Genomic DNA, 288,358 nt, shown 5'->3' with positions numbered 1-288,358 from the left:
GATCATGCCAACAGAATAGAGCATATCTAATGAGGAGTTCTAAATGTGCCTGAGCCCACTACAACATCAAAAATATCCTATTACAAATCAAAGGTCATAGACTGTGAAATGTGCTTTAAAATCTGTGTAGTCAAGAAAATTCTGTACAAGAACTCTTCTAGTAAACCCTGCCATAAAACACCTTTTCTATCAATGACCTTCATTGTGTTAATCTGGTCTGTATGCTTCACAAGCAAGAACTGAATTTTTTTCCTTCTTTTGTCTTTTTAGCCAAGAGAATTCCAAGGACTGTTATAGTCCATGGGGTTGCAAAGAGTTGGACACAACTGAGCAACTTTCATTTTCACCCAGAATGGGGACAAGGAAGACAATCTACTGGAATGCAGAAATTAAAATGTTAGAACTCTTATTAACTTAATCTCATTCTACTTTGTAAATGTTTAAAATATAATATTTTATTTATAAAACACCTATTTGGGAATACATACATAAAACTTTTTAATTAATAGTTATGTGGGAGTAAACATTTATAGATCACTACCTTACAGAAACTAGCATAAAAAATTATTAAAATAGTGTGCTGAGTGGGCTGTTGCCATGCCGGTGGTATAGCTGCAGAGAAAGTGAAATGGATGCCCTTGAGATTGGATTCATTCTTTCCTTCAGCAATTATGTATTGGGTATCTACTGTATGCCAGAGGCTGTGTGTGGCAACAGTCACCAGAGGAATGATTGTATTGTTAAAAATAGAGTGAAGTGACAGTAAATCCATGACCATTTTCCCAACTGGAATTGTCCTTCCTTCTTCTAAAAAGGGCTCTGATCCCTTTTCTCCAGGTAAGGACCTCCCTAGACGAACCACCACTAGTGTTTGGCTGAGAAACTATGATTCACACCGTGGTCACTTAGTGAATATTTACTGACACACTGCGGGATTGCCAACAAAGAATGTAAAAAGATAATTCAATGATTTCAATATTGCTCAGGGTTGTGAAGTGCATATACTTTTCAATTATAGGGTCCAGGATCCCAAGGGGATAAATGGAATCCATATACAGCTGCCATGAGTGGCAAAGAATAATTTCTCACTACATCCTAACAACTGCCCTAGCAGATACCTGGAGAGGCTTACATGCCGCCTTCACATGTAAACATGTAATTAAATATATACAAGCAAATATATAGAACAGATTGTGATACAAGACCAAAATTAGAATGATCCCTGAGTTTAATATACATGAGGGGATACGTTGTAATTGACAAATTATACACATAAGGCAGCCACATGATTTGGAATAATGTGCTCCACAAAAAGGAAATGTCTGACGCACATTTGTTTTTTCTTTTCTATTTTTTTCCCTTCTTAAAGAACATTTACGTGGCTTGCTTAATCATGTGATTTTCTGTCTTGCAGACATCTGGCTGAGTATGTCATGATGCTGTAATGCGTGTTGTGTCTCTCAAAGCAACATTTCTCCAAAATTCAACTCCTGTTTAAACAAAAGTAACTTTCTCTTTCCATATGAAAATTAAGATTTAAAAAATAGCTTCAAGGGCCCTAGCATTTCCTAGGTCTATAAGAAAGGAGCTTTAGCAAGATTTGATCCATCTTCAAAAGAACTACAATCCTCAAGAGAAATCTATTTATGTAGAGATCACAATGATAAATCATGTGGTTGGCTTGATTACCTTAATAGATGAAAAAGTAGGAATCAGTCAACCAGCTGACTTTTACTCCCCTCACTCAGACATCTAATGGATGAGGACTCAAAGCAAAAGATTATTGCCTTTTTTGGCCACAGAATGTGCCAGAAACAGTTTCTGCTCTGAAGCACTAGGAAGAGAGAGAATTTTGAATGTCATTGGCTTTCCTCCATAATTCTTGATTCAGTATGTCTGCCAGCAACTTTCAATAAATTCTTCATTGTCCAAAATTATTCTGATTCTTGGAAATAGGACTCAATCTGATTTAGATTCCTGTGTTAATAATCAAAGATATCATAATAATATTATGTGAAGAATTAAGAATTTTCAAATGTAAAAGAATGTGTTAGTAAAAACATAAACAAGCTTTTCAAAATTATAAACATACCTTTTAACATACCCTAATGTATGTGTGTATGTAAAAGAGAAAACATACGTGATGAAAATATGATATAGACTATACTTCAAGTTATTTAGTCTTAAGCTCTCAGACTCACAAATAAAAAAGACTCTAGTAGTCTAGCAACATAGTTTTGAAGAAAGGAAAAGTGGAAGTAAGCCAACCTAGGAACTGATTAAGTATTCAGCAGAGAATTTTCTGTGGTTCTGTCAAAAGGCTCTGTCAGTGCATTTAACTATGTGGACAAAAGGTTGTTGAAAACACACAAAAGATTTTTTTCCAATTCAAATGCTATAGATGAAGTGATATTCACATAGAAGCACACCAGATCTTCAAAGCTTAATAAAAGCCACATCTATTCATTTTATGACTTGAACTTGCAAGTGAAGTAAGAAACTAATATAAAGAAAACATAAAAAAATATCTTTAGCAATGGAATTCTTACTTTTAACGTATTTACTTCAAGGCATACATTCAAGAACAGGGCAAGTGCTGGGGCAGACACAAAGCAGAGATGTGAGCAAGTTATTTCACCCTGATACAAGAATAGCATCATTTGTATTCGGCCTCAAAAGTCTCATTATGTGAAAAGTGGGCACACTTTTGTCTTGGAATATTTGTAAAGAGAAATCACCAGTTTAGCAGAACAGTCTGAAGACTTACATTCAAAGCAGCCACATATTCAAATTTGGATTAAGCCTGAGAAGTAAGCAAAATAACTCCATATATTTTAATGGCTCTTTGATTAAAAACTTCTTTACTTCCATGACTCAATAGGTATAATACTTTCAGTCGGTACTAACTCAACAATAGAGAAAAAAACAACAGGTCAGATTGTATTTATGAGGACGTGAGAACTCTGTGCTCTTCTTCCTGCTAAGATTCTGTATTCATGTGTGTGTGTGCTAACTCGCTTCAGTTCAGTTCAGTTCAGTTCAGTTCAGTCGCTCAGTCGTGTCAGACTCTTTGCGACCCCATGAATCGCAGCGCTCCATGCCTCCCTGTCCATCACAAACTCCTGGACTTCACTCAGGCTCATGTCCATCGAGTCAGTGATGCCATCCAGCCATCTCATCCTCTGTCATCCCCTTCTCCTCCTGCCCCCAATCCCTCCCAGCATCAGAGTCTTTTCCAATGAGTCAGCTCTCCACATGAGGTGGCCAAAGTACTGGAGTTTCAGCTTCAGCATCATTCCCTCCAAAGAAATCCCAGGGCTGATCTCCTTCAGAATGGACTGGTTGGATCTCCTTTCAGTCCAAGGGACTCTCAAGAGTCTTCTCCAACACCACAGTTCAAAAGCATCAATTCCTCGGGGCTCAGCTTTCTTCACAGTCCAACTCTCACATCCATACATGACCACAGGAAAAACCACAGCCTTGACTAGACGGACCTTTGTTGGCAAAGTTATGTCTCTGCTTTTGAATATGCTATCTAGGTTGGTCATAACTTTCCTTCCACGGAGTAAGTGTCTTTTAATTTCATGGCTGCAGTCACCATCTGCAGTGATTTTGGAGCCCAGAAAAATAAAGTCTGACACTGTTTTCACTGTTTCCCCATCTATTTCCCATGAAGTGATGGGACCAGATGCCATGATCTTCGTTTTCTGAATGTTGAGCTTTAAGCCAACTTTTTCACTCTCCTCTTTCACTTTCATCAAGAGGCTTTCAGTTCCTCTTCACTTTCTGCCATAAGGGTGGTATCATCTGCATTTCTGAGGTTATTGATATTTCTCCCGGATATCTTGATTCCAGCTTGTGTTTCTTCCAGTCCAGCGTTTCTCATGATGTACTCTGCATGTAAGTTAAATAAGCAGGGTGACAATATACAGCCTTGACGTACTCCTTTTCCTATTTGGAACCAGTCTGTTGTTCCATGTCCAATTCTAACTGTTGCTTCCTGACCTGCATACAGATTTCTCAAGAGGCAGATCAGGTGGTCTGGTATTCCCATCTCTTTCAGAATTTTCCACAGTTTACTGTGATCCACACAGTCAAAGCCTTTGGCATAGTCAATAAAGCAGAAATAGATGTTTTTCTGGAACTCTCTTGCTTTTTCCATGATCCAGCGGATGTTGGCAATTTGATCTCTGGTTCCTCTGTGATTTCTAAAACCAGCGAGAACATCAGGAAGTTCACAGTTCACATATTGCTGAAGCCTGGCTTGGAGAATTTTGAGCATTACTTTACTAGTGTGTGAGATGAGTGCAATTGTGCGGTAGTTTGAGCATTCTTTGGCATTGCCTTTCTTTGGGATTGGAATGAAAACTGACCTTTTCCAGTCCTGTGGCCACTGCTGAGTTTTCCAAATTTGCTGGCATCTTGAGCACAGCACTTTCACAGCATCATCTTTCAGGATTTGAAATAGCTCCACTGGAATTCCATTACCTCCACTAGCTTTGTTCATAGTGATGCTTTCTAAGGCCCACTGGACTTCACATTCCAGGATGTCTGGCTCTAGGTCAGTGATCACACCATCGTGATTATCTGGGTGGTGAAGATCTTTTTTGTACAGTTCTTCTGTGTATTCTTGCCACCTCTTCTTAATATCTTCTGCTTCTGTTAGGTCCATTCAATTTCTGTCCTTTATCGAGCCCATCTTTGCATTAAATGTTCCCTTGGTATCTCTAATTTTCTTGAAGAGATCACTAGTCTTTCCCATTCTGTTGTTTTCCTCTATTTCTTTGCATTGATCGCTGAGGAAGGCTTTCTTATCTCTTCTTGCTATTCTTTGGAACTCTGCATTCAGATGCTTATATTTTTCCTTTTCTCCTTTGCTTTTCACTTCTCTTCTTTTCACAGCTATTTGTAAGGCCTCCCCAGACAGCCCTTTTGCTTTTCTGCATTTCTTTTCCATGGGGATGGTCTTGATCCCTGTCTCCTGTACAATGTCACAAACCTCATTCCATAGTTCATCAGGCACTCTAAGTCTCTTCAGTTGTGTCCAACTCTGTGTGACCCCATGGACTGTAGTCCACCAAGCTCCTCTGCCCATTGGATTCTCCCAGAAAGAATACTGGAGTGGTTGCCATGCCCTCTTCCAGGAGATCTCCCCAACCCAGTGATCAAACCCATGTCTCCCATGTCTTCTGCATTTTCAGGTAAGTTCTTTACCACTAGTGCCACCTGGGAAGTGCTCTGTACCCTGTAGTCAAATCATAAAAGGCTCTGATTAGAAAGATCTTGGAAACATTCCAGAGAGAATTGCTCAAACTATGCTGTACAGACTCCTCAGTCCCATGGGGGCCAACAGGAGAGGAATGAACTGATAGGGGGCAGGAGGACCAGAGATGCTCTGCTTTTCTAGTTAAAACTACTTTACTGGGCTTCCCCGGTGGCTCAGATGGTAAAGAATCTACCTGCAATGCAGGACACCCGTGTTCAATCCGTGGGTTAGGAAGAACCCCTGGAGAAGTAGTCTTGCCTGGAGAATCCCATCAACAGAGGAGCCTGGTGGGCTACAGTCCATGGGGTAGAAAATAGCTGGACACAATTGAGCAAATAACACACATGTAATAAGACATTAACAAAAAAAGAAGAGTGTTCTAATTTTTTTTTAACAAATCCTTTCCTCATTTTATAGAGACTAGAACAGAAACTAGGAGGACATACTTTCTTAAGTTCACAAAACTAGGTAGAGATGTAACCAAAGTTTGGATGTGTTTCCTTTGTCCAAGCTCACCTAGTGAATAAGGTATGTAATAAAGAGGCCACTTCTATTTAACATCTTTAGGACTTAGAAAAATCAGTCAATGGATTTAGGAGAGGCCATCCTATCCAATCTCCCAGCCAGCACAGACATCCTTTCCATAGTGCCTATGACAGATGGTTATTCGGCCCCTGTGTAGCTCCCCTCCCAGAGACAGGGAGATCACTATCTTATGTGATAGTACATTCTAGAGTGGGGGCATCTCTAAACTAAAAGTGTTTTCAGGAGCTGGGAAAAAACTCTACTACTTGGAACTCTGGACTTAAACCTAATTTATGAGCCAAGCAAAGGGATAAGCAATTCAAAATCATTGCAAATATGAATTTTAGTGTCTGTATTTAACTCAGTTAGGCAGAATGTATTTCTTCTGCACTCTCATAAAGTTCAATATATCAGTAAGGAAAACTTTGAGCAGCAAATCACAGAAAACTTGACAAACAATGGCATAAACCATAAACATAATTTTTCATTTTCTTATTAAGTGATTTGGAGATAAGCAATACTTAGATAGATACAGTGGTTCAACAATATTATTGAGGACTCAGGCTCCTTTGCTCTTTTCAAGTTCTCAGCATTTGTCTCTTTCTGTCTTATTAGTAATGCTGTGTTTCATTTGAAGGCCAACTGGCTTAACAAAACAGGGAAGCAGAAAGAAGAAACATTTTTTAGAGTGTCTCAAAATATTGTACAGGTAAAAGGGTTCTCTGGCTTATGAAATTACATATAGGATTCCTTTGGTAGGAAATTTCATTTCTTTCAGAGGAAATAAAATAATCCAGCTAAATTGCTCAATTATAGTAGCGTTGTATTGAATCATTCTGCTTACCTTTTACTCTAATTATAAATACTTCTGTTATAATAAAGCTTTCCATGAAGATTTTCCTGTAGGGGAAGAAGACCATTAGTGGGCCAGAAGACTACATTCCAATGTGGTTAAATAAATTTAAAAAATCACAGAAAATTTGAAGCTGTATGAAACTCATATCTAGACTCGGCCATATATGAGTTGTGTGAGCATGGATGGTTTATTCAATATTTTTGAACTTCAACTTCTTCATCAATAAAATAGGAGCCTCCATAAATAAGAGAGACTATGTAAAAGTTCAAACAAATAGAAGGAATGTACTGATGGTTTCAGGAAGAAGGAAAAAAGGAAGGAAGTTCAGAAAGAGGCAGAAAGGGAAGAAGGAAGGAAGGAAGTTATTTTTCCATTATTTAGTTGATGTTTTGACTTATATATAAGTACCATAGGAGATTAGTTACAATAAGTCAGTCAAAAGTAACCCCTGAAATCAAGAAATTTTTTGTTTGGGATCTAAGGCCTAGTTTTAAGCTCTGGAACACCAACCAAGATTCTTTGCTCAAGCAGGCATAGTCATCTCAAATGATAGCTCCAGACTGCACATTGTGGATATCATACCCAATAGCTTTCTATTGGGTCATACAAAAAATGACACCAACCAGGTCCCTGCCTTCTAGCAGTTGTCCTCTGAGACAGCGAACACAGATATGCCCATACTGAGGCATGGAGACAGCACCAAGATGCTAGTGGCTATAATATGATATCAATTCAAACAGAATGTTCTTCCTCCCCCACTGGAATTTTATTTTGTCTTCCAGTGGCAGAATGCAGATTAAAAGTCTAGTTGTCTTCCTGCATCTCGTTACTGACTTTAGTCACAGAAAAACCAGCTCTCCTGAAAATCACTGAATGTGATCAACAAGGACTCAAGCATATGGGAGTTAGTATTATGTGTGACAGAATACAGAATATTTTTCCTTAAGCTAAAGAACTTTCAGTTCAGTTTAGTTCAGTCGCTCACTCGTGTCCAACTCTTTGCGACCCCATGAATCACAGCACGTCAGGCCTCCCTGTCCATCACCAACTCCCGGAGTTTACCCAAACTCATGTCCATCAAGTCAGTGATGCCATCCAGCCATCTCATCCTCTGTCATCCCCTTCTCCTCCTGTCCCCAATCCCTCCCAGCACAGGGTCTTTTCCAATGAGTCAGCTCCTCGCATCAGGTGGCCAAACTATTGGAGTTTCAGCTTCAGCATCAGTCCTCCCAATGAACACCCAGGACTGATCTCCTTTAGGATGGACTGGTTGGATCTCCTTGCAGTCCAAGAGACTCTCAAGAGTCTTCTCCAGCACCACAGTTCAAAAGCATCAACTCTTCAGTGCTCAGCTTTCTTCACAGTCCAACTCTCACATCCATACATGACCACTGGAAAAACCATAGCCTTGACTAGATGGACCTTTGTTGGCAAAGTAATGTCTCTGCTTTTTAATATGCTGTCTAGATTGGTCATAACTTTCCTTCCAAGGAGTAAGCATCTTTTAATTTCATGGCTGCAGTCACCATCTGCAGTGATTTTGGAGCCCCCCAAAATAAAGTCTGACACTGTTTCCACTGTTTCCCCATCTATTTCCCATGAAGTGATGGGACCAGATGCCATGATCTTCATTTTCTGAATGTTGAGCTTTAAGCCTTTTTCACTCTCCTCTTTCAATTTCATCAAGAGGCTTTTCAGTTCCTCTTCACTTTCTGCCATAAGGGTGGTGTCATCTGCATATCTGAGGTTATTGATATTTCTCCTGGCAATCTTGATTCCAGCTTGTGCTTCTTCCAGCCCAACGTTTCTCATGATGTACTCTGCATAGAAGTTAAATAAGCAGGGTGACAATATACAGCCTTGACGTACTCCTTTTCCTATTTAGAACCAGTCTGTTGTTCTATGTCCAGTTCTAACTGTTGCTTCCTGACCTGCATATAGGTTTCTCAAGAGGCAGGTCAAGTGGTCTGGTATTCCCATGTCTTTCAGAATTTTCCACAGTTTACTGTGATCCACACAGTCAAAGGCTTTGGCATAGTCAATAAAGCAGAAATAGATGTTTTTCTGGAACTCTCTTGCTTTTTCCATGATCCAGCGGATGTTGGCAATTTGATCTCTGGTTCCTCTGCCTTTGCTAAAACCAACTTGAACATCAGGAAGTTCACAGTTCACGTATTGCTTAAGCCTGGCTTGGAGAATTTTGAAAATTACTTTACTAGCATATGCTGCTGCTGCTGCTAAGTCGCTTCAGTCGTGGCCAACTCTGTGTGACCCCATAGATGGCAGCCCACAAGGTTCCCCCGTCCCTGGGATTCTCCAGGCAAGTACACTGGAGTGGGTTGCCACTGCCTTCTCCAATGCAGGAAAGTGAAAAGTGAAAGTGAAGTCGCTGAGTCTTGTCTGACTCTTATCGAACCCACGGACTGCAGCCCACCAGGCTCCTCCATCCATGGGATTTTCCAGGCAAGAGTACTGGAGTGGGGTGCCATTGTCTTCTCCATGAGATGAGTGCAATTGTGCGATAGTTTGAGCATTCTTTGGTATTGCCTTTCTTTGGGATTGGAATGAAAACTGACCTTTTCCAGTCCTGTGGCCACTGCTGAGTTTTCCAAATTTGCTGGCATATTGAGTGCAGCACTTTCACAGCATCATCTTTCAGGATTTGAAATAGCTCCACTGGAATTCCATCACCTCCACTAGCTTTGTTCATAGTGATGCTTTCTAAGGCCCACCTGACTCCACATTCCAGGATGTCTGGCTCTAGGTGAGTGATCACACCATTATGATTATCTACCAAACATCATTTCCAGGTAAAACAACATACATTTTGATGAACACTGCAAAGAACATATTTTGTTTGCAATCTGGCTGGCAGAAGGCAGGTACAGAGTGCCCATCACTGGAAAGAAAATGAGGGGAAAGTTTTCATTAAGACTGAACCTGAAAACAGCTGTCAACCAGGAGGTGAAGCAGGACAGTCATAAATTATTAGGAAGATGGAATTACTGGGCCCCAGATAGTCCCTAAAGAAGATACACTTTTTTTTTTTTAAAGGAAACAGTAATTAATAAGAATCAAAATTATTACACAAAAGAAAGCTTAATTCCAAAAGGAAAATAGCTTTTTATCATGAATCCAATATTCTAATAGTTAAAACATATATTAAACTAGCATTTGTCTACAAATGTCTGTACCTCAACACTCCCGTATCATCCCCCACATAAGCCGGTCACCAAACTTACACATACATCAGCAACCAGGAACCTGTTACTCTTTCTGTCTTCCTCATTTTTCATGATGGACAAATGGAATGTGGTGAGTTTGAAATGCTGATGGTTTATCTAATGGAAGCGTTTAGAGGTGGAGAGAGACATGGATTTGTTGTTCTGGCTCTCTGTAGGTCCCTGAAATAGATCGACAGGTCTCTTTATCCAGATCCTTGGTTGGTCAGTGTTCCCAGATTCTGAGCCATCTGTGGCTTAGACTTAACTTTTTCTGTTTCTGTGGATTCTGATCGACGTCCTCACGTACTTTGTCCATAGCCTGTGGCTGTTTTCTCCCAGCATGTACAAGCCAGAGCCATTCAGAATACCCTCATGAATTTTCTAGTGACAACTGTAAGGATTACTAAATTTCTCAGGAAGCTACACAGAAGTTTCTAGAATTTTGGAAAAGATGTTTTGGGAGTGGACTATACTTTGCTGCACACTGTAGAAGTTCATTATCCCTAAAGGAAATTATTCTTTGTGAATTATGAACAGGATCAAGATGTCATCATTTTACCACTGACCCTTCAACTAAAGCTATTATCTTGTCCATGGAACTACACCCAGGCCTGTGGTTATATAGAAATAGCTTATCCAATTCTTCTTAGAGTCAACATTCAGCAAATATTGGTAGCAGCTGTTGCTGCTGATGTTTAGTTGCTCAGTCCTGTGGACCCCCATGGACTGTGGCCAGCCAGGCTCCTCTGTCCATGGGATTTCCCAGGCAAGAACACTGGAGTGGGTTGCCATTCCCTTCTCCAGGGGATGGTTCCAACCCAGGGACTGAACCAATGAGTCCTGCATTGGCAGATGGATTCTTTACCGCTGAGCCATCAGGAAAGCCCATTGGCCAGGCTGTTTGGGTTTAACTTTCCTAATCTCCCTTACAGAAAAGATCCCTTCCCAGAATTTCTTATAATTAAAAAGATACTAAACAAACTGTCAAACAAAAAGAGGAGGTTTTCAGATAATTGTGCAAAGAGTTTTTCTTTGACTTGTATAGGACAAACATCAGTAACTGTTATTCTGTATTTCTAAGAACAGAATTTCCTGTCTTTCAGACAGTTTAGACCACAGCACTGAGTGGTTTGACTATAGCTCGAGTAGAAGGCTTTTCTAATTTAGAAAACTGCTACTTGTATTTGAATATTCACTTGTCCATCCTCACCTGATTCATTTATTTACTTGATCTATCCCCACCGGCTTCCCTCAGCAATTCTGGTGGCTAGGTGATTTTTTTAATTTAAATAAAAAACAGAATGAGCTAGCCACGCATCTTCTCTTGTTTTCATTTACAAGATGTGCTTGCTTAATAAAGTAGAAATGCTAGGAGAGATGACAAGTTCAAACTGGGTGGCAATTTGGCCAAACCTGAACTGCAGGGGGAAGGTGTAAAATGGTGGATGAATGAATAAAGTGGACGGGCAATTTGGGGTGAGTGCTTTGGGGACACCACCTGCTAAACACTGAAACCTTTAGAAACATTGCTCATGTGGAGAATGAAGGGTAACTGTGGGCAAGAATTAAGAATTGTAGATGAGTCCACTGGATGGAGACCGTTAACAGGGGGAATACACTGAAGTTACCAAAGTGAGGACAACTGTCTTGTTAGCACTTAATTAGGATGATAGGTGTATCCCTGGTACCCTATCAGGCCTCTTTCTTACTTTTAAATTGTAAGAGTTGGGTTATTAGGCATGGTCTCTTTAATTACCTTTATATTCACTTGTCCAATAAAACTGATAACAGTCATAGTGTCCTTCAGACTCAAAACATTAACTCTACCAGCAGTGCAGATGAATAAGAGAGAGAGGACCCTGTTCACCTCTAATGGGGCTTTGCAACCAGCCCTCTAATCAAGCTTATTGCTGAGAGCCCTGAAGATCCATACAATTACATGAATACTAGAAGGAAGACTTTACTCTTTGTCTCTAGTGTCCATATGAAAGCTCAATCTCACCCAACACAACACATGTAAACTACTCAAGAGACTTCTAGGAAAAGAACACCTGGCTGGACCTGGATTCAGTATCCAACGTCCAGTCTATGCAATAATATGTACCTGACATCAAAGTCATTGGTTATTTTAGGAAATCAGCATTTGGGGGTTTCATTGTGAAAGTGTTAGTTGCTCAGTCATGTCCAACCCTTTGCAACCCCATGGACTGTAGCCCATGAGGCTCTTCTGTCTATGGGACTCTCCAGGCAAGAATCCTAGAGTGGGTTGCCATTCCCTCCTCCAGGGGATCTTCCTGACCCAGCGATTGAACCCAGGTCTCCCACATTGCAGTGGGATTCTTTACCATCTGAGCCACTAGGGAAGCCCAGATGCTCATGAGTGCTTCATTATATTAATGTACAGAATTCAGAACATTATTCCACAATGGTTATTATAATTTATTCATCTTACTTGATCTAATAAAATGTTTCCTCCATAGAATTACAGACAGGAGCCTAACTGAATGAATTTAAACATTGGCACCTATTTGGGCTTTACTGAAATATGACATCTGTGAATGACTACAGGGAGGAAGAAGTGAACACATCCCCTCTGGGCTAGCCAGAACTAGGAAATGTTTGGCTTGCCTTTTTAACACAAAAGAAGCCTGAATTCTAACTCAGGCAAGATGATTCTTTGAGTTCAAAATCTCAGTCTGCTGACTTTCCAAATAAAATCGCTATTCCTTGTGTCAATAACTCATCTCTTGACTTATTGGCTTGTTGCTTGTCATGCAGTGAACAGTAAAAGCTTGGACTCAGAACAAATATGCTAATAAAGTGAAAGTCTCTCAGTTGTGTCCAACTCTTTGAGACCCCATGGACTATACAGTCCATGGAATTCTCCAGGCCAGAATACTGGAATGGATAGCTGTTCCCTTCTCCAAGGGATCTTCTCAACCCAGGGATCGAACCTAGGTCTCCCATATTGCTTTACCAGCTGAGCCATGAGGGAAGCCCAAGAATACTGGAGTGGGTAGCCTTTCCCTTCTCCAGCAGATCTTCCCAGCCCAGGAATCACACTATGGTCTCCTGAATTGCAGGCGGATTCTTTACCAACTGAGCTATCAGGGAAGCCTATTTGAATAAAAGGATTTTAATAAAGGGAATAACTACAGGGGTGAGTGCTGGGTTAAAGGAACCAACAAGAGATATCAAGGCACAGAGATATTAACAACAAAAGGAAGGCAAGGCTATCACTTTGGTTAAAGAAGCAAGGAGAGGAAATAGTGTCATCAGAGTACAATGAAGTCTGGAGCCACAGAGGAGGATCCGCCAGGGAAGAGCTGTAGTATTCCGCTCCTCCCAAAGACAATCAAAGAAGAAAGAGAGAGGACATGAAATACACTGATTATCTTTCTTCTAGTCCTTTCATCTCCTGTCAGTGTTTCCCTTCGGCTGAGACCAATCAGAATTCAGAAAGGGAGCAATCTTCTGGGCCACAAAGTGGAGAGGATAATAGATTGCAGAGAGGGCAACAGAAAAACCATCACCACCAAGACTCAGGAAAACACAAGAGAAGGCAAAAAAAAAAAAAAACCCACAAAACCATATAGAGTCTTCTAATCATCTCCGCAAATTCCTAGGATCTTCTGAGTAAGTTCCTAAAAAAACTGTTAACACCTACAGTTTTTACCAGAAAATTCATGTGCCTGTGCCAAATGGCTCTGGTTTGTACATGCTGGGAGGAAACAGCCATGAGCTGGGGACAGAGTGTTTGAGGATGTTATTCAGAACCCACAGAAACAGAAAAAGTCAATGCGTTTGGTGGCTCAGAATCCACCCCTGAGTCCTCTTCCAGTCACTACCAGCCTCCTCAAGGACAACCACTCTCATGAATTGTATAAACAAACATTAGATTTAACCGATTCAAACTGTACACAAGTGGAAAGAGACATTTTGTGTGTCTGCTTTCTTTCATTCACTACTGTGTTTCTAAAATTCTCCTTTGTTATTGCATGTGGATGTAGCATATTCATTCTCACCGAAAGAAGTAGGGACTTCCCTGGTGGTCCAGGGGCTAAGAATCCGCTTAAGATCCCACCTTCCAATGCAGGGAAACATGCCCACAGGGAAACTAAGCCCATGTGCCACAACCGCTGAGCCGATTTGCAGCAATGAAGGTTCTGAGTGCCCACAACTAAGACCTGATGCAGTCAAATAAACGAAAGAAATCTTTCTTTAAAGAAAGAAGTATATGAAGATACTTCAACTTATTATTGATTCTACTATTGAGGAGCAGGCTTCGCTGGTGGTTCAGATGGTTAAGAATCTGCCTACAATGCAAGAGACCTGGGTTTAATCCCTGGGTCAGGAAGATCCCCTGGAGAAGGGAATGGCTACCCACTCCAGTACTCTTACCTGGAGAATCCCATGGTCAGAGGAGCCTGGTGGGCTACAGTCCACGGGGTGGCAAAGAGTCAAACACAACTGAGCGACTAACATTTTCCCTTTCTTACTTTCTTTTCATGAACAAGTCTGTACATATGAATTTTGAATATGTATTTGCATTTCTTTAGGGAATGTAAGCAGGAGTAGAATTATGGGGACACAGATATACATATTAATATGTCAAATATTTTCCCCAGATAGTCCAGTGATTGTTCCTATTTATAGTCCAACTAACGGTGCACAAGCATTCTGGTTACTTTACTTCCTTACCAGTGTTTTGCATTTTTTTTTCTTTTTTCATTTTAGCCATTCTAGTAGATATATATTCAGTCACACTGTGGATTTAACTTGCATTTTTCTGATGACTAATAAAAGTAAACCATGTTTCATATACATATTGATCACTTGGATATTCTCTTCTTGGGCATTCCAAAAGTAAATTCACAGAATCAATTATTACAGAATTAATTAAAGATAACTAATACTGGCATAATTACCAGTGAAGTGTCTATTCCAGTATTTTGTCCATTTTTTATATTTATTTTTATATTTGTTTCTTTTAACTGGTAGAAGTTCTTAGTACTTCTAAGTTGTTAGTACTTCTAAGTACTTCTTAGTACTTCTAAGTTGTTAGTACTTCTAAGTACTTCTTAGTACTTCTAAGTCGTTAGTACTTCTAAGTACTTCTTAGTACTTCTAAGTCCTTAGTACTTCTAAGTCCTTCTTAGTACTTCTATGATTGCAAATATTTTCACCCACTCTGTCAGTTGTATTTTTTACTACCTTGGTGATATCTTCTGATAAACAGAAGTTCTCAATTTTAATATTCAATTGACCATTTTCTCTTTCATGTTTTAGAGGGTTTTTTGTCCCTGTCTAGGACATGATCACCTGCTGTGTGATCATGAAGATGTAGTTCTTCTAAAAATTTTGTTATTGTTTCTTTCATATTTACACCTTGATGTGGATGTTGGTGTTTGTGAGTTAGAGTCAAGTTAACTTATTTTTCCTATCAATATCATATTGACTCTGAAATATTTATTCAAAAGATCATTCTTACCTATTATATGGCAGTGTCAACTGTGTCATAAATCAGATAACCATTTACAGGTAGATCTGTTTGTAAACTTTATCTTGTTTCGTTGGTCCTTTTCTTTTCATACTTAAGCCAGTATTGCATGCATGCATGCCAAGTCACCTCGGTCATGTCCTGCTCTTTGCAACCCCGTGAACTGTAGTCCCCCAGGCTCCTCTGTCCATGGGATTCTCCAGGCAAGAACACTAGAGTGGGTTGCCATGCCCTCCTCCAGGGGCTCTTCCAGACTCAGGGATCAAACCCAAGTCTCTTATGTCTCTTGCATTGGCAGGCAGGTTCTTTACCACTAGTGTCATTCCCTTTAATTAATGCTGTAGTTATTAATTATTAATTCTGTTAATTACTTTTGGAAAGCCTGACTATTTTAATCTGGAGTGGGGACTACTCAACCTACTACTGGTGCCCTGAAACTATTTGTTGAATTACCAGGTAGATATTTTATATTTTTATTTCAAAAGATAGAGTTTAGTATTTTTAAAAGTTTGAGAAAAGTTGAGAAATATGGTGTGCCTGTTTTTTACACAGAATGTAGGAGTATAAGAAATTTCTACATGAAGATGATCCCCACTAACACTAGATAACACATTCCTATTTTTTTGTTTTTCCACAAGGATTTTTTATGGAACAAATATGGGGGCAATGGCATTTTAAAAGTTTCATAAAAATTAATTTGGTAAAGTTCAATACTCATTAGTAATAAAAAATTTTCAGCAAACTGAAAATAAAGGAAAATTCTTCGACTTGATAAAGGTCACTTATGAAAACCCTACAGCTAATGTCGTATTTAAAAAAAACAATGTTTTCCCTCTAGGATCAGGAACAAGGGACGGATTCTGCTCTCTTTGCTTCTGTTCAACAACGTTCTAGCCAGAGAAATGAGATAAGAAAACAAAAGGAAAGGAAAAAAATAAAACTGTATTTTTCCACAAAGAACACTGCTCTAGGTATGTAGAAAAAACTACAGACAGAATCTATAATAAAAAATATACAAGAACTAATAAATGAAGTTAGGAAAGCTGCAGGATAAAGATCAACATATAAAAACCCATTGTATTTTTATATATGTATAATATGATATTGTATAGTCACTTCAGAAAATAATAAACACTTAGAAAATTTTAAAAATTTAAATACCACTTTTAAAATCTTTCTGAAGCATAAACTGCTTAGGGACAATTTTTTAAAATATGCGTAAAGTCTTTTCAATGAAAAGCGTTGTTGAGAGAAACTGTGTGCTTAGTCACTTGGTGGTGTCTGACTTTGCAACACCATGGACTGTAACCCACCAGTCTCCTCTGTCCATAGGGATTCTCCAGGCAAGAATACTGGGGTGGGTTGCCATGCCCTCTTCCAGGGGATCTTCCTAACCCTGGGATCGAACCCAGGTCTCCTGTATTACAGGCGGATTCTTTACCAACTGAGCCACCAGGAAAGCCCTGAGAGAAACTGCTGCTACTGCTGCCAAGTCACTTCAGTCATGTCCGACTCTGTGCGACCCCATATATGGCAGCCCACCAGGCTCCCCCGTCCCTGGGATTCTCCAGGCAAGGACACTGGAGTGGGTTTCCATTTCCTTCTCCAATGCATGAAAGTGAAAAGTGAAAGTGAAGTCACTGAGTCTTGTCCGACTCTTAGCGACCCCATGGACTGCAGCCTACCAGGCTCCTCAGTCCATGGGATTTTCCAGGCAAGAGTACTGGAGTGGGGTGCCATTGCCTTCTCCGGAGAGAACCTGAGTTGGACCTAAATAAATACAATGTATACTGTATATATATATGGATTGGAGCATTCGATATGGTTAATGTCAATCCTTCTGAAAATTAGCTATAGATTTGATGGAATCAAAATCAAAATCCCAGCCGTTTCTTTTCTAAGAATTGACAACTTGATTCTAAAATGTATATGGAAATACAAATAGCCAAAACAACTGTGATAGAAAGGAGAGCCAACTTGGAAGAGTTATTGTTCTGACTTCAAGATGTACTATTAAGTTATCAGACATGACAGTGTGGTATCAGCAGAAGGAAAGAAATTTAGACCCATGGAACAGAAAAGAAAGTTCACAAATCCATATATATAAGGTCAATAATTTTTTAAAGAGATAGTAAAGTAACTCAATGGAGAAGGACAGACTATTCTAACAAATGATTTTGGAATGATTGGATACTCATGAACAACAAGTAAACTTGACTCTTAGCTCATAACATATGCAAAATTAAACTCAACAGAATACCTACCTCTATGTAAAAGCAAAAATAATAAAACTTCTAGAAGAAAACATGGGAGAAACATTGTTAACTTTGGGATGGGAAAAGATTTGTAAGAAATGACCCAAAATGAAGAATTAAAAATGATAATTAGGCACCATCAAAATAAAAAACTTCTCTTTGAGATCAAGAGAAAACAAAAAGATAAACCACCAGAAGGGGGGAAATATTATGCATTATATGTGAAAATGAATTTTAACAAGGTTTTGCACCTGAAATCAGAAATTTATAGGACTATTTTCCTATTCTTCCAAGGTATTCTCCCAAGAATGGCACATAATTTATGCCATAATAAAGCAATGGACAGCAGATAATGCATATAGTAGATGCCTTTGGGCATAAGTGGTTAATTCTTTCACAGAAATTCCACTGAGAAAGAATGTCAGCTCAATAATAAGACAATTAACCTAATTGTAAAATAGTTTATGAGTCAAATACACTTCATGAAAGAATATATATGAATCATCAATATTACTATGAGAACATTTTCAACATCATTAATCATTAGAAAAAAGTACATTCAAACTACAGTGAGATATCATGCACAGCCAGTAAGTGGATAAAATTGAAGACCCTGACCATACCAAGTATTTGCAAGGAGGTTGAGTGATTCAAATTCTCATATATTGTTTTTATTTTATTTATTTATTTGGCTGTGCCAAATCTTAGTTGTAGCCCACAGGATCTTTGATCTTCACTGCAGCATCTAGGATCTTCAGTTGCAGCAGGCAGGATCTTTAGTTGAGGCCTGAAAACTCTTAGTTTTAGCATGTGGGATCTAGTTTCCTGCCCAGGAATCAAACCTGAGCCCCTTGCATTGGGAGCACAGAGTCTTAGCCACTGAACCACCACGGAAATCCCTCTTACATATTGTTGATGGGAATATACATCAGTTTGGAAAGCGGTTTCTTATCAAGTTAAACATACTCCTACCATATTACCAAGCATATCTATTCCTAGATGTTTATCCAATAGAAATGAAAACACACATCTACATAAAGATTTATACACAAATGTTCCCAACAGCTTGATTCATAAACAGCCAAAACACCACAAACAAGCCAAATCCAATTACCTGTTGACAGGAACACATAATCCTGAACACAACCAACCCAAAACCTAACCTGGAAACAACCCTTCTAAAGCTTCTGATTTAAAGTATTAATTTTAAGAGTTCCTTTTCTATCCTATTAAAATATGAAGATGAGAGTCCATAGAAAGTAAACACTTAAATGAATGAGTTTGCTCTTGGATTTGCTCTCACACTTCCCTCTGTGAAGCAGGCGCAGCAGGGAAAGGAGACCATTCTTTAGGTCAGTGGTTCTCAATCTGGCCTGCACATTGGCTCCATCAGCAGAACATTAAAAAAAAAAAAAAAAAAAAAAACCATCTGGGTTGAGTTCTACCCCTACAGATTCTGATTCCATTGTGCTAAATATTGTCTAGGCAAAAGGATTTGTTTAAAGTTCCTCTCAAACGCAGGCAATTCTAATGTGTAGCCAAAGTTAAGTACTATTGCCGTGTTTTTGAGGATAGTCATTCTGACAGGCATGAGGTGATATCTCGTTGTGGTTTTGATTTTCATCACCCTGATGATTAATGATGTTCAGCATCTTTTCATGTGCCTGTTGGCCCTTGCATGTTTTCTTTGGAATACTGTAAGTCAACTGTAGTGGATCTTTTTTAAATAAAGATGTATTGCTGTTGACAGCATCTCTAGCTCTTCTGCAGTGAGTGTGATGAATTAGAAGAATGCATGGGATTATGGTGACAAACAATTATGATCACACATAAAATGGACTTGCATAGTACCTGGTACGTGGGAGATGTTCAAAATCTTTTTTCCCACATTCCTACTTCCATTCCAGTTTCCCCTCTAAAACTGAATTTCTCAGGGAGACCATATTCCTTTTAGGTGACAGCTTCACGATCAAAATGGGCTTCCCTGCTGGCTCAGCAGTAAAGAATCTTCTTGCCAATCAATACCGGAAACAGGGGTTTGATCCCTGAGTTGGGAAGATTCCCTGGAGTAGAAAATGGCAACCCACTCCAGTATTCTTGCCTAGGAAATCCCACGGACAGAAATCCATGGGATCTCTGGAAATCCCAGAGGAGCCTGGCAGGCTATAATCCAGGGGATCACAAAAGAATCAGATACGACTTAGCAACTAAACAACAGCAATAAGAATCAACCACTAGAATCATAAATCCTTTAGGAGTTAGGAAAAAAGCAACAGTAGGAATGAGAAGAGGGCTGTTCATAGGCATGATGGATAGATACCCAAATGTGGTATTACCTAATTAAGACTCTTACTGTCTGTCCCTTAAAGGAAGCCAAAACTGATAAACAGAGATCCTTCCTTGGTAGTCAATTTGTTTCTCAAAGATTCTAAAAAGAAAGTAAAAGTAAAGTAAAATGATGGTGTGAAGTTACGATCTCTTTTTAAGATATAATTTAGGCAAATCACTTAGACTTGTTCCACCGTCCTTTGGCACTCTCTCCAGTGGGGATAACATGATGTCTCCTTACCAGACAGGTGCAGTGGGAAGACTGGATACCATTCCACAGGCCACTCAAGATGAAAGTCATTCTGACAAACTGAGGAATGAGCTTTTATAAACTTCAGAACAAAGTTATATTCTTTGCAAATCAAAGAGTGAGCTTGGTCAACATATATGTTTGGCCTCTTTGGGATAAGTTTAAAAGTTGAGTAAAAGTCAACATCTCTATATAAGGTATATCCAGCATTGTTCAAAGATAAATACCAGGTCATCCAGGGGGCAGTGTGGCTGTGTTATCCATACAGACCACTGAACCAACCTGAAGCAATTTGCTTCTTACCGACTTGGACTATAGTTTAATAATGCCATATTTGCCTTTTAGAACACGTGTCAAGGAGGCGACTTCATTTTCCTTTACATAGGAAATGAACTGATGCTTCCACAAAATGACTTGTGGCAAAAGACATTAATGGCTCTTCTAGTCTTTTTTATCAGAAGAAAGTAAAGGACCGCATGAATACCACATGAGATCAGTCATTTCCTGACACACTGGCTTAGATTAATAAATAATAAAATGGGAAGTAACTATGTTTTCATTTAAGGGCTATAATAAGCTTATTTGTATAAAACAATGTTTTATTTTATGGTAGGTATTTACCATCCACCAGGAGTTGTTTCCTACTGAAAGGTGTGAAGGCTCTAATTGTCCTGCTTGTTGAAAACTGAGTGTTTCAACAACTAGATATGGCTATATATTCATTCCATATTTCTGAGACAGACATTCTGTTTTCCCAAATTTGGAAACTTTAAATCGGTTCCTAAAATCTTATACTGATGTACCTTCCAGAAGTTATTAACTTTGATGCTTTAAATGGCTGTATAGTCAATATGTCTGTATTATAACTTTTATAGAAGTCCTTACTGATTTCATAGAGAACTATCAGATCAGATCAGTCACTCAGTCATGTCCGACTCTTTGCAACCCCATGAATTGCAGCACACCAGGCCTCGCTGTCCATCACCAACTCCCGGAGTTCACTCGGACTCACGTCCATCGAGTCAGTGATGCCATCCAGCCATCTCATCCTCTGTCGTCCCCTTCTCCTCCTGCCCCCAATCCTTCCCAGCATCAGAGTCTTTTCCAATGAGTCAACTCTTCGCATGAGGTGGCCAAAGTACTGGAGTTTCAGCTTTAGCATCATTCCTTCCAAAGAAGTCCCAGGGCTGATCTCCTTCAGAATGGACTGGTTGGATCTCCTTGCAGTCCAAGGGACTCTCAAGAGTCTTCTCCAACACCACAGTTCAAAAGCATCAATTCTTCGGCGCTCAGCCTTCTTCACAGTCCAACTCTCACATCCATACATGACCACAGGAAAAACCATAGCCTTGACTAGACGAACCTTTGTTAGCAAAGTAATGTCTCTGCTTTTGAAAATGCTATCTAGGTTGATCATAACTTTCCTTCCAAGGAGTAAGCGTCTTTTAATTTCATGGCTGCAGTCACCATCTGTAGTGATTTTGGAGCCCCAATAATAAAGTCTGATACTGTTTCCACTGTTTCCCCATCTATTTCCCATGAAGTGGTGGGACCGGGTGCCATGATCTTCATTTTCTGAATGTTGAGCTTTAAGCCAACTTTTCACTCTCCACTTTCACTTTCATCAAGAGGCTTTTGAGTTCCTCTTCACTTTCTGCCATAAGGGTGGTGTCATCTGCATATCTGAGGTGATTGATATTTCTCCCGGCAATCTTGATTCCAGCTTGTGCTTCTTCCAGTCCAGTGTTTCTCATGATGTACTCTACATATAAGTTAAATAAACAGGGTGACAATATACAGCCTTGATGAACTCCTTTTCCTATTTGGAACCAGTCTGTTGTTCCATGTCCAGTTCTAACTGTTGCTTCCTGACCTGCATACAAATTTCTCAAGAGGCAGATCAGGTGTTCTGGTATTCCCATCTCTTTCAGAATTTTCCACAGTTTCTTGTGATTCACACAGTCAAAGGCTTTGGCATAGTCAATAAAGCAGAAATAGATGTTTTTCTGGAACTCTCTTGCTTTTTCCATGATCTAGCAAATCATTATCTTGTGCTTACAAAGCGTTCTACTTTATCTGCACAATAGCCACATGCATTAGGTAATTATTCTTGTTTCACAGATAAGGAAACTGAGGCACAAAGCAGTTAAGTAATGTGCTCAAAGTCCAAAAGTGAGAATTGTTGGAACTGATATCTGAAATTAGGCAGGTTACCTCCCGAGTTTATGCCTTTAACTCCTGTGCTATAGTGCCCCCGTATTCATTCTTTTATAACATCTTACTAACCTTATTTAAAGAAAGAAATCTTTTTGTTGCTAATTCAGGATACCAACCATAGCTCCAAATCAACTTAACTTGCTTTTGCATCCAAACCCACCTATCTTTACCCCTTCTTGCACAGGCTTTAATTTTTACAGCTCTTGTTTTCTCTGCATTTTAGTTGATTTTGGTGATTAAAGAGAACTGTTCATCTGAAACAAAAGCAAAGACATTTCTGCCGATAGCAAAAAATGACAGCTGAAACAGCATTTAAAGTACATCTTGAATAAATGTTCAAAAGCATGCCCTTAGGGCAATTTCCTGTTTTACTGGAAAATCTACTTTGCTAGTGTCTGATAAAATTGTATGAACAGTGGAAGCTTGATTCTCCAAGGCATGTTCTATGAAGCATTTGACAGCTTATCTGATGAAATCCACTCTCCTACCAGTTCAGAGACCATGAGCCCCTCATGGAGGAAGCCCAGTATGAATGGCTCTTGTAGCCTCGGGGCTGATGTTATTAGTTCCTAAATGAACTGATTAGTGTTTCGTTGACTTAGTTCCCAGCATCTCATATGCTTGACATGCCAAAGATTTCCCATCTTGTATAATCAAACCACTGTTGGAAATTACTTGCTTGTGTGTGGAAATCTTATTACATCTATTTAATATTTTGAGCCATCCAGGTGATTCAATAAATTTAGACAAAATTAAATAACAACTTACAAGAGATAGGATGAGGTGTCAGTCCAGAGCCACAATTAAACGTTCCACTTCCTTCAACTATGGCAAGAATAAGTAAGAACAAGCATTCAGAGTGTCGAGTGGATGCCCCAGGCCTCAGAACTAACACTAGGTGGTAGAAAAGAGTATGACACAGAAATGCGCCCTATTAATAAAATACTCCCCATTGCACAAGTCAAAACTACATCAACAACTCTTAAAATTCAAGTACACTTCCTTAAAATTTTAACCACAAATCCAATGATCTATACCAAGCTGACTAGCCTATTCTGATCTTCAGTAATTCTGAGCTTATGATTATCCACCTAACCAGTATCAGAGTCTTTGAACTCTAAGTAGTTGCCAGAATTTACATATGTGTGTGTGGGCATGCATCTCCCACCCTCCTTGGATTAACTGCTAATTAGTACTGATCAGCCTGGATAGAGAACAGTATTTATGACCTGATGTAAATCAAAGTGATCTAACATGTATCTTTCAGGAAGCCATCCCAGCAACAAGCTGGACAACCAATAGCATCATTTTGGGATCTCCACAGAATTATTTTGGGGGTCCTCATGGAACTGTTTTTTACTTTGGTGTGCTGTCATAAAGGACTGGGCTGTGCTTAGTCACTCAATCGTGTTTCGACTTCATGGACTAAAGCCTGTCAGGCTCCTCTGTCCATGGGGATTCTCCAGGAAAGAATACTGGAGTGGGTTACCATGCCCTCCTACAAGGGATCTTCCCAACCAGGGATCAAATCCAGGTCTCCCACATTGCAGGCAGATTCTTTACCAACTGAGCCACCAGGGAGACAAACATGAGAATTTTGGGTTTATTTCCCATATAGATGCTGGAGAAGGGAATGGCAATCCACTCCAGTATTCTTGCCTGGAGAATTACATGCACAGAGGAGCCTGGTGGGCTACAGTCCACTGAGTCGCAAAGAGTCAGACAAGACTGAGAGACTAACATAAGCACAATATATAGATGCAACAGAGAAAGTTATTTCTCATGCTGTATTGCATCTTTTATGAGAAAAGCCAAGGATACTTTTCTGGGGTTTCAAAATTGCTCTACTTTAGAATAATTGGTTCATTTTTGCCTTATGAACACTGTAAAGAATGTGGTGGGTTTTTTTTTTTTTTTTTTTCTCTTCTAGACAATGTAAAACCAAAGTTGCAGCTCATTCAAGAATATGCACCAGTTTCTGATGAGCATTACATCTATTTATCTGAGATTCATCCTACATTTTTTTATTGACCTACAGTGGAGTTGACCTGCGTTTTGTCTTCCAAGGCCAAATTTGCCTGTTACTCCAGATACCTCTTGACTTCCTACTTTTGCACTGAGTCCCCTATAATGAAAAGGATACCTTTTGGGGGTGTTATTTCTAGAAGGTCTTGTAGGTCTTCATAGAACTGTTCAACTTCAGCTTCTTCAGCATTGCTGGTCAGGGCATAGACTTGGATTACTGTGCTATTGAATGGTTTGCCTTGGAAACGAACAGAGATCATACTGTTGTTTTTGAGATTGCATAAAGTACTGTATTTTGGACTCTTTTGTTGACTATGATACTACTCCATTTCTTCTAAGGGATTCTTTCCCACAGTGGTAGATATAATGGTCATCTGAGTTAAATTCACCCATTCCAGTCCATTTTAGTTCACTGATTCCTAAAATGTCAATGTTCACTCTTGCCATCTCCTGTGGGACCACTTCTGATTTGCCTTGATTCAAGCAAACACCCTCTTCCAACAACACAAGAGAAGACTCTACACTTGGACATCATCAGATGGTCAATACCGAAATCAGATTGATTATATTCTTTGCAGCCAAAGATGGAAAAGCTCTATACAGTCAGCAAAAACAAGACCAAAAGCTGACTGTGGCTCAGATCATGAACTCCTTGTTGTCAAATTCAGACTTAAATTGAAGAAAGTAGAGAAAACCACTAGACCATTCAGATATGACCTAAATCAAATCCCTTACAATTACACAGTGGAAGTGACAAATAGATTCAAGGGATTAGATCTGCTAGACAGAGTGCCTGAAGAACTATGGACAGAGGTTCGTGACATTGTGTAGGAGACAGGGATCAAGACATCCCCAAGAAAAAGAAATGCAAAAAGGCAAAATGGTTGTCTGATGAGACCTTACTAATAGCTGAGAAAAGAAGAGAAGCTAAAGGCAAAAGAGAAAAGGAAAGATACACCCATTTGAATGCAGAGTTCCAAAGAACAGAAAGAAAAGATAAGAAAGCCTTCTTTAGTGACCAATGCAAAGAAATTGAGGAAAACAATAGAATGGGAAAGACTAGAGATTTCTTCAAGAAAATTAGAGCTACCAAGGGAACATTTCAGGCAAAGATGGGCACAATAAAGGGCAGAAATGGTATGGACCTAACAAAAGCAGAAGATATTAAGAAGACGTGGCAAGAATGCACAGAAGAACTAAACAAAAAAGATGTTCATGACCCAGATAACCATGATGGTGTGATCACTCACCTAGAGCCAGACATCCTGGAATGTAAAGTCAAGTGGGCCTTAGGAAGCAACACTATGAACAAAGCTAGTGGAGGTGATGGAATTCCCATTGAGTTATTTCAAATCCTGAAAGATGATGCTGTGAAAGTGCTGTACTCAATATGCCAGCAAATCTGGAAAACTCAGCAGGGGCCACAGGACTGACAAAGGTAACTTTTCATTCCAATCCCAGGGAAAGACAATGCCAAAGAATGTTCAAACTACCACACAATTGCACTCATCTCACAAGCTAGCAAAGTGATGATCAAAATTCTCCAAGCCAGACTTCAACAGTACATGAACCGTGAACTTCCAGATGTTCAAGCTGGATTTAGAAAAGGCCAAGGAACCAAAGATCAAATTGCCAACATCCCCTGGATCATTGATAAAACAAGAGAGTTCCAGAGAAACATCTATTTCTGCTTTATTGCCTATGACAAAGCCTTTGACTGTGTGGATCACAACAAACTGTGAAAATTTCCTAAAAAGATGGGACTACCAGACCACCTGACTTGCCTCCTGAGGAATGGGTATGCAGGTCAAGAAGCAACAGCTAGAACTGGACATGGAACAACAGACTGGTTCCAAATCAGGAAAGGAGTACATCAAGGCTGTATATTTTCACCCTGCTTATTTAATTTATATGCAGAGTTCATCATGTAAAACACTGGGCTGGATGAAGCACAAGCTGGAATCAAGATTTCCAGGAGAGATATTAATAACTTCAGATACATAGATGACACCACCTTTATGGAAGAAAGTGAAGAAGAACTAAAGATCTTCTTGATGAAAGTGAAAGAGGAGAGTGAAAAAGTTGGCTTAAAACTCAACATTCAGAAAACTAAGATTATGGCATCCGGTCCCATCACTTCATGGCAAATAGATGGAGAAACAGTGGAAACAATGAAACACTTCATTTTCTTGGGCTCCAAATTCACTGCAGATGGTGACTGCAGCCATGAAATTAAAAGACGCTTGCTCCTTGAAAGGAAAGCTATGACCAACCTAGACAGTATATTAAAAAGCAGAGACATTACTTTGCCAACAAAGATCCAACTAGTCAAAGCTATGGTTTTTCCAGTAGTCATGTATGGATGTGAGAATTGGACTATAAAGAAAGCTGAGCACAGAAGAATTGATGTTTTTGAACTGTGGTGTTGGAGAAGACTCTTGAGAGTCCCTTGGACTGCAAGGAGATCCAACCAATCAATCCTAAAGGAAATCAGTTCTGAGTATCCATTGGAAGGACTGATGTTGAAGCTGAAACTCCAATACTTTGGCCATTTGGTGTGAAGAACTGACTCACTGGAAAAGACCCTGATGTTGGGAAAGACTGAAGGAGGGAGGAGAAGGGGACAACAGAGGATGAGATGGTTGGATGACATCACCGACACGATGGACATGAGTTTGAGTGAACTCTGGGAGTTGGTGATGGATAGGGAAGCTGGAGTGCTGCAGTCCATGGGGTCGCAAAGAGTCGGACATGACCAAGCGACTGAACTGAACTGACAGTGGATTTGCAGTGTTATGTTAGTTTCTGGTGTACAGCATAACATTTTTATGGATTATTCAGTCCATTAAAAGCTATTAGAAAAATAATCGCTATATTTCCCTGTGCTGTACAGTATATCCTTATTGCTTATCTATTTTATACATAGTAATTCACATTTCTGAATCTCATACCCCTATCTTGCAACTCCCCCTTCTGTCTCCCCACTAGTAACCTCTAGTTTGTTTTCTACATCTGTCAGGCTGTTTCTTCTTTGCTATATTAATTTATTTGTTGTAATTGTTAGATTCCATGCCTAAATGATATCATATAGTATCTGTCATTGTCTGGCTTATTTCACCAAGCATAATATTCTCTAGGTCTAACAATAGAAAAAACTGCACATTTTTTAGCCATTCACCTGATGATGGATATCTGGGTTGCTTCCACATCTTGGCTATTGTAAATAGTGCTGCTAAACAGTGCTGGGAAAACTGGACAAATACATAAAGAATGAAGTTACAACATTTCCTCACACCATATACAAAAATAAGGAGGATTGAACACTTAAATATAAGACCTGAAACTATAGACCTCCTAGAGGAAAACATAGGCAGAACACTCTTTGACATAAACCATAGCAATATTTTTCTGGATCTGTCTCTTAAGGCAAGACCAAAAATAAGCAAATATGACTAATTCAAGTTAAAAGTTTTTTCACAGCAAAGGAAACCATTAACAAAAGAAAAATACAACCTACTGAATGGGAAAATATTCACAAATGGTATGAGCAGCAAGGAGTTAATATTCTAAAATATATAAACAGCTTATACAACTCAATATAATGAAAACAACCCAATCAAAAAATGGGCAAAAGACTTGAACAGGCATTTTCTCAAAGACATACAGATGGTTAACAGGCGCTTGCAAAGGTGTTTAATATTGCTAATTATTAGAAAACTGCAAATCAAAGCAACAATGAGATATGACTTCATACCTGTCAGAATGGCTAGCATGAAAAAGCTTGCAAATAGCAAATGTGGTGAAAATGTGGAGTATAGGGAGCCCTTGCACACTTTTGATGGGAATGTAAATTGGTGCAGCCACTATGAACAATAAAACAGAAGTTCCTCAAAAAACTAAAAATAAAATATATGATCCAGGAATTCCATTCCTGGGTATAAAGCCAGAAAAAAATTAAAACACTATTTCAAAAAGATACATGCACCTCAATGTACATCCTACATTTTAAATCTCATCTACTCTTGGGATGTTTATCTTCTTCCACTGATTTGATCGCAAACATTATCTAGCTCAGAGTGTGTATTCTGGTCACTTGAAATTTCACTGGAGTTTATCAAGGTATAAATAAATGAACGAATGTCCTAGGGTTAAGCACATTAGTTACATTTCAAGGTGATTCTTGTGATTGTGTGACAAGGCTGAAAATGGGAACAAAGATACAGTTACTGGTGATCATGAAAATCTGACAAATTCAGTAACAAAACATTCCATTTGCTGGCTCTGCAATACCAAGATAATTACTTAATTTCCCCAAGTCTCATTTTTTCTTAATGAGAAAAGTAATATTTCATACGGTTGTTACAAACTATTATTCAGTATCTAACCATGAGATCATTTATTCAGCCAGTAGAGTAGGTTGTGTACATACTACAAAGTGCTCTGCATACTGGGAACAGAGCAGAAAATAAGACAGGCAAGGTTCCTTCTCTTTGGCAGTGTATATTCTTATGAGGGGAGATGGAAAATAAGAATATAAGCCAATAAACAAGATCATTCCAATAGAGTAAGTGCGGTGAATGCTGTGACAGAGAAGTTGGTCATAGGAGTCTCCTTAAGAAAGTGACACTGGGCTGAGACCCAAGGGATGAGCAGCATCAGTTATACAAGGCAGAGGGAGGAGCATTTCAAAGCAGTTCAGACAAAAGCATCAGCAGATGTAAAGGCCACGAGATAGAAACTCACTTGTTTCCATCAAAGAAAAGGAAGACGGTCACCATGCTGATTATGATGGGTGAGAACAGAAGGATTGAGAAGAACAGAGAACACCCACACCACCTTCTCTGTACTTGGCATACGGTCAGTCTTCTTATGTGGTCGATGTCAATTACTGTGTTTCAATATGTTTAAACATAGACTGGAAAGCAAAGATTGCTTGAAGTTATTTTTGCCACTCTCAGGAGTAAAACAAACAAACAAAAAATACTTCATCTAGTTCTGCCATGAGCCAAGACATAAAGCAGAAAGTAAGTAAGATGATGGGTAGAGTGGGGCAAGGTTAGTTCCCTGAAGAGGCACCCAGGATTTGTCCTCTGAGCATGGGCATAAAGCAAGAGCTGTGTAAAGGTATCTAAGATGTCCTCATCACACCTCCAGGGTCTTCATGAAGTCCTGACTCTTGATGACGGTGCAAAACAAGGACTGAGAGCCTCGGTGGTTAGTCCTCAGCCCTCTCCTCCAGTAGCAGATACCCCATAATGGAGCCTCCATTTCCCCTCTAGAAAAGGTAAATAAAAAAACCAATAATAGAGCCTCTGCTTTTCAGGTACTTGATAACTACTAAGACAAGATTATTTTGTTGTTGTTCCATTGTTAAGTCATGTCTAACTCTATGCGACCCCATGGATTGCAGCATGCCAGGCTTCCCTGTCCTTCACTATCTCCTGGAGTTTGCTGAGATTCATGTCCATTGAATCGGTGATGCTATCTAACCATCTCATCCTCTGTCACCCCCTTCTCCTCCTGCCTTCAATCTTTCCCAGCATTAGGGTCCTTTCCAATGAGTTAGCTCTTCTTATCAAGGGGCCAAAGTGCTATGCACACACTCTGTGCACACAAAACTATGCACACACACAAAAAGAGAAATGACTATGGTGCAATAGGAACAATAACTACTCTGCAAAAACTGACCGATAATGTGCAGTATATGCCATGTTTTACCAACATTCCATCTTTGAGGGTTTATGAAAAACACCCTGGAAATTTTTGTATAATATCATCCTTTAGAAAAACAATAGCTCCTTATTACATGAGTTAACACAATTGCATAGGAATTTTTGGAAAACATGAAGTTTTTTGATCATTTTAAACCTGTGACGCCATAGCCAGCATCCTGACCAGCCTTAAACTCTCATATGGTTTGTTTTGTTAAAGAGATAAGTCCAGAACCCAAACTTATATAGCTGAATTATCTTCAGCATCTAGAATCAGGTAGAATTCATTCTATCTACCATTTTTTCTTTTTTCTTTTTTTTTTGCACACCAGTTGCTAAATCGTGTCCCAACTCTTTGCAACCCAATGGACTGTAGCCCGCCAGGCTCCTCTATTCATAGGATTTCCCAGGCAAGAATACTGGAGTGGATTGCCATTTCCTTCTCCAGTGTATCTTCCCAGACCAGGGATCAAACCCGTGTCTCATGCTTGGCAGGCAGATTCTTTACCACTGAGCCACCAGGGAAGTCCCACCATCAACATGATGGGCTTTCACCATGGTGAACACGTTCCATGTAAGAAAACTTCTCATCTCAACCCAGAGAAACAAAGCAACTACTGAAGTGTCACTGCTCAAATGCACTTCTGCAGGAGCTTGTATTTCCCCAAGGGCCCCAGGAACTTCACAGTAGAGAACATTCCAAACTCCGTGCCCTCCGTAGTGTCTTGAGGACCAAAGAAGCTGGTGTTTAGTTGAATCCGATGCCTTGCAACTGAGCGCTTTTCATCAACCATCACAGTTCACAATCTCATGAGAAAAGATGGTAGGATCCCCCTTAATTCCTAAAGTAGATAACAAATGTAGAAGGAAGGATCCTATTTAATTCCCACTCTGGGGAAAATTTATAGATAAGATAACAAGTGGTAGAAACACAACAACAACAACAACAAAAAAAAACAGAAGATCTGATGTGCCTTCTTGATATTTATGTGAGTTTTTATGAGATAAGAACCATCTGGCAGTCGTCTGCAGTTGGGGTTGGAATTTTGGTCTTGTTCCTCTGTTGCTGTTATTGTAGTTCATTTTATGTGGAAAAACAGCAGCTAGAGTGGCCTTTGAGATTTTACTTTTAACGTTCTCTTCTAAGATTTTAGAACTTTCACATGGTGGACATAAAGCTGATTTATGGGGTTCTGAAAACTGTCATAGGCTTGGGGTTTTCAAGCCTTTCCCAGATGATAAAGAATCTGCCTGCAATGCAGAAGACCCAGGTTCAATCCCCAAGTTGGGAAGATCCCCTGGAGAAGGCCGTGGCAACCCACTCCAGTATTCTTGCCTGGAGAGTTCCATGGACAGAGGAGTCTGGCAGGCTACAATTCATGGACTCGCAAAAGAGTCAAACACAAGTCAGTGACTTTCATTTTCTGAAAACAGTCAAGTCTTTGTAGATTAGCATTCTGTAGCAAGTTGGGTGAATTTGCTTTTGTTATTTAAAACTATTGATACTTCCTTAAAAAGAAAACCAAAACGAGCCTTAAAACATTTCCTGTAACCCAGAGATTCACCTAGAACAGCAAATACACTCATCTGGCTCTTTTATAAGATGTTGGGATACTGACACTGCAAGTTCAAGTTCATAAAAGACTGCAACTTATCTAAAATGCAAAAGATTTCCTTCAGGTATTGGTTGTGGGAATTTTTCGAGGTTATTTTTTCCAAACACACAGTTCATTTTGTAAAGATGAATCTTTCTAACAGGACTTGATTGAAATCATGAGACCCACATTTGACACTCTGCTTCTCAACCCACCTTGAGCTTCAAGATTCAGTAACGTTGATGGGCTTCTGTGGTTTATGTAACAGATGCTTCTTTGTGAAGCATAAGTGAAAACTGAAATGTGGGTAGCAAGGCTTTTCAGAGTTCACACGGATCTCCCATCCCCATCTGTTCTTAGCCAAGAATCTCCACACTGGCTCTGCGTACATGTTTCCAGAAGTTCTTATTTACTCCATTTAAAAACAATTCAGAGCAGTTGCACCTCAACTTACATCATTTGGTTTTCAAGCAGCCTTCTCAGTGTCGGCTCAAAATGTCCCCCACAGTCTAAACCAAAAGTTCACTGTACAAACTTGGGCAAGATTCAAAATATAAATCACAGGTGCTTGTCAAGTTCATGTAAGCACTTGAAGGCTCCCCAAGGACACATGCACAGAAAATCTGACTACCTACAAGAGACAGAGAAAGCCCAGCTCGGGTCAGTGTGTGGGTCCCCTTTCCTCTTGCACACCTCAATGAGTCCAGAGCAAAGCCTGCCTCTCCTTCCTCTGTGTGAGCAGCAGTGGAGTGTGACAGGCACAACCTAGGCAAAAACCAGGGCTGTAACCTTGCTCCAGGGACATCTTGGAGCACATTTGTCTCTGCAGGCTCATTCACCTCCATGAAATAAACAAAAGATGCAGCGGAACTCACAACTCTCCGGAGAGTAATCCCTTCCAGGACTCAGCTTTCTGAAATGCCATTATTTGTCACTCGGCCTGAAAGTCTTCTACTTCCTGATCAATGACTATGCAGGAATAGTCCTACCTACACAGGAGGACCAGGACCCGCTGCCGGAAAGCAACTCAGAGACAGGGAGGAAGGACTATGAGAGTGAAGGGACAGCCTGGTGGATCATGCACAGAGGGCAGGAGTTCTGTAGCTCCATGAGCTGCTGAGGATGCAGATTCCCCAACTAAGAAGATATTTCATGGAAAGAGGAGAAGTCTGGGGAAAAGGGACGAGTCTGAGAGAGATCACAGGTAAGATCCGTAGAAGTTTCCATGGAGGTCTTCTGTCATGCTATGTGCAACACAAGAACAGGAATGAGTCCTCTCTGTCCTCAGCCACACAGAAGCAGAAGAGCTGGAGGAGAGTCGGGGAATCACCTGGTGGGAATTCCTAGAGAAAACGTCAGTGACGCAGCCATCACTGGTGTCAACCACGTCTTTACAAATTAAGACGTCCCCTTCCCCCCAACACACATTTGTTGTTCAGTCACTAAGTTCTGTCTGACTCTTTGTGACCCCATGGACTGCAGCACACCTGGCTCCTCTGTCCTTCACTAACTCCTGGAGTTTGCTCAAACTGATGTCCTCTGAGTCGATGATGCCATCTAACCATTTCATCCTTTGTCTCCCCCATTCTCCTCCTGCCCTCCATCTTTCCCAGCATCTTCACATCATCTGTAAAATCAGAAACCAAGGGAAGTAGACAGAAGAAAGTAGAAATGTACAGAAAAATTAAGAGAATGTTGAGAGAGATGAGAGACGGAGCAAGGTGAGAGGGAGAGAGAGAAGCATTGAGGTTGGGGGCGGGGCACAGAAATTGCTTCTCTTTTTTATTGGAGTCTAGTTGATTTACAATGTTGTTTCTGCTGTACAGCAAAGTGGTTCAGTTATACATATATATTCTTTTCCATTATGGTTGATCACAGGATATGGAATATATTTCTCTGTGCTACACAGTAGGATCTTCTTGTTTATCCAGACATTGCTTCTCTTTAAAAAGAAAACAACAGGATCACTTCTCCCAGGGAAAGTGTTCTAAGCATGGGGACTAACTTTATCCACACTTGGATGAAGCTGACATTTTTAATTGAACTATTTTTATTTCTCCAGAATAAGAGAAATCCAAGGAGACAGAAGCCCCTCTTTTGGCATAAGCTGTGGCACAGGTGGTGTTTGTGTGACTTTTCTAAAACTTCTCAGAGAGGGAAGGTAAGGGACTGTGCTACTAGTCCCTTTACACATGTTATTCCAGTAAATTCTAGTAGCAATTTCTTGACGTTGCCAATATTATTCCTACTTTGTGCAAAGAAATAAAAACTCAAGAGTTTGAGTGAAATTTGGACAGACAGAAATCAAGGATTTGAACTCAGACTATTTGGCCCTGGAAATTATGCACAATCACTTCATCCCACACTGCCTGTGAGTCTGAGTACCTATAACTGAAGAACTCACCTCCTGTACTCACTTTTTTTTTTTTTTTATTATATCTCAGCAGCCACATGGTGCTGCTAGGAGTCTTACTAACTACTCTTCTGGTCCTACACTTCCTCTCCCCTGTACTCACTTTTGTTATGAACTGGAAGTTTCAAGTAACTTCACAAAGACCTTGAACTCTGGTAACCTCAGCTATTTTAGTCTTAACATTAATGCATTACTAAACAAAAATAATATTGCTTTATTTTTGAATTCAATGTATGTCTTAAAGTGAAAGTCACTCTGTCATGTCCAACTCTTTGATACAGTCCATGGAATTCTCCAGGCCAGAATACTGGAGTGGGTAGCCTTTCCCTTCTCCAGGGGATCTTCCCAACCTAGGGATCGAACCCAGGTCTCCTGCATTACAGGCAGATTCTTAACCAGCTGAGCCACAAAGGAAGCCCAAGAATACTGGAGTGGGTAGCCTATCCCTTCTCCAGTGGATCTTCATGACCCAGGAATTGAACTGAGGTCTCCTGCATTGCAAGTGGATTCTTTACCAACTGAGCTATCAGGGAAGCCCAAGCCAGCTGCTAAATTGCTGAATAATATCAATTTGCTAAATTCCACCCCACTGCTGCACATCAGTGACTCTTGTCAAGGTGACCAGTGGTTCTCTGCTGCCAAATCCAGTTGTCCAGACAGTCCTCACCTCACATGACCTGGCTGATAGGCTTTGACACTGGTGATTATTTCCTCCACTTGAAAGTCTTTAGCATCTTAGTTTCCAGAAAATTACACAGTCCAGTTTTCCTTCTGCCTCAACTAATGGCCCTCCACAACCTCTCGTGCAGGCAATTTCTCCTCTTCTTCCCCCTTTTTTAGCCACATCAACTCCCTAATTTATTTTAGCTGCTGTTTCAGTTGCAAATACCATCTGGATATCCCAGACACAAACTCCGCCATAAGCTTCAGATTTACATTTTGAATTGCCTAGACATCTTCCAATGAATCTCTAACAGGCAGCTCAGATTCTGTGTATCCAAAAAATAAAAAACAAAACCCTTTCTTTCCCCTCAAATCATGATCCTCTCTCAATCTTTCCACTTTTAGTAAATGGAGCCTTCACTAATCCAGTTGCTTCGGCTAAAACTGCAGGAGTCATCCTTAAATTCATTGACCTCTTACATAGTATATCGAATCCAACAGTAATACCTTTGATGTAATCTTAAAAAAAAAAACTCTGAAACTGCTAAGAGAGGAGAATTTAAATGTTCTCACCCGAAACAAACAAACAAAAAAATCCAGTAAATATGTGAATTGATGAATGCATCAATGGTAATTAACTTTTTGAGGGGAATATTTTCATAGTGTATACAAATATAAAATCAGCACATTGAACATTTTTAAATCTTGCAATTTATTTAATCTCAATGAAAAAATTTATAAAATAAAATAATAAATGTCATGGTAAAAATTCTAGAACCCAGACATTTCTTCACAATCTATTGCCATTTTCCTAATCCCTGCTGCTGCTGCTAAGCCACTTCAGTCGTGTCCGACTCTGTGCGACCCCAGAGGCAACAGCCCACAAGGTTCCCCTGTCCCTGGGATTCTCCAGGCAAGAACACTGGAGTGGGTTGCCATTTCCTTCTCCAATGCATGAAAGTGAAGAGTGAAAGTGAAGTCGCTCAGTCGTGCCCGACTCTTAGCAACCCCATGGACTGCAGCCTACCAGGCTCCTCCGTCCATGGGATTTTCCAGGCAAGAGTGCTGGAGTGGGTGCCATCGCCTTCTCCGTTCCTAGTCCCAGATTCCATCATCTCTCACCTATTCACTTCCCAGGTGGCACTAGGCGTAATGAACCCACCTGCCAACAGAGGAGATGTAAGAGATGCAGGTTTGATCCCCGGATCAGAAAGATCCCCTGGAGAAGGGCATGGCAACCCACCCCAGTGTTCTTGCCTGGAGAATCCCATGGACAGACGAGCCTGGCAGTCTACACTCCATAGAGTCACAAAGAGTCAGATACGACTGGAGTGACTTAGCCTGCATGCACACTCACCTATACAAATGCAGTAATGCCCTCCAACCCCCAACCCTAGCTTCTTCTCTTACACTTTGAAAATATATTCCCAACACACTCAGAATAAAATCCAGCTTTTCATCTACAAGTTCTTACATGACCTGGTCCTGCCAGTCTCTATGATCTCGTAGTCCATTCTTCCCTCACTCATTCTTTTCCACCCCCTTCTCTTGGTGCATCAAACACACAAACTTACTTCTAGATCAAGCCTTTGCATTCACTGTTTCCTCTACCTAGAATGCTCTTTCTCCAAACCTCCTCATTCATCCATCCTCTCATTCCATTCACTTCTTTTAAAATGTTATCGTCTTAAAGAGGACTCCCTTACTACCCAACCAGAGATCTTCCTCCATCTTTGCCCCGAAGTGTACACTGTATTTCGGAAAAGGCAATGGCACCCCACTCCAGTACTCTTGCCTGGAAAATCCCATGGACAGAGGAGCCTGGTAGGCTGCAGTCCATGGAGTCCCTAAGAGTCAGACACGACTGAGCGACTTCACTTTCACTCTTCACTTTCAAGCACTGGAGAAGGAAATGGCAACCCACTCCAGTATTCTGGCCTGGAGAATCCCAGGGACGGGGGAGCCTGGTGGGCTGCCGTCTCTGGGGTCACACAGAGTCGGACACGACTGAAGCGACTTAGCAGCAGCAGCAGCAACAGCTGCAGTACACTGTATTTGGTTTCACTGGATGTCCTAACACATAACATATTATTGTGTTTATTATTTGTCACCCAAGTTACTAATTCCATATGAGGAAAGACTTTGCTGCATTTGTTCTAAGTTGTATTTATAGTGTATAGAACAGTGTGCATGCATGCTCAGTCATGACTGACTCTTTGCAACACCATGGGTTATATAGCCCACCAAGCCCATGGGATTGTTCTGGCAAGAACACTGGTGTGGGTTGCCGTTTCCTCCTCCAGGGGATCTTTCCAATCTAGGGATTGGACCCATGTCTCTTGCATCTCCTGCACTGCAGGCAGATTCTTTACCCCTGAGCCACCAGGAAGCCCCACATATAACAGTACCTAATACATATTACATTGTAGACAGATGGTAAAGCGTCTGTCTACAATGCGGGAGACCCAGGTTTGACCCCTGGGTCGGCAAGATCCCCTGGAGAAGGAAATGGCAATCCACTCCAGTACTATTGCCTGGAAAATCCCATGGACAGAGGAGCCTGGTAGGCTACAGTCCATGGGGTCACAAAGAGTCGGCCTAATACATATTAGGCCCTCAAAAAATACTTGTCAAGTGAATAAACGAATCAATGAGTTAGTATTGGGGAATATAGTAAGTGGAAGGAAATGGAGGAAAAAAATGTGCAGAAGAGGCCTGAGTCAAATGACATTGGGCCTCAAAGGCCACAGGAAGGAGTTTGGGTTCTGTTCTAAATACAACAGAAAATCTACATGGAATCTTAAGGAGAGATGAGGCATTATTTAAATAATGTTTTAAAATATGACTGTCTGCTTTGTGGAGAACGACATGCATGATTTCATGCAATTTTTGAAAATGTATGTACAAACCAGATTTTGGTAAACTGAATAATATTCTCAAGGCATCATAGTAATCCTTAGTCTCATAAGATAAAGAATCCATGGCAATGGAACTACTGTTTATTTTATGGAAACAGATTTTCCTATTAAGGTGGAATAAGAGCAGAAACAACTTCAGATATGCTGTACATAGATGCAAAATATCTTAATTTAAAAGAAAAATCATTAAGATATTTCAAAATATCTTAATTTTATCCCCTACAACCTTATGGACCTAGATCTTTTTTTAATAGTCTATTTGAACAAGGAGAAAATTTAATCTCACTGCTAGACTTTTTAAAGGTACTTTCACTTTATTTTTTTTTTCTTTTTCGATAAAGTTACTTTCACTTTAATCAGGCAAAAATAACATATGGATATAGAAGAAAAGGCATAATGTGAAGAAAATGAAGACAGGGAATTATAAGGCATAGAAAAATTTATCTTCACAAGTTGGACACATTTAAGCTTATTTTATCTCATCAGAACAATATAGCTTTCCCCAAAACAAGAAAGGAGGCTTGCAACTGATTAATAAATTCAAAACAAACTTTGAACTACACAGAGGAACTATAAAACATTATACATCTTTGCTTTGTGCTGGGGCAATGGGAAGCTATATTTTGTGATGTTCCAGCCTCAAAAGTGGTTTAAACAGAAAGTATGTTTCATGCCTGTTCATGCAAACTTTTTCTTATCTGCAACATTCATGAAATAAACAGCCATTACTCTAAAGGGAATTCCCAGGATTGGGAAACTGAGGCAAAAAACCATGCCTGAACAGCATGGGAAATGCAGCCAATTAATAACAAAAAGAGGCCTCAAACTAAGGGTCCCATTCTACCCTTGCACAATTCACATTTCCCTTTAAAATGTTTACATGTAGAAGATGGATTCAATTAAGATAATGGAAGAAACCAATTCTAACCTCATGAGTCGCGCACACAGAAACATGAAACAGATGAGGTTTGTTTGCAACCAGTTTTATTTCAGGAGAAGGGAAGGGTGACACCTCTCCCACAAAAAGGATGGGTGAGTTTGAGGCAGACTTCCTCATTAAGAACTAACGAATCCAAACCAAAGATGACACATCCTTCTGTGAAAAAACAAGGGAGTTGGGCAAATGTGGGTCACATGTGCGTTAACCATGCAAAATTGGAAGGCTTGCACATGATGGTGACATGCATCTGCACAGACACAGAGTAAAGCAGAGAATGAGAATGAAGGTTTTTTAAATGTATTTGTTTGTAATTGGAGGATAATTGCCTCACAATATTGTGTTGCTTCAGCCATACATTAACATGAACCATCCATAGGCATATGTATGTCCCCTCCCTCCTGAATCTCCTTCCCAATCCTACCCCATCCAACCCTCTAGATTGTCACAGAGCACCAGGTTAAAGAAAAAAGAAAATGGAAAATGAAAATCTGGTTCTTTTTGGAATTTTATCTCCTCTTCTTAACTGAGGGCTTTCCAGGTGACTCAATGGTAAAGAATCCACCTGTCAATGCTGGAGACATCGGTTTGATCCCTGGGTCGGGAAGATCCCCTGGAGAAGGAAATGGCAGACCATTCCATTCTTCTTGCCTGGAAAAGCCCATGGACAGAGGAGCCTGGCCAGGTACAATCCATGGAGTCACAAAAAGGGTCAGACACGACTGAGCGATTGATCATGCACATGCTCTTCTTAACTGAATACTAGTCCCAAAGTTCAGTGTTCCTGTATTGATGGTAAGCTCCTTGAGGACAAGAGATATGTCTTACTACTCTTTCTAATCTCCAATATCAAGAACTCAATGAATGTTGTGATGTTCTTGGGCTTAGTTGCTCAGTTGGGTTCAACTCTTTGCAACCCCATGGACTGTAGCCCACCAGGCTCCTCTGTCCACAGGATTTCCCAGGCAAGAATACTAGAGTGGATAGCCTATCCCTTCTCCAGGGGATCCTCCCAACCAGGCATAGAACTGGGGTCTCTTGCATTACAGGCAGATTCTTTACCAGTTGAGCTAACAGGGAATGAATGTTAAATAATAATAATTGAAGAGAAGAAGCAGAGGAGGCAGAAGCAAAAGAAAGTGGAGGAAAAAAATGTGCTATTATCAGAAGGCTCTGTCTGAGCTTGCAACAAGAAGTATTAATGAAGAAGCAAAAACCAGGGCTTGCAGAATAGTGGACCATCTTCCTTTAAGTATTTAACTCTAATTACTGTGTCAGAGGTGATGCTAGAGGTAAAGAATGCTCCTGGCAGTGCAGGAGACATAAGAGATGCAGGTTCGATTCCTGGATCCGGAAGATCCCCCGGAGAAGGAAACGGCAATCCACTGCCATAGTCTTGCCTGGAGAATCCCATGGACAGAGGAGCGTGGGGTGCTATAGTCCATAGAGTCACAAAAGGTCATATACCACTGAAGGGACTTAGCACACACACATGCTGTGTCAAAATCACTCTTTTAGTGTTAGTAGAGAGCACTGTCTAAATCCAAGTACACATTCCAAATGCAGCTTTACAAATTGGCTCAGGATCATAATTCCTTCTGGATCTCAACAAAATTGAGATTGTGGTGGAGGAAAAGGACCTCCCCCCACCCCTCATTCCACAGGCAAAACTTCCCAGGATTTCTTCCAATGCCCTGGCTTCTTCTTTTGCTGGTTTCCCTCTCTGCCAGCTCTACAAGGTGGACAGAGGGGAGCTATCATCATCACCTCTGGAAGCTTGCCACTAACTCCAAAGATGTCTCACATACTAAAAATAAAATGACCAGAAGGAACCTTTGATTCCTATAAGAGAAAGACAATCCCTTTTACTGAACCTATTAATGGACTCAGCTGAACTCACAGAGCTGCTGTTTCCAAGCAGGATTTGACGCTATAAGCTTCCAGAAGGTAGAATTCTCCTGGTTTCTGCTTGTAAAGTACGCATCAGTGTCTCTTCCACAGTATGTCTTGATACTTCTGATGGTAATGATCACTCTGAGTGATTTGGTTAAGCTAGATACTAATTCTCCAAGGAAGCATTACTCGTGTCTGGAGAGACCGTACTGATCAAAAGATTCTAAAAGTAGGAATCTGGTTCAGCAGGTGAGCCTGGCAGATACTGCAAGTCCGGGAAGGCATGGTTCAAAATATTCAACCAGTTAACATATGAGGAAGAAGATAGATCCACACAAGACACCAGAGATGAGTCCTGTGAAAATAAAGGGAGGCAATGATCTGGGCTGACAGGCTCAAGCAGGGATTTTCAGCTAAAGGGATTGGATTAAACAAATGTGCTTATCTCTAGCTCCCTCTCAACCCTAAAATTTGGAATGAAGGATAAAAATGATACTAATTAATAAAAACAAAAAGCATTATAGGTGGGATAATAGGAAACAATATATGTCAGTATCATTTTGGAAGTTGGAAATTCCAAGGACTAATTATAATTGATTTAATGGAGCCAAAAACTGAAGTCAGTTCTCAAAAGGATGTAAGAGGGGGCTGATACAACAGAATTCATTCAAATCTTTGTAAGAAACAGACTTCCAAGTCCACTTCCTGGCTTTCACAGCTGGGTGACCAACACAGACATGAGGCAGGAGATTTATTCTCTCTGAAACTGGACCAGAAAGGCTCTGCCAGAAGAGGGGCTGAGGGAGGTCAAGGGTGAAGCAATACAGGGGATTGTATTACATTTTGCATATTGAATAATGTCTTGCTGTGTCAGTGAACAAATGTTCCCAGGTCTGGAATTGCAACCAGAAGGTTGGGGCTGGGGAGAATAATTTATGAGGACCAGTAGGTATAAATTATCATATGGGCAGAGGGCTCTGTCTCCCTGGGGATCTTATAATGAAGGCACCTCATTTTTCTTAGTCAATAGTAAATTGAGAAAAAACAAAATGCAATAACCAAAAGTCTTTGGCAAGCAACTGTTTCTATAAACACTTATGGAGATTTCAAACATATACATAAGTAGAGGGAATGGTGTGTGTAATGAACCCATTACCCACATCAACAATTATGAACCTCAGCAATTATTCTTTTATTTTCTATTGTATTTCTTATTTACTCCCTTCCTTCTCTGGCACTTCCTTCTTTCCCTTATTACTTTGAAGCAAATCACACACATCATGTCATTTCATCCACAAAGAGTTCGATATTTATATCTGAAAAAATAAATATTATAAAACTTCCTAGATTTAGACCTAGAATATAGGTATGCACATTGATCAAAGATCATTTTGATTGGTTGAGTTTTCTATATTCAGTTCTTTTAAATTAAAAAATAAGAAGACTAGACTTCCCTGCTGGTCTGTTGGTTAAGCGTCCGCCTGCCGATGTAAGGGACGTGGGTTCAATCCCTAGTCTGGGAGGATCCCAGGGTAACTAAGCCGCTGCACCGCAGATACTGTGCCTGTGCTCTAGAGCCTGGGAGCCACAAGAGAAGCCACAGCAGTGAGAAGCCAGCACACCTCAAGGAATAGTAGCCTATGCTCACCGCAACTAGAGAAGGCCCGCAGGCAGCAAAGACCCAGAGCAGCCAAAAATAAACAAACCTTCAAAAGAAAAACAAAAAGGTAGATCACAGAGTCAGGATGTAATGGCATAAGAGCCAGTTAGAAATATCATCAAAATGCCCTTAATTAGCCAGTGCAATATTTAAGTGACTTCCTAAAAGTGAGGCACTGCTTGGAAGTAAAGTGTAAATGAGTACCCAGAATGATATGGAATCAATGAGCTTCAAAGAAGTAGACATTTATGACTGTGTGGATGGTAGGGATTTATAAGATCTGCTACTTTCTACGGTGACTTGGGGTTGTGTGAGAGCAGCTAAGACAGGAACATTTTTCCTTGAATGATTCGAGCTGGAATTGGCTGAAAGAAAAATGCGTTCAAGATTTAGAAGGTGAAAGTGAAGCGGTAGCCATGTTTATGCAGGGAAGACTGGTCGCGAGTCAAGCGCTATTGCGCCTCCACATTGTCACAGACATGCTGGCTCACCTTGGCGGTATGGGGCAACATCCAGGCCTCAGTTCTTTCAGCTCCCACTCGGTAAAGAGCAAAGAGCATCAGTTCTTTTGCAGTCACCCATGCCATCAAAGTAGAAAGCATGGAAGCAATCAAAGAAGACCACCGTGAATTCCAGCGAGAGACCAACACAAGTACCCACTAACCTTCACTAGGTTTCACTTTGTCCTTCATCTTCCACACTTCATGCCCTTCTTCCCTCCGGCTTCTCCCAGCTGAACTAGACCCAGTACTAGCCATGAAGGCAGTGGATTTACATAATGACTTAACAAGTCCCATAATTACACAAAGTCAAATCCCTATAATCAATCTTTTTTTATCACTTCTGCTTCTCTGATCAAATTCTTGCTGATACACCTGCATGAAATCGATTAAAAATATATGGTTTAAAGACGTTTGAGGAATTGCTATTGGCTTCCATTTTGTATCTGGGCTCTTTTAAGATAGCACATTTCTCAAAATCAATAAGACATAATGTCTCTGAAATGCACATGTAATCTTAATTGGCACAATATGTTAAACTTCCCACAGCCTGCTCAACTTCCATCATTTAATTTGATAAACTTATGAGAATATGTGAGCATTTAGCAGAGGGGGTTTGGGGGCCTTCTTGTTAATAACTGTGGGTAGGCTTAACGGGGTGGAAGTCGAAGGAGCTACCGTTAGCAGTTTAGAAATAGAGATGTTCAGTTGCGTTTCCTGTTTGTCTACAGGGATGAGGAAAATCTTGACTTCAAAGTCAGTTTAGGGGTTTCTAGAGGATATTTGTGAAATATGGGGCCTGGTTGAGAGGATGCATGTGAGAATTTCATGAAGATGAAACACTGGAAGAAGATAAATGATGCAAGAAGCAGAGAAAGCTACCCCGTTGCTTCATTTGTCCCTTTAATCCTTTGCCCAAAAATATTTACTTAAGAACAGACTACTATTCTCTGAATATAAGGTAGGCAACTGGACAAATGACCTTCAGCCTACGTGGAATTTATTCTTGTTGAATGTGGACATAAATGAATAAATGGATGGATGATTAAAAAAAAAAAGCAAGCAAAGAAAATGACATAAACAATACAACATAAATCCATACAGTGATAAGTGTATGAAGATAGTAAAATAGGGTAACTGGGGAAGAAAGTAAGAGCGAGGAAGAGTATCTATCTTGTTACGGTGGTCAGGGAAGACTTCTCTGAGGCGGTGACATTCGTGCTAAGACAAGGTGATAATATTGAGGTGATCACACAAAGATCTTGGGGAAGAGCATTCCTGGCAGGGAAACCAGCAACCACAAAGGCTCTAAGGTTGAAATGAGCAGAGAAGCTGGACGTGGCTAAAGGATGAGAAGGGTGAAGATTCGCAGGGCTTTGTGAGTCTTACTTATTTCTCTGGGAAACCATGAGAAATTTGAATCAGAGACGAAATCTAATCTGATTTATATGCTGAAGAATCTGTCTGCCTAGAGGGAGGAGAGTAAAGGACCAGATCCCAAAGGATCATTAGTTTTATCTTAAGGTTACCCAAACAAAAGCAAGGTAACAATCTGTGAGCATCCATAACAACTAGGTAGTGAATGGCTGGTGTGCTGCAGTCCATGGGGTTGCTAAGAGTCAAACACGATTTGGTGACTGAACAACAGCAGTGAGTGGCAGCTGGGTCAACCGACCGCCATGTAATATCATGTAGCAATTCGGTATCAATACTAAGTTTTGCTTAACTGACTCAGCAGGGTTAAGTGGACATTTTCCATTTCAGAGACTGGGGACCCTGATGAGAGCCTCTGAGGCCTGGAGTGGTATTGCAACCACAATCTCCACTGAAAATAGGAGTCATGGCTAGAGGGAATTATTCATCTCTGATCACTGTCAAGTTAGAGGGTTCAGACCTCACGCCAACTCTTCTGACCTGAAAGGGGTTGAAAAAGCTGTTAGGAATTCAACACGAAGAACTAGGCTTACAGGCGAGATGCTTAATCACTTGAGAAACATCTCAGTTGTGACTTATTTATCTCCTAAGTGACTTTGTTCTGTTGCCCCGTTTATTTCAAATATTTGAAGCTCGAATTTTACTGCTCAGGAAGACTGCAGACAAAACCCTTATGTTCTTACTTGCAAAGCATGCTCGGGCCTCCAAATGGGCTGTCAGAGGAGGGCAACAAGCAGGGATCTGCATGGAATGTGCCAGAGAGGCTAACCTAGTTCTGAGGCTAAGAACAGCCAGCAGCCCAAAGCATGGTGTCTGAGTTCAAGCAGAGATGTGGTTGTGATCCAGGCTCTTTAACTCTGAGTCTGCGAGTTATTAATAAATAAGGCGTAGGTGTGGGGCTTCCAGGTGGTACTAGCGGTAAAGAACCCTCCTGCCAATGCAGGAGACATAACAGATACGGGTTCAATCCCTGGATCAGGAAGATCCCCTGGAGGAGGGCATGGCAACCCACTCCAGTATTCTTGCCTGGAAAATCCCATGGACAGAGGAGCCTGGCAGGCTTCAGTCCATGGGATCACAAAGAGCTGGACATGACTGAAGCAACTTAGCATGTGCACATGGCATTGATTCAGATCCCCTTGTGGAGACATCAGGATCCTGAAAAGTTTTGAGTGAGGAGGGAAGAAAACCATTTTTGTAGGTATAAGGGCAGGTAGGGTTAAAATGTAGTTGCAACCCTAACTCAGTAGCTTGTGGCTAGGTTGCAACCCTAACTCAGTAGCTCATCCCAGTGAGACCATAAACAGGAAAACTGAGCCCCAGACAGAACAAATCCTAGAATTACTCCAGAAACAACCTGCTCATGGAGCTGAGGCCAAGCTGGTCTGTACACTGACCAAGTACCAAGCAAGACTGAGCTTCCAGCTATAATTCCGTAGCTCCTGCAGCTGAGGAAGATAAGTGGAGGTGTGCTGGGGAGCCAGGTTGCAGGCAGGTAGATTAATCCTGGCTTTCATAGAAAGTATCCTTTGTTGTTCCTTGTTGTACATTTCCCTTTACTTTTTCTGTGCTAACACTGTTGCCTGCTCATCATAACCTGCTTTGCACAGAATAGGTTTATAAGATGCTAGGAATTTAGGTAATGAGATATCAAGTACTAAATAAAACGTTGACTTCTGATTGTTGAGATGAGGCATTAGGTTTTAGCCACTTCTGTTAGGCTCTCCTGTGCTTCCAGATGGCACTAGTGGTAAAGAATACACCTGCCACTGCAGGAGAGGTAAGAGATGCAGGTTCGATCCCAGGATTGGGAAAATTCCCTGGAGGAGGGCATGGCAACCCACTCCAGTATTCTTGCTGGGAGCATTCCATGGACAGAAGAGCCTGGTGGGCTATAGCACATGGAGTCACAAAGAGTCAGACAGGACTGAGCACACACATACCCATTGCTGCTGCTGCTGCTGCTGCTGCTGCTAAGTCACTTCAGTCGTGTCCAACTCTGTGCGACCCCATAGACGGCAGCCCACCAGGCTCCCCTGTCCCTGGGATTCTCCAGGCAAGAACACTGGAGTGGGTTGCCATTTCCTTCTCCACACACACCCATTCAGATCAGATCAGATCAGTCGCTCAGTCGTGTCTGACTCTTTGCGATCCCATGAATCGCAGCACGCCAGGCCTCCCTGTCCATCACCAACTCCCGGAGTTCGCTCAGACTCACGTCCATCGAGTCAGTGATGCCATCCAGCCATCTCATCCTCTGTCGTCCCCTTCTCCTCTTGCCCCCAATCCCTCCCAGCATCAGAGTCTTTTCCAATGAGTCAACTCTTCGCATGAGGTGGCCAAAGTACTGGAGTTTGAACTTTAGCATCAGTCCTTCCAAAGAAATCCCAGGGCTGATCTCCTTCAGAATGGACTGGTTGGATCTCCTTGCAGTCCAAAGGACTCTCAAGAGTCTGCTCCAACACCACAGTTCAAAAGCATCAATTCTTCGGCGCTCAGCCTTCTTCACAGTTCAACTCTCTGCTAAACTTCTAGGAAGAACAGTGATGGAAAGTCAATTTATGATTTTGGGCAAAGCTTTTGCTTCAACCGTTACACTGTCTACTTCGACTGCACAAATCTGGGGGTGGCAAGCATTTTCTGTAAAAGGCCACCTGGGAAACATTTTGGGCTTTGCAGGCCGTGTGGTCTGTTTCGCAACTACTTGACGCAGCTACAGACAATATGTAAACAAATGAACATGACTGTGATCCATTAAAACTTTATTTACAAAATCAGGTAGTGGGTTGGATTTGGTCCACAAGCTGTAATTTCCAACCCCTGGTCTATATCATCACTCGTCAAACATTTCTGATCACACATCATATGCGTATATATAAACAGACACAGGCATACATACACACATACATATATGTGTAAAAATAATGTACATAATACAGTATTTATAATATGCACAGAAAGTAGTCATTTAAAAGACCCGAGATGAAAATGTAAGTGAAAGTTCTAATGTTTTCTTCCCGTCCTTTCAGCTGATCAGCCTGTGTTACTGGGGGACACACACTGAGCTGTCACCTCTGTGAACACAGTGTAAGCGTGTGAGTGAGTGAATGTGTGTGTTGTGTTTGTGCACACCACAGCTGCCTTCATTTGCATTACGATCCACTCCATGGTCCAAATAGTGAGTAATAAGTAGAATAAACATGGCTTTGAAGTCAAGTACAAACGTGGACTTAAATTCCCCCTCTCCCATTTACTACATGAACTTGGAGAAGTAAATTGCTCTAAGCTTAGTTTTCTCTTCTGAAAAGATTAACCTAAAAAATATACAATTATGTTTGACATGTGGATTAAAATTTACTTTCAAGTGTTCAGTGAAGTGCCCAGAACACAGTGAGAACTCAGATCTGTGTCTTTGTCTTGCTTTTCCACCAAAATCAGAAGTCAAGTCTAGTTGACATGTCACGTCTGAAGCCATAAGCAATGCTAGAGTTTTCCCATCTTCCTCCTCCAAACCACATCTCTTCTTCCTTCCCATCATGACCCAACCTGCTACCTGACTCCACCCGTTCGAATAGACACCATGCAGTGGTGTGCCCACTAGAAGAAGGGCTTCCCTGGTGGTCTAGAGGTAAAAAATCCACCTGCCAGTGTGGGAGACATGGGTTCGATCCCTGGTCGGGAAGATCCCACATGTCTCAGAGTAACTAAGTCCTCACATCACAACTACTGAGCCTGTGCTCTAAAGACTCTGCTCTGCAAAAGGAGAAGCCCCTCTCCTTGCTGCAACTAGAGAAAAGCCTCCACAGCAACAAAGACACAGCACAGCCAAAAATTTAAAAATGAATTAAAAAATAAAATTATTAAATAAAGAAATTATTGACCAAATTTCATTGTGAATAAAGATATAAAAATAAAATTTTTAAAAAGGGCTCTGGGTTTCCACACTTCACTTCTGCCTCCTTAGCCCTCACAGAGATCATTCCCTACATCATAATTTGCTACCTCCCATCCCTCAAGAAATTGTCTGATGTCTTTACTTTCTCTGCATTCTTTAAAATCATTTTTCTTTGTGAGGCAGCTGGGCCTAGAGTGGAACCCACACCCACTTGACTGCACTCACCAGCCTAAAGGAGCTATCAGACTTTCATTCAGGGTTTTTTCTTAATCCTTTGGAAACAATCAAACCATCTGCTGTGAATCAAAAGAACATTATCAGAAATTAGGATGTTAATGGCAGAAAGATTTCTGCAGAGTAACACACACACAGTGTTCTGGTCCTCTCTGGCCATCTGCTTTCATGGCTAACCTGTGATATAAAAATCAGATCCAATGGACTGTGCTAAGCATGTCACCCTGTCTTCTCTTGCCTAGAGAGTGACAAACTTGGGCCCAATAAGTACAGACATGTCATTTTCCTGAAACAACTTGATGTAACTCTTACTCAAAGGAGAAGGGGACGACAGAGGATGAGATGGTTGGATGGCATCACTGACTCAATGGACATGAGTTTGAGCAAACTCAGGGAGACGGTGAAAGACAGGGAAGCTTGGTGTGCTGCAGTCCATGGGGTCTCAAAGAGTCGGACACGACTGAACAACTGAACAACAACTCTTACTACATCTTTCATGCAGGGAATTTTCAAAGTGCTGGTTTATAGACAGAAACCATGAAAACCCTCAGAAATTGTAAGGCAGGCACTGAGACAAGATGCTAAGGCTCTGTCACAGCCAGAAGAATTGGATGCAAGATCCTTTCAATAAAATCCAACAGAGAAACACAGGGTCATTGTTCTGGACGTTTATCAGTCCTGTAACAAGATGAGCCAAACGCAATCCAGACCAACTTATCTCAGCAGGATGTCCCAGGTCATCTCTCTTAGAACAATATTTCTCCTGATTCTGTTTTGAACAGGACAAGCCCGTCGTGATTAGACAGAGAAGCGCTGGTAATGTGATCTGAATCAGGTTCCCAGGACCCCCGTGAGGCAACAGGAGGGAATCCATGTGAACCTGCCCTGAATGCTCAGAAGCACAACCAGAAGCTTTGTTATTGATATTTTTAGCTGCCTTTGTGTTCCTAGCACTTGGCTGGATGTGCTGTATGGATATAGGAAGATCAAAGACTGTCCTTCCCTTCAAAGAGTCCCCATTTGGGAGAAAATAAAAACCTCCTGGCTGCTGACGACTTGCTTCGGTTTGCATTTCCACACCCTCTGGAAGCCTCTCCTTTCCCCCAGTGATTTCAGAGGCACAGCATCAGCTGGGCACAATGGAACAAAATGGGGTTTCTATCTGAAGAGGCTGGGAATAGATAAACCGAGTCTGTTAACAATAATTCTGAGACTTCCCTGGTGATCCAGTGGCTAAGAATCTACCTGCCAGTGCAGGGTACACGAGCTTGATCCCTGGTTGGGAAAAATCCCACCTGCCGAGGAGCCACTAAAGTCGTGAGCTGCAACGACTGAGCTTGTGTTCTAGAGACCGGGAGAAACAAGAGAAGCCACCGCAATGCACCACCCACACACCATAACTAGGGAGTAGCCTTCGCTCACCGCAACTAGAGAGAGCCCGTGCTCAGCAATGAAGACCCAGCACAATCAAAAATAAAGAAATAAAAAACCATAATCCTTATCCGAGGCTTACTTTTTAGATGCATCTCAATTTTATGATTGTAGCTCCAAACCACCAAAAAGAGCAAAATATACAAGATACAATAAAATAGACATCTGTGTATCTATCACCCCCAATTTAATACACTTTAACATTTCATCATTTTGGCTTCAGAAATTTATTTTTAAAAGTATGACATTTATAGTTTTAACTACAATCCCAATCCCCCATCTCCTTCCCCTCCTAGCCCAAGGACAATCAGTGTCCTGAATGTGGGATTTATTCTTCCTTGAAAGTATTTGCAAGTATTGTTATAAACATATACACATGATACAGTGTATCACTTTGTTTCAAATTAAAATTTTATCATTTTGCATAAATCCTTTGCCACTTACTTTCTTCATTCAAAACTATGTTTCCATTCTATGCTGATTGGATTTCAGTATAGTTGAAAAGATACATTTCCAAGATTTTTCCATGTTATTTCATAGACTGCAACCCATTCACCTTAGCTACCATAGTTCTCCACTGTGTCCCAGGGTTTTTTTTAATCTACATTCCTACTGATGCTCATCTAGATTATTTCCTATTTTTATTATTATAAAAATTACCTCAGTGAGCGTTTTTATCCTTGAATCTTTTTACTATCAGACATGCGTGTTGCTAAGTTTCTTTGTCGTGTCCGACTCTTTGTGACCCTGTGGACTGCCAGGCTCCTCTGTCAGTGGGATTCTGCAGGCAAGGATACTGGAGTCAGTGCCATGCCCTCCTCCAGGGGATCTTCAGACCCAGGAGTCAAACCCACACCTCTTATGTCTCTTGTATTGGCAGGCAGGTTCTTTACCACTAGCGTCATCTGGGAAGCCCCATATCATACATCTGTCTTACTTTTTAGTTATTTTAACCATCTCCTCCTTTTGGGTATAGTTATGAAAAAAAATAAATAAACTTAAAGGACAAATGTTCAACTCACCCATTCGCCTAATCTTTACATGTGCATCTGTAACAACCTTATGTACCTTCCCAGACATTTATTCTGAATTAAGCAAAACTAAGTTTGTTGACAGCAACTAAAAATATCTCTAATAGCAGCAAAGCAATCAAGCATTTACTTATTAACTTTCTGAGGGTTGTTTTTCCGTAAGGGTTTGCCTTTCCAAGACCAAACGGAGAAGATCTACATTCAGAGAAGCTATCTAATTTCCAAAATATGGTTCTTTCTAGGCCATAATAAGACAGTTTTTTTCCAAGGTATCTTCAAACTGTGGTTTAAAATGGTTGATTCTGGAATTCCCTAGCTATGGAAACATACACCGTTCTATGCTCCTCACATGCCCGTCCTGAACTGCTCTCCTTCAAACAATTGCCCATTTCCATTTCAAGCACTGAAATGCCAGTCTTACCAGGGGGGCGACTCAGACACCCTGGGCCACACCAACCCTAGGGGCCAAGTTCACTTCCAGGAAAGAGAAAAAAAACAAGCTCAGCATGGCTGGGCTCTTCCTGGAAACTGGTGTCTGAGTGTTGGTGATGCCTTTTTAGGTTCTAGGACTTGGGAGATGGGGAAGAGAGGGGCATGATGCTGAAGAATTACAGTAAGAGGTGTTTGCTTTTTTTTTTTTTTAAGATTTTTTTCCCTTTTATTTCTCCTCAGCATTTTATTTGTTTATTCATTATGTTGGGCTGTGCTGGGTCTTCGTTGCTGCACGCAGGCTTCTTCTAGTTGCGGCGAGTGGGGTCCCTCTCTGGTTGCGGCGTGCAGGCTTCTCCATGATGGCTTCCCTTTTGCAGAGCACGGGTGCTGCGACCAAGAGTTTCAGCAGCTGCAGCTCCCAGACTCTAGAGCACAGGCTCAATAGTTGTGGTTCTTGGGCCCAGCTGCCTGGTGGCAAGTGGGATCATCCCAGATCGGGGATCGAACCCGTGTCTCCTGCATGGGCAGGTGCATTCTTTACCACTGAGCCAGCAGGGAAACCCCCATTTTATTTTTTTGGGGGGGCGGGACTTGGAGTTTTATAATGAAATATTTAAAAGAATAAAAAAAGGAGCCTACATTTTGGAGCAAATCCAAAACCGGGAACGCCCAGCTCCAGCAATTTTGTAGTGTGGGGGATTTTTCACCAGGCAGTGTGTTACTCCTCCTCTGCTCCAGAATATCAGGCTCCTACTGTCCAAATGCCACTCAGGGTCCAGGTCAAGTGCCCAGACTCCAGAGGGTGACCCTCTTCCAGTGCTGCCCTTCTGAGAGGCACCTCCTCCCAACCCCAGGCAGCCAGTAAGCCTCCTGCGTTGCCTACTGGTCCCAGCAACCAAAGAAAAAGGCCACCAAGCTGAAGGCCTGTCACCTGTCCCGTCCAGAACCAAAGCATTCAGCTGCATGTGTGACCCACACCCCCAGACCTCGTCAGACTCTTCATGCATCCACCCTCATCAGCTTAGCTTCCCCATCCCCACAGTTTCTTGATCTCATCCCACCCTACGATGAACACTTTTTCCATCCAGATACATCTAAGTCCCTTGACTCCTACCATGTTGGTCCTGTCTACCTACAAGTTTGACTATGCACCAATCTATCTGTCAAGTACCTTGTCTATCAACTCAAGGTCAACCAGAGCATTAGCAGTTATTTTTCACTTCATTCATACAACAGGTTTTGTAGTGCACCTACTAGGTCCCTGGCACCACAACAGGTCTTGGCGGGGGTGGGGGGGCTACCATCTATTGTGAGAGACCAAGAAGTCAACAGGGACCTATGATGCCAGCTTATGAGGGGCTATGAGACCCACCAGCCACAGGCCACCGCTCTCAAAAGTGGTTTCAGGTAACTCCTGAAGCAGGACATGGAGACAAGGAGAGGGCTGAGGAATGTGAGTCAGAGCAGAGCAGCAACAGAGGCAGAGGCTCAAAGGCAAGAGAAAGCAGAGCAAGTGAAAAACTTTTCACGTGACACTGGTAAGAAGGGAAATGAACTCCACACATGGGTGGCTGCTCTTGATGCCCTTCAGGCCCTTTAGAAATGTGGAAACAGGATCTGGTTAACCCAAACCCTCCCCAGACAGAAGGGTCAGGGTTAGCACCTGTGACGATACAGGCCTAAGTGGAACAAAAGGCAGGGAATTCGTTCCACACCTAGCTAGAATGTTCAGGGCCTCCTGCCAACTTCCTAGTGACGGAGCCACAGGGTGAGGTCAAATCCAACAACAATGTTAAACAGTCATAGTGGGTCGCCACAAGATCGTGGTGTGTCCAGAGTAAAGGCAAGAAGGGATTCAAAATACCTTTAAGCCTTAAAAGGCCTAGCGGTCTAAGAATGTTTTTTACATGTGCTGGCCCACTCCAGGCAGGACTCCGCTCTCACACTAGTTAAGAGAGTGACATCGGTCCACCCAAGTGGTACCACAAGAGCCTCTGATTATTAGCACATGTCGCAAGCCAGGTGATTGAGGTTCAAGTTCAGCTTGGAAACTCAGAAAGGCACTTCACAAAGAATCTGAGTCGGCATCTGGACTTGATGACTCCATTTCCTCAGGACCTATGGCAATCTGGCTTTCCATGGATCACCTGTGCAAGAACATAGGCCAGAGATGGACAGAAAGGACATAAAAGAAAAGGAAAATGGAATAAGAGAAATCCAAGAGGAAAGAGAATTCCAACTGATTCTATTGGATCTGACCCCAAAATAAATGGCAGCTCTTTTGGTATTGATGGGATTGATTCTCAATAACCAAGCATAAACCTCTTTTTGCTTACACCAGTACACTATAAATAATTCACTTAACAGAACTCCTATTCTCTGCAAAACAGCATGTTTACAGTTAATCCTAAAATATAACTAAAACAGATGTTGCCCTCCTGTGGACTGAAGTGGTATTGCTAATTATCTTAAAAGAATTTTAAGTGAAATTTTGAGGATGACATGTTTGTTGACCCATCTGCACTTATAATTTAGTCTGTATTAATTCACTCAGAAATAATTATTTTTTTCATAAGTATATTTGTGTTTCTTTCTAAAGTGAAAATGTTTCCAGGTGGCCAATTTAAATAAAATGTGTCCCTTCGCAATGTTTTTCAAACCATGGATCATGAAATCAGTTTTTGAAATTCATTTTGTGAGTCCTGATAAACTTTTTTAGAGAGTTATCAAATGGAACAGAAAAGAATAAGTAGAAAATACTAGAAAGGATTGAAAAGATCCTCAGCGAGACCAGTGCTCATTAAGAAACGGGCATTGTGGAGTAAGACTCAAGTGATGGAACAAGGTAGCACATGCATATCTTAGCTCTTGTTAAGTCTCTAAGTCATGTCCGATTCTTTGCCACCTTATGGACTACAGACCACCAGGCTCCTGTGTCCAGGCAAGAATACTAGAGTAGGTTGCCATTTCCTCCTTCAAGGGATCTTCCCCACCTAGCGATGAACCTGCCTCTCCTGCATAGCAGGCGGATTCTTCACCACTGAGCCACCAGGGGAGCTCATATCTTAGCTAGAGGAGGTCGTTTGCTCTTTTCTTCACTAGTATCTCACTCGATTTTCTGACGCAGGATGGTGAATTTGACCGTCAACCTAACAGCAAGGGACTTCCTTGGTGCTCCAGAGGCTAAGACCCCAAGCTCTCAATTCAGGAGGCCTGGATTCAATTCCTGGTCACGGAACTAGATCCCACAAGTCACAGCTAAAGATCCCATATGAAGATCCCTCCTGCTGCAAATAAAACCCAGCACAGCCAAATAAATATTTAAAAAAATTAAAACGTAGTGGACCAATGTATGTGGAAGATAGAATTCTATGGTGGCCCTAAGATTACTGCCCCCTGGTGGACAATTTCGATATAATCCCACTTGCGTGCGTTCCCAGCAGGAAACTAAAAGAGAGAATCCCTCCTCTAATTAGATTACTAACCTATTGACTTCTGAGCTAATCAAAAGAGATTATTCAGGTGGGCCAAATCTAATCAAGTCAGCCTTTAACAGGACTGGAAAGTGAAAGTCGCTCAGTCGTGTCCAACTCTTTTCAACCCATGGAATTCTCCAGGCCAGAATACTGAAGTGGGTAGCCTTTTCCTTCTCCAGGGGATCTTCCCAACCCAGGGATGGAAGCCAGGTCTCCCTCATAGCAGATGCATTCTGTACCAGCTGAGCCGCAAGGGAAGCCCTAACAGGACTGGGCCTCCTATTAAAAGGACATTGGCAAGGGCAGGAGCCATGTAGCCAGGTGGAACCTTTAGGAGCTGAGCCTAAGCCAGGCTGACGGCCACCGGAACAGGGCCCTTGGGGCCTCCACTGTTAAGGATGTGAATTTAGCGAACAGCACGAACCAGCATGGAGGAAGAACCCGAGCTTCAAAAAGGAGGCATCCCGTGAGACGCCTCCATTTCAGCCCTGAGAAACCCTGAGCAGACAGCGCAGTGCAGCTGAACCTGGACTTCTGACCTCTGCAAACCGTTAGATAATAATCTTGTGTTGTTCTAAGCCACTAAGTTTATGACAGTTCGTCAAGTGCAGCAATAGAAAAGTAATAGAGTTAATGTTCCGCAATTTAATGTTATACTTGACAATTCATCATGAAGCAAAATACAGCATAGTTTTATCCTTTGCAAAAATGTCAGGCCTTTTCACTGAGTATGAGTTATGAACTTTCAGTGTTACTTCAGGGTGCTTGTCATATGCTCTGAATTCTTAATCATAACTTTGTCATTAGAGTCCAGTTGTCCTTCAAATCGATAAGTTATTAGAAGGTAAAGAGAACTGCATGCAAAATACAGAGATATGCTCAATTTTAGGTTTAACTACTGGATCTAAAAATACGAATTGTATAAAAAAATGCTTCTCTAATCATCAAACTTTGATTTTATTTGCATCTCATTCTAAAAAGAAAAAAGTGCAGGATTTTATAATATCATCCTGTTTGTTTGATTAATTGTGCAATGAAAATAATAAACCAGACAGTATATTCTTTCAAATAGTCTTAAAAACAAAAGTTTACACACTTCAAAATTAATGAGACACCCAGAAACACAAAATGTGAATTTATTAATGTCCCTTGTCCCTTAAATATTATTTTTTAAAACGTAGTGAAGCAATTGGTAGTTTCTTAGCCATTCTACAACTATTAATTAGCTTCATATTTGCTGTATTTAGAAGTTTATCATGTAGCAAAGGAAGAGAGAGCAGCTAGCAAAATGAAATTCTTCCTACATGTATGGATATGTTTTATGTGACTTTCATGCTAAATATGCTAACGTGTGAAAAGCTGTATCTCTTTTTTGTTTGATTTTTAAACCTTTTGAACCCCTTCACTCATTTCTCTCAGCCCACATCCCCCCATTCCCATTTCTGGTAACCACTAATCTCTAAGAGCTTGGTTACCAATTTTTGATCCCATGTATAAAAGAACATACATTATTTCTCTCTTTCTCTGACTTATTTCACTTTACACAATTGCTTCCAGGTCTACCCATAATATATAATATTCTACTGTGTGTGAGTATTTCATTCATAATATACGTATGTCACATTTTTTTATCCATTCATACTTCCACAGACACTGAGGTTGTTTCATATCTTGGCTATTGTAAATAATGCTGCAATGAACATGGGAGTGCAGATAACTTTTTGATTAGTGTTTTCATTTTCTTAGGATAAATATCCAGAAGTTGAATTGCTGGATTGTATGGTAGTTCTATTTGTAATATTTTGAGGAACCTCCATGAAAGTGAAATGTGTTAGTCACTCAGTCATGTCCAGTTCTTTGAGATTCCATGGATGATAGCCCACCAGGCTCCTCTGTCCATGGAATTCTCCAGGCAAGGATATTGGAATGGGTAGCCATCCCCTCCTCCAGGGGATATTCCCTAACCAGGGATTGGACCTGGGTATCCAGCATTGCAGGCAGGTTCTTCACAGTCTGAGCCACCAGAGGAACCACCATACTGTCTCCCATATCGGCTGATATTCCCAGCAATAGTGCATAAGGGTTCCCTTTTCAACACATCCCCACCAACACTTATTTCTTGTCTTTTGGCTAGTAGCCATTCCAGCAGGCGTGAGATACCTCCCTGTGGCTGTGATTTGCATTTCGCTGATGATTAGTGGTGTTGAGCCAGCTTTCATGTACCTGCTGGCCATCTGTATGTCTTCTATGGAAAAATGTCTATTCAGACATTCTACCCATTATTAAATCAGATTGTTTGGGGTTTTACTATTGAGTTGTAGGAGCTCCTTATATATTTTGAATAATCAGATGAAAGTGGAAGTGTTAGTCGATCAGTCATGCTTGACTCTTTCTGACCCCATGGACTGTAGCCTGCCAGGGTTCTCTGTCTGTAGAATTTTCCAGGCAAGAATACTGGGAGCAGGTTGCCATTTCCTTCTCCAGGAGATCTTCCCAACCCAGGGGTCGAACCTGGTCTCCTGCCTTGCAGATTCTTTCCTATCTGAGCCACCAGGGAAGCCTGTTTATCAGACAATTTGAAAACAGTTTCTCCCAGCTAGTAGGTTGCCTTTTTATTGATGGTTTCCTTTGATGTGCAGAAATCTTTTAATTTGAGCTAGTCCCATTGATTTATTTTTGTTTTTGTTACTTTTCTGGTTGGATTCAAAAAATTCTTTGCCAAGATTGATGTCAAGGAACTTACTTCCTCTAGGAATTTTAGGATTTCAGATGTCATGTTCAAGTCTTTAATGCATTTTGAGTTAATTTTTGTGCTTGGGTAAGGCAGTGATCCTCTCATTCTTTTGCATGTAGCTCTCCAGTTTTCCAATACCACTTATTGAAAAGACTGTTCTTTCCCCCTTGTACGTTCTTAGCTTCTCTGTGGTAATGTATGTGGGTTTATTCCTGGGCTCTCCATTCTGTACCATTGATCTGTGTATTGTTTTGATGCCCCTATCACACTGCTTGGATTGCTGTAGTTTTGTAATAGAGTTTAAAATCAAGGAGTGTGCTGCTTCCAGCTTTGCTCTTCTTGCTCATGGTTCCATACAAATTTTGGAAGAGGAACTTAAAAGCCTCTTGATGAAGGTGAAAGAGGAGAATGAAAAAGCTGACTTAAAACTCAACATTCAAAATACTAAGATCATGGCATCCAGTCCCATCACTTCATGGCAAATAGGTGGAGAAACAATAGAAGCTGTGACAGACTTTATTTTCTTGGGCTCCAAAATCACTGTGGATAGTGACTGCAGCCATGAAACTTAAAGATGCTTGCTCCTTGGAAGAAAAAATACGACAAACCTAGACAACATTAAAAAGCAGAGACATTACTTTCCCAACAAAGATCCATATAGTCAAAACTATGATTTTTCCAGTAGTCATATATAGATGTGAGAGTTGTACCATAAAGAAGGCTGAGCACCAAAGAGTTGATGCTTTTGAACTGTGGTACTGAAGAAGACTCTTGAGAGTCCCTTGGACTGCAAGGAGATCAAACCAGTCAATCCTAAAGGAAATCAACCCTGAATATTCATCAGAATGACTGATGCTGAAATTGAAGCTCCAATACTCTGGCCACCTGATGTGAAGAATCTACTCATTGGAAAAGACCCTGATGCTGGGAAAGATTGAAGGCAGGAGGAGAAGGGGATGACAGAGGACTATATGGTTGGATGGCATCACTGACTCAATGGACATGAGCAAGCTCCTGGAGCTGGTGAAGGACAGGGAAGCCTGGTGTGCTGCAGTCCATGGGGTTGCAGAGTTGGACACAACTGTACTGAGTGACTGAACAACAACAATACAAATTTGGGGACTGTTTGTGCCATTTCTATAACAAATACCACTGGAATTTTTATAGAGATTACATTGAATCTATAGATTGCTTTGGGTAGTATAGACATTTTAACAATATTAATTCCTCCAACTCATGACCACAGAATATATTTCCATTTATTTGTGTCCTTTTCATTTTTTTTTCTTTAATGTCTTGTAGTTTCAGTGTACAGGTATTTTACCTCCTTGGTTAATTTTATTCCTGGGTATTGTATTGTTTTTGATGCAATTTTAAATGGGATTTAAAAAATTTCTCTTGACAGTTCATTATTAGTGTATAGAAATGCAGCAGATTATTAAGTATTAATTTTGCATCCTACAACAAATTCACTTATTCTAACAATTTTGGATGGCATCTTAAGGGTTTTCTATATGTAATATCATGTCATCTGCAAATAATGACAGTTTTACTTCTTCCTTTCCAATTTGAATGCCTTTTCTTTTTCTTGCCTAACTGCCATGGCTAGAGCTTCCAACACTTTGTTGAATAAAAGTGTTGAAAGTGGGCATTTTTGTCTTGTTCTTGATTTTAGAGGAAAAGCTTTCAGCTTTTCATCATTGAGTATGATGTTAGCTGTGATCTTGTCATATATGGCTGCTATTATGTTGAGTATGTTTCCTTCATACCTGCTTTGTTGAAAAGTTTTTGTCATATGGATGTTGAATTTTGTCAAATATTTTCTCTGCACCTGTTGAGGTGATTATATGCTTTTTACCTTTCATTTTGTTAATGTAATGTTTCACATTGATTTGCAGATGTTGAACCAGCCCTGCATCACTGGAATAAATCCAACTTGACCTGGATATATGATGCTTTTAATGTACTGTTGAATTCAACTTGCTAATTTTTCCCCAATCTTATGAGAAATAATTGACATACATCACTGAATAAGTTTCAGGCACAGGGCATGAGGGTTTGATTTACATATATTATGAATGATTACCACAATAGATTCAGCTAACATCCATCTTCTCATATAGATATAATTTTTAAAAAGGAAAAAAATTTCTCCTGTGATAAGAACTCTTAAGATTTACTCTTAACGTATGTATCTGTGTCAGTTGTAGTCATCGTGTTATACATTACATCCCTAGTATTTATTTACTTTAAAACTTTCCTTTATAACTTTGGACCAGCCGCCTCCAATTTCCCCTCCCCCACCCACACCCTTCACCTCTGGGAACTGCAAGCCTGACCTATTTTCCTAAGAGTTTGTGTTTTGGGTTTTGTTTTTTTTTTTTTCCACACAGTAAGATCATACAGTATTTATCTTTCTCTAACTGACTTGTTCAATTTGCATAATGCCTTCAATGAGATTCATCAATGATGTCACAAGTGGTGATATTTTCTCAGTTTTATGGCTGAATTATATACACACACGCACACACACACACACATATATATCACAACTTATTTTTCCATTCATCCATCTATGGACACTCAGGTTGTTTCCATATATTGGCTACTATAAATAATGTTGCTATGAACATGGGGATAAAGATATCTTCTCAAATTACTGTTTTTGTTTCCTTTGGACATATTCCCAGAACTGGAATTGCTGGATCATATGGGAGTTCTATTTATAATTTTTTAAGGCTCTTCCATAGTGTTTCCATAGTAGTTGTATTCATGCTAGCATTTTTTGTCTTTTTTCTTATGAAGGTCATTCTAACAAGTGTGAGGTGATATCTCATTATGGTTTAATTTGCATTTCCCTAATGACTAATGATGTTGGGATTCTCTTCATATACCTGTTTGCCTTTCATATCATATTTGGAGAAATGTCTATTTGACTCTTTACTCATTTTTTAATTGGTTTATTTGATTTTTTTTGTTATTGATTGTGTGAGTTCTTTATATATTTCTCATATTAACTCCCTGTCAGATATGAGGTTTGCAAATACATCTTCTCATTCTGTAGGATGTCCCTGCCAAAAATATTTAGAGCATGTCTGCCCTGAAAGAATCAAGAAGACTGAGTTTGCAGAACCCCAGACCATAGACGGGAGGGTGGGGAGGGGAACAGAATCTGAAAACAGGAATATTATTTAAAAGATGACAGACAAAGCAATTAATTTCTTAGGTCATTGCCTTCACTATATGCAATCAAGGGACTAACCATAGCCTACACTTTTAAGAGATGGGGTGTTTACTTTTGAATAAAATGAATAATGATTCACCTCCAGGGCCACCAGACACAAAGGAGAGGGATGGTGAGAAGCTATCCTGAAGTCAAGGGATTCAAGCAAATTCAGAATCCTCCTCACACAATGGAGGACCTACCATCAAGCTTATTTCCCCAAAGCAAAAAGTCAGAGGGTCCCTCTTTGGAGATACTAAACCACCCTAGAGTTCTGACACTTGGGAGTTATCACAAGATCACAGGAAGCAGTCAAAGAATCATTGATCGACAAGCCCCATAGACACATGTCTGTCTTTCCATCAGCTTCAGTGCCTCACTGCTAAATATTGCCAGTCTCCACATACCAGAGAAAGACCAAAAGAAACAAAAAGAAGCTTTGAAGGAACTAAGAAAATAAAAGAAATGGAAGAAAATGTCAAACAACTCTATTACCTTTCTCAGAAAGAGAAAAGAACATACTGCTTCCATGAAAATATAAAACAGAATACTATGAGAAAGGAATAACAGAACAGTAAAAGGAGGTCATAGGAATTCAAAATAGCCTAAATTTTTTTTAAAAAATCACAACTGTTTGAAACATATTAGAGGAGCTCTCAGGAGAGAAATGCAAAAGGATGGATAATAGAAGAGGAAAGATAGGAAAAGTCGTAGTATTAACAGCAGTTCTAGGAAAGGAGGACAGAAAAAGTACAGAGAAGGGGACAAATTACAACACAAAAATAGAAAATAGGCATGAGTTTTGTGAAATAAAATTCACATTCTATGGCAAGACCAAAAAATAATACAAACATAAAAATTTTTCTCTGCCTTTTGGCTTCTTCCCTCCTCTCTGCTGTGCCCTGCGTATCTTGCAGTTAGGCATCAGCCAAACCTCGCTCATGGGCAGAAACACCTGCTCTGCCGTAAAGCACAGCATTCTCCTTGCACCCATAAGACAGCTCCTTAAAAGAGAACATTCCTTCTTGATCTTGTGAAGAGTCACTACGGCCCACCACTATGTACTTGCAAATCTGGATTTTGTAACTGTCAGTAATACTTCATTTAAAGTATAGTCATGATTTAAACACACACACACACACACACACACACACACATACACATATAAAGAAGCTCCAGTTCTTGGAACTTTCCAAGATGGTGTTCCTGTGTCATAACCCTCAATTTGGCTCCAGTAAAATTTTCCATTTCTTTCTTAAATCAACTGAGTAATATTTCGTTGACAGTTTTCAGATTTCCAGGCCCCTTTGAGTACCAAGTACAATGAAACTGGAACACCAAAGGGTCAGAAAATAAAAGGGGAAATATAGAGGACTGAGAAGAAGAACAGCATAGAATTTCTGAGTAATGACACTGGGATCTAGAAGACAATAAAAGGATGACATCAAAATTCTAAATGTAAATGATTTTCAAGTTGGAATTCTATGTGACCAGTCAAATAGCAGCACCTTAAAGTATACTTAAACCTGATGTCTTCAAAGCAATATATCTTCTGTATACCCTTTTTCAAGGAAGCTATTGTTTTTCAGTTGCTAAGTCGTATCTAACTCTGTGACCCGATGGGCTGCAGCATGCCAGGCTTTCCTGTCCTTCACGGTCCCCTGAAGTTTGCCCAAACTCATGTCTATTGAGTCAGTGATACTATCCGTCTCATTCTCTGTCATCCCCTTCTCCTGCCCTCAATCTTGGGTTTACCCAAAAGTTCATTCAGGTCTTTCTGTTACATCTCGAAAAAATCCGAACAAACTTTTGGGCCAACCCAATACTAATAAGTGTGCTCCATGAAAACGCAGGAATAAACTGAGAGGGATCTGGTGTTAGGAAACAGGAGATCCGGTCCAGGAGAGAAGCAAAGGAAACTCAGCTGTGCAGCAGGCTCGGGTAACAACAGAAGTGAGGAGGCTCCAGAGTAATATCTTGAAGGAAAATAAAGAAAAATTGGGATTGATAGATCACTGACATTTTTTACTATCAGAGCTGTGTGGAATGTAAAGCAGTTTTTTTAATGAAATGGTTATTGCATAGCACAGGGAACTCTGCTCTATGCTAATGTGACAACCTGGCTGGGAGGGGAGTTTGGGGGAGAATGGATACAGAAATATGCACGGCTGAGTCCCTTAGCTGTCCACTTGAACCTATTAGTATCACAATACTGTTAATCAGCTACACTCTAATACAAAATAAAAAAGGTTAAAATAAAGACATAAAATATTCATTATCTCCTGGAAAATATAGTATATGAAGTCAATATTGCTGAGGTTAAAAGCTTGTTTAATTATATTGGGGAAATGGAGGGAAGATGTGAAAGAATGCAGGTAGCCTTGAGCAGTGCTCACCAATATTCCCAGATCGCCTCTGCTTCCTGGACACAGATCATGTTCCCTACTTCCTGTGCGGCTAGAGAGGCTGTGTGGGCAGCTCTGGTTACGTGCAGCGGAGATGGCTCACATCCCTCTCGCTCTGGAGTACTCGGGGCTTGGTCTCTGACTCAGTTTTCTCTCTCTGCTCTGATGAGCCCTGCCGCTCCCTGCTGAGAAAGTCCTGTTATCGGAAGGGTTAGCATGACCATGGTGTAGCAAAGCCTCCTCTGAGTCCACTGGACCCCAGGCAGTGGTCCCCAACCTTTCTGGCACCAGGGACCAGTTTCGTGGAAGACAATTTCTCCACAGAACTGGGCAAGGGGGACAGTCTGGGGAGCACATTATATTTATTCTGCACTTTATTTCTATCATTATTATTATTATATCAGCTCCAACTCAGATCATCAGGCATTAGATCCTGGAAGCTGGGGACACCTGCCCTAGAGCACACAAGAGAAATGGCTGTTTTTTGCCTGAAATGTGGGGATTCTTTGTTACTGCAAGATAATCCACATCAGGGGTCAGGAAAACTTTTCTGTGAAAGGGTCACAAAGTAAACATTTTAGGCGTTGCAGGCCATGCATCGTCTCTGTCACATATGCTCTACGCAATTCTATAAAAATGTAAAAATCACTATTAGCTTATATAAGATTGTGGGAAGATGGGCTGTGGGCCGGGATCAGTAGTTTTCAGACCCTGACCCAGTAGTGTGCACTGACCGCCAGCCAGTTGTGTCTTTCTTTTTTGTAAATTAATTGGAGGCTAATTACAATATTGTGGTGGGTTTTGCCATACATTGACATGCTTCTGCCACAGGTGTACATGTGTTCCCCATCCTGAAACCCCCTCCCACCTCCCCCACCATCCCATCCCTCAGGGTCATCCCAGTGCACCAGCCCTGAGCATCTGTCTCATGCATCGAACCTGGACTGGTGATTCGTTTCACATATGATAATATACATGTTTCAGTGCCAGTCTCCCAAACCATCCCACCCTCGCCCTCTCCCACAGAGTCCAAAAGACTGTTCTATACATCTGTGTCTCTTTTGCTGTCTCGCATATAGGATCATTGTTACCATCTTTCTAAATTCCATATATATGTGTTAATATACTGTATTGGTGTTTTTCTTTTTGACTTACTTCACTCTGTATAATAGGCTCCAGTTTCTTTGAAGCTGAGGAAGGCAAAGCTTTGTCACCCAACATAGCAGATGGGGAGATCTGGGGACTTAACACCCTTTGACTGCCGGGAGCTGCTGAACAAACATCTCAGTTCTGAGTGGGAGACCCTCTGGGGTGTGTTCACTCTTTCCCAGAGTATAGTTATGGGCTTCAGTTTTGGCAGGTGGCCAACTAAACCCCCTTGAGTGCCCCCTTTCCTGGTTCTCCCCTGATTCCCATTCACCTGTGGCACGTCCCACACCTCCCAGTTAAACTGCTGACCATTGTCTCAGAATCTGACTCTTGTTATTTTTCATCCACTCAGTCGTGTCCGACTCTTTGCAACCCCATGGACTGGAGCACACCAGGCTTCCCTGTCCTTCACCATTTCCCGGAATTTGCTCAAACTGATGTCTACTGATTTGGTGATGCCATCTAACCATGGCATTCTCTGTCCTTCCCTTCTCCTCCTGCCCTCAAACTTTCCCAGCATCAGGGTCTTTTCCAATGAGTCAACTCTTCGCATAAGGTGACCAAAGTATTGGAGCTTCAGCTTCAGCATCAGTCCTTCCAGTGAATATTCAGAGTTGATTGCCTCTGGGGAAAGTCAGATGAATAGATCTGTCCTTAGTAGCCCAGCTATTAGTGCAGGAATGGAGCCCTTCGTCACCACTGACTTAACTGTCAAGCAGTGAGAGATGAGGAAAATGACATCAGAGTGAGAAAAGTGGTGACCCGCGTCACATCCATGTCACAGCAACACACCTGTGATAGCTTCACATCTGGGAGGCTGCAGAAAACGGACCACAGCCCCTACTCACCTCTCATCATTGGACATGACGTTCACTGAAATGGCTCTGCCGAGGCCATGTATTAAATTGGCTTAGTTCTGGTTAAAGTCTTTTCTAGTAAGGGACCAAGCCCTGCCTGTCTTACCTTCTCCACATCTCCCATGCCTTTCCCTTCCCTATCCACTGTCTGCCAGGCATGTACAGTCATCTCTGTGGTGGATGTGGATGTGGTGGTCTGATGGGGGTGGCTCCCTCCACTGCAGAGAACAGCTGAAACCCTCATCCCTCAGACTTTCTTGCTGCAAGGATTCCAGATGCAGCCAAGGGTCCATTGGTCAGATGCTCTTGCAGGCCTGTAATTACCCTGGGCGTGTGCATGCTCTGTCGTGTCTGACTCTTTATTGTTGTTCAGTCACTAAGTCGTGTCTGACTCTTTGGGTCCCCATGGACTATAGACCTCCAGGCTCCTCTGTCTGTGGAATTTTCCAAGCAAGAAATACCAGAGTGGGTTGCCAATTTCCTACTCTAGGGGATCTTCCCAGCCCAGGGATCGAACACGCGTCCCTTGTGTCTCCTGGGTTGGCAGTTGGACTCTTTACCAAATATCTGACCTTCTGTGGGCAAACACAGAAGCACTGGCTTTATTCTGTGGCAACATCAGCAGGAGTCCCTCATCTGATCAGTGCTTTCATGGGTGGGACACTTGGGCGCATGGTCCATCTGCTTTTTGTTGCTGCAGATCTGGAGGGCACAGTGATGAAGCCTGGATGCAGCATGTCCTGATCCCTGGACCAGAGCATGGGCCATGCATTAGTGGAGCCAAGGATTTCAGGGCAGCTTCCGATTCTGTTTGCCCCATCTCTCATACCGTTAGCCCGTCTCCTGGTCTGCAATGTGGGGTGAGGAGCTATTCTCAGAGGCCCACCTGTCTTTCCAGTGATCTTATAGCCATTCATTTCCTCCATCAAATTCCTTCTGCTTCAAAACAGCTAGTCTGTGGCCCCTGCACTGAGCCCAGGCTGATGCCATCTTAGATGGCATTCTTGCCTTCCAGTCTTCTCTCGGCAAGAGTTGGCTCCCTTTTGTACTCTGCATGGGTTCCAAGTCCCCCTAAATTAACCCCTGCCCACGCCTTCAGCTGAATCTCTTCCAGCGCTCCGCTGCAGACAGCAGGCTGCTAAATCGAACAGCTCACCAGATTGACCAAGCATTTTAGCATCTGTTCTTGCACATGCCACTTCCCTGCTCATGTACTGCCCCCTCCACAAGGAATGACCACCCCACTCTGTGCTCACTTCCACACTTGGCTCTCTGTCCTTTCTCCATGTAAAATGAATTTTAACTTCCTATTTGTGCAAGTTACTTTTTGATTAAAAGCCAGGGTTCACATCTGAGCTTTGACACCCAATAGCTCTGTGACATTGTTTAACTTCTCTAATAGGTAACAGAAAGACACATGGCATATGAGCTCACGTATATAGTGACTCTAAACAGGAACAACAAAAACGAGCTCCTAAATTCAGAGAGAACAAACTGCTGGTTTCCAGAGGCAGGGAGTGGAGAGTAGGTAAAAATGGTGAAGAGGGTCAAAAAGTATCCACTCCCAGGTATAAAATAAATCCTGCTGCTGCTGCTGCTGCTGCTGCTAAGTCGCTTCAGTCGTGTCCGACTCTGTGCGACCCCAGAGACGGCAGCCTACCAGGCTCCCCCGTTCCTGGGATTCTCCAGGCAAGAACACTGGAGTGGGTTGCCGTTTCCTTCTCCAATGCAGGAAAGTGAAAAGTGAAAGTGAAGTCGCTCAGTCGTGTCTGACTCTTCGCAACCCCATGGACTGCAGCCCACCAGGCCCCTCCGTCCACGGGATTTTCCAGGCAAGAGTACTGGAGTGGGGTGCCATTGCTTTCTCCGAAAATAAATCCTAAGGATGTAGAAAAACAAAATAAAGTGGGGATGCTAACAGTATTTAGAGGCTTCTCTGGTGGCTCAGCAGTGAAGAATCCACCTGCAATGCAGGAGATGTGAGAGACTCTGATTCAATCCCTGGGTCAGGAAGATCCCCTGGAGGAGGAAATGTCAACCCACTCCAATATTCTTGCCTGAGACATCCCATGGACAGAAGAGCCTGGAGGGCTACTGTCCATGAGGTTGAAAGAGTCATTTACAACTGCGAATATGACTGAACATGCACACACACTCAGTAGTATTTACGTCAGTGGGTGTTTTAACTGTGTTTTCTTAGATTTGTTATGTCTATTCGGCATCCGTTCATCACAGCATCAAACTATCAGCCAAGTGTTGACCTCTCTCCTGAGTGGGCAGACTGGCTGCTCCAAGGCCGGGTCCCCAACCCTTATTATCCAGTTCTCACACACCAAACCCACACTCCCCATCCTCATCAAACCAGGGCCAAGTACTAGGCAACTAGAAACACCTTATAGCAACCCCCCACCGCCCCGCCCCTGGAACTATTCAGATCAGCCAGTTCTAGACTTGTTTACTCTGCCTTGCTATTCTTTCTCACAGAGACCCCAGCTAGAGACTCCAGCCTAGACTTCCACCTCCCGACCACAGCCTGGCCCTGAGTGCTGTGACCTGCCCCTTCCTCTCCGGAAATGTGAGTCATAAAAGTCTTGTTTCAGTGGATCAACCTCCTGATGTCATCACTCAGTCACTTCCACAAATTAAAATCACACAAGTGTAATTTTAGAACAATCAAACTGTGTGAAGATTAAATTAGGAGAAAACTTCTAAAGAGCTTCGTGGAGTTTCAGGCACATAGGAAGAAAAGTGTGAGTGTTAGTCTTACTATTAATAAATAGCTTCCCATCGAACTTGGAGTAAAATTCAAAGCCCTTCCTTAGTTGAGGTTCCCCAGCTCATGCTCCTGCCTCTCTCTCCAGCCAGGGCTGGCTTTGTGGGCTTGGGACCTGTGCAGTGGCACGTAGCCTGGTGCTCAGAAGGGCCCCGTGGTTGCTTTAATGCTGGACTGCTGCCATCCTGTAATTCTTAGTATGTTTTCACACTGTTCATTGTGAACTGGGCCCACAAAGCACAGAGCCAGCTGGGCCATTAAGGTCCAGCCCCACCAACGTTTTTTTGGCCCTGTGTACACTCCCAAATATAACCTTCCCGTTTGTCTTCATTTGATGAATTCATATGCATCCTCAGCTTAAATCTCTTCTCAGAAAGGCCTTTCTGGAGCATCCTCCCCACTCCTCCCATCCCCCGTTACTCTGTATCTTAGCTCCTTGCTTGTTCCTTTATAGGAAAGACATGGTATTTGTTAAGATTTGAATTTCTCTCTTACTAGAATCAATAGTGTCACTTCCATGAAGGTAGAGACCACAACTGACTTGTTGGCTGGGATACCCTGGGGGCCTCTTAGAACAAAGCCTGACAACCTCAGTGATTTGTTGGCTGAGTGAACTCAGAACCTGCTTTAAGATCACATTGCTGACCTTATAGAAGCTGAGCATTCCCTTGGTCCGGTCACCACTCTTTCTCTAAATATCTTTTACATGTAAATATTGTTTACATGGCTAAGTCTGATTTCTCTGAATTTTAAGGAGTCCCCAAAATCTAAATATTGTCTCTTCTCCCCAGTCCCTGGCTGAATCATGAATTTCACATACAATTTAAGGATTAAATGTAAGGTGATTTGGGGGTCCTTTTGTTACCTAGGAGGATGATAAAGGTAAATTATTATTTGATAGGTTAAGAGCACAAATTGTCATGTTGGGGGTTAACCACTAAAAGAAGAGCAAAGGAGGATTAGGGTATAATTTTCAACCTAACAGGAGACAAAGGTAGAATGAAAAAAAATGATCTAAAGGAAGACAAAAATGGGGGAGAAGGAATAGATGTAACAAACAAAACTCATTAAGAAGGTGATAGATTTCTATCTAAATATGTCAGTAATATTTTATATACAATGGCTTAAATGATCAAGTTCAAGGACAAAGACTTTCATTATAGGTTCTAAAAAATACTGAATTGTATGCTGTTTAACCTGATAATAAAAGTTTGAAAGCAAAGGTTTAAAAATATATATCATACAAACACTAAAAGAAATATGTAGCTATTTAAGATCTGAAAAATAGATTTTTAAGACATTTTAAAAAAAGATACAGAAGACTGGTTCAAAGATAACAGGTTCACTTTGCCAGGAAGATGAAAGATACTAAGTATGTACACACCAAATCATGTGGCATAAGAAGACACACAGCAAAATCTGACAGAACTCTAAAGAGTATATAGATAATCCACCGATAAAGAGGTTTAATCATGCTTTTGGAAGTAGACAAAACACAAGATCAGATTTTAAAAACATGACTTGACTGGACTCCAGGCCCCAGTGACTTTACCACTAAGATTTATCACATACGTAAGGGAGAAATAACTCCAATATTAAACAAATCCTCCCAGCTACAAAAACACAAAGTACTCCTCAACTCATTTTATGAGACTAACACCATCTTCATTCCAAAACCTAATAGGGACAGTTTGAGAAAGAACAAGTATAAAACAATTTTATTCCAAAAGTTGGACAAAACTTCTAAATATTAGTAAATCAAATTAATCTATTTTAAAAAAGAATAATGCATTATGACCAAGTTGGATTTATCTCAATAATTCAAGGTTGATTCAACATTAAAAAAATCCATCATAAAGTCATCACATTAATAGATTAAATGAGATAATCACATGCCAATGCTCTGTGGCAACCTAGAGAGGTGGGATGGGGAGGCAAGTGGGAGGGAGGTTTAGAAGGAAGAGGATGCATGTATCTCTGTGGCAGATTCATGGTGTTATATAGCAGAAATCATTACAATATTGTAAGCTAACTATCCTCCAATTAAAAATAAACTTAAAAAAACTGAGAATCACATTTTAATAGATGCAGGAAGTCTGTTAAAATTCACATTCTTTTATGATAAACAGCTATCAGCAAATTTGAAACCTAATGGTAAAACCAGAAAGCTTTTCAATTAGCAGAAAGATGGTTATCTGTTATCATTTGTATGTAATACTTCATTGAAGATCACAGGCAAGATATAGGAAAGAAAGAAATCTAATATTCATACATTTGACTGTGTATATGAAGAGTCTAAATATAAATTAATATAACTTATGTACATTTAAGGTGGTTGAATAAAACATTTGAAACCAACCATTAGGAATGAAATTTTTTAAATATCATAAGTATAACATCACATAAAAAAGTATCACACACCTAGAAATTAACCTTGCAAAAGGCATTTCAGTCCTCTGGGGAGAACCTGCATATTTTTATTGAGATTAAAGAATACCTCAGTCCATAAAAGAAGAGGTAGACCATGTTTGAGGATTTTAAAATTCAATATGTAAACAGTCAATTTCCAACACATTGAATTATAATTTCAATGCAATCCCATCAAAATTCCAACAGGGTGTTTTTCTGGCTAGTTTATTTAAAAATACATACGGAAATGCAAAGGAACAAGAATATCCATGACACTCTTGAAGGAAAAGGTAGCAGAACTACTCTAGTTAGCAAAACCTAAGTGTAAGGCTATTCTGTGCTTAGCTGCTCAGTCGCGTCATACTCTCTGCGGCTCCAGTGACTGTGGCTGACCAGGCTCCTCTGCCCATGGAATTCTCCAGGCAAGAACACTGGAGTGTGTTGCCATTTCCTTCTCCAGGGGATCTTCCCAACCCAGTGATCGAACCTGTTTCTTGCATTGGCAGGCAGATTCTTTACCACAGAGCCATGACGGAAGCCTGTTATGTAGCAATAGCTAACTAGTACACATGTCAGCTGGGCTAGATTGGCTGAGTTCACTCAGCATTACAGTTCCCTTCTGTGTTGGATAACTGAGCTTCTCAGGACCCCTTCTGTGTGCGTTCCGGTTTATTACCCAGTGTGAGGACTACATGTGAGATACAGGGTGTCCGTGAGCTCAGCCAGATGACCATGGTTTCAAACCTTCCCCACCCACAGCTTCCTCATCTCTGTTGGAGGAACTCCATCCTTCTAGTGGCCAGCCCAAACACCTGGAGTTTTTCTTCTGGTTTCTAACAGTACATCCAATCCACAAAGACATCCTGATAGCTACAGTTTTAAAAGGTAGCCTGAATCTGACCATTTTATCTCCTCCATTACTATCCTGCTGGCCTAGCTCATCATCTCTCTCGCCTAAATCGAACAGTTCATTTTTACGCATCTCCGTTTCTTAGTCTGTTCCCATGAAATACGAGTGATACTTTTAAAAAGTCAAATCATGAATGCTGCTGCTCAAAACCATGAACAGCTCCCGTTCCAGAGTAGAGTCTAAGCCTCGTTGTGGCCCACATGCCCTCCACAGGCCTTCCCCTCTCTCCTTTCCGATCTCATCTCTACCGCTTCCCTCATGTTCCTTCTGCCTGCAGCCACATTGGCCTCTCTGCTCTTCCTCAGACATCCCAGATGGATGTACACTGTCCTAAGCCTTCGCCTAGGTGGCTTCCTCCTTTCCAGCAGCTCTTCTCACAGATGGCTCTTCAAACCACCTAGAGGGCCCCTAGAGGGTCAATAGGTCTGGGGTGAGCTTAAAGATCTGCATTTCTAGTAAGTTTCCAAGAAATGCTAATTCTAATGCTGCTAGTGTGAGGACCACGTTTTGAGAAGCTGTACCCTAGGGCCTCTGTTGATGTAATACATTAAATTCTCCTGTATGCATCTAGAATAAATGTTCTATACCACCCTAGGGAGAATTGCGAAAATGACCACCAACATCATTTTGTGTCCGGTAGAATTCCAGGTGAACGAGGCTGAGAAATAGCTTTAGGGCGGACCCTCCATCTCTAAGTCTTTGTTCAGGTGTCAACTTCTCAGTGAGATCTACCCAGATGACCCCACTTAATAGTGTGATCTCTCCCCATCTCCACTCTCTCAACTCCCCTGATGTTCAGCTCCTTTTCCTTTTTTGCCATAGCACTGAAGACCTAATGTATTGCAATCTACTTACTTGTATGTGGTTTAGTGTCTCTCTCCTAACTGGAATGTAAATTCCAAGGTGCAAGGATCTTTGGTTTTTATTGCAAGGGCTGAACAGACTCTTTTGAATATAAATGAAATATTTGATTTGCAAATGAGTTGAATTCTTTCATCTTCTCAGCAGAATATAAACTCATTTTTTATTAAATGTACTGACTTGACTACATATGTTCACAGAAGAGTGCAGTAGTGGTAAAAACAGACTTCTGAGATCAGATACACCTGGACTCAAAAGTCAGCCTCACTGTTTTTCTCCATGGAACTATGAAGAAAGGCACACTTTTTAAAAATAAAAATCTCAAATAACTTCAGAAAAACTCTATTTTAAAACTTGACAATAAAACCTTTACCTAACCTTTCCATAGCACCTTCTGGCAAGAAGTTTTCCAATATATATCAAATAAAGTGTAGACTAATAATACCTTGCTGTTTCACTGACATTGAGAAAGTACTTCAAGTTCAACCCCCATAAAATATTGGCATCTCCACTGACAGTATTCATCCAGGAATGGGTTTCTGGTTCTTTGGGTTCTAGTGACCTTCTTACATGGGGACCCAAACCCCACTACAGAGCTAATATCTCACATATCTTATCCCGAGCATTTGAGAGAAAAAGAGTTGCTTACAAATGTGAATACTCTGCCTACCCACTTTAGGTCTGACTGACCTGTTCAAGAGCATCACAATGCTTTCACGATTGTGGTGAAACATAGGTGTGGGGTTGGTATCATTTATGCTGCACATTCATGCGTGACCTGATATTGCCGAAATAGTCTTTATTTCTAAACATTCCAAAACAGCGGTGTACACAGTAACAAATAGTAAGTCATATCCCGTAAGAAAGCATTCATTAGTGCAAATGGATTTTGTAAAAGGTCTATCAAAAAGATTTATTTGCTTTAAAATGCATTCATTTCCAGAAGCATTGTTAATAAAATGTTACAGTTTCATCCTCTGTAAAAGTTTTGAAAATCAATTGTGGTACAGTAGCAAACACTGCAGGTATTAAGTGCAATGAGCTCATGATGCCATTATAAATATGAAAGCCAGGAATGACAATAAGTTAACAATGAAAACAACAAGACCCATTTCACGCTGCTGTCTGGCTGTCTCCTTGCAATGCTTCAGCTTACATTGTGCTCATTCAACAGAAAATTATGTCTCAATTGTGTGATGGATTTTTGCTGATATATCCCTAGAGCTAAAAAAATAGTACCTTACCACAAAAATATTTTTATGGCACAAAATTTAAGTTGTTCCATAGTGGTTCACATAGGTGTAAAAAGAAATAGGCACAAAAAATAAAATTCCTGTAAACTATAAAAAAGTAAATTTCAAAGCATACGTTATATAACCTAGTTGTAAATATGCAATGTATTAAAATACAGAACATGTAATGGGAAGATGTTTAGAACATGTAAGTAAATTGAACAGGTTAAAAAAAAGAAACAAAAACCTCAGATGGCAAAGAAAGCATTATGGATACACCTCAACTCTCTCAAAAAGGATTCAGGTACATTATCAGTTCTACAAAAACGTCCTAGCTCTAAGTGTCACAATACTGCAACTGCGGATCTGTGAACGTTGCAGTATCTCAGGCAAATATTTAAGTGCAATAATTAGTCTCTGGTGATTGGTCCACTGAAAAACAATGCAGTAAATGTGTTAAAATGCAGAAGGGAAAGAATATCCTGACACCCGCTGTTACCCAGCCAGCTGGGTAACACGACCCTCATTTTCCAGTTCTTTCCCACTCCTCAAGGGTACAGAAAACTGCATCAGTAGCAACCGTCTCTCCAGTTTCCATCCCTCAGCGTGCTGAGTGAAGACAGAGGCTTTGGAGGCTGAAGGAAACTGTGAAAGGATTAAAAAAGGAAATGGCTTGTAAGTAACCCCACAAGTCGTCGCGCTCTGGTCTCCCCACCCTCACCCCAGCAGTGACAGCGTGCTGGCACTTTCCCCTGTGTGCCTTGGGGTTCTGGCCGTCAACATGCCCATCCTCAGGAATATCCAGTTCCCAGCACGCTGCCACGAGTGTTGTATGTGCACAGGCAGATGTGCAACATAAGGGGAAAACGACCAATATCCTTAAGTGTAGTAAGAGCATTTTAAAATCAGAGAGAAAGATAAACATGACAGAAAAATGGCCTGAAAACATCAGTGGTTGCTTCACTGAAAATTTCTTCATGTAATTCTATTTGTATTCAATCTTACAGATAATCAAGAGATTTGCCTATTATGTTGGCAGCAAATTTTTAAAAAGTGTTAAAACCAATGTTTGCCTAAGTTTGGGGAACCAGACCCTCTATCTGGCAATGACAGCCTATCCAGGAGATTAGTTCGAAGACAGACATCCAAGGACAAATGTACTGTCCACAGGTAACATATGCATCAAACAATGTGATTCTATTCAGTCATGAATGAAACACAGCCCTGCACTGAACTAACACGCACGAAAGTGATTTCTATCTGGATAGTAAGATTATTTACTTTTGTTTTGCAGTAGTTTCTAAATTTGCTTTTGATCTGAGCACCTATTATGCATCAGAAAATAAAAACTATACATACCTAATGCATAAATAAAAAAAATTTGTTCCCACATCCTTTGCAAACTGTCACCGTGGCTCCCCTCCCTCTCCTCCTCCAAATACTAATTTCTTGTAAGAGTTGTATGTATTTACTGCCTCCATTGTCGCATCATCTAATTTGTCAACTCACTTTTATGGAATTGTTTTTTAACCATAAAACACTCCAGCAGATCCACTTCAGAAAGGACACAACATGACTGTGAGCTCATTGAACATGTGCCCGGCAAGCAATGTGCAATTTAAAAAATTCTACCTGGAACATACCAAAGTTCCCAACATAAGCTAATAAACCCCAACTAAACACCACTTTGAGCGGCTGGACTGAACTGAACTGAAACGTCACTAAGATGCTTTTTAAATCATGACTGTGGGAGGAGGGTGTGTTGTGTACATGCCTAACATCATTTGTGCCCATTCTGATTAAAAAAAACAAAAAAAAAAGATTGAAAAATATTGAATCCAGAGGCAGGAGGTCACGAGTCAGGTCACAAGGGGAAGAGTAACCAACCAGGGTTAGACAGAGGAAACGGCAGGGTGGCGCCTGGGGCGGTTTCTAACTGCAGCCCACGAACAGGGTTACAAGGAAGAACGGACCAAGGCTCTCACCTTCTGACAGGCTGTGCAATTTTGCTTCGAGGCAGATTACTCCCATTTATTGCCAGTGAAGGTCTTGGAAGTGCGCTGCGGCCCATGATGCCCGAAGCTGCAGCTTTGGTGGGGGTGGGGATCCCCGTGTTGGAGTATAACTGTAAGCTGTTGGATAAGGGCGCGTTACTGCTGCCCTGGACGGTTGGGCTCACGTAGGCCGTGGCTTTAAGAGGCTGCCGCACTGATGCTGGGAAATGTCCCACGCTGTGGATCCTGTGCTGGAGCTGTCCTGGGGACGGAACTAGGAGGAGAGAGAACATGTACACGTTCACCACTGTCTGCACGTGTGTCGTACCCAAAGACACTGATGCTGTCTGAAAGGGTTTTAAATGTACACATGAAGGTATCTGCATACTGGGCCCAGTGTCTTCTGAAACACCATATACATAAAGTGTTATCGTTTAGCAGCTAAGTTGTGCTAATCCAACTCTTTGCAACCCCATGGACTGTAGCACGCCAGGCTAAAGGCACCCAAACGTTAAGCCTAGAACGAAATGAAATTGTGACATGAACACACTCATGTAACCATATCCACATCAAGACAGCAAACACTGCCGGCGCTTCAGCAGCTTCTCACGCATCCTCTCCCAATCAACACGCCCCGCAAGTGACTGTTACTTTCATTTTTATCACCACAGATTTGTTATTCCTATTTTGATCTTCATGTAAATGGAATTACAGAGTATGTTCTCTTCTGTGACTGGCTTCTTTGACTCAACATTATGTTTTTGAGATTTATCCATATATTTGCATTGCTGTGTGGTATTCCACAGAATGTATGTTAAAATCCATTCTCCTGATGATGCAAAGCTTGGTTACTTCCAAGTCTGGGGTTTTATGAACATTCTTGAATACGCATTGGTGTTCAGATGTATTATATTACAAGTATATTCCAAATTTATAACTATTAGGATAATGAAGTTATCAAAGCTGCTGAACATAACATCAAAATAGAAAAAAAATCAGTTGTATTTCTAAATTATCAGTGAACTAAAATTTGAAAAAAATGCTACTTATGAAAGCATTTTTAAGATAAAATACTTAGGAATAAACTTAACTATAGCTGTATTAAACCTCTATACAGGAAGCTACAAAACTTTGACAGATAAGACCTAAGTAAATGAGGGGATATTCCATGTTAATGAATTAGAAAACTAATATTGCTAAGATACCAATTCTAAAATTTAACTACAGATTAAATGAAATTTCAAAAAGTATATCATTTGAAATGAAACTCCAGAAGAGTTATTTCAGGAAGGCAGTCCTATTAGTCCCATTAACTCTCCTACACACAAGACAGATAACTACATTGAGTTTAAAAAGAAATAACAGAGAAACTAGTCAAGATTAATAGACACAAGCCTAATTTTACAAATGAGAAAACAAGGATCAGAAAGGATACACAGTTTCCCATGCATGTATGACTAAGAAAAGACCCAAACTCGAGCTGTTGCCTGCAAACCTAGCGTCTTCCTTCTGGAGTTGCCTCTCCAACCTTCTCTGTTCACTCTGTTCGCTCCAGAAGGCACACCAGTCCAGAACTAGCTCTTCACGAAACACACACATGATGTTTATATACACGCATGATGTTCATATACATGCATGATGTATAAAGGATATTTGCTTAGGGATCAAAGTCAATGAGAACAGAGTCCTGAGATCTGAAACAAGTTCACGACTGACCTCCTCTTACACATTAACACTCAAGTTCTTTTGTTTTCTCTCATTATTATGCTTGAGTTACACACAATGATTTTTCTATTTCATTTCTTTATGTTTATTAATTGCAATTCTTCTATAAAGAAGAATTTCCCCTCTTCTCCATTTATTCAATTAAGTATGAAGCTATGATGATTTAATCTATGGGTTATAATCTTTTAATATAATCATTTATTCTGTAGCTCAATCTGTCGCAGGTTTGGTCTCTGGGAGTTTCATCAAGCCGTTTCCTGTATCCTTTTGACATGCTCTCATCATTTTTTCAGGACTTCCATCAAGACTTTCCATTGTTTGTAGGGTATGTTCTATTTTGGGTTACTTACATTTTTCTGGCACTCAAACTGTGCTACTGATCCACACCGAATTAGAGTTCACAAAAACTCCTCACCATCACCCTGTTTGCTACTGTCATGACTGTATTTTCCCCTTCTATGTTTATACTGTTGACTTTTATACTCAAGCACAGAACTTCTATCTCAGTTAAATTTCATCATGATGTATTTGGCCATCTGCCCTAACCTCCTGACATAAAATTAGAAAGCAGTCCTCAGTTTCCCACCATTAGTTCCTAGGCCATCTTCTGTGTCTTTACACAAGCCTTTAATTCAAATATTAATAGATGAAGACCTAAGATCCAGCCCTACAGTGTTCATTTATACATTTGTTCAAACATCTCCTGAGAGCTCAATGTGCCCAGCAGCAAGTCAGGTGCTGGGGACAGAAAGTCAGATGAACTATGGTCCACACCTAGGAAAAGCCAGTAAGCTAGTATGGAAGATGAACATTAACGACAGTACAGTGTGACACAGTGAATGACACAAGCAGCAACCAGAAACCTGACCCATTCTCAACCTGTGGAGGAACCTGGGGTAGTTTATCAGGGGCACCAAGGAGTCTGCTGGGTGGAAACCTAAGCCATCTGGTTGATGGTGCTCAGCCACACACTTGGCCTTCCAGGTCTGGGTACATCAATACTGGGCCTGTGGCCTTGAATCTGCCTCCCAGGGGTCAGTCTTGGACTTAACCCTGACTACCCATACAGGTCAGAGAAGGCAATGGCACCCCACTCCAGCACTCTTGCCTGGAAAATCCCATGGACAGAGGAGCCTGGTGGGCTGCAGTCCATGGGGTCGCGAAGAGTCGGACACGACTGAGCGACTTCACTTTCATTTTTCACTTTCATGCATTGGAGAAGGAAATGGCAACCCACTCCAGTGTTCTTGCCTGGAGAATCCCAGGGATGGGGGAGCCTGGTAGGCTGCCATCTATGGGGTCGCACAGAGTCGGACATGACTGAAGTGACTTAGCAGCAGCAGCAGCAGCAGCAACCCATACAGGCTGCATTCGTGGGGGGCAGGGAACCGGGAGCCAAGACGTCCCAACACAAAGCGAGAACACAAGAACGCTAGACTGTACTCTCACCACGCTCCTCATCACTGGGTAAAACATACAGAGAATGAAAGACTGTGGGCAAACTGCAATGAAGTAGGTAAATCCTACTCTTCAGTCACACTAAAACAGAACTTCATTTGCCCCGGGAAAGCTATGGACTGATGCAAAACAAGACCACAGTAAGAGCTGGACAGAATAGCTGTGCTTTCCTCGGAGTAAATATATCAAGTGCACAGCTAGAAAGAGGCAGGACCGCACAGAAAACATTTTTGTATGATGAGTAAAGAGATCAATCACCATTCAGGGCTTCTACTTATATCCTTAGGTATAAAGGCTAACATACAATTTGCTAATTATTAATCGGTAACATATAATTTGCTAATTATTAACAGGCACCGGTGAAAATACTTCTTAATGGTGAAATACAAAATAAAAGTCAAAAGGATAACTTTCTCTGTAGTGTTCAGAGAAAGAAAGAAAAATGAAATAGTAAGATATTTTCCTAATGGTGTTATAACTAACTGAAAATTACCAAAAAATCTGTCATACTTACTACAAGACTGTATTCTTGAAATTCCATTTGCAGCTCCATGCAAGCTTGAGTCAAAACTCTGACTATTCCGCACGGTGACTGGAGAACTCCCATTGCTACTAATAGTGGTTGTACTTGGCATCCGAGCTAGGTTAGGCATACTTCTTCGGAGCTTGTCTAGAAAAGTATTTTACTGTGTTAAAAAAAATCACTACTTTTATGCTGATTAAGACACTAGATTTCAAAAGTAAATACAAAGAGAAATCATATTTTGTTCAATGACAAATTATCATACGTGTTATGAACTCTAAGAAGCTAACTGATTACCCCTCGTATAGGGAGACACTTAATATCTTCAGAAAGGCTCCACCAAACAAACAGCTAATGGAAAGCATTTTTTCTTTAAAAATGGGAGGGATTAGCTAGTCAATTAGCTGTCTGTTCTTAGATAAAATTATATCAAAATGAGGTTAGACAATAATCTTACAGCCATTAACATTAAAAAAAAAAAAAAAAAAACCCTAGAAATTGTTACATGTTAGTTAAAAAAAACACCTAGAGGTGTCAAACCAACTATTACTGAAACTTTTGGTAGAACATCAAAAAGGAAGAAATTTTTAAAATTCTAACTTGAGATGTTTTGAGAAAGCCACTCATCACATCAACATGATCACATTAACTTCTGGAAAGTTTTAAGGGTCATGAGTATGCCACCAAACCTTTGGAGACTTCAGACACTTCCCTTTCTTTTTCTTGCTGAATACACCTTCTACCACCAAGAGGCAGCAGAGAGTAAGCCACACACAGACCTCTATGAATTTTAATTCAGCCACGAAGCAACTTAGCATGTATGCACACACAAGACTGTAGCTCTACAATGTAGACAGTTTTCTCTTTATTAATACCACGCCCGCCAAGCCAATGTATATATATCAGGTCATTCAAGCTCAGAAAACAGATATATTTGAATACTAAGCAAAAACCCATTCAAGGACAAACCTGATTCCTTTTTCTCTCCTTCACACAGACACAGCTCCATCTACATCACTTAGATCCCTGAAGTCACCTAATCTAGAAAGGGGTGTTAGCTTCCAAGTTTCACCTCCCTTCTTCCTCCTCAACTCCAAGTCCTGTCAATTCTGCCTCGTAAATATTTAACACATCTCCCTCTACCACCCTAGCACAGACCTCATGATCTGTCATCCACATTTTCACAGAATCATCTTAACAGGTTTCTGTGCACCGTCTGTTCCTCCCCACCTTCCATATAGCTGGTGACTTCCAGCCACTTCCTAAAACCCTCCAATCGCTCCCCTTCCCCTTCCTCTGAAAGCCCAAGCTCCTGGGCTGAGCAAAGACCCTTCCAAGGTGTGGTCCCTGCAGACCTCTCCACCCTCACCTCCTGCTGCCCCTGCCTCACAGCCTGCTCGCCAACCAGAGTGAACCACAGCGTTTCCAAATACTTCACATGTCCCTGCATCCGTGAGCATGCTGGTCCTTCCTCTTGGACACCATTCCTCATTTTATGGAATGAATGAATAAACGCATATTTATGCTATACAGTGGGCTTCCCTTATGGCTCAGCTGGTAAAGAATGTGCCTGCAATGTGGGAGACCTGGTTCGATCCCTGCATTGTGAAGAGTCCCTGGAGGAGGGAACGGCTACCCACTCCCCATTCTGACCTGGAAAATTTCATGGACTATATAGTGCATGGGGTCGCAAAGAGTCAGACATTGCGGAGCAACTTTCACTCACTCATGGTATACAGTGTGTTAGGCGAGTTTCCAACTCTCAATGGGATTATAGTCTAGACCATTGTTTCTCAATCTTTTCTTCTATTACCATCTTTAGGGATCCATTAAGGAATAAAGGCAGCAGCCAGTTACCCACCAAACATCTAAAGCTAGCCTTCCCGTCAATACAGGTCCTCAGGATAATACCAACATGTCACTGATCACCCTCCTCCCCCGCCAAATCCTAAAAATTACAGTTAGCAAATGTTTTGTAAGATTTAATCATTTATTATACTTAGCAAACTACTCAAAATACAGTAGTCCCTCCCTTTCTTAACAGCAGGTGATACGTTTCAAGACCCTCGGGAATGCCTGAATCCATCAATAGTATTAATACATAGTACTGAACTTTATAAAGCTTCCCTGGTGGCTCAGATGGTAAAGTATATGCCTGAAGTGCAGGAGACCCAGATTCAATCCCTGTATTGGGAAGATCCCCTGGAGAAGGGAATGGCAACCCACTCCAGCATTCTTGCCTAGAGAATGCCATGGACAGAGGAGTCTGGTGGGCTACAGTCATGGAGTCACAGAGAGTCAGACACCACTGAGTGACTAACACACACAATGAACCTTAGCAAGTTTCTCCTGCACAGGTACTGATGGGCAGGTAGCATGCAGAGCCTGGATACACCTGACAGAGAGAGGACGCGTGTCCCACCTGGGACACAGCAGGAAGGCACAAGATTTCCTCACAGTACTCAGGACAGCACACGCTTTAAAACTTACAACTCTGTATTTCTGGAATTTTCCATTTAACATTTTCAGACTGCAGATGACCATGGGTAACCGAAGTCACAGGTAAGGAGGGACTACTGAGTGCTCCTTTTAATCCCATGAGCCCCAGAAATATTCCAAGGACTTTGAAGAGCCATCCCTTTTGAACCCAAGCAGGGTAGGAGCTATGGAAATAGTTATTACCACACATTTCTGTTTTATTTTTAATTAAATTAGATCAGTATTATAACAATTGTTTTCTTCCATCTATATTATTTTAATAATTTAGAAAAATAATTGATAGATTAGTTTCCAAGTTACAACTCTTATTCTACAATTTTGTTTAAATAATACTGTGGTAACAAATGAAGGTTCAGATATCTACGCCATATTAGTAAAAGTTTAAAAAAAAGTGGAGATGAGGATACAACCTTTACTTTTTAGCACTTTTAACTTTGTCAGCAATTTTTGTTTCAGGAGAAACAGTCATCATTTCATTGATTCCTTATAACAAACTTAGGTTAAAGGATTACATGTTACACGAAGGAGAACGTATATCAGATGACTTGATACCTGAGTTTTCTAAGAAAGGGATGTTACTTATCTACATTTTGTAACCAAATGAATGAAAACTCAGAGACATGGGAAGACAGGGAAAGGTGTAAGTGGTAGGCCAGACTGGCAACTCAGCATCTACCAGCCTTCACAGCTTGTGTGCTCAGCCATCAAGTTGATCAGCCAGACGTTCAATCCAGAGAACTGCTGTTATCTTCCATTTCCTTTGCATGTAGAGACCAGCCCTTTTAGAGAAATAAAACTACCACAGTCAGACACTAGCCTGAGATATGTTTCCATTTTCCTAATAGGAACCATCGTAACACAGGTTTAGGTAAACCTAATCCTTTTCATAACGGTGTTGAATGTAAGTTAACACCACTTTTCTAAGGGGGAAAAATGATCCCACTGACAATACTAATCAAGATGCAGAGGGAGCATCTACTGGATAGGCAGGATATGACAAAAAAAAAAACCCTTCATGGGAACAACTCTGGGTGCTCTCTCCCACAGTTTTAATGATCCGGTAGTTACTGCCTTTGATATTATGAGCTTTAATGAATTGATCATCAATGGCAGTCACTTTACCTGCCACAGTTTTCTTTTAGATTTGAAATCTGAAAGTATTAAACAGAGATAAGTTCTAACTATTAAACCTTAAATATGTTCAAATGATCTCTCAATTAGCATGAAAATTACAAGTACAGAGGAAGATAAAGTAAAAACTTCGTACATGCTGGCAGGTGATGACTAGTACAATTTGTATCTGCCCTTGCAACATTTTTAAATAACTTGCTTAAATGATCATTTCTGGGCCCAGGTGTGAGAAATGGTACTACATAATAATTCAAAAATATAAGTCTATAAATATGGCTTGTTTCTCCACACGCTACAGGATTTGTGTGTGAGGGTTGGACTGATCGTTATCATAAAAACATACCAGGCTAAAATATCACATGATTATTCTCCATGTAGTTCTTGGAAGTCATGATCTATAACTCCTGGGAGTGAGGAAGGAAGATAAATGATGAAGAGGGAGGTAGAAAAAAAATACAAAAGAGAATAACATATATTCCAACCCTCTGTGTTGACATCAGGACACATCACCTTGCTGTTACCACACACAACCTCAGCCTCCATATCCACACTGCTGTGCAGACCTAACTCTAGATGTCAAGAAGTCAGGGGAAAGCACACTCCAGCATCCCCTAGGTCTCCACATGCACAAGCAGCAGCCTCGCCAAGCACCGTCGTCCAGGCTCACCATCCAGCATTCTGAGCCAGAGGCAGGTGGGGAGAGACGCGGGGTTTCGAGAAAGACAAGGGAGGGTGCAGCTCTGTGCCTCCAACTCTATGAAGCTCTTCCACGAGCCCCTCAACTCCCGCAACCCTGCCGCACTATACTTATACCAGGCGCAACATAAAGATGCTTCCCATTTCTGACTCCATCTGTTACATCACAGAGGTTTTCTTGAAGCTGTAAATCTCTAAGTCTGAGACACGTAATCAAAAGCGGATCAATCAGAGACTTAAGTGTACATCAACTGAACTGGTAAGGCCTTGAGGCTGTACTTAAGTTCACCTCAGAAACAATCCATTTCTTGGCCACATAGGAAAGATCTAAGCATATCAGATACCAAAACGGCCTACAACCTACCTCCTCCATTGGTCCTGTTGGGCTGCTGATCTGGAGTCTGGACTTGAGGTGAATAATACTGTTGCTGCTGGTAATTATTTGAAGGAAAATACTGCGAACTGGGGCTCCTCCTACACTCCCGAATGCTGGAGAAAGTCTGTGAATGGGGTATTCCTCTTTGGAAAGGGGAACACCTTGGAAGACGGGGCTGAGGTGGTGGCAAATGATCGAATTCCTCCTCATCCTCCAGGCTGAATCGATCATATTCTTGATCACTACATGTCCCTTTTTTTCCTGAATTCAGTGACACACTGGAGCTGTGTCTCGACACAGATGCTGAAGTAGAAGCATAGTCTTGCCTGAGACCTGTAAGAACAACAGGAAATACTATTACCTTAGGAGACATTTCAGTTTGGCTTAATTATTGAGTTCTAGTTCATCAAATATTGCAGGAAAATTCATGCCAAGCACACGATTCAAATGGAGACCCGCTGTCTTGCTCTTAGTTTATTAAAACCCAAGAAAATAGACACATTTACCTACCAAACAGACAGCTAATACTAGACTATCCTGTTTTAGGGGAAAAAAAAAAACTGCCCTAATTCCAGGGATGATTAAATACACGGCTCCAGTTCATCAATCAGTGTCTGTCAATATCCCTAAGCAATTCCTGATGAAATCTGGAGAGATGCTTAGGAAGGGTGCGTAGGAAAACCTATTCTTCATCATTAGGAGCAGTTAACTGTGAGTTAAGACAATTCAAAGAATCAACTCTCTGCCCATGTAGGCGCTCCTTCTGCTCCCCACCCCAGCTTTCAAAGTCAAAGGAAAGTTCAAAACCTAAGGCACAATATTTTCCTAACAAGGTCACTTCTCTTGTTCTTTTTGTTACTAATATTACCTTTTTCAAAGCATGCTAACACTTCAAAACTTCAGTAGTTTCTGGGGTCATCCTCAATGACAGTCATCTAAAAATAGTCAACCTGCAAGTCTCTACTTATTTATCTCACTGCCAACTCACAACTTTTTTTAAAGTGGCCTGTGCCTGACTACTTAACTCCTGAGGCTGACATCTCATCTCTCAGCTACCTGTTTTTTAGAAAGAGTTACTGTCAGTTTACTGTCATAGAATATAAAATAATCACTTTTCCTTTCAAAATGTTATCTTATTTAATCCTGCACAAGAAACATAGTGTTTCTCATAGCAGCCTTGCTCAATTCTAAAAGCAGGAAACTGTTTTTGCTCAAATGATACTTGGCTATTTCTATTTATGTTGGCCTGAGAAGCTAACTCCAAAATAAGCTTAGCCCAGTTCTGTGATCTACATCTTCTTTTGCTTTTTGATACCATTAATACCATGGAAGTCGTTCACTCTCAGATTACTTGCTGTAACTTTATTGCACAACCATTTCCAATTATCCCCTAAACTGTCCCATTTCTAATTATCTCCTCTTCCATAATTATGTATCTTGAGAAATGTATGTTTTTTATTGAAATATAGTTAACTTACAATGTTTTGTTAATTTCTACTGCATGGCAAAGTGATTCTTTTTCTTTATGGTTCATCTCAGGATACTGAGATAGTTCCCTCTGCTACACAGCAGGCTCTTGTTGTTTATCCACTCTCTATATTAAAAAGTTTGCATCTGAGAAGGCATTTTTAGTGGACTGTTTATTAAGATAACTGCACACTCACTTTGCCCACTTTCCTTGATGGTATCACTGTGCAAAATCGTAGCATAAAAGGACAACTAGAATACTGGCAGTGATACAAACCCATCAGACTTAGATTTTCCCACTATTATTTATATATATGTACATGTGTTCGTATTAAATTCTATACAATTTTATCACCTGTAGACTGGTATAACTACCACCACACTCCAAACTGCTACAGGCTCCCCAAATCCCTCATGCTGCCCTCTTATAACCATGCCCACCTCCCTCCTGAGAGCCCACATCGTGTCCCATGTCCCTGAGCCCAACAGCCACTATTATGCCATCCATTTCTAAAATGTCATTCCAAAATGTTATCTAAAGGGAATTATACAGTATGCAACCTGGGGCATCTTTTTCACTCAGCATAATTCCCTGGAGATACACCCAAGATGGTATGTCTATCAGACTTTCTTCTTTCTTCTTGCTGAGTAGTACTCCACAGTATGGAGGTATCCTAGCTTGACGGACCACTTATTATTGAAGGACATCAGAGATCATTCTGGTTTTTAGCTATTATTACAAATAAAGCTGCTATGAACATTCATGTACATGTTTTGTGTTTTTGAACACAAGTTTCCATCGTTCTAGGATAAATGCCCAGAATACAATGTGCTGGGCCTTATAGAAATGGCAGTTACTCTAAGAAACTGGCGAACTGTTTCCACAGTGGCTATACTGGCAATGTTTTTACATCCATGTATTTTGGCTGGAGTACATCTCAATATTTTACAATGGTCATGAGACTGAGAAGCACTTAACTGCTCTACCTCCAGAGTAGGATGGTATAAGAGAAAGAATAGAACTGTTTACCCATTAACTGGGGGAGAAATGCCTGAAATCTTAGATTTCAAGTAGAAGCCTCTAGTGTAAGACGTTTTCTAGTTTACAAAGAGGAACATACTTTCTTCTTGCAGACGAGCCATGATCTGAACATCTGTGAGGTCCTGTAACTTGTATCCCATGGAGATAGAATCGTCTTCCAGCTCAGAAGTACTCAGCTCACTGTCTATGGATGACTGGGGACTCAGAGGGGAGCCCCTGGATGTGTAACCTAAAAACAAGGAAGCACGTTTGTTATTAACTCTAAAGAACTGATATCTGTAAGTGCTTTACAGTTTATACATCAACAGTCAGCAAATCAAGGCATTCTCCAATCCAAGGACACAGAGTGGCTGATGGATATATAAAAACAGAAAAAAAAAGAGACTCCTCTGTATTTTTCCTGTTTTCATAAGTCACCAAAAAAAAAAAACGGCCAGCACACCACTGTGACAAGACAATGGCAAGACAATACGCGTGTTCTCATGTGTCTGTAATTCACATGCACAAAACCACTCATCTTCTGGTTTCAAAGTGAGTGTTTATAGTTCGAAAACCACTCTCTGCTGTACACTACAAAAACTGTCAAGAAGGTAGATTTCAGTAGATTTCACGTTACGTGTATTGTTTACCACCATAAGACAAGAAAAATCAATCATGCTAAACCTGCATCCTATTAGCTTAACTATATGCCTACAGGCATTAAGAGGCACATGCTGTACACTTCCAATTAATAATCAGACACGCTTGTTGCTGGTAATAATGGATTATATATTTTAAAACAAATTTTAATCTGGTACATTTTTTAAACAGGTGCAAACAGCAGTGCCAGACATGGATAAGAATATCATACATAAAAGGCACATGTCCACACAAAAGCACACACAAAACCTTCATAAACCTTGACCACTCTATCTGTGATGATAGAGTCCTCACAGGAGACTAGAAGTCACTCACGAAAGTAAGCAGTGACTTGAGATAAGACAACCAAGGAAGAAAGGACCCAAGAGAGAAAATTATAAGAATGGAATCACACCAGTGCTCAAACAATGAAGGAACTGTTGAGATGGCCATCACATATAAAGCTACTATGACTATTCTTTCTATATAACCCTGACTTAAAAAGTGATCAAAAAGTTTTTAAACAAGATATAAAAGTCTTATAATCTTCAACCATTATGAAAGTACCTCTATTTTGTTCGACATTTAATTTTAAAAGCACATTTGGAAATACATATATGTAATATACACATTTGATAAGGAGGTAAAGCTGCCTGCTATACAAAATGAAGAGCAGATTAATGATATTAAAGTATAAATTAATGCTAGCCTTTTTCGTACAAAGTAGATATGCAGCAAACTCCCCATCATGATAAAATTACCCTCAAGCTTTGCAATGAAAGGTGGATTATTTTTTAAGCTGTGTTTGGTGACCGATTCACAAAGTAAGCAGCTAATCAAGAAGTTGAAATATTACCTGTTCTTTCAGGTGTTAGTATTGCTTTATTTGAGGTTTTAGAGAAGCTGGGAGTATTAATGCCATTGCTATAAGGGCTGAGTCTCGCCACAGGACTATAAGGAAAAGCCAGTGAGACATTTGAAGGGAAGAGACTTCGCCATCGGCTGGCTGTCACAGAAGCAGAAAATAAACAGCAGCAGTTAGCCATACAGAAGCAAACGTGGACTGGTCAGAGAGAAAGGGAAGAGGTTAAAAAAAAACGAAGAGACAAAGCAACTTTTCACTCTTAACTGCCTCTCATTTCTCTTAGGGAAAAATATGTAAAAACGGGCTATTTGTGAATAAGGGTCCTATTTCTACCACCATGAAGAACAAATCAATCGGGAGCACCTTGCTCACAGTCAGTATGTCTAAATAACAGTGAAAATTTGTCTTTAATTTCCTCATTATGAATGTTTTCTGTTTTTCTATTTCTGCACAAAAAAACTTAAATGTTTTAATAATATAAAATGTTAAGGTCAAAAGAAAAACTCAAAGCAATTTATCTTTATAATTACAGAAACAGTTCTTTTAATATTAACTGTTAATGGTCCTATAGTTTTGTCCTAAGGTTTATTTTCAATCCATTTACTATTAACAAATGTTGATCAAAATATTTTTATGAAAACTTGTTCATGGATTATGGAAGAAACTTAAAATGACTACCACATTTCTGAATGGGCTTGAGGCCAAAACAAATTTTATGGAAAAATGATCTATAAAAATACCACAAGGGTGTATATACACCAAAACTTACTGATAGTTATTTTAGATAGCAGGCATAGAGATAATTGATAATCTGTTGGATTTTTTTCTTCATAAAAAAATATTTTCCAAATTTTCTGCACTGAACATGTTATTTATGCAACTTTTAAAGGTAGGATTACACACATTATTAATTTAATACTATAAAATACGGAAGAAAGGAAATGGCAACCCACTCCGGTATTCTTGCCTGGGAAACCTCACGGACAAAGAAGCTGGGTGGGCTACAGTCCATGGGGTCACGAAGAGTCAGACACAACTTAGCGACTAAACAAACAGGGAACAAGGAGGAATGTACCTGCATGGGCAGGTGATCTAACTGTACATTATCTCACACGTCCTAATTAACATATTTCCCTCCTCCATAAAAAATATAAATTAAATTAAGTTTCACTTTGAGCAGTAATTTGGTTATATTTGCTGGAAATCTGACAAAACTTGAAGAAACATGTATAAAAAGGACTGCTCTGAAATGCACTCCCCAGGACACTTTTAATGAGCGATGCTAATGAGCAAATAGCTGAAAAGTGTTCAAAAATGGGGGGCAGTGGGGTGGAAAAGAAGAAGCTGTGGGCTGTGGGCAGGCAAGAAAGTTAACGAGCTTCAATCCCAGGGCTGGTGAGGTCCTTGCAAAATATCACCAAGGTTACTTACAAGAGCAAAATGCTTCCTGTTACTTTGGCAAGAATTATTGAGAGATAGTACATCCCATATGAACAACTACAGAAGTACCTGTTTCCTATAAAGATGAAAGAACTAGCTGAGGAATTTGCATTCAGCAATTCCGTTTTCAGAATCCACACTTTTCAAGAACTGGACTCTGCCAGGAAGCCACGTTCCTGGTTGACACGTCACGACCCTTATCCAACATGCAATTCTCTGGGGGTTAAGGAGTCCTTCCCAACCTGCCCAGAGCAGAGATGTGCAGAGCTGGTATTCCTTGCCCTAAACCACCAGATATGTAAACTGAGCCCCAGATACACTGAGAAATAGCAGTTAAGATGCAACACCCACTATGTAGTTTGTTTCATACCTTCAAAGTTTCTCATTAACAATTCTATATTAAAGAAAAAAGCAACACCCAACTGCTCTTTCTGACTGCTCACCTGCTTAACAGATGATGTTATGTCACACCAGTCTGATCACTCACCAGATTACACTGATTGCGTGTTCTCACCCACAGATGCAGGCGACAACGCATCAGAACTAAACAGCATTCATTACTCTGCACAATGACTTCTGTGACCCAGCCACCCAGTATAATGGCACAGTGATTGTGGCTATGACAGCAAGATCCCAACTAAGAACACAATTAGCACCTATTGCGAGAAAGAAAGCCCTGCATTGTCCTCTCGGCATGGAGGATTTTAAGAAAAGGGAGGAGAACTGTTGCGGAGGCGAGCAAACAAAACAATGATGTTGTATTAGTGCCCATGGTGGTGGTGGAGGAGGAGAGGGGAGGAGAGTGGAAGCCACTGCATCCCAGTTATTCTTCACTCTGTAGCTGAAGAACTGGAACAACTTTAACGGGAAGCATTTTCACAGAGATTAGAAACAAACAAGAGAACTTTTCACAAGGCAGTTCTGCTTTTTCCAATTAATTTAATGGATTTTCTGCATATAAGGATATCAAATTATTTGAGAGGCTTAATATGATGATCAGAATGACCCTAAGAATCTACGTATGGATGTGAGAGTTGGACCGTAAAAAAAAACCTGAGCGTCCGAGAACTGATGCTTTTAAACTGTGATTTTGGAGAAGACTCTTTGAGGGTCCCTTGGACCGCAAGGACATCAAACCAGTCAATCCTAAAGGAAATCAGTCCTAAAAGCTCCAACACTTTGGCCACCTGATGCGAAGAACTGACTCATTGGAAAAGACCCTGATGCTGAGAAAGATTGAAGGCAGAAGGAGAAGGAGATGACAGATGATGAGATGGTTGGATGGCATCACCAACTCAATGGACATGAGTTTGAGCAAGCTCTGGGAGTTGGTGATGGACAGGGAAGCCTGGCGTGCTGCAGTTCATGGGATCGCAAAGAGTCAGACATGACTGAGTGACTGAACTGAAGAAAGGAGCAAGACAATTTTTTGATGAAGGCCAAAATGAGTGATAAACTTCTAAACAGCTAATTTTCCTATCTTCCTACTCCAGAGTTTTAAGGGCTTCTTCAACTTGGATTAAACAGACTTGTTTGGCAAGTCTTAACTTGGCAAGTCATTCATCCCTAAATACCTAAGTTCAACTTTCCACCAGAACACTTCTGTCTGCACCATGTGGTCCTACAGCCACTTCCTTGATCAATACCCTGGCCATCTCTTGCTATTCCTTCACCAACTTCCGGCCACCCATGCCACCCTCAGCCAGCTTGCTCTGACCATCACCAGCAGGCTTGTGGCGGTCACTGACCACTTTAACCATGTTGCTCTCTTCCTTTCTTAAGTAGTGCAGTGGCTTTTCACCAAATATAACATCTGGAAGGTACTACAGATCATCTCACTCGTACCCTTATCCACTGTCCTGTACCCCACTGCCCACGTCTAAAGAGTTTCTAAAGCTTTCTTGTTAAGAATATAATTGGTATTGGTTAAGCTTGCAACTTTGCCACCTTCTATCTAATAAGCATTTTCTATTGAAATAAATGTGACAAAGTATCAATACTAAATTGTGGATGGATCCCTTATCTTCCTAGAGAGAAGCTAGTTTGAGTGTCTAATGGCCTGTCAAGTTATTTTATGTACACCTTCAAAGTGGTCTAACTTAAAAAAATAAATTACACTCTATCTGTGAAGCTATTTTTTATACATCATTAAGCAAAATATGACTTCCTCTGAAAAAATCAATTTGATAAATGCTCCAGTGGTGATAATGACAAGAAAAATCATAAAGGACAGGTAATGGGAGAGGTTTAAAAAAGAATGTAAATATTTTAAATTTTCGACACTAAATATTCCTAAGAAAAATTTTTCCAGAAACAATGATACTCCATATCTTGATCATCTTTGCTTAGACTCATTGTAAATATTCGAATTTTTGTTGTGTGTATATATATATATACACACACACATACATATATATCCATGCATATAATCAAAATCTAAGAATTCAGCATGGTTTAATTCACATAAAAAGAATAACTGATCTAATGTGAAAATCCTAGTGGTAATCCTCAAAAGGACAGTATGCATCAACCTAGAAAAGTTCAAAATAAAGCAACGCTCTACTATGGAAACCATCATTTTCACACTTTCCCCTCATTGTAGACAGAGCCAGTTGAGTACCTAATACAACGTCCAACACACAAACATTGAACGTGGTTAAAATCTTGGCAGCTTCACTAATATTCCCCCGTTTCAAACCATTCCACCATTCCTTTCACATCTAAATGATTCTGCCAACTTTCTTAAACCTATTATAACTACAATTTAGTGTATCTTTGAAGACAAAGGTGAGTCGAGACATGTCAGTCCAGCTTGAGACCGGCTGAAGAACTATACCTATAAGAGCACTTTTCAGTAACTGCTCAACTATATCACACGTGCAAAGCCATGGAGACATGAACAAGAGATGCATATTCAGGGGATGGCCAATGTTAGGACAGAAGCAAAGGCAATGTGGAGAAGAATCAGGGCTAGAAACGTTGGGAGGATCTGTTTATGTCCTGTCACAGGCAGCAGGGTTCCCCAACCTCCAGGATCTAATGCCTGGTGATCTGAGGCAGAACTGATGTAATAACTACAGAAATAAAGTGCACAATAAAGGTAAGGCACTTGAATCAAACTGAAACCATCCCCCCACTTCCAGTCTGTGGAACAATTGTCTTCCAGGAAACTTGTCCCTGGTCCCAAAAAGGTTGGTAACTGCTAGTATACAGTATTGGCTTTAATATTCAGTTAGCGTTTTGACTTTGTAAAGGAGAAAGTCATGACCAGCTATGCTATTTTATGATGGCATAAACAGCCATACAGATGATGCACTACTTGGGTAGAGACTGGTGACTGGGAGACTGGTTAGGAGGCTTCCCAGCGGAGCTGGTAGAGACCTCACAAGGCACCAAATTAAGTATTAGCAGAACACAAGGTGAGAACATGTTAAGTGACATCTAAGCTGAAGTGGAGATACCTGGTGACTCAATGAATACAGGCAGCAGAGGAAAGAAGGCAGGCAAGGCCAACATCACGGATTCCAAGACACAGATGTCATCCACTAAAATGGGGGAGATGAAACAAGCATGCTTAAGAAAAAATGAACTGAATTCAAGGACATGCCTGCATGCTGGTCTCCAGTAGAGTCAGAATTCAGGAGAGAGGGCTAGAGACAGAGAGACCAGAGGACATCAGCAAGCAACTGTTAGGTGAAGCCACAAGCATGAATAAAAGCACCCAAGGACACTGTAAGGAAGGAAAAGAGAAGAGGCTTAAGGAAGGAGCATTTAAGTGTGGGAAAGGGAGAACCAGCAGAGGAGGCAGGAGATGAAGGTGGGTTTTGTGGCCTCTTATCTGTAAATTAAAAGGCAACAAACATGCTGAGAAGGCAGAGGCTGGAATAAAGAATCTGTGAAGGGTAATGACCTGGGACAAGTATGAGCTATCATGTAGGCGAGTCTAGACAGCATCTCTCTGGAAGAAAACTAATCTCAATAGGCAGTCCTAAATAGAACACATGACATTAGCAAGTGTCCTCTTCATGATTCTCTAAAGGGCATTTATGTCCTGTTGGGTTAAGACAGTTGAACTGTGGCGGTTGTATTATTCATAGAAATGTCAGAGTGACCACTTGTTATAAATAGTAAGGGAAAAAATAAAAACTCTAGTGACTGAAGGTTATTTGCCACTAGGGAATTTGAGAGATCCAGGGTACGATCTTAGTAAGAGGAGTTAGATGGGAGTCTGGAAGGGCTACATGGCTGTGTTCAATGCCAACAAAAGTCAGAGACCACAGCAACAGGCCAACACAAGAACTGGCAAACATTTTCTGTAAAGGGCCAGGCAGTAAGCATTTCAGGCTTTGCCACCATCGGGTCTGTGCTGCAACCACTCAACCCTGCCCACTCTACCATCATGGCATGAAGTCAGCCATAGACAAAACACACATGAGTGACGATGGCTATGCACCAACAAAACTTTCTATATACCAAGAGCTGAATTTAATAGAAAATATGGGTCATGAAATACTGTTCTTTTAATTTTTTTCAACCATTTTAAAATGTGAAAGAGGCCATACAAAAACAGGTAGGAGACCAGATATGGCCATAATTTGCCAACCCTTGGACTAATAATACACATACCAGTTTTTTAATATTTCCTTTTATAAATACATAGGATTAATATTCTATCGCAAGGGTATGCCAGAGGTTGAGATATAATAATAATGGCCGATAGCATGCTTCTTCACTGTCATTTTTTCCTAACATGCTGTAGTAAAGACACACAAGACTGAAAGACACTGGACACCAGAGTTCCGGTCTCCATTTTGCCAGATGCTAGTGCTCAGACCTGGAGCAAATCTGTGTAGCATTCTTGTGTTCCTGTGTTCTAATTGGAAGAGAAGGTGTGATCGTAGGAGGGTAACAGGCAGGGCTGTGGCAAGTGTGACAGAAGTCTGCAGCATGTATTCACAAACCACAGAACATTTTTTAAGACTACAGAAAAGGAGAGTTGGACTGTGAAGAAAGCTGAGCGCCAAAGAATTGATGCTTTTGAACTGTGGTGTGGGAGAAGACTCCTGGAGAGTCCCTTGGACTGCAAGGAGATCCAACCAGTCCATTCTAAAGGAGATCGGTCCTGGGTGTTCTTTGGAAGGAATGATGCTAAAGCTGAAACTCCAGCACTTTGGCCACCTCATGCGAAGAGTTGACTCATTGGAAAAGACTCTGATGCTGGGAGGGATTGAGGGCAGGAGGAGAAGGGGACGGCAGAGGATGAGATGGCTGGATGGCATCACTGACTCGATGGACATGAGTTTGAGTGAACTCCAGGAGTTGGTGATGGACAGGGAGGCCTGGCGTGCTGCAATTCATGGAGTCACAAAGAGTCAGACACAACTGAGTGACTGAACTGACTGAACTGACAGAAAAGTGACAGCAAGTTGAAGCGAAGACATTTTATTAAATTCTAAGGGGAAATGTCCTGGAAGCTGGGTGGAAGAAAGGAAGATGCAGAAATGATCCACTTTTCCTAATACTTAGGCAGTTTAGCCTCTCTTCTCAAAATGATGTGTATGCTTTTTACATTATAGCTCATTTAAATGAGTCCCCAGGCTTAATCTTTCCTCAGCTGTTACCAACTCAAACAAAGTAGTGAATCTTGAACCTTCAATGGTTTGACCAGGATAGGTCAACAGTTCTCAATTATTTACCCAAAGACTATCTCAGAGGAAACAAATGTCCCAAATGACACATTTTCTAAGAAATACTGTTTCTTCAAAACCACAGGCTCCTAAATCATATCTCTGACTCTTAAATAATGATGTTCTTTTCCATAGAGTCCCAGAAGGCAGAGGAAAAGGAAGCAAGGAGAGAGTAACACACACTCAATCCTTCCTATTTTATTCTTTCTTTTATACAACAGGTAGGCAGCCCTCAGGGCTTCCCAGACGGAGACAGTGGTAAAGAACCCCTCTGCCAGTGCAGGAGATGCAACAGTCGCAGGTTCGATCCCTGGTTTGGGATGATCCCCTGGAGGAGGGCATGGCAACCCACTCCAGTATTCTTGCCTGGAGAATCCCCACAGTCAGAGGAGCCTGGCGGGCCACAGGCCATAGGGTTGTAAAGAGTCAGGCACGACTGAAACAACTTAGCAAACAGGCAGCCCTCAGTTTTAAGCCAAGCTGAGGAATTCAACTACACAGCCCTTTACTAATACCAGTTACAGGGGGCTCCAGGATCACTGAAGGACGGGCGACACTAACTCTTCTCGTATTGGCAAGAAGCTGTATCCAGACCACAGCATTTTGATCCAAGCCCACAAGTCACTGGGGCAGGAAGAGCTCTGTTTTCACAAACCATCCTCTCCAGAATAAACTTCCTAGGTGATCATATTACAGCTTTATGTATCCACAGTCCGTAGAAATGCTTGGCACACAGATGTACTCAAACGTTTGGACTAAGCTTAAACACGGGGACTAAAAACCATGGGCAAACACAGCATTTCGCAGGTTCACTATTATAAACTGACTGCACAGACAGAGGTGAAGGTTTTCTGGACTTAAGTTAACAGGATGTAAGCACTGCCGACTTGGCTCCCACCTGTGCCAGGCCCCTGGAGTAGTGACATATGGCTTGTGGCTTATCTGATCCACTGTTATTACTTGGTGGACTTCAGTAGCATTAATTTCTCCGTGGCCTGATAAACAAGCATACGGAATCTAGGAGGTCCTATTGCTACTCTGAAATAGGTGATCATTAGTGCTCTTTTCCAAAGTAAAGAGGATTCAACTCATATGCATGTGCCAGTGGATTCACAGAAAGATTAAAGAACCAGATGATGAGGTCCTTAATTGGTGTACTCTTACAGGCTACATAATCAGAGAAAGTTACTCCTCAAACCCAAGTCTCTCCATCTTCCAATTACAGCTAGAAAAACCTACTAGCTTAACTTGAATCTCTTCCGACAAGTTCAGTTCATTCAACCTATGATGACAAATGTAATGATTTAAAATTATGATATGTTTTATACATAAATATAATATATATACCTATGATCCCAGAGCATGCTGATACTCAGTATTTAAACTTCATATTCAGTGTAATAGTTTATAAATAATTTATAAAAACCTGACTGCCACCATTAAGAAACATCTAATGAAAGAGTTCATTTACGCATATAAATAATACCCAGAAATGGTCAAGAAAGTAACTGCAACATTAGGATTAAGATTTTAAATACATTAGTTCCTTTCAAATACATTTAGTTCCTTGCAAGGAACTAAAAGATGGTGTATATTCCCAAAGATTGGCAGATAAACGTTTAATACTTGTTGAATACAACTTACAAAATTTCACCACGAAGGAGCATTACTTAATATTTATTCCGTAAGGATCAGTTTCATAATCACTCTTAATCTGAACTTCATAGATAAACGAACATTCCTGGTTAAAGGGCTCATCATCACAATTCAGGCATTAGGCCTCTGCTACTTCTCAGACCCTCACCAGTCCCGAGACCACATGCTGAACACTCTTCTCTCGCAGCTACTACTGGGTCCTTCTCCTACTACTGGGTCCTTCTCGGGTCTTCTCTAACCAGGACAATGGTCTACAAGTCAAGCTGGGAAACGAGGGCTGGGAAGAGAAATTCTGTGGATTGTCCACTTGTTTCCACTTAATCACTGGTCAGAACTGAAGATAAGCTGCCAGCTTTAAGTGCACATGGACCAAATCCAGTGTTATCCAGGGCTGGAGTGACCTCTACAGCTTCACAAGTCATCATCATCATCAGACTTGCCATCTGCAATTAACAGGGGAGATTAAAAATAAATCTAAACTTAGTAGTAACTAGACTTCAAAGGCATGTTTAAAAATTCCCTTGTGGAGAAGTCATTTTCCCCCCAGGTCTGACTGCTATGGCTTACATCAAATTTAAGGACAGTGAAGATGGCCACAGAATGTAAGAAGACGGCCTACGTGGAAGTAATAACAGAACCCGCAAAGAACAAGGGAAAAGAGTGACTTAAGGCTCTATCAGTGATGCAATGGTGTCATGTGGACTGCACACAGCTGTTCTCAATTTTGACAAGAGCCAAGTCATGACAGCTGGTCAGAACAACTCAAGTTCTACACGGCAGTGATAAGACAGGGAAGATGTTACAGATTCTGAGGCTATGAAGAAACAAGCTACATGACCTCATGTCAGTATAGTGGGTTCCCCCCAACCAACACTAAGGACAGACTGCAAAGAAAGTGTTAGTGGCTCAGTCTTGTCTGACGCTTTGTGATCCTATGGACTGTCAGCCCACCAGGCTCCTCTATCCATGGAATTCTCCAGGTAAGAATACCAGAGTGGGTAGCCTTTCCCTTCTCCACAGGATCTTCCCCACCCAGGTCTCCTGAACTGCAGGTGGACTCTCTACCACTGAGGCACCTGGGAAGCCCAGATAACCAGTACGAGTCTTTCTGCCCAAGAACACATACAGTGTGCTAAGAATCCAAGCCCAGGAGGCCAAGAGACAGCACGCAGAAATTCCTAAAGAGAAGAGTGCTAGAAATGGATTCTGGACCATCCTGCCTGTCTAGTATCTCATGAGCTGGGGTACTCTTCTGTCAGGAAGGGACACAATGTATGTGGCCGACATTCCAGTGGCAGAAAAGGCCTCTGACCTACTAATCTGGAGTGGTGGTAGAAAGTACACCTAAACAGCCAAGTTTTAACAAAGCAGAAACATTTTTCGGCCCTAAAACTAAACACCTCCATGATTTTATTAAAATATCTCCATGGAGAAGAACATTAAAATATACATAAAAGTCAAAAACAGCCAGATCCCTTTTCCAGGAGTGTTGCTTTGGAATTCGCAACAGCTATGTAATTCACATGTAAGTGCAACTTTAAGTAGACAAACCACCAGCTCGCTTGTACCTGACTCCCTGCAGTGAGAAGTTTCGACATTTAGGGCATGCTCACCCTCTCCAACCTTCTGTCCACAGATTTGATGGTTCTATCTCAATTTTGTCAAGGTTTTCTGTGAATTCGTTCTGTGCTAAACCTGCTTTAAGGTGACCACTGGCTGTTAAGCCACATAAATGTGGCATTTCAGTGTTTTCGTGTAGTAAGTACCATTAACTGGAGAACTGAGCATTGTGAAAGGACCAAAAAAAAATCAAAAAGAGAACTAATTGTTTGGCACTAGACCCGAACATCACCAGCCTGCAGAGCCAACTCGTTTTCTTATATTCCTTGCCTTCTCCTAGGTCATCTCAGTGGCCAATGTTTTTGAGACCTGATGCATCTTTTTCCTGTTACTTTTTCCATCATGAAAATAAGAGGCATAAAGTAAAATTTTCTAAGTCTTCACAGATCCAAACACTTCTTCCACTTGTCTCCATAACTTATTATTTGCCTGGGTACAAAATTACAGTTTGAAATGAACTTTCCCTCAAAACTTTAAAGATAGTATTTCCCATCTTGCACCCAATATTAAATACTTAAGCAATGTCTAAGGTCTACTAATGTTGAAGAGAACTTATTTCTTTCTTAGCACATTTTTAGGATTTTCTCCTTAACCCTGGAAAATCTGAATTAAATCAGGATATCAAGGTCTTTTTTCACCTAGCCTAGTGTATGCTGAGGGCTTGTCTTTTTTCAGCTCAAAGAAAATTTATTCCGTTATTTACTGATTCTTCCTTTAAACTATCTGTTCCTGTTTCTACAACTGTTAAAGATAAGAGATTCTGAGTCTGTCCTCCAAGTGCCCTCAGTTCAGTCGCTGAGTCATGTCCAACTCTTTGCGACCCCATGAATCCCAGCACGCCAGGCCTCCCTGTCCATCACCAACTCCCAGAGTTTAACCAAACTCATGTCCAACGAGTCGGTGATGCCATCCAGCCATCTCATCCTCTGTCATCCCTTTCTCCTCTTGTAACTTCTCTCAATTTTCTCTTCTGGGGAGATTCCTTTGCCTAATTCAGAGAAGTGGCTTGGTTCTTAGCCCTCTCCATTTTTACTTCAGTACTTTCAAGAAGTTAAAAATGGCTAAAAATAGTAATACTTTGACCACTGCTCTTCTGAGCAAGCTGTTCTTGTTTGAAAACTGTATTACCCTCCTGAATTGGAACACACTGATCTCTCAATTCCCATAGTTACGTTCTTCTTACAAAGTAATTGATCTATTTTGTTCATGCTCTTAAGTTTTCTCAAACCACAAGTGAGACTTGATTGCTGGTTCATTATTTATGAATAAAGACTAAGTTAATCTGAACAGGTAACTAGCATGAGTTTCTTCTGCACTAGTATAGGTATTACCCCAAGCTGCCTCTAAGAAAACGGACGACAGCCACTACGTAAAGAGGTGGCCTGTTCCATAAGCATGCTCCCCACAGGTGCCTGGACATAGAGCAGCAGAGGGGCTGAGATTCCCAACCACACAAAGGAAAGGTGTCTCTCTCTCTCTGAGGGGAGGAAGGTGGTAGGCTTTCAGAGTTCCTCTAATACTCCTCCTGCCCGCTTCCTGAGTCTAACATGGACACCTGGCGTCGCCTCGAGCTCTGCTTCTCAATCAGATCTCTCTGCTTCCTGTAAGAATACATACCTGGTTTTACCCTGATGATGAGACACCCCACCAACTTGTGGTCATCAGCTTCAGCACACACTAGCAACTCATACTGCGAGAGTATCCTTTTCCTGATTCCACTTCATTATCCAAAAAATGCAATGAAAACGGAAGATCACACACGGTCACACTGCATGTGCATACTTACACATGTGTATGAACACACAAGCACACACAAGATGACTAAAACCTGACTGTCATACAATTTACACTTTTAAAGTCACCCCAGTTCACGAACTGCAGTCTTACAGCTGTAAGAAGTGGAAAAATACTAAACTCACAAGTGTTCAACACACAGTGACAGGGGCTCCAAAGTCAAGCACACGACACTTGCCATTGTACACCAGTTTAAAGCGCCATGCATTCGAAATACATGAGCCTATCAACGCCTTGTCTTTTCAAAGTAAATTAAGCACAATGATGTGTGTGGCCACATTTTAAACTCCTGCCTCTCAAAGGAGGCCACACAAGAAATTCAGGATGTTAATGAGAGAAGCAGGAGGAAAACATTTTTAAGTTTAAGCTAAAGGGACGGGGGGCCTGGTATGCTGTAGTGCACGGGGTCACAAAGAATCAGACAACTCAGTGACTGAACAAGTTAAAGAATTATCCGAAGAAAATGCTAAAGCCTAACTTTAACATGCCAAAGAATTTCTAAAATCGCTATTTCAACTTTCCAAATCTCGCCAGATTTCATAAAACGCTCAGTCGTGTAAGCCAACTCAGACAATACCTTGAGGCTTTCCTGTCCAGTCACGCCACTCCTTTGCCTAAACTATTCAAACGCTTCCCGACCATCTCGAGAGAGTCCAGAGTCCTCGACCCTAGTCTCTTGAGTCACTCAGCTCACATTTTTCTCTTCACTTCCCTGCGCTCCACTCCCACCACGATGGTCTGCCAGCACCTCTTACATCACGAGCCTCGTCTGGTCTCAGGGCCTTCCTACAGCAGCTCTTGTGGTCTGGGCTGCTCCCTGCCCTCCTCCCCCACTATCACCAGCCGAACTTTTGCTGAGGCTTTGACATGTCACATCCCCAGGAAAGCATTTCCCGGCCACACCCCCTCAGGCCCCTGAACATCATGATGCTTGTTTTAAGGCAGGGGCCCCCAGCCTCTGGGATCTAACACCTGATGATCTGAGGTGGGGCTGATAACAGAAATCCAGTGCACAATAAATGCCATGTGCTTGAATCACCCCAAAACGCCCCCACCCCGGTCTGCGGAAAAACTGTCTTCCATGACACCAGTCCCTGGTGCCAAAAGGGATGGGGAACAATGGTTAAGGGAAAGGAAAAAAAGAGAACGAGAGCTGCTATTGGTGTCCGCCGTTCATTGTACAGGACACATCTCCAAAGGCCAGGTGGAAAGCTCATCCCACTACTGCACCCTCAGCCCTCAGCACTGCGCCTGCACTGAGCAAGTGCTCCATACATTTAGTTCACGATTCAGCATCTGAATCATCTCTGATCAAGGCCTAGTGTCTCAGGAAAGGTGTCTACAAATTCTTGCAGAAATTGACTGTTTTGTAGCGGTTCCAGGGCTTCCCTGATGGCTCAGTGGGTAAAGAATCCGTCTTTGATGCGAGAGATGCAGGTTCCATCCGAGGCAGGGAAGATCCCCTGGAGGAGGAAATGGCAACCCACTCCAGTATTCTCCCCATGGACAGAAGAGCCTGGTGGGCTACAGTTCATGGGGTCGCAAAGAGTTAGACACAAAGGAGTGACTAAACACACAGAGGCCCCAAGAAGCAAGTATGAGCACCTACCGAAAGAAAATTCTACTGCCATAGAGACAAGTGCCATCAATCATCAGAGCTGCGTGAAAAGCAGTAAACAACTGCTTTGGGAGAATCGGTTTTATTTTTTCTCATTAGTAGATAACAAAATAGCATATCAATTATGTCTCCTTTATAACAAATGTTATGTACTGTCATATAACTTAATGCTTATTTTAATAAATAAGCTTATTTCTAATCACGGTAGAAATGTAAAACAAAACTAAACCAAACAGAAACACATGCATAATTGGCAAAATAAAAGCAAGGGCGATTGTTTGGGAATATCTGGCAAATAACATATCCATGTTGCTGGATATAAAGGGATGGAAAGTTAATTTCACGGGAACACAGTCCCTATTAGTGTGTTACTTCCTGTACTCAACATCCTTCCCGATAATGAGGCACACACACTGGAGCTATCCTGAGTCCCGAAGTAAAGCGAGGCTGTGATGGAAGCACACGGCCATGACAATGCAGCTTCGATTTCCAGCACACAGAGATAAGGGCAAATGTCAAGAGACCCTGTCTCCATAGAAACATTTTAGTGTGATTCCAGATTACTTCTCCAACAAGAAAGGGAACCCTTTACGAAGCTTACCTAAAATGAACCGTATGGACTCAGTTTTAATTTTGTATTCTGAATCTGACAGAGCACCTCAAGACTGGAAACACGAGCTGACGGAGATACCATCTCAGGCCACGCAAGGAGAAACTGGACAGGCTCCGGGTGACAGACACTCGATAAGGTTCTTAACGTCTCAGTTCAATTTGTGTGGCTTTTGCTAATGAAAAAGGCCACCTTCAGAGCACTGGGTTAGCTGACAACTTCCTTCTTCACTGGCTAAATTTAGAGAGAAACACTCCATCATAACAACTGAGACAAGAATGGGAACTGATGTCATATGAAGATAAGAGGAAAAGCTCCATAAAGAAGCAATATCTCTTCACTCTTCACATTTGCTTAGGACATCTTCCCAGGGGAAATGAGAGACAGTCACAGGGAAACATGACCCAAGATGGCTAGGTGTGCAGGGTGACACTGTTGGTGAAAACTAAACCCATGCTCCTCAAGTGTGACCTGTCCTGATTCAATAGCTATGGACATTCAAGAATCTTAAGGCAAGATAAGCTTTTATTAACTGGCCCCAAATTAACTGAGCCACATTATTGGGTGTTTCATATTACTTAGATAAACTTTTTGATCGTTACTTGGTTATTTAACGTCCCAGTCTCACGACATAGACTTAACAAAAGACTCTAGATTAGCCTTATTTCAGTTTAGGATATCATGCAAGTTAATGCTACCCATGAAAGTTCTATGGTATTTGTTATTTATATTCTAAGGGGTGGGGGAAGTGGGCAAGAATGGAGACAAGTATGTCAGAAACGGAAGAGAGATCTAAGAAGAAAAGGAACAGACTCAAGAGGTCCTCTTGAATTTTCTATTACTGAATAAACTATACTTGTAAAACTTCCATTTGAGACCCCCAGCTGTACCAAGTATCTTTATTTATAGGTAGAGAAAACAGTTTCACCCCCCAAAGGAGAAAAAAAAACCCACTATTCATTGTCTATAAATAGCCAAACTAAGAGGATTCCCTGTAGTTTTTGGTTCAGTCTCTAAAGAAAGAACTACATATTAGGAATGTGTCCATTTATTTATATAGCACTTCCCATTTTTCAAATTAAGTTCACATTCAACATTTCCTGAAACCTAACAGCCCTGTGAAATCTGTTAGATGGCCCCATTTATAAGCAAGACCCTGGAAACACGTGGCATGCCTGACTACAGAGTTAGGTAGGGCTGATACACTACATCTACTAGATCAAAACCTCGTCCACTACATCCCTTCATTCAACCATTAACAGTGTCTATATGTCAGGTCCCCTTCTACAGTTGGTAAGATCAACAGAACAGAGTCCTGTCCTCGGGCAATTTAGATACAACCCTGGTCTCACAGATGGTCAGCGATGTTTGTTACGTGAAGATGCTGATGGTTCAAGGGAGAGAAAGGAAGTCTAAACAAAAAGAAAACACTTTATGACTGAATTACTTGAAACTTCTAAAATACATTACTCCATTTGACCATGCATGCTATTTTATAAATAAAGTTTAAGTTAAAACTATAATTTCTGATGCCAGTTAATTAGCTGTAATAATTAGCTATAAATTACTCCAATAAGAATTCTTCAGTATGGAGGATTAATTATGATTTCTTCTCTATTATCTTACAATACCACCCTAGAACTGCAGCTAACCCAAGCCTAAATCCACATGGAGAATAGGAGAGGACATATTATCAGACTAAGAAGAATCATTTTGTTTAGAAATTAAAAAACCAGATAAACATTAGGTGATGGACCCAGTTGGGTTTCAACATTCTGATGGTCCACAGTGGAGGATAAATGAACAAGGGCCTGGAAAAGCTCTGAAACTGAAGGTAAGGGTCCCAGAGGGTACGGCATTCTACCCTACCCTACCCTACCCACAGGGAGACTGGTAGCAGACACAAGATGACTGATGCAAAGTGTATGGGAAAAGCATTAAAACCCTTGGGCTCCCTTTCTGGCTCATGCAGCTGCTCCTCTCCTGCTTTCTCAGAGACAGGTTTGATCACTTAAAACTGAAACACAAAGCTGCTAGACTTACAATACTTCACACAAATAAGGGTGCCTTACGAAAAGACAGGGGGATCAAGAGACTATCTGTAAACTAGCTTGTAAACTCCATGAGGACAGACTTCAAATATGATATGGGCACTTCTGGATCCCCATCACCTAAAACGGTGCTCAACACAAACCAGGTCCATAATAAATACTTGGCAAGACTTTAGCAGATGCGCTTTTTAAATCTTCAAGAAAGCAGAATACGTCCCCCCCAAAAATATCAAGAGTAAAAAAAAAGGAGAGAAAAATATAAAATCTGAACACCAGTCTAAGAAATTCCATATCTGACTAAAGGAGTAGCTAGAAAGAAAGAACAGAGAAAACTGGAGGGGAAGGGCGATTACAAAGAAGCAATGCATGAAATTTTGCAGAGCTGAAGTTTCCAGATTAGAACAGACCACTGTCTAGCACCAAAAAAAAAAAAAAAAAAACAGCAATTTCAAAATACCAGGAAGAAAAGATTCTAAAATATCCAGTGTATTTTAAGCAGAGAGATCAAAAATGAGAACGGTATAGGACTTTGACAGCAATCCTCAAGCTAAAACATAATGTAACACTACCTTCTCAACTGTTGGAAATGGTTTCAAACCAAGAAATCTAAATGCAGCCCAAAGAACAAAGTGTAAAAGACAGGTACAACAGAGTCATTTTCAGACATACAACATTCTCGGCGTTTACCTCCCACATATCCTCTTTCCTCTCCTGCTCCCCACAAAAAGCAACAGCAGAATACACTTCACTAAACTGGGAGACTTCACTAGAAGTCTCCGCTATTAGCAATATGATGCAGAAGACACAATGCGGAATTCCCAGGATGAGGGCAAAGGAAGTCCCACCATGATAGATGCACACAGGCCTGCAGAGAACAGGTAAGGCTGCGGGGAGAACAAGGGTACTACCTGGAGGAAGAGTTAAACCTCATGAAAACCCTTGGTCGGAGTCCACATCTAACCGCACTGTGAAGGTTTCATTTGGAGAGTCCGAGGATAAATTACAAAGGTCACTAACTCTAGGAAAAACAAAGTTAAATAAAACAAAAAAGAAACAATGATAAAATATTGCATGGCTTAGATATGACTTTTGCTATCATAATCAGTACTGACGTATCCCAAGATTGGTAAAAGCTACATGGGAGAATATGCCGAGAAAAGAAATAGCTGGGAAGGGGGAGAGGTGGGAGTTAACAATGAAACCGTCACCACTCAAAGTAGAAAGCCAACCGATAATGACTAAATTGGATAACTCAAGCAATAGCCATAAAAGCATGGAATTTAAAAGAGGGTAGACAACAAAACCAGAAGAGCTTTCAAGAAACTGCATCTGGGTAATAAAACGGGCACGGGACAATGTGGTGGGAACTTACTATTTTCCCTATTACGTCCAGAGGACTAATACTAAACTATAGACGTATTGTGCTATATAACATATTAACCTTCAAAAACTGTTTTTAATCCATTGGACCACCTATTCTAATCCATTTCTTATCTCATAATGGGATTATGGATCATGGATCTTTGGAACAAAAGCATTTAATGTCACAGCCAAAGAGGATTTAGATTTATATACAAATGTAGTAAAAGACTAATTTTGGATTTGAAAAGCTAGTTCTCTGCTCAAATACTTTCATATGAAAGTTAAATTACACTATGAATAAAACTGTAATTCTTGTCCTCCTGACCTCACAATTCTGCCTGAGCCCCTTGCCAATGAAACGAAAACTAGATAATAAGGCACTAGATAAAATCTAGATAAAATATCTAGAGTAAAAAACTAGATGAAAAACTAGATAATAAATCTAAAATCTCAAAAATAACCACCAATTAGGATTAATTTTTCAGCCATAATATGTTACATTGTGTTAAATCACCTTGTGTGCAAGTGAACTAAAGCAGGGGTCGGCAAACCTATGACCTGGGGGGCCCAAATCCTTCATGCTTCTTTGTAGAGTACCACCAACTATGAATATTTTTAACCATTAAAAATGGTAAAAAGCAAAAATTTAAAAAACAGTGTATTTCTTGACACATGAAAAAAAAATCCCATGGAAACTCAATTCTCTGTCTACAGCCTTGTCCACTAATGTTTATATATACAGCTGTTTTCTAGGGATGGCAGAATTGGATGGCCCACAAAGTCTAAAATATTTCCTGTCTGATCTCTTTCATATTGTTGATCCTTGAACTTAAAGGATTCTAACTGAATTTTAATTTCAAATGAAACTGAGCCAAATGCATAGATGAAAACATACACAAAAGAAGTCCTTGAATCAGAGGTGTCGGAATAAGGAAACTTAAGGATACAACCCTTGAAAGAGGAAAGCCCAGGGAGTTTGCTGATCTGCTTAGGGCCATTCAGGGAAATGAGACCAGAATCAAGAGCAGAGTCTTGGCCATAATCTTACACATGCATCTGTCACCAAAGTTTTAACCCTAAGAAAAAGAAATGCAAAAATCCAAAATGGTTGTCTGAGGAGGCCTTACAAATAGCTGTGAAAAGAAGAGAAGCGAAAGAAAGGGGAAAAGGAAAGATATCCATTTGAATGCAAATTTCAAAGAATAGCAAGGAGAGATAGTAAAGCCTTCCTCAGTGATCAATGCAAAGAAACAGAAGAAAACAACAGAATGTGAAAGACTAGAGATCTCTTCAAGCATATTAGAGATACCAAGGGAACATTTCATGCAAAGATGGGCTCAATAAAGGACAGAAATGGTATGGACCTAACAGAAGCAGAAGATATTAAGAAAAGGTGGCAAGAATACACAGAAGAACTAGACAAAAAAGATCTTCACCACCCAGATAATCATGAAGGTATGATCACTCACCTAGAGCCAAACATCCTGGAATGTGAAGTCAAGCATCATTATAAACAAAGCTAGTGGAGGTGATGGAATTCCAGTTGAGCTAATTCAAATCCTAAAAGATGATGCTGTGAAAGTGCTACACTCAATATGCCAGCAAATTTGGAAAATGCAGCAGTGGCTACAGGACTGGAAAAGATCAGTTTTCATTCCAATCCCAAAGAAAGGCAATGCCAAAGAATGTTCAAACTACCACACAACTGCACTCATCTCACATGGTAGCAAAGTAATGCTCAAAATTCTCCAAGCCAGGCTTCAACAGTATATGAACCATGAACTTCCAGATGTTCAAGCTGGATTTAGAAAAGGCAGAGGAACCAGAGATAAAATTGCCAACATCCACCGGATCATCAAAAAAGCAAGAGAGGTCCAGAAAAACATCTACTTCTGCTTTACTGACTATGCCAAAGCCTTTGACTGTGTAGATCACAACAAACTGTGGAAAATTCTTCAAGAGATGGGAATACCAGACCACCTGACCTGCCTCCTGAGAAATGGGTATGCAGGTCAAGAAGCAACAGTTAGAACTGGGCATGGAACAACAGACTGGTTCCAAATCAGGAAAGGAGTACGTCAAGGCTATATACTGTCACTCTGCTTATTTAACTTATATGCAGAGTACATCATGCGAAATGCTGGGCTGGATGAAGCATAAGCTGGAATCAAGATTTCTGGGAGAAACATCAATAACCTCAGATCTGCAGATGACACCACCCTAATAGCAAAAAGTGAAGAGGAACTAAAAAGTCTCTTGATGAAAGTGAAAGAGAAGAGTGAAAAAGCTAGCTTAAAGCTCAACATTCAGAAAACTAAGATCATGATCACTCAAATAGATGGGGAAACAATGAAAACAGTGACAGACTTTATTTTCTTCTTCTCCAAAATCACTGCAGATGGTGACTGCAGCCATGAAATTAAAAGACGCTTGCTCCTTGCAAGAAAAGATATGACCAACCTAGACAACATATTAAAAAGCAGAGACATTACTTGGCCAACAAAGGTCCATCTAGTCAAAGCTATGGTTTTTCCAGTAGTCGTGTATGGATATAAGAGTTGGACTATAAAGAAAGCTGAGCACTGAAGAGTTGATGCTTTTGAACTGTGGTGTTGAAGAAGAGTCTTGAGAGTCCCTTGGACTGCAAGGAGATCCAACCAGTCAATACTAAAGGAAATCAGTCCTGAATATTCACTGGAAGGACTGATGCTGAAGCTGAAACTCCAATACTTTGGCCACCTGATGCAAAGAACTGACTCACTGGAAAAGACCCTGATGGTGGGAAACATTGAAGCCAGGAGGAGAAGGGGATGACAGAGGATGATATGGTTGGATGGCATCACCGACTCGATGGACATGAGTTTGAGTAAGCTCCCAGAGTTGGTGATGGACAGGGAAGCCTGGCATGCCGCAGTCTATGGGGTGACAAAGAGTCGGACACGACTGAGCAACTGAACTGAAATCCTTTGTTCCTACTCCACTCTTCAAACTTTCCATTACTACATCACTTATTTCGTTTTAGTTAAAATGCTAGTAAAACTTGCTGATTTCTAATTTGGCCTTCCCCACAGGTGGCTCAGTGGTAAAGAATCTACCTGCCAATGCAGGAGACTCAGGTTCAATCCCTGGTTTGGAAAGATCCCCTGGAGGAGAAAACAGCAACCCACTCCAGTATTCTTGCCTGGAGAACCCCATGGACAGAGGAGCCTTAGCGGGCTACATTTCATGGGGTCACAAACAATAGGACATGACTGAACGTGATACATTTAAAACGGACGTCTGCCCCCATTTTCTGTTAACTATGCCAGTAAAGCAGTATGGAATACTACTTAAGACCAGCCTTCAGTGTCAGGGAGACCCAGGCCCTGGCTCTGCTTCCAAAGACCACTGTGTCCTCATTAATAAACTTCTCTAACCATCCCTGTTCTCACGCCTAAAAGTGAGTGGAGTCACTGCCTCAGATAAACACAGTTAGAACACAATGAAAGACATCAAGAACTTAATGTTCTGACTGTCTGAATTAAGAGCTCGAGAATTAAGAGCTATCTTATCATGTCCACATTTTATAAGCATTTGTTACCCTTCAAGAGTTTGATAGGCCATGTTCTCAAACCTCAACGTGCTTAGGAATTGCACTGGTGACCTTGTCAATGTAGATTCTCTTGGCCCTACTCCCAACTACTCTGATTCTTTCATCTGGAGGGTTAAGATTAACGCTTAACCCCGTTTTCAAGCTCCAGTGTGATCTGGACATGAGTGATCCATGGAATAAAGTGTTCCTCAATAATGAAACAGATACCAAGAGCATAGGAAACAAGCAAAAGTCTCAGCAATCACAGCCTTAAGTACTAGCCTGCTTTATCAAAATAGCCAAGAGCTGAGTACTGCTCAGTCCTTTTGCTTTTTCTTTCCCTGCTACAACTATCCTGATTTTTTTTTTAACGTATGCTGGGCTCCGTAGTTAATGTTACATAGAATATGAAGACTATCTCGTAGTTTATAAAAGTTAGGACTTCCAGTTAACACATCCAAGTAAACATTTAGGGAACTCAAAAGGTCTGTACCCAGATCCCAGTGGAACCCCAGTTTACTATCTTGGAATTCAACCACACAATCTTATAACCATCCGAGGAGAATGTAAGACTGGTCCATTTTATTTAGTGGTATGTTTGTAAACAGAAAAAAAAATAGAAAAATATGTATTCCTACAACACTAAAAGGAGCTGAAAACATGACTGAAAACAAGCACAGAACTAAATATATTCTACACTGAGAAACCCTCTTGTGTAAACATGTGAAGTGAATTGCATGCAACACCCGCCCCTCAGGGTAAGGTGTTTCAGTGTCTACTCCAAAACCAGCAACAAGACCCAGTGGACAGTGGCGGGAGTTTGAGGAGGTGGGTAGACGGGTCGCGGTTACCTTGCTCCAGTCTAAAGCACAGGGAACGCCTTGCTGCTTCCATCTCCGGAGTCGGGTTATCTAGGACATGTCTACACCACTGCAAAGGACTCAGGGATTTCTCTGATGACGGGAATGTCTTTGAAGAGCCAACGTACAACCTTAAAAAAAGAAATCTGCATTATAGGGATTATATAGCTATATAGAGATTACCTCTCTTCTACTTGAGAAAACAACATGTATTTAACAGTTTCTATAACTTAACATTTAATTATTTCAAAATACCAAAGTTATTTTTAATAGACAAACATCCCCGAGTAGAAGATGACACCTTCTGTAGCTTGGTGGCAAGGAGGACTTCAAAAAACTACGGAACATTGTCTCAGCGGGTCAGAGATCTGGGGCTTTTGTTACTGAACTGACCTCAAAGGGGCCACCATGATGATTTGACCAGCTCACTTGTATTTCTGGAAATGAACATTTTCATCTCATCTCTTTGATGACAGCATTTTCTGTGACCTTGGGGTCACGCATATAAACATGATGTGGCAAACAAGGCAAATTTGACTTGCATTTTAAAAAATAAGTCTAAAAACAAATGAAAGTCAGCTATGTGTTGATTCTCTCAACCCTTAAATATATCAGGTATGTCCCCTGTCTCAGATCTATACTAAATTTGGTAGGTCCTTACATCTCAATTAAAACCTGACTGCTTTCCAAAATCTGTTTTGGGAAGAGCTCACTCCAGCACCCACACTATTACACAGAAGTGGTCAGGATAACCACCCCAGAGCCACTCAAGTCATAACATGGATTTTTCTCTCCTGGTACATTTTAGAATATTTTCTAGTGATAGGGCAATACAAAAAGCTTTATCTTCAGGCTTAACCAGCAGTTGACTAAAAAAAGGAAGAAAGAAAATTACAATCACAGGCTCCAGTAATTGACCTTGCTATATAAAGCTGCATTCTAATTACAAATCTCATTAAAGTAAAACTCTTTCAAGCAAAGTTACCATGATTCCAATGCGGTGGTATTCCTGAAATAACATACTTTGTTATTCACTCTTTTATGTTACAGTCTGGTCCACCACCTATTAGAGTAATTTATCCCAGATGGTTGCGGAATGTACTATTTAGCAAATTACCCTTATAGTTCACGGTTGGCAAGCTTTTTTCTATAAAGGACCAGCTAGTAAATATATAGGCTTTGGGGCCACAGTCTCTGTCGTAACCACTTAATTCTGCCTCTGCAACCCCAAAATATCACAGATGATAAATAACAAGTATGGCTGTTGTTCCTATAAACTTTATTTATAGATACGGAATGCTGAATTCCCCATAATTTTCACATGTCACAAAACAGTATTCTTTTGATTTTTCCCAATCATTTAAAAATGTAAAAATCTAAGCTGATTAGCTAGATTTTAAACCAGGCAGTAGGTCCAATATGCCCATGGGACACGGTTTGCTGACTCCTGTTAGAGAGGAAGGTTCCAAAATACCTCTTTTAATCAATTTAATAGTACTCCTAATATATCATTCTTCCCTTAGAATGTGGCCCACAGTCCTGGCTTCATTGACAGTATATTGGTTAGTTCAGAATTCTTATTCCTGAGTCCCACCTTGGCCTGCTGTGGCAAGATGATTACCAAGCTATGTGGATCCTCGCCTTTCACCCTTCCTTGCTGTCAGACCCCTAAACTATTACCACAAAGCTCTCTCTATACCCCTAGGTAAACATTAGTCTAGGCCAGTTGTTTTCAATCTTTGACGTATCAAAATCTGAGGATTTGTTAAAACACAAATTGCTAACACCTGATCATTGCAGGCAGCTCCAACCCGATTCAGTAGGTCTGGAGTGAGATCAAAGAACTCAAGGTCTAACAAGTTCCCAAGTAATACTGATACTGCCATCTGGAGACTCTACCTTGAGAGGGATGTGCTGAGCTGAGCCAACTGTGCCAATTCCATTAATCCCATTTGCCCAATGATCAGTTTAAGCACACGCCCTAGACACATGGAGCAATAAAAACTAAGGGGAAATACTTTGATGGGCATGCGAGCAAGTTTCTCCTCATGTTTAAAGGGGTCACAAGAGACGCAATTATGTTTCCTACAACATGTGCACTTTAAAAATAAATACACATGTTAGAAGAATAATACAAAGACAAACAAAACCTACCCACAAAGAAAAGCCAAGGCCCAGAACATTTCATTATCTAATTCTACCAAGTATTTGAGGAACAACAATTCTTCACAAATTCTTTCAAAATAATAGAAGAGAGCCCCACATGCTAACAGTCTGAGACCAGCACAGCCATGAAACCTGATACCCAAACCAGATACAGACATCACAAGGTAGGAAACTGAAGACCCTTATGAACACAGAACCAACAGGTCTAAATGTTTTAGCGAATTCAGTACAACCATATGTAAAAGGAATACATCATTACCAAGTGAGATTTATCCCATGAATGAAAGGTTGGCTTAACATTCAAATATCAGTGTAACTTACCACATATACTAAAATAGAAAAACCATATGATAATCTCAAAATACAAAGAAAAACATATGACATCCATTCCTGATAAAAACTCAGTAAATTGGAAACAGGAGGAAACATCATCAGTCTTATTAAAGACATCTACAAAAAAAGCTTGGAGAAGGAAATGGCAACCCACTCCAGTATTCTTGCCTGGAGAATCCCATGGACAAAGGAGCCTGGCAGGCTACAAGTCCATGGGGTTGCAAGAGTAGACACGATTTCGAAACTAAACGACCACCAAAAAAGGCTCCTTAACGGTGAAAGCTGAAACTCCAGTACTTTGGCCACCTCATGCAAAGAGTTGACTCATTGGAAAAGACTCTGATGCTGGGAGGGATTGGGGGCAGGAGGAAAAGGGGACGACAGAGGATGAGATGGCTGGATGGCATCACCAACTCGATGGACGTGAGTCTGAGTGAACTCCGGGAGATGGTGATTGACAGGGAGGCCTGGTGTACTGCAATTCATGGGGTCGCACAGAGTCGGACACGACTGAGCGACTGGACTGAACTGAACGGTGAAAGGCTGAACACTTCCCCCTTAATATCAAGAACAATACGAGGTCTGCAGGTTCTGGCCACTGCAATCAGGCAACAATTTGGCTTGGATAGAAACAAATTTATCTGTTTTATGACATGGTCATCTATGTAAAACACTGAGGAATAAATACAGTGAAGTGAAAGTTGATTAGTCAAGTCCAACTCTTTGCAACTCCATGGACCGTACAGTCCACGGAATACTCCAGGCCAGAATACTGAAGTGGGTAGCCTTTCCCTTCTCCAGGGGATCTTACCAACCCAGGGATTGAACCCAGGTATCCTGCATTGCAGGCAGATTCTTTACCAGCTGAACCACCAGGAAAGCCCAAGAATACTGGAGTGGGTAGCCTATCCCTTCTCCACGGGATCCTCCTGACCCAGGAGTTGAACCAGGGTCTCCTGCATTGCAGGTGGATTCTTTACCAACTGAGCTATCAGTGAAGCCCAGAATATACAAAAAAAACACTAGAATAAGTGAGCTTAGCAGCAGAAGTATAGAACACCAGATCAAAGTACAAAAGAAAAGAGCAACTAAAAAAAAAGAAAATTACTAACAATCAGTATTTTTGAGATTTCACTTCCATTTACAATAGCATAAAAAAAACCCACAAGATGCCTAAGGATAAATCTGATGAAAGATGCCAAGACCTTTTCCTTGAAAACTATAATAATCGTTCTGAGAGAAATTTTAAAAGATACATATATAGACAGGCCATGTCCATGGGTCAGAGAACTAAATATTGTGAAGATGTCACTTAGCCCTAAATTGATCCATTTAACAAAATTCCAATCAAAATCTCAGCAGGCTTTTTGTAAAAGCTGATTCTAAAATTCATATGTAAGTGCAAAGATCCTAGAATAGCCAAGACAATGAATTCGGAGAGCTACTGCTAACTAATTAAGACTTATCATGAGACTACAGTAATGAAGACAATTTATCAATAGGACGGCACGAGGATAAATAGATCAATGGAAAACCAGATGGTCCATAAATAGAAATACAGATACATGGAAAACTGATTTTTGACAAACTACAAAGACAATTCAATGAACAAGAGGCAGTGTTTTGAACGAACGGTGCTGGAACAAATACATGCAAAAAGTGAGCCTTGATCCATACTTGACACAATATCCAAAGTTAACTCAAAACAGATCACAAAAACGTGAAACCTAAACTGTAAAACTTTTAGAAGAAACCATAGATGAAAGTCCTGCTGTCTTTGGGTTGGCAAGTATTACTTAGATACATTTTTTAGACTGAAAGCATGATCTAGAAAAGAAAAAAAAAAACAAAAACTGGACTTCACCAAAACTAACAAGTCTCTCTGCTCTTTGAAACAGACTATTAAGAGAATGAATCACTAACCATGGATTGGGAGAAAACACTTACAAATCATTTATCAGATAAAAGAACTTATAAGGGGAATACATATGAAATTCTACAAACTCAATAAGCAACCCAGTTTTTAAAAAATTAACAAAAGATTTAAACAGACATTTCATCAAAGATCAATGGATGGCAAACAGATGTTGAAAAGATGCTCACCATTACTCATTAGGGAAAAATGAGAGCCCCAGTGAGACACTACTACACAGCTATTAGAATGCCTAAGGAGAAGACTAGCCATAGCAAGCCTTGGTGACAATCTGGTGCAAACGAAACTCTGCTACACTGCCAGTGGAAATATAAAATGGCACAACCACTTTGGAAAAGATTCTGCCAGCTTCTTTTAAAAATTAACATACACCTACTCTCTGATCCAGCCACTCAAAAATCATAAAGTATTTACCAGAAAGACACAAATGCTGTGTGTCCACACAAAGACTTAATAGCCCCAAACTGAAAACCTCAATGTTCATAAAAAGATAAACAGATAAGACAAACCATTATTGTGTCCCTATCATCTAAAACCCTCACAATAAAAAGAAATGAACTAGTGATTCATATAACACATGAATTTCAAAATAATTAAATAAAGTCCCCTACATCAGAACCTTCAAATCACAAACTTTCAAAGCTGCAAACATGCATTCGTATCCAACTAATCACGTTAAGTTGTAATGGTTCACGTGACTGGCATACGCTGTCCGTGAACGTGCGTGCATCCTCTATAATCGGTTGGTCTTTTGTGTACTTTACTGCGTAGGACTGTATAGAGGACACTATCTTTAAACCCATGATGTATGTAAGCAAGTGGAAAAGCAGCAGTGATGTAGTGGGTACCACTAAGAAGTGACAAGCAATAACAATGGAAACAAAAGTGAAAATAACAGAGTGAAGCAAGGCAAAACAACGGTAGAGCCGCTGTACTGTACTACTGTACTTTAAGGTACTCTACTGAAAGTTTAAAAGTGTCTTTTGTTTTTTATGTATTAACATTATTTGTGTTTGTGTTAAAAGTATTATAAACCTATTACAGCACAGTACTATATAGCCGATTGTGTTAGCTGAGCACCCAGGCTAACTGCTGGACTTACAAATGCACTCTCAGAAAGAGGGGACTTGTCATACCTTGATTTAAAGAAGCCAGACCAAACAAAAAAAGGACATGCTCTGTGATTTCACTGATAAAGAAGTGCAGAAAATGCAAACTAACCTCGACTGACAGAAAACAGACCAGTGGCTGAGTTGGAGGTGGTCAGGATCAGAAGAGAATGAAATACAAGGGGCCACAAGGAAGTTTGGAGTGCTGGAATATATTCAGTATCTTGACTGTGGTGATAGCTTTATGGATTACACATACGTCAATATATACAAAATAGTACATTTTAAATATATGCACTTCACAGTTCACTTACAGAGTAATGAATCTTTATTAAAAATGTCACAAGACAATAAGCAGCTGACTGCATCCTGTCCTTCAGTGAGCCCGGAGCTGCCATCTATCAGGCAGGTGCCACAGCCCCCACAGACATGAGCCACAACACTAGTCACCATGCAACTTCTTTATATTTCAGTTTCTTTTAATAAAATTTCCTCACTGCTTAATACACACACAAGTTCATGCACTGTCTGAGCCTTGGCTTGTTTACGAACCTATCTCAGCGCCCATGTGAAGTGCGTCTCTGCAAATCACCTCCAGCATCTCCCGGGACAACTGTTCCTTCCTCCTGCCGCTAGAAACCTCCACCAACCAGCCTGCCTAGGGATTTCACACACTCCCACCATTCTGGGGGTTTTTTTGGTAGCGTGTTTTGCTTTTCACTTGCAGGGGATCCCCTTAGAAAGACGTCCTTAATCTCTCCATGCCCACGTAATCTGGTTCTCTCATTTGACCACATGGCCTTACAGCACATTGAAAAGCAGCACTCACGTCCCAGAGGCATTTGCGACTGCTCTGGGACCCGCTCCGCCATGGTCACGTACAGGGAGTTATCTCTTTCATCTTCCGTTGTCCATTCATGCTTTCTGCTACTACGTCTCACCCCTATCCTGCAGTTCATAGACTATGGAGGTGAGCCTGTGACTGAAAGCAAAGAATTCACTTGAAAGTCTGCATAAGGAATAACTGGGACCTCAGATCACCTTCTCTACTGCATACGCAAGTCCCACCACTCCTCCACCACCGCCTAAGACCAGAGGCTTACTATGTGGCTAAGGGTGACCCAGAGAAACTGACTTCAGGCACACCAAACCTAGCTGAAAGAGAGAGGAAGCACCTCACTGAACCAGAGGGACTAACTGAAAATCTTCTTGCTGCTGCTGCTACTGCTAAGTCACTTCAGTCGTATCCAACTCTGTGCGACCCCATAGACGGCAGCCCACCAGGCTCCCCCATCCATGGGATTCTCCAGGCAAGAACACTGGAGTGGGTTGCCATTTCCCTCTCCAATGCAGGAAAGTGAAAAGTGAAAGTGAAGTCGCTCAGTCGTGTCTGACTCTTAGCGACCCCATGGACTGCAGCCTACCAGGCTCCTCCATCCATGGGATTTTCCAGGCAAGAGTGCTGGAGTGGGGTGCCATTGCCTTCTCTGAATCTTCTTGCTAACTTGCCCTGTTTTCCCCTTTACATTCCTAAAGCTGACTGCCTTCTATCTCCCAGGAGTACAGAAAGTTTATGTTTGGAGACCCAGATGAACCCCAGAGAAGACCTAGTGGTAATGAAACCTCAACTGACCACCTACCCCATGTCTAGTAAAGTCAGCCAAAGAGCTCCATCCACACAGAGCCTTGACAGATCAATTTCAATACCACCTTTGGGTATGAAGAGACAACAAAAGACATCAGATACATGGAATATTCCTTTTAAGTAAAACCATGAGACTAGAAGTAGAAGGGGAAAAAAGAACTAAAGAGAAAAACAATGCAGGTAACAGATGAAAAGTCCAAGATGATTATAACTGACATCAACTGAGAAAAAAATGTTGTATTCACAAGACAAAACCAGGATATTTACAAAGAAGCAGTTACTTCTTTCTTGGCAAATGAAACTTTTCAACTGTTAATAGAAGAAACAAAACATTCAATAAGTGAGCTTGAAAGATCCAGTTGAGGAAGTCTTCCAGGAGCAAAACACAAAGATTAACAACAGGAGGAGAGGGATAAGAAAATTAAAATTGTACCAGGCAGGGCCCATCTGACTGTTTTAAGTTCTAAACAACATGAAAGTGAAGAAAGGTTTTGTAAAGGCCAAAAATTTTCCAAAGTTGAAGGCAGGCCATCAAGTTCTAGACTGAAGGTGCCCACAAATGCCCAGTGCGACCAGTGAGGAGACAGACCCATACAAGGTACACAATGACACTTAAGAGCCTTAGGAGTAAAGAAAGAAAACCAAAGAAAAAGTCACAAAGAATTCACCGTCCAAATCACAGTGCGCTTCAACAGCTGTAAAACAATAAAAACTGAAATCATGGAACAGGGCCCTTACACATGAGGAAAAATAACTGACTTAGACTTTTATAGCCAGCCCAACTATGAATCTTGCATGAGAACAGATTACGGACATTGTCAAATACACAAGATTTCAAAGTCCTTCTCGTGCATGTCCTCAGAAAGCTACTGAGACTGCACCCCACCCACAAGAATAAATGAAATTCTGAGACAAAGGTTTATGAAACAGGAGATCAATACTACCAAGAAACCGAAGGAGTTACCAATGACAAGAGCACTGTGCATCTAGTCTAAGGAGCCGGCAGTAAAGGATGGAGTGATGGAATTAAGGGTTCTAGAAGGGATGCCACCACAAAGTAAATTTTTAAAAACAGATTTAAGGTATCATCAAATATTTTTGACCTTCTTGAGAAACTTTATGACTCCAGGAGCACGTTTAGACAAAATAATTAGTAACAAGGGATTAAAGAAAGTGAAAAGAAAACAGAGAGGCTGTTACTAACTCTTGGGAAGAACAAAGAGATTGGAGAAAATCAATGTAACATACAATTAACAGGGCTCAGCTAGTAACAGTAATAACGAATGATTTAAGGGAAGAAACTATGAAAACTCTTATGAGAAAGGAAGAACATACGGCGGATGAAGGGAAGAGTGCTTAGTCTTTATTTTCTAAAACAAGTCTATAGCTTTTTAAGATCATGTGGTATAAAGACCTTAGAAATAAAGAATGAAGAAACTGCTAAGGGAGTACACAGCAGTATCTGTATGGAAGACTCAGGGGTAGCAGACAGTTGCTTTCTGTAATAGGTCTCTGTATAGATGCGTTTTTTGTATTATTTACATCCTATTTATTGTATTACTTTGACAGAACTTTAGAAGCACTATGAAAATATATGGAATGAAGACAAAGGATCATTTTTAAGTCAGCCTCTAAAACAAAGTTTCCAGGATAGTTTTGAGCCCTACTACGTCTCTGGCTAGGCCTAGAACTGGATTTAAAAGGAAGTAAAGGGCAATTAGTTATGAAGACCATGTGGTTACAAACTCCCTGAGTATGTCTCCAAAATTACATAAGCAAGGTAAAACCTGTGTTTCTCGTAAATGGCTCTTATCTTCTGAGAAGTCATAAAGTTCACCTCATCATTACAATGCCAGTAATATTTACAATATCCTAATTTGCCACTGTTAATACAACATACCTCCTACCAATTGCTCTTTCACCTTGTACTGTTTCATTGATGGTATGTTAGAATCTGGCAAGAATATCTAAAAAGCCTTAGTCTAACACTTGAGGATCCTACAAATATTAGAAAAGCTATCATTTAAAACGTCACACTCTAATTTTCCTTCCCCTCTCTTCAAATCTTCCAAAAGGAATATTCAAAGTCTACCATAATAACCCTTAATGCTTCAAATGTATTTCAGAATGTCTAGAAAAATTGTCTTGGCTAATCTCAACGTTTGGTTCTAAAAACAACCTTTTTGCAGATAATCAAAAATAAATGTTACTGCAAAACAATTACATGCATATCACAGACCTGTCACGGAAAAGGAAAATGTGTCAATTTTCAGATAAGCCATTTTAAGAGGCTTCAATCACTAGAAGTTTTATATTAAGCAAAGGTAAAACACGGTAGCTGATTAGCACAATCAATCAATCTTTAGTCAGCTTAGATTCAGTAGCACCTGCTAGGGTTAAGCCGGTCAGAAATCTACCCCCACTGAACTATTTAAAAGGATACATCAAGTCTAAATTTTAGTTATTAAAGGGTCCTAAAGCAGACACTCCCTCTCCCTCCACATTTAGATCTAAACTCTATTTCAACCTCTCCCTGCAGGGTTTTCAAAGTTATTCATTTAAGAAGGCACATCAGCAGAGACTTCAGTCAACTCCCCTTGCTCTGAGAAAACACTGCGTATTTTCAATTAGCATTGTCAGAAAGTGAAGTACCCTCTGGTCTTTTCACTGAAAATCAATTATAAAAAAAAAAAAACCAAAACAGTTTAGGTGGTCTAATTTAGCTGTGCCATATGTATAACACAAGGTGTTCAACAGCTTTGATGCAAAACTGGCAATGATTTTAGCCAGCTGTCCAGGGCCCTGGTGGTATACAAGGAGGATGAATATCTCATTCACTAAACTTTCCGTAATTTGTATTTTCCACCATTTTACCCTTGTATCATTAAGAACTTTTCCCCTGTCCTTCCCAACTGAGCAAGTTAAAATCCCTGCCACATCCCTTTTACATAAACCCCAATACTCTGCTAATTGCTACTCCACTAAAATAAATGCTTCCTTATATGGTTATATTTTATATCAGCTGGCATGTTTTAATCTTGGCATTGTCTGAATACGCTCGTCTTCTGGTTGAGGTGTGCAGGCCCTGAGATGCCCCAGCGCTACACTATCCTCACGGAACTGTGCTCTTCTACTTGTTTTTCCAAATCCATTTTGCTTTAAAACAGAAAAACTTGGAGTTAGAAAATTCTAACTTTAGCCATAATGCACAAGTGCACTTACTATTTCAACGTAGGACATATACACATAAAACTGAAATAAGTTTAATCAACCCATGTTTGCATTATAAGATACAGGCACTCTGATCCTAATTTTATAGTCTATTGCACTTCATTAAAAAATAATACAGGTCAGTCCATGAAATGGACTTTGGAGCCTACTAATGGGTCACAACCATGCCTGGAGGAAAAAAAAATAATCAATGGTATAAATGCTTTTGAATTCACATAACCTGATTTTTAGTCAATTCTTTCAGTAAATAACTGAAGAGGTTCACATAAGTTATTTCTCCTTGGAGCTTCAGTCCCTTAACACTGAAATAGGTCAGAGAAAGGTCCAGTATGCACTTAATGACTTACTGTTCCCATGGGCACTTCATACCAGTCTGATTCCCTCTCCTGGTCCTAAGAAGGACCCTGGTCCTTTTTAGCCTGGTGACACTGGGACAGAGCCCTTTAAAACATTCTTCTGTACAGACCAGCAAATCATTCATGCGTGAACTGGGACTTTAGTCCTTTTGAGCTTTTAATTTGCTGCTGATGATCAGTTTCTCTGCTATACTTTCTAGTCTGTGGTCTCCTGGAGAGCTGAGGCTGTCAAGTTTGTAATATGATGGCATCAACAGCAGAGCAGGATGTAAAGTTTACTATAGGATTGTAATAACTGGACTTAAGATTCTGAAACCACCAACTCAATTTTCACACATTTAATTCTAGCAGAACTGTGCTAAAATAACCAGACTATACTGAGGCAAAGTTAAACACTTTAAAATTCAACCAAGATAAGAATTTGAAGAAATGAGACAATTGTTTTGTTTCAAAGCTTTTCTTCAAAACAAAAAGCAGAACACATCGTTCTTACATCCAATTTTTTTTAATCAGAAGATGCTTTTAGGTTAAATAACTTGTTTGGGAAAAAAGGCCTATGAGATCTGACTGATTAATAAACTATCACCAAGCAAATGTTATTCTGTTATTCACTGTTTTCTCTTGAGCCAAATTTTGCCTAGGTTGTAACAGAAGATGAACAGTTATATTCGAAGATTTTATTTGAAGTAGCCTTGCATAAAAGAACTTCTAAAATGTTCAATGATTAACCTACATTTGCGAACTTTCTTTCCTGAACTTTCTCTATGACATTTAAGCAGGAAGTACTATTCTAAATAATCAATTTGTTTAACCCATTAGGATAAAGTCATGATAAAAATGCATGAAAAATTGTAGGTAATAAAAGTTAACAGTAACTTATTCCTTAACAGTGTTACTTTAATAACGAATCTAAAAAGAAAAGATACAAATGAACTTACAAAACAGGAAGAGACTTATAGACTTAGAAAACCAACTTATGATTGCGGGGACAAAGGGATAGTTAGGGAGTTTGGGAAGGTCATGTACACACTGCTACATTCAAAATGGATAACCAACAAGAGCCTGTTGTATAAGACATAGAACTCTACTCAATGTTATGTGTCAGCCTGGATAGGAAGTGGGTTTGGGGGAGAAAGGATCCCTGTATATGTTTGGCAGAGCCCCTTCACTCTATACCTGAAACTACCACAAAATGTTAATCGGCTATAATCCAATACAAAATAAAAAGTTTAAAGTTTGCAGGGAAAAAATGATCCAACTGTTGGCACAGGGGGACAGACTGGCAAGATACATACAATGAAAGCTAAGTGTAAAAGTACTGATGTGTACATTTGCATGTTAATTTGTATAATTATCTTGAAGGTTAACAAGGTTACCTCAGTCACAGTAGTAAATTAAGGACAAAAGGGAAGACCTTTGTGACTTTATATTCACTTCTGTGTTTTGTCTTTTACCATGAATATGTAAAATTTTAAAATTTTTTTAAAAATAATCAAGTACATATTTTGTCAGCTTTAAGTGTTTCTTAATAAATAGGGGTGGGAAGTGAAGCTGCTCTCCTGCAAACACATCATGGAAGCCAAATGACGTCACCAGGGTGGGAGATGAGGTTTATGGGGATGAAGGAACATCAGAGAACTCTTCAAGCATCAACAAGTGGGCTTAGTTTTGAAAAGTAAATCCCGTTGACTGCTTGTTCAGCAATAAACCAAGTACTGCAATACAAAAACCTCAATGTATAAAAATGCTATGATTTTCTATAAATCAGGGGACTTTAAAAAAAATTTAAGTCCATCCCACTAAGATTAACAACCCCTCCCTGTTTTTCCATTTGGGATTCTAACCCTGGTTTGTTCTGAAGAAGATACTCTAAACAGTGTCCCATTGGTCTGTAGAAACATCCGTAAAGTGTCAAGGCACTGATTTATTCATTCACCTATATACTTGATGAGTGAAATTAGTAAATCCTGCTACAACTCAAACCTGGTTAGATTTGCTTCAAATCATCTCAAGTGCTGATTGGCTAATCTCATTACGCAGGTGATTTTTTAAGTTACTTTACTGCTGTTTTGACAAAAATTTAACTACAAAAGGAAACCCTAGGTATCAAAATACTAGCAACAGTTGGAGGATAACAAAATATAGTTGAAATCCATTTAATAAAAGAAAATATTACAATTATATTCACAACATATGTGCTAGTAAATCTAATACACTTGTAAAATAGTAAGTATATCATAATAAGTTTTAAAATGCTAACAGTTTTAAAGCACAGGATCGATCCCCATCCAAAATACAGTAAGTTTCCTTCTATTATTTAAGCACACATCTCCAGAAAAGGCCAAGTGGGGACTAAATCAATCTAAAATAATTTGAAAGTGGCGAAAGGGCTTACAGTTACTAGGAACTACCTTAAGAACCACCATGAGGGCATTTTCTGGTGCCATATTCAGGCTGAATTTGAAGTTACAATACAGCCTGGACTTTACAAAAATGAAATGGTTAAAGTTCCAGAAAGCAGTGAGTGGCTTCAATATTTACAACCTGTGTGCCTCCTGCCCAGCTGCCTGAACGTAATCAGGAGGATGACTACCCCTATTTATAGAAAGAGCTCCAAGTATTTTGACTCTCAGAATCAAGTCAATTAGTGAACCTTACAGTCACAGTTCTCACCGTAAGAGTGCGAAAAAAAGGAACCAAAAAGGTTCTCCATCTCTCATTCCCTCCCGAGCAACCATCTCTCATTCCCTCCTGAGCAATCATGGAACAGAAACACAAAGAAAGTGAGGAAAACCCAGCCTGAAGACAGGAAGAGGACCTGAGATTATAGAGAAAAGGACTACAACTATTCTTCAGGCCACTGCTAAGTAGACGTGAATGCTGTTCATTCACCAGGCCTGAACCTAAGTCCCACCTGATCTGAAGGATCTACTCATCTGACCACATCACACTGCCTCTAGTGACCAAGGACAACGTGAACCAACCTAAAGGCATGAAGTGACTACTCCATGAGCAAGCACCATTACAAATAAAGAAATCAGAACTACAACCACTACCGCCCCCAGGCACCCACTGATCTGTGAAAATAGAGCTAACAGATTTCAACCGAATAAGGGCTGCCAGCCTCAAGTTTTCTGATAACTTGTAGTTCCTAAAAAATAAATAAATAAAAGCAGCTTCTCTAAGCTCACTTTTCTTCAATCACGAATTTATTTTTTTAAGCAAGTTCCTCGGGTCCTAGGTAACAGAGTGCCTTCAAGCTGCTCACACCATTCCCCGAAAAGCTTTTTTTTTCTTATCACCCTTACTGATAGGAAAGCCAGTGAGTTCAGCACACTGCGAAAAGCAAGTCAGTCTCTGAAGTGAGAAGCTATCAAAGATGCAGCGAATGAAGACAATCAACAGAACGAACCTCTTCAAGAGAGAGCCATCACTAGGTGGCTCAGGGTACCAAGGAGGTAGGGACAGCACGCCAATGCTGCCCCCAGTCTTGGTTTGGGAGGACAGAACAGTAACAGCGCAGATAGAGGCCAACCCCTACCCATCCCCCAAAAGACTGAAGAAAAAAAAGCAGGACCGAGTGACAAAAAGACAGCGTGGATTTTGCAGTTAACGCTAACGAGGAGCTTTGGTACCCAATCATCAGCAAAGACAAAACAAGAAGATGAAAAGGACCAGCTAGCTCATCCCCAGACAACGGGTCAGCCTGTTGATGGATCAGCCTGAACTATGAGAAAATAGGTTTCCACCCTGGTTCAACAGCCTCTGCTTATCGCCCAGCTCAGCATCTGCCTGGTCACCCCGTCTACGGACGATGGCTGTGGTCCCCCCACTCTCCCGCCCAGCCCTCGCCCTCCCCGGGGGTCGCAGCGGAGCTCGGCAATACCAGGTGTAGTCGTCCTCGTCCCGCCAGGCGGCCAAGCTCTCCAGGTCCAGCGGCTCCACCTCGTCCAGCAGCGTGGGGGGCGGCGAGGAGGGCGCGGCGGCGGCCCCCGGCGGTGTCCCCGCGCCCCCGGGCTCCGGGCCGCCGCCGCAGCCGCCCGCGCCGAAGAAGCCCGCCGCAGGCTTGAAGTAGACGAAGGGAGCCTCGGGGGGCTGCGCCAGGCTGCAGAGCAGGGAGGGCGCCGGGCTGGGCAGGCAGTAGGTCCCCGGGAAAGCGGGGCTAGAGCCGCCGCTGCCGCCGCCGCCCCCCGCAGCCAAGGCCAGCCCCAACCCCAGGCCCCCCGAGGCGGCGGCGGCGGCCGGAGGGCTCCGCGGGGCCAAGGGGCTACAGGCCCCGGCGGGCGGCGGCGCGGCGGGCGGCGGCGGCGGCGACAGGAGCAGCAGGTGCGGGGCGGCGGACGCGGTGGCCGTCTGGCTACGCAGCTGCTCGTTTTGCTTCTCCAGCATGCGCACCAGCTCCTTCAGCTTCTTCACCTCCAGCTCGGTGTTCACCACCTGCCCGGAGCCCGCTCCGGAGCCGCCCCCCGCCGAAGCGCATTTCACCTGCTCCGCCATCATCGTGGGCCCAGAGAGCGCCTCGGACACCCGGGGAGGGGGTGGGGGCGTGCCGAAGCACCGGCTCCTCGCGCCGCAGGGAGAAGCTACGGCTCCTTCCCTACCGCCCCGGCCCGGACTGCCGACCACGCTAGGCGGAGGCCGAGCGGGCGATTCGCATCAGCACCCGGGCCCAGCCTCCCGCCGAAGCAGTCGCCGCCGAGCCGCTCTGCACATGCTCAGAGCGTCCCTCCAGTCCCCTGGGCGCAGTGAAGGCTCCGGGTTTTAGCCGCGGCCCCCGGGCGGGGCGGGGCGCGGGCGCCTGGTGGGCGGGGCCGAGGTGTAGGACAGGACTTTGAGGTGGGGGCCCGAGGCGCTCGCGAGGGGCGGGGCGCGGGCCGGGGTCCTTGGGCCACCGCCCCCGCCCACGCTACCCAAACCCAGGTGCCTGATTGGACGCGGCCAGCACTTTCCCGCCACGGGCACTTCCTCTAGCCGCGGCCGGCGAGGGAACTGCGCAGACTTGAGAACCAGGGGCGGTGTTCCAAAAAAGCAGGCGCTGCAGGTGCCTGCCTTGGCGGGGTACAGAGAATGCCCGCAGGTTTGGTCTTTTGCCAGAGCGCTTGTGCTGAACGACAGCATCTACTAGCCACTAGCTGGTTAAACCAATCGAAATCCAAAAGGCCAGGGAACGTTGAGTACCAAAAGGTAAAAACGTGGAGCGGAAAGGCTTTGAGATGATGCTGTTAAGCCCCTAATTGGTAATGCAAAAACAGAGTGGTGAGAGAGCGAAGAGTCCAGGAGAAAGGAAATCGCCCTCTCACTAAGAGGGGGAGAGTGACCAGTTGGTAAAGAGCCAAGTGTCCAGCTTATTCTAAAGTCGTCTGATTTGAACTGTTCTACTACCACCAATGTTTAACACGAAAAAGAGTATTTTTATACCATGTATATAATCATACATTGATTAAACAAAAGATCTTTGAGCTCCTAACCCTGCGCCAGATACCGTTTTAAGAGTTGGCCAAGCATTCAAGTGAACAAAACAGACAAAAAAATCATTGTGGGAGAAACATTAGTAAAATTGAATGATGTTCCATCTGTTAAATAATTTACAAGCTCTTGGGTCTTGCTGGGGTGGGGGTGGGGAAGAAAAGCAGAAAACCTAGGAACTCTGACCCGGGTACCCCTGTCTCTCCTGCGAACTGCCTTTTCTTCCATCTTCCGGAAATTATTGATAGATCTGCTTTTAAACGGGGTTGGGGAAGGGTTCTTAAGCAGAAGAATTGAGTCAAGTTTCATTCCATTAATATTGACGTAGCAATTGGGGGTGTTTAACACGGAGAAAAGTCTGAGGGCTTTATTATAAGACACTTCCGCACAACTGGCTCTCATCCTTAGATGATACACTGTCTAGTGAAGCTCTGGGACTTTTCCATACCAGTCTGCGTGACCATGTACCACATCCCTCTGGAACTGCTCCCATATTGTATCTGTTGGTTTTATGACAGATACAGCTCTGTGCCTTCCTGCTCAGAAACACTTGTGTCTTGTCAGTTGCCCATTTATATCTCCAACTTCTGTGTGTAGGGAGGGTGATCTCCATTTCACTTGTTTGGTGAGATCTTCCGTAAATCAGATAAATATGTGTAATTGGTTCCCTGAGTCTTCCTACCAAGCGTCCCAGCTTGCTAGACCACCGGAACCACCTGTATCACCCATCACCTTTCCAAGTTTCCGTCTAGCGTCTAGATATTCTGGTTATTACTAAAACCTGGAGAAGTGGAGTAATTCTACTGAAAGTCCTAAAGTAAAGAATCTATGGAAGGATTTTCCGCATGCTCAGTGGCAGATGCAGAGAGCAGTATCCTTGCAACACAAAGGGAGACAACAGATACAATGAGAACAAAGAGCTGCTGGGTTCCACATTAGCAAAAGAAATTGGGAATAGGCGCAGAAGAGCGAAGACAGAATTAAGACATAAAGAAAAGGAGTCATTTTTCTGCAAAATTTATATACTCTGGAGAAGGAGAGGAAAAAATCCTGCTCCTCCCCCATATACTCAGTAAGGTGTATAGAATATATCCAAGCAATCAGTAGTCAATCCTGAGAACTGTTTTCTAAGTAGCAATTAGTATTTTAAAAAATCTTTGTTGTCTCCAGAGAGCATTCCTTGAAATTTAGACCTCGCAAAGAGATGAAACGTTCCCATCCTAAATTTCTATTCTGCATTCTTCTTCCAAAAAGAAAAATTTGCCCTCTTCCTGTTTAAGTGTGAAGAAATTCAGGAATAGAGAAATTTTAAATCATCTCTTTCTTTTCTATGAAAGCACCTCTTTTTTTTCCCCTTCTGGGAATTACATATGTACACACCCCAGAAACACTCAAAATGCACACTGATTTTAAGTTGCTTATCTCCAGGATGCCTGTCTCTTTAACACGTAATTAAAGAGGTTGATGGTGTCAAGGTTTCAATTAAGCAGTCTTGATTTTTTTTATTTTGATGCAAATTTGTAAGCTCTGTGTGTTGAAAGAAATTGCATGCCTAGCTTCTCAATTTTAAAATATTTTTGTTTTAAATTAAATACATGGGGTGATTGCAGAGATTTACAAACAAGATATGGAAAATAAAGGCACATATCTCATTAAAAACTTTATACTTTAAGTATACATTTGAAACACCATAAATTGATGAGAATTATCCATCTATCGCACATTCAAAATCAGATAAAGAAACAGGTATTTCACCAGTGCTCCCCATTCCTTACACTCCAGAATTGTAGTCACTGGGTCACTCTAGTGAAATTCAAGAGAGAAAATAACTTATTTTGATTTGTATTTTTCACTATACCTGGAATAGTATCTATGGACACCAAATTGATTCATCCACAAAATTGCAAAGACAGCGTAGTTTCTTCCTGAGTCTGTAAATCTGATTCTCCAAGTAAATCTAGGTACAGTCCATTATCCTAGTTTCACAGATAGGCTAACGAAGTTAGATTACTTGCCCAATTCAGTCTTGAAAATTCTTGGCACAGTTTCTAGTGGCCCAACCACCGTTCTCTTTGTGCCTTTGTCTTAGAGTGAAATTCTACTAAGAGTAAGCCCCTTATGTTTTAAATGTAGATTTTCCATCAGTGCAATGGATATACCCTAATATGACCACTGCATTCAAGTTGATAAATCCAAATACTATAAGGAGAGAAAATCACCTGATACGTTACCAAGGGTTGTGTGCTCAATCATGTCCAATTCTTTGTGACCCCCTGGACTGTAGCCTGCCAGGTTTCTCTATCCATGGAATTTTCCAGGCTAGAATACTGGAGTGGGTTCCCATGCTCTCCTCCAGGGGATCTTCCCAACCCAGGGGTCAAACCCGTGTCTCTTGCCTCTCCTGCATTAGCAGGTGGATTCTTTTACTACTGTGCCACCTGAGAAAATCACCTGAAGATTAAAGATCTCCAGCTCCATTTTCAAGTTCATTTAGAAAGACCACAGTCTTTGATTTCTTTTTCCCCTCTTAATTGAGATTCCTGTTTATCCACGCAAAACAGTCCTGAATAATGTCGGTCCTCACTACCCTTGTCCAGTGTCTAGCAAATCCAGCACTTAGCAAAAACCCATTGAAGTGTCTTTTTAAAGAATAGATGAATAAATAAATAAATACCCAAGTTCTAGCTGAAATTTAGACAAGACCCTAATTGGTTACTTCTATAAGCCTCATTTGTCATATGGTAACAGCATGGGAGGATTAGAAGGCTTTTTGCAGATTCCATGATAATTATTTCACGTCTGACCTAATTAAAAGCTAGAAAAATGCTTGCTGCATTAATGTGTGGATTTTAGAGTAAGGCAATAACACAGAGAGAAAACAAAAATATATGAAGCTAGAATTTATGTAAATGAATCTCTGTATGGGTTGCTCCATTCAGACCCCACCCAACTCTACCACTAGAATTCACACCAACAACCCCTGTAATTATACCCTGTAAAGTTACATATAATGGTAGTTACTATAACCATAATAGTAATAATAATAATTCTGTTGACTTGGCAAGGTATCCTTGTCAAGCCCTTTTTAATAAACACTTATCATGTATCTATTATGTTCAAGTCACGATGCTAGATAACCTTTTAAAAGTAAGACAGTGTCTCCACCACCAAGACCTTATCGAGTTGGTGAAAGAAGCATATAAACAATTGATTAAGACTTAGTGTGTTATGTGTCATGATAAAAATACAAGTCGAAAGCTTAGGGAGTGCCCAAGAAGGAACAATTAATTTTGGCTAAAATTTTTGGAAGACTTCATGTAGAAAGTATATGTTATTTCATTTGATTCCCTTATCAAGCAAGCGAGGCATTGGGCAAGTATTGTGATATTCATTTATCAGACAGAATCTAGGATATTTCAAAGCAACAACAGAAGTAGGATACAGCACAGAGCTCTAACTCCTGATCAATATCATTTCCTCTGTGGTCAATTTGTTTTGTTTTTATGAATCACTCACACATCTACCATGCCCACTAAAATGAAACTTTAAATATTTACCTTAATAGTAGCTAGGGGTCTTACTAAATGCCACAGGTTCTAAGCCCTTTACTTGCATTAACTCATTTAATCATCAAACGCCCTTTGAAGTACTTTCTATAATTAGTCTTGTTTTATAAATGAGGAAACTGAGGCACAGGAAGTCAAACAAATTACCCAAAGTTGTGTGCTCAGTCGCTCAGTCAACCCCATGAACTGTAGCCCACCAGGCTTCTCTGTCCATGGGATTTTTCAGGCAAGAATATTGTAGTGGGTTGCCATTTCTTCCTCCAGGGCATCTTCCTGATCCAGGGATATAACCCTTGTCTCCTGTGTCTCCTGCATCAGTAGGCAGATTGTTTACCACTAAGGCACCTGGGAAGCCCCTACCCAAAGTTACCCAGCTACAAAGTGGCAGAGCCAGGAATTGAAAGCTAGGCAGTCCTAGCTTGTTAATTGCAGTATGTCTTTTCTGGTCTTAAATTGAACCCAGCAGAATACCATACTCTGTTCTTAATGGTTTATCAATAAAAACTATTGACTTATGCAAAATCAATAGCCAAGAATGCCTTGAACAAAGTCTGATTCATTAACAAGCAAATATTACTGGAACTTAAAAAGTCACCAAGCACAGATGAGAAAACAGTAGGTTTCCAAAATCAACAAAGTTGCCAGTGCTGGTACAACACTTCTGACAGTACAAAGGCTATTCATTCAATGCTTATTTCTGCACAGATGACAAAACAGCATGAACTATCACTGCTTTGTATTGTATTTCTAGGCATTTGGATTCTTCACATGTCAAAACCGCTCTGAAGAATACTCAGAAGAAACCAAGTCACAGCCTTTGTTGGGTTTGAACAGATCCCATCATGATTTTGGATGTATTTAAAAATTCAAAAATGTAAAAGTCATTTTTTGAAATTCATAAACATTTCAAAATCTGAAACTTTCAAAACTAAAACAGACACTTTTGAACAAGTTGTTCTTTTTGAAAGAAAACATATAAGGTTATTTAAACCTTGAAAAATAGGCATCTTTTCATTTTTCCTTCATTTTTTTAACTTTATGAGAGAAAAATGAATCTGGTATAACTTGAGTCTTGGTGGCAAAAATTGGTACTCTATATTACCATTGCGCGCTGGATGTCTAGAGCTTTTGAAAGTGTTTGAATTTTGAACAATCTAATTTCTTGTTTTCCTCAAATGTATTTCTCATCATAAAAGTCAGTGTGGAAGTTTTCTTTCTTTAATTCAAAAGAGCTCTTTTTTTCTTTGATAATTTCCAAAGCTTTTATTAAAAAAAACTTCTTTGCAAAAATTTGTGATCGCACTGGAGTGTTACAAATCAAAGTCAGAAATCATTTGAAAGTCTGACACAGCAGAGCAAGAAGTCCTTCTATGATAGTGGATCCTTTAGTTCTCTTTCAGGTTACTGGTATAGCTGCAAGGACATTATGGGAATCTAAGCAAAAGGCAATACAGAAAACAGTGCAGTGTTCTCTTGGCACAGCATCACATTCTAGAAAGTATCAGTATAAGCCAGCCTCAAAGAAGTCACTGCAAGTTTACTCAAAATAAACCTACAGTGAGTGCCTAACAATGGTCAGTGCACATAATGAATTTTAAGAAAATGCAATAATTGAGACCCATAACCAGGTTATCTGTGTTTCACTATTTCACTCATCCTAAATCCTTCATGGAGGCAACAGTTATAATCATGTCACTGAAGGACTTTGTCATCATGATTACAAATATGTTCTTACTTCTCATCTTCAGGAATATTTTTTGTTTGTTTAGTTTCAGAAAGGAAGTGTCAATTAACAGAAAATACTTTATTATGAACCAGTTTTGGAGTGGGGGGTCCACAGCACGTGGCACGTGGGATCTTAGTTCCTGACCCAGGGATTGAACTTGTGCCCCCTGCATTAGAAGGGTGGATTCTTAACCACTGGACTGCCCCGAAAGCCCCAGAAAATTCTTTATTAAAAGATATGATCCCTTTCATCAAAACAGAATGCAAAATATCTCAGAGATATTTACTCTGAGAACTAAAGAATAGCAAATAGGATGGGGGAGGGTCAGGGGTTAACTACTAGACAGATTTCCAGCTTTGTAGCCAGTTTAAAGCCTCTGTTTTCAGACTGTAGACTTTATTTAATGGTAATTGTAACCACTTTCTATTAGTCTATGAAAACAGTGTCTGAACGTTCTCATGTGCTACTGAAAACCTAGAAACAGAAAACAACAGACAATAAAATTTTAAAAGATCAGGCTCAGTAGGTGATGAGACCAACAGATTGCAAACACAGCTTCAAAGAAGAGAGATCTAAATTAATTTCATTCATTGAAGACAGATATCTTCCACAGAGTCTAATGTGGAAACCCAACTTGAAAGTGAGATGGTAGCAATCTGTCTCTAGGATGCCGTGGCCTTGCACATGTGGACACACAGGGAGAGAGCTAGAGTGCGACTCAGAAGACTGTCGCCTTTGCTCAGGTATCTATCATTGCTAAGGGCTTCCCAGGTGGCGCTAGTGGTAAACTATGGATACCTAGTTTACCAAGGTAAAGGTAAACTTGCCTGCCAATGCAGGAGATGTAAGAGATGCGAGTTCAATCCCGGGGCTGGGAAGATCCCCTGGAGAAGGCCATGACAATCCACTCCAGCATTCTTGCCTGGAGAATTTCATGGACAGAGGAGCCTGGCGGGCTGCAATCCATAGGGCTGCAAAGTCAGACAAGGCTGAAGCAACTTAGCATGCATCATTGCCGAGGTAAGAATAAAGTACCTGGACAACCCGCATGATAGCTCAGAAAGCTACTGCCTGAACGTGGCAAAAGTTCCTTCTATCCACATTTCATTGCCCAAAGCAAGTCACAGGGCTACATACACTTTTAAAGTAACAGGAGTATGTCATGGAACTGAAACTATGGACAAACCCCTATGTCTTTGTCTTTTGAAATAAAATGCCGACTCAGTAGTTAATGATTGGGAAATGCGAAGGTGTAGAAACAAAGACTAGCTGTTGGATGGGGGAACTAGTAACAATTTAGATTATAATTCTGCCACAGAGCAGAATCACTGAACTCGCAGTTCCCTGAAAGATATAGATAAAGGTCTGACACACATTCCTGAGCTGTTTTTATAGGAAGCAGACCCCCTCCAGATGAAAACTGCTGACCACAAGAACATAGACCCCAGACTAGGTGAAACCAGAAGGTTGATGACACTTCAGACTTCACCTTGATGCCAACCAATCCAAGAATTGGCCACAAGCTGATCACGCCCCACTCTTTGAACACTATAAAACTCCCCACTACCCTCTCCAGTGTTGGAGGGCACAGTCTTGAAGGCATTAGGCCACTGTGGCCCCCCTTTGCCTGGCAAAGCAATGAAAGCTACTCTTTCCTCCCTTACCCAAAACTCTGTCCCTGTGTTTCTAATCAGCACCAGTGACCAGAGTTTTGGCAACAGTATCCTGTGACCTAAAAGAGAACTGGACCTATTTAGTATATAGCACTGTCCGAAGTGAAAAGTGGAAGTGCTAAGTCCGTCCCTCAGTCGACTCTTTGCAACCCTACAGACTGTAGCCCACCATGCTTCTCTGTCCATGGAATTCTTCAGGCAAGAATACTGGAATGGGTTGCCATTTCCTTCTCCAGGGGATCTTCCTGACCCAGGGATCATTGCAGGCAGATTCTTTACCATCTGAGCCACCAGGTATGCCCACGGCACTGCCCGCTACAATGTAATTTTAAGTAAATGTTTCCTGCTACTAAATAAATTGAAGGCTGAGATTTATCTTAAATATTTTGGCTGACCCCCTTAAATTTTGGAATCTCCTGCTTTTATGGTTATCTGGCTAGAAATTCATTGTGATTGTATCTTGAGTTCATTTGTAATTTAAAAATATAGTTTTAGTTTAAATGTATATCTAAACTTTCTTATTATTTTTTACTCAGTTCAGTTCAGTTCAGTCACTCAGTCATGTCCGACTCTTTGCAACCCCATGGACTGCAGCATGCCAGGCCTCCCTGTCCATCACCAACTCCCAGAGTTTACTCAAACTCATATCCATTGAGTTGGTGATGCCATCCAACCATCTCATCCTCTGTTGTCCTCTTCTCCTCCTGCCCTCAATCTTTCCCAGCATCAGGGTTTTTTCCAATGAATTAGCTCTTCGCATCAAGTGGCCAAAGTCTTGGAGTTTCAGCTTCAACGTCAGTCCTCCCAGTGAATATTCAAGACTGATTTCATTTAAGGTGGACTGGTTGGATCTCCTTGCAGTCCAAGGGACTCTCAAGAGTCTTCTCCAACACCACAGTTCAAAAGCATCAATTTTTCGGCACCCAACTTTCTTTATATTCCAACTCTCACATCCATACATGACTACTGGAAAAACCATAGCCTTGACTAGACGGACCTTTGTTGGCAAAGTAATGTCTCTGCTTTTTAATATTTTGTCTAGGTTTGGTTATAACTTTCCTTCCAAGGAGTAAGCGTTAAAAATTTCATGGCTACAGATACAATCTGCAGTGATTTTGGAGCCCCCAAAAATAAAATCTATCATTATTTCCACTGTTTCCCCATCTATTTGCCATGAAGTGATGGGATCTGATGCCATGATCTTAGTTTTCTGAATGTTGAGCTTTAAGCCAACTTTTGCACTCTCCTCTTTCACTTTCATCAAGAGGCTCTTTAGTTCTTCTTTGCTTTCTGCCATAAGTGTGGTGTCATCTGCATATCTGAGGTTATTGATATTTCTCCCAGCAATCTTGATTCCAGCTTGTGCTTCCTCCAGCCCAGCATTTCTCATGATGTACTCCGTATATAAGTTAAATAAGCAGGGTGACAATATACAGCCTTGACGTACTCCTTTTCCTATCTGGAATCAGTCTGTTGGTCCATGTCCAGTTCTAACTATTGCTTCTTGACCTGCACACAGATTTCTCAATGATTTCTTATTTAATGGCATTGTGATTAGAAGTCATAGTGTATATAAATCAGATTCACTGACTCTTTAAATTGAGATATTATTGGCATATAATATTGTATTAGTTTCAGGTGTACAGCACAATGATTCAATAATCATATGTGTTGTGAAACAACCACCACAGTAAGTCTAGCTAACATCCTAATGTATTTACATTTTTTTTCTTGTAATAAGAACTTTTAAGATCTACCCCCTTAGCAACATACAAATATATAACATGATATTTTTAAACTATAGTCATCAAGCTGAATATTATATCCCCATGACTTATTTATTTTATAACTGGAAGTTTGTACCTTTTGACCACCTCTCTACCATCAAACCATGCACTCTGTATCTGTGAATTCATTTTTTTGTTTTGTTTTATTGTGTTCTGTTTTTAGATTCCATATGTAAGTGAGATCAGACATTATTTCTCTTTGTCTGAGTAATTGATTCATTGAAATTTGGTGAGACTTCTTTTGTATCCTAGGATACTGCCAGCATTTGGAAATATTCCAAGTGTGCTTGAATAATATATGTAATTCTATTTGTTATGTGCAAGATGCAAACACATTATATATTTATACACATATAAATATATAATACTTATCTAAACAAAAACTTTATGAAATATATAATTTGTATAAATTTATTTGAAATCAAGTCACTAATGTTATTCAAATCTTCTACAGTCTTACTAGATTATCAGTTATCTCGCTGAAAAGTGTTTGAATGTCCTATCCTGATATTGTATGTATGAACATACATATTCGTTGTGTTGTATATTTATGCATATAAGTTCATGATTTATATCTTCTTGTGTATAATTCATTATTATGTAATGTTTTCTTTGGGCTTCCCAGGTGGCGCTAGTTGTAAAGAACCTGCCTGCCAATGCAGGAGATGTAAGAGACACAAATTCCATCCCTGGGTTGGGAAGATCCTCTAGAGAAAGGAATGACAACCCACTTCAGTATTCTTGCCTGGACAATCCCATTGGACAGAGGAGCCTGGCAGATTCAGTCCATGGGGTCACAAAGAGTTGGAGGTTACTGAAGCAACTTAACACTCATTCACACCTTACCAAAAAATAAAAAAAACACCAAGGACAAACCACTGTTTAATAGGATTGTAGTGGATTTTGAAAACTAGGATAAAGGATACTTTTTAAATAAACATCTCAGAATTGTACTTGTGATGGTTTTCACCCCTTTTTTGGGAAAGCGTGGAATGGAGATGATAAGGAAGGTTTACATTTAGATTTGTTTTAAATTTTAAAAGCTGTTCTTTTATATTTACCATCTGTTACTTCAGTGCTTCCCAGTGGCTATGGTAACTGTTCAGGGCTTCTAGACTGAACAGTGGTATAATTGGGTATGGCTTGACCCCTACTGGGCCTTTCTCATGGAAGGAGATCAACTTACTGTGAATCTTGTCACATTACAAGAGGGTTCCTTTGTAAAAATGTTAGCCTTCTGGTTGATGCATAGCAGAGATAAGAATTAGTTATAGACTTTCTGGTGACTCATTTGAATTACAAGGTGCTAATTCTGCAAAGAAAATCCTGTTATCTTCCTGAGAGGAACTTCTCTATATACCCCAGTATTTCAACATTTTGATACAGATCTTAAATAACACTAAGTAAATATGCTTAACGTATGTGGATTAGTTTTTGCTAAGAAAGAATAATTCATACTGTCAGTGTTAAGGTTCCATCCCTTTCCTAGAGGTACTTTTATTTGAGTTGAAGAAATTACTGGAAATATTTTGCTGATAGTGGTGTTGGTAGAGCTATTTGGAGATTGTGATGTGTGCACCATAGTATGGGCTATGGGGGAAAGGAGATATTCACTAACACCAATGAGTTTACCTTACAACCTTGAATTGAATTGTAGTAACAGTGCAGATTCATGTAAATTTTTTGTGAAAAAAATTATTTTTAGCACTATCCACTGAAATGGCTAGAGATATTGATCAACCCAATAGCGATGTTACCCTAATGCCTAGAATTTGGTCTTTAAACACCATTTTCTACAGACAGAGATATGGGTCCTTGAAAAAAAGGGGCTAGTGGGAGGGCTAAGGTAGGAAATATACTAGATAAGCTTGAAACGTTTTATCAAAGTCTAGTTGGATTGTGTGAAAAGGACGCGGAGCCCACTTGTATAAGCTCCTACCATTCAAAGATCAGACGACTTAAGTGTCAATAAGGAACAGTCTCTAACATGGATTGAAACAAATCAAATAATGTTTAAATCCTGGGGTTCAAAATAATACTTAAATACACAGATAATCTTTGGAGAATACTAGGGCTTTGAGTTATTATTTTGGAAACTGTTAACTAAAGGCTTCCCTGGTAGCTCAAATGGTAAAGAATCTGCCCACAATGCAGGAGACATGGGTTCGATCCCTGGGTTGGGAAGATCCCCTGGAAAAGGGAATAGCAACCCACTCCAGTATTCTTGCCTGGAAAACCCCTTGGACAGAGGATCCTGGTAGGCTACAGTTCATGGGGTTGCAAAGAGTCGGACACAACTGAGGGATTAATACTTTCAAATAAAGGATAAAGTCTTTATCCTGCCTTTTCTATACATATTCAGAGTAACCAAACTGCGGACGAGAGAAAGTGTCCTTTTATAGATGTATTCTGGCTAATAAATGAAAAGGGGAAAGTAGAATGAAAACATCACATTTTGAAATTGCCATGAAATTGTTAATACCACCAAATGAAACACAGTATGTGCTTCTGATGAAAGTACCCAATATCACTTATGAAGTAGTCTTCATATAGACACACACACACATACCACCACCACCACCACAACCACCAGCATCAAACCTAAACTTAACCACATCTCAAGACAGAGCAATATGAGGGCCAAAAACATGTCAAAAACCATCAAATGTATATATGTATGTATGTATGTATATATATATATATATATAAACAGTAGGAGACTTTCTGAGACAAACAACTCAACTTCTCCTTCTCCCCATCCCCTTCTTCATTTCCTCCTCTTCTGAAAAATGACAAAACTGCATGGTGGAAAAAAAAAAAAAAAAAAGAGATGGAGGGGAAAAAATCTTTAGATTAAGAGCCAAGAGCATATTAATCAAATGCAATGGACAGAGCTTTTGGAATTGTGATTCAAACAAACTTAGAGAACATTGATAGTATAAATTGGGACATGTGAGCACTGCCTAGATATTGGAGTAGATTCAAAAATTACAATGGAGGAGGGAGATGCACTGATAATACAGCGTCAGTGTTTTAAAAATGTAAACATAGTAAATTGCTATGTTGAAACAGTTTCATGAGGCTGAGGTAAGTGGGAGTGGGCTGGGAATGGAAGAGTGAAGGGGTGGAGGAGGTGGGAAAGGAAAGTTTGTTTCTTTCTTTTGCCAAAAGAATATATAACTTGTGTTTCAAATTCAGTTTTAATGTACCCTGAACCATATATATGGACAGTTTAACAATTAATGGATGATACTCTTAGGGGTACATACCTAGTGGGAAGTTTCTCCGTAGCTCATTTTTCTCTACTAAATAAAGTGTATTGGAACTTCATAACAGATTCAGCCATCTCCATATATACTAGAGTTTATAGAATGTGCTTAGTTGCTCAGTTGTGTCCAACTCTTTGCGACTCTGTGGACTGTAGCCTACCAGGTTCCTCTGTCCACCAGGATTCTCCAGGCAAGAATACTGGAGTGGGTTGCCATGCCCTCCTCCAGGGGATCTTCCCAACCCAGGGATCAAACCCAGGTCTCCCCCATTGCACACAGATTCTTTACTGTTTGAGCCACCAGGGAACCCCAAGTATACTTGAGAGGGTAGCCTATCCCTTCTCCAGGGGATCTTAGCAACCCAGGATTCAAACCGGGGTCTCTGCATTGTGGGTGTATTCTGTACCAGCTGAGCTATCAGGGAAGCCCATTTATAGAACAGAAGTCTCAGTACCTAATGAAAGAGTTAAAATGCATATGTGCCTGCATTTTGGTATTTTGTGTTTGTTAAAATTTGGTAGAATCCTAATTTTTTTTTTCACTTTTCCTCCTTAAATTAATCATCCAGCATTGAGCTAGAAGACAACCACAAATAATAATATAAAGAAAAAGGAGTTTTTGAAGCTTAATATTTTGATACTTACATATGTAATCTCCCCCCGCCTCCCCCGTAGTATGTATTTCCTTTACCATATCAAAGTATTATTGCCGGGATCCAGCCCCGGCTGATCCAGGGTATTCGAAGGAGAGACGGCCTAGGCCACTATTTATATGCTAATTAGAGATATAAAGAGTAATAGAATGAGGATAGTTCAGTAGGAAAATTCAGTGGAGAAAAGAGGCTGAGTAGCTTGGTTTAAGCGGGAGACCAATAAAACTTCAAGACAAGAAGTTTGCACCACTTACGTAGGCCGCAGTTGCCCTCTCGAATAGGGGAAGGTGCCCCACCGTAGACACCTTCTCGAGTGGGTCTTAGAAGCCCAGGCATAATTAGTAAGCATGGTGGGTTCCGCGCTCCAGATGGAGACTTCAGCCAAAATGTGAAAAGAATGACATGGGGAGACCAAGCGTTGGTGAGCAAGGCCCGCAGCTTTATTTTCAACAGGGGTTTTTATACCCTAAGTTACACATAGAGGATAATAGGGGATGCAAAGTCAGCAGTTTTTGATCCTTATCAAAAACCAGGGTTTCTTTCCTGCAAATTTATCGTATACAAATGGTTTAGGTGATTTACATCATCTTCTGGCCAGAAGGCCTATTAACATTTTATGACTCTTGACAAGGACTTATCAACAAAGACTTATTTTCTCTAAGAGTAATTATTTCAAGGTTTGGCACCATCTTGCGAAGATAAAATTGCATTCCTATAGGGTGGATGTGTAATGGGTTTACAACAAAGGAAAGAATTTATTACCTTAAGGGTCTAAAGTTACTAACACCAAGGCCACTACTTATTTTTTCTATATACCAACTATATTAATTAATACACATTCAGGGATACAATTCAGGGGATGTGAAAACTTGGCAACAAGCATTGGCTCATCAATGAAATCTTTTACTAGTTTATTCTGACAGTTTCTAACTCTCTGAGAGGCTCTAAGCTATTTGAATATCTTAAGCTTCCCGTGCCTCTTGAGGCTGGGAGACTGTAAACAATTGTATGCATAGCTGTAGGAGTCCAGGTAAACTTGTCAGGCTAGTTAGAGAGCCATCTGAGGGGTTTGGATTTAAACACTCCTAATTGCCCAGGAACTTTATTAATTGGAGCTGTAAGTTAACTCTTTGACAGAGAGAGCGAGATGGTGGTAGGGGACAGCCCCCAGTAAAGTCAGAGGTGAGAGCACAAAGCAATAAAGTAGGCAGACTCTGGTTTTTTGGGGGGTAGATGCTCGAGAATATCCAGGGGGACTCCTGAGGCTCGATCCCGCCTTTGCGTATGCCGAGCCTCCTTCCTCATGACCTTCGTCACGAGTGGAATGCCTCACCGGCTCCTGGCATATTATGGAATGAAGCACATCAGCAGCAATTATTATAGTATTTCTTGAATGACTTTGCTTCCACTTACAATTGTTGAAAATTTTCCTGGGTTGTGACATCTCTGAAAAGGTAAGATATTAGATCCAGAAACACATGTATGTAAAGTGTCTGAAACACAGTTGATTCCCAGTGATTGGAAGTTACTGTGTCAGGAAAAAATAATTAATATTGACATATGCATTGATTTTCCCCATTTCCCTGCCTATTACAGAATATCTGTTGTTTTCCTCTATTTCTTTGCATTGATCGCTGAGGAAGGCTTTCTTATCTCTTCTTGCTATTCTTTGGAACTCTGCATTCAGATGCTTATATCTTTTCTTTTCTCCTTTGCTTTTCACTTCTCTTCTTTTCACAGCTATTTGTAAGGCCTCCCCAGACAGCCATTTTGCTTTTTTGCATTTCTTTTCCATGGGGATGGTCTTGATCCCTGTCTCCTGTACAATGTCAGGAACCTCATTCCATAGTTCATCAGGCACTCTATCTATCAGATCTAGTCCCTTAAATCTATTTCTCACTTCCACTGTATAATCATAAGGGATTTGATTTAGGTCATATCTGAATGGTCTAGTGGTTTTCCCTACTTTCTTCAATTTCAGTCTGAATTTGGCAATAAGGAGATCATGATCTGAGCCACAGTCAGCTCCTGGTCTTGTTTTTGTTGACGGTATAGAGCTTCTCCATCTTTGGCTGTAGAGAATATAATCAATCTGATTTTGGTGTTGACCATCTGGTGATGTCCATGTGTAGAGTCTTCTCTTGTGTTGTTGGAAGAGGGTGTTTGCTATGACCAGTGCGTTTTCTTGGCAAAACTCTATTAGTCTTTGCCCTGCTTCATTCTGTATTCCAAGGCCAAATTTGCCTGTTACTCCAGGTGTTTCTTGACTTCCTACTTTTGCATTCCAGTCCCCTATAATGAAAAAGACATCTTTTTTGGGTGTTAGTTCTAAAATGTCTTGTAGGTTTTCATAGAACCATTCAACTTCAGCTTCTTCAGAGTTACTGGTTGGGGCATAGACTTGGATTACTGTGATATTGAATGGTTTGCCTTGGAAACGAACAGAGATCATTCTGTTGTTTTTGAGATTGCATCCAAGTACTGCATTTCAAACTCTTTTGTTGACCATGATGGCTACTCCATTTCTTCTGAGGGATTCCTGCCCGCAGTAGTAGATATAATGGTCATCTGAGTTAAATTCACCCATTCCAGTCCATTTTAGTTCGCTGATTCCTAGAATGTCGACGTTCACTCTTGCCATCTCTTGTTTGACCACTTCCAATTTGCCTTGATTCAAGGACCTGACATTCCAGGTTCCTATGCAATATTGCTCTTTACAGCATCAGACCTTGCTTCTATCACCAGTCACATCCACAACTGGGTATTGTTTTTGCTTTAGCTCCATCCTTTCATTCTTTCTGGAGTTATTTCTCCACTGATCTCCAGTAGCATATTGGGCACCTACTGACCTGGGGAGTTCCTCTTTCAGTATCCTATCATTTTGCTTTTTCATACTGTTCATGGGGTTCTCAAGGCAAGAATACTGAAGTGGTTTGCCATTCCCTTCTCCAGTCGACCACATTCTGTCAGACCTCTCCACCATGACCCGCCCGTCTTGGGTCGCCCCACGGGCATGGCTTAGTTTCATTGAGTTACACAAGGCTGTGGTCCTAGTGTGATTAGATTGACTAGTTTTCTGTGAGTATGGTTTCAGTGTGTCTGCCCTCTGATGCCCTCTTGCAACACCTACCGTCTTACTTGGGTTTCTCTTGTCTTGGACGTGGGGTATCTCTTCACGGCTGCTCCAGCAAAGCACAGCCGCTGCTCCTTACCTTGGACGAGGGGTATTGCCTCACCGCTGTGCCTTCTGACATTGAATGTGAAATATCTCCTCTAGGCCCTCCTGCGCCTGCGCAGCCACCGCTCCTTGGAGGTGGGGTTGCTCCTCCCAGCCACGGCCCCTGACCTCGGACGTGGGGTAGCTCCTCCTGGCCGTTCCTGCGCCATCTCAGCCTGGCACTCTCCGCCGCTGCCCCTGACCTTGGACATGGGGTAACTCCTCTTGGCCACCTCCTCTCAGGCGTGGGGTGCTCCCGGCTTCTGCCCCTGACCTCGGACGTGGGGTAGCTGCCCGCGCTAAATGCGCCGGTCGCAGCCGCCCACACTAAATGCATTGGTGAGCCCCGCTTGCCATCCCCTCCCACTTCTAAAGAGGATGGATAATTTTGCGCTGAATTTAAGCCTAAATTCATGTCTAAACAATGTGATGAGAAAGAGAAAAGGAGGAGGGCAGTATTAGGTAGGCTGTGGGTTTAAGAGGTTTTTTGTTTTGTTTCTGGTTGGGGGAGATAGGATTGCTGCTGCTGCTGCGTCGCTTCAGTCGTGTCCAACTCTGTGCGACCCCATAGACGGCAGCCCACCAGGCTCCCCCGTCCCTGGGATTCTCCAGGCAAGAACACTGGAATGGGTTGCCATTTCCTTCTCCAATACATGGAGATAGGATTGGGGATGGGGAAAGAGGACTTTCGGAGAAGACAATGGTACCCCACTCCAGTACTCTTGCCTGGAAAGTCCCATGGATGGAGGAGCCTGGTAGGCTGCAGTCTATGGGGTCGCTAAGAGTCGGACACGACTGAGCGACTTCACTTTCACTTTTCACTTTTCATGCATTGGAGAAGGAAATGGCAACCCACTCCAGTGTTCTTGCCTGGAGAATCCCAGGGACGGGGAGCCTGGTGGGCTGCCGTCTATGGGGTCGCACAGAGTCGGACACGACTGAAGCGACTTAGCAGCAGCAGCAAAGAGGACTTTAATAAAAACGGATGTGGAGTATGTATTTGGGTCCTCTTGCATGTCCTTTTAGAGTCACTACTGAAAGGTGGAATTCTCCTTAATTACATTTCAAGAGTTGAACTATGCTTCTTGAATGAATGTAGCACTGTGATAGGACTGAACCCTACGTGTCTCTGGATTTACAAGATTTACAATACTATTTACTTGAAAGATGTGTAGTAAAGGATTAGCATTGCCCAGAGAGCAGTTGCCTTTGACTCCTGGGAGATCCCTGGAATCCCCTGCCTTCTATGTGTGTCTCTATTTGCCGGGGGACCCTGAGCCACTCCAGATGTTCTATTCTAACTCTGAGATTTGCGGTGAAGGCTTTGGGCCACATAGTATGAGCCCTATCTGGAGTGGAGGTGGGGTGCTGTGGACTAAGGTCAATGATGTGAGCCATCAACCAAGTCTACCTAACTGAACCCCAGTAAAAACATCTCAGCACCAAAGTTGAGATGACCTTCTCTGGTTGTCACAACTTGGTGTGTATTGGCATACATAATTGCTTGGAGAAACAGGCATGGGACACACAAATCCACCTGGAGAAGACACCTGAAGACCTGTGCCTGGCATTTCCTAGATCCTGCCCTGAGTGCTTCTTCCCTTGGCTGATACTAATCTGTATCCTTTCACTATAATAAATCATAGCCAGGAGTATGACAGCTTCTAGGAGTTCTTCTAATGAATAATTGAGCTGGACAGTGGTCTTAGAGACCTCCTGAACTTGCAGTTCATGTCAGAAGTTTTGGGGACTCACAAACTTTACAGAAGCGCATGGTGAAATCTATTTCTACACAAAATGTAAAGTGAAAGAATGTATGGAAAATCCTAAAAGTGAAAAAGGGAACTGCATTTTAGAAAGGAACCAAAAACTATAGACCAGTATGTTATATATCCTGCACTTCCTGGGTGTCTCAGTGGTAAAGAATCTGCCTGCCAATGCAGGAGACACGGGTTCAATCCCTGGGTCAGGAAGATCCCTGGTGAAGGTAATGGCAACCCACTGCAGTATTTTTGCCTAGGAAATCCCAAGGACAGAGGAGCCTGAAGGCTGCAGTCCATGGGGTCACAAAAGAGTCTGACATGACTTAGCAACTAAAACAACAACAACAAGCTATGCTTCCGGAAGAAATATTAGAATATATACACAAAATAGCAAGATATAGAAAATAATATGGATTTATCTTAATTTTACTTTTTTTAGAGTAGTGATAAATATAGTAAATTCAGGGGCATATAACAAGTAAAACACATATCAACTTTAGTAAAATTGTTGTTTGGTGCCAGAGTTTGACTCTTTCAAGCATCTCATGTTAAATGAGATCCAAAAGGACTCTTTCTCTAGTTCAATAGTGACACACGTGCACAGCACAAAAAAAAAATAACTTATGAAAGAGGAAATCTATACAAATGCAAGCTAGGACAGAACTTGTTTTGCAAATGTATGGCATAAATTGATCCAGAATTGTAAAAACCACAAGTTAAGTAGGAGTTAGCAGTGTGTCATTGTAATGCCAAAAGTTAATAAAATACTGAATTATCTAAATAAGAGAATGGCATGTGAAGCTTAGTCTGTCACTGTATTCTATTCTGGTGAGATCATTTTTAGATTACTGCATTCATTTTAAAACCCCACATTTAGTGAAAGAGACTTTAGCATGTTGGGTTCCCATCCTAGCTTTGCCCCTGACAGACTAGCTCTAGCGTGGAGCTGTTCAGGGACAGAAGTCCCCAGTCCTCTTCATTTCTGGATCCTGTTAATGAGCATACTGGGTCAGAATCATACTTAAATGGCCACACAGATGTAAAATTCTTTGTTCATCAAGGAAAGGCATTATTGGAACTTCCCTGGTAGGCCAGTGGTTAAGGCGACATGCTTCCGATGCAGTGGGTGCTGGTTCGATCAATGGTCCATCCCAGAGCTAAGGTCCCACGAGCCTCATGGCCGAAAAACCAAAGCATAAAACAGAAGCAATCTTGTAACAAATTCAACAAAGACTTCAAACATGGTCCACATCAAAAATTCTTAAAAAAAAAAAAAAAGGCATTATTAACAGTGATAGGGTTGGGAGGCATAAATCACAATGTCTTTGTATGCCGAAGCATGCTTTATTTATAGGAGACCCTGGGTTACCATCATCCAGTGATAAGCTCTCCGGAGGAATGAATCAGGAGTCCAAGCTCACTGGGCTCTGTGCCAAGACTACAACCTGCTCTCCCAATGCATTTCTCTATCTTCCTTTAGTGCCAGAAACCTTGACACCTATTGCTTGGCTAGGAGACATGTCATGACCTTCCTGCTGTTGTTTTTGTTGTTCTTCTCGGCCCCATGGACTGCAGAACACCAGGCTTCCCTGTTCCTCACCATCTCCCAGAGTTTGCCCAATTCATATCCATTGCATTGGTGATACCATCCAACCATCTCATCCTCTGTTGCCCTCTTCTCCTGCTGCCTTCAATGTTTCCCATCAACAGGGTGTTTTCCAACGAGTCAGCTCTTTGAATCAGGGGGGCTGAAGTATTGGAGCTTCAGCTTCAGCATCAGTCCTTCCAAAGAGTATTCAGGGTTGATTTCCTTTAAGATTGACTGGTTTGATCTCCTTGCTTTCCAAGGGACTCTGCTGTTAAGTGTGGCCAACTGAATGTGAGTCACAGGAGCACGAGCATATTCTTTATCACATCCTTTCTTTTTCTCTTGTTTCAGGCAGGGGCACAGTCACAAGAGCTAGCTTTGATCATGAGATTCTAGGGATGGCAAAACAATACACTTTAGACAATTTTGTGGACAGAGTCTCCTGTTTTCTTATGAGAAAAAGAAAAAAAAATCCACCCTGTTTGAATCACTGTATTTTAGAGATTCTTTGTTATAGCCACTTGGTTGTGCCCTGACTTAGTTAGAAACTGGTGCTGGAGATAGGCTGCTACCAAATAAAAGCCTGAAACAAGTGGTATGGGCCAGTTGTTTGTGCAATAAGAAGCAAGGAAGTGTTGCAGGCTGGAAATTTGATGACCTTTGTTATGCCATGGAAAAACATTTGGCCAAGTTCTTGCTTACTTTACCATCTGAGCCACCAGGGAAGTCCTGCCATTCTCAACAAGATGGATGAACTTGGAGAACATTATACTGATGTATACTGAAATATGGGTTTTCCTGGTGGCTCAAATGGTAAAAAATCTGCCTGCAATGTGGGAGACCTGGGTTTGATCCCTAGGTTGGGAAGATCTCCTGGAGAATAGAATGGCAACCCACTCCAGTATTCTTTTTTTTTTTTTTTTAAGCCTTATGTTTTAATAAACTTAAAACAGTTCCTTTGGGGGAAACACAATATGTATACAAATGAAATCTACATCAATCAGCAATAGTCATCATTTATTTAAAACATACAATGTGTCAGACATTGTATGTACTGGGTAGACACATTTATTTATTTTATTTTATTTTTTTAATTTTCAGCACTTTATTTATTTATTTATTTTTTTGATAAATTTAACGCCTTTTATTGCCATACCTCATTTTACTGTGCTTTGCTTTAGTGAACTTTATAGATACATGTTTTTTTTTTTTTCTTGTTAATTTTCTGTTTAGTTGATCTATCCATAAGTGTGAGTGGGGTATTAAAGTCTCCCACTATTATTGTGTTATTGTTAATTTCTCCTTTCATACTTGTTAGGATTTGTCTTACATACTGCGGTGCTCCCATGTTGGGTGGATATATATTTATAATTGTTATATCTTCTTCTTGGATTGATCCTTTGATCATTATGTAGTGACCTTCTTTGTCTCTTTTCACAGCCTTTGTTTTAAAGTCTAATTTATCTGATACAAGTATTGTGACTCCTGCTTTCTTTTGGTCCCAATTTGCATGGAAAATCTTTTTCCAGCCCTTCACTTTCAGTCTGTATGTGTCCCCTGTTTTGAGGTGGATCTCTTGTAGACAACATATGTAGGGGTCTTGTTTTTGTATCCATTCAGCCAGTCTTTGTCTTTTGGTTGGGGCATTCAACCCATTTACGTTTAAGGTAATTACTAATAAATATGATCCTGTTGCCATTTACTTTATTGTTTTGGGTTCGAGTTTATACACCAATTTTGTGTTTCCTGTCTAGAGAATATCCTTTAGTATTTGTTGGAGAGCTGGTTTGGTGGTGCAGAATTCTCTCAGCTTTTGCTTGTCTGAAAAGCTTTTGATTTCTCCTTCATACTTGAATGAGATCCTTGCTGGGTACAATAATCTGGGCTGTAGGTTATTTTCTTTCATCATTTTGAGTATGTCTTGCCATTCCCTCCTGGCTTGAAGAGTTTCTATTGAAAGATCAGCTGTTATCCTTATGGGAATTCCCTTGTGTGTTATTTGTTGTTTTTCCCTTGCTGCTTTTAATATTTGTTCTTTGTGTTTGATCTTTGTTAATTTGATTAATATGTGTCTTGGGGTGTTTCTCCTTGGGTTTATCCTGTTTGGGACTCTCTGGGTTTCTTGGACTTGGGTGATTATTTCCTTCCCCATTTTAGGGAAGTTTTCAACTATTATCTCCTCAAGTATTTTCTCATGGTCTTTCTTTTTGTCTTCTTCTTCTGGAACCCCTATGATTCGAATGTTGTAGCATTTAATATCGTCCTGGAGGTCTCTGAGATTGTCCTCATTTCTTTTAATTCGTTTTTCTTTTATCCTCTCTGATTCATTTATTTCTACCATTCTATCTTCTAATTCACTAATCCTATCTTCTGCCTCTGTTATTCTACTATTTGTTGCCTCCAGAGTGTTTTTAATTTCATTTATTGCGTTATTCATTATATATTGACTCTTTTTTATTTCTTCTAGGTCCTTGTTAAACCTTTCTTGCATCTTCTCAATCCTTGTCTCCAGGCTATTTATCTGTGATTCCATTTTAATTTCAAGATTTTGGATCAATTTCACTATCATTATTTGGAATTCTTTATCAGGTAGATTCCCTATCTCTTCCTCTTTTGTTTGGTTTGGTGGGCATTTATCCTGTTCCTTTATCTGCTGGGTATTCCTCTGTCTCTTCATCTTGTTTAAATTGCTGAGTTTGGGAGTCCTTTCTGTATTCTGGCAGTTTGTGGAGTTCTCTTTATTGTGGCGTTTCCTCGCTGTGTGTGGGTATGTAGAGGTGGCTTGTCAAGGTTTCCTGGTTAGGGAAGCTTGTGTCAGTGTTCTGGTGGGTGGAGCTGTATTTCTTCTCTTTGTTCAGTCGCGCTATGGGGAGGGAGGGAGGGATGCTGCAAACAATGACACTGGCGTGCGCTCGCAGTGCCTCAGCCACACTGGGTCTGCCCCCGCTCACGGCGCGTGTAGCCTCCCTGCCCACACTGCTCAGGCTCTAGGTTGTTCCGCCGGGAACAATCCGAGGCTGGCCCTGGGTTGCATGCACCTCCCAGGTCCAAGCCGCTCAGGTTCAGGCACTCAGGTAGTCCTCAGAAGCGCAGACTCAGTTGGGGCTGCGTTTTGTGCTCTTCCCAGGTCCGAGCAGCTCAGGTGATGAGGTGTTTGGCGAGCGCCAATGCTGCAACTTATCGCCTCCCTGCCACTTGGTTATCTGGGTGTAAAACCGGCGCACCTTCTCAGGCAGATGTTGACCGTCCAGACCCCCAATAAGTTTTAGTTAGCAAAGAAGCCTGCTTACAGTTTTATAGATAATGTCTCTCTGGGGCTGCAATTGCCCCCTTCCGGCTCTGGCTGCCTGTCACCGGAGGGGGAAGGTTTGCAGCCGGCTATCTCTGTTTAGTCCTTTGTTCCGTGCGCGGGCTGGCGGTGTCTTAGGTTAGGGCTGGCTTTTCGCATGGTAGATATCCCACAGTCTGGTTTGCTAGCCCAAATTATTTCGCTCAGATAGCGCTCAGGGTATTCAGGCCAGATTCTTACTCTAAGCGTTGCAGCCCGCGCTGCGCCTCCCTGCCCAGCCCCTGCTTGCTAATGGCGTGTGCAGGCGTCTGCGCTGCTTCTCCGCTGGAGGAGTTACCGTAGGGCTCACAATCTGCGAGTTTTAATTGTTTATTTATTTTTTCTCCCTGTTATGTTGTCCTCTGTGCTTCCAAAGCTCGGCACGGATTCGGCAGTGAGAAGGTTTCCTGGTGTTTGGAAACTTCTCTCTTTTTAAGACTCCCTTCCCGGGACGGAACTCCGTCCCTCCCTCTTTTGTCTCTTTTATTGTCTTTAATATTTTTTCCTACCTCCTTTCGAGGAGTTGGGTTGCTTTGCTGGGTGCCTGATGTCCTCTGCCGGCATTCAGAAGTTGTTTTGTGGAATTTACTCGACGTTTAAATGCTCTTTTGATGAATTTGTGGGGGAGAAAGTGTTTTCCCCGTCCTACTCCTCCGCCATCTTGGCGCCTTCCCCCACTCCAGTATTCTTGTCTGGAGAATTCCATGGACAGAGGAGCCTGGTGGGATAGAGTCCATGGGGTCCCAAAGAGTTGGACATGACTAAACAACACTTGCTTACTTTAGCTATGGAGCCCATAATTCTAGCTGAAGAGATTGAAAAAAAGCTCAGAGAGTCAGTACATGTTTGCTGCTCCTTACTGCATTTAACAAGGTATCATAAGAAAGATGAAGCAAGGTGTCCATTAGCCAGTTTGCAAGCTTAAATACTTAAGCATTGCAGTTCTGCTCTCACTGAGAGCTGCAGTCTAAGTTGATTGAGAGTTCAGTGTGTGTGTGTTCAGGTGCTCAGTTGTGTCCAATTCTTTGTCACCCCACAGACTGCAGCCTGCCAAGCTCCTCAGGCCACGGGGTTTTCCAGGCAAGAATACTGAAGTGGGTTGCCATTCTCTTCTCCAAGGGATCTTCCTGACCCAGGGAGGGAACCCATCTCTCTTGTCCTGCATTGGCAGGTGGATTTTTCTTTTTTTACCACTAGCATCACCTGGGAAGCCCAGTGAAAGAGCGCTCAATCAAGCTAGAAAAGCGAACTGCAACTTTATGACAAAGAGCAGGAAACAGCAATGTTTCTCAGAGACTGGACCAGGCCTTCCATTAAACACTCTCCCTCAGACAATGGGAATCAACTGCAAAGGTCATTTAGTTGAAGGAGAGGGATGAGCTAAGCACAGAGGCCAGTAAATAAAAGAGCAGAAGCAGCAGATGAAAGAACTATGACCTCCCAAGGCCTTTGCTAATGTTAATTTCACATGGAACTAACTAGAAACAAATAGAAGCCTATTAAGTTTTTGAGCAAGTTGTTCTGCTAAAAAATATAATGGAAGCCAAGCTTATAGAAGTCTATGACAGTTTGCCGTTCCCCCTCCAACCCTGAAGCAATCTTGGGTCCCCAAATCCGAACCTCCAATGCTCACTTCAGATGTGACCATGGTGGACAGTGGACAAGACAATGCCTCCCAGAGAACAGACCAGATCAAACCAAGAACCGTAATACCACAGGGGACTTTTCACAATGGCTGCCCAGCAAGCATGTTTGCTGCCATAGGTCACTGACTGGTGCCATTCTTCCCTTTTCTGAATGAGAGTTCTAATTGATTGCCTTGTTTGTACTGCACAGTGGTGCATGGGCTGGTTGAGGGATAGATAATGCCCCTTTCCATTTATAGGTCTCTGCACTGGAGGGAGTTGTATCAGGACCTGCCAGAGGGCACTGGGAGTCAAGCAGAATTCCTGGCCTCTGAGCTGGATGAGTGATGGAATGGGATTTCAGGATGCACCCTCTTGAGGGGTGTGTTCTGTGTGGGAGAAGAAAGGGGCACTTGGGGGCCTGCCAGTGCAGAAGACATGGGTTCCATCCCTGATCAAGAAAGATCCCACATGCCACAGTGCAGCTGAGCCCACATGCCACAACTATCGAGCCTGTGCTCTAGAGCCGGTAGCTGCAACGACTGAAGCCCACGTGACCTACAGCCCATGCTCTGCAGCAGAAGAAGCCACTGCAAAGGGAAGCCTGCACAATGCAACTAGAGAGTCGCCCCCTCTCTCTACTATTAGAGAAAAGCCACACAGCAAGGAAGACCCAGTACAGCCAAATAAATATATAAAGAAAAATTTTTTTAAAAAAAGAAAGGTGCTCTTGGGTATTTGAGCAGGTAGCCAGAAGGACAGATTCGTCATAGATGCTAGTTTTATTCGGCCTTCTTCCTTTAGTAATAGAAATCCTCAAATGTAATCTGAACTAGAGATCACAGTTCGTCCTGCTGTGCAATCCACCTAACCATGCGTCCCAAGTGATTTCAAAAGGGATGCAAGTAGGAGTGTTGTGTGCAAGTTTTTCCAGGGGCCAGGGGTAGAGGGGTTGGTGAGGAGGTATAGGGACTTAGCGTTAAATGGGGACAGGGTTTCAGTTTAGGATGGTGAAAAATCTCGGAGATGGATGATGGTGAGTTATACAACAATGTGAATGTACTTAGTGCCACTGAACTGTACAGTTAAATCTGGCTAAAATAGCATGTTTCATATATCTGACTTTTACAGCAATTAAAAAAAAAAAAAAAACGTTAAAGAAAAAGAAAGTGACTGCCTCCACTCTCCCTTCCATGGAGCTAGAAAGCAGAAGTAACACTGGTGATTCTGCTCAGATCTTGGGGTAAAAGCAGCCCCCTAGGACACGGCTGAATAACAGGATAGGAGCAGTCAGCATCCCCAGGTTAGACCAGAGATGCTCTACCCACAGAGCCTAGAGCCCAACTCAGGGCTGCCATGTGGAAGAGGAAGAAATTTCTTTATGTTTGGAGCCCTTATCTTCCTGGATTTTCATTGTTATGAAGCTCAGTCTGTATTCTAACACCATATCTATCATTTTTTTTCACATGCCAAGCATCAGTGAGCTAGAGGAGGGTTTTAATAATAATTACTCAATTTAATTTATTAAAATATATATATATATATATATTAGAGTAGTTTTAGACTTACTGAAAACATTATGGAGGAAGAAAATGGCAGCCCACGCCAGTATTCTTGCCTGAAAAATGCCATGGGCAGAAGATGTGGTGGACTATATGTCCAAGAGTCAGACATAACTGAGCAACTAGGCACTAGCACGTACAGTGAAGGTGACACAGAGTTCCCATACATCTCACACAGAGGCTCATCTATTGTGAATACCCTTCATTAGTGTGGTTGCTTTGTCACAATTCATGAGTCAATTATGAACTAAAGTCTTCGATGTGAGGGTGATCTGGCTGCAACACCTGTCACCATATTGACCACCAGGCATGATGTGGTGGATCTGTCTGACTAGGTAGGTGACCTCCCTGTCTCATCACTCCCTGTGTGTCCCTCTCAAAGCTGCACACTTGGTCCACCCTCCCAGATGGAGGAGGACCATTCTTGGGTTGAGGGTATACGAAACGCTGTGCTCCCCTGCTAGAACCTGCACACAAGCTCTCAAGGTCCAGTTGTAGAAAAACGAAGGGTAGCCAAGCTTCCAGGACTCCAGACACATCCTAATGAGTCTACATGTGGCAGTCTGTCTTTGTTTAAAATTAAAAAAAATAAAAAAGAAACACTAAAGCCTCTATTTTATCCTGAATTCTTTGGGAATAAAAGGTTCTTTCTTGTTTCAGGGTCTCATCCAGGAACCACATTACATTCAGTTGTCACGGCTCCTCAGGCGCTCTTTTCTGGCTGCAAAGGTGTCTCAGACTTTTAAATTTTTGATGTCTTTGACAGTTCCGAGGAGTACGGACCATTCAATAAAGATGTGTATTTTCCTTGGTGGCTCAGTGGTAAAGAATCTGCCTGCAAGGTAGGAGACACTCTGGAGAAGTAGGTTTGATCTCTGGGTTGGGAAGACCCCCCCACACACACCCGGAAAAAGAAATGGCAGCCCATTGCAGGATTCTTACTGGGAAAATCCTGTGGACCGGGGAGACTGGTGGGCTATGGTTCATGCCCTTTCAAAGAGTCTATAGACTGAGCAGCTGAACACACACACACACACACACACACACACACACACACACACACTATATGTTGGGGGAAAGAAGGCTTCAGAGAGGCTGTGCCATTTTTATCATATCCTATCCTAGAGTGCATGCTAGTAATATGATCAATGATTGTTGATGTTAATTTTGATACCTGTCTGAAGTAGTGTTTGTCAGATCCCTCCTCTGTAAATTTCTTTTTTTCCTGTCCCATTCTGTGCTCTGGAAGGTATGTACTGTGCAGCCCACATACAGAAAGTGAAGGGTTATGCTCTACCTCCTTGAGGATGGAGTAGCTCCATCAATTATTTGGAATTGTAAATAGGAGATTTGTGTCTCCTCCATTATTCACTTATTCAATCATCTATTTATACCAGCACTGACTCACAAGTCTTTATTTTATACTTTGGGTTATAATTCAATACTACGTTATTTATTCAGTTGCTCAAATGTCAGCTTTGGCCATTGGGAGCTCTTTCAGTCAACTCCTGTGTCCCTTGGACATATCCATACAATTCATGTGTACCTGTATGTATGTGCACGTGTATGTTTGAGCATTTCCTTACTTCCTGACACTACAAGATGCTCTGGGTGCATCTTCTCTACATCCTGCCCCAGCCCTAAACCAATCATTTCTCCAAGGAGCCTTTGTCCCTTTTATTGGGGAATGGTATTAAAAATCAAGATCTGGATTTATTGCCTCTAAGCTCTGTCAGCTGACAGAGCAAGAAAATAAATGTTTGTATACTAACCCAAGTATTAATAAATGTGTATACCTATAGATATTTCTATATATAATCACCTGTGTCTATATTAAGCTAAACATGAAATTATATTGATGTCTTTAACTCATTCATTACCACAAGGATCCTTCCTGTTTCCTCCCCTCCTTATCTGTAATCTCCAACTCCAAAGGTAAGAAATCTGGCTCCCACCAACTATTGTCTCTTTACTAAATTATCAATTCCAGTATATATATATATATATATATATATATATATATATATATATATATATATACTGGTTTCCAAATTGTTAACTTGACTCCATGAAAAACAATTTGATCCACTAGAGTATAATGTTCTTGCACTGTTACTTGTGTCTCTAGTCTTACACACTCCACTCCTTTCCAAAGTTACTAAGGTCAGCACATTTTCCTCTCCACGCCTTTACTGAGACTGTCTCACACATTTCCGATACTACTGGATTCTTTTACAGCATTCCGCATTCCACCCTGGGATCCCTTGCTCCCGAAAACCTAAATAAGATTTAAATAAGATTTAAAATTTGCATTTGTTAAAGTTCACTCTTTGAACTGTTCTTTGGGTTTTGACAAGCGCATAGTGTCATGTGTTCACCATTACAGTATACAGGATAGTTCGATGGCACTAAATGTTTCCCCATGCTTCACCTATTCAGCTCTCCATTTCTCCAGCCCCACTCCCCCCAAGCCCCAGAAATCACTGATCTTCAATACGTACTCTTTTTTTTTGCTTTGTGTCTATGGTTTTGCCTTTTCTAGAATGTTACATAAGTGGTTTGGTTTAGTCACTAAGTCACATCCAACTCTTGCGACCCATTGGTAATCCGCCAAGCTCCTCTATCCATGGGATTCTCCAGGCAAGAATATTTGAGTGGGCTGCCATTTCCTTCTCCAGGGGATCTTCCCGACCCAGGGATCAAATCCGTGTCTCCTGCACTGCAGGCAGATTCTTTACTGACTGAGGTACCAAAGAAGCCCATTACATAAGTGGAATCATACAATATGGTTTCTTTTTCAGACTGGGTTTTTTCACTTAGCAACATGCAATGAAGAAGTGTACATGTTTCTGAAGATTTGATAACTCATCCCTTTTTATTGCTGAATATTATTCCATTGTATAGATATACCACAGCTTTGTTGAGACACTTGTTTACTGAAGGACATCTTAGTTTCTTCCAGTTTTTTGATGACTGTAAATAGAACTGCTATAAACATTTATGTGCAGCTTTTTGTATGAACATAAGTTTTTAAATTAGTTGGATAGAAACCTTGGAGCACAATTACTGACTTATGTGAAAGAATATGTTTAGCTTTGTAAGAAACTGCCCAACTGTCTTCCCAAGCAGCTGTACCATTCTGTATTCCCATCAGTAATGAATGCGTGTTCCTGCTGCTCTGCATCCTTGCCAGCAATTGGCATTCTCAGGTTTTAGTTTTTAGCCATTTGAATAGTCAGGAAGTAGTCTCATCATTATTTTAATTTGCATTTCCCTAATGAAAAGTTGGAGAAGGCAATGGCACCCCACTCTAGTACTCTTGCCTGGAAAATCCCATGGACGGAGGAGCCTGGTAGGCTGCAGTCCATGGGGTCACTAAGAGTCGACACGACTAAGCCACTTCACTTTCACTTTTCACTTTCATGCATTGGAGAAGGAAATGGCAACCCACTCCAGTGTTCTTGCCTGGAGAATCCCAGGGATGGGGGAGCCTGGTGGGCTGCCGTCTTTGGGGTTGCACAGAGTCGGACACAACTGAAGTGATTTAGCAGCAGTGAAAAGTGACACTGAGTGACATTCATATGTTTATTTGCAATCTGTGTATCTTCTTTGCTTAGGTGACTCTTCAGATCTTTTGCCCATTTTTAAAAGTTTTTTTTGTTTGTTTGTTTCCTTAGTGGTTAGTCTTCAGAGTTCTTTGATATGCAGAACAAGTTCTTTACCAGATATGTACTTTGCAAGTATTTTCTCCCAATCTGTGGCTTATTTTTTCATTATCTTAACAGTGTCTTTCATGGAGCACACATTTTAAATTTTAACAAAGTTGAACTTAAATTCTTTTTTAAAAATTTTATAGATTGCACTTTTGATGTTATATCAAAAAACTCTTAACCAAGTTTAAGGTCATGTTGTTTTTCTCCTAAGTTTTCTTTGAGAAGTTTTGTGGTTTTGCATTTTACATTTAAGTCTATGATCCACTTTGAGCTAATTTTTGTAAAAGATGTAAAGTCTGTGTCTTGGTACTGTTTTTTTCTTTTCTGTACATGGGTGTCCAATTATCTCAGTACTATTTTAAAAAACTGTTCTTTCTCCATTGAATTCTCTTTGTGCTTTTGTCAAAAATCAGTAAACTATATTTGTCTCAAAATAATTTTAATCTGTTCATGAAACCAATTATATTCAACAATGTCTTAATAAAACAAATTTAAAAGGCATAAATGAATTCGATGAAATATCACCATTCATTTGATGATGTACATTTTTAATAATATATTATGAAACAACCACAGTTTATCTCTTGTCTGCTTCTTCAACCGCATCGTTTCATGTTCACTAATTCCAGCCTCCTGGCAATCTTTCTGTAATTGCTAAGGTCACACTTGCCTTAGGGCCTAAACACTTTGTTGTGGGAGACTTCCAATCCAATTTGCCTTTATGGACCTGAAGGGTCCTTGAAGCTGGTGATCTTTCCTTTTCTCTTGGGAAAAGAGGTAAAATTAACAAATTGTAACTGTCAAGAAAGTTACATCAAGATCTGTATGTTCCTTTCAACCAGATACATTATTCATATTGCCACAAAGGAATAGAACAAGTAACATTTGTAACATTCCTGTGAGAAGTCTCTTCTAGACCTGAAATGCTGCTGCTTAACTGTTTACTGTCTCTTTTTTGAAAACAGAAAGGAACTAGATCCTGAGTGCTGCCTCAAATGAGGTGAGCAAATGTCATACCTGGCCCATTGTTTCCACTTCAGGTGAGCATTGGTTCAGACCCACCACTGACACAGTCACTCCTTTATCCAGTGAGCAACTTCAGCCTGAGGACCAAGATGGAGTAACCATTTGGTGTAACCCACCCATTGGCAGAGACCTGAAAGCTATCTATGTAATATCTGAATATTGTTTTACATGAGGAATAGAGGAAGCTTAAAAAATCCTTTGACTGTTCTCTGTCTCTTGGCATCTATGAATCTGGATCTCATATTTAAGAGAAACAAGGACACATTTAGCCCAGAAAGTAGAATGATTTTGGCCAATCCTAAAATATCTTCTCTTGGAGTGCTTTTCCCCAGGCTATTTCCTTCTCATCATTCAGCTGTTATTTGAAATATCATCTGACAACATTACTTTTAAATACTGCCCCTTGACCTGGTTGCTGTATTTTATTTCCTTCATGGTCTTATTTGCTTTCAGAAATTATTGTGTTTATTTACATTTTGTCTTTCAAATTGCTCCTCCAACCTTTCTTTAGAATTTAAGTTCCATGAGGACAGGAGTCTTGGCTATTTTGGTTACCATGGAGATCTGGAACATAGACTCTAAATGAAGATTTTTAAGTTATTGGAAAATGAACAGATGAATGAATGACAGTAGATTATAAGCCATGCACTTTTTCCTACAGACTCTAGAATGATTGGATTTTCATGTATGAATGAGAATGTTTCAAAGGCAATGAAGTTAGAAGATCTTTCCAAGGTGGTATTTATAAGTGATGCTGATAATCAGTTTCCTCTATTCCAGTGAAAAAAATTGAGACCATTACCTAACTCAAGAGGCATCTGAACACTTCAATAATATATCAGAAGCCATACTTCTCAAATGGCAGGACAAATAGGTCCAGTAAACATGAATCAGGATGGTGCCCAACAGTTGTGTTGTGACAAAGTCAACAAGCAATTCTGTAGCACATGCAAAACATTCCACAGCTCTTAGGTATCTAACGAAAGAGTTATCTGAGAAGGGGGTAAGCGTAGATTTATAGATCATGCAGTGTTTGGGCTGGTGGGTACAACAGCACTTCAATGTTTTAAATCTCACACTTTAAGTAGCAGGAAATAGACTCGTGAGACAAATGGCCAATGCAAGTTAATATCGGTATATACGAGTGAAAAGACTGACTTAAAACTCGACATTCAAAACACTAAGATCTTGCCATCTGGTCCCATCATTTCATGGCAAATAGATGGGGGGAAAATGGAAACAGTGGCAGATTTTATTTTCTTGGGCTCCAAAATCACTGAGGACGGGGACTGCAGCCATGAAATTAAAAGATGCTTGCTTCTTGGAAAAAAGCTATGACAAACCTAGACAGCATATTAAAAAGCAGAGACAGCACTTTGCCAACAAAGGTCCGTCTAGTCAAAGCTGTGGGTTTTCCAGTAGTCATGTGTGGATGTGAGAGTTGGACCATAAAGAAAGCTGAGTGCCAAAGAAGGGATTCTTTAGTACTGAAGTGCTGGAAAAGACTCTTGAGAGTCCCTTGGACAGCAAGGAGATCAAGCCAATCAATTCTAAAGGAAACCGTGAATATTCATTGGAAGGACTGATGCTGAAGCTGAAGCTCCAGTACTTTGGCCACCTGATGCAAAGAGCCAACTCATTAGAAAAGACTCTGATGCTGGGAAATCTTGAGGGCAGGAGAAGAAGAGGGTGACAGGGGATAAGATGGTTGGCTGGCATCACTGACTCAGTGGACATGAGTTTGAGCAAGTTCTGGGAGTTGGTGATGGACAGGGAAGCCTGGTGTGCTGCAGTCTATGGGGTTGCAAAGAGTCAGACGATACTTAGCGACTGAACAAGTGTCTCTGGGAACTGTTGAATGCTATGAAATAGGTAGAATACTAAAAATAATTTATTTACCTTATACCAAATAACCAGTATATTCAGTAGTAACAACTACAACAGCAACAAAAAAATAACATTAACATTGTTAGTTTGCCTCAATGTAGACCAAACAGTCACTTGTTTTGGTAGAGCTCTGAATCAAGCTGAGATGGAAAATGTTCCAAATGCTCATGATTTTCTATCATAGTAAACAAGTCAGAGAGTGCCCCGGTTGTGAGAACTGGACCATCTCATCACATAACTAATTATAGGAGTGATTGCAATCAAATAATTAGGGATGCACAGATTACTTCTTGAATAAATTTTTATTTCTCGGCCTTAGTAAAAGAAAAAAAAAAAGATTTTAACAGATTCTATCTCCAAGATTACTAGATACATTTTATTTTGTTTTTTAGAAGAATGCTCTCATAGTAGAGCAATTAATTATTTTTAGAGACATCTTTTAATTAGTAATAGAATCCAGGGCCTGGTATTCTGAGATGTAGGCACTTGTGTCCAGGAAAAATATGCCAATCATAACATAATTCGCTGCAAACAAAAATGAGATCTTAAAATTGTTTTAGAAATCTGTCATCTCTATGGTGCAAATAATCCCAGACATAACGAAGCGGACTTGGTAAAATCAGCAGCCCTTTTCGCTTCACTCTGTATCTACTCTATTTTTACAACAGCTTTTGGTTTAATTTAATACATTATTGTAGAAGAAAGGGTCCATTAAATAGCTACAGAAGAGTGAGAAAGAGTGCCCCTGTTAGGTTTTTTTTGAAGTGAAGCATTCAACAGTAGAGCCCTTTAAAAATGGCATTCAAATGATTTTTAATTACTACAAAGGCATTGAGATGTTAATACACTCTCTATAAAAGAGAGGGCTACTATTCTACTCATCCTTTCCTGCCACGAATTTCAACTCTAAGAAAATTATTTCTTTTGATCCACTCTGATAGCATGTAATAAGAGAACAATAAAACATATGGCTCAATTACCACCACTTCTCATCAAGCATGAATTAATGAATATCAAATTATTATTAATTGTTTTTTCTGGCTTCCTCTCCATAGGACAATGATTACACATTGCTGTGTTTTGATAAGTATTTAGTGTTTAACACTTTGTAGATCAGTATCTAACAGGAACAGATGCTTGAAATCATTATATGGAAGAATCATTCTTCACATTTAGCAACAGTTAGAAAATAACATGATTATCTTTTTGGTCTCCTTAGTTAGTCATTTTTTTATAACTGCCTTAAACTCCCTTAGAATCTCACCCTCTCTCAATGCTCCATATGCTTTCCTTTGAGAAGCAGTTCCTATATGCATATAAAATAGTTTATAAGTGCGATGTCTCAATTTTAATAATAATAATTTCACACAAGATTACTGACTTTTCAATTCCTTAAGAAAAAGCTCTTTAAAAACCAATGTTATGGCTTAAGCAGACAAAAAATTAAGTAGTATAGCACAGAATACAATAAATTATGATCACTATAATTGACAATATCAATGTCACTGAGTAATATTTATAGATGATGCACAAGAAGATTCTGTGTAACTGACAGTTCATTTTATTTGTATAAGCCATCTGTAAATATAAAGTGCTATGTAGTAGGAATAGGTACAGCATGCTACAGAACACGTCTTTGTGGTCCATTACCATTATTTCTCATAGATCATTTACAAATCCAGATTTTGAAAAGAAAGTGTAACAAATTATAATATGTAAACTATACATGCCATGTGATTTTTACCCATTACCAATAAATGCATGTCTTTGTATTTATAAAACATGTTCTATAAAACTTATATCTGTAATAAACTAAAGGATGACACCAACATTAAATTGTTTAGATATCCTATCTGGTTCTGCATGCTTAACAAACACAGATTCAGATATGATTCTAAAGATCAAACAAAAACTTGCTTTAGCATCTCAGAGTTTTGGAGCAGAAAGCGACCTCAGAAATCATTTTCTCCACTTCCCCTCATGTTACAGATAATAGCACCAAAATCTGAATAGTTTAAGTGATTTTCTGAGGTCCATACACCTTTATACACTAACATCTTTCTGCCAGACTTTATCTTTCTGCCAAAATTTCTATCAACGTTTCTTTTCCATATAAGAAATGTACATATCTTGCTTCCTTGGCAGTTTTGTCAAGATGTCAGTAACATCTGTAAATCCAAATCCCTAGGGAAACAAAGATGAGAAACTGGGAATCCTGGTCTCTAATGGAAACCGTGATACACAGACTAATACTGAGCAGAGATGGACCTGGTCAAGGCTGACAATGCTCACTGCCATCAGAAACATCCTTCCTTTGATGCTGCTAACTAGACCACTTAAATTTTTTATCTCTAAATCTAACCAGATACCAGATGGTTCCCTTTATGTATGTGACCTTAGTATAAGCAATTATATTATTTATGCAATAGCAGAATTGTTATACAAAGAGTCAGTCATTGGTGTAAAAGCTTTTTTAGATTACATGTTCTTATAATAAAAATTTTAATTTCTCGATGAATCCTTTCCTCTTGATTTTCATGTGCCAGAATTACTGAATCCACTTGGCTGAAAAATGTAAAGAAAATAAGTTATATATACAAATTCAGTACAAAAATAAGCTTATAACTAAAGTTTTAAAAATAATTATTCATCAGTGGAGGTGGGGTGAACTAAACAGTGTACTTTTACCACCTACTGAATTCATCACTGTGGCAAGGCTTTTGGTCATACTGTGAATATGAAGCACTGATGCCCCGTATTCATATTTACGACATGCTTGAGCATCATGTCTTGATAACTTATATGTACTATAAAAGTGCACACAGACAGGGAGGAAGACACAAAGACATCTGAGTGTTTTGGTAACCACATCTCCTAAACCATTTCATGGACTCCTGGGACTGAAAATTTTAGACCTGCCACCATGCATATCAAGGCCCCCTGATGTAACACTGGATCCTGATAAGGCTGCTCAATGAGGAAGAAAAAGGAATATGAGAATGGCTGGAATATGAGAAAATAAAAAGCCAAGTATGAATATAATTAGCTTTGTTCTTGTCATCGATTCTGCAGCCTGATGGAACATGGGTTTCTGAATATTTTTCAGAGCATTTTCCAGATGTAGCCTCCAAGCACCTCATTAATATCACACATTTGTCATTAAACTCCATATTTTGGATCCCATGTAACAACCACAGATGTTCCTTTTCCATTCGCCACCAGCAGGAAACTTTCCCTTTACATAGTGCTGTTGTCCAGCTCCCCAGTACACAATTAACTTTAAATTTTCCATTTAAAATTCACATTAAAAGGTGTTTAGTATAATAACCAAATTAAATTATAAAAGTATATTCCAGTGCAAATATAAAAGATCATTCACAGAAATGAACTTTAATTCTAACAATGATCTGAGCAAAGAAGGTATATTTTTGTTTGCAAAAAATGGAAAATTTCCTACAATAAATGACCTAAACTTATTCGTATCTATGTCTGGTCTCATACCAGAAGAAAACATAAATTTTGACTTATTTTATACCATAAATGAAATGCTACCATTGTATCTGCAGCTGAATTTTTAATATAATTAATAAAATACTTTCCATTTTTAAAAATTTTATTTTATTTTTAAACTTTACATAATTGTATTAGTTTTGCCAAATATCAAAATGAATCCCCCACAGGTTTGAAATATTTCAACACTACCTAAAGTTCACTAATGTTAGTGATAGTTTCTCACAGAGTTCAACACTTACCTACAACTTTAGAGTAGCAAGATTCACAATGTATTGTCTGCCTATATATCCAAATACTGTCACCTGCTTGTAGGTTTTCCAAAGGTTGTTTGCATATTTCACACTAAAGGAAAGGTATGTATAAAGTTTACATTAGATATGAAGTTTAGATTCTTGGTTAACAGGATTAAAAAAAGAACCTTTTACTTTATTCCATATCATCCTTTATAGCAACACTCTGATGAAAAGAACCGTGAGAAAAAGTAAGAATCTACTTGTCTGATCCACACACCAAACTTTCCAAACAAATTCTCTCATAAATCCCTCTACTATGGAGGTGTGCATTTCAGGGCATACCTACTACTGAAGTTTCTACCTAACTCACAATAAAGTAGATGAATATTTTCAAAAATTGGTTATGCCAAAGACAAGAATACTGTTGGATATTGCAAATTATAACACTAAATATATATATTGTTTGCTTACTAATGGAGAGCTACACTGTCCAGATACAGTGTCATTGAGCAAAACAAACTTCTGACTCCAGACACAATTTAAGGGGAAATTTGTTTCAAGTTATGCTGGTTAAAGAGGCAAGAAAGGCTTGACCTCTACCTTAAACCTGTGCTCACTGGAGCAAGTCTACTGCCAACCGGCTGGCTTTCAAGTTCGTTGACACAAATTGTCATAGGTCAGTATAGACATGTTTAAGCCAGTTCAGGTAATTCTCTATAATTATGACTATAGAGTAATCTGTCTTTTCTTAGGAGTGTGGGGGTATTTTTATTCTCAGTAGTATTTTATGATTAAATTGACAATGGAAATAAATCATCTAAAATATAACAAAATGGAAATTATTCCTGTTGACCAAAGGCAATAATCAGGAGAATTTTCTTCTTTAAAAACTTTTGTGCATAATAATTTAAAATAAACAGCTGTAGACTAATTTTTGTTCCACTGAGTAAATTTGAATAACTTCGAGGAAAGTTTACTGTCTTAAAATGAAATAATTATGAAATTTTCATGTCTTACTTTATATAGAATTCTATATATGATGGCCTAAATTTGGATTTTGTTGCCTCAAAATGAGGCATTGAATTTGTGTCATTGCCTGAAGCTAACTGAAAGAGAAGCAATCAAGCATCAAAGTATTGGGCTGGCCAAAAAGTTCATAACATCTTATTGGAAAACCCAAATGGACTTTTTTGGCTAGCCTAATATTACATCTACTTGACGAATCAGATAATTTGCATCAATCATAGAATCTATCAGCACTAGAAAGGACCCATAGATTCAGGCTCTGGTTCTCAAACTGGCTGCCTTTAGATCTACCTAAGAAGGCTTTAAAAACACCAATGCCCAGAAATCATCTCGAAGATACATGATGTAACTGGGGCTGGTCCCAAGCATTTTATTTTTCTCATCATCTCCCCGAATGATTATAACGTTCATCCTGGATTGAAAACCACTAGTCTAATCAGCTATGTCATTTTATAGATGAAGAAACTTAGGCTAAGCTAATTTAGATGATTGTCCAAAGTCACACGGCCACAATTAGTGTCAGTTAGAACTCAAACTCAGGTCTTCAGGTTCCTAGTTAAGTGCTCACCTAGTTATACCAAAAACTATATTGTTGACCTACCTAATACTTTTGTGAAAAGTAAAAGAAATGGCATATGAAAGCATAAATTGTGAAAGAAACATTCTACTATGTACACTTTAGTATTATTATTATTCTACTAAGACACTGATATTGACAAGTTGCTCAACCATGTCCGACTCTTTGCAACCCTATGGGCTGCAGCCTACCAGGCTCCTCTGTCCATGGGATTTTACAAGCAAGAGTACTGGAGTGGGTTGCCATTTCCTTCTCCAGGGGATCTTCCTGACCCAGGGATCGAACCCACGTCTCTCACATTGTAGGCAGACCCTTTACCTTCTGAGCTAGGAGGGAATCCCAAATGAACGTTCTGAAGGAGGAGGAGGAAGTGAAAGTCGCTCAGTCATATCTGACTCTTTGCGATCCCATGGACTATACAATCCACGGAATTCTCCAGGCCAGAATACTGGAGTGGGTAGCCTTTCCCTTCTTCAGGGGATCGTCCCAACCCAGGGATCGAACCCAGGTCTCCCTCACTGCGGGCGGATTCTTTAACAGCTGAGCCACCAGGGAAGCTCATTCTACTGCCGCTGCTGCTGCTGCTAAGTCACTTCAGTCGTGTCCGACTCTGTGCGACCCCATAGACGGCAGCCCACCAGGCTCCTCCATCCATGGGATTCTCCAGGCAAGAACACTGGAGTGGGTTGCCATTTCCTTCTCCAATGCATGAAAGTGAAAAGTGAAAGTGAAGTCGCTCAGTCGTGTCCGACTCCTAGCGACCCCATGGACTGCAACCTACCAGGCTCCTCAGTCCATGGGATTTTCCAGGCAAGAGTACTGGAGTGGGGTGCCATTGCCTTCTCTGGCTCATTCTACTAAGCCATATTTAATTATAATTAATCATGCTCTCAAAGGCAGACAGAGTTTTAACTATTGTTAAGCCCATCGATCCTAATTTTATGATGTAAGAAGCCAGTAACTTTCTTCTCAAAAATTTCTTTTCCTTTTTCGATTTCATTATATGTTTATTGCAATGTGGAGAAAGGAATGGCACCCCACTCCAGTACTCTTGCCTGGAAACTCCCATGGATGGAGGAGCCTGGTGGGCTGCAGTCCACGGGGTCACTAAGAGTCAGACACGACTGAGCGACTTCACTTTCACTTTTCACTTTCATGCATTGGAGAAGGAAATGGCAACCCACTCCATTGTTCTTGCCTGGAGAATCCCAGGGACGGGGGAGCCTGGTGGGCTGCCGTCTCTGGGGTCGGACAGAGTCGGACAGGACTGAAGTGACTTAGCAGAAGCAGCAGCATGATTTATGAAAATGCTGCAAAAACTTTTCTAAAGAGAACAAGTGTTTATCTTTTTATAGATTTAAATCTGTAGAGTAAGAGTTATCAACGTATCAGTAATCAACTCTAAGCCTAAAGTCAAGAGAGTAATTATAAACCTTGGAGTTGCAGGCTAAGAAGTCAAAAAAATATTTAAACAGTGCATTATTAATGTGCATGACAGTGTTTCTGAAAGTTTTAACTTCATCTCATATATTCCATTAGATAATTATTTTTATTCTAGTCATTATGCAATTTTGTATGAGAATTAAATGCAAGAAACATAGCCATACCTTGAAGCAAGTCGAATGGCAGCAAATTTGTAATTCATCTAAAATCATCTTGGTTTCTGTGCCCAAGGGTTTTCGACAGTAAGTGCACATGTCTCTCTCAATGACAGACCTATAGAGATGTAAGCAGTTAAAAATAAATTTGTCATCATGAAAAAGACAGATGTATTCCCCATAAAGTCATATGGAAATAACATGTTAATTTTATTGATACTTTAGTAAATTGTGTAAAAATCAAGGAAAGTTGAGGACTTACTTATCCTAGTAACAGACTGGATTCTTCTAGTTATTTCAGAATGATATCAAAGAATTAACATAAAAGACAGTTTCAAATTATTAATTCATTAGCAATCAAAAGTGCATCTGAGCAGGTTAAAGATGTTCACAGTTTCCTAATTGAACTAGGTTATAAGTACCCCCTTGAAGCTAGAAGAGGGTTTTAAATTATTAATGTACATATATCATAGAAAAATTACGTTGAAGATTAATATAAAAATTTAACTCTCAAACATTCAGTAGTACAAAAATAGAAATCCATTCAAGAACATGTTGGTAAATTCACAAATGATGGAAACCCTGGTCTATAGGGTTCAGAATCACCAAATTCTCCCTTGCTGATTCTCTTGGTGTCATTGCAAGACTCAGAATATTAGGGTGACTTTAGTGACAAAAATCCTTTGCTATTTACTTTGGAAAATTAATGTTCAGTGGTAAATAAATGATTCAGTTCAGTTCAGTTCAGTCGCTCAGTCATATCCGACTCTTTGCGACCCCATGAATCGCAGCACACCAGGCCTCCCTGTCCATCACCAACTCCCGGAGTTCATTCCGACTCACGTCCATCGAGTCAGTGACGCCATCCAGCCATCTCATCCTCTGTCATCCCCTTCTCCTCCTGCCCCCAATCCTTCCCAGTATCCGAGTCTTTTCCAATGAGTCAACTCTTCCCATGAGATGGCCAAAGTACTGGAGTTTCATTCCAAAGAAATCCCAGGGCTGATCTCCTTCAGAATGGACTGGTTGGATCTCCTTGCAGTCCAAGGGACTCTCAAGAGTCTTCTCCAATACCACAGTTCAAAAGCATCAATTCTTCGGCGCTCAGCTTTCTTCACAGTCCGACTCTCACATCCATACATGACCACAGGAAAAACCATAGCCTTGACTAGACGGACCTTTGTTGGCAATTTACTTTGGAAAAGTAATGTTCAATAGTAAATAATTGATTAGCAAGTTCTAAAGTCCTCGAGTCACATCAGAGCCTTAATAAAGGGCCAATAACTATGTGATTCTTATCCTTTTGGAAGATCTTAGATAGTCTTAAATAGCACCTTGGGCAGAGTTTACTAGTTAGTCTCAGGGTGTTAGCATAAAAAGCCTGGAATTTCCAAAGTACTGGGGTAGTGAAATAAAATAGCTAATACTTTAGTGCTAATATGCTTAACACGTGTAGCACATTTTCCATGCACTTTGTGTATATAAACCTGTCTATTCTTCATAACATCTCTGAGAAGCAGGTTACTCTTATTTTTATCATTATTGTACACAAGAGGAAGCTGAGGTATAGAAGGGTAAGTCATGCAGCCAGTGAGTGGCAGAGGCAGGATGTGAATGAAGGCAGAGCGGCCACAGAGCCCTGGGCTGCCTCTGGGCCTGCCCTTTGATTGGGCTTACTAGATGATAAGAAACTAGTCATGCCCAGAAATCACAATCAATCCTATCATCAGGACCAGGACTCGAAGCAGAGAGGAGGGAAAGTGGATGGGAGGAGGGGGAAAGAGAGGCTCCTCTCTCCACGAAATTCTCCAGACAAGAATCCTGGAGTGGGTAGCCGTTCCCTTCTCCAGGGATCTTCCTGAGGCAGGAATTGAACCCTGGTCTCCCACACTGCAGGCAGATTCCTTACTGACTGAGTCAGTGGGGAAGCCCATACATATGTACACAAACGCTTAAATTTCCCATGTTAGACTGTAAACTCTTCAAGAGTAGAAAGCAGGCACTATCTAGCATCCTTGCATTCCAGAGACACTGAGAGAGGAGCTGGGAATATAAAGAAGAGCGAGAAGGTCTCCTTCAAGAAGAAGTTTCTTTCCACTAGGGTAGCCAGGTGAGTGGATGATCGCCATGTATTACGGACATGTGAAGAGTTAGGAGAGCACAGCCAGATGAACAGCTAATCTCTGGGGTGAAGTAGGAAAGGCTTGTCAGCATAACTGCCAGGTGAGTTAAAGCTTGAAGGTGAAGGAGCTCTCAAGGTGAGGTGGGGAGGGGCATGATGGAAGGGTTCTAAGCAGAGTGAACGGGACGTGTCAAGGTGAGACACAATGAGGGTGGCTGAAGTGGTTGAACTTTAGTCCGTATTCAGCAGGACAAGGTGCTGAAGGCCCATAAATCCTGTGCAGAGGATTTGATCTTTATCCTATAAAGTGGCACTGGCCACGTTATTGTGTGTGTGTGTGTGTGTGAGCTTAGACCATAGCACTTTTAATGTGTTTTCCAATACAATCATTATTATAAACTTAATATGCAGAAAATGATTTGAAACCACTGCAGATGGTGATTGCAGCCATGAAATTAAAAGACGCTTACTCCTTGGAAGGAAAGTTATGACCAACCTAGACAGCATATTTAAAAAGCAGAGGCATTACTTTGCCAACAAAGGTCCATCTAGTCAAGGCTATGGTTTTTCCTGTGGTCATGTATGGATGTGAGAGTTGGACTGTGAAGAAGGCTGAGCGCCGAAGAATTGATGCTTTTGAACTGTGGTGTTGAAGAAGACTCTTGAGAGTCCCTTGGACTGCAAGGAGATCCAACCAGTCCATCCTAAAGGAGATCAGTCCTGGGTGTTCATTGGAAGGACTGATGTTGAAGCTGTAACTCCAATACTTTGGCCACCTGATGCAAAGAGCTGACTTATTTGAAAAGACCCTGATGCTGGGAAAGATTGAGGGCAGGAGGAGAAGGGGACAACAGAGGATGAGATGGTTGGATGGCGTCACCAGCTCAATGGACATGGGTCTAGGTGGACTCCGGGAGTTGGTGATGGACAGGGAGGCCTGGCGTGCTGTGGTTCATGGGGTCACAAAGAGTCAGACATGACTGAGTGACTGAACTGAACTGAACGTGATGAAAGTACATATAACATGACTTAAAACTCTAATTTATTAAGAATTTAAATTGTGATCATAAATTGAAGCAATGTTTAATTCTTGGGTACAATTAGGAAGAAAACATACTAAATTTAGTGTTTGCCCTAGTACTGGGTCTCTTAGTCATAAATTTTCATACCCTAATAATTTAATGTTTGTGCATGCTCAGTCACTCAGTTGTATCTGACTCTTTGTGACCCCATGGACTGTAGCCCGCCAGGCTCATCTGTCCATGGGATTTTTCACACAAGAATACTGAAGTGGGTTGCCATTTCATTCTCCAGGGGATCTTCTTGACTCAGAGATCAAACCCATGTCTCCTGTATCTCTTGCATAGGCAGGCAGATATTTTTACCACTGAGCCACCTGGGAATCTCTTATTTTATATATAGTAGTATATATATGTCAGTCCCAGTCTCCCAATTTATCCCTTCCCTCCCCCATCCCTTGGTAACTATAAATTTGTTTTCTACATCTGTGACTCTATCTCTGTTTTGTAGATAAGTTCGTTTGTACCCTTTCTGATTCCACATATGACAGACACCATATATTTGTCTGTGTCTGACTTACTTCACTCAGTTGATAATCCATAGACCCATCCATGTTACTGCAGATGGCATTATTTTGTTCTTTTTTATGACTGCATTAATGCTGCTGCTGCTGCTGCTTCAGTTGTGTCCGACTGTGTGACCCCATAGACGGCAGCCCACCAGGCTCCCCCGTCCCTGGGATTCTCCAGGCAAGAACACTGGAGTGGGTTGCCATTTCCTTCTCCAATGCATGAAAGTGAAGAGGGAAAGTGAAGACACTCAGTCGTGTCCGACTCTTAGTGACCCCATGGACTGCAGCCTACCAGGCTCCTGCATCCATGGGATTTTCCAGGCAAGAGTACTGGAGTGGGGTGCCATTGCCTTCTCCAACTGTATTAATGACTTGACTTTAAATGGGATTGACATGACTAGATAAGAACTGTGTGGAAACAGCTAATTTCTCACAATAATCAACAGAAAATGTTACCTGACTGACAGGCTTTAACGGAGAATTGACTTTTGCTCTGGTGACTGAAAAAATTTCAAGGACCACTTGGGAAACAGGAGTGAAATTCTTCATACGAAGAGCAATACTTTAGTGAAGGATGTTTTCCTTCACTTTAGCTAACCATTAAAATATAAGCCCACCAAACTCTGAAGTTGCTGATGTCCTTACTAAGATCATACTGTTAGTCAAAGATCTTTTCAGAGTATTTTGAAAAATCTAGTTCTGTTTCTTTTTTTTCTATTTTTTGCTTATCTAGACAGTATTTGTGGTGCTCAGGTAGTCACATCAAAGAGCTATGACTTAAAGCCAAGACACTCAGAAGACCCTTGGTAATACAAGATCTCACAAAAGTGACCAAAAGAGGATATAATTTTGATGCCTGGTTCATCTATGTTTCCCTCAGCAAATGGGACACAGGTTTTTTTTTTTTGTTTTTTTTTTTTTCTTTTCTGGAGTCAATTTATTGAGTATCTGTGAGGTGCCAAGGACTGTGTCCCAAGCTAAGGCTATGCATAAAAATATGTCCTGACCCTCAGTGAGCCTTATTTTAGCACCAGCAATGGAGAAACACCGTCAACAGAATATCAGACATTTGTATTACAGCTGGTTTCCAGTGGTTGGGTCGCAACATGAATTATTTATTTTCATTTTCTCTGCTGGAAGTCTGCAGACTTGTGTCACATGAGTGTCACCTATTTGCCCCACTGAGCATTACATGCTAAAAGAGAGTAATCAAGAGCAAAATGCTGGGGTCAGTTTACTGGCATTAAATTGATGCTCACCCTAGCCCTCCCTCCTGGGCACTGAGCCCATGCTCGGAGTGGGTCACAGCAGTGCATCCACGCAGCTGTTTGTAAGGTGATCTGGCTCTAGAGGACCACAAGGAGAGAGGGCTGAGGACATGATCTAGGGATGCAGTGAAGCCTAGAGGCCAATAATGTGGTGGCAATGGGGACCCCAGGGATCACAGCAGAGACACTCGCCTGGGAGGCAGCTGTAAAACACAGAAAGCTCTACTGGAACAAAATACATCAAAATCAGAGAATGACAGCCAGGAGGCCAAGGAACAAACTCCTGGATGCAGAGGTGGTTGTATTTCCTTCCACTCATACAATCAGCAGTAGAACAATCACTCTCAGGAGGGTCATCTCCAAGTTCAATGGACAATAAGAATGCTATATATATATAAAATACTTGTAATCCTTTAGTATATATATAGTATATATATAAAATACTTATAATACTTTAGTGTATATATATATATATATAATATATATATACTTATAATACTTTAGTATATATATACTTGTAATACTTTAATGTATATATATATATACTAAAAATATATTAAATATATATTATAAGTACATATACACATATCTAATAAAAACATATTATTTATAAAAGTAAATACACACATATATATGTATCCCACCAGGCTCCTCAGTCCATGGATTTCTCCAGGCAAAAATTCTGGAGTGGGTTACCATGCCCTCCTCCAAGAGATCTTCCTGACTTGGGGATCGAACCTGGATTTCCTACATGGTCAGGCAGATTCTTTACCATCTGAGCCACCAAGGAAGCCCAAGAATATATCTGTTTATTAATATATGTGTGGATATGGGTATATGTATACTTGTATGTATGGAAGTACAGATATACTCACCTATCTGAAGTCGAATAAACAGTTTGTATGTATTTTCCAGAGACAGTCTCCTGATAGCCATCCTTTGGTGATTTGCTAGAAACAAGCACATATGGACATGTGAGAACTGGACTATTTCCCTAGTGTTGAAGTATTGATACATATTAATACCCCTGTGTAGGCAAGGAAGAGCGTGCGCGCGCGCACACACACACACACACACACACACACACACTATTGTTATTCTTTGTGAATAACAAAGCAAGTTATATGTTATATGTCAGGACAATGTACCAACTCTTTTTTTTTCTACCCTGGAGAAGTATTGATATGCAAGTTACCTCCAAGGTGACCTAAGTCGACATATCCACCGAAGTAAAGAATGGGGCAAGGAGATCGCAAGCACAAGTGTAAGCAGGAAAAGTAGTTATCGTTTTTCATAAAATTTGTACTTGCACCTCCTTTATTTTTACTAAAAGAAAGGTCTCTGTTGTTCTAACATAAAGAATATACACAAAGCATGACTATACTCAGTGCAAGCAAATATAGACAGACATCATTCACGTAGAGAAATACTCTTGAACTTTTAGGGGAAACCTTGGAAGCTTCTATTTTTACATGAAAACATCCAAAAATTGTTTGAAATAAAGCAAAAAAATATTTTAACTTTCAAAAGTCCTCTTTCTTCCCTTTCCGCTCCAGTTCATGAATGTCATTCGCTCCTGGAGACAAATGAAGAGTGCGTTGCACTAACCGGCTGGCTGCCTGTAATTGCCTCCCCAGTATGTACGCTACCCAGGAACGTATGAGGACCAGAAGCAATGTGTTCCTATTATTTCATACAGTGAGGGGTAACTCCACATGCCTCACCTGGGATTTTTTAATGAGAAATTTCTCTCTCCCTCCAAACAACCTGCAGGCAGTTGCTGTCAGAAAGAGAAACTGCTTTATGGATCACAGAGCCCACGGTGCTAAGTGAGTTTGTGCATATTGATGCATGACATGTAAACAGTCATTCCCATTTTATGGGTCAGAAAATTGAGACAGGAAATTGAAGTCAAGTGGCTTTGCTGAGGCCACATGGTCAGTAAATGACAAACTCAGATTTGATTCTAAATCACTGTTGATTTTAGGGAGAGTTGGATTAAGTAGGAAAATCAAGGTTGAGGTTGCATTTCACAAGGAAATTTATTTGGGTTTGAAAAATCCTTTTGAGGGGGAAGGCTGCTCAAATCCTGACACACCTTGAATTTATGGAGGCTCCATACCCACCCCGTACACTGCTCTCTGGTCTCTTTGAACTGGGTGATGATCAACACATATACAACCCATAGTTTATCCATATTTGAATGCCCCACTGTTACCCTATGCCACAATTAGGCTAATTCTTTTTTATAGACTCCTGAAAAACTGAATAACTTGTGAATCCCTGATCTTGGTGGACATTTTCCTCGACATCCATCACATCGGGCAGCAGAATTTCTGGGCCTGAGCATGTTTACTAAAAAGTTATACCCCTTGTTTCAGATTAGAGGTGCGCAACAGAAACAATTAAAATGTGACTCCAAATTAGCACAGGAATACTTGTGTGATTTTATAAGGTTCATTATGGGCAAGTATGTCTATTTGACTACTTTCAAATAACAATCCTATGACGTATACATGTGTTATATTAAAATATCATTTAGTCTGTCCTATGACTTTGTACGATTATTTGACAGCTACTTAAAAATATAACCTCCCTGTAGCTCAGATGGTAAAGAATATGCCTGCAACACAGGAGACCTGGGTTCGATCCCTGAATTGGGAAAATCCTCTGGAGAAGGGAATGGTGACCCACTTCAGTATTCTTGCCTGGAGAATCCTGTGGATAGAGGACGGTGGTAGGCTACAGTCCATGGGGTTGCAAAGAGTTGGACACAACTGAGCAACTAACACTACTACTACAAATAATGGAAAGATTATAAAGAATTATTAACTTATATCTAGAACTCAGTACTCTTTTAAATGGTCTGTTATTTGAAAAAAATTAGCATACCTTCAAAAAATGACATTTCTTCTTAAACACAGATTATTTCACAATTATAAAATACATAAAGCAAAATACTTCAAATAAATTTCCAGTACCTATTCTCCATGTATGTCCTTGTGTACACAACTGTATCTTTTGATCCTGCGTGCCTGGTTTCAGCATTGGAGCTGCAATACAAACCATTGACTTTATGTTTAAAGTTTGTTTATAGGATAATCAAATTAACAAGGTAATTATACAATCCAATGGGAAAAAAATGCTCATATATGCCTTCTAAACTATAACCCTTGAAATATAAATGTTCAGATCAGATCATCAGTCGCTCAGTCATGTCCGACTCTTTGTGACCCCATGAATCGCAGCACACCAGGCCTCCCTGTCCATCACCAACTCCCGGAGTTCACTCAGACTCACGTCCATCGAGTCAGCGATGCCATCCAGCCATCTCATCTTCTGACGCCCCCTTCTCCTCCTGCCCCCAATCCCTCCCAGCATCCGAGTCTTTTCCAATGAGTCAACTCTTCACATGAGGTGGCCAAAGTACTGGAGTTTCAGCTTTAGCATCATTCCTTCCAAAGAAATCCCAGGGCTGATCTCCTTCAGAATGGACTGGTTGGATCTCCTTGCAGTCCAAGGGACTCTCAAGAGTCTTCTCCAATACCACAGTTCAAAAGCATCAATTCTTCGGTGCTTAGCCTTCTTCATAGTCCAACTCTCACATCCATACATGACCACAGGAAAAACCATAGCCTTGACTAGACGGACCTTTGTTGGCAAAGTAATGTCTCTGCTTTTGAATATGCTATCTAGGTTGGTCATAACTTTCCTTCCAAGGAGTAAGCGTCTTTTAATATCAATGTTAAATTGGTACTAATCCATTTCTGAAAAATTTATGTTTCCCATTTTGTCTTCACTTCTACTGTCTTGGCCTATTTCCAGAATACTACTATGAAAATCAGTCACTTAGCAAGTCTATTGTAGACCATGATGATTACTTTGAATATTTGTGTACTATGTTTTAGTGTCTATTACCCTAATGTCTCATTCATACTTCCAAACCATTGCTTTCCCCACAAATTTCAGGCAAAGAGTGGACCTTAGTTAACCAACATGATAACACATGATTTAGTGAAACCTTTAAATCTACCTAAGGAAGTCAATCCGGAGAAGGCAATGGCACCCCACTCCAGTACTCTTGCCTGGAAAATTCCATGGACGGAGGAGCCTGGTGGGCTGCCGTCTGTGGGGTCGCTAAGAGTCGGATACAACTGAGGGACTTCACTTTCAGTTTTCACTTTCATGCATTGGAGAAGGAAATGGCAACCCACTCCAGTGTTCTTGCCTGGAGAATCCCAGGGATGGGGGAGCCTGATGGGCTGCTGTCTCAGGGGTCTCACAGAGTCGGACACAGCAAGGAAGTCAATTCAATGTCACAATCATGTTTTTTTAAAAAATTATAGACTTTTAAGGAAAAATCACATCTACATTTATTCATAACTGACAACTTACAGATGACCAAGATGTTTACTCAACACCTTTGTATAAGCCTATAAAGCCACTGGTTACAATTTTAAATTTCTGCACTTCAAACAAATATAATATATTAACGCATATATATAGAATCTAGAAAGATGATACTGATGAACTTATTTGCAGGGAAGCAATGGAAACACAGACACAGAGAACAGACTTATAGACATGGGCAAGGGGGGAGGAAGGAGAGGGTGGGACGAATGGAGAGAGTAGCATGGAAACATACGACTAACATATGTAAAATAGATATCCAACGGGAATTTGCTGTATGACTCAGGAAACTTAAACTGGGGCTCTGTAACACCCTAGAGGGGTGGGATGGGGAGGGAGACGGGAGGGAGGTTCAGGAGGGAGGGGACATATGTGTACCTATGGCTGATTCATGTTGATGCATGGCAAAAACAAACACAATACAGTAAAGCATTATCTTTCAATTAAAAATTAAACCTAAAATAAGAAAGTTTTATTGGAATACAAAAAATGCATAAAAACAACAACAGCAAAATTAAAAAATTTTCTGTATTTCAAAGGAAGGATCAGGTTGCATGTGGATGTTTTCTTAAAGAAAAAAAAAAAAAAAAAAAACAGGAGAAAAAAAGCCAGAAGGAGAATGGTCCTGTCATTTATTCCATAATTGACCACGGTACCTGAGCATCTTCCTGGCTTCATAAGAATAGGCAGCTGTTCTAGAGGACGGGCTGATTAAAGTCTCAGTAGATCCAGTGACCTGGCCATCTTGCCTGAGAAAGCAAATGCAAATATTTGGCACTTAAAATCAAGGCCACTTAGAGGATTTTTGTTTTATTAAAATTCTGTTCAAATAACATTTTTGTAAACATACAGTAAAGCTGTTTCTGTTTGCCTGGTTTCTGCACATATACATAGACAGAATACATGTACTATTTTACTCCTCCATACACACAACTGTCTTACCATTATGAATAATCTATAGGCATGTGTCACATTAGCTAACAGTAGGACAGAATACTTTTTTAACCAAGGGCAGGAACCATATGAAACTGGTTGCAGTAACATTCTCACAGCACCAATGCCATTTTCGAAAGTTTTTCATGTACAACATATCTGGGAGTTTATCTATTTAATGAAAATTATCTGGGGGTTGCTTTGAGAAATCCCAGTTTCCATTTTAACAGAAAAGCAGTACTTTGAAGATCGCTAAAGAACTTTGACCTAGATTTCTGCTAATCTAAAAATGTCACTATGTTCAACAAAGTGTAGGCATATTTGCTTTTTCCTATGAAACAGTGGAAAATTAACGTAGGCATAGTGAAAGCTTTAGCTCTTTTTCTTTCCTCATGTTAGAAAACTCTGACAGAGGCAAGACATAAAAATCAAGAGGAGAATTTAGATCTCAATCATGATTTATCATTCTTGACTGGTCTGTTCCTTCTATTTCCAGGTAGCTTTTAAAGAGAAAAACAATTGTTCACATATTATCATCTCTGGCATGTGGAAAACCATCTTCTACTTTTAAGACAGATGTTTCAAAAGACACTTGGCAATGAGAAAGTAGCATGAATATTATCAGAAGATTCTCAAATGTGATCATTAGGATATGTCACTTTGGAACAATAGACCTAACTAGGAACTATTTGGAAATATTCAGATCATATAGCAAATAATACAAAACCCAATTTCAGCAAATAGTTTCAAAGGACAAAGGTTGTCAATGAGTGTGAAATGTGTTTGTACTGCCCTCAGAAAGGTAAAATCATTCACAAACATTAACAGTTTGTGAAACCTGTAATAGGAACGGGAAATACTTTGCAAACAGTTCTGATAAGGATCGAATTGTGTCCTGCCAAAAATTCTTATATTGAAGCCCTATACCCCAGTGTGATGTGGAGACAGGGCCTATAAAAAGGAAATAAAGGTTAGGTGAAATCATAAGGATGGGGCTTTAATCCCATAGGACAGGGTGTCCTTATAAGAAGAGGAAGAGGTACTAGAGCTTGCTCTCTCTCTCTGTGGACACACAGAGGAAAGGCCATGTGAGGACATAGTCAGACACAGTCATATGCAAACCAAGGAGAGAGTTCTCATCAGAAACCAATCCTGACATTGTTCCTCATGAATTTGATGTTCTTGCTACATCGTGAAAGAATTCAGAGATAGGTAAGAAGTAGATTTATTTAGAGAAAAGCTCACTATACAGAGTGTGGGCCATTGCAGAAGGCAAGAAGAGAGAGGTGCAAAACGTGGTGTGGTTAGTTTTTGTGGGCTGGGTAATTTCATAGGCTAGTGAGTGGGAAGATTATTCCAATTATTTGGGGGAAAGGGTGGAGATTTCTAGGAACTGGGCCACACTGCCCAATTTTTGACCCTTTATGGCTGGCCTCAGAACTGTCATGATGCTGGTGGGTGTGTCATTTAGCATATGCCCATGTATTACAATGAGCACATAATGAGGCTCAAGGTCTACTGGGAGTTGAGTCTTCAGCCATCTTGGACCTAGATGGTTTTAACCAGTTTATTCATGTTCTGTGGCCATGTCATTCTTTTTAAGGTTGTACCCCATGCCCTTCCTCCTGTTTCAACAGTATCTTGATCTAGAATTTTAGTCTCCAAAAGAGTGAGAAAATAAATTCTGTCTTTTAACACATGGTCTGTGGTATTTTGTTATGGCAGCCTGAGCAGACTAACACAAGTAGCATTTCCTAGTTGTGTTTACAATGAGACTAATAACAATACTTTATAATTGTCAATAAAAATCAGATGCTGGATGGGGAACACATGTACACCTGTGGCAGATTCCTGTTGATGTATGGCAAAACCAATACAATATTGTAAAGTAAACAAACAAAAAAAATCAGATGTTAGAAAATAAATTTGGAATGTGGAACAGCAAATTCTTTCTTGGATATGTTCCTCTTATAATCTGGGAAGATAATACACTTTTTTAAAAAAAGAATCTTTTATCTTGGATAATTTTAAAAGTATAGAATAATTGCAATGATAGTTCAGAGAATTCCAGTATACTCTTCACCCAGCTTCTCTTAATTTTAACATCTCACACAACCACGATCCATTTGTCAAAACTAAATAATTAGCATTGGTACAATGTCATTAGCAAAACTACAGACTTATTTCTATTTTACCAGTTTTTTCACTGATGTCCCCTCTCAATTTCAGATCCAAATCAGGATACTGCGGCTGCTGCTGCTGCTGTTGCTGCTAAGTCGCTTCAGTCATGTCCGACTCTGTGCGACCCCCATAGATGGCAACCCACCAGGCTCCTCCGTCCCTGGGATTCTCCAGGCAAGAACACTGGAGTGGGTTGCCATTTCCTTCTCCAATGCATGAAAGTGAAAAGTGAAAGTGAAGTCGCTCAGTCGTGTCCAACTCTTAGTGACCCCATGGACTACAGCCTACCAGGCTCCTCTGTCCATGGGATTTTCCAGGCAAGAGTACTGGAGTGGGGTGTCATTGCCTTCTCCTCAACTTCCACATAATCACCATGTCTTAGGGTCTGTGATAGTTGATAAGCCCAGCTTTGTTTTTCATGAGATGGTGATAGATCTTACTAAAGAAATTCTATCTTGATGCCAGTAAGTGGTAACACTAATTTTTAAAATTATTTAGAACCATAGAAATAGTTAGAGAAACAATTCTTTGGAAACCAATTAAATAATCTGTAGTGCTTTTAAAAAGGATTACTCTCCAAAATATATAAGCAGCTCATACAGTTCAATATCAGAAAAACAAACAACCCAATCAAAAAGTGGGCAGAAAACTTAAACGGACATTTCTCCCAAGGCATACAAATTTCCAATAAACACAAGAAAAGATGCTCAATATTTCTCATTATTAGGGAAATGCAGATCAAAACCACAATGAGGTATCACCTCACACCATTCAGAATGACCACCATCCAAAAATCTACAAAAATAAATGTTGGAGAAGTTATGGAGAAAAGGTAACCCTCCTGTACTCTCAGTAGGAATGTAAACTGATATAGCCATTATGGAAAACAATATGGAAATTCCTTAAAAAACTAGGGAAAATCTACCATATGACACAACAATCCCACTACTTGGCATATACCCTGAGAAAACCACAATTTTAAGAGACACATGTAACCCAGTGTTCATTGCACCAACATTTACAATAGGCGGGACATGGGAGCAACCTAGATGTCCATTGACAGACGAATGTTAAAGAAGATGTGGTACATATATGTGATGGAGTATTACTCAGCCATGAAAAGGAATGGATTCGAGTCAGTTGTCGTGAGGTAGATGAACCTAGAACCTGTTATACAGACTGAAGTAAGTCAGAAAGAGAAAAACAAGTATTGGAATATATATATGGAATTTAGAAAAATGGTACTGATGAACCTAGTAGAGAACAGAGTTGCAGACACAGTGGGGAAAGGTGAGGGTGGGATGAATTGAGAAAGCGGCACTGACATATACACTATCACGTGTAAAATAGATAACTGGGAGGACGTTGCTGTTTAACACAGGGAGCCCAGCCTGGTGCTGTGTGATGACCTGGAGGAGGGGGATGGGGGAGGGGAGGGAGGCTCAAGAGGGAGAGGAGATGTATATATATAATTATGACTGATTCACCTTGTTGTACAACAGAAACCAACACAACATTGTAAAGCAATTTTCCACCGATTAAAAAACAAGATTAAATTAAAAATGTTACTGGGTCCCACATCAGATATTCTGACTTAATTGGTTTAGTGTAGGGCTTCCCAGGTGGCGCTAGTGGTAAAGAATTCGACTGCCAATGCAGGAGACCTAAGAGACCCGGGTTCAGTCCCTGGGTCAGAAAGATTCCCCTGGAGGAGGGCATGGCAACCTACTCCAGTATTCTTGCCTGGAGAATCCCATAGACAGAGGGGAGCCTCGTGGGCTACAGTCCAGAGTGTTGCAAAGAGTCAGACACCACTGGGGCAACTTAGCAGGCACATGGCTTGAGCACTTGGATTCTTTTAAATCTCTCCAGTGAGTCTCACATGTAAGACAAGATTGAGAACCACTGCCTTAGAGGCAGTGTGACATTTTATCCAAAAGAGCACTGATTTCTAAAGTGTGGTCCCTGATCAGCAGGTGATTCTGATACCATTGCAAAGGAGAACTCTCCACCAAAGTATTCCTCTTAGACACCTTGAATAATATTCATAAAAAAGAGCTTATGGCTCACAGTGTTTTTTGCTGGATAGCTTTATTATTAAGTTATCCTTCACTGAAATAAATTGCTGAATTGTAACTTAGAATCAATGGTCACAGTTTCATCTCTAAATTAAATAGCTTCTTAAACTATAAACTAAATATTGTGTTGGAACTTACAAAATTCCAAATGGAATTTCACTTGAGAAAATGTTTTCTGCTGTAGAAGTTTACCTTGAAAATTTAGCTATCTAAAACTTTTATACACAGACATTTGATATGACAACATCAAATGGTACTGCTGATTTAAGAAAACTGGTAGTTCCTCAAATGGAGTTACTATAGGATCCAATAATTCCACCCCCTAAGTATATACCCTCCCGAAGTCCATCCTAGAGGAAATCAGTCCTGAATGTTCATTGGAAGGACTGATGTTGAAGCTGAAACTCCAATACTTTGGCCACCTGATGCAAAGAACTGACTCATTTGAAAAGACCCGGATGCTGGCAATGATTGAAGGTGGGAGGAGAAGGGGACAACAGAGGATAAGATGGTTGGATGGCATCACTGACTTAATGGACATGAGTTTGAGTAAACTCTCGGAACTGGTGATGGACAGGGAGGCCTGGCGTGCTGCAGTCCACAGCTCAGACAAAACTGAGCGACTGAACTGAACTGAAGTATATACGCTACCAAGAGAAATTAAAAAACTCTACACAAAACTTTTATATGAATGCTGATCACAGCACTGTTCATAATAGTGAATTACAATCTGATAATGGAAACAACACAAAAGCCCATCAGCTGATGAATAGATAAAATTCTGTCTATTCACATAATGGAATATGTGAAATTTGGCAATAAAAAGAAATACTGAGACATGTTACAACATGGGTGAATTTTGAAAACATTATGCCATGCGAAAATAGTCACAAAGGACCACATATTTTATGATTCCATTTATATGAAATGTCCAGAATCAGAAACTGAAAAAGACAGAAAGTAGCTTAGTAGTTGTCCAGAGCTAAGGGCTGGGGGAAAATGATACATGACTGCTAATGGGCATGGTGTTTCTTTCTGAGGTGATGAAAATGTTCTAAAAGTGATAGTGGTGATGGTCTTCAACTCCGAATATACTAATCAGATTGCACATATATTTGTGGATATCCAATTACTATACAGAGTAAATACATTCATAAAATAAAACAAGTCTCAGCTTAACAGATTTATTTAATTTCCATTGTCCTATTTGACTTAACTTTGGCAACCTGACTTCAATTTCTTTTTCTTTAGTTCACTGGGACGACCCAGAGGGATGGTATGGGGAGGGAGGAGGGTGGAGGGTTCAGGATGGGGAACACATGTATACCTGTGGCGGATTCATTTTGATATTTGGCAAAACTAATACAATTATGTAAAGTTTAAAAATAAAATCAATCAATGCAAAAATAAATAAAAAATAAAAAAAATAAATTAATTTTCATGGGGGTATAGTTGCTTTACAATATGTGTTAGTTTCCACTGTACAGCAAAGTGAATCCACTGTACATGTACATATTTTCCTCTTTTTTGGATTTCCTTCCCATTTAGGTCACCACAGAGCACGGAGTACAGTTTCCTGAGCTATACAATGTGAGGGTGCTTAATCACTCAGTCATATCCGACTCTTTGCAACCCCGTGGACTGTAGCCCACCAGGTTCCTCTGTCCAGGGGTACTCCAGGCAAGAATACTGGAGTGGGTTGCCATTTCCTTCTCCACTGCTATTCTGTGGGTTCTCATTAGTCATCTGTTTCACACATAGTAGCGTATATGGAACAACAGACTGGTTCCCAATTGGGAAAGGAGTATGTCAAGGCTGTGTATCATCACCCTGCTTATTTAACTTATATGCAGAGTACATCATGAGAAGTGCTGGACTGGGTGAAGCACAAGCTAGAATCAAGATTGCTGGGAGAAATATCAATAACCTCAGATATGCAAATAACACCACACTTACGGCAGAAAGTGAAGAAGAACTAAAAAGCCTCTTGATGAAAGTGAAAGAGGAGAGTGAAAAAGTTGGCTTAAAACTCAACATTCAGAAAACTAAGATCACGTTATCTGGCCCCATCACTTCATGACAAATAGATGGGGAAACAATGGAAACAGTGACAGATGTTATTTTTGGGGGGTTTCAAAATCACTGCAGATGGTGACTGCAGCCATGAAATTAAAAGATGTTTGCTCCTTGGAAGAAAAGTTATGACCAATCTAGACAGCATATTAAAAAGCGGAGACATTACTTTACCAACAAAGGCCCCTGTAGTCAAAGCTTTGGTTTTTCCAGTAGTCATGTATGGATGTGAGAGTTAGACTATAAAGAAGGCTGAGTGCCGAAGAATTGATGCTTTTGAACTGTGGTATTGGAGAAGACTCTTGAGAGTTCCTTGGATGGCAAGGAGATCCAACCAGATCTCCAACCAGATCCATCCTAAAGAAAATCAGCCCTGAATATTCATTGGAAGGACTGATGTTGAAGCTGAAACTCCAATACTTTGGCCACCTGATGTGAAGAACTGACTCATTTGAAAAGACCCCGATGCTGGGAATGATTGAAGGTGGGAGGAGAAGGGGACAACAAAGGATGGTTGGATGGCATCACTGACTCAATGGACATGAGTTTGAGTAGGCTCTGGGAGTTGGTGATGGACAGGGAAGCCTGGCATGCTGAAGTTCATGGTGTTGCAAAGAGTCAGACATGACTAAGCGACTGAACTGAACTGAACTGAGTGTATATATGTCAATCCCAATCACTCAATTCATCCCACCTCCCCTTCACCCCTTGGTATCCATACGCTTGTTTGTTCTCTACATCTGTATCTCTGTTTCTGCTCTGCAAATAAGTTCATTTGTATCATTTTTCTAGATTCCACATAAAACCGATACACAATATTTGCTTTTCTCTTTCTTTCTTCACTCTGTGTGACATTCATGTCTCTGCAAATGGCACAGTTCCATTCCTTTTAATGGCTGAGTGACAACTTGACTTTAAATAGCATAAAATAATTTCAACTGATAAATACCCAAGTCACTGCCAACTTTATAAATCTCTTTTGCATGAAGAACGAAAGTTTACTGAGAGCTTCTGCTGTGCTCAGTTGTTCTGTTGTGTCCAAGTCTTTGTGACTCTATAGACTGTAGCCCACCAAGCTCCTCTTTCCATGGGATTCTCCAGGCAAGAATATTGGAGTCAGTTGCCATGCCCTTCTCCAGGGAATCTTCTCAACCAAGGGACTGAACTCACGTCTCCTGCATTGCAGGCAAGTTCTTTACTCCTGAGCCACTAGCAAAGCCAGTTTACTAAGAGCTTACCATTTTGAATTGTTTTATGTGTTAGGATTTACTTCCACAAAACTATCAAGGTTTTGAGTTCTTATAATACTTACAGATTTTAAGTGTTCATCTAGTCAAGGCTATGGTTTTTCCTGTGGTCATGTATGGATGTGAAAGTTGGACTGTGAAGAAGGCTGAGTGCCGAAGAATTGAAGCTTTTGAACTGTGGTGTTGGAGAAGACTCTTGAGAGTCCCTTGGACTGCAAGGAGATCCAACCAGTCCATTCTGAAGGAGATCAGCCCTGGGATTTCTTTGGAAGGAATGATGCTAAAGCTGAAACTCCAGTACTTTGGCCACCTCAAGTGAAGAGTTGACTCATTGGAAAAGACTCTGATGCTGGGAGGGATTGGGAGCAGGATGAGAAGGGGACGACAGAGGATGAGATGGCTGGATGGCATCACTGACTCGATGGACGTGAGTCTGAGTGAACTCCGGGAGGTGGTGATGGACAGGGAGGCCTGGCGTGCTGCAATTCATGGGGTCGCAAAGAGTCGGACACGACTGAGCGACTGATCTGATCTGATGGTAACCAAAGAGGATAGCAGTGGTGGGGAGCAGAGATAAATTAGGAGTTTGGGATTAACATGAATACTACTATATATGAAATCGTAAACAACAAGGACCCCCAGTATAGCACAGGGAACTAAACTCAATATATTGTGATAATCTATAAGGGAAAAGAATCTGAAGAAGAATATATTATGTATATGTATAAGTGAGTCCCTTTGTTGTAAACTTGAAACTAACACAACATTGTAAATCAATTAAACTTCAGTAAAAAATAAAATTAAAGCAAAGAAGTATTCCACTTCTAGAAATAGAGAACTTGAGACCGGAACACCACTTTAATTTACTAATTTTCTCTACCTGATCAAATCTCTTAATCCCTGATTCTCAATTTTCTTTCAGTTAAATCTTCACCCATTTTGAGAGTCAAAGTAAACTTTCTATTCTGTAAACAGAATGAAGTGAAATGTTAGTCACTCAGTGTGTTCGACTTTTAGTGACCCCATGGACTGTAGCCTTCCAGGAATTCTGTCCATGGAATTTTCCAGGCAAGAATACTGGAGTAAGTAGCCATTCCCTTCTCCAGCAGATCTTTCTGACCCAGGGGAACCTGGGTCTCCTGCATTGCAGGCAGATTCTTTACCATGTGAGCCACCAGGGAAGCCTGTAAACAGAATAGATGGGCACAAAAACTGGGCCCGGATTTCTTTTCTACTTTTTTTTTTTTCAAGCGAAAATTTTTATCAGAGTTGTTCTGTCATGGCTGGGGCAGTGCTACATTTTCCATTTAATTTGTAGATAGATCCTGTTTAAGATCTATCCTGTGATAGAACTGAAGAAGGATGAATGATATCTAGATACAGAACTCAGAGATGAGCAAAAGATTCTGTAGCAGTGGTTAAGGCCTCTGGGCATAACTGACTGTGATGATCACAACCCCACTGGGAGAGGGGAGCATTTGTGAATGTACATGCGGTTATTGGGTTATGTTAGGCAGGAGGCACAGATGAAATTGTAGGAGAGTAAAGGAGACCATGTACACGTTACTGGCAGCCATGGTGTTTTCCATCACACACTTCTTCTACACAGATGGCCACAACCCCATCTTCTTGTTGAAGGAGACCAGACAGCCTCAGAAAGCTAGAGGAAGGAGAAGTTATAAGGAAGGAGAAACTGGGAAGTGGCTAAAGTCCCTGGTTACCAAACAGCTATAGAGTAGAGAATGAAAGTGTTAGTCACTCAGTCATGTCTGACTCTGTGACCCCAGGGACTATAGCCTGCCAGGCTCCTCTGTCCATGAAATTCTCCAGGCAAGAAAACTAGAGATAGCCATTTCCTTCTGCAGGGGATCTTCCCGACCCAGGGATCAAACCCAGGTCTCCTACATTGCAGGCAGATTCTTTACTGTCTGAGCCACAGGGAAGCCCTGGTAGAGAATAAGGATGATGATAAGTAAAGGGAAGAAGAGGAGAAAAATAGGCAGAGGCCAACACTCAGGAATGACTGAGCTACAATATGACAAAGCACTAGGGTTAATGTCTGGGGACTCCTGATGGAATGCCTCTGGCCACGGATGAGCAGCCTTCCAGGGAAGGCCTCTGTGAAGCCTGGCCAGCCTAACGTTTCTGCCCTGGAATTTCCATTTCCTCATTTATCTTTCCATATGCTTCCCAGGTGGCACTAGTGGTAAAGAAGTCACCCGCCAATGACACAGGATACCCTTGGCCGGGAAGATTCCCTGGGGAAGTGAATGGCTACTCACTCCAGCATTCTTGCCTGGAGAATCCCATGGACAGAGGAGCCTGGCAGGCTGCAGTCCCTGCCCTTGAATTTCCATTTCCTCATTAATCTTTCTAGTAAGATCCTGTTTCATGAACAAGCCCAACTGAAACGGAAACACCTCTCAAAACACATTCAGGGAAAAGTTCTTTCATGATACTTCATCATTTATGGTCAGTTTTAAAATCTTGATCATTTCCAAATAATATTTGAAAGAGATTGGTTAATTGTAAACCCAGTACTATTCCCAAAATGGTGGATCCTTTTGACAATGTATCCTCCCTTGTTCTCTCAAAGGCTTGCTTGAGATCACAGAAAGAGAAAGCAGAAGATGATTTAGGGAATGAAGGGGACAGAAAGAAACTATGTGTCTCGCATAGCAAAGAGCCTTTAACAGACAGGAAAACCAAACGAACGAAGCAGTGAGCCAGCTCTTCTACTTTTCTGTCCTCTGCATGATACCAACAATATCACTTATTCACATAACAAAAAAAATTTTTTTTTTTTCTTAACAGAAAAGGCAGCTGCACCTTAGGAAGGTTAAAAACTGAAACCTACGTCCCATGGATGGAGGAGCCTGGTAGGCTGCAGTCCATGGGGTCGCTAAGAGTTGGACACGACTGAGCGACTTCACTTTCAATTTCCACTTTCATGCATTGGAGGAGGAAATGGCAACCCACTCCAGTGTTCTTGCCTGGAGAATCCAATGGATGGAGAAGCCTGGTAGGCTGCAGTCCATGGGGTCGCACAGAGTCAGACACGACTGAGCGACTTAGCAGCAGCAGCAGCAGCATTGCTTTTAAGGCCCTCCCACATGTGGGGGGAAGAACAGTTAAACATGGAAAACTTTGAAAATTGTTTCCTAATTTAAACAATCTGTAACAACAATGAAGCATAGCTAAGCATCCTAAGTTTCCTTGTAAAAGAAACAAAAAGTGCAACAGTTTTAAAGCCAGGATCCTCTGAGGTGTAAAGAAATTCCAAAATTAGGTCCTGTTTCCTGGCTGTGACAAATCTGCCCATTCTTTTAGCACTAGGTATCCAAGGCAGAGATTCTCAAAGTGCTTTCTGCACCGCTGAAAACCTACCAAGCAACAGTAAGTAAAAATAAATCTTCACACCCCAAGTGCAGAGCACTCGATTTCCATCATGCCTTTTACACTAAGTCATTGAACAGCAGGCCCTTAGTCAGAAATTCTAACAGAATTCAAATTTCTTTCTTCAGATCAGCTATTAAGCACCCTGTTGGTGTTGTTTAGTGGCTCAGTTGTTTAGTCGCTCAGTTGTGTCCGACTCTTTGCAACCCCGTGGACTGTAGCCTGCCAGGTTCCTCTGTCCATGGGATTTCCCAGGCAAGATTACTGAATTGGGTTGCCATTTCCTTCTCCAGGGGATCTTCCCAACCCAGGGATTGAACCCAAGTCTCTTGCAGTGGCAGGCAGATTCTTTACCACTGAGCCAAGGAAACCCAAGCACCCTGTACATTTTTTTTTTTTAATTCAGATAGTATTTATATTTAAACATCATAGTACAGTTCCACCTCTCAGAAAATCTTCCAGGGTTACATAATTTATGAAGGTTCATATGAAAGTGAAAGTGAAGTCTCTCAGTCGTGTCTGACTCTTTGCGACCCCATGGACTGTAGCCTACCAGGCTCCCCTGTCTGTGGGATTCTCCAGGCAAGAGTACTGGAGTGGGTTGCCATTTCCTTCTCCAGGAGATCTTCCCAGCCCAGGGATCGAACCCTGGTCTCCCACATTGCGGGCAGACACTTTACCATCTGAGCCACCAGGGAAGACTTGAAGGTTCACATAGAATTCATAAGAAAAACGTAAATTAGAATAAGTCTTACCTTTCATTCTTATTCTTAGACACATTGTAATTTATGTCAGTTAAATTTTCTAGGTTCTGGTCTCTACAGGAAAAAAATAAGCAAATATTTAAATACATATATATGTATATGTGATTTAGTTACATATAATTTTAAGAAATAAAGCATTAGAATAAAAAATTTTAAACCAGTACATAATTTTAAATACAGTCATTTGTGGTTGTAAAGAATATGGGACACTAAAAATCTGACATTGAGCTATTAGATCTATACAACTCAAATAGAGGACAAATTACATTATGAGAGAGAAGTGAACTAAGTTTTTGGAAGGTTTGAGAAATTCAGTCTGAAAAGAAACAACTGATTGATATTTCAGTTGTGTGAATTCTTCACATCACAAAGGACTAACTTTGTATTTCCATGTGGATTATCTCATTTAGATCTCACGGAATCTTGCAGGACAGCATACGAGGCTCAGCAACTCTAAGTGAATTTTCCAAGGTCAATTAACTAATTTGTAAGAGTCAAGGCTTGAAGCTGAGCCACCTGCTCATCTGAAATCAAGTCTTTAATATTTAGAGTCTTCATTCCAGCTTTTTGCATAACAGAGACATGAGAAGTCAACCCAAAATTTGAATCAACAGTCCACAATGTGGAGGATGAATGGGACAATTAGATTCTTAAATCTTGGGCTACAATGATTTGTCACACTTTCATGAGATACAATGTTCTCTGGTGTGTTATGTACATATTAGCTGTTTATATATTTTTTCTATAATACTGGTAGTTCTTAATTTTCTTCCATGAGTTTGGAAAAGCCTTGTCACCAACTCTACTGGTTTGCAGGATGGTTTAGGAGTAAGAGTGAGGCCATTTCTTCCCCTACTTTTATGGGCCAGTTAATCAACCTTCCTAAGCTTCCTTTTGTAACCTAGGATAATATCTAAGTCCACAAGGTTTCAGTGAGAATACATGAGTTAGTGTAATAAAATTTATAGGCACAATGTCTATAGTTGTGCCTGAACTGAGTAAGAATAAATAAGTGATAATTAATAGAAGTGTAGTGACACAGCAGTGGGCACTATGGATTCCAAAATGTTGAGGGACTGTATTTTCATTTCTGCTGTAACTTTTCACATCTTTAGCATTAACTCCAGTTTTCATAAATCTCCCTTCTCTGGTCCTGAATGGTAGATTTCAAGTAAGGTTCTTTTACATGGAATCAGTGTACAGACTCAAATTGATATTTATAAGGATAAAAAATAATATAGAAGTCTTTGTATTTATGTGGAGTGAGACTTACTACTCTTTTTATATAACATCCAAGCCATCAATAATTGATAAATATGTTAATTGGGCAGCATTCCGTAGCTATACTTAAAGCTCACATTTAAAATACTAGCTACATATCTTTGAAAATGTAGAAATTAATTAAATTAATTTTTAATGTGAGTTATAGTAGAAAATATGCCAATTTAATATATGTAAAAAGTAAAGGATTTCAGAAGTAGCTTGGAAGTATCAAAATCATTTGATGCTACAGTCTGAATAATGTAAAATTCAAAACTGACTTCTCCAGCATAGCTCCTAGAACTATGTGAGGAGACCTCCCAGATCTCATCTTTTGAATTTAGAAATAGAGACAGCAGGCTTTTCCTTTTTAACCTTGATCAGTTCAGTTTAGTCACTCAGTCGTGTCCACCTATTTGCGACCCCAGGGACTTCAGGATGCCAGGCTTCCCTGTCCATCACCAGCTCCCGGAGCCTACTCAAGCTCATGTCCACCAAGTCGGTGACGCCATCCAACCATCTCATCCTCTGTCGTCCCCTTCTCCTCCCACCTTCAATCTTTCCCAGCATCAGGGTCTTTTCCAATGAGTAGGTTCTTTGCATCAGGTGGCCAAAGTATTGGAGTTTCAGCTTCATCATCAGTCCTTCCAATGAATATGCAGGACTGATTTCCCTTAGGATTGACAGGTTGGATCTCCTTGCTGTCCAAGGGACTCTCAAGAGTTTTCTCCAACACCACAGTTCAAAAGCATCAGTTCTTTGGCACTCAGCTTTCTTTATAGTCCTTGATGGTCCTTCCTTAATTACTAGAAACACCTCTCGACCTCAGGACTCACCATACTATTTTAACAGCCAGGGTATTAAATTATCCTCCCCGTTAACATTTGAAAATAATTCTTCACTAAACACTTGTGAATAGTGGATTAAAAATTAAGTATTTGACTTAACTTTAAAGGATCATGGTCTTCCATAATCCGGTTTCCCAGCAACGTCAAACTGGGATGGTTGGCAGAGGCAAACACTGAGAGAGCACCCAGAAATGTGAATCTTGGGGAAGGAGGATTCTATCCTAGGAAGTGATTCTCCCTCCAAAGCTAACCTTGGATGAACTGAGTGGCATTTTTAAAGGAAGCTGGTGTTTTTCATTATGACTTAAGAATAAAATCACATTACTGTGACTTAACACGGCCTCGCACGCAGTAGCTGCTCCAAAAATACTTATGGCCTTAAATGTATTTAAATTCTCTTTTCTCCTTCTCTGGTGGAAATTTATTGCTACCTTACCCAGCTCTGGGAAAAGACATGAAAAGGACCGCAGGGGAAAGATGTTAGGCCCTGAACCTCTAAGATAGCCAGCTCCGCACACATCTAGGTACAAATTATGCACCAGGACCACAGAGAAAATGTTCACAAGAGACAGTGATGGACATTTCACTTCCATTTGCATCAGTCACCCAGAACCTGCCTTACTTCACCCCTGAATTGCACATATTTCTTTCCTTTTTTTCACTCAGCTCCCAACCCTAGCTTTGTTTTCTTATTTTGGAACACTTCCTTACGGGGTCGAATATTGCCCTTCCACCAAATTTATATGCTGAAGTCCTAACACCAGCATGTCAGAATGTGCCTTTATTTGGAGAAGGGGGTCTTTACAGAGATCCTTATGTTCAAACGAGGTCATCAGTGTGGGTCCTAATCCAATATGAATGGCATCTTTATTAGAAGAAGGAATTTAGGCTCAGATACACACAGACGGAAGACAACGTGAAGACAAATGGTGAAGACAGCCCTCTACCAGCCAAGAAGGGAGGCCTGGAATAGATCCCTCCATCTGGGCCTTCAGAAGGAACCAACCCTACTGACTTCTTGATCTTAGACCTCTAGACTCCAGAATGATGAGAAAACAAATTTCTGTTTTAACCCACTCAGACTATGGTTCTAGTTATGGCAGTCCTAGTGAACAAATACAGATTCACTTCTGCCCTCACGACAGATACTATTATGTATAGTTCCTGAGCCTGATGCCAGCTACCCTTACCTGCTTAGCACTTTCCACTCCCAGTTGCTGCAGATACTGCATCTTTGATCTGTCTATACTTTCATTCCCCAACCCCACCCCCAGGACCCAATCTTTTGGATCCTAGCTATGGTGAAGGAGGGCAGAAGTGGATTTAGACCTAAGCAAGGAGGAGACACCAGAAGCTCACAAATTCAACCACTCCAGGTAGATAATTCAAAATTGGAACCTGTACTTGCCTTCAAAGAAGCACACTCCAAAAGGGATATAATTGTGAATCATCAAATAAACCATGTTATTAGGGTTATAGAAATTTTGCTGTTTTTATTAAATGGTGCCACATATCAAGTTTGCTAGAGTGGGCTATAAGATTTTATTCTGAATCCTCTATACTAATATTTAAAGCAAAATTAAAAGTTCCAGGTTATGAAAAGTACAAAATGAGGATTTTCTCTGGCTGTTCACCCTGACTGGTGTCATCAGCTAGATTTGGAGATACAATAAAAAGAAGTTCAGATTGCCCATAAACTTACCAAGCTGAAGAATGTGAAAATAAATGTTCATTTTTTAATTAAGACCACATCTATCACGTCATGTCTTTTACACCGTGATAGAAGATGAAAAGCTGTGAGTCAAAGTGTGAAAAATAGATTTTTATAGAAGCCCAGCCAAATGCTGCAGGGTCAAACAAAGGCTTGATTCCAAACCCTTTCTGTGGCGGTTCGATGGAAGGATGACCTGGTAATTTTGTAATTTTATGAGCAGTCAGAATCAACTTTAAGAAAAACCACCAATTCTCTGTGGATCCAGCAAGAAGTGCTATAAAGAAATTTTGTTAACCATAGTAACTAAAAATGTTTTTCTTTATGTAGACTTCAAAATGTTTAGGAAGAAATATGAGTTATCTGTTATGTAGAGTCATGGCATACATTTGGAATATAGGTATTTATCTGTTATAATCATGCAATCTATTTTCCACAGCCCCATTAAGGAATATAACACTTCTTAACAAAGCAGATTAGGCCAAAAAAAAAAAAGAGAGAGATTCCAGGGACCAAGCTATCATTATGTCTTGTATAATACAGGTTTTCATAAGATATGCTCTACGTGAAAGTTAACAGATCACTCCCAACTGCTCTTCCTCTCTTATGAAGGTGTGGGAGGTGTTTATTAAAAGCAGCAATATGTTTCTCTCTCTACAGCTTACTTAAATTGTTTTTGCAGAGTATCAAACACATTTGCAAAATTAAAAGCCTCCATATAAAAAATTCACTATGGTACTTCTTTTATGCCAAGAACTAAATCTTAGGCTTTAAGCTTTAGTTCAAAAGGAATATTTATCTCTCTGAAAGAAATGTAGGACACAGTGAGATAACTGCTATAATTCTTCAACTCTATTGACTTCTCGATATGGGCCCAGCATTACATATTTTTATAATTAGCTTTAATGAGGGAATCTTAAAGATTTTGTATTAAAGAAATTAACAGGTCCATAGAGAAAATGATCAACTTAGATATTTTAAATATAAGATATGATCAAGAATTTCAGTGGCTCTAATTCACTCTGGTTCATTGAGATTGTGGCTCAAAATAGAGTCATTGGTTTAAGCAAGGAAGCCAGTCATAGGATATCAGATCCCTCCAGTCTGGTTTTACTCCTGAGGGCTCAGAGTGTTAGAGTTATGAGGCACTATAGGTTTTATCTAGCTAGGTGATCACAGGTCTTCATTTATTTTGAGATTTAGCATGTAACTCAGAGAATATTTATTAAGCACCTAATGTGTGCCACACATTGTGCTATGCACTGTAGATAAAGAAGTGAACAAGACAGACCCAATATTTGCTCTTAAAAACCCAGTAGTTGAAGACAGATTATTAAATAATAATTCCTTGTAAGAGGCAAACATTCTGCAGAACAGAATAATAGCTTGAGAACATCTAGAAGGACCTGAAGCAGAAGTGATGGGTCAGGGTGGGCTTCTCAGAGCCTGAGTAAAAGACATCTAAGCTCATACTTGAAGTATAAATAGCAGTTATCCCTGCAAGAATGATGGCGGAGGAGCAAGGTATGAGCAGGTCAGAGAGTGAGTGGCTGGACTTTGCTTGTGGGTGGGGCCTAGCAGGGAATGGGGGTGGAAAACCTGTGGAGGCAACATCATGCTAGGCTTTGGAAATCAGGTTAAGGGGTACATGTTATCCAGTGGCAATGAGAAGACACCAAAGGATTTCATCAGAGGAAGGACAGGATCAGATTTATGTTTTAGGAAGATCACTCGACAGTGTGGCAGATGGACTGAGGGCAGAAGGTATCACTGACAGCAGATGGACTAGTCAGGAGACCTCACAGTAAGCTGGGCTCTAGTAGCAAGTGGGGATGATGAAGTGTCTCAGTTCCTGAGATAATTAGGAGAAGCATTCAAACTGACCTATTGATTCCGGGGAATGAAGCAACAGAAAGGGTCAAGGTGGCCTCCCATCTCCAGCTTTCTGTCTTGAGCAGAAATGTGAGAAAGACACAATAGGGAGATAGAGAAGAATTCTTGTCTTATTGAAATACTAGCAAGACATGTCTCCGCAAATAGGAAACCCTTTATAAAGAAGGAAGTATAATACTACAAGAGCTTCCCAGGTGGCGCTAGCGGTAAAGAACTTGCCTGCCAACGCAGGAGACATAAGAGACGTGGGTTCGATCCCTGGGTCGGGAAGATCCCCTGGAGGAGGACATGGCAACCGACTCCAGTATTCTTGCCTGAAAACTCCCATGGACAGAGGAGCCTGGCAGGCTACCTTCATAGGGTCAGAAAGAGTCAGACACGACTAAAGCCACTTAGCACGCACACAGTGCGTAATTCTACAAATAGTTCAGAGTATTTTTTCTACTTTAGATGAATGATGCCCTTCTAACAGTAAAGACCTGTATCACTGGATGTGTTTCAACCTTCATATGGGAGCAGCTGCTTATAGGCTACAGATAATTGAGAAATATTTATCTTTCTTTAATGTTGGTTCATGAAAATGTGAAACTCACTGCTAAAAGTCAAATGGTTTTTCCCTGAGTAAATGAAAATTCTGTGCACATCTGCATTTGTTCACATTGTTGGGCTCCTAGAAGAGCTCAGGGACACCTGCTCACATTCTGATTGATGACTGAAGCTTATTCCTCCCCTAACTGTGAATTAAATATACAGCTGCTGGAAATGTCAGCAAAGTCACACAAAAGCAACTCTGATTCACTGCTGTTATACTATTAAATAATCAGTGCTCCTGTCACACTGAATTGGATGTAAAAGTGCTTTGTGGCTATTATTTCTACTGGGAGGCATGTTAAAATGCCCCCTCTCTTTACCCATTAAAATCAATGGGCCACAAAGATACACTGTAGATACAGGTGACTGAACACATTGAGTGAACTCCCTTTTTTCAAATAGGCAGCTCAGTCTTTCCTGTTTATTCTACGATGATTCTTGAATATCCTGGCTGATTATCATCAAATCAGCCCCCACACCCCCCGCCCGCCTCCTTGTGGCTCAGCTGATAAAGAATCTGTCTGCAATGTGGGAGACCTGGGTTTGGCCCCTGGGTTGGGAAGATCCCCTGGAGAAGGCAAAGGCTACCCACTCCAGTATTCTGGCCTGGAGCATTCCAGGGATTCCCTGGTGGCTCAGGCAGTATAGAATCCACTTGCAATGGGGAGACCTGGGTTCAATCCCTAGGTTGGAAAGAGCCTCTGGAGGAGGGCATGGCAACCCACTCAAGTATTCTTGCCTGGAGAATCACCAAGGACAGAGGTGCCTGGCGGGCTATAGTCCATAGGGTCGTGAAGAGTCGGACATGACTAAGTGATGAAGCACAGCACAGCACAGCATCAATATGTATACACTATCGTGTGTAAAGTGGATAGCTATGAGAAGTTGCTGTATAACACAAGGAGATTAGTCTAGCGCTCTGTGATGACCTAGAGGGGTGGAATAGGGGGAGGGAAGGGAGGCTGGACGTAGAGGTGGAGAGGAGGACTGGGGTGGGTGTGGGGAGGCAATATACATGTAATTATGGTTGGTTTGCATTGTTGTATGGTAGGAACCAACACAATGTTGTAAAATTTTTTTAAAGAAAAGGAAAAAAAAAAAACCCACACAAATAGAAAGGGCAAATGAAAACACTAATGTAGAAAACAAACTAAAAGACATAAGAACCAGGCTGATAAGCATGTCACACTGTCCTCTTGCTACCGTGGCTTCAGAGCACTTTTCTGTATGTTATTTGCTTTCTTCATCCCAGAATAGCGAGACCATAATTCCTAGCTATATATTTATTACAACAAAATTTCAGGTCAGCAGAACAATGTAGACTTCTGATACAATGCACTCTGGTGCATTATTGATGAATAAGCTCTTTTGGTGAAAGATATAACATAAAGATAGGACATAAAGACTCCCTGGAGAAAGAAATAGCAACCCATTCCAGTATTCTCACCTGGGAAATCCCATGGACAGAGGAGTCTGTTGTGGGCTATGGTTCATGGGGTTGCAAAGAGTCGGACACAATTTAGCAACTAAACATGTATGACATAAAGATAGTGAACTGAAAGATATTTACAAAACTCAAAATGGAAGTTCAAGGTTAAAATCTGCTGGCTTTACTTGGAGCTGTAATTCTGAAGACTCAATATCCTTTCCAATGCTCCAATCCTCTGTAAGCATCTATGTAAATCACTGGTTTGGTCCAGCTTCTCCAAAATGTGTTTTACTCTTAATTAATTTCATACATTTTTCATTTCAGTCCTGATACTCTATTTCCTCTAGACAACAAACACTAATTTGTCTTCGTGCAAATAAGAAATATACAACTGCATGTGAGAGAATGCAATTGATTCCGGAAGAGTACAACATGTTCTTTGCTGACAGGAAACACATGGGTTATAAATGTGTGCTCATTTCAACATAAGAAAAACAAAAGGCTTCTTTTTTAAAAAGAGAAGAAAGAAAGAACTTTGGGTACAGGCAATGGCAACCCACTCCAGTACTCTTGCCTGGAAAATCCCATGGATGAAGGAGCCTGGTGGGCTGCAGTCCATGGGGTCGCTAAGAGTCGGACACGACTGAGCGACTTCACTCTCACTCTTCACTTTCCTGCATTGGAGAAGGAAATAGCAACCCACTCCAGTGTTCTTGCCTGAAGAATCCCAGGGATGGGGGAGCCTCGTGGGCTGATGTCTATGGGGTCAAACAGAGTCGGACACGACTGAAGTGACTTAGCAGCAGCAGCAAGATAGTTAGGCAAAGTCACTTACCGCTTAGTATTTCTGAGTGCTGAAGGTTTCACTTGAATGAGATTGTCTAAAGCTTGGCTGTTAAAAAGAGAAAAACACAAACTCCAATCGGTAATGGGGTTTTTTTGTTTGTGCTAGGTCTGTAAACCAGTATTATAAATCTGCTCTGTCAGGAGCAACAGACAGGAGAGCTATGAAATGACTGCTTTTATTTGATTACCTTTGATTGCTTCTGATTACTGCAGGATTCACTTTGATGAGTTTATCGAGATCCTGGTTTCTGTAAATAGAAAAATAAAGAGGTTAATTATAAATTATTTTGGTAAGATCACTAAAGTTATAAATCTGCTTGAACTAACAGTAAAACAGAACATTCTTCCTACCCAAAGTACAAAAATTAATACAGTTCTATTACCTTTGATTTTTGAGGAGAATTTCAGGATTCACTTTGATGAGCTTATCAAGATCTTGATTTCTTTAAGTGCAAAAAAATTAAAGCAGTTTTGTTAGAGATAATCCAGGTTTAAGTTGGTTGGAACTGGAAGAAGGGATTAGCTATTTTATCATTGGTTGTTGTTGTTGTCAGACTCTTTTGCTACCCCATGGACTGTAGCCCGCTAGACTTCTCTGTCGATGGGATTTCCCAGGCAGGAATACTGGAGCAGGTTGCCATCCCCTTCTCCAGATGATCTTCCCAACCCCAGGATTGAGCATTGACAGGAGGATTCTTTACCACTGAGCCAACAGGGAAACTCATCTATGAGACCTACCGGTTTGGCATAGAACGGCCTTGAGATACATTTCAACCAATCCAGGGAGGATACATTATGTAGGATCAAGAGAAAAACTACTCTAACTTCACACAGTTTGTTGTCAGAGCCCATCTACCAGGGCACGCTGACTCAGAGTCCACAGCAGACATCTTGTGATTCACCACTTTTACTCCGGAATGCTTTAACAATACGAAGATACAAATGATTACAAGGTCCTTGATATTTTAAAAACCATATTCATCAACTAATGATATCATTTTGTAAAAAATTAATAAGCACCAAAACTGGGATTATACTTAACGTAAGGCTTGGCAAAGAGAGTTCCAGTAATCCATAAAAATTGTGACTTCTCTTTCCTCTATGATGACTTAAAAAGCTGAAATCATGGTCAGATTAGGGACATGCTCTGATAACTGTCGACTTCCCAGTTGAAATGCTATGACTTTCTTTCCTCAGTTAGAGACCATGGTTTGCGATCACTCATTGCATCCATATAATACTTTGTTTTTAAGGGCTGGAAATTAGTGATTTTTCAAAGTGTTCCTCTAAACCATTTTATAATATTTATCCAAAGAAATAGAATAGCCCACAGTAGCAAGAAATCTTGGGATTGATAACACCTGCTTCCAGTATATTTTAGACAGTTACCTGCCTGTATCTCTTTCCCCCTCCAAAGTCCTCTTCCCTTAAATAAAAACATAGTTTACTCTTCAAAAGTCTGATGGGAGATTAAGAACTAAAGGAGAACCACTTGGAGGTTAATCATCAAAATGTCTGAGAAAACCTACATGGGAAAAGAATCTAAAAAAGAGTGGTATACATATAACCTGAAACTAACACAGCATTGTAAACCAACTATATTCCAATAAATTTTTTTTTTAATCTGAGGAAAAGGTGTGCATTTCCCTCCCCAGCCCCTAAGCCTTTCCACAGAATTTGCTTCCCAGTTCATGGCTTCACTGAGTTTCAGCTCTTATCCTTGTCCTTAGATCTCCATGGCAGACAAAAAGCCCTTAAATGAATTTTCACTGTTTTGAATTATCTTCAGTAATAATATTCTCAATTAAAGATAATCAACTGGTGTCTACAAACAGTATCAAAGAAATGCCAAACATGTGAGAATTATCCAAAATATAATTTTCTTGTATAAACTGGTTATAAAATCTGTGTAAAATTAAATTGTGCCTGAAAGACAATCTTTAAAATGTTGATTATTCATACACTAAAAGAAAAAAAAAGTACAAAGAATAAAATTTTGTAGAGGAAATAATATGTTCAAAGGCCTCAACCTTTTAATACATAAGATCAAGCTCAATATTTTTGTGTAACAACATATAATTTTCACCTACCAGCATAATTAAGAGTAAATTGTATAAAAAAGCAAACATGAGCATGAGAACTTCCTTTTTTTACTGTTCTGCTCAGGACAGAAAACTTGGTTCATTGCAAAACTTAGAACTGTGCTATATCATAGAACTGTATCAGAGTTCTATAGTTCTACTCATAGTTCTAGGAGTACTATATCATAGAAGTCATTAAAAAATACATTTTACATCATAGCACAACACATCACCTTTTCAGTCAGTCAGTAAGACAGACATACATACATAATAAAATATAAACTTCACAAAGTAAGACTTCCCAACGTAAGAAGAACTCTCATTTTCTACTCTGTTTCACTTTAGTTAATTGGGGCGGGGGGGAATGCTGACTGCCAGTCACTAAATTAATTACAAGACCATTTAATGGATTTTGGTCTATAATTTGAGAATCACTAGCTTAGAAAACATAAACACGTGCTATGATTTACCACTTCTCCTAAAATGACAACACCTGTGTTAATAAACCAAGTCCTGAATTGCCTTGATTGATAGTATCATGCAACTTATTTCAGTGAATTTCAATGAAATAGACACTTTTTTCAGGCCCTGGATTCTTAAAAAACACAGGAATCTGAGATCTGAATTTTATCCAGGAAAAAGTGTTATGTTTTTCCTATTCAAGTTACTGCTTTCGTTTATTTTGCTTTAAGGATATAGGGCGATACACTGGCACATTTAGCTATCATTACTTTCATGTGGGTCTCCCAAGTGGTGCTAGTGGTGAAGAACCCACCTGCCAATGCAGGAGATATGAGAGATGTGGGTTCAATCCCTGGGTGGGGAAGATCCCCTGGAGGAGGGCATGGCAACACACTAGTATTCTTGCCTGGAGAATGCCATGAACAGAGGAGCCTGGTGGGCTATGGTCCATAGCATAGCAGAGTTGGACATGACTAAAGTGATTTAGCATGCACCCACTTCATGTAGTTCAAAAGTTATAAGGTGTTTTGCGGTCATTGGCATAAATTTGTGCCATAGTCATTTCAAAGACAGAAGTAACATTTCACACGACCCTGTGAAAGCAGTGGAGAACATCCTCTAGCTGTCTCAAGGCAACAGCAAAAGGCCTAGCTTTATAATTTCCACTCTTTCCTGAGGTGCTAGATCAACTTTCATTTATTTTAAGATCAAAGTCTGTGAACTGTGACTTAAAGACCAGGAGTTGGGCTGAGGGTTGGAAGAACTCACAGAAGGCTATGAGATATTTGCCCCTGGCCTCTGTCTTCTCATCTGTAAAATGAGAAGACGGGATTGAGTCTAATCCTCTGCCCATCTTTAACATCTTCTACTCCTAGGAATCTATGAATATGAGTTTTACTGGTTGTCATATTTACTGAATTAGCTATTTCATTTCTCCTTTTCTTTTTTAAATGCAACTCACTGACAATACATTCTATATTCAGCAAGCAGTACATGTAATATATTAAATTGACAACCTATTATTGTCTTGGAGTCCCATCTCTGTGCCCCCAGTACATAATTAGCTTTAATCTATGATAATTGCCTGCTGTTAAGAAGATTGAGTATGTCTACTGAATTCTCTTTTTTGGCACCCACGGCCTATAATTATACCTAATGTGCACCTAATGATACCTAGTTGTAAGCTTCAAACCCAGTAGGTGTTCAGTAATTATTCACTGCCTAACAGATCACAGAACCACTGTTCATCTTCCACTAGTTTCTCCGTGACCCTGGCCAAATCACTTAACCTTTCTGAGTCTTAATTTCCTCTTCTGTAAATTGAATAGGTTTGAGTGGAACGTGAAAAGTGAAAGTTGCTCAGTTGTGTCCGACTCTGCAGACCCCATGGACTGTAGCCCGCCAGGTTCCTCTGTCCATGGGAATTCTCCAGGCAAGAATACTGGAGTGGGTAGCCATTCCCTTCTCCAGGGGGGAATCTTTCCAACCCAGGGATTGAACCCAGGTCTCCCACACTGCAGGCAGATTCTTTACCATCTGAGCCACCAGCCCCTGCTTTAACTGGAATAGTGGTTTGCGAAATTGTTCAAACTGACTGGGCTATGAGTTCTCTGAGGTTCCTTCTTTCCATCTCCAAAATTTGTGATTTTTCTATGTACCAGATAAACTCAAAAAAGTGAAATCATAAAAACATTTTTAAATATATACATTATATATATCTATAATAGTGGTGTATAATGATATAAAAATCTAAATATATACAATATTAAATATAAATATATAATCTAAATATATACATATGTCTATAATAGTAGTATATAATGATATAAAAATCTCCATAAACCAGAGGCAAAAATTGAATTTCATTTTTCATCATCACAGATACTACTTAAAGAATTATCATTTTAGGTCCATTACTTTGCTAGGATCAGCAAATCATCTAAAAAATAATGAACCTCATAAAATTTCCACCAACTATCACTTTCCAAAAATGAGATGAATAAATTTGCTTATAATGAATCTAATGAGATGTCCAGCTCTTTTTCAAAAATTAACAACCATTAACAAATTTTAATCAAACCCTGAAACAAAGGTATTGCCATCAATACTACAAATCATAAACAGGGCATAGACTAAATTATGTTTCTAGCCCAGTCACTCCCTTCAATTGCTTTATCTGAGTTGTCTTTCTTTCTATTAGCAAATACACATCTTATTTATCAGAGATATATAAAATTCATGATGACTTTTCAAGATTTACATTCAGTTTGCCCATGGAATGATTACAAGTCATTTATATTCATATTATGCTTAGTTAAGGAGAAACAAACCAAAGTAAATAAATAACATCTTTGTCTTACCTAGCCGTGTTTTTGACAGCTTTGGGGCTTACGTTAATAAGTTCATCAAGACCTTGTTCACTGCTAAAACAAAATAAATGGTCAAATCCAGTTGGAAATTAGCAAATTTTATGACTGCTGTTTTTTCTTTTGACACTTGTAAATCATTTGATGGGATCCTAGACAAAAAGTGATAAATGTACTGAGTTTTTACTTTGTCTAAAATAGTTATCTCTTTTAAATCCTCAAAGCAACTGAGTTAAATATCAGCATTCTCTTTTTGCAAATAAATTGAGTTGCATGAAAGTTAAGGCCTTCTTTAGGCCAAGTATAAGAAATAACTGACAGCGAATTAGGTAACCACATGTTGCCTCCTGTCCACATCCTTCCTCTCTCTGTTCACAATAATTCCTTACAACTGCACAAGGCTTTTCACCAACATTATTATCACAATAATTTTGAGAGGCAGCTTGGCTATTCTGTCATGCTTTTCTTAACTTTTGCTCCAGTGGACAATGAGCCTTAACTTCTTAAGAAGACCAGAGCATATTCAAACTCTTGCAGAAATATTTCTAATCAAGTATTGGGATGTTATGTCACCAAATTTCTGAAGAGTCACTTAAAAATTAATCCTCAGGTTTATGAAAGAGAACAAAGCCAATATTCTTTGGTTTATTCAGTTTTATGAACTTATAATTTATTAACTAAATTTGCAGTAATAATCTAGTTAAACTATAATTGCATTAAATGAATTTCTCACGTCATTATACAGAATTAGCTTCAATATTACAATTTGACAATATTATAATATAACAAATTGAAGCAATATAAAAACCTATCCAGCATTATTACATGTCAGCAAATCAATTTTTCTCTTTTTTTTTTTCATATCCCTTTCAAACATCCTTAGCCAAATAATTAACTTTATTCTGGGGCATAAATTGAAGACTTGCTCATGAGTCTTCAACAATACTGATAAACTTACCTTTTCTTTGCTGAGGGAGTCACTTTAATAAGACTGTCCAGGTCTTGGCTCCTGAAAAATGTAAATTTTAATAGCTGGTAACATAAAATAAAATCAGTTATAATTTGTATATTTTTTAAATCTTAATATTGAATAAAGTGATTGTTGCTAATTCAAAACTTCATTTTACTTGAATATTCTTTTTAGTTCTCTGTGAAACCAGATAGCTAATATAAATTCATTTCTTATACAACTACATATATATGAAAATTTAGTTTTATTCTTATTCCTTTCAAGACAAACTCAATTTAAGTTGCTCTTAAATTTCTTATTTCCTGTATTGTATTTGGTACTAGAATCAGCATTTAGAATTTGTTTCAAGGTTGTAATGAACAAGAGAAAAATCTGAAGTGTACATCATTTCCATGTATTCCTTGCTTCCCTCTCCTCAGAATAAAACAAAACAAAACCCTGGAACTTTTTAAAAAAGAGTGTAGGGCATACACACTGAGGAAACCAGAAGGGAAAGAGACACGTGTACCCCAATGTTCATTGCAGCACAGTTTATAATAGCCAGGACATGGAAGCAACCTAGATGTCCATCAGCAGATGAATAGATAAAAAAACTATGGTACATATACACAATGGAGTATTACTCAGCCATTAAAAAGAATACATTTGAATCAGTTCTAATGAGGTGGATGAAACTGGAGCCTATTATACAGAGTGAAGTAAGCCAGAAAGAAAAACACCAATACAGTATACTAACGCATATATATGGAATTTAGAAAGATGGTAACAATAACCCTGTGTACGAGACAGCAAAAGAGACACTGATGTATAGAACAGTCTTATGGACTCTGTGGGAGAGGGAGAGGGTGGGAAGATTTGGGAGAATGGCATTGAAACATGTAAAATATCATGTATGAAACGAGTTGCCAGTCCAGGTTCGATGCACGATACTGGATGCTTGGGGCTGGTGCACTGGGACGACCCAGAGGGATGGTATGGGGAGGGAGGAGGGAGGAGGGTTCAGGATGGGGAATACATGTATACCTGTGGTGGATTCATTTTGATATTTGACAAAACTAATACAATTATGTAAAGTTTAAAAATAAAATAAAATTAAAAATTAAAAAAAAAATTAAAAAGAGTGTATTTCCTGATTCTAAGGTATGGAAGTAATATAAATAATATGAATATGTAACATAGAGGCAACTCCAAGATATTAAACAATTCAGAATCATGCTTCATGCATGGTCTATATCAGAACAAAGAAGACTTCTGACAATAAAATTTGCTTTTGTACTCAAAAAGGCAATAATATTTATTTTCTTTATAATAAATACATTTTTTATATTTACTTTTTATAAAAAGAAATAGAGGAAAACAATAGAATGGGAAAGACTAGAGATCTCTTCAAGAAAATTAGAGATACCAAGGGAACATTTCATATAAAGATGGGCTAAATAAAGGACAGAAATGGTAGGGACCTAATAGAAGCAGATGATATTAAAAACAAGTGGTAAGAATACATGGAAGAACTGTACAAAAAAGATCTTCATGACCCGGATAATCACAATGGTGTGATCACTCACCTAGAGCCAGACATCCTGGAATGTGAAGTCAAGTGGGCCTTAGGAAGCATCACTATGAGCAAAGCTAGTGGAGGTGATGGAATTACAGTTGAGCTATTTCAAATCCTGAAAGATGATGCTGTGAAAGTGCTGCACTCAAGATGCCAGCAAATTTGGAAAACTCAGCAGTGGCCAAAGGACTGGAAAAGGTCAGTTTTCATTCCAATCCCAAAGAAAGGCAATGCCAAAGGATGCTCAAACTACTGTACAATTGCGCTCATCTCACACGCTAGTAAAGTAATGCTCAAAATTCTCCAAGCCATGCTTCAGCAATACGTGAACCATGAACTTCCAGATGTTCAAGCTGGTTTTAGAAAAGGCAGAGGAACCAGAGACCAAATTGCCAACATCCGCTGGATCATTGAAAAAGCAAGAGAGTTCCAGAAAAACATCTATTTCTGCTTTATTGACTATGCCAAAGCCTTTGACTGTGTGGATCACAATAAACTGTGGAAAATTCTGAAAGACATGGGAATACCAGACCACCTGACCTGCCTCTTGAGAAACCTGTATGCAGGTCAGGAAGCAACAGTTAGAACTGGACATGAAACAACAGGCTGGTTCCAAATAGGAAAAGGAGTACGTCAAGGCTGTATATTGTCACCCTGCTTATTTAACTTATATGCAGAGTATATCATGAGAAAAGCTGGACTGGAAGAAGCACAAACTGGAATCAAGATTGCTGGGAGAAATATCAATAACCTCAGATATGCAGATAACACCACCTTTATGGCAGAAAGTGAAGAGGAACTAAAGAGCCTCTTGATGAAAGTGAAAGAGGACAGTGAAAAAGATGGCTTAAAGCTCAACATTCAGAAAACGAAGATCATGGCATCCGGTCCCATCACTTCATGGGAAATAGATGGGGAAACAGTGGAAACAGTGGCTGACTTCATTTTTCTGGGTTCCAAAATCACTGCAGATGGTGACTGCAGCCATGAAATTAAAAGATGCTTACTCCTTGGAAGGAAAGTTATGATCAATCTAGACAGCATATTAAAAAGCAGAGACATTACTGTGCCAACAAAGGTCCATCTAGTCAAGGCTATGTTTTTTCCTGTGGTCATGTATGGATGTGAGAGTTGGACTGTGAAGAAAGCTGAGCCCCGAAGAACTGATGCTTTTGAACTGTGGTGTTGGAGAAGACTCTTGAGAGTCCCTTGGACTGCAAGGAGATCCAACCAGTCCATCCTAAAGGGGATCAATCCTAGGTATTCATTGAAGGGACTGATGCTGAAGCTGAAACTCCAATACTTTGGCCACCTCATGTGAAGAGTTGACTCATTGGAAAAGACCCTGATGCTGGGAATGATTGAGGGCAGGAGGAGAAGGGGATGACAGAGGATAAGATGGTTGGATGGCATCACCGACTCAATGGGCATGGGTTTGGGCGGACTCCGGGAGCTGGTGATGGAGAGGGAGGCCTGGCGTGCTGTGGTTCATGGGGTTGCAAAGAGTCAGACAAGACTGAGCAACTGAACTGAACTTAACTGAGGCAATAATAGCTCTAAAAGGGGGCTTCCCTTGTGGCTCAGTGGTAAAGAACCCGCCTGCCAATGCAGGAGACAGGTTTGATCCCTGGGTTGAGAAGATGCCCTGGAGAAGGAAATGGCAACTCACTATAGATTCTTTCCGGGAGAATCCCATGGACAGAGGACCCTGGCAGGCTACATACAGTTCATGGGGTTGCAAAAGAGTCAGACACGACCTAGTGACTAAACAACAACAATCTCTAAAAAGACATTTCTGTTATTGCACTGGGCTTTCATATCAACTCTAACACCAAAAGGCCTAAACAAGATATATAACTTGATATACATTATTATTGGACAGTTTATTGTATATCCTGAAAAGAAAAGAGACTAGAAAGGCTTCTATCACCTAACTAATTTTTAGGATTAATCTATAAATGAATTTTATCGTGTTCATATCCTTCCATGTAAATTATTGCATTCTGTTATATTGAATTATTTGAAATTGTCATCTTGTGGGTCAAAAATTGTTGAATGTCAGCAATTTCATAAGATTCAACCGAATAGATTACTTCTTAGGTATCTTGTTTGAACTAAGCATTGAGTGGTGCAATGGGGACTCAGCAATGAAGAAAAACTGTAACAGTAATAATAATACCAATAGGTAATGTCTAATAAGTACTTGGGGAATAAATGCTTCATAAGCTAATTTTTCTGATAATTCACAAAGAAGGTAATTCTTACAATCCCCACTTTACAGATAAAGAAGCTGAGAATTCTAGGAGGTGAAATAATTTGTTCAAGACTATACAGCTAACAGATATTCTCTAAACTAAAATATTTTACTACCAACTGGAAGAGATGAACACATGATGTAATGCAAGACATGGCAGAGGGTGGGTGCCGAAACAAGGCTCACACAAATTGCATGGGGAAGGTCATATGATTAAGGCTTTCTTCACTTTACAAACTAAGTCATCTTGGACGAGAGACAAGGGATAACTGTCTTTCATAGAATCTTAATCTGTAACATAAAGTATTACGTGGTCTCTGGATTTGGTATCTGACCTTTAGACAGTGACAATACATTATACTTTTATTTAGTGAACAAAATACAAGGACAATTTAGAACTCAATATTCAAATGAAAGAATGATAAATTCTTCAGTCTAACCATAAAGTGAATGAAGCAATATATGCAATGGAGGCTGTGTTTTGGAAGCTGTTCCAAGTTCATGCAGGGTTGATCCTCTTCACCTACCCACATGAAATACTGCCTAGGAATCAGCAGTCTGTGGTCCTCAAGCTAAACCCAGCCTGAAGTCTGGTTTTACAAGTAAAGTCTTATTGGAACACAGCCATTCCCATTCCTTTACAATGTGTTATTAATGATCGATAGTTTAAATAAAGACTGTTTTGGGCCCCTATACCTGAAATTTTATTCCCTAGCCCTTTAAGCAAAAGTCTGACTCCTGATCTAGTCTAATAGACTTTATATGATAGCTATCTACTGTAAAAATAGAATTCCTAGAAGCAAAGTAAGATAGAAAACTCTGTGAGAGAGAAGGTATGCTTTGGTACCTTTTATATTTAACTCACATTCAAACTAGCATAACAATATGTGTTTATAGGTTCATGGTTTGGCTATATCTCTTTATTTACTCAACAGAGTGTACCTTAAAGAATATTATTTTTGTATTCTTTATTATTTCAGTGAACTAACTATAATTTTTTTAAATGACCTCCCAACTTTAGGAATTATTGGAGTGTAAATGGAAGAGGAGAGGGAAAAAATGATGACAGATGGAGGATGAATGAAAGAGATTTTCTTCACATGAAGACCTTCTCTTAGGCTGCTTATTTCTAGGAAATTGGAGAAGATACTTCATCCCAGGAGGAATCTCGATTTATTTTGAGGAAATCCCAAGCATGGAAAACAAATCCCACATGGATAAGAGATTATTCTCATAGTTTAAGGAATTCCTCCACAAATATTCACAGTCAGGGAGCCCTGAATAAGGGAATTGAACACTAATTTTCTGACACAGAGCTGTTGTTTTGGGTCCCCTTATTGGCAGTTTCTTTGATGGAACAATCAGTTTTATCATATTTTCTAAGTTGAACAGAATGAAACGGAGAAATAGAAGAGCTTCGTAAACCTCACCCTTGGTGAGTTTTGTTTGTTTCTGGAGTCACTCTGATGACGTTGTCAAGACTTTGGTCCCTTTAAGACATGGAAAAAGGGATGAGATCATATGACAGGTTACATCAAGTGGTTGAAAATATTTACTAAAATGGAAGAGCATTTTTTGTTACAAAAATATTTTACTAGAAAATATTTATTAAAATAGAGATCATCTCAAGAGATTGGAGGGTTTTCATTGTTGACTCTGAAAATATATATTTGGACCTAACTATAACCACATAGAAATAATGAACAATAATTAGTGGTTTCAGAAAATTCATGATGTGCCAGGCACTGTGCTAAGTGATTTCTATGATTCAATACTCATATCAACCCTATGAAATAGTATAAAAATATTAATAAACAGAAACCTCAATGAAATAGAGTTGGGAGACCAGAATGGGGGCTCTCTCCTGCCCTGTGCCAATAGCAGAATCCAGCAGGAAGAGGAAAGACTGTTCTTCTTTTCTGGCAAGGACTCAGCCAATTGAAAAGCTGTGAACTCTCTGTTTACTTTGGTCCTCCCAATCTCCTTCCCCCCTCCCCTCTATAAAAAGTGTTCTTCCTTCCCCTGCAGGGACTTGCATGTGGCTCCCCATGGTTGCAGACCCCAGACTACAATTCTCTGATGATCTGAGCAAATCCGTCTTAGCTGGAGAAATATCTGACAATCTATTTTTTTCAGGTCAACAATAGGAAGTATCATCATCTCCATTTCACAAAAACTGAGACCCACAAAGATGAAGCTTTCCCCACATGGCCTGCAGTGGCAAGGCTGGAATGGAAAGCTATGTAATTAACTCCAGAGTGTGCACACTTGTCATAACACCAACCATCTTACTGGAAATTATTAACTGAATTAACATTGGAAGTGACGAGGGAGCACCTGGCCCGATTTCCTTACTGTGAGGATGAGAAAACCGAAGTCTAAACAGGAGCGTGATCAGGGCCATTTCTCACTGTTAGTGAGGGCAGAGTCATGCCCAGACCCACATCTCTGGGCTCTGGTCTGATGCTCTTTCCTCTCTCTTGTGCCATCCCTCTGCTTAAGAAAATTAAACAAACTAACCAATAAAAGTGTCCTGACCACTACTGTTTGGAACAGGAAACTCTGCTCTATGTTATGTGATAGCTGGGATGGGAGTTAGAGGGAGAATGGATACATGTATATGAATGGGTGAGTCCCTTTGCTGTCCACCTGAAACTATCACAGCATTGTTAACCAGCTACACCCCAAAACAAAACAAAAAGCTTTAAAAAAATAGCTAAGTAAAATGATTGCACATAAAAGACTACCCAGAAAACCATCATTTCCCTCAGCCCTTGACAACCAAACACTTTATTTTCTTGGTTGCCAATGGATTTGCCATTCTGGACATTTCAGATAAATGATATATAATTGTGAAAAAACGTGTCTTGTCCATCCCGGGAAAACACTGCACCTACTGAATCAAAATACCTACATTGTATTAGAAATTGGCTGACCAAAGTCTTTAACAGCTTACATATGAGGTAGTGCAGCTTACACGCTTTTTCTTGAACTACCATTGATACTATAGCAGTGTCAGTCTGCTGAAATGATGATTTAAGTATGTTTTTAAGCATTGGTTAACATGAAACAAAAAAGAGGAATGTACTAAAGCTTACCCTTGCACACTTTCCCCAGTTCTTGGGTTCACTTTGATGAGGTTATCCAGGTCTTTGGAACTTTAAACAAAAAGAAACGTAATAAGTAAAAATGAAATTATGTCAACTAATTAAGTCAAACTAATTACTTTATAGGATATATGTGCTCAAGATGAATTTTACAATTAAGTTTTGAGATAAATCAATACCAGTCTATATGTTTCACTTAAAACAGTAAAACTTTTTTGACTTTCATTGGTATCAGTTTCCTATATACCCTCAAAATAAAACCATAAAATTAGGGCAAGATTGAGTTTAAAAGATCATCTCTGGAATTATTTGCCCCCAAAAATCCCACCTTGTCAGCCCCATTTAGTATTCTACCTGATGCAATAGCTATAATTAAACTGTGTTTTGTTAATAATTTCCATTTAAAGGGATTTAAATGGAAATTTAAACACTTTTGGATTTAAACACTTTTTTCTTTAAAGGGATTCTATATCCATTATTTCACAGGATCTTTATAATAATCAAACAACAAAGTGGAACAGACATTATGATCTTAATTTTATAACTAAAGAAGTCTCAGCTTGGTATTCAAGGGACTTGCTCAAAGATATCCAGCTGATAAGTAGTGGAATTCAGATGTTTTGACTCCAAACCACTTTTCAACACAGCTTCTCTAATGAGAGCCACAGACTGATTCAGAACTTGATGCACAAATTGATGGGAAGGAAGAAAGATAAGGTGTAATCCTCACCTTGGGTTACTTCTGTTAACTTCAGGGGTCACTTGGATGAGATTGTCAAGACTCTGGCCCCTTTAAAACATAGAAAAAGTGGTAAAGTTGATAACAGATTACAACCAAGTTAATAAAACTATTCATTAAAACTCAGAAATAGTATAAACACTGAGATCATGCCAAAGAGCTGAAGATTGTTAAAAGCACACAGAAGTATGTAGGGATTTATACATCTCTGAAACTCATTGAGACTCAGAGAGACAATACTTTAATCTTGGAGCCATCAGGCACTAGCAAATACTGAGATAGGCCTCTACTTTGATTCACTGAATGCTATGCCCTTACCTTTTCCAGGTGCACTAAACATACTCTGTAATAGTCTGTGTACACAGTCCTGAAACATTCCACAAGGCACAACTCTACCCATCAGCTTCCAACATGCTGTGCGAATTTTGAACTTTGGAGAACACTTATTTTGTAAAATTGTCAGCCATTAGCAGATTTTCTATTTAAACACTGGATTTAGATAAGTATACCCTGAATATTCATTTGAAGGACTGCTGCTGAAGCCGAAGCTCCAATACTTTGGCCACCTGATATGAAGAGACAACTCATTGGAAAAGACCCTGATGCTGGGAAAGATTGAAGGCAGAAGAAGAAGGAGGTGACAGAAGATGAGATGGTTGGATGGTATCACCAGCTCAATGGACATAAGTTTGAGCAAGCTCCGGGATATGCTGAAGGACAGGGAAGCCTGGTGTACTGCAGTCCATGGGGTCGCAAAGAGTCAGACATGCATGACTCAGCGACTGAACAACAATAACAAGAAGCAATTTGTTAAAGTCCATAATATACAATCTGTTATCTCCTGCTGGTACCTACTGTGTATTAAAACTACAAATTTTGACTGGTTGTGTTGGCAATAAACAATAAGATTAAAATCTATCAACTTTTGAAATGTAAGTTATAATGTAAAATTGTAATGTAAAACACCATGTAGTCACTGAGAATGACTCAATATTTTACAGTTACCCTTTAGGATCTGTGCTTCTGATCTTAATGGAATTTTTCTTTTTCCTATTGCTTCTACATGTGTTTTCCACATTCCCAGTGCTAGCCAACGTGCCTCTGATCTACGGAGGATAACATATGGGTAAAGAACATCCACAGAAGGGACATTTACACCCTGTATCCCCATGCCCCGTGGCCCTGCTAAGATCAGATCATAAAGTCTCCAAGGTGGTGTCAATGCAACATCAAAAGATACAGATATCTGGAAGCAGCTAGCTAGATACTGACTCAAGTTCTTACTTATTTCCAGATGTATGAGAATGTGCACATCCATGCTAAAAGCGGCAATAAAAAGTTTGAACCTTTTTCATGCAAATAATGAAATTGTTAACCCCGAAAAAAACAACTATTCTACCCCAGAATATCCTATGTTGATTTTTTTTAACCCTTTGTTGCCTAAACAAAATACGTGGAATTCGAATGCCAGTGACTGAGAAAAAAATATTCCCAGAATTCTGTTTCTAGTACTTTGAGTACTAGAAACAGTAGTACTCATTTGAGTACTCAAGAAGAAATCCCACAGCATTAAGCATTGCAACTCCTCTCTTGTAATATGTGTTGGTTCTGTTGGAGACCTTGATCTCTTTATTTTGAATAAAGCACCCAGAGGGTTGTCTAAATTTTAAGGTTCATAAACTCAATAAAGAAGAATGTGCTAGTTAAAGTAGTAATGGAAAATAATATTTTGAGCTCCACAGTGGGAAGCAGTGCCTCATAGTGTATATCTCTTCAATACTTATGCAGTCTTTCAATCCACAAACAGTTACAGAAAGCCTACCATGGCCCCAAGTGCTGGGATAGCTGTGACTAATACAGACAGGCTTAACCCTAAAGAAACATCCATTCCAGGACTTCCCGGTGGTCCAGTGGTTAAGAATCTGCCTGCCAATGCAGGGAACACTATTTCCATCCTTGGTCTAGGAAGATCCTACATGCTGCAGGCAACTAAGGGCACAATTACTAGAGTTTGGCGCTCTAGAGCCCACAAGCCACAAGTACTAAAGCCCACATGCCCTACAGCCCATGCTCCACACAAGAGAAGCCACCCCAAACAGAAACCCATGCACTGCAGCTGGAGGGCAGTCCCCACTCACTGAAACTAGAGAAAGCTCGCGTGCAGCAACGAAGACCCCATGCAGTCAAAAATAATAAATTAAAATCAGTAAATTTTAAAAAGAAGCTTCCATTCTAACTTGGCAAGAGGCAGGCTATATGCAATCAAACATACAAATGAATGCTACAATTCTAGATAATAACATATGGATTAAAAAATCAGTGCCTGGTGCCTGTGATGCTAGGTTTGGAGGAGGACGTGGTGATGTAATTATATTCAATGGTTAGAAACAGTCTCTTTGAGAAGCTAACAATTTGGGAATAGAGCTACCCAAAGTGGGAATAGCAATCACAGAAGTGTTAAGGCAGGAGTAAGGCTAGATAGAAAAGAGCTAAGTTTGGCTGGACTTTACTGAACATGTGAAAGGCCATCGCTCAAGTTTAGAACTTAATTCTACCTGAATTAAGAGAACTTTGAAAGTTTTTTAATAAGGGAGGGAGACAATCTTGTTTTATTTTTAAGAGATCCACAGAGTTTAATGATGCTTGATGAAACGAAAAAAGAAGACTACTGCCCTTAAGGCTCCCAGGAAGCATACACATACAAATACACCAATAGACACAAAGACTGCAACACTCTTACACACATACACACAAGTGCACACACATACACAATCGTGCACATAGGTACTCATATACATACAAAAGCACACGGATATACTCACACATATATTCAGGCATGCACAAGCATTTGGACAGATGTATACAATCACACACATGTCTGCACATACATGCATACACTCATATGCATTCACACATGTAGGCACACACGTATGCACACACAAGTATACACATGTGAATGCATACATTTGTGTGTGTGCATGTGTACACGTAGGCAAACACATACACACACACACCCCTCAACCTATGAAAAACAGTAGGTAATGATTTGAAATACTCTCTTTAATAAAAATTAGAAAGATAAACCATGAATTTCTCTTGTAGAGTCAAAGTAAATTAAGTATTTGAAAGTATCTAAATCATTGTTGTTGTTTAGTCGCTAAGTCATGTCCAACTCTTTGCTACCCTGTGGACTGTAGTCTATCAGGGTCCTCTGTCCCCGGAATTCTCCAGGCAAGAAACCTGGAGTGGATTGCCATTTCCTTCTCTGGTGGATATTTCAGACCCAGAGATCAAACCTACATCTCCTGCACTGGCAGGCAGATTTTTTACCGCTGAGCCACCAAGGAAGCCCCATCTAAATCATTAAGAAAACATAATTCATGTGAATCTTTATTATTGCTGTTAATTATTTGTATCTCCAATGTGCCAAGTATGATAGCATTATGATCTCTAAATTGAAGCATGGGGGAAGTGACAAGGCCAGAATTTGAACCCTGATCCTTTAGACTCCCTGCTCCCTTTCACTGCCTCAAGCTCCCTCCCTGAAACACCTAGGTAACCAGGGAAATCAGCGCTTTCTTCTTAGTTTATTGGCTGCAAAAAACTGCACGTCTGTAACACAACGGGTCACTGGGTCTGCAACCACACCAGCACTGCTGAGAACAGGATGGCCTGACGATGCACACCAGCTTCAGCCAGCCGGGGCCTGCAGGCTTTAGTGCCACAGTTTAGAATCAACTCCTAATATCATGTACTGAGTGAACGAATGGAAAGAGGTTCAAAAGAAACCACATGGAATTACTTGGTATGCTTCTCAGCAACATGACAACAAGCTCAGTTTCAGATATGTTCCATCTGTCTTTTAAAAAATAAAAAAAAAGCAAGAGGACATAAGCTTTCCAGATTTCCTTGGCAATTCACGGGTAGGGCAAGTCTTTTACAAAGTACACTTTGTTAACCTCTTCATCTTTAAACATACATTACACAACATACACATATACACACTGCATACAAATATACTATACATACATACATGATCTGTACATAAACACATTCACACACACTACTTACACACCCACAGAATACACTTATTTATATTCACTATGCATTCATACACGTACACTTATACACACATACTACTTACATACACACATATACATTTATTTACATATATAAATATACACATTGCGATGGGCTTTCCTGGTGGTTTAGACCAAGGACAGAGTAATCTGGTGGGCTACAGTCCATGGGATTGCAGAGAGTCACATGGCTGAGCAACTAACACTTTCACTTTCATATCCACACTGTGATGGTTAATTTCACAGGTCAGCTTGACCAGGCCACAGGGTGCCCAGATGTTTGGTCAAATATTATTCCAGGTATGCTGTGGGGGAGTTTGGGGATGAGCTTAACATCTGAATCTGTAGACTGAGTAAAGCAGATGGCCATCCCCAACATGGGTGGGCCATGGCTATTCAGTTGAAAGACTGAATAGAACAAAAAGGCTGAGGTAAGAGGAGACTTTGCCTGCCTGAGTGCTGGACCTGAAACATTGCTCTTCTCTTGCCCTTGAACTGAAGCTTAAACATGGGCTCTCCTAGTCTAAGGCCTTCAAACTGGAATTGGAACTACACAACTGGTTGGGTCTCTAGCTTGCCAACAATAGATCTTGGGAACTCTCAGCATCCATAAGGGTATGTGCTAATTCCTTATAATAAATCTCCCTTTCTACCTGTATACCCTACTGTATTTCTACTGTATATTCTACTGTTTTGTTTCTCTGGAGAATCCTGATTAATACACACTCATACACATATCAACACACTTATATATGCACACATACATTTACATATAACACAGTTTTTTATATCTTTAATAAATAAAATTAACTTAAAGTATATTTTTTAAAACTTTTGATTTATTTTATATTGGAATATAGCCAATTAACAATGTTGTGATAGTTTCAGGTAGACAGCAAAAGGAGTCAACATATATATACATGTATCCCTTCTTCCTCAACCTTCTCTCCCACCCAGGCTGCCACATAACATGGAGCAGAGTTCCCTGTGGTATACAGTAGGCCCTTGTTGGTTATCCATTCTAAATATAGAGTGTGTACATATGACACTACTATTTACACTGTACATACACATACATCCTCACACACACACATACACACAAAGAAATAAATACTAGATAAGGTAGTCAAGTTCCCATTAAATTTCTCAAAATCTACCTTATAGCAGATGTCACCTGAGAATAAAATGCAAGAGGTCACTTCTGTGTATCAGTCATACAGAATTGCTTAATATGATGTATTTGGGAAAAAATAGTTCAGTTTGGTTTGAATTCCAATTTGCTCTCCTGAATGCAAGTACTCAGAATTCCAGTAAGTTTATAAATGTCAAAGGAGAAATGAAAAGCTTTAAATTACTTACCTCTTAATATTTTTATGTGTTTCAGGGTTTACTTTAATAAGCCCATTGAGGTCTTGCTTCCTTTGAGTAAGGAAATGAGTTTTAATGAATGTCATTAAAATAAAACACTAATCAAGTGAACAATGATTGGAAAAATTAAGAAGTGATAAAATATACACATTCTCTATCAATGTAATTTTTAAAGCTCTAAATGCAAATTAAAACTCTTTTCTCACATCCTGAGCTAAAAACCATTTAAGTTTCTTAATTTATCAACAAGAAACTTAGCATGTTTCTGTTTTATTCTCAAAATGTGTATGTATACATTAAATGACTTACTATTTAACAAAATCAACTTTGCCCTCAGATATATCTTGTTTGAATATCCCAGATGGATGGCACTGAAGTAACATAAGCTATTAATAGATAAAGTTCTATACTGGATCCAGATATAATGTAAATTTCCATCTAATAAATCAGATATAATTGCCTGTTTTATTTTTAGATGACAGTAATAATATAAATAATAGTTTTACAGTATTAAAATAATAAAAATAGATATCTTCATATAAATGCAACCACTCCCCCAAATCAAGCCTTTTAGAATATAATTAAATTGTGTGTGTGTGTTAGTTGCTCAGTCACGTCCAACTCTTTGTAACCCAATGGACTGCAGCCCAATAGACTCTTCTGTCCATGGGATTCTCCAGGCAAGAATGCTGGAGTGGGTAGCCATTCCCTTTTCCAGGGGATCTTCCAAACCCAAGGATTGAACCCAAGTCTCCTGCATTGCAGGTATATTCTTTACCATCTGAGCCAACAGGGAAGCCCATAATTAGATTATGGTAAATTATAAGAGCAAGAAAAAGGCCTTAACATGGTAGGAAAATAAACGACTCACTTCTTGGGGAGATGCATGTTTCCTCCATTAAAAGGCACTGAGAAATATCAGAAAGGGCACAGCCCGAATCCAAAGGTGGCAGGAGGAGCTGGCAGAAGTACTGTGACTGGGCCCTGCTGCCTGTGGGCCCAGCTCTGAGCAAGGCCAGGATGAGAGGCTCTTACTCACAGTGTGTACCGCCCAGTGCCTCCCTTAGATCGCCTTCTGAGACACCATCCGTAGAGAAGTTGTTGTCATGAATTTTAGTCTAGCCTCACTCTTGGTTACCTTTGCCATTTTAAAAACTCACTTTTAAAATGTCAAGATTGCACTTTCTTTAGACACAAAGGAATTCAATTCAATAACTCACCTCTAACGCCAAACCAAAATCTGGGAGAAAAGGCAACTTCCTATCAAACATTGGCACAATTCTTCAAAAATAAGCAATCTTATGGGGAGCAAGGAGGAAAGGTCATGTGACCCATCATTCTTATCCAATTCCATACTAGTAAAACATGTTTATGAAATTAAAGTGCCAAATCATTTTATCTTTGTGCTTCCCTGTGGCTCAGATGGTAAAGAATGTTCCTGCAATGCAGGAGACCCAGGTTCACTCTCTGAGTTGGGAAGATCCCCTGGAGAAGGAAATGGCAACCCACTCCAGTATTCTTCCCTGGAGAATCCCATGGACAGAGCAGCCTGGCAGGCTACAGTCTATGGGGTTGCAAAGAGTCAGACAGTGAAAGGTCATGTAGCCCCTCATTATTATCCAATTCCATGCTAGTAAAACATGTTTCTGAAATTAAAATGTCAACTCATTTTATTTTATTGTCACTTACAGAAATCAGATTTAAAGACACTAGTATGTCTTACCCAGTGGTGTTTGCACTTTCTTTGGGATTCACTTTGATAATGCTATCAAGGTCTTTACTTCTTAAAAAAAAGAAAATTAGATCAGTTTCAAAGTATTCCCATAGTATTTTTTAATATACACATTCCACATTATTTATGATTAATTCAAGCTTTCAGAGAAAATTATTATACTAGTATTAAATTAATTTTTGTTATAAAACATATCTATCAATAAAAAGTTAACTTAATCTCTAGGATTCTATTGGGCTACGTGAATTTAAATTAAGATAGAACATTCTATAGACTCTCCAGGGTAAAGCTCGGGGCAATAGGGTTCAGACACAGAGGAGAGGAGCCAGACTCAAAGATACGTCCCCCTTCAATGGGCTGAGAAAATCACACAGCTAACCCAGGGGAAAATAACCAAGATTCGGAAACATAAAAGCTGATCTCACCCTCTGCTTGTCTGATCTGTCGTGGCATTTGCTTTAATAACCTCTTTGAGATCTTGGCTTCTTTGGGAAAAATATGAAAACCTGTATCAGTTAGGTTGCATTCAGTTTTCTCTGAAAACCATATAAACAAGAACATTCCTGAAAGGGTGTCAGATGTTTCCAGGGCCAACTGACTGGAGAAATTGTGATGTAATTTTTCCTTAGCTTATCTTTATTAATTTCCACAGTTTAAAAAGCTTCAGCAGGACTTCCCTGGTGGTCCAGTGGTTAAGATTCTACACTCCTAATGCAGGGGGCCCAGGTTCAGTCCCTGGTCAGGGAACTAGATCTCTCATGCCGCAGCTAAGACCCAAGACAACCAAAAAAATTAAAAAAAAAAAAAAAAAAAACTTTACCAACACACTTCTCACTTTGCTTTTTTGTCCTTTATATTTCTCAATTTAAATAGAAAATTTGTCTCATTTTTAAGTTATTTAAGAAAATATAGAATAACAGGCTTTCTTGCACATTAGGGCAACGCAAGCATGTGGTCTTATAGAAACAGGATTCATCATATTCCTTACTTCCTCTCTCTGACAGACCCCAAACTACAACGGCTCATCTGTGACAGAGGAAACCATAACACTCCATTTCTAAAGAGGTGTAAAAAGCTAGCATGAAAAAAGGGAGCCCCATCATGTTAGAAGCTTTACTTACCCTTTCTTGATTTTGTCAGCCCTTTGATTAACTTTAATAAGACTTCCAAGGCCTTGGTTTCTTTACAACATTGGAGGGGGTGGAGAGAGCAGAGCAGTGAAGAGAGAAAGAGAAAAATTCAACAGCAGATTTCTCACAATAGGAGTAAGATGTTATCAGCACCTAAAACATCAGAAGTCTTTAGAAATATTTAATTCAAGCAGCTCTTCTCATGCCAAATGCTGACATGCTAACTATCCTATAGTGAGGGCCCAACCATGACTCAGTCGTGATTAACTCAATTTAAAAGTTCTTTCCACATTTCAACTTTTGCTTTCTTTATCCTTCGAGGGTGGGTTGGTGGGAAGCTAACTTTAATACACGTGTTGAGCTATTGTCTGCCTTAAACATGAAAATCATTCATATTAAGGGTAGAAATCAGAGGATCAGCATTTTGAATCTAAACACTTTGAAGATTTAGAAAAGTTATCTTTAATAAAAAGAAACCTTGGAAAAGTAGAAATAACTCTATGATGACTCCAGTGCTTTATATGAGTTGGTCACAACCAATAAAACTTTCACAGGCTGATAGCTTAAAACAGGGAAAATGAAAGCTAATCTTTCTAAATCCCCTGATTGTTCAATGTTATTTTCATCTGTCTCTGTCTTTCACTGTGATAAGACTGTTGACATCTGAGGTTTTCTTTCTGTATAAAGAAGAAGGAGGGAAGAAGGAAAAGGAACTATGCCTGCCCCCTACTACACCATTGAGAGCTGTCTTTTCTGCATCAAAGCCCAGTCACTATCAAGCTATCCCAGATCACAAATCATTCCCTTTTTTCTTCTTCCCTAGCCCATACAATGATTGATTTGTGATACTCATCTCCCTTTTCCTAATTTCCACCACTTTAATGGAAAACTCATATAACCACTTATAGAGAATTGACTGTTTTCTCACTTCATCTGTTCTCTATTAAAAAAAAAATCACCCATAATAATGCTTGCTGATTCATACTATACTAATACGTTGTTAATAAGTATTCGATGTCTGAATGGAGGTGGTGATTGTCAACAATTTTTACTATATAGATTTTGTTAAGTGCTCTATATTAGAGAGGGTTAAGAAGGCATACTTCCAAGCTTGACCAGGAAAGCTGGAATATCTGCCTGTGCACAGATTGGCAGAGATTAATGGTTTTTAAAGATAACCAGGACAATAGAAATCATCATGTTAGGAAGGCAAATCTAATGACTAACCAAATACAAGGTAAAAATAGCCAATCTGGAGAAAAAGCAGTGGAGACCCCATACATCTTTAGCCTTATGCAGTTCTTGATTGTTCTGGGATTTTCTTTAATGAAACTGTCAAAAGTTTGATATTTTTCAACATGAAAAATAATATCAGTAGTAATTCATTTTCTAGTATATCAGTGACAGTCTAGAACTGTAAGTCAACTTCTTTAAATGTTCAGTTACTGACCATTAATTAACACTTTTTATGATACAAAGTCAATAAAAGCATGGCTTTTGACCTTGAGATGTTTACAAGTGCATCTGAGTGATAGACAAATGAAGTGAGTTGATCAACATTCCAATTGAAAAATGCTTTAGTCCCTGGTAAAGACTTCAGGGGTGAGGGGCTATACAATTGGCATCAAAATGTCTTATAGTGAATATATTTAGTCCATAAACCAGCCTATTGTCCACTACGTCTAGTGATCTGTTTGATTTCTTTCACTTTTAGATGTAAGAGGGAACTTGGAGACCATCTATTTAGATCATACCCTTCATTTTATGGATTGAGGAAACAGAGGCCACTTGTCCAGGGTCACCCTGATTGATCCTAGTGACAGAGGTAGCACCAAGATACCTGCCCCCCCATCTCCTGACCCTGATCAAGGGTCTGTTCCACCAGCCTGTCTGACTCTTGTCTTGAGCAGAAGGTCTCCCCCAGGAAATGGCACACAGTTTACAAATCAATCAAAAAAGGCTGTAAGAGTCTCAATCAGATCTTACCCTTTGCCATCTTTATCTGTCCGGGTATTCACAAAGATGAGATTTTCAAGGCTTTTGGCTCTAAAAAACACAAAGAAATTAAAATAAGAGACTGCATATTGAAAAAAAAAATTATGTTATCTTGAAAGGTCAGATACAGTAAAAAATTTTCATGAATTGCTCATTTACTCTTACTGAATAGAGCAGCAGAAATCCTTCTGGGCAATTATGTCTGAACTACATGTACAATACTGAGTGCACCGCCCCATCTGTTAGCACATTTTTATGCCAGAGGAGATAACTCCCTTCCAGCTAATGTCTGAAAGAATAAAACAAGCAATCTGGAAGATAATATTTTCAGGTTAGAGACAGATGCACTTACCTTTTCTCCATTAATTCTGACTTAAGATTTGCTCTGAAGAGACCATCGAGACCTTGATTTCTTTAAAAGAATTGAGTAAAAAACCTTGTCACTATTAATGATGGATACTTAACTCATATAAGCAAAGATCAGTTTATATCTGAGATAGGAAATAGAAGTTGTTTGGGAAAGATGAGCCACAATTCCTGAAATCACTTTATTCCAAACAGATTTTTTTCCTAGACTCAAATATTAAATTGCAGTGGACCTTGGAGAAAAGAAAAGAAGATACAAACTGGGGAGCTGCAAGCTGTAATAAGTCCATTGTTTGCATTCAAGAAATGTTATAGTATGAGCCAATATTTACAAAGCTGATCATGACATGTGGACGCCTGGAGTTTCAGAATCTCCTGAAAGTGTCCTGCAACTCTGGGCTCAAATTCTCACATTGCAATTGGAGCTGAGAAACATTCAGGCATCTGAGACAGGCACTCCCTCCATGTTTCAGAGCCAGTTCCCTTCATGCATCTCTACCCGCCTGGCCTCATCAGACTGCGGAGTCTGATTCCTGATCTAATACCTCCTCTCTCTGTAAATTAAAAAAAAAAAAAAAACTGAAAAGCAGCAAATCCTAGTGAGTCATTGGTTCAGTTCAGTTCAGTCACTCAGTCGTGTCCGACTCTTTGCAACCCCATGAACCACAGCACGCCAGGCCTCCCTGTCCATCACCAATTCCTGGAGTCCACCCAAACCCATGTCCATTGAGTTGGTGACGCCATCCAATCATCTAATCATCTGTTGTCCCCTTCTCCTCCTGCCCTCAATCTTTCCCAGCATCAGGGTCTTTTCAAATGAGTCAGCTTTTCGCATCAGGTGGCCAAAGTACTGGAGTTTTAGCTTCAACATCAGTCCTTCCAATGAACACCCAGGACTGATCTCCTTTAGGATGGACTGGTTGGATCTCCTTGCAGTCCAAGGGACTCTCAAGAGTCTTCTCCAACACCACAGTTCAAAAGCATCAATTCTGCAGTGGTCAGCTTTCTTTATAGTCCAATTCTCATATCCATACATGACCACTGGAAAAACCATAGCCTTGACTAGACGGGCCTTTGTTGTCAAAGTAATGTCTCTGTTTTTTAATATGCTGTCTAGGTTGGTCATAACTTTCCTTCCAGGTGAGTCCTTGGTAGTCATTTATTAATAGATCATTTTTGTCAACACAGGGCATGAAAAATCACATCTCTTTATCATCAGATCTATGAACTCATTTGATATTTGCTTTGTTTCTCCTTCACTCTGGTACCTACTTATTTTGTGCATTAGTGGGCCAAGTAACAGAGAGAAAACTAAAATTGCACTTCAAGCTTCAATTAATAAGATCTGTAAATTATGCAATTACAAATGATTCAAAATAAGCAGGTAATATTAACTAAGAAAATTAGTGGGTTTTGTAGTGATTAAACTAAAAGCATTCAGTGACCAAACGAAACTATTTACATACTAATATAATGGAATTTCAGGAAGATAAATGTGTTTATTTTTATAACTGCTTTACTAAACAATGGTGTATGAAAATCAATGACAGTTTAATATTAGTACCTTTAAATTGTAATAACCATTTGTAACAATGATGAAATGAAGATTTCTGCAAGCTTTTTGTCCAAGATTTGTAGGACACTTTTGACTAGCCCAGTATATGGGTCCTCATGCTCTAAACTACTGAAAAGCACCAAAGGGAATTCAGTAATAAAGCAAAAAAAAAAAAAAAAAAGATCTTACCTATTCAAACTTTTGTTCATTTTGATGAGATTATCCAATTCTTCACTTTGGGAAGAGAAAGAATATCTCCATTCAGTAAAAGTCAGGGACAGATTCAGCTTAAAACAACTGTTTCTGAGTTTTCTGAAGTTCAACAAATATCCCACCTTCATCATCCATGAAAAACATGTCTATCTTCCAAAGCTCTCCTCAGACAGACCTTTCTGCAACAAATCTTTCCCAGTCCTTTTAGTGAATAGAGAGTCCTACATTTTTGGAAGCTTTGCAGTGTTTTGGGTTTTTATATCTCCTTTATGGTACTTACCTTGCTATACTTTGTAATGTATTAGGTTGGCCAAAAAGTTCGCTTAATTTTAAGTAAAAATAAGACATGTTTTTCAGATTCACCAAGAATTTTATTGAATAACTTATTCACTAACCAAACTTTTTGCCCAACCCAGTAATAGTCACACAATTGTCTCCTTGCTTCTACATATATAAGTGTGAGTGTACATAGAGAGAAACACAGACACATACACACACTCCCACACCACTTAAAATTTAGAACAGTTTTATATTGGATCCTCTTCAGTGCTTAATCCGGAGTTTTTCACACAGTAGATGCTTAATACAAGGTCAAAGTGCATCAAAAAATATAGGTATGTTGACTTATTATAGATTCTATCTTTGCATAATGTGCTTGCACAGAGAAAATTTTGGAAAATACTTGTTTATCAGTAAGTCTGGTCTCTTTCTGGAATTCTACTCTCCCTCATTCCAGGTCAGCTAGATTTGCTCTCCTGCTTTTGTATTTGAGGACTGTGAAGTCTATTGGCTGCTTTTTCAGGAGCTACCTGTTTAAGCCAAACCCCTGGGTTCTGGAATATTCCTTAGCTCAGCCCTCTCCCCCAAGAAGGTGACTGGAGTGGATTTTCCTTCCTGTTTGCTCCTCACAGAACCTCCTCCCCTCATCCCTTCTATCTACCCGCTTTACCCTCATTTCTCTTGCCTTCCTCATCCAGTTTTCCAGTTCATAAATCTTGGTTCTCTCTTCTTCCTGCTCTAAAACCACACATTTTCCACACTTTCTCAATGTTCCTCTTTCTTCTTGAGTCATCACTGGTGTAGACCAGGAGGCCAAGGAAGTAGGTAGTTAGACATTCAGGTTCCCAAGTCAGGGATACTTGGATTCCAATCCAGGCTTTACTGCTTATTACTTGGTGACTCTGGGTGAGTTGTCTAACCTCTTGCTCTCTCAGTTTTTTCAGTTGCAAAGTAAGAATACTAATCGTCCCCACCTCAGAAAAGAACCAATAAGTTAATGGATAGAAAGTGATCAGCGTGATGCCTAGCATGTCATAAACTCTCAATTAATTTTGGCAATTATAGTAAACAGTACCCAGGCAATATTAATGTTTTCATTTTTAAAATGCTTGCCATATTTATTTTTTAAACTGAATTTAGAGGCACCAAGACTTTGGCTCAGCTCTCGAGAGGTCACTGAGTCACTAATGTGCTTAGAGATGCCTGGTACAGCAGATCACCAGAATAGTTACTGGCATGGTCCTCTCAGGGACCTGAAAAACGTATTCAATCAACGGCCATCACAGAGATGAATCCTTTCAAGCAATATTGCGTATTCATTGGTAGAGCCAAAGGCTGAGAATAAATATAGAAATGTGAAAGTTGCTAATCCTGACAAAAAATGGATTAATGTTCTATCCTTGCATGGGACAAATGTTACCCAGACCCTAACACAACACTATATTGTCATCTCTTATTTGAAATTCTACCTTCCAACTCTGAGGCTACAAATCTGTTCCACGTCCCCTAGGGAAAGAGCAAGCTCTATACATTTTCGCTCCAAACCTTTCTGACTGGTGAGTCACAATGATGAGATTATCAGGATTTGGGGTTCCACAAGAAAATTAGCATAGATCATGAAAAGACACTCTGTGGGAAATTAAGTAAAATGTGGACTGCATTGTGAATGAAGAAGCTGGGCTTTAAAAATGGCATCAAGTTGATGAAAGCTTGGATATTAAGTTTCACCACTGCATTTGCAATAAATTAAATGCTCTTAGTCAGATAGGAGTAATAGTCCATTTCCCAAAGGAGTATTACAAAGCAACTCAGATAAACATAAAAGCTATATCGAGTCCCTACATATAGCCCAGAGCATCAGACATTTCCCCCGGTCCCCGTCAAAGTAGCAGCTTCTCCCTGTGAATAATGTGTCTGGCTGTGGAATTTGTGTATCCTGGTGAGGAAGAGGGGACAGGAAAGCTAATTCAACTGAAGCTCTCACTGTTTTTGTTTGACTGGTGCCAAACCGTAATTGCCCTTCGGCATCACTCACCTATCTCTCCCTTAAACAGCTGTCAAAAATTATCCAGTCCAAAACACTGTTCAATCCCCATAAAAATATTCCTCAAACAAAAATAAATTAAAAAATGAGAAATCTAGACACTTAGACAACGGAAGAAATGAAAATAAAAATTTTAGGATACTTTCCACTGTCTCTGTCCAAATTTAGACTGTGTCCATGAGCTGCAGAGAAGAGCTCACCATCACTTCTGTGACTCCTTCTCAGGTCTTTGAGCTGGCAATCCTAACAACCCTCTTAGCACTGCTAACTTCCACTGAACAAGGAAAAAAATTCTGTAGGCATGGGATTAAACCACGGAATGTTTATACCCAAGGTTTTCTCACTGCTCAGCATTGTCTTACCATTATCCACTATATAAACACTTCTGCTTTGCACAAAGCATTGCGTTAGACTTTGCAGATGACAGATGGTGAGAAAGACAAAATATCTGCTCTAGGAGATTAAAGAGATAACAAAGAAGATGAGACATTTACATAAATACCACAAAACAATACTAAATATGATTAGCTGTTATGTAACTTGAATACTAGGACTCTAATCGCTTAAGGAGGCAGAAGTCACATCTCACTGGGTCACTCACTTGGAAAAGACCTCACAGAGGCGTTGGTATCTGATCTGGATCTTGAAAAATGGGTAGAACTTGAATGTATTGATACGGTGGCCTTGAGGCTGGAAAAGGCGTCATGAATAGAATGGTATAGACAAAGGCAGAGGCTCTGGAAACTTCAGAAAGGAAGTGGTTTAATTTGGTATTGAATGTAGGATAAATGGAACTGGTGAAGTCCAAAATTGCTAAGGAATGTTAGGTCAGAACCAGGTTAACAAAGGCGTTACATGAAGTTATATGCAATTGACTAGGCCATGGGGAGCCACGTGGAGTGATTTTTCAAGCAGAATCATAGAAAGAAAATTCCAGCAGTGATGGTAGTAATGGTCTAGTGGGAGAAGAGACTGGAGGAATGTCAGTCAGTCTGAATAGCTACTCTGATAACCTGTGATGGAACCAATGAGGGTTTGAACTGGGTGAGACCATGGGTGTGTGCAGGGCACTTTAGACATTTAATCCACACATGCCTGATACTACATAGAGGGGTCAAGATGGAAGAATCAAAAATGATTCCAGAAAGGTGGGCTTGCCTGAATGAAAGAACACAGAGAAGGCAGGAAATACCACATTTGGGGAGGAAGTTGAAAATAACCTGGGGCATTCTATATGGGGGTGCTGGGGAGATGGACAAGCACAGACCCGGGTCAGAACATACGTACAGGACTGGGGGTTTGGAGCAAGGTCAGCACCATGAGCATCACTCCACAGAAGAGAAAGCGGAGAAAGAAGAGTGTCCGTCCGTGTCAGTATTACCCGTTTCTCAGGAACACTAATCTAGAGAGTGACTCTTTCTTCCTTCAAATTATATATAATAAGCAGCATCAGGCTTTCGTTAATATTTGGAAGATTTAAAGGTACTGGCTAAGCATTTTTGAAACAGAGAGAGAAGAAAAATGCAAGTTCAAAACCTCTTGAGCGCTCACCCCTTGTTAGTTTTCTGAAGCGAAGTGGCCACTTTGACAATGTTCTCCAGATCCTGACTCCTTCAAACAATGAAAAATAAACTCATGTCAATGACAACTGAGCTATGCTTAAAGGAACTAAAGTAACTGTGTTCAGTGAAGAAAGCAAAAGTCCATACGTTATCAGAAATTACTGACTTTAACTGAGTAACAATAGCCTATCACATCAGCTCACAGCACTCACACAAGGGCACACGTGCACGCCAGTCACTCCACTGGGGCATCGCCTCTGCCACCTAGTGCTCACTGAAATAATTACAGTTTCTCCTAAAGACGTGTATCTGCTATGTGCAAGTTACGTACTTAAAAGGGATATGGGGGGGAAATTCATTTAACTGCACAAGTAAACACAGAGTATGTTTAGAAGTTTTTCTATCAACCAGAGATCATTATAATGTCACTGAGCATACATTATACATAACATTATAATGGCACTGAGCATATATCCTTGGGCTTCCCTGGTGGCTTAGATGGTAAAGAATCCACATGCCAATGCAGGAGACCTGGATTCGATCCCTGGGTTGGGAAGATCCCCTGGAGAAGGGAATGGCAACCCGCTCCAGCATTCTTGCCTGGAGAATCCCATGGACAGAAGAGCGTGGCAGGCTACCACTCACAGGGGCTCAAAGAGTCGGGCACGACTGAGTGACTAACACTTGCAGTTTTCAAGCAACATTGAGCAACATATTCAGAAGATCAATTAACCCCTTATATGAAGTGAAAGTATCTATCTTCTTAGTCTTCCAAAGGGAAAGAAAGTACATTTAAAACTGTAGGGTATGTGGAATCACCTGACATGTAATGGACTTACATCTCTAGGTCATGAAAAGGAATAATTTTAGGTTTACCTGAATTAAGACCTGTGTTTCATAAACAATACTGTATAGAAAGTTAACAGAGTTCCATGAAGAAAGAATTTTGTAGTCAAGTGAACTGAGGAAACATAACTGACTTTTAGAGATTTGGAATGTACATATATGCACACTGAAGGCTCTGGAAATTCATGATAGAGAAATCTATTCTCCTGTGTTTCCTAAATGTGTTGGCTTTTAAATGCCTCTTTCCCAGAACATTCATTGATATCTTGTGGCACATAGGACATACTGTAGAAAATGCTGAGATACAACTGTACCTTAAGTCAGTAGGTAACTCCTTTAACTCTCCTAAAAGGTAAGGTATCTGCGTGACATAAGTCTAAGAGTCACGGGGGATAATAAAGAAAAAAAATACATAAAGTTTTGCACTTTTAAAAGTGTTTTCAGTTTAAAAAATTGTTTAAAATAAAGATTTATTATAATAGTTAAGATGGTAAATTAAGATGGGCTTCCCAGGTGGCTCTAGTGGTAAAGAACTTGCCTGCCAATGGAGGTAGGCATAAGAGACATGGGTTTGATAACCTGGGTCGGGAAGATCCCCTGGAGAAGGGAATGGCAACCCACTCCAGTATTCTTACCTGGAGAAGCCCATGGACAGAGGAACCTGGAAGGCTACAGTCCATGGGGTTGCAAAGAGTTAGACACAACTGAAGCGACTTATCCCACATGAACAAGATGGTAAATTAATGCTGTGTTTTTTACCATAAAAAACAAACTGGTTTATCATATTGGTTGACTTATAAAATAACATTGTTCAAAAACTAATTTCAAAAATAGTATTTTTTCAAATAAATAAATAAAGATACATCTAAAACAAATACTAAACCAGATGGGATGTTTAAGACAATAGGCGTAAACCAGGACTGTCATGGGGAAATCTTACTCAAAAGCATCAGTACAATTTGTAAGCCTTTTACTGATGGTGCAGGAGAAGCTCAGTGACCTTATCATACGGCCAATTCCAAGCAAAGGTTTTGTAGACGTTCAGTCAGATGACTGTATTTCCACCTATTCCCTTACACATCAACATCAGCTTATGTCATAGGCTCTGGGACAAGTGTTAGGAATAAAGAGAGATTTTCCTGTCTTAAGGGGTTTGATCTTATTCTGTTATCACATTCAGGGAATTTTGGTTGTTCTTAATGTAATATTTAGAAATAGCAATAAAAGGAATAAAATTATCTAAGTACATATAAAAATATTTATTACCCACTATTGAAGTCAGATGGAAAACTGATTTTGTCTGTTTTATTAATTTCATGTATGTTTCAGTGTTCTAATAAAGCATACTTTATCATTTATACAATTATATAGATATAGATATAGAGATATCAGGATAGATCATTGTACCTTATATTTCTTTCAGCAGATCTGTTGGCTTCTGTATGTACACTTGGTTTAGCTGGATATATCTGCCTATATTTTTCAAATTAAAGATAATGTCTGTTAGATAAGAAAACACTTCTCTGTTAAATTTAAATTTATGAAACATTTACATTCAAAGAGATGAAAGTGTGCTTTCTGGAATAAGAGCACTGTGGAAATAACCTTCTAAATATGTTCATGTTCATTTATTTTAGTTTTCAGTCATCAATAAAGCACTTATCTTTATTAGATAAATACACTTATCTCTATTAAATAATGATACAAAGTTTTTAAGTAGTAAAAATCATGTTTTGTTAGGTGTCAGGAACATCTTTTTCTCAAAGACTCAACCCATTTGAATACTATCAAAAAATATGTTTGCTCAGATAATATGGTAAACACTTTCATTTTTCCAGCACACCCACCACATTGGGAATGACCACACTGAGTTGTTAGAATTAAGTTTTACAGTGTTAGGTTCTGTAACAATTTGTGGTATAAGGCTTTTCTCAGCTTTTTTTCTAAGTATCTAATTGACCTACTTACACATTCTTGCTTGTTCTCAAGAAACTAAATTCAACTATTTTTTGTACTCCTGAGGACATGTGTTAATTACATAGGAAACACTTCCCTTTCATATTCTTTCATTAAAATCATCTTGCTGTGATTAAAGTAATCAGGGTTTAAAACATGCAAGTTGTCCTCATTTTATATTTAGGATCATTTGTGGAAGAAATAAATTAGAGTAGTAAAAACAGATTAGACCAGTTCTGATGAAATTTAGCTTCTTTTGAATCTATTCAATTCACTGCTCTAGAATCCAAGGTTTTGAATTCAGGAGGTACTAACACCAACTTTTTTAGCCCTCTGAAAAATCCAATTCACATTAATATTACATTGCTCAATACTGTCAAAGTAAAAGGAAAAATAATATAAGATAGAAAGCCTGAAAAGTTATTTTCAAGTGTATAATTATAACCATTGCACAGATTAGACATCATAAATCTGGCCTATATTTTTCATTAATTCAATGAAGAAGAATTTTTTTAACATTAAAAAATATTATCCTCTCTTCCTAAGGACAAAATTTCAAAGATCCTGTGACATTTCAGTGAATAGAAATTCAGACCTGAGTTTTTAACACATTAAGTTGAATGCCTAAAGCTACATAGCCCTGTCACGCAATCAGCATTTTCTGGGCAAAGTTATCCTCTTAATGAAGAACAGTTTTCCAATAGTCCTACATGTTGTCAAAAAAATCACCATCAAAAAGTAAAAATACAAAAGAATCAAAGGCAGGCCATCAAGCAAATCTAATGTATTCAGTCTTCACTGAGACACCATTTTAAAAATCTCTCAACAATAGTGGAAATGTGCTGTGTGAGTCTTGGAAAATAGCTTGAGATTAGTAAACTGTTTAACAGCAACACATGGGGAGGTGCTCAGATCTCCAAATTAGTCTCTAAGTATTTGTTGCTAAATATTAATTAGAGAGCACTGGAGTTTCAAAATGAAAAAGCAAGTCTGTCTTTTTTTTCCCTTGATTTGGAGGCAAGGTAATTATAATATTTTTCAAAATTTGTTGTAGCTTTTAAATAAGTTACAAATGTCTCAGTAAGACTAAAGAACTACCCAGAGGTATTTTCTAACGTAAGGGAGGGTTTGAACAGTAACACAAAGTTTTAAGAACATCTTTTGTTAGAAAATGTAGCTCTTAATGGGAATCTTAACTAGTTAAGATATATATATATACACGTGTGTGTGTGTTTGTATATAAATATATACATATATATTATACACATATTTGTTCTTGTTGCTGTCATTCAATAGCTAAGTCATATCCAACTCTTTGCAATATATATACATATCAATATATAAGCAATACATATATATATCAATAAATGGGCTTCATTGGTGGCTTAGTGGTGAAGAATCCACCTTCAATGCAGGAGACATGGGTTTGATCCCTGGGTCAGAAAGATCCCCTGGGGAAGGAAACGGCAACCTGCACAGTTTTCTTGCCTGGGAAATCCCATGGACAGAGGAGCCTGGCGGGTTACTATCCTTGGGGTCACAGAGAGTTGGAACAAGTGAGTGACTAAACCTCCACTGCCACACATATATACATATATATTTATATACAGGGAGAGAGGCTTCCTGACATATTGGTTCCCAATACATAAAGTAGAGGACACCTGAGTATGAATATCTCCTGGGCGTGACTATTGCTCAGTTTCTATCTTGAAAGTCTGTTTCCACAGGACAGGTAGCAGCCATAAGTATCCAGCTGCTGCTGCTATGTCACTTCAGTCGTGTCCGACACTGTGCAACCCCATAGAGGGCAGCCCACCAGGCTCCCCCTTCCCTGGGATTCTCCAGGCAAGAATACTGGAGTGGGTTGCCATTTCCTTCTCCAATGCATGAAAGTGAAAAGTGAAAGTGAAGTCACTCAGTTGTGTCCTACCCTCAGCGACCCCAGAGGCAAACATAAATACACATTTGTGTGGGCAAATGGAATTAGAGCAGCTTTCCAAGTGCTTCTGCAGTGACCCTGCACAAAAAACATACCCATGCTTTGCATAAGTCACAATTCATATGGTGTCATTTCCTTTAAACTTCATTTTGCCAGAAATTCTGGAATGCTAGGTCTTACCTATTATCTTGCTTCGGCTGGTTAGGAGATGAAACAGTGGAACTGGGCTTTGGAGGTATCGGAGGGTGAACAGTTGGTTCCCTTTAGAACAGAAAACAGCAGTTCATTTCACCATGGAAACCAGGTAAATTTTAACATCTATTCACCAAATGCGTTTATTGTCTATGTGGAAATATCTCGTGCGTCTTACAAGCCTCCTGTATGAGCTACTGGAAAGGCTAGGATGTTTGGAGTTCTAAACTTTAAAGAAGTCAAATCTGTAAATTATAGGAGACTTCATTTAATCAGATTTTTGGAAACCCTGTCCTCCCCAACTATAGCTTGAAACATTATGTGTACTTTAAACAGCTTAGTAATTTACTAGACTGTCTCACTCAAGTTGTGATATTTTGGGTCAGCAGCACATGAACAGACTAAATGGTTCCTGAGCTAAATTAATATATAAGCTTCTTTAGGAATTATGTCAACTATCAAGCTGCTATGGAAACAGCAAGAAAGGTTTTCAATTCCATAGACATTAAGATGAAGTTGATTTGAAGCTCTTAACTAAATCCACCTTAAACATTGACAGCACAGGCCAGTTTGATGCTGGCAGAGCTTATAAACACTGTCAGCCTAAACTTTCCAACAAAGCACCAAGACAGCCTCTGAAATGGCATGATTTGATTGCCCAGGAACTGAAGCAGGCAATTATGGGCATGTTTGGGATGGAGTCAGCCCTTTACTTGGGTTTCCCTGGTGGCTCAGTGGTAAAGAATCCACGTGCAATGCAGGAGATGCAGGAGACATGGGTTTGATCCCTGGGTTGGGAAAATCCCTTGGAAGAGGGCATGGTTATCCCCTCCAGTATTCTTGCCTGGAGAATCCCATGTCCCACAGAGGAGCTTGGCAGACTACAGTCCATAGGGTCACAAACAGTCAGACACAACTGAAGTGATTTATCATGCACACACACAGCACTTTACCCAGGGCATGTCACTTCCCTACCCCCAAACTCCTACACAAGTAGTTCGCCATAACCCTCGAGATAAATTCCATAGAAATACCCTGTGATCTCGACTCTGTACCTCTCTGGCTTCTGCAGTGCACTAGGGAGCATGTAGGCTCTGGAGTTGGGCTGCCTGAATTGCCAGCTGTGTGACAAGGGCCTAAATTATTCCATTTCCTCATTTGTAGTAACCTTTCCAACAGCACTGTGGGGGTGTTGTTGGGACTGAATGAAATCATGCTTTTATTTAAGACACTTATTGGTAGCTTTCTATGCATGAAGCACTCTACAAAGTGGATAATTTCCCTGTTTTCAGAAGGTTTTCTATACACAAATAAATAAATGGCAGATGAAGAAAAGTACTAAGAAGAAAATAAAACAGTGAGAGAATATAGTGATGGTGTGGGAACACCTGCATGTGAGGTGAAATATAAGCCAAGACCTGAAGGAAGTAATAAACTGAACCATGAGGATGTTGGAGACAGAGTATCACCAACTTTGAGATGGCATCTAACACTTGAAACTGGATGAGACCACCCAGGAAGTCAGCCTAAGTAGAGAAGGAAGAGGGCCAAGGGTGGAACCCCTGATCCCAGCAATATTTAGACATCAAGAATATGGGGAAGAAATAGCAAAGGAATCTGAAGAGAAGCAGCCAAAGAGAAAAGAAGAGAAATACAAGGGTGTGGTGCCAGGAAGTCAAGTGAGACAAGTGTTTCCAGAAGGAGTAACTAGCCTTGCCAAATGCAAGACATTTGACAGGTCAAATAAAACTGGGGTGAAGAGTTACCATGGTGTTGGCAATATAGGGGTCATTGATAAACCTGACGAAGGCAGTTTTGATGGAGCAGTAGTGGAAAAAAAAAAAAAAACAAACTTCTAGGAGTGGATCTCAAAGAAAATGGGAGGCGGAGGGATAGACGTAGAGATTTCTTTTGAGGCACTTTGCAGTGAAGAGGGAAGAGAAAATTGGGAAGCTACCTGAAGGTTGGTAGGTCAATGAAGCGTATGAGAGTATGTAGATATGATGATGGAATGATCCAGGTAAGATGGCAAATTTGATGGTGCGGGAGAGTGAGCAGAAAATGCTTAGACATGGGAAGTAAGGAGACTGAGGGCACATGCAGGAAGGTTGGTCTTGGAAGCACAGAGAGCGAGCTCATTGAATCCTCCCTTCAATCCCAGAGATAAGTATTCTACTTCTTCCTATTTTATAGATGAAAAGATGGAGGCACAGAAAGTGAAAATAAATACCCTGTGATGATACAGCTGGTAAGGGGCAGAGTGCAAGATCCAAACCAAGAAGTCTGTCTCCATAAACCATCCCCCATGATGCTGCCTCTCAAGGACTCTTTGGGCAACACCAATGGCTCTGCTGAAGTCAGTGCTCATGGAACTAAAATAAGGCCAATAGCCATTGCTTTCTTTTGCCACGCTCAGTACTTCAGGGGCAGGAACAGATTGAACAGAGAGTGGATTTAAGGAAGCTTCTAATTCAGCCAATAGAGTGTAATAAAGACTGATGACAAGGGAGGAGAAGGGGTATGTGAGGAGGTGATTACAGTGAAGGACTGTGGGAGCTGAGATGGACATGGAGGGAAGTGAGGATGTGAGGGGAGAAGGGCTGTGGAAAGACGATAGAACCAATGGACTGGTGGTTGTGGGACTGGGAAACTTCTGGCATCAGAGGACTGGAGGGACTGAACCAGAAAGTGTAGATAGAAAGTGAGTAGATGGAAAATGGAAGCCAGAAAAAGGAAAACTTTGAAGTTTTGAAGTGTATATGGTTTCTTCAGATCAGATCAGATCAGTCGCTCAGTCGTGTCCGACTCTTTGCAACCCCATGAATCGCAGCACGCCAGGCCTCCCTGTCCATCACCAACTCCCGGAGTTCACTCAGACTCACATCCATTGAGTCAGTGATACCATCCAGCCATCTCATCCTCTGTCGTCCCCTTGTCCTCCTGCCCCCAATCCCTCCCAGCATCAGAGTCTTTTTCAATGAGTCAACTCTTCGCATGAGGTGGCCAAAGTACTGGAGTTTCAGCTAGTCAACTCTTCGCATGAGGTGGCCAAAGTACTGGAGTTTCAGCTTTAGCATCAGTCCTTCCAAAGAAATCCCAGGGCTGATCTCCTTCAGAATGGACTGGTTGGGTCTCCTTGCAGTCCAAGGGACTCTCAAGAGTCTTCTCCAACACCACAGTTCAAAAGCATCAACTCTTCGGCGCTCAGCCTTCTTCACAGTCCAACTCTCACATCCATACATGACCACAGGAAAAACCATAGCCTTGACTAGATGAACCTTTGTTGGTAAAGTAATGTCTCTGCTTTTGAATATGCTATCTAGGTTGGTCATAACTTTCCTTCCAAGGAGTAAGTGTCTTTTAATTTCATGGCTGCAGTCACCATCTTCAGTGATTTTGGAGCCCCCCAAAATAAAGTCTGACACTGTTTCCACTGTTTCCCCATCTATTTCCCATGAAGTGATGGGACCGGATGCCATGATCTTCGTTTTCTGAATGTTGAGCTTTAAGCCAACTTTTTCACTCTTACAAGGGAAAAATCTGTGGGTGGCTGGGGTAGGGCAATGGACAAGATCATTGGAGAGGAGATCAAGAAAGTGAAAGTCTAGGATGGGAAGGATCCATTACACGAATTTGGGAAGGACCATGCTTTATGAGGGCTTCCCTGATAGCTCAGTTGGTAAAGAATCCATCTGCAATGCAGGACATGCTGGTTCGGTTCCTGGGTTGGGAAGATCCACTGGAGAAGCGATAGGCTACCCACTCCAGTATTCTTGGGCTTCCCTTGTGGCTCAGCTGGTAAAGAATCCACCTGCAGTGTGGGAGTCCTGGGTTCGATCCTTGGGTTGGGAAGATCCCCTGGAGAAGGGAAAGGTTACCCACTCCAAGATTCTGGCCTAGAGAATTTCGAGGAGTATACAGTCCATGGGGTTACAAAGAGTCGGACACAACGGAGTGACTTTCACTTTCACTTTCAGGCATTACGATGGGAGGAGTGTGGGGAAACAGTGAGCCAAGTGCTGAAGTCCCCACAGAGTGAGGGTGAGTGACTCAGAGACCTTGAGATGACTCCAGGGAAGGAGAGATGCTCACAAGGGAATGGCTTCAAGGAGGACAGGGAGTTTTAGGGAGGAGGGAGAAATAGAAATTAGAAATAAGGAGCAAACAGGATCCCTCCTCTTCCTCCAGACCGCACAGTGCATGGGATTAGAAGAAAAGCAGCTGTCACTGGGAAGGAGGCTGGGGGAGCAGGGTTCTCTGGGAGAACCCACCAAGGAGGGGAGAGATCATTCAGTCAGAGACAAGACTGAAGAGGAATGAGTTTTGACGATAATGGATGACATATCCAGGAAGGTCTGTGGACCAGTTTGAGGGATTGGGATGGTTTGTAGGGCTGGGTCACAGAGAAGGCAATGGCACCCCACTCCAGTACTCTTGCCTGGAAAATCCCATGGACAGAGGAGCCTGGTAGGCTGCAGTCCATGGGGTCACGAAGAGTCGGACATGACTTCACTTTCACTTTCACTTTTCACATTCGTGCATTGGAGAAGGAAATGGCAACCCACTCCAGTGTTCTTGCCTGGACAATCCAGGGAAGGGGGAGCCTGGTGGGCTGCCGTCTATGGGGTTGCACAGAGTCGGACACAACTAAAGTGACTTAGCAGCAGCAGTAGCAGGCCTGGGTCAGGTTCAGTGATGCACGGAGCTCTTCAGGGATGGTCCAGGTGATAAGAAATAATCTGACTGGGGTTCCCATAGGGATCCATGGCCACAGGGGTGGGGGACATGATAGAGTTAGTCCTGAAGCTTTTCTGGCCGAGTGTGACAGTGAGTCCCTGGGTGAGAGGCAGTGGAAGAGTGGACACAGAGCACAGTGGGTCTTCTGGTTCTTGTGTTGATGGCAGCTTTGAAGCCAGCAAGAGGGCAATGCAAAGCTTTAGAGCTCCACCTGGCTTAGTGTAAGGGTTGTGGCTGCGGTTGTTTTCATGCCATGTGAACCCAGTGCTGTAGAGGAGCCAAACCACTGGCACTTCCTAACCCCATCCCACCCCACACCACAGTCTCTCTGCTCTGGGGCGTACCTCCTGCTCCTTCCACCTGGAGAGCCCTCCTTGCCCTTCAGCCTCTGGTTGAGGGAGTTACTGTGCGGAGTGGTACCCAGTGCTCTGGTGAACTCTTCTATGTCTCCCAGTAGTGCACCTTCTTCACAATACATACTGTGCTGGTCTGAATTGCACATAATTTTTTGTCTCCACCCTGGTTGGACCGAAAGTCCCTAAAAGGATAGTTGCACGCCAAGTACTAGGACTGTACACGATATTGGTGCCCGATAAAGATGTGTTGGAAGAGAGAGTGATTGGCTGAATTTTTATTTGGCATGAAGGAAAATGGGTACTGAACAGGAGTCTAAAGCTTTGAAAATCTGTTCAAGGTTACCTGTCCCATAGAAGTCCACTGTCCGTTGTTGACTCCACTACCAAGTACCTGGTGGCTCAGCTGGTAAAGAACCTACCTGCAATGCAGGAGACCTGGGTTCGATCCCTGGGTTGGGAAGATCTCCTGGAGAAGGGAAAGGCTACCTACTCCAATATTCTGACCTGAAGAACTCCATGGACTATATAGTCAACAAGGTCGCAAAGTATCAGATACAACTGAGCGACTTTCACTTTCACTGAGTACCTGTTGGGCGCTGAGTGCTCAGATGAGTTATTGTGTAATATGATATGCCTGCAAAAAGTAATTTACAGGAAAACACTCTCCCCATTTTGACCTAATGTTAGATTTCACAATTAGATGTTCTTTTGTTTGTATTGATTGTCATCATCTTCTCTTCTCAAAACATATCCCTGTGTTGCAACAATGTAATGTCACTCAAATGATAATGTGTCTTTCACACATCTGTGTTGATGAGCTGGTTATGTGCGTCTCTTCCAGGGACAGAGGAAAGGATAAGAAGTTGGTCGGCCCCAGGTATTAATGAGTCTACACAGAGCACTGGATATCTGAAAACAGGCAGGAGAGTAGTAACAAGATGGAAAGGAGGTTTACAAAAAGGGAGACAAGGGATGGTACCCAAGTTTGCTTATGCCAGAATCACAGTGATAAAAAGCTAAATTTCTTCCATGTAAAGTGGTGCTAAGTCACTTCAGTCGTGTCTGACTCTTTTGTAACCCCATGGACTGTAGCCCACCAGGCTCCTCTGTCCATGGGATTATCCAGGCTAGAATGCTGGAGTGGGTTGACATTTCCCCCTGCAGGGGATCTTCCCAACCCAGAGATCGAACCCTTGTCTCTCATGTCTCCTGCATTGACAGGTGGGTTCTTTACCACTAGCCCCACCTGGGAAGCCATTAAGCCCTCAAAGAGGCCGGAAAGACTGCCTGGGTGTGTCTGAGAGGCAGAGATGAATCGAGAAGAAGATCTGGGTGTACAGGAAGGAGATGGTTTGGGGAAATAAAAGTCAGATGTGCATTTGTGAAGGCCAAGAAAAGCAGAGAAGCGAGAATAATGCATTTACACCCCTGCTGGCCTGGGTCAGGGCAAGGCCACGCTGACTTCAGTCCATCTCAGAGGAGCTTTTTGCATCTCCACAGTGACAGTCACAGATGACAGAACCCCGGCCCTGGGGGCAATCAGAGGCGTCATTCAAGCTGAGCCAGGAGCTTGAGGCCCTGCCAAGCGGGGGCTTTAGAATGCGAGAGTGAGGCAGGAAGCTGTGGCCTGGAATGTTTCAAAGAGACAAAAACAAGAGACATTCATGTGGAATGATCCTGTTTGAACACCACTTCGAGATGCGCTGTTTAAGCCTGGATCAGTTGACCCTGATTCTGCCTCTGTCTTTCCTTCCAGCCTGTAAGACCTTCCGCAGGGTTGATGACACCACACTAGCTGCTATAATTGTAAAAAATAACTTCCAGGAATCAAAAGGCAGCTTTCCTGGGCAACATTTGAAAACCTGCAGATTGTAGCCCAAAGGCCAGAGCTAATAGAGATATCACTGTCAACCTGTATATGTTCCCTCATTTCCATAAGCTCCTGCAAATGTCACTTCTTGGCTCTGTTACTTGTGTTCCAGAATGACTTTGTGAAGAACGTTTCTATGACTCAACACAGGTCAGGGTTGAAAGAATAATTGACTCTTAAAAAACGGATGGTGAGTTTTGTTTTCACTTCGGATTATGCTTAGCTGTTGTAGCCTGCCAGTAGAATTATTATTCCAACAATAGCAAAGGAAATGGAACTTACATTTTTGCATTTCAGTAACATGTCAACTTGTCCAAGTTGACATACTTCTCACATACTTTATTTAGTCCATATATCTATCCTGTGGAATATGTGTGTGTGTATATATATATGAATTATGTATAGAATTTACTTTTTTCACTGAGTCTCAAAAAAGGTAAGCAATTTGCCCTGGGTCACACTGATAGTAAGTGACTCAGCCAAGGTTCTAACCTCTCTTACTCATGTCTAATCCCATGCTTTCTCCTCTATATCAGGCATCCCTTTGGTCTGTGGCCTGTTAGGAACTGGGCTGCAGAGGAGGAGGTGAGTGGTGGGCTAGTGAGTGAAGCTTCATCTGTATTTACAGTTGCTCCCCACCACTCACGTTACTGCCTGAGCTTCACCTCCTGTCAGATCAGCAGAGACATAATAGATGTGATGCACTTGAATCATCCTGAAACCATCCCCCCTCCCTAGTCCATGGAAAGATTATCTTCCACAAAACCTGGTGCAAAAATGTTGGGGACTGCTGCGCTCTATTGTACTGTATTAAACCATTATCCTTCCAGGTATTTCCAATGAAAATATAATAACAGTAAGAGATCCTGCATTATTTGCTTGCCCAAAGGTATCAGTTCATCAAAAGCACTTATTCCACAACTGCCCTAGTTATTATGTTAGGACATATAACAAGCAAAGTTGGGCATTCAAGACTAGAAAAGGTGTGACGTGGTCCATGGTCTCAAAGAGCTTGCAGAATGCAAGGCATTCTAAAGATTCCAGAGAATAATCTTTCGATTATTTGTTCAAAAGCATGATTGCCCTAACAGTGTCTCACTTTCAGTGGCCAGGGACCATTTCAATGAACCACATCACAACAAAGAGCATGGACTGAACAAAAATTTCAGAGACCTAGATTTTAGACTAGTTTTGCCACTGACTTCCAGTTTGATCATGGAAAGAACACTGATCCTCTCTGAAGAATCTGCTTCTTCATTTATAAAAGGATGAGACTGGCTCAGATCTGTGGCTGGCAAACCACTACATGACCATGAGAAGGCAGAATATTGCAAGGAATCTTCAATTCCACAGTAGTCATGAATACTACTTGCTATGTGCTAAGTACCCTGAATATTCATATGCTGCACTTTCCAAATGTATGAATATTCAGTTGTGGTTAATAACATTTAAATAGTATAATTTAATATAAGAGCACAAATAAACTTTAGCTTCCAGTGGACACAGAGGGATAGAAATTTTCAAGTATTGCTGAATCCATAGCAGCACATTCTGAATTAACTTTCTCCTAACAAATCCTGACTCAGGCTTATGTTTTAATTATTTTGAATAAATATAATTGGTATTCTAGGCATTCCAATACAATTTTAAAATCACTATACTTTGACATTTTACTGAGCATTTTAGACTCTTAGGTTTTGCAAAATGGCTTCCAGTTAATACAAGAAGATGTTTGTTGTGATAAAAATTAAATATAATGATTTAATTTAGGGTGACAGCAAACTTCATAGAAGGTTTGGTACCAATAGAGTTAAAAATGTTGCAGCATAATTAGAAAAGCTACATTTTACCATTTATAGTTACAGATGGAAAAATATAACTGTAGTGCAAGGTTGCCATAGCAACCCACTTCTCAATCAGAAATTTTTTTCCTCCTTCATATCTACCAGTCAGCTAAGTGGAAGTGAAAACCACTGAAAGAGAATATTGAAACAAATATGGATGAGAAATTATGAAAGTATGTAGCAAGCATTTCACAATATGGTGATTTCCTGCATGTGTTTTCACTACTTTAATTTTATCAGATATTATACAATTTATTTTCTGTCTTTGGAGATGATTGCAGAAAAAAACACATTGGGTTTTTTTTTTTTTTTTCTGGTGGTGCTGGTGGTTTGCCTCATTGTTTCTCCAGAATCACTATAATGGGTAACATTGTAAACATTCATATTGTTTAAGCAACTGCTACCTAAATCTGGCTTCCACAAGGTTCTTAAATGAGCTTCATATGCCATCAAAGCACTGTATCTCTGCATCACCTAAGTACAAAGGCATACGCACTTAAATTTACCGTAAACAGAATACCAAGAGTTAAAGGTGGGTTCTAAAATCAGAAGCGACGTTAATATTAACTTCCTAGAAATGCTGCATCTGTACTTTATTGTGATTTGACTGAGCACTTCTCATGAATGGCACCTATTATCCACACCATTGGCTCAAGTCCTGGCGTATGTTATCATTCTTTTGAAGACTCAAAGATGAGAAAAAGTTTAAGAACTTGAGAAATTAAGATAGACACTAGTGATTGCTGACAAACTGCTTTGCGTCAGGCTTTCTGACAAATTTTAAAATGAAACACGTGGAAAAGGAAAAACTTTCACTGGCTCTGACCTTCTAATAATTTTCCATATTGATGACACATGTATTTCTATGTATTTCAGAATCTCGAATACATAGAGCTCAAATTACATTACACCAAAACATTAAAACAGAAGTGATATTCTGAAATAATGAAAGGGATTTGAACATGGGAAAGGGGGTAAACCAGTGATCACAGAGGAAGGAGAGATAGATCAGTATAATGAGGAACAAAGGTTGCAGAGCTAAAATTTGATTCAGTCCTGATTAAAATGAAAAGAAACTATAGGTTCTGATGGCAGTTGAAAAGAGGATTTCAGAGGAAATAATCTTGTTGACACAGGCTGACAGGCTTCTCTGGTAGCTCAGCTAGTAAAGAGTCCACATGTAGTGCAGGAGACCCCAGTGTGACTCCTCGGTTGGGAAGATCTCCTGGAGAAGGGATAGCCTACCCACTCCAGTATTCATGGCTTCTCTCGTGGATCAAATGGTAAAGAATCCGTCTGAATGCGGGAGACCTGGGTACAATCTCTGGGTTGGGAAGAACCCCTTGAGGACAGCTTGGCAACCTGCTCCAGCCAGTATTCTTGCCTGGGGAATCCCCATGGACAGAGGAGCCTGTCCTCTGACAAAGGCGGGCTACAGTCCATGGGGTTGCAAAGAGTTGGACATGACTGAGTGACTAAGCACAGCTCACACGGCACATACACGTTGGTCATTCAAAACCCTGTGCTAGAGTTTTCCCTTCTCAACAAGAGAAAAAAGAGATCAGAGAACATTTATATTCAAGGACTAAGGAGTTACCTTAGCAATCAGCTAGAAAGAGTTTTATTTAAGTTCAGAACTTTACCTGCTGTGTCTTACTACCATGAATTACAGCTTCTTTCTCTACTTGTTTTATCAGAAAGAGGGCAAGAGACTTTCAGAGATATTTGATTCTTAATTCCAAAATTTTGTTTGCTCACCAGATCTTAACCTTCTCATTGTAAGACTAATGTGTGTCATACATAAAATGATATTTGTTTTAAGAAATTGCTTTTTTCTTTAGCTCTACTGTATAGTTATATTAGAAAATTTAACTTGCTCATTTAAAATCTAGTTGAATTCACCAACATGAGTTTGAGTAGGCTCCAGGAGTTGGTGATAGACAGGGAAGCCTGGCGTGCTGCAGTCCATGGGGTTGCAAAGAGTTGGACACAACTGAGCAACCGAACTGAACTGAATTCACCAACCTTATGTTAATTATATAGACAGAATGAGATGTAGATATATTTCTAGATGTAGCTATAGAAATATCAATGGCTGTAGACATAAACACAGACTTGTAGAGTTATAGGTACAGATATACATATAAATATAGAGAAAAGTGTGATATTATGGGTTCTTCTATAGATTAAAAAAAAAGCTTAAGACCACTTGGGTGCAGCTTACATCATGCCTGTAACAGATTTTAATCCAAACACAACACCAATACAAGTTGTCAATCCAAACACAACTAAGTTTGGTTCTTCCACACTACGTAAGTCAAGAAAGGGAAAACTGAGGAATGGGGTAGTCCATGGGGTTAAAGATCACAGAGAGGTTAGAGGGGAAAAACATTCAGGAAAATGACCTCTCCTTGTAATAACTGGGAATGGGTGTGTGGGAGAAAATGAAATCTCTTGGAAAGATTAGGTGATGGAAAAATGAAGGTTCACAAAATGAAGAACAGAAACGAGAGTGAGTGTTGGTATTAAGGGGAAATTCTTTTGCAGAAGAGGAGAAAGGGGAGAAAGGGAGATGGAGACCAGTGAATTAGTAAAGGTGGAAGGGAAATAAAGTTAGCACTGGCTATTAGCTAGTATTAAAAATCACAGTTCTCCATTTTATTTGTTCCTGACCTATTTCCATCTTCTTTTTGTTCTTCTGGGGACAAAGATCTCTTTTGGAAATCTTTGATTCCTTTCATCATTTAATAATTGCTTCTAGTTTTTGGCTTCTGGTGAAAAGGCTACTTCTCAGCCCCGAGAATGCACTGGTATTAAAGGTGAGAAACAGAAGCAGTACTTGGAGCTGTTCCAAAGAAAAGAGCTTTAGGAATCAAAGGCATTGCTATACTGCTATTATTCTCTCCTTTCCCTGAAAGCTTGGGATAACATTAGCTCTGATCCTCGAAGAGAAGTCGTTTGGTCTAGCCATTCTATTAATAATCTGTGACTTTAAGAAAGGAGTGGATATTTAAATTCATCAACCTTATCCAATAATCTTCTCTCTCCCTTAAATCTGGTGCTAGGCATCTGATCCAGAAATCAGAAATAGAAGCATTGTAACTAATTTTATCTATTTACCATGTAAATCACATCCAGCTATGCATAAATTGTAAGGGCATATAGCCAGGCAGTATCAGTTCTGTTCAAACAGATCCATAGCTGAATGTGCACTGAGCACATATGATGGTGGTGTAGGAATAGCCCTTTCGTATCTTTACACAGTTACATAACACATGCTTATTATGATGATAATTTACATGAACAATGGAATAACAGATAAAAGATAAAAATAAGTTATTTGGGAAATTCATAATGAATGTTTCTAAGTATCAGTTACTGTCTATCAAGACAAAATTGGATGGAATATACAGTAGTATCTTACAATAATATCTTGGGTAGTTCCATGAAAGGTACCACTCATGGAGAAATATCTAAACACAGCCCGAGGAGAAAGGAGGTTATAATTAGAGACACAATCCATATTTGGCAGTTCATATAATTGGAAACCACCCACAGGTTTAAAAAGATGAACAGGTTTAAAAAGAAAATATTTTAAGAGAAGGTTGGTATAATTCCAAGCTGTGATTTTTCAACAAGTCCAATAATTTTATACATATGTTATACACATATAATATAATACATATGTACACACACATATATACAGATGAAGCCACGGGTATGAAAGACAATTAGAGTTCTTTTTGTATATTAGTCAACTAAAGTTATTTATGTCCTTATAGATTCAAGTTAAATTATAAGACATTTATTTCCAAATATACCTATTATTTGGGAAATTAAAGACACATTAAAAGCCTGTTCAACAGATGAAAACTTTTGGAAATAAAACAGTCTCATATGAAACAAGGGCACTGCTTCATACCCTTTTTCCAAGTGTTGGATTGGGAAAATGAATCCCATTTAAACATGGAAATATTGGGTGAAGATATTCTAGAGGTTGATGACATGAAAATAATTTTGGATACCTAAACCAAAACCACCTTGGAGACCTATTTTTCGTCAAGTGCTAATGACAACATAGATTATTAGAGGCCTACACTGTGGCTATTGCACTGAAGTCTTGAGTGTAGGCTCCGTGTTTTGTTCCCTGATATCTCCCAAGATCCTAGAACAATATCTGGCATACAGTAATCACTTATTATTAAATATTTATTCATTTAAATAGTTGTTGACATTCCCAGTATGGAAACGGTAGAGCCAGGTGTTCTCCACATGGGCTCTAATTTAGTTATAATTATTGCTCTCAACAGCAACAAAAAAGTACAAGCAAACACACACTACTCATCTGTCACTTTAAGTTCACCAAGAACTTGCCATACACATTCCCATCCTGACATCTGGGTTCATCAGAGCAAAACTGACTGTGCACGAGAGCCCACACTGGGCCCCATCTAGTGATGGGCCCTGTTCTCTCCCTTGCCCTCCTTATGGATCGAATGATGTCCTCTCCAAATTTGTTTGGAAAATGGGGACATTAGTAGACACAAGTAGGTAAGGCATGAGTCATGGACATAAGTAGCTGAGTCAGGATGAGATCATACCAGAGTTGGATGAGCCCCCATTCGATAGGCCTGGTGTCCTTATAAGAGGGGGAACTTTGGACACAGACAGGCACACAGGGTAAACACCATGTAAAGATGAAGGTGGAGATTGAAATGGCGCGATCCCATGGACTGTAGCCTGCCAGGCCCCTCTGTCCATGGAATTCTCCAGGCAAGAATACTGGAGTGGGTAGCCATTCCCTTCTAAAGGGGACCTTCCTGACCAAGGGATCGAACCTGGGTCTTTTGCATTGAGGGCAGATTCTTTACCATCTGAGCCACCAGGGAAGCCCTTATACAAACTCAGGAATACCAAAGATTGGTAGGAAAACACCGGAAGCCAGGAAAAAGGGTGGAATAGATCCCTTCTCACAACTCTCAGAAGGAACCCCGTCAACACCTTGCTCTTGGGCTTCCAGCCTCTGCAACTGTGAGACAATACATTTCTCTCATATCACCCACCTTTATGGTACTTTGCTACAGCAACCCTTAGCAAACTAAAAATACAGTCATTTACACCTCAAAGCATGTCAGATTTCCTACCAGGCACACTTGTACCCTGACCTCACTTTCACTGGGCACTATCTTATTGAGAGCTCAGAGTTCACAAAATTGCCTCAGCTTTATTCCAAAGCATCCACAATTATATGTTGTCAATATCTAACACATTCTTCCATCATATTACATAGCAATTACCTCTGACATCTTTCTCTTACCTTCTGCTTGCTCCTGTGTTTGGGGTGGTGGTGTAACCTGGAGGAGGTGGTGGAAACCAGGACTGTCTGTTAAGAAATGACATCAGTTATAAGCATTGTGCTCCAAAGACCTGACCCCCCACCCACATGTCTTCCAGGAAAAGCTGAAAATAAATTGACAGGTGAAAAGGAAATGAGATGACTTTCCTACAAGGTCTTAGAGATAAAATGAAAACTATTTACTTCCTGCCATAGGAAGTAACGGCCTATATTGCAGGCAATCTGCTCTCCCAAATAAATCCCTTTGCCCATTTCCTTTGACAGTAAACAATGTAGACACTTTTTAAAAAGAAATCTGCAGGAAATCTGGAAAATAATAATGTTGAATCTGTATGGTAGGTTCATGGGTGCTCATTATCAACACACCTCTCTGTTCGTCTGCATTTCTGAAACATTTCATAATAAAAATAACAACACTTATGTTCTACTCAAAATATGGTTTTAAAAATTCTGTATGACAGGAAATGCTGAAAGTAAGAATATTGAAAGTATAAATGAATGCCACAGCAATGCCAAGCTCAATTTTATATAGATGCATATATGAGCAACTAAGCACATACATTTATACATAAATGTACACACACACACACATATCCAATTAGAAAGATGCTTTCCCATTATTAAGACATCATTTTAATTGGTAGAGATAGCTAAGGACTCTGTCAAAAAGACTAAGTTATATATCAAAAATGATGTTCAGAGGAGAGTAAGATAGCCTGGAAAAGGAAGATCAAGGATAAGGACAGGAGAGTCCTTTAAATTCTCGAAGCTGGTCTATTCTCTGAGATTTCAGGACTGTGCTGATGGGATAGGAGTAAATCAAAGCCAATTTCAGCTCAATGCAACCCCCAAGAGCTTAGTCAAGGCACATCACAAAAGTGAGAGTCATGCTTCTGGCTGCAATGCTCCTGAATGATGCCTAGCCTATCAGAGGAAAGATTCTTGCCCGGGGTAGGAGATTGAACTAACTGACCTTAAATTTCCCTTTCAGTTTCTCCTAACGACAAAGAAAGGATCAGGGGAAGTGTGAAATTTGGATCCAAAAGAAGGATAATCTTATTTCCTGAGACTCTGTAGACACAATCAAAATTTTGTCTGCAGGAGAAAATAGAATCAGTCATTTCCCTCCAGGAGGATTTCAGGAGCAGCGTGGCAGTCAGCCAGCTCATCAGCAAGCACTGAACACCTGCCCTATACCAGGCAGAGTCCTGTGTGTGCGTGCGAAGTCGCTTCAGTCGTTTCTGACTCTTTGCAACCACATGGACTGTAGTCCGCCAGATTCCTCTGTCCATGGGGATTGTCCCAGGCAAAAATACTGGAGTGGGTTGCCATGCCCTTCTCCAGGGGATCTTCCCGACCCAGAGAGGAACCCATGTCTTTTGCGTCTCATGCATTGGCAGGCAGGTTCTTTACCTCTAGCACCATCTGGGAAGCCCAAGCATGGGCAGAGGAGCAAGCAAAGAAAATAAAAAAATTTCAAAAGCAGTGAGGTTCACGAAAGCTTGTTTTCCATTCATGTCACGATTCACTGGTACTATGTTCTCTTCAACATGCAAAAATCACTCCCACCATCCCATTCTGCTACATAAAGAAGATTCTACCACTGAAGATCTACCTCTTCCTCCATGCCTACTAGATAAATGGAAGTTAGCACAGGTGAAAGTGGAAGGCCGTACAGGGGAAGTTGAAGGAAGAGGTAATAAGCACGCAAACAGAGACCGATGCCTCCAGATAGGACCCTTGACCCTGAATGTGGAGGAAGCCCGATCTACATAGCAGAGGAGGCCTCCAAGATGCAGACTGGTTTCTGGAGTCTAGTGACACTAGGCCACACTGCAGCTGTTGTACAGGATAAGGCATTCTCTGTAGTAGGACTCTGTTAACATGCGTTACCTGAAGTAGCTTTACTATTTGAGTTCTAGCATCAAAACATTACCTAGCTATTCAAGACCCTAAGATGGCACATATGAAAACAAGATCAGATGTGTGGTTATCAGAGGCAGGCAGATTGAGGGAGATTGGAGGAAGGTGGCCAAAAGGTAAAAACTTACATTTTTTTATTTGTCCTTTAGACCAGCTTATTTTATATCCATTCAAAACATCATCCAACAAAGGATAAAGAAGTTATAAGCTCTAGGGTTGTAATATATAACATGATGACTACAGTTACCATGATTGTATTATACATAGGAGTCCCTGGTGGCTCAGATGGTAAAGAGTCTGCCTGCAATGTGGGAGACCTGGGTTCTATCCCTGGGTCAGGAAGATTCCCTGGAGAAGGAAATGGCAACCCATTCCAGTATTCTTGCCTGGAAAATCCCATGGACAGAGGAGCCTGCCAGGTTTCAGTCCCTGGGGTTGCAAAGAGTCAGACACGAGTGAGCAACTTCTCTTTCATATCATTTCATTATACATAGAAAAGTAGTTAAGAGAGTAGATCTTAAGAGTTCTCATCAAAAGGAGAAATGTTTTTATTGACATAATGGATGTTCTGTGAGATGATGAATCTTGTGCATGCTATGTTGCTTCAATCGTGTCCAACTCTTGGCAACCCTATGGCCTGTGGCTTGCCAGGGTCCTCTGCCCATGGGATTCTCTAGACAAGAACACTGGAGTGGGTTGCCATGCCCTTCTTCAGGGGATCTTCCCCACCCAGGGATCAAACCCATGTCTCTTATGTCTCCTGCATTGGCAGGAGGGCTCCTTACCACTAGCACCACCTGGGAAGATATGATGGATGTTAATTAAACATACTGGGTGATCACCTCAACATATGTGTAAATCACACTATACACCTTAAGCTTACACAGCAATGTATGTCAATTATTTCTCAATAAAATTGGAGGAAAAGATGGCATTTTTAAAAAGGAGACTGGGGAGGAAAGGACTGAAGTGTGAAGGCAGCAGAAGACAGTAGGCACCAGATCCCTGGGAAGGGGAGGAGGGAAGGAGGAGGAAGGGCGGAGAGCAAACTAGATGCCACCCGGGGGCCTTGGTGGATGCTTTGGTTCAGACGTTAATAAAGATCAATCTGTGAGAGAACAGCAGGAAGAGGGGCGCCCAACAAGCCCATCCTACCTCTTTTTCTTCACAGGAGTAGTAGTGGAAGTGGAAGCGGGGGTGCTGGTGGCCTCTGCACTGGACAGACCTCCAGGTTGCCTGTTTTGTCACAAGAACAAGCAGTGAGCACATTGCTGAAACTTTTCATTTTATCTCACCTTTGAAAGGACTTACAACCTACTCCTAATCACCACAAAATGTTTCACTTGAGGATGAAAGAACAGCAGAAAAAGTTCTTCCTTAGTTTACCCATTTTACAAATCACCTGGCTTCCATTCAAATAATTAAAACAGAAGGAATTGAATGGAGAAGTCATTCCTCATATGACATTCGGTGTCCAAAACCCAGACCAATCAATTTCGATGTGCTTTGATTCCACATCAAACGATTCCAACAAATATTTTTAAATCCTGTCTATGCTGTGACTCACAGAATTATATTACAATTTTTTTATTAAATACATTAGCTTGTTTAAGAAAACATTTAAAAATCACACTGTTTTAAATCTGTGTGTGTGTTAGTTGCTCAGTCATGTCTGACTATGTGTGACCCCATGGATTGTAGCCCGCTAAGCTTCTCTGTCCATGGAATTCTCCAAGCAAGAATACTGGAGTGGGTTTTCATTCCCTTCTCCAGGAGATCTTCCTGACCCAGGGATTGAACCCAGGTCTCCTGCATTGCAGGCAGGTTCTTTACTGTCTGAGCCACTAGGGAAGCCAAATCTCTATTTAGCATTTGTTAATATATGCAGACCCTCAAAAAATTGAAGTGACTCAGGCCTGTTTCAACTATTGGAGGGCAGTCCAGGGTGAAAATTACTTTTTTTGAAAATACAAATTTAAAAATCAACCAAGTTTTCAAAAATATATCTACTTTGCTTGTTTATAACCACCATTAGTACATTCCAGGGAAAATGCATTTTGTCTATATAGATAGTTGGCAAAAGCATGATTTCAAGACTCAGCTGAGCTGTAGATGTGATGGGTGTTTTGGGAGGCAAGTGTAATGTACAAGAATAAAGAGTTGCCATAGGAGTAGGAAAAAATTTTAAAGTTCTATCAGCAAAAAAGTAAAGAATCTAGACTTTTAAAAAGAAAAGAAATAAAGAATGACTTAAGCTTCGGTGTTTGATTAGAGCAGAGGTTGGCAAACTTTTTGTGTTAAAGTCCACATAGAAAGTACTTTAAGTTTTGCTGACCACTTCAGTATTTCTATCAATACTATTTAACCTGTCAAAGTTGGCGAGGGCAGGCATGGCTGTGTTACAATGAAACTTTGGCCTAAAGACAATACACCTTGATTTTTTCTTGGACATATAGGAAGAAATACACTTTATTCTTAAAATGTAAGATTAGTTAGAGAAGTACATACATCTTTGTCACTTCTGGTGGTTGAAACGTGGACACATTTCTGGTAAGAAAACAAGAAGGCAAAGTTTGAGCAGCAGTAAAGAATAAATTCTTGCATCAATTTGCAGTTGTCCATGAAGTTAGAGTTATTACTATTAAAAGTTAACATTAGTTGTGAGAAAGAAAAAGAAAGTATCAGTAGTTGAATACATTTGAAAAGTTGATCTCATGATTTTTCACCTTTTTGTGTATTAGATTCCAAAAAAAGGTTTTTTTCTTTAGAAATTTCATCTTTTAAGCCCAGTGTTTTTCTTTGATGGGTTCAATAATTTTTGTACACTAGGAATGTAAACTTTACATTTACATGTATTTCATAATACATCCTGTTGCCACCAGGATAATTTAAACAGAAATATAAATGTGGTAAGAATGATGGCCTGAAGAAATGAATTCTCTTCATTTTGAAGCCAGGAATAAGATTTTATTTTTCTTTAACCATGAGTAGGAGCCAAGTTTTTATGCCAAAATTATTTCTGTTTAAAAAATAGAGGATAAGGGTTTACAGAAAGATAATAAGTAGGACTGAAGAACTGTATGTAAGTAAGTAATGCTTAGAAAAATATTGTACTTGAACCTTTCCCCAAGTTAGTAGATACTGGTACCTATTGGTTAGTCGGTTATCCAGGGTATTGGCCTTATATGTTTTAGCAGCATCATTTCTGTTTGAAATCCTTTATAAAGAAATAAGACAAAAGTCTGGATCAACATTTAAGTTTTTAAACTCCTCTTAGACCTCTTTCAGGCTAGAATCACTTCTAGCCTGAATCAACATAACCTTTCTCTAGTGAAAACAATTGCTTTTCAGGTGTTACATTTTATAAAATTTTACAATTAAAAAAAAAAAAACTATTATACTCACCACAAAAATCTATTTATTGGGCCATTTTGACAGTTTGTAACTTTTAAAGTTTATGCTTTTCAGCTAGCCTTTCTGACTCACTGAGCATTTAATTCATTAACGATTTCCTTTTCATTGTTGTTTAATAATTTACCCAATGACAGTACTTTCTATGTCACTGAAAGGAATCAATGGAAAACTTAAGCAATTTAAACAAATGTTCTATGGCATCAGATCAGTTCAGTTCAGTTCATTTCAGTCACTCAGTCGTGTCCGACTCTTTGCGATCCCATGAATCGCAGCACACCAGGCCTCCCTGCCCATCACCAGCTCAGAGTTCGCTATGGTATAGACAAGGCTATATGTTTGTCAATCTCTTTGTTTTCCTTCTGAGCACACAGGAAGACTGCACATCCCAATCTTCAGTACACATATATTGGGATCATGTGATTGAATTCTACAGCATGTGGACAGAAATATTATTCATGATTCCCAAACCACCATAAAACCTCTTGCACAATCCTCCATGCTCTTTCCTCCTCTTCTACTGTAGCTTTGGTGCTCACGTGTTGAAGATAGTAGAATTAAAACATGGAAAGAACCTAGGTCTCTGAGTCATTTCCTGGAGCAGAGATTTCCCCTAATTTTCCAGGCTATCACTTTGAACTCTGCTGAGAGCAAGCAATAATCTTCTATTGGGCTAAACCATGGAGATTTGGAGGCAGGGGAGAGAACTCGTCACAAAAATTGCTCTACCCTGGCAAATTTGTTTACACTGACTAACACATTGTGTTAATAGGTCCTGGGGACCATCAGAGGTTTAAAACACTCTAAACTCAGATCTCCATAGGAGAGTAGGTCTGGGAAAGGTGTGTTTGTCTGTCTTTTGGGTCAGAAGACAAATTAGGAATCCTGTAGCCTGCATGCCAGTGGTGGGATCTCACAACTGCAACCCCTAGAAAAGCACATCAGAAAGGAAAGCTCTTCCTGAGATGTGAGGCTGTCTTCTGGATTCTGCAGGTTTGCACAAAACTGCAGCCCCATAGACTGCAGCCCACCAGGCTCCTCTGTACATGGGATTCTCCAGGCAAGAATACTGGAGTGGGTTGTCATTCCCTTCCCCACGTTGCACAAAACTAGGATGCGGAAAAATTAGGTTCTGGAAAACAAAAGGTTCGCAAGATTCTTCTGCTGATCTCGTACTATGGGTCTACTATTAATATAATTTTCTCTAAACTGTTATCTTTATCATTTATGTTATCTAAAAAAAATAAGCCATGGAAATGAGCACATAGCATCTGTTTCTTTTTTAAAAATATTTATATATTTCTTTAGGGTGCATCGGGTCTAAGTTGCAGTACACAGGATCTTCATTGTGTCGAGCGAGAGCTTTCCTTGTAGTGGGTGGGCTTAGTAGTTTCCGTGAGCAGACTTGGCTGCAATCCCACATGTGAGACCTTAGGTCCCTGATCACAAATCGAACCCGTGGATCGCAAGGTGGATTCTTAACCACTGGACCACCAGGGAAGTCCCACCATCCACTTTACTACAGGGCTTTATATAAACTGTTCCTGGGAAGATGGATGATCACCTTGCCTTGCTCTAAAAACAAGTCATGGTGAAAAAATATGGCTTATTTTCCCAGCTTTAAAATGATTTCAGTTCCTAGATGTCATTGTGACACGTGTAACTAAAACACTTGATAACTAACACTAATACATGAAAACTCCCCAAGTCAACCCCACAGTTTCTGTTTATGGTGCATAATGCTGATACTTTGAATGTAAACTGGTAACTCTCGCATGCAAAAAGGGAGGAACACTGAATCATCCAGAGCTCCATATTCTCAACTGACTGTTCACAATCCAGGTATTAACTTGTACAGAATGAATCCGCATTTAAAACTCATGATGTAGAGAAGGAAATGGCAACCCACTCCAGTATTCTTGTCTGGGAAATCCCATGGACAGAGGAGCCTGGCAGGCTACAGTCCATGGGATTACAAAGAGTCAGATACAACTTAGCAACTAAACCACCACCATCCTCAAGGTATTAATCACTTTTACATTCACTTGTTTGTTTAAAAATCCTCTAGTATATAACAAAGTTCATCTTCCTAATGATTTGTAGGGTTTCTACAGTGATTAACAAGGTTTGGATTAAACAAATTAGTGTGTGTGGGGAGAGGCAATGGAATAAAACAGAATAGCTTGTTATGCTTCCTGAAGGACTGAGTGTCTGTTATATGAGAAAATATTATATGATGGTGATAATGACCTTTAATTGAAATTTTTTTTTAGAGATGTCATATGTAAAGGGTCTAATGCTCAGAATACCACCATCGAAATCGAAGCTCATAGAGAATGTAAAAACAGAAGGCAAATAGGTTTGAGAATATTCTGGCATAAATTATTTTTAGTTAATAAGGAATGTAAACCTTCAGTGTATCTCTTAGACAGTCTGGCGCTGCTGCTCGCAGAAGGTGCTGGCTCTTCCATTTGATGTGCTGTCCCTCTGGTTCTAGATATGCCTTGTTAAAAGTGGGAAATAAGATGGAAAAATGTATCTGGATAGAAATGTCACTCTGTTGATTTGTAAATTATAAATGTTTACCTTTTAAAAATAATTTAAAGGTATAAACAAATGATTAGTATTAAAGTTGATACAGTAGCAAGAAAAGAAAAAAAAATAATGTGAGCCATCCTGTATTTTGGCTGTTGCTTTAATAAAGGATTTGCACAGACATGCAAAAAAAAAAAAAAAAAAAACTCATGAAGATCACTCAGGTGATCATTAGACCAAAGACTACAAGTATATTCTCTGCACTAATTGCTACTGAGCCTCTGATATGTTTATATTTAAAGGGCTCTGCAGTAAACCATGGTGAATATCATAAACATGATGTCATGCAATCCTAAATCATAAAACTTAAATGTTCCTTGCAAACTGCTCAGACTTTAGAGCCATCTATAAGATCTTCATATAAGATAAAAATAATCCTGGGAAATTGCTTCTCTGGTACCCTGAAAATAACAATCTGTCTAAAGAAAACAGAACCTTAATTTCAATCATCTTCAAGGTTTAAATAAAGGAGAGTTGTGATGTTAAAATTAAATGAAGTTAATCAAAATTCTACAGTGTTTGTCTTTGTGGGCAATATAGTGTGGAATAGTCAAAATAGCTCCCTACTACTCTTTGCAATTTTCTCTGCTCTTCAGAACATCTCTACAAGGTAGATGTAGTTATTTTCATTTTATAGCTGAAGAAATAGAGTCTCAGAGAATGTGAGTGGCTTTCTCTTGGCCATACAACCAGGAAGCAGTCTGTCTCCAAGTCTTTCCATAGGGCCAACGTTCATACACCTGGTTCTGTAGTCTAATTGTTGCAACACTCATGAGCAACAGGTCTTTCTTCAGTTATTATTTTTCACCTCCACTATCTCTTTCACAACACTAGGGGGGTCAGTCTATAAATAACATATAAATAATTGTGTATAATGTAAATAATAATTTATATAAATAATATAAATCATAATGGACAGAACCATCATTCCAATGTATCATCAATTTAAACATCATTCCAATGTATTCATCAATTTCTCATTTCTTAGGGAGATTAACTTGGTACTTCCCTTAGAAATGAAGTTTCTATCAACTTGTGATATGAGATAGATTGGTCAGTCTTGGAGACAGGAAATACTTAATCAGCAACACGATCGGAAGAACCAAAGGAAAAGTTACACTTCCACAACAGAACACTAGAGGTCTCCCTAACCTTGGTTTTTCCAAATTGGATATGAAACAATCTTCAGGGTTTGAGCCATAGTGAAATGCTACGGTGTACTATTGATTACCTATGCTTCTTTAGAACACTTCATATTTTTACCGACAGATGTATATTTTAAAAGGGAACTCCTTAAAGGTAACTCAGTACTTTTCTCATATTTACTTATTACACACGTTAGTACTAAAATGGCACACACATGCACACTCCTAATATATTTGATCATCTTCCTCCTAAAATTATTTCGCATCTTACACTTGGAATGCCCTGCATGATGGGGTCTGACTCCTGCTACCAGGGCTTGCCTTTCTTGACCTCGTCTGTGTTCTCTCCCTCACACCTGTGCCCACATTTAGAGAGATGAATGCAGTTCACTGTTGGGGGTGAGCTGGGGATAGGAGTGCCCGGGGAAGGAGCTCATCTTCCCAATACGCACTGCTAATCCTCTGTGTAGATAAAGCAAGAAATCTCTGGCTTCATTTTCTAGTTTTAAAATGAAGGGTTTGGGCTGGTTTGGTGGTTTGGAATTTTGGCTGCTCATCAGAATCATGTCATAAACTTTAAAAGATGCCCAAGTCCCCCTCAGACTAATTAGATTAGGATTTAGGGACTAAGAGCTGTTGGAAGGAAATTATCAGTGCAGTCCAAAAGCTCTCTAGGTGATTTGGGCTTCCCTGGTGGCTCAGATGGTAAAGAATCTGCCTGCAGTGCTGGAGACCCAGGTTCAATCCCTGGGTTGGGAAGATCCCCTGGAGAAAGGAATGGCTACCCACTCCAATATTCTTGCCTAGAGAACCCCATGGACAGAGGAGCCTGGTGGGCTATAGTCCATGGGGTAGTAAAGAGACAAGACTGAGAGACTGACATCTTCACTTTCTAAGTGCTTCTAATCTGCTGCTGAGGTTGAGAATGACTAACTGGCTTGACTGTGAGGTCTGGTCTAGTTCACTGCTGGTGTTCTAAGGTTCCATCTTGACTGGCCTGATATAAACATTCAAACACAAACATTCAGCCTGTGAAGGCTTAGGTCTCCCACATATTTACCTTTCTTGAGATATAATTGCCTCACTTGTAAATTCATCCCTAGAAGTAGGGTTTCCTGCTTCAATTAACAGAGCACTAGAACAGCCCACAAGGCCAAGATGAACAGACAGAAGCACTGTGACTCCTCTCTCACTCAGTACTGTGGAGATGAGATCCTGGGTATATACTTTCACAAACTGATTCTTGTCAAGGTTGTTAATTACAAGAGAGATGTCACCCCCTTAGTTCGCTATTAGGGAGATTGACTTAAAAGCCTATAAAGAGTGCAGAAGCGCATGCATTTGCTGTTTTAATTGACTTTGGCCTGGTCTGAATATGGAATCTATTAGATGCCATAAGTTTCAGTGTATATGCTGCAAGGGCAGCAGGTTGCGTGTTTGTTTCCAAAGACAGCACGTCTTTAGCTTACAGGGGTGTGGCTTCGACTATTGATGGCCTCGGGCATTCAGTGTGTCTAGACTCCAAATGAAGATATTAACTTTGTTCTTTATCTATGCTTAATAAACACTTCTGTACTCACTGCTAAGTTGTGTCTGACTCCATGCAACCCCACAGACTGTAGCCCAACAGTCTCATGTCCCTAGAATTCTCTAGGCAAGAATACTGGCGTGGGTTGCCATGACCTCCTCCAGGTGATCTTCCCCACCCAGGCACTGCTTCCAAGTCTCTTGTGTCTCCTATACTGGCAGGCAGATTCTTTAACACTGAGCCACCTGGGAAGCACCTCTGCTGCTGCTGCTAAGTCGCGTCAGTCGTGTCCGTCTCTGTGCGACGCCATAGAGAGCAGCCCACCAGGCTCCCCATCCCTGGGATTCTCCAGGCAAGAACACTGGAGTGGGTTGCCACTTCCTTCTCCAATGCATGAAGGTGAAAAGTGAAAGTGAAGTTGCCCAGTCGTGTCCGACTCCTAGCGACCCCATGGACTGCAGCCTTCCAGGCTCCTCCGTCCATGGGATTTTCCAGGCAAGAGTACTGGAGTGGGGTGTCATTGCCTTCTCCCGATAAGCACCTCTACGAGATATAAAATTTAAATGTGACTCGTAGCATTTACACTTCAACCTGAATAGATATTCCTAAGTTTTCTATTTATGAGCCCTTCCTTTCCTTCCACCTAGGAGTGAGCCAACAACAGGCACAACACAATGACTCATGTACAGCCATGCAGTGACTCCATGGCTGAAAGAGCAGTTTTACTTTCTAAAGAGCTAATGTCTTTATCCTAGAGTGAATCAAAACTACTGTGTTATTAAAATGTATAGTCTCTCCATAAGACAGTTAAAACAAAAACTGCTGTTTCTCTGCCTCCAGAATGGAAAAATAGAAGTTAGAACAAGAATTGGTGACTCACACACAAAAAACTATATTCTCCTTTTAAAATTAAGAAGATAACATGCAGTGCCCATCCCATCTATACTCAAACCAGTTCCTTTAGGATTTTTCCTTTTGATGTACTATTAGCAAGATTTTAGGAAAATAGCATAGCAAGTCAAGATTTTGTGAGTTTTGAAGAAGATAATTCCATCTTTATAGCCCTTCTGTTCCTGGGGATAAAATATCATAGTTTGAAGCTCACTTTGGTAAACATTTATCTGCCTCATGCCTTATAAGAAATGGGATTTAACATATGTTACACATTCCACTTGCTGGTTCAAAACACCTTACCTGTCCAAAGTGTCGTCAGATCTGTACCGACTGATTGTGGCTTTTGGCTCTTCCCTCTCATTTGTTTTCCTGTAGCAAAAAATAATTATAGGAAGATCAAATAAATTATAAAAAATAGTTTATACAATTTCCACAGATTTGGTAAAATCTTGGCCTGTTGGGGTTGGAGATAGATATGTTACCAGAAAAGGCCTATTTGGAGTACCAAAATTGTCCCAGGCTTTGACCTGACTAGGATAAATTAGCAAACCCAATTCCCCATGCTAATAAAAGAATTCTTCTTTAGGTCCAATTAATCTAATTACAATGGAACGTATTCAAGTCGAAGATAAGGATATGTGAAACAAGCAACACATCATGCAAAAGAGTTAATTACTAATATGTACCGCTTTCAGTGTTGTTGATTTTTATGTAAGAGGAACTCAATCCTTTATCATCAGCTCTGTTTGTTTACAGTTTCATCAGAGCCTTATGCCAGCACAATGCTGCTGCTGCTACTGCTAAGTCGCTTCAGTCGTGTCCAACTCTGTGTGACCCCAGAGACGGCAGCCCACCTGTCCCTGTGATTCTCCAGGCAAGAACACTGGAGTGGGTTGCCATTTCCTTCTCCAATGCATGAAAGTCAAAAGTGAAAGTGAAGTTGTGCAGTCGTGTCCGACTCTTAGCGACCCCATGGACTGCAGCCTACCAGGCTCCTCCGTCCATGGGATTTTCCAGGCAGGAGTACTGGAGTGGGGTGCCATTGCCTTCTCCAAAACTCTGGTCTGGCAGCGGTGGGATGGCTACATACAAATCAGTCTATTACCAGTTCAGCACCGTGGACAGGGTTGAAAGAAGAGGCCTTGCTGGAAGAAAGAGGGAGCAAGAGAAGAAAAGAGAGAAACAGGAAACATAGGAAGAAAATGAACAGAGGAAAGTGTTAGAAAAGAGAAAGGATGGATAGGAAGAAGAGAAGAGAGGGGAGCCTGGGAGAAGTAGGGGGAGGAGAGACAGTGGCAGAGAGCTGAGACAGACAGATAATTTGAAAAAGAGGGAGCAGAGAGAAGACAAGAAAATTAGAGAAGGAACCATGATCATCAAAGCACTGGAGATAGCTTGATCAGACTGATCAATCAGCAAGAAAAGCCTGTTCAATGTCTTAACCCAGTAATACAGGGAAAGTAAGCTCTTTGGAGAATTCTACCATGATTGACTGTATTTGCACTTCAAAGCATCATTTGAAGCTGACAGATCAAAGGTACTGAATCAGAAAATGTGCCAAAACAGTATACTATTTAAGATGCAATTTTTAACTTGATGTAGTGTATCTTTATTAAGCAAATATTTGCAGGTAAACCATATACTATACTGATGACAGTATATCATCAGCTGAGGAATGAGTTATGAATTAACTATAGACAGACCCTGCACACACAGAGCTAGCAGGACAAGACATGTACATCCAAGCATAGAAAGCAGTCAGTATCAGAAAAGACGTTCAGGTCAAGTACAAGGGAGTTTGAAGCTGAGAAAGCTTGTTTGGAGGAGGTGGGGATCAGAGAAGGCTTCCTGGATGAGATACAGGTTGAGATGGGACTTGGAGGATAAACAGACATGAATGAACAGAGATAGAGGGAATAGTGTTTATTAAGGAAAGAATAATGTTTATTAAAAATGGCTAATGCAATCTCTTGTGTTTTTAAGGAAACTCAGAGTGAGGTCATGGTGAGACTCATTAGCAGGTGTAATGCATGGGTGCAGATGGAACTGACCCCCATCCAGGAAATAGCCCCTCACAGACGCCATTGCTTTGTCTCATTAGCTGCTTCATTCTTTCAGGTCCTTATCACCACAGGACATACCATACTGTGTTCATCTACATTCAATCTCTCCCTCCTCGACCTTTAACCAGGAAGCTTCCCTGATAGCTCAGTCGGTAAAGAATCCACCTGCAATGCAGGAGACCCCGGTTCAATTCCTGGGTCAGGAAGATCCATGGGAGAAGGGATAGGCTACCCATTCCAGTAGTCTTGGATTTCTCTGGTGGCTCAGCTTGTAAAGAATCCACCTGCAATGCGGGAGACCTGGGTTCAATCCCTGGATTTGGAAGACCCCCTGGAGAATGGAAAGGCTACCCTCTCCAGTATTCTGGTCTGGAGAATTCCATGGACTGTACATGGTCACAAAGAGTTGGACGTGACTGAGTGACTTTCACTTGAATCACTTGAAGTTTTATGGAAGCAAGGGTTTCGTTTTGTTCCCAGACTGCAGAATATTGTCTGGCTCCGAAGGGCATCTCCACTGGTACTATTTGTTGTGCCTTCTGCCTCCTTTGACACATGTTAATGATCTTGCAGAGAAAGGACATAGTAAAATGTCCTGCTGTTTGTGTGTCCTATGAAGCTTGTCTTCTAGCATGACGAGACAATTATTTATTTTCCTTTATTTTCAGTCTCTGCTCATGTGGAATTCTTGGGCATGTTATCACTTCTGCTGGAAGTGCCTCTTTCCCAGCCCCTCACTCACCAGCTACCCTTTCCTAGTTGGAAACAGCTTCCATCCTTCAAGCAGCAACACCAATGAGCACTTCCTCAGGGCGGGCTTCCACTCTTTCAGTCAGAGTTACCCTCTGCTTCTTCCCTTAGCATGGCCCACACTTCTACAAGCACTTTGCATGGTAAATCTGAGTATCTGTGTCTATGGATCCATCTTTTTCCATGAAATGTGAGAGCGCCTTAAGATCACAGCTGGTGTCTGATGCATCTTTGTATTCCCAGCACTTGGCACAGTGTCAGCACACAGTAGGTGCTCCAAAGTGGTGTTGGGTGAGCACCAAAGTGGACACAAACTCTGCAGAAGGATGCAAAAGTGTCACATGGACATCTGTTTGTGCAAATGCAAGGAGAAAAATAACCTACACTACCTTTTATAAAGATGTCATTTGAGATACTCGCCAAGGAGTCCAGGGGGAAATGTCTCAGGCTTATAGATTTTTATTTGTGAAGATAAAACTTCTAAATAAATAAATAAAATAAAATAAAACTAAAGCAGCTCAATATGCTGCTTTAGCCAGAATGCTGTCCAGCAACATGAAGGGTTCAGATCAGATCATATCATATCAGATCAGTCGCTCAGTCAATTTTAAATATATAAAATTACCTTAGAAGGCATTACAATTACATTATCTTGAAACATGGGCTTCCCTGGTAGCTCAGATGGTAAAGAATCCACCTGTAATGTGGGAGACCTGGGTTTGATCCCTGGGTTGGGAAGATCCCCTGGAGGAGGGCAAGGCAACCCACTCCAGTATTCTTGCCTGGAGAGTCCCCACAGACAAAGAAACCTAGTGGGCTACAGTCCATGGTCACAAAGAGTCGGACATGACTGAGCAACTAAGCACACACACATATCTTGAAACATATTAAGAACATGAATATTAGTTTTCCTGGTCATGCTTCACAAAAAGTATGTTCTTTAATAGTTCCAGAGAAAGGCAAATACAATGGAGGGTGTGTTTTCCACCAGTGCCTGGATTCAAGTTATCAGGTTCCCTTTGGTAAGAGAGGGCCAACAGAGAACAAGAACATAAGCTTCAAAATCATGAAGACCAGGACAGGTCACAGGACAGTCAGCTAAATCACAGAACAGTCAAACAGAAGAACTAAGGCTGGGAACCCAAAAACCAGTGGGATACTTCATGTAGAGGGGGGTAAACTCGGGACCCTTCAGTTCAGTTCAGTTTAGTCGCTCAGTCCTGTCTGACTCTTTGCAACCCCATGAATCACAGCACGCCAGGCCTCCTTGTCCATCACCAACTCCCAGAGTTCACTCAAACTCATGTCCATTGAGTCGGTGATGCCATCCAGCCATCTCATCCTCTTTCGTTCTCTTCTCCCCCTGCCCCCAGTCCCTCCCAGCATCAGAGTCTTTTCCAATGAGTCAACTCTTCGCATGAGGTGGCTAAAGTATTGGAGTTTCAGCTTCAGCATCAGTCCTTCCAGTGAACACCCAGGACTGATTTCCTTTAGGATGGACTGGTTGGATCTCCTTGCAGTGCAAGGGACTCTCAAGAGTCTTCTCCAACACCACAGTTCAAAAGCATCAATTCTTCGGCACTCAGCTTTCTTCACAGTCCAACCCTCACATCCATACATGACTACTGGAAAAACCATAGCCTTCCTAGACAGACCTTTGTTGGCAAAGTAATGTCTCTGCTTTTGAATATGCTATCTAGGTTGGTCATAACTTTCCTTCCAAGGAGTAAGTGTCTTTTAATTTCATGGCTGCAATCACCATCTGCCGCGATTTTAGAGCCCCCCAAAATAAAGTCTGACACTGTTTCCACTGTTTCCCCATCTATTTCCCATGAAGTGATGGGACCAGATTCCATGATCTTCGTTTCCTGAATGTTGAGCTTTAAGCCAACTTTTTCACTCTCCTCTTTCACTTTCATCAAGAGGCTTTTTAGTTCCTTGCTGCTGCTAAGTCGCTTCAGTCATGTCCGGCTCTGTGTGACCCCATAGATGGCAGCCCACCAGGCCCCACCATCCCTGGGATTCTCCAGGCAAGAACACTGCAGTAGGTTGTCATTTCCTCCTCCAACACATCAAAATTCTGAACATTTTTTAAATGGTTTAGAAAAATTCACAGATAAAAATTCCAAAATAGACATATTCAAAGTGTCCACTTAACGTTTTTTTAATTAATTTTTACTTGAGTATAGTTACTTCGGGGCTTCCCAGGTGGTTCAGTAGTAAAGAATCCACTTGCCAATGTAGGTGACATGGGTTTGATCCCTGGGTCAGGAAGATCCCCTGGAGAATGAAGTAGCAACTCACTCCAGAGAATTCCATGGACAGAAGAGCCTGGTGGACTACAATCCATGGGGGTCACAAAAGAGTTGTATACAACTTAGCAACTAAATAACAACAGTTACTTTACAATGTATACTTATCTTTTTAAAGCCCCACCATGAAAAAACAATCGTAGTCCTTTACTAAGTATGTCTTGGTGGTCAGTTCGGTTCAGTTCAGTTGCTCAGTCATGTCTGACTCTTTGTGACCCCATGAATCTGCCTATTAAACCAGATAACACTTCTGTCTGAGAAATAACTAGGTTCTTCTGCTGGGTGTGGTTCTTTGTATGTGTGTTAGTGTCAATGTGCTTTAGTAAGAATATTGTCTTTTCATTTTATCAATCTTAGATTATTTACATCATTGTGACTATGAGTTTTGCTTAAATTTTCCTATTAATTTGCATTTGTCTGGCCACTGAGTATCATTTAGCGATTTTCCACATGCCTAGGAGTTTCTGAAAAGAAATGTTGTTTTCAGTCACTAAATTATGTCCAACTCTATAGACTGCAACACACTGGGCTTCTCTGTCCTTCACTATCTCCTGGAGTTTGCTCAGACTTATGTCCATTGAGTCGGTGATGCCATCCAACCAACTCATCCTCTATTGCCTCCTTCTCTTCCTGCCCTCAATCTTTCCCAGCATCAGGTATTTTTCCCTTAAGTCAGTTTTTCATATCAGGTGGCCAAAGTATTGGAGTTTCAGCTTCAGCATCAGTCCTTCCAATGAATATTCAGGGTTGATTTCCTTTAGGATTGACTGGTTTGGTCTCCTTGCTGTCAAGGGACTCTCAAGGGTCTTCTCCAGCACCACATTCAAAAGCATCAATTCTTCAGCGCTCAGCCTTCTTTATGGTCCAACTCTCACATCCATACATGATTACTAGGAAAATCACAGCTTTGACTCTATGGACCTAGTTGGCAAAGTGATGTCTCTACTTTTTAATACGCTGTGTAGGTTTGTCATAGCTTTCCTTCCAAATAGCAAGAATCTTTTAATTTCATGGCTGCAGTCACCGTCCGCAGAAAAGAAACATACTGTCCCATAAAGCAAGTGAACTCAGCTGTTATTTCTCTTTTAGGGTTCCTTTCTCTAAGGCTTGGAAATATCTTACCTCATCATGTTTCTGTGGGAGCCCTTGCTCTTTCCCATCAGGAAGGCCACCTTGGTAGGGTGAGCAGTGGATTGATGATTCTATGCCTTCAAGCTGCATTTTGGGAGCAGAAAGCTGGAGAAGCACAGTTTGCTTTGTGAAAATCCCTAATGTTATCAGATTCTCTTTCACGTGCCCAGAACATCAGGGAAAGCCTGCGGCTAGGCACCAATATTCAGCCTCGAACAAGTCTACTCTCAAAAACAATTGTCTTTGTGTTTCTGCTAATGATGTAACTTGTCTGAAACACCTACCTGTCCAAGGCATCGTGGGAATTGTGTCTGTGGAGCACCGCCCTACCGTAATTTTCGTCTCTGCAGAGAAAGAACAAAATTAAGTCACGTGAAAAGTTATCACAGCCTTTAGTAAGCATTAAATAAGGCAGACAGGAAAGAGCTCGCAAGGCTTGGCAAAGTTAATTCATTTTACTTCAGGTGTAAGAATACAACTATGCATTTATTTTAACCAGTCACCACTTGAAAGAGCACGGTGAAAAGAAACAAGTTTGGGAGTACAAACGACCATTATTCGGATTTATCCCATGAGATCTCCAGGTGATTCCACAACAGAATGAGTATTTGCTTTTTGGTTTTTTTGGTTTTGGTTTCTTTCATCAGAGTGTGGGAATGCTTGGCCAACTACTTTGTGTATATTAGAAGCAGGCTTTTCTGCAGGAAGGCAAACTTTTTTTCAAACATGTTTTAAATTTAATTAAGCCTGTTATGTCTGAAATTTTTCCCCTCGATCACCTTGATAGTTTTCCTTGACAAAGTGTAGGAAAATATATACCAGTATTTGTGATTAAGAAGGTGGATTGTTCACAGATTTAGCCTATTTTTGACCCATGAGATTATATAGTGTGCTCTGTTTGGTCCTTAAAATACCCTATAAATTAGGCAAGGGAGACACTCATATCCAATTCATGGATGAGAAAATCAAGGAGTCTGTGGCTTTCCTAAAGCTAAAAGATTAGCAAGTGACAAGGGTAGGTTTAGGTCCCAGATCTCTATATTCCAAACTTTTGCTTTTCCTACTGGTCAATCATGCAATAGGACTTCATACATAAAATGAAGTTCTATCTTCTTACTTTGTATAGTGGACCTGAAGATATAGGCAATGTTGTGTGTGTATGTGGGAGGTTGCTTCAGTCACGTCTGACTCTTTGCAACCCTACAGACTGTCAGGTTTCTCTCTCCATGGGATTCTCTAGGCAAGAATACTGGAGTGGGTTGCCATGCCATCTTCCAGGGGACTGTAGCCCGCCAGGTTCCTCTGTTCATGGGATTCTCCAGGGAAGAATACTGGAATGGGTTGCCATGCCCTCATCCAGGGGATCTTCCAAACCCAGGGATTGAACCTGCACCTCTTATGTCTCCAGCACTGGCAGGCAGGTTCTTTACCACCTGGGAAGCCCACAGGCAATGTTAGGAAATGTCAAAACATGTAGTAAAGACTTTGGCCTTGAGCCAAGGCAGAGAGTAAGTATCTGAACCTTTCAGTGTGAACCCAACCAAACCTGAAATATCACATTTCTCCTGGTTCTGCTCCACTAATGTTACTCAACACTCTGGAACCACTGACAATAAAGCTATAAAAGAACTGCAGTAGATAATTAAAAAGAAAGATGAACAGTGAAACTGAAACAATTCCAGCAAATATACACCTTCAAAGATCCCAAGAGAACCCTCCAGATTCCCAGTTATCCCCTCCCTACACCTGGGGGAGAGCAGCAGACGACAGACGCACTTTTTGCCTGAAGAAAAATCCTAACAAGGAGCCCAGCACTGGGCCAGCGAGTGTGGGGGAAGCATCAGAGCCAATTTCCCCTTCACTGAGAAGCTGTCACGCCGTCCAAGCTTCCCTAGGCCTTTTTAAGGAAGTGTGCCTGGCATAAAACCATCGCTCCTACCAACTGTAAATTGTCTTAGACATCTCTATCTCCCCACATCTGTGCAAATACTTGCAGCACCAAATTTACCTTTGATCTCCCTCTGTCACTTTGGAAAAATAGAAATGTCATAATAGGTTTCAAGAGAAGCTGTAAATGTTGCTTTATAGAAGAAAATGACTGTAGGCCAAGAGTGTTAACTCCAAAACTTAGTATGTGAAACTGATTGTTATCTAAGAGTGTTACCTCCAAAACTTAGTGTATCTCCAAATACCCCTATAGTTTCTTAAATAATAGAATTTAATAACAGAATTTAAGAGACATTTTTGTTCACCAATTACAAGTATGTTCCTCAAACAACCATGCATGAATAGTTTAGTAGAAAGCTTGAAGTAAGTATCCTGTAATGTAGGCTTCCCATCTTCAGTGCTCTTGACATTATGGGTTTGATCATTTTTTGTTGTGAGGAGTGTCCTGTGCATTGTATTAATAGGTTGTTTGGTGGCATTCCTAGCCTCTACTGACTAGATGTCAGGGGTACCCCACCCCTAGTTTGGACATCTGTAAATGTCTCCTGACCTTGTCAAACATACCCTGGGAGCAAAATTGTCCCTGACTGAGAACCGCTGGAGTAACGGAAAGACAATGGGTCATGTTACTCTCAGCTCTACCACTTAATAGATGTGCGCTCTTGGACAAGTTACCTAACTTCTCTGAGCCTCAGACTCCTCTTCTGTAAAATGAGAATGTAATAACTACCTTGTATGATTTCTTCAAGAAAATTAGAGATACCAAAGGAACATTTCATGCAAAGATGGGCTCTATAAAGGACAGAGATGGTATGGGCCTAACAGAAGCAGAAGATATTAAGAGGTACCAAGAATACACAGAAGAACTGTACAAAAAAAAGCTTCACGACCCAGATAATCACGATGGTGTGATCACTCACCTAGAGCCAGACATCCTGGAATGTGAAGTCAAGTGGGCCTTAGAAAGCATCACTACGAACAAAGCTAGTGGAGGTGATGGAATTCCAGTGGAGCTATTTCAAATCCTGAAAGATGATGCTGTGAAAGTGCTGCACTCAATATGCCAGCAAATCTGGAAAACTCAGCAATGGCCACAGGACTGGAAAAGGTCAGTCTTCATTCCAATCCCAAAGAAAGGCAATGCCAAAGAATGCTCAAACTACTGTACAAAAGCACTCATCTCACATGCTAGTAAAGTAATGCTCAAAATTCTCCAAGCCAGGCTTTAGCAGTACGTGAACCACGAACTTCCAGATGTTCAAGCTGGTTTTAGAAAAAGCAGAGGAACCAGAGATCAAATTGCCAACATCTGCTGGATCATTGAAAAAACAAGAGAGTTCCAGAAAAACATCTATTTCTGCTTTATTGGCTATGCCAAAGCCTTTGACTGTGTGGATCACAATAAACTGTGGAAAATTCTTAAAGGGATGGGAATCCCAGACAACCTGACCTGCCTCTTGAGAAACCTGTATGCAGGTCAGGAAGCAACAGTTAGAACTGGACATGGAACAACAGACTGGTTCCAGATAGGAAAAGGAGTATGACAAGACTGTATATTGTCACCCTGCTTATTTAACTTCTATGCAGAGTACATCATGAGAAACGCTGGGCTGGAAGGAACACAAGCTGGAATCAAGATTGTCGGGAGAAATATCAATAACCTCAAATATGCAGGTGACACCACCCTTATGGCAGAAAGTGAAGAGGAACTAAAAAGCCTCTTGATGAAAGTGAAAGAGGAGAGTGAAAAAGTTGGCTTAAAGCTCAACATTCAGAAAACGAAGATCATGGCATCTGGTCCCATCACTTCATGGGAAATAGATGGGGAAACAGTGGAAACAGTGTCAGACTTTATTTGGGGGGGCTCCAAAATCGCGGCAGATGGTGATTGCAGCCATGAAATTAAAAGACGCTTACTCCTTGGAAGGAAAGTTATGACCAACCTAGATAGCATATTCAAAAGCAGAGACATTACTTTGCCAGAAGTCAAGGCTATGGTTTTTCCAGTGGTCATGTATGGATGTGAGAGTTGGACTGTGAAGAAAGCTGAGCGCTGAAGAATTGATGCTTTTGAACTGTGGTGTTGGAGAAGACTCTTGAGAGTCCCTTGCACTGCAAGGAGATCCAACCAGTCCATCCTAAAGGAGATCAGTCCTGGGTGTTCATTGGAAGGACTGATGCTGAAGCTGAAACTCCAGTACTTTGGGCACCTCATGTGAAGAATTGACTCGTTGGAAAAGACCCTGATGCTGGGAGGGATTGTGGGCAGGAGAAGGGGACAACAGAGGATGAGATGGCTGGATGGTGTCACCGACTCAATGGACATGAGTCTGAGTGAACTCTGGGAGTTGATGATGGACAGGGAGGCCTGGCGTGCTGTGATTCATGGGGTCGCAAAGAGTCGGACACGACTGAGCGACTGAACTGAACTGAACTGATGATAGTTGTGAGATTTAGTGATGCTTTATATGTAAAGTATCTTGCATCTAACTTGACATGTAAGAGGGAATCAAAGAACATAGGCATATGCATATGCGTCTATCTATCTATCTATCTATCTATATATATACACACACACATATGTATATACATGGGCTTCCCTGGTAGCTCAGCTGGTAAAGAATCTGTCTGCAATGCAGGAGACCCCGGGTCAATCCTGGGTCAGGAAGTTCCCCTGGAGAAGAGCTAGGCTACCCACTCCAGTATTCTTGGGCTTCCCTGGTGACGCAGCCAGTAAAGAATCTGCCTGCAATGCGAGAGACCTGGGTTTGATCCCTGGGTTGGGAAGACCCCTTGCAGGAGGGCATAGCAACCCTCTCCAGTTTCTTGCCTGGAAAGTCCCCATGGACAGAGGAGCCTGGCAGGTTACAGTCCATGGAGTCGAAGAATTGGATACAACTGAGTGACTAAGGACACACACATGTATGTGTGTGTATGCTGCTGCTGCTGCTGCTCAGTTGCTTCAGTTGTGTCCGACTCTGTGCAACCCCATAGACAGCCTCCTACACACACACACACACACACACACACACACACACATATATACACACACACACACAATTTATAATAAATATATCTGGGTTAGACAAATATCTATTATAAATCTGTGCTGGCAATGAGGCAATATGTTTAGGGACATAGTCTTCAAACCTTTAAACATATAGCTAATAGACGTAATGGTTAAAACAGACAATACTTTCTTCGTAAATGTCTTCACTCATGAAGTGACAGTGCATTTAGCAGCTTCCTGGATCTAGAGGTATACAGCCAGTGGGAACTAAAATGAGCCAAGAATTTATCTATTTCACTTGCTTATAAGGAAATTTCAGATAAGTTATTATTAAATTTGTAAATTTGGAATCATACTTCTGTTTGTTTCAACTGACATGATCAATATATACCAGGAATATCCCCACCATGGACTAAATATTACCTTTTTGGAAACTGGAATGTCTTTTTTTTTTTTCAGGTTATCAATGTCTATGCTACTCATAATACTGAAATCCTGCTTTCTCTCACTCACAACTCATGTTCTTTTAGGTATCTGGATATTTAAGATGGTAGAGAGATTATTAAAAATCAGATATTAAAAATCTGATATAACCAAAGTATGTTTACTAAATCTTACCAAAAATGAGGCCAAGCAACAAAGTGCTTTAGGAAAAAAAAAAGCATCCACTTTCCAGTCGGCCATTAGTTTCCTAAATGGAGAATAGCTCTTTCTTCTCCCCGCTCCTTCCTCTCCATGCCCGCTTACCTTTCCTCTTCAGGACGTTTCTTTATCCAGCTATTATCCTGTAAGAAAGTCCTTCTTTTGTTGACCTCTTGGAAACCCTGTTGCCTCAGTGTGGTCCCCTGCGTGGTAGTCCTCATATCTAACAACAGAAAAATGAAACCTCAAGAGATACAGTGCCATGGAGTTGAGTGTGTGTTTGCTAACTTGGAAATCTTGAGAGGCGCATCTGATGGTCCAACCTCCATCTTCTAGGCTGGAACCTCCAGTACTGTTTCAAAGTAGGATGCACTGGCAAGAAAGAACAAATCCCACACCTATCATCAAAGATAACATAACATATAAGACTGCTGTGGTGCCAACTGAAACTACCTGTGCATGTTATGAAGCCCTGCCCTGCAGCTGGGAAGGTAGAACCACAGGCTCAGCTAAATCAATACTGGGTTTAGTGGGTGGGCCACTTTGCTCAGAAAGAAATATGCCTTGGAAGGACACACAAGACTGTTTTGGAAGTACTTATAATACTCAATAAGTCTTGACACTTCTGATTATAAATAACATGATTCTTTGATCCCATGGGAGTCAGAAATACAGAAGGTCACCTATACATGATTTTTAAAAGAAATCTTTGAATTGCAATTAGATGAGTTAAATCTACAGCACTCTGACTTTTATCTTAAGCCTAACTTTGGCCATGTTAATTAAATTAGACTGCTGCTTCTAAGCATTCATAGCTACATGAAAAAAATTAGGAACTATGGATTGTTTTCCCCAGATTTTTAAGTTTTCTGAGTAAAGGAAACAGCATCTACATTACCGTTTCCTGTGGGAGATGTTTTTCTCAAGGTGAAATTGGACATGCTGCCTTCCAGTCAGGACCTAAAAGAAAAACGGGGATGGGGAAAAACACGACAATGACTCAACAAAGAATCAACAAGGGGCTCGTTCATTGCTAATGAGACACATTTTTCAATGACATGGACAGTCCCATAACCTGGATTTGATATATGATATAAACTGTCCCCTGAGAACATGAGAGTTCATCTATTCCAATGTATTTATTTTACAGATGAAGATACTGAAGTCAGGAGTATTTAGTGTCCCCTATGTTACAGGACAGGCAATTGACTGAATCAGCCCATCAGTTAATTCATTTATTCAGTGACTAAATATGCATTGAGAGCTTGGCACTGAGCCAGGAGGTGGAGACAAGAAAGATAATATGACAAGTGTCTGTTCTGGGGCCCTAAAGGTACTGCGAGCCCCAGGTGTGGCCTTTCTGCTTAACAGAGAAGTCAGCCCTGAATTTCCACAAATGTGAGACTCTCAGTTTTTAAACCCGAGGAGTCAATGCTCTTTCTAGTCTTTCCAGTGCTCTTGCCTGGAAAATCCCATGGACAGAGGAGCCTGGTGGGCTGCAGTCCATGGGGTCGGACATGACTGAACGACTTCACTTTCACTTTTCACTTTCATGCATTGGAGAAGGAAATGGCAAGCCACTCCAGTGTTCTTGCCTGGAGAATCTCAGGGATGGGGGAGCCTGGTGGGCGACCATCTACTGGGTCGCACAGAGTCGGACACAACTGAAGTGACTTAGCAACAGCAGCAGCAGTTTTTAAACTGGAAAAGTCCTGGGCCAATAGTGATGACTTGGTCACCCTAGGTGGGATGTTATATTTTTTGCAGAGTCCATCCCACCAGATGGTGTATGGAATGTGGGGGGGCCCTCCGTCTTGAGTTAGAATCAAGTCCTAGGTCCAGCTTCATGACATCAAAGTTCTGAACTACTTAATCTCCCTGTAAAATGGTCTAATGAAACCCACTACCTACCTCATAAGGTTGTGATGATCATCTGAACAAGGTACACAAAAATCACCTTGTCAAACTATAAATGAGTTGAGACTTACAGTTGCATCATCAGACAGCAGTTTACAGGTATAACGTGAGGGTTATAAAGCCCCCATCTCCCACCCTCTGGTTCAAATGTATCTCCTACGATAATGGACTATAGGACCTGAAAAGGTAAAGATATATTTTCTGGATCAAGGCATTGTTTCCCTGGGGTCTTCATTTAGAATATCAGTGCCCCAAGAGTGGGTGAGAAGAGGAAGCTGCTGGTGACTTTACCAGCCTAGGGCTTGGCACTATGGGCTCACAGCTTCATCTCTTCTGGGAAATCGCCCTTGGCTGGTGGGGCTGCCAGTTGTACACCCTCATCCACTACATCCGCAGCCAGCAACTTGACTACCCCGGAACGCAGAGCCACTTCTGCGGGCGACTGGGGCTTCAGCCCTCACCGTGGCATTGTTAGGCCAGCAGGGGGCGCATCATTGCCCAGCTCATTCCCCTGCCTCCCCAACCCTCCCCCCTCTTCCCTTTCTCCTTCTCTTGGACATATACCCTTCATAAATCACAGGCACCCAAGGGCCTCTCAGTCATTGCTTTGAGAGGACCCAACCTCAGACTAACAACCAGCATAAGACTGGCAGCTATTCACTCTGCAGAGAGTCTCAAGGTCTCAGTGAAATTAAAAAGTTGTCATTAACTTACGTCCGACTCTTTTGTGACCCCGTGGACTGTGGCCTGCCGGGCTCCTCTGTCCATGGGATTCTCCAAACAATCCACTGGAGTGGATTGCTATTTCTTTTTCCAGGGGTTCTTCCCAACCCAGGGGTCAGCTCGTGTCTCCTGTTTGGCAGATGGACTCTTTACCACCTCACCACCAGAGAATTGGAAAGACCTTTATCTAAGGTGTGCCATCTACTGTGTCACTTTGGCAATGATATTTATAGTTCAGCTCCCTTATGAGTAAAACAAGATGAACTGTGGTTGTTTTGAGGGTCAGATTTGTCTATCAAGATGATGACACAGGCTTCTATCACCTCGGAAAGTGTAAAGCAAAGACATAGAGGAGGTGTGGTTGGGAGTGGGGAGGAGATGCACAGCCTGGACCACTGGGTGCTGGACACGCAAGGGGTGTAGAGCAGACCCTGTCTCATGTATTTGAGTGAGTGAGTGATGTCGCTCAGTCATGTCTGACCCTTTGCAACCCCATGGACTGTAGCCTACCACGCTCCTCTGTCTGTGGGATTTTCCAGGCAAGAGTACTGGAGTGGGTTGCCATTTCCTTCTCCAGAGGATCTTCCCCACCCAGAGATTGAACCCTGGTCTTCCGCATTGTAGGCAGATGCTTTACCATCAGGGAAATCCTTAACAGTGAAGTCGCTCAAGTATTTGGAGGCCCCTTAAATTTGGAAGAAAGGGGAGGAAAAAGGGCCTGGCAAACTTCAGTCTCAACCACTTGTTCACGTCACCTCAGTCTGGCCTCACTTCTCTGGGCTCTTGGCAAACCAACTTTCTGTTTCTAAATGGGCTCTGATAAACCTTTTCCTGAGCCAGTAAAGACCTGAAGGGTTTGTAGCCAACTGAACTGGGATTCTGACATGGGCAGAATGCTGAATGTACAGCTGGTAATGTATTTGCAGAGATTGCAAACTCAACCATGAAACACAGGGCAGGGTCCACAGAGAAGAGGCATTTGGCAATTAACTGCTTATTTGTCTCTCACAAAAGACCGAATGTTCTGTAAGTCAGACCCAAGATGTTGTCTTCTCATTTCCAGCCTGTGGGACAGAGTAGATGCCCCCTCGGTACTTACTACGCACTGAGTTAGGTCCTTTTCAAAATTTCTAACACCCCAGTGTCTCAGGATGTGTTTGTATTTGGAGGCAGGGCTTTTAAAGAAATGATTACTTTAAAATGAGGCCATTAGGGTGAGGCCTAATCCAATCTTTCCTCTGACCTTATAAGAGGAATTTGGACACACAAACCTTTTCTCTGGTGTGAGAGGATGCAGACAGAAAGAAGGTGGCCATCCTGAAACTAAGAAGGGAGGCCTTGCTGCTGCTAAGTCACGTCAGTCGTGTTCAACTCTGCGCGACCCCATAGACAGCAGCCCACCAGGCTCCCGTCCCTGGAATTCTCCAGGCAAGCATACTGGAGTGGGTTGCCATTTCCTTCTCCAGTACATGAAAGTGAAAAGTGAAAGTGAAGTTGCTCAGTCCTGTCCAACTCTTCGTGACCCCATGGACTGCAGCCTACCAGGCTCCTCTGTCCATGGGATTTCCCAGGCAAGAGTACTGGAGTGGGGTGCCATCGCCTTCTCTGAAGGGAGGCCTTAGGAGAAATCAAAACTGAGGACACCTTGATCTTAGACTTCCAACCTCCAGAACTGTGAGACAACAAATTTCTTTCTTTCTTAAAGAATTTTTAAAAAATCTTTTGGCCCCACCACATGGCATGTGGGATCCCAGTTCTCCAACCAGGGATGGAGCCCCATCCCCTGCATTGAGATCTCAGAGCCTTAACCTTAGGACTTCCAAAGAAATCCCCCAGATAACAAATTTCTCTTACCAGCCTGTGGTACTTTGTTTTGGCAGCCCTAGCAAACTAATAGAGTCCTTATGGGGGAAGTAGTTTAAACATTTCTAAAATAGCTAAGTCATTCAAAGAGCTTCGTGCCACCGTATCTCTGACCTTCATTTTTTTTAATGGCCCCATTGCACAGGGCTGTTGTCCATAGCCATAGTATCTGCTCGTGACAGGGTACCTCACAGGCATCATAAACTCTTCCTCACATAAACTCTGCACAGCAGCTATTACCTCCATCTCCCAGATGAGACACCTGAAGCTCAGGGAGAGGATGTAAACTGCCAAAGTGTAAACAAGCAGAATCTGGTTCTAAACTGAAACCAACTCATTCCTCGGCAACCAGCAATAATGGTTGTGATGAGTCACTGCAAGACGGGACAGGTACCTGGCATTACACTGAGAGAGGGTTGGTACACAGCAGGGCCTGCCTGACTCTTGACATCTCTGGAGTCCCATGATCTCTGCCCGCAATGCCTGGCAGCAGGAGAACCAGGACAGCTTCTCAGGGAATCACTGCAGCAAACAAACACACAGAGCAGCCTAATCTGTGTATTCCCTGATACTTCCTAGCTTACAAACCTATGTCCATACAAAATGTGCACACAAATAGTCATGGCAGCATTATTCCAAATAGCCAAAAAGTGAAAATAACCCAGATGCCCATCAATGGATGAATGGGTACACGGCATGTGGTACACCCATACAGTGGAATATTAGTTGGCAACTAAAAGAAATGACATGTTGATATGCAGTACAATGTGGATGAAACTTGAAACAAGCTAAGCAAAAGAAGCCAGACTTAAAGGGGACATATGTAGGGTTCTATCTGGATGTTGTTTCTTTAGATTTTCTTTGGTATCCTCCCCATATTCCACCTCAATTTCCCCCCAAGCCAGGCTTCTGCTGCCCCTTTAGGCTCTGCTGGGTAAGAAAGAGGAGAGTTCAGACAATAATAATTCTATAGATGATGTTATAGTAATATATAATTTATCTCATTTCATTTACATAGCCATGTTCTAAGAGTAATATAATCCCAACTTAGCAGAGACATGGCTTGAGCAGTGGCTGAGAGGCAAAGCTGGGACTCCACCTGAGGTTTTCCAGCTCATGGTTCTTCATCTTTTCCTCTCTGCCAGGGACTCCCTGCAGTTGTAGAGAGAATAGCACCTCCTCTTTACCTTATATTTACCCTTCCCTAGTGGCTCAGCAGATAAAGAATCTGCCTGCAGTGCAAGAGATATACGAGACCTACGTTCAATCACTGGGTTGGGAAGGTCCTATGGAGAAGGAAATTGCAAGCCACTCCAGTATTCTTGCCTGGGAAATCCGACGGACAGAGGAATGTGGTAATATGTAGCAACTCTGTATATTTGGGCTTCCCTGGTGGCTCAGATGGTAAAGAATCTGCCTGTAATCCGGGAGACCTGGGTTCGAACCCAGGTTAGGAAGATCCCCTGAAGAAGGGAATGGCAACCCACTCCAGTATTCTTGCCTGGAGAACCTCATGGACGGAGGTATCTGGAGGGCTACAGTCCATGTGGTCACAGAGTCGGACATGACTGAGTGACTAACACACACATACACACCTTATATTCAAGGCTGGCTGTAATCAGATCCTGCTAAAGCATCTGATATTTTCATGCTTTGGTAGCCAGGCATTCTCCAGGAGTCATAAGCTCTGAAATCCAGACAAGATCAGGGCCCTTACTGCTGTCTCCCTGCCAATGAGTAGCCTCTGGTATCCCATAAACACCTTTCTGGCTCCACCCCCAGAGTCTCTGGGATACTTTCTAGGAATAGCTTCCAGTGACCTCACTTGCTTTCTCTGGGACACCCCAGTTTCAACTTGTTCCCTCTTTCATGAAAGTTCCTGGGAAGGATTAGGCCTTTTGCACTTCACACTTCCCATCTCTGAAATTGCCAGACTAAAGGTAAGAGTGGCCATCTTTGGACTACGAACTAACCTCAGGACTGAAGTCACACACTAACAATGGCAGAGAGGGAAGTTAGAAGGAGCAGGGTTCCTTACAGAGTTTCCAGACAGCCCTGGATGATCTAATTCTTAACTTTGGGTGAGAGAGAAGTAAACCTCCTAGTTTATTCATGAGATTACTCTTTCATATTTTTGTTACTCAAGCTTAGTGCTCTTCTTGCCTGTTACAAGGTCATTGTGTAGGTCTGAAACAGAAGGTCTAAAAGCCCATGGTGGTCTTCAAAATATGAGATACCAGTGACTCTTTTATTAGTAAAACACTATTTCTTGCAACATGTCTATGTGTTTGATGCCCCTAGCAAGAAGGATCATGTGTTTAGTTCCTACTGTTGCTTCAGATTGTGCCACATGCTTAGTTCACATCGTCTTATTTAATCCTCCACATGAGTATTATTACCTCTAATTATAGGAACTCAAGAGAGGCTAAATAACCTGGCCAAGGCCACAGAGGAAGTGACAGCCAGGAACTGCAATTAGGTCTATATGATTGCAATGCCAGGGTCTTCTCAGTGCACAATACTGCATGTTGCACAAAGTATCATGTGATGTAGCCAATCCCAGATATGCAGGAAGTGCCCAGGAGTTCCAGAAGATGGGAGATAATGGGAGAGTAGCTGGGAGGAGCAGCAGTAGTAAATAGCTGCTCCATCACCATTGGGCAGCTCAACCCCGAGCCTCTCCCCTCCCATGGCCACACTGAAGTTGTGAGTGGCCTGGCACTATCCCTTACCTGACTCCTTCTCTGAATCTCTCCCTGTTCAGTGGCTTGATAATGTTTTATACTCTTTCCTAGCTGCTTGCTGTCCATTGAGTCCTTTTAAACCACCAAATGCTGATGTGAAATGAGATAGGAAAATATAATATATTCTATTTTTAAATGATAATAGTTTAATAAGTATGCAGGAGCTTTTTTTTCTCACTTTATTTATTTTTTTTAATTTTATTTTTTAACTTTACAATATTGTATTGGTTTTGCCATATATCAACATGAATCTGCTACAGGTATACACGTGTTCCCCATCCTGAACCCTCCTCCCTCCTCCCTCCCCGTACCATCCCTCTGGGAGCTTTTTTTAAAGTGAAAAATGGCTAATACAGTGGGAATTTTTTTTTTCCATCAAATCTACATGTTTCACTCACAACTGCACAAACTTCCTCAGGGTTCTGCTCTTTTATTTTTCCTTAGGACCCACTGGCCACAACACCCTAATTATCTCCTTATGTCAGTCCATTTGGTGGCCCCAGAACCATTTCTAGAAGCTCCAATCTAAAACCTTTAAGGTGCAAGCTCCTCTTTCAACAACCTCTAATTCCACAGAAATTTTACTGCAATGGAACACTCTCCATCTTGACCAGAATATACATTTTTTACATATGGAAATTTTCTATACTGCTATTAAAAATGGATCAACAATATAGGTCCCTGTGAATAATGGTCTTGTTAAACAAATACCTATTTGTAGAATGGATTGGGGATTAAAAACCTTTCAAATTGGTTATATCAAGAAATACATGCAGCAAAATCTCATTTTTATATTATTTTTTAAAGAAATTACTTATTTCAGCAGCTGAGGTTATGCTGAGTTTCATATTTACTTAACACCCAGATAATCACACTTCAATAGTCTCAGTTCAGCCAATTAGATTTATTTCTAAGTGCTGTCCTTGGCTTCCTTCCAATCAAGTTTTAAACTTCTCATGAGAAAGATACAACTGTCATCTTGGCTTCTTAAAATGCCGTTACTGGCACATATGCCAACAAGTATATTTTAAATGTGTAATATTATGGGAAAAGATGTGTAAAAAGATGTGTCTCTATTATGCTGGGAACTACAGAAACTTTTCCCTTTTAAACCACCAAATGCTTAAGTTGAAAACTCTGATGTGAAATCATGTTGTCAAAAGTCAATAGGGAGGGAATTCCCTGGCTGTCCAGTGGTTAGGACTTCACACTTCCACTGCAGGGACCTGGGTTTGATCCCTGGTTGGGGAAGCCACGTGGCATGGCCAAAAAAAGTCAATATGGTAGAAGGAAAAAATATATATATTTTCAACTTTTGGCCTCTCTTTCGTTTCCTCTTAGTGGCCAAACACCAGAAAGTACTAGTTTGTACCCAATTCTACAGCTTCTGCCCAAAGACATGTTGTATTTAGATTTTAGAAAAACATTGGTCTTCTTAAATTCTGAATTACAAAGCCAGTCAAGTTTTCCATGGTTTTCTTTGGATGCATTTGAAACTATCAAACATCCCCTATTTCCTCAAGTTGTCCCTTTTCAGATTCTCTTCATCTCCCTCTGGGCCTTCTCAATTTCTATCTTGAATAATAGCACTTCCTTGAGAGATTTAGGTCACCAGGTGATCCCCCTGCCCCTGCAGCCAGTCAGCCCCAGCTCCTCCTAGCCCAACTCAAAGACTCCCCTGGGTCACCTCCCAGCTAAGCTGCACTCCTCTCCGTCTTTTGGGTCCTCCTGACAAAAAGACTTTGTGGGTTTCTCTCTTCCCTCCCAAGGACAAAATGCCTCTCGACATACCTAATAAGGGCTACGGGTTACCACTCCCTGCTAACTCTCCCTAAGAAAGATTGTGTGAGCAAAGCAACTGGAATGAGGTGGTGCAGAGATGAAAGAGACTAGGAAGAGCAAGACAGAAAAGAAAAAAAAAATGCAGAGCAGAAAATAGAATAACAAACTAGAAGATGAAAGAAGAAAAGAGAAAAACGCCAACAAAAAGAATTCACCACTGATACTTGGTCACGTGATAGTGTTAGCCCTATTCAGCTTAGATTGTATATGTATTATGCTCAGGGCTTCCCCAGTGGCTCAGCAATCAAGAGTCTGCCTGCATTGCTGGAGCTGCAGGAGACATGGGTTCAATCTCTGGGTTGGGGAAGATCCCCTGGAAGAGGGCGTGGCAACCCACTCCAGTATTCTTGCATGGAGAATCCCATGGACAGAGGAGCCTGTTGGGTTACAGTCCACAGGGTCACAAAGAGTCAGACATGACTGAAGCGGCTTAGCATGCACGCATGCATGTATTATGCATAATACATACCCACATAATGCCTTAAGGCTTATACAGTGATTATCCTCCTTCTCCACCTAAGTAAACTTTATAATGAATGATTTCAATGAAGTCAGAGTCTGTTTGCAGAAGGCAGTGCATGAGTTGGAAATGTGGAGAGGGGGTGATATTAGTTCCTTCTGTTTTATAGCTGAGTAATGTCCTCTAATAAAAAAAGAAAAAAAGGAAAGTAGGGGAAAAAAATCTCTCTTTTTGGAAAGAGGTTTTTAGGATGAGCAGTTTGCCTCAAGTTACAAAGCTAGTGCACAATTGGGATTCCAACCCAAACAGAGCTGACATCAGAGTTCCTGTCCCAGAAGCTCGGGAAATAAAAAGGTGTCAACAGGTAGAAAGTTACCAGGTTAAAAGAAAGGGTGAGGAGAATGATGTTTCCTTTGCAATAGAAATCTGTGATGGACCTCCACTGAGAGATTTGGGGCAGACTTTCTCTGATCTTCTTAACAAAGTATCATGGGAACAGCAGAGAGATAGTTGGATGCTCCAGAGTCTCTCCAGAGTTAATTTATTGAGCTTCTAATAGACTTGGGTAAATTGATATCTTTATAGGGAAGACCAAATGTGAATAGTTGCTTAGGAGAAATCGCTAAAGTGATGGGGGGAAAACCAAAAGCAAACATAGACTATGGAAATAAACACAGCAAAAATGTCTAGAATGACATATGTAGCTTGGTGGTATTCATTTTTGTGTATGAAAAAGCCTTCATGGTTCAATAATACCTACTAGTACTTGCTTCCCAGAAATCACTAATAATAGGGAAAAATGCCTAGAAACTGAAAAAAGCACAAACGCTATTAAACTATTTTCAACAGAAGAATAAGAGAAACTCTATAATTAAAACCCAATAAACAACAGCATTATCTTCTGTGAGATAAATACAACAAACCATCAAACAACTGATTATCACCTAAAAGAACATGAAATATTATGTAAGGATAAAACAAACAGGGCTTCACGAAGTGTAAACGTTAATAAGTGCATTTAAGTTAATGGACTATGTTTAGCCTTCACACGCACTGTAGAAGGAAATCCAATAATTACGAGGCTGGGAAAGACTTGCTTAGCCTGCTGTGATGGTTAGAAATTTGCTATTTCTTTAGTTATACAGCTTCCCAGTCTACACTTGCCATTAGAAAACTTGCTTACTGAGGGTGAAATAGTTCAGAATGTAGCACAAAGGAAATCTTGAAGCCAGCCAGTTAGTTATCTATACGCTATGAATTTGGAATCTGAAAACTATCAACCAAGGGCTTTCCTGGTGACTCATTGGTAAAGAATCTGCCTGCCAATGCAGGATATGCAAGAGACACGGGTTCAATCCCTGGGTCAGGTAGATCCCCTGGAGAAGGAAATGGCAACCCACTCCAGTATTCTTGCCTGGGAAATCCCACGGACAGAGGAACCTGGAGGGCTACAGTCCATAAGTTCATAAAGAGTTTGGACACGGCTGAGTGACTAAACAACAAACCATCGACCATAAAATGTTTTTACTGCTTGTTCTTGCTTTTAGCATGAGCCCCCAGCTGCCCTTGTTCCCACCACCAATCTTTACTGCAGATGATAGATAACATCAAGCTGTAGCATGCAGAGTCCTAGTCTCTGTGACAGTGATTAAATTCATATCATGACACTGGTCTAATGTTTATTATTAATAATAAAAATGCTATCTAATAAAAATTATCTATTGCCTGAGCCCCTCAAGCACTATTTTCAGTTCTAACTGAAAACATTTGTTAAATGAGTAAAAAAACCCAAATTTAGACCATGTACTATGAACAAAAACACTGTTACCCAAAGTTCTTTATCTTAATCTTATTTCATACTCACTACAGCTCTGTCATCTGGTCACTCTTCATCTCAATTTTACACAGTAAAATCTCTTATTATATTAGTAATATATGTTCAACAGAAAATGTGGAAAATATAAGAAAGCACAAAGAAGGAAAAAGTCAGATACCTTTCATCAACCTTTGTTCTTTTCCTCCAGGGTTGTTTTATTACCATTATTATTATTTTGCATATTACAGCCTACTGATGCACATTTTCAATACCATTTTAAAATATTTGAATAATTAATTCTTCTGCAAGTACAAAATATTTCATCTTGTGGGTCTATCAGTATAACATAACTCCTCTGTTTTTTTCCAACAAAACCATACAAATCTTTTGACCACATCCCTTATTATTCTTATCTATGTCTTATAGATCTTTAGAAGTAAAATTATTTGCCAAGGGTTGTAACTTCTAAAATGTCCTTGGTCTCTATTGTGAAATATCTTCCCATAAACTTTATACCAGTTTACAATCCACCCTCAGCACATGAATGTCCACACACTGGCCAGGATTTAGAATTGTCATTTATTAGTCTCTTTAATAATTTAATAGGTGAAAGTAGAATCATTTTGGCTCAAATGCATATTTTTATAATTTTATTGGTTATTGTCTTATTTTGTGAATTATCCACTGATTAATATTACAGATTTCTTATTGCTTTCTTATTTTCTTTGTAGGAAAACGTTTATATGTCTGACACCTTTATATGTCAGAAATATTTATTTTTACTTTCCCAGTATTCATTTGGCTTCTAATTCTAATTTTTCATTAGCAGCTTCTAATTTTGTAATTCTCTATTTTTCCCCTTTTGAATTCTTTCACTCCTTAAAACCCCGGTAGACCATCAATAAAACTTTCTTTCTGACCTCAAAATCCAAGTGATCACCAAATACTGTAACTCTTCTCCTACATCTCTCTTGATTGTCTATCTTTCTATATTCAAGCTGACATCATCTGCTTACTGTTTTAACAGCTTCCTACCTATATTCCCAATCTCTAGACTTACACTCTTAATCCATTCTCACAAGTCACCACTCTGCTTAAAATTCTTCAATGGCCTCCATTTCTGTCAGGATAAAATCCAAATTGTTGACAAGGCTTACAAGTCTGTACCCTCCGGTCTTCTTTCTTCCCACTCCCCATGCTTCACTCAAGCTCTACCAGGGAATTTAGCCACTCAGTCGTATCTGACTTTTTGTGACCCCATGGACTGTAGCCTGCCAGGCTCCTCTGTCCATAGGATTTTCTAGGCAAGGATACTGGAGTGGGTTGCCATTTCCTTCTCCAGGGGATCTTCCCGACCCAGGGGTTGAACCTTGGTCTCCTGCATTGCAGGCAGACGCTTTACCATCTGAGCTACTGCTAGACTAAGTTATTCCAATTCCTGAGGGCTCCATCCTCTTAATCACCTTTATGCTGTTGCGTGCACTACGGTTTTTGCCTGAAGCATTCTTTCTGAGCCTCTCTTCACCCTTGGAGAAGGCAATGGCACCCCACTCCAGTACTCTTGCCTGGAAAATCCCATGGACAGAGGAGCCTGGAAGGCTGCAGTCCATGGGGTCGCCAAGAGTCAGACATGACTGAGCGACTTCACTTTCACTTTTCACTTTCATGCATTGGAGAAGGAAATGGCAACCCACTCCAGTGTTCTTGCCTGGAGAATCCCAGGGACGGGGGAGCCTGGTGGGCTGCCGTCTATGGGGTCGCACAGAGTTGGACACGACTGAAGCGACTTAGCAGCTTCACCCTTACTCTCCTTTCAGGAAAGACTTTTAAGGTCACACATTACATATCCTCCTAGAGGCATTCAGTGATACCATCATAACCTGCCTGTGCCTTCACTTCTCCAGGCTGAGTTAAGAGGCTTACTAAGTGTTCACAAGGCAAAGAGTACCTCTCCATAACAACATTACCATACAGACTGCCTGTTTGCGTGGCTGAATAGTTTGTCTCCATTTCCAACACACACACACATTGTAAATCTGAGGGTTGTTACCAAGACCATTTTGTCTACAGTTGTATTTCCAAATATTATTATTGTGTCTGGCACATAATCAATTCTAGAGGAACATTTGTTGCAAAAATGAGATTAATAAATATTTACACATTTTCGTCTAATTAAAGGATGTATTTTATTTTTACATATAAACTCTAATCTATATGGATTTACTTTGATAATCCCTTTCCCACTGATACATGATTTTTCCTTTGTCACATAAAAAATTTCTTATATATTCAAGAATGTGCTTCATGGCTGTCTCTTCTGTTCCATAGATCTACCATTAGTTTCTTGCAACAGAAACAAACTATTTTAGTTCTGTCTTTTTATAATACATTTTAATATTTAATACAAGCACCCCTCACTAATTTCCCTTGTAGAAATTATATCAGCTATTCTAATTTATTAATTTCTTAAGATAAACATTAAAATTATTTTCTTTGATTTCAAAAGAAATATTCTATTAACACTTTTGATTGGAACTGCATGAATCCTATAAAATGGTTGAAGAAGAGCTGACATTGGTGACATTCGATCTGTTCATCCAGGAACCTACTCAAAGATGTTTTTTCTCAACAAAGTTTAGGCCTTATAGTAAACTTCTGTGATTTTCTTAATCTAGGTCCCACATTTTTCATACAGAAATTTTTTCTCCATGTTTTACATATCTTTGTGTTTTTGTGAAAGACTACGTAAGTCATATTATCTTATTATACAAATATATGCATAATTAAGTAGGGACCCTAAATTTTCTTTTTATTCGCTGGTACTGTGAGGTAAGTATGATCATATAAGTGACACTTGGTCAAAGTGGGGTCATAATTAAATCCAAGTCTATCTGGATTCCAGCCTTCTGTAGATTCCTTTCAAATGTTTACTTAATGAGAGACAGAACACTGGGAAAGATGAGTGAGGAAGGTAAGGCTGCAGGGAGGCCGTTTTCTCCAAAATATTTAAAATTAGTTCTTGATGCAGATGTACTCTGCATATCTTGTGGCTTCTGAGAATTTTCTGGAATACTGTCACAGTTTCCTTGGATGGGTGTATTCTAGTTTAAAAAAGTATGGTCTATATGATTTATTACTTTCTCCCAGAAGGTTCCATTAAAAGGAGACTTAATCACATTTTAGGCCAGGAAAACTTGGGTCTAGAAACAGAGAATAAATTATTTAGATGCTTAGAGCTCTCAAGTATACAATTACAATGAGTTCAGAACTAGAAGTAAGCCAGTTGTTGTTTAATGGGTAGCTATAAAAAGCACTCTTCCATTTAATAATCACAGTAAAAGGATGATTCATATCTTTAAAAAGTTTAGCAACTAACATAAACACAAATCTAATAAATATAGCTGTTATTTGACAGAGCGTCCATTTAAGGAAGGGTCTTTACCAAATTCTAAAATCACATGGATGTTTTACAACGGACTAGAAACTCTTAAGAAATACATTTGATAAAGAGTTTTGATTCAAAAGTAAACTTCAAGCAATTACAGACAAGTTTCCAATAATTAATACACAAAACCCTTATTTCAAAGTTCTCAGCAAGAAAAACATGATCAACCAATAGCCTAGAAGCAGGACCATGTCAGAAGACAAACTGTGGGACCAGCAAAGGTTTCCCATGGACCGCTGGCTGGTCAATGAGTCTATCACATCCCTCTTGAAGAGTGCTTGGAGTCAATGCCCAAATCACAGGGTCACTATCAGTGAAAATCGCTTGAGTTGACTGCTTAGTTAACTATATACAGTTCATTTCACAGTCTGGGCTTTGTCATTCAAAACACCTCCTCTTTGTTGACAAAGTCCCCAGGAAAATGAATCTCTCAGCTATTTCAACCAAAATTCCAGCCGTTAGAGGAGTCAGCCAGATGAACAGCACCTACAGACTGGCAGCCGAGGTGAGGCTGGCTCTGAGTGCATGTATCACAACCTGCAACCTACCTACAACCTACGTGTGAATACTATATCATCTTCTTATATGAGGCTGACTGCTCCAGTTGCAAATTTATGTCAATTGGCTCTAAGATTTCACATGAAGCTAAAATTGCAATAAAAATCCTGGCCTTTTATCTGCATTCTCTGTCTACCCTGACATTCAGAATCAACCAAATGTTTTACCAAAATTTTTATTGATGTAATCTCACAGTTTTCTCAAATTGTTTTTCCTAGTACTTAAGTTCTGGAAGACAGCAAACATCAGAAGGACCATTTGTGCATTATAAATGGTGGAAGAGAAAGCTGGTTTTAAATCTGATCACATTTCATGACAAAATTATAATCCACAAATGCTACCCTTTAGCTTTCTGATTGCTAAAAATGTTTGAAAACCAATTATAAAATTGCTCAGTAACCTTTGAGCACTGAGCTCTAAATGCCTCTGAGATGGCAGGTGACCTGCTCAGCAATGGAAAGTGATGTAATCTCTAGAATCCAAGGCAGAGACAGATGTGCTGTGGGAAGCACCCTTCTGAAAGAAAGAGAGCTCTCTTTCTTTCAGTGTGATTAGCACCTGGGTTTGATTCCCACAGCTCTGAGTTTTGAATGGAAATGGTGGAGGAAAAACACAGGTCTGACAAATCAGCTTAGCTATTAATTATAAAAGAAAGCCTGGTTAAAATAACTTTTCTATTCTTATCAAAGGACTTCTAAAACTGGTTTTGCAGGACTAGGATTTGAATAGACATTGAAAATTGCCCCCATCTACATTAATCAATTTGTAAATTGGAACTCAGGATATAACATAGTCAAGTTGGCAAAATGCACAGGAACGAATCTCTACGGGAAACTGCATACCACCCCTCAGCCAGTTAATCCCGCCCTGCTTTATTTCTTGATACATTCACTCAATAAACATGATTTTCTTATTTGGAGAGGACAGGGTGGAGGGCTAGCCCTCTCACATAGCTCAGTGACTGACTTGCAGTGTTTTCAGCAGTCAAGATAAACAAATAAGACTTCTTATCTATAAAACGGTAGAGCTCACCATTTCAGTAAAAGTGTCATCTGTGAAGACAGGGAGCTCCTTTAAAAAAAGGTTTTTATAGTATCTTGAGAAAGTAAACCAGCAAATGCTGGCCCCTCGATTTAAGAATTTACTATCCTTATGTGTGACCAGATTTGCCAGCTGACAGCTCCCACATGGAAACTCAAACAGGCCTTCATTTCTCTGCTGCCAGAAATGTGTAAAACTGTGGAGAATTTAAAAGCAACGCCATCTAAAATCACAACAAAGAGCAGCAGAGCTGTGGACAAGCAGAGCAGCCAGTTGGAAGCTGTCAAAATTTCACCGGAAAGAAGACAAAGTTAAGTGAGTAAGTTCTAATTTTAACCACTTGCAAAGGAAGCAGAGAAAGTGACGCAATAAAGCAGATGTCTTTACCTTTGCAAATATAATTCAACTTACCTGTCTTGGGCAGAAAACCGGGACTTTCTGTCTAAACAACCTGCAGTGATTCCCCCAGGTGATCCGGCTGAGACGAATGAGTACGTGGGGTTTACTGAAAGCAGTTTCCACCTCCACCTGCCTGCGTTAATGAACAGTTCAGAGGCTTCTCCTTCAGTGGCTGAGTCACCCAGGGAGGGGGTGGGTGGTATGAGAGAGGGTGTCACCTTGTACAAATACCAATTCAATTAAACCAGCTCACTCACCGACCTGCTGTCTTGGTGAATTCTTTCTGCAATTTATGGCCTTGGTAGACCAAAAATATGTACTTCTGTTATCACCCTTTTAATTGACATCAACAGTACATACAACTCTACCTTGACCAGGTGCCACAGTATCCAACCTATTTTGGATTCTCTTTTAAAAAACAAAACACAAAACTTAAGCTGGGAGGGATCTCTTCTCTGCCCATGGTGCCTGGAAGACTGGGGCCCAGATACACACACAGGAAATGCACAGCTGTTTGGAATCAAGATCCTTAGGGGAGAAAAGTCCTTTGGAAGGCTGAGATCAGGAAATAGGAAAGCAATCTGTTACATCCTGAAGTAAACGTAAGAATTCTGATTGTTTTGTGATTTCACCACCTATAAGAATGTGAAAAGCATCCTGGAAACTTCTTTCTCATCTGAGAGCCCAGTAGACTCCAGTGTCGATACCTGCTTAGAGAGCAAAGAACACTGAAGCGGAGCCACACTAGGTGGGGGCTCCTATTACAGGTTCTGAAATGTACCTTCCGTGACAGCCAGGAGTCTTTAAAGAAGCTTAGTGAATCTGGAACACTGCTGAGAGGAACGAGTCATTAGAATGTCCTGGGTCACCTCTATTCATCTGCCACACCAATAATTAACCAAATCCTCCCCATTTCAAGACAGCTCCTGAAAAACCACAGTCCAGAGGAACTACAGTCATAGAAGTGACTATAAGAAGATACAGAAACATTCCCATTAGAAGGTTCAGGCAATTGCAGGATGCAGCTATTATGGACTGGGACATCCCTATCTTAATGTGCTCTTATTCTGGGTTGAGGATTTGAACATTTAAAAAGGAAAACAAGGACTTCCTTGGCCATCCAATGGTTGAAACTCCATGCTTCCAATGCAGGAGACAGGGATTCGATCCATAGCCATGGAGCTGAAATCTTACATGCTGTGTGGCTGGGCCAAAAATTTTTTTAAAAAATAAGGTAAAATTGAAAATGTTCTTTAAAGGTTATATATATATATATATATATAGTGCTGGTGGTGATTTAGTCTGTAAGTTGTGTCCGCCTCTTGGGACCCCATGGACTGTAGCCCCCTAGGCTCCTCTGTATGTGGGATTCTCCAGGCAAGAATATGGGAGAGGGTTGCCATTTCCTTTTCCAATGTATATATATATATGTATATATATATATATATATATGTGTGTGTGTGTGTGTGTGTGTGTGTGTGTATATATTCCCTGGTGGTTCAGATGGTAAAGAATCTGCCTGCAACCCAAGTTTGATCCCTGGGTTGGGAAGATCCCCTGGAGAAGGAAATGGCTACCCACTCCAGTGTTCTTGCCTAGAGAATCCCCATGGACAGAGGAACCTGGTAGGCTGCAGTCCATGGGGTCATAAAGAGTTGGACATGACTGAGCGACTAACACTTTGACTTGAGATATATATATATGTATGTTTATATATATATATGTGTATATATACACGTGTTTATATATATATGTATATATACACATGTTTATTCAGTGCTTTCGTAGAATTTTATGTCTGAAAGGCATTTTAGAAATACATTAAAAAAAAAAGAAATACATTCTAAATTTTTGTGAGGCCCATAAATATTGGTTGGACTGAAGTTTGGACATTAATATTACAGATGAGATAGTTGAAAAACCGAGATGTGACTTGGCTTATCTCAAAAAATAAGTATTTTAGAAATATTATATTCAGGATCATTCAGTATTCATTTAGCTGAATGAAGGGCTAAAACAGTCTCAGAGTTAGCTTGTAGGGATAAGTAATATATTACAGAATGCTTAAATGTATGTTTTTATCCCTTGTAGAATATAGAAACAGAAAATAATTTTCTACTTTGCAATGAAGAAAAATATACCGCCCACGATACATTAAAGATTTCGAGTTTCCAAACAATCATTTCTGCACAGAATTGAGGATTTTTATTATTAAAATTAGTTAATTATTATTTTATTATCCTTTTATTTTACATACTAGAACCTATACTACTAAGTCACATCAGTGTCTTTCCATTTAGAACTAAGTCTTTGATTCAAAAAAGGGCTAATTCTAAACACCTCAGCAATATTCAGACTTCCTCATTGCTGAACAGACATTCAGGTAAAAGACTGCTGAAAATTAAGAATCTTAAAGTTCAAAGAGGTCAGTCAAGAATGTGCCAGGGGTGGAGGAGGTCAAATAGGTTTAGCCTTAGTTTCACTCAGGCTTTGAGCTGGGGAGCTTTGAACATGCTTAGAATAACTCAGCTTTACCACACCTAGTTCACTATGAGAGGCAGAGTTCTTGAGGCCTCTAGAATGTAAGCTCCTAGGCTGGGATGGCAAATGTTTTATCCAGGTTGCCCATGTCAACTGTTTGGCACTGGCTGCCTGGGGTGATACAATGAGGTTTGTAAGGGGACTTTGAACTTTCATAGAAGACTCCTTTCGGAGAAGGCAGTGGCAACCCACTCCAGTACTCTTGCCTGGAGAATCCCAGGGACTGGGGAGCCTGGTGGGCTGCCATCTATGGGGTCGCCCAGAGTCAGACACTACTGAGCGACTTCACTTTCCCTTTTCACTTTCACCCATTGGAGAAGGAAATGGCAACCCACTCCAGTGTTTTTGCCTGGAGAATCCCAGGGACGGGGGAACCTGGTGGGCTGCCGTCTATGGGGTTGCACAGAGTCAGACACGACTGAATTGACTTAGTAGCAACAGCAGCAGTAGTGCCTGACTCTGTGACCCCATGGACTGTAGCCCACCAGGCTTCTCTGTCCATGGGATTCTTCAGGCAAGAATACTGGAGTGGGTTGCCATTTCCTCCTCCAGGGGATCTTCCCGACCCAGGGATCGAACCTGCAACCCTTGTCTCCTGCGTTGGCAGATGG

General features: G+C 40.5%; 2 protein-coding genes and 1 non-coding gene across 56 annotated transcripts; 1 reads left to right on the top strand and 2 right to left on the bottom strand.

Annotated features, from left to right (window-relative positions):
* Positions 1-72,769: 72,769 nt before the first annotated feature.
* Positions 72,770-128,497, bottom strand: SLAIN1 (SLAIN family member 1). 5 transcript variants are annotated; one of them, XM_086328598.1, is made up of 8 exons: positions 128,356-128,497; positions 109,877-110,016; positions 87,608-87,757; positions 86,213-86,362; positions 83,613-83,957; positions 78,914-79,069; positions 75,208-75,490; positions 72,770-73,867 (listed from the first exon to the last, which is right to left on the bottom strand). In XM_086328598.1, the coding sequence occupies exons 2-8, from the start codon at positions 109,917-109,919 to the stop codon at positions 73,792-73,794; spliced, it is 1,203 nt and encodes a 400-aa protein (XP_086184724.1). In that variant the 5' UTR covers positions 109,920-110,016; positions 128,356-128,497; the 3' UTR covers positions 72,770-73,791. The 5 variants fall into 5 exon arrangements, with proteins under 5 accessions (XP_086184724.1, XP_086184721.1, XP_086184725.1 ...); XM_086328595.1 differs by lacking the exon at positions 128,356-128,497 and adding an exon at positions 124,545-126,420; XM_086328599.1 differs by lacking the exon at positions 128,356-128,497 and adding an exon at positions 111,480-111,503.
* Positions 128,498-160,044: 31,547 nt separating this feature from the next.
* Positions 160,045-285,388, bottom strand: SCEL (sciellin). 50 transcript variants are annotated; one of them, XM_086330044.1, is made up of 34 exons: positions 285,219-285,388; positions 269,297-269,358; positions 268,504-268,621; positions 263,084-263,143; positions 256,844-256,912; positions 250,119-250,187; positions 249,479-249,517; positions 248,126-248,206; positions 245,009-245,074; positions 230,873-230,953; positions 228,205-228,270; positions 225,941-226,000; positions 222,043-222,087; positions 220,285-220,344; positions 219,924-219,983; positions 217,929-217,988; positions 217,233-217,292; positions 216,799-216,858; positions 215,067-215,126; positions 209,620-209,679; positions 208,881-208,940; positions 207,213-207,272; positions 201,962-202,012; positions 200,998-201,060; positions 196,478-196,537; positions 196,283-196,342; positions 196,084-196,140; positions 187,508-187,570; positions 175,501-175,593; positions 173,416-173,487; positions 171,310-171,384; positions 165,463-165,571; positions 162,259-162,361; positions 160,045-161,071 (listed from the first exon to the last, which is right to left on the bottom strand). In XM_086330044.1, the coding sequence occupies exons 2-34, from the start codon at positions 269,337-269,339 to the stop codon at positions 161,055-161,057; spliced, it is 2,160 nt and encodes a 719-aa protein (XP_086186170.1). In that variant the 5' UTR covers positions 269,340-269,358; positions 285,219-285,388; the 3' UTR covers positions 160,045-161,054. The 50 variants fall into 50 exon arrangements, with proteins under 50 accessions (XP_086186170.1, XP_086186172.1, XP_086186171.1 ...); XM_086330046.1 differs by having other exon boundaries at positions 200,998-201,057; XM_086330045.1 differs by having other exon boundaries at positions 216,799-216,855.
* On the top strand, positions 217,482-217,554 carry TRNAR-CCU (transfer RNA arginine (anticodon CCU)). Its single transcript has one exon. It is a non-coding gene; the product is annotated as a tRNA-Arg (tRNA).
* Positions 285,389-288,358: the final 2,970 nt, after the last annotated feature.

Source organism: Bos grunniens, chromosome 12, assembly GCF_055505025.1.
Source record: "Bos grunniens cultivar Pamir isolate PY7600 chromosome 12, Bosgru_T2T1.0, whole genome shotgun sequence".
Classification (NCBI taxonomy): Eukaryota; Metazoa; Chordata; class Mammalia; order Artiodactyla; family Bovidae; genus Bos; species Bos grunniens.
The sequence above is the reverse complement of the archived record's forward strand: the minus strand, read 5'-3'. Positions and strand labels throughout refer to the sequence as shown.

Bases quoted from the DNA above. Each gene is read 5' to 3' on its own strand.
- SLAIN1 (XM_086328595.1), bottom strand. From the start codon at position 125,158: ATGATGGCGGAGCAGGTGAAATGCGCTTCGGCGGGGGGCGGCTCCGGA. The intron at 110,017-124,544 runs GTATTGCCGAGC...TCTTTTTTTAAG, and splicing joins GACGAGGACGACTACACCTG to GTTGTACGTTGGCTCTTCAA. The intron at 87,758-109,876 runs GTAACCGCGACC...CTTCTGTGACAG, and splicing joins GTGCTTTAGACTGGAGCAAG to CCAGCCGATGGCGAAGTCTC.
- SCEL (XM_086330044.1), bottom strand. From the start codon at position 269,339: ATGTCCAATTTCACCTTGAGAAAAACATCTCCCACAGGAAACG. The intron at 263,144-268,503 runs GTAAGCGGGCAT...CTTTCTCTGCAG, and splicing joins AAACGTCCTGAAGAGGAAAG to AGACGAAAATTACGGTAGGG. The intron at 196,343-196,477 runs GTAATAGAACTG...TTCTATTTACAG, and splicing joins ATTCTCCTCAAAAATCAAAG to AAACCAGGATCTCGATAAAC.